The following is a 252,267-nucleotide window of genomic DNA, read 5'->3' on the forward strand; positions in this document are numbered from 1 at the left end:
AGATTCCCAGAGCTCGACGAAATGAAGCCATTTAGTGGAGGGAGATGGGAAGGAAGATGGGCTGCAGGGAAGAGGGGAGGTGGAGGAGGAGATGGATGGTTGGTTTGCAGGATTAGAGGAATAACTCGTCAGGCATTCAGAACACGCTTTCACCATTTCTTGGCTTGCTCAAGGTGCCCTTCATGCATGAATACAAGCGTGAGCACCTATGCCCACACCTTTTAATGCCAGCATGCCTAGTCACCTTTGCCAAATATTGCCTTGAAAAAGCCAAGAATTCCCACACTATTGTGGAAAAATCACTCTGAAACCCTCAAATTGTTTAACTTAAAGTCTCCCTCCCTTTCTGTTCTTTGTTTCTCTCAGATAACAGTCTTTCGGATGGGCTCAGAAGGTCATCAGGACATTGACCTTGCCATCCTGACTGCACTACTCAAAGGTAGGCCCCTTGGTTGTGCGCTACAGAAAGTGGTTTCCTTGTTCGTGTGGCCCTCCAGGGATGTTGTTATTCGGTATACACCTTCTATGCATAAAAGAAGGATGCTATTGTTGCAAAAACAGTTGTTCTTGTTTTTCTGCCTCGAGGCTCCCTTTGCATCCTACAGGGAAAACACTGTCAGAATACTATCAATATACTAGATGCAAAGACAGTTTACTGAATTCTCAGTATTGGCCCACTGATTCCTTTTTCCGTCCCCCAGAGAAATGCAGTCGTCTGTGTGAGTGGCAAAATGTTTAACTTTATTCATCAGCCAGTTATTGATTTGATCTCTCCCTAAGCAAATAAACTAGGCTATAGGCTGGTTTACATGCATGGAGGATTGGTGAGGGCCACTGGTATTCATCCATACACATCCCTGAACTAACCAAGAGCAGTAATAAGCAGCAATCCCATTTGCGTCATCTCTCAACCTAAAAAAGGTAATTCTAGAATCATCATCAATATCATAGATTGTTCACACATGCAGCTGACCTTGATTTTAATGTGGTGACAATGTGGCTGTAGTTTCCTCTACAAACAGGTATGCTAATAAAAAATGTCATTGTAATTAACACAGGGACCAGCCCAAAAGTTTTTATTAGTGCAGTCTTAATAGTTGAGTCGTATTCTGTTAATCAAATGAAACTGCAATTGATATTGAACATGACATTGTTCACCTTAAAGGGATGGTTCGGATTTTTTGACATGAATTTGTACAATATCCACATCAGCAGTGGACTATATCAACAGTGACTTGCGCCCCCATTTGGTGCCGCGAGTCCAGTTCTGGCCTGATTTCCCTGACGAGGGAAATGCTGGGTCATTTAAGTAAAGAGTTTGGCTTCTCAAAACAACATGCGTTCAAAAGAGTAATACATTTACAACTCGGTCGGCATTATATTTGTATCCCACCGTGTCCCTGCGCACTGTCACGTCTCCATTCGTGTGTATGTGATGAAGATGCGTCTTCATCACATACACACGAATGTCTCAAGTAAAGACGTGCCAGTCCCAGTCAAGTCTCAAGTCAAGAGTCATAGGCTTGAAATTTTCGAGTCCTGACAAACAATGTACCCTCGAAGCTGCACGCGTGTGCAACTGCGCACTGCTCTGACGTTCTCAGCGCACATCAAATCCATGCAGTGCACAATATACAATCCAACCAGAACTGTAAATAAAATAAACACATAACAATTTATTCTGTACCATTTTGCAATGCAGCTCAGTGAGTGACAGGGAACAACAAGCGGTAACAACATATAACACAATGATGAACACTGTCCAGCCAATGATAAGATCCTGTTTGCACGCATTTCCATCCGCAGCCAATCAATTTATCAACAGCGCCTTACGTAGTACATGCCGCTGTTTTGGAGTCAAGAGAGTATAAATGCTGCTTGCTAACACTATATTATGGCGACACAAACGGGCAGTAGAACATCCACTCACCAAGCCAAAGTAAAAAAAGCGGTTCTTTTAAGGTGGACTGGCTGTCGGAGTACAGTATGTGCAAACAGAAAAACAAGAGGTGAAGCTGTGTGAGATTATTTTTTTCCGAATGAGAAAGGGCTGCTTGATTAAACATTCACGGATCCATACTTTCGACTGGTTATGCAGTACCTCAGATTGATCACAGTTGCTCTGATCGTGCAATCGGACACTAAGCAGGTCCATAGCAGTTTGCAGCACTCTCACACATGCATACATGCAGCCCTGAATGGGAAATTGAAATGAAATGCTTTACATAATTTATGTTTATCATAGTGAAGTTGCACAATGTCTTTGGCTCTCATGTCACTCACTGATATGTGTCTTCGTTACGTTTCATGTCTCCAAGGTATATTCTGTTATCTCTGTCACTGTTTCTGTGAATTGTGTTAGCTTATTTCATTTCTTTATGCGCTGGGATAAAAACGGTATTCTGGTGAATTGCAGTCAAAGAAAAGGAGAAGAAGGCATTGCGATATCAACATGCAAAAAGAAGAGATGGGGCAAGTGAAAAATGACAGAGAAGCACAAGGGCAACATGTGTGCATGGGACCCTGCGTGAGAGTCATTTTACATGTTTTATTCCGCAGCTCATTGAATAAAGACATGTGAAGGCTTTTAGTGTAAAATGAAATCCTGCCACTGTCACATCCTGCCCGGGAGCATTTTAAAACGCTGGATTAGATCCCTCTCTGACAAAACTAAGCTTCTGCCTGGAGCACAACAAACACATGAATACAGAGCGATGAGGGAACAGAGCAGGCGCAACAAACAAGGAGGTGTGAGATTTAACAGAGCACACGTTGGAATAATTGAAGGTCCGCTGTCTGAGGCAGTCGATATCCTGAGGATTCTCCCCATAAAGATCCTTTGCTGCAATTCAGCCTCCCTTTGGAAGAGCACAGTGAAGTCACATGCTTTGAATAAAGAGAGACCACCCTGAATTTTAATGTACACAAATCTCCAGTAAAGTGCTTATTAGTGAGCTTTTCCTCTTATTAGCAGGTCTCAGTCTGAAATCACAGCATGAAGCTTCAGTAATGCATGTGCAGGCCTTCAAATCAGATCACTTTGTACAGTGATGAGACTACTAGCTTCACTGGAAATTATTTTCAAAAGACACAAGATTATTTCAGATCACTCCACATAGACTAGAATGCTGAGTCAAACCGTTGCTTATTTTTGGTATTCTAAGTTATGTACATGTATTTATTAACATACTACAGTACGGGACCGCTGTTAGGGTGCTGTCACACTGTCAACATCATGTTGTCTACGGTGTTGGTTTGGTTATGGTGAGGAAGGGATCCAACCTTGAACACTCCTTGAATATCTTATCTCACAGATTTTAATGGTGGCGTAACAACAGGTAGAGTGTTAACAGATGAGGCTGTTTACTTACCAAACGCATCCTTGGTTTAATATTTGCTCTTGCTTTCCTTTTGTTGTTTGATTGAAAAAACTCTTTTTATATCTGTGAAGGTGTAGTATTTTCTCAAGACCACCCATTAAAGCATAGTTGGCCATTTGCCGTTGTATTGCAGCCTGCTAGATTGTCTATATAACATTATGTTTAAACGTTAATCATGATTCGGAGTGCATGAGAAAGTGGAAAGGGAAACATTGCTGTTTTTGACCACATGATAGAAAGAAGAAAGGTCTACAAGAACGAGACAAGATTTTAAAAGCACAGTGAAAGAAATCTAACAAATATATGACAATGTATTGCAATCTACTAATTTAATGTGTACTACGTTACACTCTTTTCACTCTGTGTGTATGCTAGCGGCCCAGCCTCTACCCATTGAGACAAAGTGACTGTACGACTAACAAGAGAGCGCACTCCGTTCATGCCGTTATTCTATGGAACAAACGTGTCAAGGTGCTGAAAGCAATGCACAGACTGAATTCTTTTCCTGCTTGTTTGGAGGAAAACACACATGCATGCACATGGCAATATATTAGGGCCGGCAAAATGATCAAGTTTGTTTTCATTTATTGTGTGATTCATTCATGCATTATAGTCCCAGGCCTAGTACCCACGTGACATTTTTTTTGGAACAAGATGTCATTAAGAAGGGCCAATTTTGCTTCATGATGTGTTTCTACCATGCATATTTGCCATACAGTATTTATGTTATTGTGCCTTCTGCTGACCACTAAAAGAATTCAAAGGTGGGATTCTCCAGTCATGCCTGGGTAAATGAAATTGCAAAAAGTAACGGTCTAACAAACAAACTATATGACTGTGTAGTTTGCTTTAAAAAGGACATCATCGGTGTCATCATCAGTGTCAGTGCCACTGCTTAAACCCTAAAAGCCAAACATGAAACTGAATCATCTGCTCCTCCCTCAGGTGCCAACGCTTCAGCTCCTGACCAGTTGAGTTTGGCTCTCGCGTGGAACAGAGTTGACATTGCCCGCAGTCAAATCTTCATCTATGGGCAGCAGTGGCCTGTAAGAAACACTGTTGTATAATACTAATACATACTGTACATGTTTGCCTTAAATTGTCCAAATTATACAGTACTTTTAATTGAGACATTACACACCTGCCGTGCTATCAGTAATTGTATTGCCACAAAAATAAGATCTCCTCTTCCTCCAAGTCTCTGAAAAAGACCAATTGTCCAACTGTATATTTGGGATCTAGAGGTTTATACATGCAACTTTCCTTTGGAATTGTGTGATCATATGAATGAATATAGTAAAGATATCAGATTAAAGCCATTAATCCTTTCTATCTTTCATATCTGGACTAAATGGTGGATAACAGCTAAGGTTATGTGTTTACCTGTCCGTAGATACTGTAGTAATTTGCAGTTGATGCATGTACAAGCTATGATAACATCAGTATGCACCTCCATGCTTTGTTTTTGATCAGGTTGGTTCCCTGGAGCAAGCCATGCTGGATGCCTTAGTTCTGGACCGAGTGGACTTTGTCAAGCTGCTGATTGAAAATGGAGTCAGCATGCACCGGTTCCTCACCTTGTCCAGGCTGGAGGAGCTATACAACACGGTAAGAACAGCATCCAAGTCCTGATGATAATGTCCCATGGCAGACATATTGATCTAATCGTGTTATGTCTGCCCACAGAGGCACGGCCCATCCAACACGCTGTACCACCTTGTCAGGGATGTCAAAAAGGTATGACCATCACTAACGTCATTTTAGACAAACCCTACGGCAATGTTGGCTGGAGTGTTTGTGTATTGAAGACCACATGAAGCTTCTTTTTATTTGCGTCGTATTTTGTTTGTTTGTATTGGTGGTCCTAGTTGCTCTTAACTGCAAATAGAGGCTGGCTGTTCTCTTTCAGCTGGAGCTGCAGGCTGCAGTATCTGTGTAGCGCTGTGCATGATTCTCATCCCTCTGTCCACTTCCATTCACTCCTTCACTACTACTCTGTTCTTTCTCTAAGGCACACAGCACCACTGCAAACAAACACCACATGTATTAAAGAGTATTTTATTCACAGATTTTTGAATTTGAGAAAACAGCTGTGGAACTGCTGTGAGGCTGAGAAGGAATTACTCCAGTGTATGTGTTTTTATTTGTATGTATGTGACTTGAGTAGTCAGCTCTGCCAATAATTATTTTTGCACACAATGGTGCTATTTTCATCTTGGAGATGATGACATGTTTTCATCTACTTGTTGCAAGCACTATTTGCATTTTGATTTTGTTGCACACACAACTTGATTACAAAATAACAACTGTGAGCTTTTACATTCAGCACATGTCCTCTTGCCAATTAAGAGTGATCCCTCAGGTGGGAGATGATGGAGTGGTCACCATCAGCCGCACTGGCATCAAGAGGGGTTCATTAATTCAGGGGTTACTGATTGCTGTCGTAATGCATACTCCGGGAGTTGTTGGAAAGGTTGTGTGCTGCCGTCTTTAAAGCTATTATGTCTTCAAACACAACTTTGATGTAAAGCTAAATCTGAAGCTACATGCAAACACTTAAGTGCGTGGAAGGATAGCTTTCAGCTTTCACTGGACATTTCATTAGGCACTGTACACCTGCCTAGAGATGGGTACCATTCACATTTGAAACCGATACGTTACCGATTGGAAATCGTATTGGTACCAATTTTTGGTACTCTTTTGTGTGTTTATGTGGTATCCACCCATCCATCTTCTTTCGCTTATCCGAGGTCGGGTCGTGGGGGCAGCAGCCTTAGCAGGAAAGCCCAGACTTCCCTGTCCCCGGCTACTTCTTCGAGCTCCTCCCGTCAAATCTCGGGACATTCCCAGGCCAGTTGAGAGACAACATGTCCTGGGTCTTCCCGCCTTCCCACTCAGCTCGCTCAGCACCCGATCCCTTTGGCCCTTCCCATGAGTGGTGAGCTCATGGGAGGACCCATGGGGGACCCATGTTACCTATTCGGGCTATTCCCGGCTGGGCCCGATGGGTGAAGGCCCGGTCACCAGACACTCGCCATCATGCCCCACCTCCAGGCCTGGCTCCAGAGGGGGGCCCCGGTGACCCACGTCCAGACGAGGGAAATCTAGGTCCAAAGTTATTTCTCTTCATTAGGGTCTGATGAGCCACTCTTTGTCTGGTCCCTTCCCTAGGACCTGTTTGTCATGGGTAACGCTACCAGGGGCACGAAAGACCCCGAAAATTCCTAGGATCATTGGGACATGCAAACTCCTCCACCATGATAATGTGGTAATGGTATTTCAATGGTAATGATAATGGTTGGATTTATTTTTAATCTGCATACTGTATACATGTATATGTTACATTGGAATACATCACATATTAAAATTCATAATTCCACATGTCCAAAAAGCAGTAGGAAGAAGCTAAACTTATTTAATCCTACCCCCTACACTTAGGGGTAGTAGAGGTATTTCTTAGGGATAGTAGAAGTATTTCTTAGGGCTAGTATAGGTATTTTATCAATGCTGAATGCTTTGGCCAAGTAGTTCCTCCTGGAACACGGTCTGTTATGAGTCTTCTTGATGCATTCAGACTAGGTCATATACCTCTATTGCACTGCTCAGGTGCGCTAAGTGCCAGTGCCAATAATGAACTTGCTAGAAAACCTACCCTCAGTACATGTGGCTGGACGACTTGTTGTGTTCTAGGTAAATCATTAGGCTGAATAGAGCACTTGTGATTTATGAGCTGCCTGGACTTGATCCTAAGGCTGTTCTGGTAGGGCTTAGTTCTACACATGGTTTCCCAGCCATGCGTGCCCTCACCGCTTTTTCCTTTTCTTTGAAATACATTATGTGCAATTTTTTTCCCCTTCTTTTTGCCACCCCAGATACTCCCTTTCTGAGCATCAGCGAACCATTAGAGTAGCATCTCCGTTTCACATTAATTGCTAATACATTTGTTCACTGTATTCAACATGTACCCTTTACTAATTCTCAAATAACATAAGAACATTAAAAGGCAGTGTAACAATGTATTAGAGTAGGAGTTTGGGTTTTAAATCAATATAGATAAAATATATAACATTTAAAATAAATAAATATATCATAATAAGTGATGAAATGTTAATAGTTGACAGAAACATTGTTCGATAATGAGTGAGTATAGACAATGGAATGCTTCAAGTAGTCCTAATACATGAAGAGTAAGTGCAAAAGTCGTTAGACGTAGCATTGTATGTACACTGTGGTGCAGGACTCTTCTTCCTTTACTTTGTCAATAACTGCTTCTACTGTTTCTTGAAATGGCGCATTTTATTGCATTGCTTGAGTTGTATACTCAGTCCGTTCCATAACTGGATTTCACATACTGATATGCCGAAGATTTTTAGCGTTGTTCGCACGCATAATGTTTGAAGCAAAATTGCTCCGAAAGGTCATATTTTTCCTTCCTTGTTGAGAAGAATTGTATCACATTTTTGGGTAGCAGGTTATTGTTTGCTTTATGCATAATTTTGGCTGTTTGAAAGTTTACCAGATCAGTAAATTTTAATAATTGTGATTTTGTATATTTTTAATGTGGGATTTCCAGCTCATTTTGTCATCAATGATGACACCTTTATTTTCCTTCACCCTGTCGATGCACACGCTGTCTATTTGCATTTGTGCATGAATATCCTTTCTGTTATTACCAAATAACTAAAATGAAACCAATAACCAATGACTAAATTAATATTTGAGTTTTACTTAGGTCCAGGATGGGGCTGTTACTTTGTATTCAACTGTGAATACAAAAATAAAGTTTTGGTGTTAAAATACGGCTGTCTGATATGACTCTAAGTCTTCAGGTGTCATGTCACATACTGTTTGCAATAAATGGCTTACTCATTTCTTTTTTTTTTTTTCAAACTCCCAAACTCTTCTTTTTGCAATGTAAAAGTCTACTTAGAACCTCCTTAAAATCCAAAATGTAAATTCTTGCAATTTTTCTTAAAATTTGAATCAACAGTGTATTTGGCTCTGTGAAGTGCCTAGCTAATTATTAAGTGTCAGATTACACCACCAAGTAATTTTTTGTTGCCTGTCAGAAAATGTGTATACTGTACAATTGAGCAGTTCCGAATTTGGCATTATCGTCATGTTACAATCAAGTTAGAGTTTCTCCTGATTTCTCACTGTCTTTTTTTGTAAGCGACTACACAGAACCACTATTATGTTCATACCACAAGCTAAGCAGAGCTGCAGTTTTGTTGGATGCATAGATGGTCATACATCATTCCATTACCTCCAAGCCACAGAGGACATTAGAGAAAAGTGGATTCATTTTATCCATGATTGTTAGCCATTCCTGTTAGGGCTTCAGACCTTGTTCTAGAGCTCAGGGGAGCTCCGTCTTCTGTTCCAAGGCTGAAGTCTGTAAAGTCTTTACTTCAAAGCCAATCTCCTTCTTTCCCTCCAGTGTAGAAATAAGACTCGGGCTGTAGTTTTTTGGGTTCAACTTGTATTTGTCTTTACTACTCACTCGCTTCGCTTGCTCACATCGCTTCTGACTGCTACATCAGTAGAGGGGGGCGGGAAGAGCTGTGGCTCATTTGCATGAGACAGGATGGCTCCCCAAAACGGCTGCTCTGTTTAGAGGGGTTTTACGTGTGGTTTATTTCTTGATCTTTGTAGTATTTTGACCAAAGCATGTGACAAGCATGCTATTAAAACAACTAGGGTTTAATCTGTGAAAAACAATTAGAATATTTGTCCTTTTTGTTATTAACTGAACAAAACTGAATGAAATTTTTGAATTTTTGATGCTGCTCCTCACTTAAGTTGTACAGGTGAGCCTAATATTGTGTCCAGGGAATGTTTATAGCAGTAGTCTCCAATGTTTTTCCTTGTGAGAGCTACTTTTACAAAATGAAAATGGCCAAGAGCTCCTCATTTTTGTAACATTTATTTTCATAGCTTATTTTAAACCCAAACAAACTGAATATGCTTGTTTTACCAGAACGTTAACAAAATGCCGGTGTCCACAACTCACATTTTGTATCTCAGAATGCATTTCTTTCTAGTGTTCTCACATTATTAACTGAAAACCTGAATGAAAAGCAGGCTTGCGAGTGCCTCTTGTGGTTGTGAGGGGCTACCTGGTGCCCGCAGGCACCGTGTTGGTGGCCCCTGGTTTGCTATCAAAGAATAATATCATTTAGATTTTAACACCATCCCCGCATTGACTCACCATGCCGTTTTTATATCTTGTTCACATGTAGACAAGACACCATTACAGTCTTCACGTGGCCTTTTGCTGTGTATTTTGACACAGAAGCAGGTGTTATTCTGGTAACTGCCAGTGAAGGTTGTTCTTGGGCGGGGGGGTGTAATGTGGTCCAATCATTGCATTGTGTGAAGGCCCCAGTAAGAAACACACAGATTGGCTTTGTGAGCTGCAGCTGCTCAAGCAGAAATGGACTTTTCTGCAGAATAAATCAACACTGGCGGTTCATGCTGGGTGACAACACACTTGGTGCTCCCAGATTGCAGCATGGGTACAGTAGTAACCTGCATTTTTACAACTTTTTTTAGCCACATAAAAAATGTAGTATTCCAATAATGTGATATATTTTAAAAACGTTAATCGAAAGTACACTACTTGATTTTTAAACTTGAGTTTTAAACTACTCTCTTTCTTTGACTTACTCTGTTTCTTTTTCTTTTTACTCTGTTCTTTAATTGGTTCCAGACCCGACCGTGATAAGTGAATTTCCACAAAGTAGGATTCCTTGTTTACAGTATAAATGGAATCTTTTTGTAGTTACAGCATAGAAAACCTGTTGACAGCCTTCTAAATATGGGTTCTAACATCAGTAGAGACATGAAATAATACCCCTGTAGTCACCTTTACTGTTGTATTACCCAAAATAGTACACTCGTGTGTGTTACTGTAAACGCGTTCCCTAGGGGAACCGAGTGAGGGGCAGACAGGAAGTGTTGGGGTTTAAGAGATGAGTTTCAGCTTTGCGTGGGTAATGGCCTGCTGCATTAGCCCATGCTTTTATTGGGGATTATTGTGCCTGTTGTGAGATAATTCAAACCTGCAATAAAAGCCTATGCGTGTGTCTCACCAAACATTACAGTAACATTACTGACACCTAGTGACCAGTGTAGAATACAACATATCATCAACGTCTTTGAATGCCGATATTTGTATTTTGCTTCATTTTGCCATTTTTATCTTTGATACGTAAAATTTGCTTTAATATGCATCTATTTTTACTAATAATAGGCCATATTCAACCACGAAACAGCATGGTTTGTTAATTAATATATTTTTGGGAAACCATGATAGAGCGAAGCTGCGAAATTCGAAGCGTGAAGTGGCAACGGAGGACTGCATTCCTATCAAAAACATACGTAATAGACACCATTCCCCCAATTCATCATGAAAAAATAACCCCACACCTCAAATAGACACCTACATTTCTCCCTTGGGAAAAAAATAACAAATGGTGCTACAATTACCTTTTTTAATTACCATATGTGACAATAGACCCCGCCTCCACAGCAGACATGGCATCTGTAAAGCTTTACAGGGTAGTGCTGCTGTATGCAGCGTGGAGAATTCCAGAGCACAAAAATCCTGATTATTGTGATACTATATTGTAAATGAGTGTTATTATTTATCTGTTGGAAAACAACATGCGTTTGTTCAAATAAAGGCCTTTCATTAATAAATGACTTACCCCTAATAGCTGCGTGCTACTGTCTGCACTGGCATGCACTCGGCACAGTAAATTCACACCCTTGGCCAATACATAAGGAAATACGGTACTATGGAATTGTGATGACCTCCGATGTCCAGCTAAGTAGAGCTGATATGAGTGTTTTTGTTAAGGACAGTGGGTGGGGCATCATGATGATACCTGACTTTACATGACGGGACTCCATTATACCTTATTGTTACCTACACCACTTACCGCTGACCCTCCATCATATCACCCCTCTCTTCCAGGCTAATGAGTCTTTCTTTTTATTAAGTCTTTAAAAGCAAATTAACTAGGTTTATAGCTTTTTAAAATGTCCTTCTCAAATGATATACGCCCTTTAAATCACCTCTACATATTCAGGGCTTTGGAAGTGTCATTTGATGTCAGACAGCTGGAGATCTACAGTAGTGTGTTTCTCTGGACACTTGAGTTTAGTTTCAAACATTGTTTCAAATATGCCGTCTTGTTTATTCTTCTAACATAAAGCACAAACTTGTCCAGCAAAAACAATTTAGCGCAAAGGGCTGGAAGAGAGATCTTGTCCGTCTTGTACTGTTTCTCATTTCCCCTGCTCGTGCTTATCGTGTCCTCTACTCACTGATACTGTGTGTTCTTTCCAAGCGAGAATATCCAGGGTTCAGTTGGATCTACTTCAAGGTGAATTTGATAATCATGTTTTATTTCATAGCCAAACTCAGTTTGATGTGGATTTTTTTTGCAGTGAGTGTGTACTTTACCTGCCTTTCTTATTGAGTTGGCAAGAACTTGTTGCCTGTTAACACTGTCTGCTTTTGTAGGGAAACCTGCCCCCAGACTACCGCATCAGCCTCATCGACATCGGATTGGTCATTGAATACCTCATGGGCGGGGCCTATCGTTGTAACTACACCAGGAAGAGATTCAGGACTCTGTACCACAACCTTTTTGGACCAAAGAGGGTGAGCAAATTCACGTCACATTCCTGTAACATATAGTTTATTTCTTTGTACAAGTCATTAATAATAATTACAATACACCATTTGATCAAATTAGCCCTGATAAGTACATGATGGATAATGTAGGCAAATAGTTTAACAGCAAATTAGCATTTACATTTAAGCACCATGTGTGATATGCCTGAATGAGCGGCGAGTGCAGGAGACCTTAGCGTGTAATTGTGCAGGCAGTAAAGGGGGAAACAATCATATTAGCGACGCCCGGAGCTGCAAACTGTAGCAGCTCTTTTAGTTTATAGCTTTTAGCTGATGCAATCGGAGTCACATGTCCTCAGCTTAAAAAAATAAGCCTATGTCTTCACAGGAGCAGAAAAGGGTTTTCTATATACAGCGGAGCCTCTAAGGTCAAACACCATCCATTCAGGGACGCTAATCGACCTCCAATTTTTTTTCATTGCATAACGCTTTTTCCCATTGAAAATAATCAACATTTTAATAGTCCGTTCAAGAGTCAAATTGTCACCATTAGGGATGGTTCATTTTACTCTTAAAAAGAAAAAAACTTTTGATATCAAGTGGAGGCACTGGCCAATCAGTGGGTAGCTAGTTAGCGTAGCCATACCATAGCAATAATCCATCCATCCATTTTCTATGCCGCTTCTCCTCATCAGGGTCGCGGGGAATGCTGGAGCCTATCCCAGCTGACTTCGGCCAACAGGCGGGGTACACCCTGGACTGGTTGCCAGCCAATCGCAGGGCACATATAGACAAACAACCATTCACACTCACATTCATACCTATGGACAATTTAGAGTCACCAATTAACCTAACATGCATGTTTTTGGAATGTGGGAGGAAACTGGAGTACCCGGAGAAAACCCACGCACACACGGGGAGAACATGCAAACTCCACACAGAAATCCAAAGCAGTCAGTGTACCCACATTTCTTTAATTAACGGCTGTTCAATCAATCATGCATTAGTATGGTCACCATTTGAGTGGTCTACAAAGCAGAGCTGCATTTGAAGTATCATGAATGGGCAGCATCCAGCAGCTTCATACAAGCTATTACAACATTGGTTCTGTTGCTGCTGTGTTGTATAATATACTTATTCATAAATTACCATGTGGTCAAAGAGAGCTACCTTTTCCTTTCCACATTCGTTAGTAAAGTTCATTTTTGGAGTCTATATTATCAAATGTTTTTATATTTCAGAAGCAACAGTCTCTCTCCAGTTATCACTTGCTGCCAATTAATGCCCGGGCCTTCTTTGCGGTTTAGGTAAACAAAGACCATGTATAGCAATTACAGTTTAGTCATGTTCTTATATCACATGCAATTGAAAGTAGTCCTTATTTTGGAATATGTGTTGCTAAAGAGTCACAAAAAGCAAAGAAACAAACAAAGCAGTTTTTCTGATATCTCGCCTGGTGACGTTTTGACCTTTAATTTTTTACATGACTTTTAAGGCTTTTTTCTTTTTTTTTTTGGTGAAATTCCAAATTATGCAACCTTTAGGCGTTTGAATTCTGGAGATTCCGCTGTATACACAATTGCAATTGAAATTGCATGTTGAAAAATAAACAATATTTTATCTTATTAATGTATAACTGCAGCCAGTGAGCCAATAGAATAGCCAATAGAATAATTCAGAGCGTTCAAACTGTTGCACGTGTTTGTTTCCTAAAAAGAAACGCTGTAAACCAGGGGTGTCCAAAGTGCGGCACACAGGCCAATTTTGGCCCACAGCTTTCCTTGTGGCATACAACGGAAGCTTGGTTAGTGTCATTAATCTGTTCCAGAAAGTCTGACTCACACTGAAACATACTCTAACCGAATACATTTTTCCCATAAGAAATAATGCGAAGCCAATTACCCCGCTCCAGATGGCCAAAAATGTGAACACAAAACACTCCTTTACCTCCCCCAAGCGCAAGGATTTGGATGAAACTCAAATGGATTTAGGTGACATTTTCAGGAATTGTCGGAAAAGGGATATGGAAGAACTGACTGCATTTTGGGGGTGATCCGGATCAAGGTCTGCATCTAGGATATTTTTAAAGGATTCTTTAACATTGCAAGATTTTCGGCATTTGTGCATGTAACAAAAAAATGTCAATGTCAATGTCAAAAGGTCAATGACTTTCGGTTCTAGGTTCCATGCTAACACACTGCCAACATGCTAACATTTTACGAACACAGTTGGTGTCACACAGTGTATTAATATTAAATTCATATTAATATTATATTGTACACTAACCGGGAAATGTATGTGACCCAAGGCACAAGTTTTGCGTAAACGTTCTACGTAAACTGAAAAATACGTTAACTAGGGCGTACGCTAACCAAGATTCCACTGTATTCTACAATTACAATTAATTTGTTATTAATCAGCTATATTATTAGCTATTACACTAATTTGCTTTGTCACTTATAACGCTAAGCTATGTTTCGTTTTAAAAACTAATAAAACTACAGTTGTCCCTCGCAATATTGTGGTTCGATTGTCGCTCCCTTGCTTTTTTCAAAAATGTAATAATAAATTATGGCTGTGATTGTGATTGTGATTGACTATGGCATATTATTAGTCAAAATTTATTGAAAGACAAAGGTAGGATACTGGCCATGAGGAGTCAGTCATGTTCCCTTATTGAGACATGACATTAGACATTAGTCCCACTGCATGGAGTCAGCCATGGCATGTCTGACATGGTAGAGTGAAGAAGTTCTCCTCCCATTCCATGTGGAAGTGGTAAGTTTTTGGCTTCTTTATCCTTCTCCCCCACTCAGTTTTAAACCCTTTTTAAAATTTGGAATATAATTCAGTAAGTAAATTGGTGGCAAACTACCTTAATTTCCGGACTATAGAACTCACCGGTATTTAAGCCACACCCACTACATTTAAAGAGAAAAAAGGATTTGTCCATAGATAAACGGCACCGGTCTACAAGCCGCATGTTTCCACGTCATGACATGGGATATTTAGTCCACAGAAAGATGTTACACACAGAGATTAAACATAAACAGTAGACCAACAGAAACGTTTCACTGTCATTGCCGTCTTGATTCTTCTCTTTAAAAGACCAGTCATCTTGTTGAATGAGTTAGAACATGGAACCTGGCCCAGCAAGGTGCACTGTGGTCGGACACACTCTCCAATTGGCCGATGTGCCGCCCCGGCAAGGTTGAGAGCTGGTGGAACCACCTGGCCTGGCCCAGCAAGGTGCGCTGTGGTCAGACACTCTCTTAGCACCCCGGTGTGCAGCCACGGAGGTCGGTAGGACCAGGATATAGAGCAATTGGAGCCACCTGCCTAGCAAGGTGCACTGAAGTTGGGCATGCTCTTCGAGCAGCCCCGATGTGCCGCCATGTTCTGGGAAGCAAGTGTCTCTTCTTCAGATATTTGCATTACCGAGACTATACAGTAACTACACCGGTCACATTTGATATTACGGTTCACTGAACGGACGTCCTGACACCTCTCCACACATTCTCCATGATGAGCGTGCTGCTCGGAAGCACACAGGATGTCGCGAGACCAGCGGCTTACACAATTAAATTACAGTAGTTAACTCGTTACCTCGCTAATGGTTACAGCCATGGCCGTCGCTCGTGTCCCTGCAGTGATCCTGTAGCCAGCACATTACAGTTGAGCAATGTGTTGTAAACAGAGAACAATAGGAGTGTAAAGGTGGCTACAGGGGTGTTATTTCATGTCTAACATGCTCTGTTAATGGTAAAGATTCCATTTAGAAAGTCATAACCAGGTTTTCTATGCTCTAACTGGGAAAATGTTCCAGTTATTTATACTGACTCCTACTTATTGCGGTCGGGTCTGGAATCAATTAACCGCGATAAACGAGGGATGACTGTATTTGCACAAAAGCTGAGCAGTTTTATGCTTTGCATTTTGGTCCCTTATTGTACTGAAAATGAACCAAGGTAACTACCATTGCACTCCTCATGCTTTGTATTGTTTCAACTGTGTGTCGACATGAACGATTGTTTAATAATCGGAATTGTCTTGATGAGCAGACACTTGATAGAACATGAAGCCCAGAAACAAACAAGTGATATTATGTGCCATACATTTTGCTGGTTGTTTGTTTGCGCCACGCACACACTTTCCTTATGAGCTATATGGCCATGCTGTTTAACCCTCTTGTACTGCCTCATACCTTATGCACAGGTATGAAGAATAAAAAAAATGTACACATGAAATGCCATGATTCTGCTTGACGATGCACCCTTGTGTGTGTGAATGCGTGCGTATGGGGTTGTCATGTGCCTGTTCATCTATGTGCATGTCTGCAATGGAAGAAGCAAAAGCAGCTTGATGGAGGAAGATGGAGATTAAAGCAAAGAAACACTGATAGTGCGAGTGAGAACGTGTGATCACATAGTCACACACATGCCAGCACATAAACACGTTAGGTAAGAACGAAGATGCAGATATCAAAATCCCCAAAGGAAACCAAGCTATTTTTACCAACTGGGATGATAGCTCATGAATACATAATGCAAACAAGTCCCTCTTTAATACAGATACACATTACTGTAGCTACTGTATCCACCAATGCACAATGCTGCTTTTACACAACCTCTTACACCAGCAACACATTGTTCCATAAAATACATCCCAAAAGGTGTTGTTCAGTTTCTTCATGTTCTTGTTGCCTTTTTAGCCCAAAGCCTTGAAACTGCTGGGGATGGAGGTGAGTGTTCCCATCATGGTCATTCCTTCACTATCCATCCGCTTCTTCTTCCTCCTCTTCCTCTAAATTGTTCTTCTTAAAAATGTGTGCTGATTTGTGTTCTGTGTCTCAAGTCAGTCATTGTCTTGTTTTTTCACAAAGTCATCAATGTGTCATTGCTCCAGACAGTGTAATTATATGAGTCCCTTTATGATTCAGCTATGATGTCTGAAGAGCCTGTTCTCACAAGGAATTAGTAGGATTCATACAGAAGTCATAAATGTACTTGATGATGTTTTTTTTCAAGCGGAACCACTAAAAGTTGGTCACTCCTGAGGTCATACAATTCACAAATCAACCAGAACCAGAACCCAGGAAAAATATGCAACTCTAGTTACTACTATACTACTACACCAGTGGCAGGCGGTGCATTTGGTCCCTGGGCCTTCAGTGGGGACCCAATCCGCCTCTTAATACCACTACTATCATGTCACAATTTTACAAACTGTCAATAATATATAAAAACGCAATATAACAACGCGTGGCATTCTAGAATTGGGGAAGAATACCGTTATTATTGAAGCAAGAAACCCAGTTAACCCTTTATTGTCGAATACAACTCCAAACCTCTACACTACAACATTATCTGGAGCAGTTCTGAGTCCATCTATATCTAAGAATGTGGAAAAAACGTAAAAGATATAAAATACGCACCACTCACTCATAAGCACTGGTTTGGAAGACCTCCGATTAACAACAATGTGTCTATCTCCTTTCTTCGTGATCGGAACAGGATCAATTAAGCAATGCACTGTTTATGTGATGATGTGTTTAAGCGCACTGCGTAACTCTGAGTGTTAGGCATAGGCTTTCAGACATCAACCAATCAGAGGACGGAAAAATGCGATGCTACTAGATCCTCTCGTGAGGGGAGTCTGAAAGCTGATTGGTTCAAGAAACATCCCCGTTGCTAATAGTGTTTATGTGAGAAGGACCAGCACTACTGATTTTGAAGGCCGTGGTTAGCTTATATTGACATGGCAACTCATAGAAGCTGAAATCTGATTGGACAAAAAAATCTAACATACACTGCTGGAAGCAGTGCAGCCAAGAGACGTGCTACTAAATGAAGGTAATAGACTGTCGGGAATACATTTAGACAATTTCATGAAAGAAATACAATACTAGAATTTAAGTTATAAATGTAGGTGAGAGTTTATGATAGTGTTTAGGGCAGCAGAGAAGGCTTTGCCAGCCCTGACTGCACACCACTGTACTATACTAAACTACACTGGAGTATAAATTACTATGTGCTGTGTTTTGATTTTTCTTTGGATTTTTCTTAGCTTTTTTTGTTTTGTTATTTTAACATTAGCATCCTAACTCCTCCGCCATTGTTTGCTAACTTGACAACAACCATTGAGACACGTTTTTCCAGCGGGTCTTGATCTCTTCAGGTCACTGGTGCATATGAGTGGCAGAAAGAAGAGCTGTAAGCTGAAAAGCTGCATTTGTTTGGCACCAAATGCTGGTTTGCGTGTATAAATGTCTAGACCTCAGATATAAGACGTGCCGTTGTTTTCATATTTCTTTGTCCATTATTTCTGATGTCTCAGAATGGATTGTTTGATTTTAGAGGTTCCATTGTATAGCATTCTTGTGGCAAAGTAGCACTTGTGCAAACTGTCCACCATGTGTGGACTTGCTTTTTTGTGTGCATCATTGTGGGTAATTTGCAGATCCAGGCACTTATGTTGCATGGTAAATAGTCCAGTTGCACTAATTTTTATGACTTTCTACTAAATTCTCGTGAGAACAAAATGGTCTGAGCTCACAGTTGCTCTGAACGGAGTGAGCAATGACCCAGTGTGTACTTCCACTGTGTAGTTGCTGCACTTGTATGTGAATTGCATGACCTTTTAGCAATTTGCTATCTGTCTTCTTGTCAGCATATTTTCCGCCTTACTTGATGTGTGCCTGCAAATGTCTCCTTGTTATCAATCAACCTCAAACAATATGTCACATTTGGAGCTGTTACTGGCTCATTGCAAGCACGATGTATTCTACTGCAGTGTACTGACATATTTCATCACCCAATCCTATGTCTCCAAGCAAGCGAATTAGAGGTAGCTGTCAGATGTCTGTAATTGACATAACAGCAGTAGCAAAGTAATCAGTATCTCAATGATGACCTGCTGCCGTGTTAGGCACAAACTGCCGTCTTTCCGGAGACAGCGGGTAAATCTCAGAACACCAATAACCATTTTTCAAACACCAGGGAGGGAAATTAGATTGTAATTATTTGAGTGTTGTAGTCAAAAGCATACCTAAGTGTTCTCCATAGACTGATTTTTCTTCTGCACTTAAACACATCATGTGGAAGAGAATTGACTTTTTAAGAAAGTCTCATATGGACAAGCATTCATATGCAAAATGTAACATACTGTATTTAGTATTGTAACTGTGAGGACCGCTACGTCTGCTGTCCTGATGTATGATAATGAGCATCATTCATAATCATTGCCTGCAGGAAGAGTCTACATAGCTGTCTATCTTTTCCTCCCCCTGTCACATGTCACGGATTCCCACCAGGATGACATGCCAATCCGAAGGGGCCGGCAAAAAACGACACGCAAGAGAGAGGAGGAGGTGGACATCGATTTGGACGACCCAGAAATTAACCACTTCCCTTTTCCCTTCCACGAGCTGATGGTATGGGCCGTCCTGCTGAAACGTCAGAAGATGGCACTGTTCTTTTGGCAGCACGGCGAAGAGGCCATGGCCAAAGCCTTGGTAGCATGCAAACTGTGTAAGGCCATGGCCCACGAAGCGTCCGAGAATGACATGGTGGACGACATCTCACAGGAGCTGAACCACAACTCCAGGTGGGTGATAGATGCTCACACAAATGCACTTCTTTGACAGGAAAATGACCTGATTCCGATTTCTCAAGCTCCGAGGGGACAGGCATGACATACATACAGAAATCTAATGACATGCATCATCGTTATTTAAGGACATGCATTGGAGACGATGGTAATCATCTGGGGGGGAATATTCTGCTTACAGAAATAACTTAATATAGAGGACATTTTGTTTGGCCAATCTATGTATCGATCTATTTAGCTAGCTGGGTGGATAGTTACAAACTCATCTTACACCACCAACATCAATATACCGTGGTGTGGGAAATCGTTTGCCCCCTTCCAGATTTTTCATGTCTTATCACAGTAAGAGCTTACTGCAAGGTGCAGTACAACTCCGTGGTGAGAGAACCCACCTCAGCCGTGCATCTCAGGACCTGCGCACATGCGCACATGTGATCTTTTGCACGTTTATCACACTTAAATGTTTTAGATCATCAAACACATTTAAATATTAGACATTCACAGCACAACTGAACACAAAATTGAGTTTTTAAATGAAACTTTTTATTATTAAGGGAGAAAAAAATCCAAACCTACATGGCCCTATGTCAAAAAGTGATTGCCCCCTACCTTAATAACTGGTTGGGCCACCCTTAGCAGCAACAACTGCAATCAAGCATTAAATTGCAATGAGTCTCTTACACGCTGTGGAGGAATTTTGGCCCACTCATCTTTGTAGAATTATTGTAATTCAGCCACATTGGAGGGTTTTCTAGCATGAACCACCTTTTTAAGGTCATGCCACAGCATCTCAATAGGATTGAGGTTAGGACTTTGACTAGGCCACTCATCATTGTCCTGCTGCAGAACCCAAGTTGGTTTCAGCTTGAGGTCACGAACAGATGACTGGACATTCTCCTTTAGGATATTTTGGTAGACAGTAGAATTTGTGGTTCCATTTATCACAGCAAGTCTTCCAGGTCGTCAAGCGGCAAAACAGCCCCAGACCATCACACTACCACCGCCACATTGTACTGTTGCTACGATGTTCTTTTTCTGAAAGGCAGCGTTACTTTTACGCCAGATATAATGGGACACACACCTTCCAAAAAGTATTTTCCCAAAGGTCTTGGTTGTTTTCTGGTAAGATTGAGACAGGCCCTAGTGTTCTTTTTGTTCAGCGGTGGTTTTGTCCTGGAACTCTGCCATGCAGGCTCTTTTTGCCCAGTGTCTTTCTTATGGTGGAGTCATGAACACTGACCTTAACTAAGGTAAGTAAGTCCTGCAGTTCTTTGGATGATGTTGTAGGTTCTTTTGTGACCTCTTGGATGAGTCGTTGCTGCGCTCTTGGGGTAATTTTGGTTGGCCGGCCACTCCTGGGAAGGTTCACCACTGTTGCATGTTTTCACCATTTGTGGATCATGGCTCTCACTGTGGTTCGCTGGAGTCCCAAAGCTTTAGAAATAGTTTTATAACCTTTTCCACACTGATTGATCTCAATTCATCCATTTCCACACAGGGCCATGTAGTTTTGGATTTTATTCTCCCTTAATAATAAAATGTTTCATTTGAACACTGCATTTTGTGTTCAGTTGTGTAATTGACTAATATTTAAGTTTGTTTGATGATCGGACACAATTAAGTGTGACAGACATGCAAAAAAATAAAAAATCAGGAAGGGGGCAAACACTTTTTCACGCCACTGCACATTATCAGGATGCTTCATAGGTACACCTGCAAAGTCCAATGTGTGGTGCAGAAATTAATTGAAACATTTTGTCCATATCTCGTGTAACTAAATAAACCACAAAATGATCTACCTCTCAGCATGATGCTGTACAACAGAATACATGTGTGTATAACCACCCTAGCCATTTTAAATTGTGTCTCGTGGGTGGAAGTGTTTATGTGCAAATTTAATTTAGAATTTCAAGCAGATGGTCAGTGATGCCTGGACCAGTTTCATGTAATCCTTACATGTTGGGCACAAGGCGCATTACTCCCTCTATTTGTGTCTTTATGTGACTGTTTATTTCATGTATACTATTTCCTAGAGAGTTTGGCCAGCTGGCAGTGGAACTTCTGGACCAGTCCTATAAACAGGATGAGCAGATGGCCATGAAACTCCTGACATATGAGCTGAAGAACTGGAGCAACGCCACCTGCCTGCAGCTGGCGGTAGCGGCCAAGCATCGGGATTTCATTGCGCACACCTGCAGTCAGATGCTGCTGACAGACATGTGGATGGGACGACTGCGTATGCGCAAGAACTCTGGACTGAAGGTAAAAGAAGTGAGGCGGCCACTGGGGGAAAAAGAGAAATGCAATAAGCAACAGGCCTTACAATGCAGTCTAATATTTAGACATCATCATAGGTTATTTGAAGAGAGAAATTAGACCGTCTCCACAATTTTTGCATGCGCTGGTCACAACATTAGGTACACCTCATGTAGTTATTTGATTTGTAATTCAAACTAAACAATGTTGCTGTACCATTTGCATTCTGGTATCCACATTTATATCAATTTTATAATTGAAATCTTCTCACGGGACAATAGTATAGAAACGACACTTGGAGGTGTCAGCTTGTATAGCACTTGCATAGCACGATATAATTATTAATTATTAATTATTATCCACGGTTATTATCCATTATTGTCTAAATAGCTGGCAACGCAAGTGAGTAACAATATAATTGTGTCTTGATTACAGTCAAGCATAGTGGTGGTAGTGTCATGGTCTGGGGCTGCATGAGTGCTGCCAGGTGTGTGGTTCGTTGAAGATGAATTCCAACATGTACTGTGACATTGTGAAATATCAGAGGTTTTCCAACATGATAGAGATACCACACTACACCATACTCCAAAATGACAACTGCCTTGCTGAGGAAGGTGGAGGCGGGTGGCCGCCTGAGCACCTGAGCGGCATCCTCATATGGAGGTTACAACCTGTGCAGCTTTGGTAAATTTCGCGCCCAAGAGGATTAAAGCAATGCTCGACAACAATGGTGCTCACACTAAATAGTGACACTTTGGTCACACTTTGGACATGTTCACTGTGAGGTGTACTCACTTGCGTTGCCAAATATTTAAAAATCATGGCTGTACTGACTACTGTAAGTCACTAAGTTGTATAATTTGTATAGTATTGCCTCTTGAGAAATGGTTGTTGAAATGTGAGAGGTGTATTCGCTTTTGTGACATACTGTATTGTGCAGGTGTACTAAGTGTAAAGTGTCCATAGGTGAAGAATGTACTTCGTTGTGATGTGACTCTTTTTACTTTCTGGTTTAGAATTTTCAAATGTTATAATTAATGGGCAGTGCCCATAATGGTGAGAGTTCAGTGCATCATATCAGTCATCATTAATGACACTAATCAATCGTTAGCCATGAACTTCCCCCATAACTTTGTTAGTTAAAGTCCTCCAATCATCATCTGAAGCCAAAGGGAACAGATGAGCTGACCTTGATTACAAGAAAGCCTTGAAAATGCGCCCCACATATTTTACATTTTAGGCCCGTGTGGTGAGCTTTCATTCAACCCTTAGGGGCCACGGACACATTTTCAGTGTACTGGAGCTTTAGTTGTGTCACTGCCAAGTCAATAATCAGCTCTCTTACAGTGCTGATACCGCTGATGGGCAAAATACACTTGGGAGGGTGGCGTTTTTTTTCAATATAAAATTACATTTCTTGACTTCTTGTGCTATGGAGTTTAAGGTGGATTAGAGACTCATTTATAACAGCCTGTTGGCTTGGGGGTTGTCAGGGCGCAGTCAATGGGGGGTGGCCAGTCAGTAGGGGGTCATACAAAATAAAGAGTGACTGAGACACAGTGTAGCCTCTCTCCACAGAGTGCTTCAAGTATTCCTTGACCTTTGGAGACAGTGGAGTGGGTCTGCGGGGGTGTTTGGGACGAGGAAAGATAGTGTTCTGCTGAGCCTCATGGGAGCGGAAAGCATGCCACAAGTTGAACAAACAAGATCTTGTGCCCCCGGGATGTCATGACACACAGCAAATAACACTGTCCAAATATTGTCAAAACAATATGCGTGCACATGTTATTGCAAGGACTGTCAGCATCCATTCCCAACACTCTAACTCATCAGGATGTTGTCACTGCAGGCTATGAGTGGACTATGAATCACTGAGATGAGAATATTGATTTCATCACACGTTACGTTTGACATATGTTTGACATCTTGTGATTCTAATGATTGATGTTGATGGCAACATACCAGAGCTTGTGCTTTCTACTGGTTGTACTCAGCTACTCTGAGTACTCATAGAGACTACAGTAGTAACTAAAACAATGACTTAGCTCTTTTGGATGGATGGCCTGGCTGCCGACTCACTTATTTAATATTGCATGGGGGACTCCAGAAAGAAATTATAGTTACACAGAAGTAACGCGGACATATTATGGAAAACTGACTTTTTAACTTGTTGTAAATTGCGTCTCTGGAGTGCCTATACCGTCATCAAGAGTAAAATGACACAACAAAGTCATTTTTCTGTTAGCTGCTTATGTCTGAAAAAGATGTTCAGATTCTTGCCAAATTGTAAAGTAAGAATCGGACTAATATTCATAAGACCGCCCGCACACTGAGTTTCTCTGCCCATGACTTGGCAGCTACCTTGGCGAAGGTCCGCCATTGTGTTTTCTCACAAGCCTCAACCAAACCTGGTTCAAGTGGGTGTGGCTTCTTCATGTTATGCTGACTTGCTGCTGGCACGGAGTGACCATTAAGAGACAAGATGAATCTGTGTTAGTTTGTTCAGATGCTTCCAAATGATCCCTTTAAGCTATGCATCTGAGCAAGTGGTAGTACATTAAAAAACATTCATATTCATTATGAAAGCAATTCAAACAGATGCTTATGGCAAAACTCCATTGCACTTCAGTCTATCATCTTCTCCTGTGCCCATTTGTTTGACCATTAAGTGTGTATGATGTGTTTTTAGGATCTTGCACATGCTGCACGTCTGTGTTGCTGCGTCAAAGCATCATTGCTGCCATGTTTGGACTGAAATGACTGCTTCGTGATTCATGATTATGAACACCATATCACTGTCACGTAGCAACCTGCAGGTCATAATGCGAGGCTCTGTATGACAATTTCAATCATGTGACTGTCACCTTCACCGATGGTCAGTGTTGGTCTTTAGCTGCATCTCCATGTAGTCATTTCTGCATCACTGCTCATAAGCGAGAACATCTCCATCATATCTGACACGTCACCTCTATCTCCTCCACCTTCAACTTTTCCCCCCCGCAGGTTATCTTGGGTCTGCTCTTGCCGCCGTCCATCCTGAGCCTGGAGTTCAAGAACAAGGACGAGATGTCTTACATGCCCCAGGATCAGGAGGCCTATTTGCAGGAAAAGGAGGAAGAGGAGCCGGAGAAGCCGGTCAAGGAGAAAGAGGAGGAAGACATGGAGTTCACAGTAAGATCTTACTGTGAGGCGCAGTACAACTCCGTGGTGAGAGAACCCACCTCAGCCCTGCATCTCAGAAACTGTGCACATACAGTATTTACGCATCAGGCATTCACATTAGCAAAAACAAGAGCAGTGTGATTCTGCAATGACAATTTGTTAACACATACTCACACAGTTGTCCAAATGCACACAACATGGACAACCTTCCTGTTTCTTGTTGTCTAAGCCAAGACATGGTGGAGTTGTAGCGTCTCTTGTGGGTTTTCCTCGTGAATGTTTCTCCCTCCATCTATCTCCTCCTCCGCCTTTCCCCCTCTTTCTCTTCTTCTCCCTTTGCCTTTTTCCCTTTCAATTCCCCCATGCTCTGTGCTCTCTCCTGCTCTTCCCCCCTTCCTCCCTCTCTCCGAGATGAGGTACAGTACTTTGCTAGCTGACAGCTGTCCCTCACGCTCTTTCTTCTAACCGGTGATGGCTTGCTGCAGCGGACCACTCCGCATGTGGGCCGCTGAGCATGGGAGGCCCCGGATTTGCATTGATGTAACCGTGTGTGCTTGCTGCTGCATATCTTAAATCATCCAGAGTCTGAGCACCTTCTCACTGCTGTAGATTTGCTTTATCGGCGTATAGACTTGGATGCCCAGGCAGCACTTGGACTTATTCCCAGTTCAATCTAATCAGTTGAGGAGCTATATCAGGATTCAGTTTGCGCACTATAATCAAGAGTGGAAATTGATTTGTAATTCGCAACCTGGATCTTATATTGTCCATTTAACTGATTGCATTGAAGTTGAACACCTTTCAGCACCACTATAAATATTTCCCATCTGCATTGAGCACAGTTAGCAAGCCGGCACAAATAAACAGGCTGTGTCACTCTAAAAGCAAGGGGATTTTGGGCTATGTCTGTATGTAGACAGGTATTTAAAAATATATACTGTAAATGCTCTATTTATAGCTGGAATGTTTACCTAAACCGCAGAGAGGAAGGGATGTTAATTTTAATCAGGTGATAATTGGAGAAGAAAACTTATTTATATATAACAACTTCATTTTTTTAACTTTAACATAGCTCCCAATATACTTAAACAATTTTATTGCACAACACAACAGCAACAGAACCAATGTTGTAATAGCGGCAAGGAAACTGTTCAGCCAGCATTATTACCGCTAATGAGTTCATTGCAAACAACAGTACAGAGTTCACACCTGTAGCTGAATTGCACAGCCAACATTGTGAAGTGAATGCGAAGGTAGATAAAGCTGCCACTGCTGCTGACCACGCATGATACTTCAAATTTTGTGGCGTTAACGAAAACTACTGTACATCGGGAGGTTGTCTACAGCTGTCATCTGCCATTGATTTTTTTGACCACACTCTAGTCAGAGACCCCAACAACTACTTATTTTGTGGACCTTCCACCTACGGTTAATTGAATAGAGGCAGTCATAGAACAATGTGCAATGCTACCAACCTCTTTCCACATGAAAATACATTGGCTGGATGTCATGTGCATGCCAAAGAAACAGGGGGCACGGTAGCCCCTAAGAATAACGCCATTTTGCCAGTCGGGAACTTGAATAAAGTCATTTGCAGAATCGGCACAGTACAACACTAATTGATGGAGGGGAAGAGCATCCATATGTATGGCTGATGATTCATAGTGATTTATTTCAGCTGAATATAAGGAATACACATAGCTGCACTCAATATGATGTCATTACAAAGGAAACAACACACACCCAAAAAAACTTTTTGTTAGCTACATGAAGCATTAAAAACTGAGGGAATTCTTCACCGTGATTGGACTTTTCCAAAAACTGCACTTTGGCAAATTTGTTTTGATGTCAGGACCCAAAACTTACAAAAAACCAACCTACTTTTATTTATGTGGACATGGCCTAAAAACATCTCTTATTAGAGGACACGTTTGCATTCAGCCCCCAATTTCTGCCCTGGCTTCTGATTGTGCGAATGCACTGCCAGATACTTAAGAAGTCATAATGATACACAGACTGCGACACCACAGAGGGGGGTTTCATGATCAAATACAAGGCCTGCATCAACATATCTGCCTTCACAAAGACAACAATGCTCAGTTGTAGTTTCAGATCTAAAGTACACCACAAGTTGAATTAGGGAAGTGTCACATCAAGACTGGGCAGTATTATGTTTAATGCAGCTCTTGCATTGGATCTTATTAGAGTGCATAAGTGTATCTAATGAATTGTCCAGTGAATGTGCAATACAAATCCCATGAATAAACTCCCTCTTCGGTCTGGTGTTGCTGACCATAATAAAGGGCCTGAACCCTCTCTCATGGATTAGGAATTGTGTCTTAGATGGAAACAAGATGTCTTCCTTTTCTGTCTTCTATCTGTCATCTCCTCGTCTTCTCTGGTCCGTCCTGTTGTCTGAGACACAATCCATGAGTGTGTGTCTGTGTCATTGTGTGTCACCAGCCTTCACTCACCTCAACACGCACCTCAAACACACATTTCACATTTTGGAATGATGACATTGCCTGTGCTTGCTTTTTTTGGATACGACATTATGATGAAAGAAAACACTTTCCTAAAAATATAACCATTGCTCCTTTATGTGTTTATTCCTTTCTCACTTGTATTCCATACCGCATCCATCCATGTTCCTCTTCCTCCTGCTCCTCTGATGCATCACAATTTCCTCCCACTTTATCCATCCCCCCCCACCCCCGCTCGCTCTCCTTCCTTCGTCGGTCCATTGGGGTTCGCATTTTCCCAGGCGATGCTGGGAAAGGTAACCACAGAGACATCCAGGAAGAAGGATGTCGAGGAGGTTCAGAACCGCCATCGCCTCATCCCCATGGGACGCAAGATCTACGAGTTTTACAACGCTCCAATCGTCAAGTTCTGGTTCCATACGGTCAGTTATGTTCCAGTCTCGTAGGTAATGTTGTATGTTTGCATTTACTTCCACAGTGTACATATATCCTCATTATTTCCTCATTATTGAGCAGTCATGACATTAGTTATACAGTCATGTGAACAAATTAACTCTTCTACTGTCAACTATGCTATTATCTCTCTGAGATGTGAAAACCACATGGCGGTGCTGTTAATAAACCCCCAAGTTGAACCCCATAAGTCGGACTGACTTGAAATTTCTCACACAACTCCTTGTGCTGTACAAAACACTTTAGGGGGTTAAGCCAAATTACCATAAAATTTGTTACACACCTCTAGAGGCCTGTAAAATTTGAGACATGGGAGAATATATCTATTGCATGTATAGCATGCCTTCCAAAGTATTTGAAGCACAACCCTTAGATTTTGACCAAAATATTGGAGAAAAATATGCACAAAACTTCAAACCACAATTGGGCTCAGTGAATCAAATTCTGGGTGTGTTCTTTTTTTCTTTTTTTTTTAAATAGGGCTGTCTTGATTAAGGAATTTCCATAGTCAAAGCTGATTGTTTTCATTTGATTTTGTCCATAGTTGACTAATCGTTGAGTTTTTTTTTTTTTTAAGAGCACAGCTAATGGATCCCTACAAATAAACACATCTCATTTCTGACGTTTTCCACCTGAAAGAAAAAGGCAAAAACACTCATAAACAAATAAACATGGTAGATGTGCAACAACAGTACCTTAATTCACACATCTCCAAAGTGCACATAAAATAGGAACAACATGACTTAAAAAGCAACAACTTGCCAAAACACTCAGCCTCATTTATTGGATTAAATTGTGCAGTCGGTGTATAAAAGGAAGTTGATGTAACAGCCTGACCCGTTTTAAATGCTGGTTGTTGTTGTGTGATATTTAATAAGCTGCTAACACAAGTTGCACCTTTCTTTCTTGAGGTCATCATTAACCTTTTCAAAATACTGGCACACTTTGGATGATTTTTTTAAGTACCGTAGTCATTATGAGCTGTGGGCACCCCTAGAATGGGACGATCTTGATCACATGACATTTTCATGTGATTGGACGGCGAGGTTGATAGTCGAATAAGACTCCTACATATCGAATTGTTGAGTAGTCGATTACTCTAAGACACTCCTATTATAAAAATACAGTATATATTCAAAAGAGCAGCCTCAACAAGGGCTGTTAAGAGAAGAAAAACATACAGTCATGGAAAAAATGATTAGCCCACCCTTGTTTCTTGAGTTTCTTGTAAATTTTAATGCCTGATACAACTAAAGGTGCCTTTGTTTGGACAAATACAACAATGACAACAAAAATAGCTCATAAGAGTTGAATTTTTTGGCAGTACAATGCTATAGTTACTCATGTAAGAACTTTTGGTTATTATCAAGAAAACCATGGAAGTTGCTAGATATCAGCTCTTAAATTAAAGTCTTATGAGCTAAATTTATCATCATTATATTTGTCCAAAAAAATGTACCTTTAGTTGTACCAGGCATTAAAATAGATCAATAAACTGAAGAAACAAGGGTGGTCTGATCATTTTTTTCCATGACTGTATATACCAGAAATTACGTGATGTTAGCCATAAAACTCACCCTACATGTTGTCTCTGGTTGATTTATTTATGCACTTTTATCACTGTTAGTGGTAACACTAGTGTAAACACATGCCGTGAATTGTGCAATATGCATTTGCACTCAAAGTGCTTCAAACCCCATCATAAATTATATTTATTTGTATTTGTATGTATATGTATTTGCAAACTATCAACAGATGACCACTTATAATATTACTTGTGTTGAGATATTTAAGGTGCTCCTATTTCTGCTGAAAGTTATGCAAATAACAAAGAATTTTGAGTGCAACTGTATTACAATAAGAAAAAGATGTGAAGTGTTTGAAATCTTAAAGTGTGCCTTTGCGGTACACTTGCAGTAGCGGCCGGTTGTGTCAGATCTTTTGTTTTCCAGCAATTTGATGTCTCCTACTGTTCATTTATTCATCCTTCTTCTTTCATTCCGTTTCCAGCCTCTGGCTATTTATTTCTGTCTGTCTCGTTCCTGCCCTGCTGGTTACAGGAGAAAATCTTTTGAGAATTTTAATTTTGCACTTGTGCGGTCGTTCCTTGTGTACTTAAATTATTGTTTACTGCTTATCATTGTCATTATGTTAGCAAATGTGTCAGTCAGCTCTCCTTTATTAATTTGGTCATTTTCTGATTGTACAAGAGACGTTTGAGTGAAATCCAATAATGTGTGATGGCGAAATTAGAAATTTTGTGTGCATTGTCCGCTCCTCGCTAAGCCTAACTTCTGATTTGAACCTGATGTCCTCTAGTTTGCATGGTGATGAGCCATAGTTCGGTATAATAGAAATCAAACCAGACAGCTGATGAGGATTTTAATAGGCACAGCCACAGGAGGCACGTAAAGGACGTTTTCAGGCCAAGACTGCAGGTGTCATGACATCAAATCACTATTTTGAGTGTCACTCAGACATTTATAGTAAATGAGCCAGAGCCAGCCAGTGGACAAATTGCACAAACTCATCATTTTCTTTCTGCTGTCTTTTTTTTTCCACACAGATGGCCTACGTAGGCTACCTAATGTTGTTCAACTACATTGTCCTGGTCAAGATGGACCTGTGGCCTTCCCCTCAAGAGTGGATCGTCATCGCTTACATCTTCACCAACGGCATTGAGAAGATGAGGGAGGTACGATGGCGCCGAGCACTGCTGGCATGCACGCGTGCACATGCACAATTATGATGATCATTCCTACCCACTCAGCTGATGACACACTTGTCACTATGACATTTAATCCAAGAGGTTGTGTGCTGGGAGGCTAGTGTTACATCTATTCTTCATCATAATAAATAGACAAAACAAGAGAAGACATAACGAATAATGGGGTCAGAGGTCAATTGAGGACAGGTGTCAAAATACGTAAAACAGAGTAAAGAGTATATACGAGACAGTCCTCTCTCAGTTGATGCTTGTGTTTGTGTTGTAGGTATATGAAACACATTCATCATTTTGTCTGCTGAACTATGCCTCCGAATAGGTGAACTCACACTGCCCTCTAATGGCAGTCTATCTGTATTGCATTACAAATACACTCACCGTCCACAGCATTAGATGCACTTGCACGATACAATACAATACAATACAAGTTAGTATGCATATTATTGATTGATTGCTGTGACCGAGAACTGCACTGCATCATACTTAGAGGTGTTTCTAATATTTTGCCCCACTCTTGTAACTAATTAAGGTACCATGAATATTTTAAACACAGTGGAACCTCTGGATTCAAACAAGTTATATACAGTATATTTTTAAAATAGTTAACTCTATAGACAATTTTAACTAACCTTTATTAACATTTAACGGTCACTGAGGTCTGGTGGTTGACTCGCCTGACTTCAGTTGGAGGCAGTGTGGGTTCAGGCCCCACTCAGTAATTGACTGGGGACCAGTCCGGGATGTACTCCACCTTTTGCCTGAAGTCAGCCGGGATAGGCTCCAGCTCCCCTCAACCCTGACCAGAAAGCAGGAGAAAACGGATAGATGGATGGCATTTAACGTATAACAGCACTACAAAAACAAAACGTGCACCTGTGGTCACACTGGGCAAAAGTATTGAACAATATCAGGCATGTCATCTTTTGGAATAAGTGTTGGGAAAAAACAACTTAAAAAGCCGAAGAAAAAGCAAAGCGTGCACAGAAGAGCTGAGCTGCGGTGTTGTGCAATATTCTAACATCTCACATAACGTCATGCATGACGGTGGTTTGCACTGTGAAGTTTGGGGTGTATTTTTATGAATTATACTTTGATTGTTCAAATGTGCCTTCCAGTATGATGCAGTAGAGTTTGACAATATGCTAAAGTAGTAATACTTTACCATATGTGTAAAACGGAGAATTACTACTATTGGTTTTTGATGCAGTTCTTGTGGAGGTGTACCTAATGTTGTGGCCTTAATGGCATTGCAATCTTGTGATAATGTATTCACCTGTCATTTTTCTCACCATCCTCCTCAGGTGTCCTGTTCTATTCTAATTCCTCTCCAACACTCCCTCTAGATCCTTATGTCAGAGCCAGGAAAGTTGTTACAGAAGGTCAAGGTGTGGCTTCAGGAGTATTGGAACATCACAGACCTCATGGCCATCCTCATATTTTCTGTCGGCATGGTTCTGCGTCTCCAGGAGCCCCCGCTCATGAGCTATGGACGGGTCATCTATTGTGTCAACATCATCTACTGGTACATCCGGCTGCTCGACATCTTTGGTGTCAACAAGTACCTGGGTCCCTATGTCATGATGATTGGCAAGATGGTGAGATGTGGCTGGAGCACGGTGTTCATTTTTTGTTGGCATAATGGTTCTCAAAGGCTCACAGGATTATGAAAATCTGAGCAGAATAATTGAGGCTCTTGGAGGAATACAAGATCAGAACTAATGACTTTTCAAAACAGAGACCAACCAAAGCAACCTCGGTTTGATGTTTCGTTCTTTTGAGGTGATTATGGCCCTCACAAGCTCTCTTTGATGAAAGAATCAGCAATTACAGAGGCTGAGAAGTGGAGATTTATATGTAATAACTTTGTCCGCTAATTGGCATATCGAGTACTCTATGATTCTGTGGCCATGAAAGCTGCAGTAAAGCTGTTCAGAGGACACAAATACAACAGACGCACGAGTGCAAATGAGGTTCTTAATAAATGTGGGCCCTAATTAACCTGACATGCCAGATGGTTTACAGGAAACAGCTGGTAAAAAAAAAAACTTTTTGAAAAAGGCACACTTGACGTTGACATTAACAGCTTTGAGTTCATCATTTCCATTATGGTCCAGTCAGATCAACAAATAGAAGGGTAAACCGCATGGTGTTAAATTGAACAAGCAGCCAGTGTCTCAAGTTTGTTAGTAGAGCATCCTGTCCATTCAAATGCTGTCCTTTGTGCCTCGTATTCTAAAGATGAGATTGTCCGCTTCTGATACTGCTGGCACCATTCATCGGAACCACACCTGTAGCTGCTTCGTTCGTGTTGTTTAGTCACCTCTCTGATGGTTGTTATATCAGCTATGCTTAGACTCCCAAGAGATTTGTGATGCAATGGTCAGCTAGAATACAGTGGAGCCCAAAAAAACTGGTCACAATCCAATCTGGGCCTCCGTACATACAATAATGTGCCCCAGGGTCAAACTGTTGCCAACATAAAACCTTTAACTGTACAATGTTTTAAGAAACAGATCGTTGTAAAATAAATTAGCTGATGTATGAGAAAAAATAATATGCTGAAGAAAAATAAGTTAACTGGTTAAGATTACAATTAGCTACATGCAGAAGGAGGATTCTAGGATGACTACATGGGGCTGGGAGTTGAGTCTTTCCACATAAACACAGCTGCCTGCGATGTACATTTTGTTGTTCTTTTATTATTGATGTGGACTTACACTCGCTTCAACCATATTGCACTGAATAGCCAGGACAGAGATGTGTGTGTGTGTGTGTGTGTGTACTGATTCTTTCAATACCCTACCACTAAGTTGCACTAAGTTTCTTTTCTCTGTTCTATGGTTATCATCACACTTTTCTATTAGACCTAAATAAATTAAAGCGGAAGCAGTATAGTGTATGTACGATAGTCAAAGATCATCTACTGTATTCCATAATGTTAGGAAACTGCTGGAGACATTGCAGTTAGTCGCGCCCAGGTTTTGAAATGAAAATGCGGGTTGGACTGTTGTCATCCGGCTGAAAGTTGAATGAACCTGGTCTACTCTCATGCACACTAAGTAGCTACGTCTCTGATACCTGGTTGATGCTGCTTGGTTCACTGTGTGCCTTCCATATAAAATAATAGCTCTCCCCTCTCTTTTGGAGCGACCGTCTTCCTTTGCTAACTCTCCTCTTCACCCTTCTGTCAGATGATCGACATGATGTACTTTGTGATCATCATGTTGGTGGTGCTCATGAGCTTTGGGGTGGCACGGCAGGCCATCCTCAACCCCAATGAAGATCCATCTTGGATGCTGGCAAGGAACATCTTCTTCATGCCTTACTGGATGATCTACGGAGAAGTGTTTGCTGACCAGATTGACCGTAAGTTTAGGGACTAGAATTGTCGCAAGTCGTATGATTCTTTCATCAGAGCATAAATTGGCACAAGAATGCTAAAAGTACAAGATACAGCAGTATTTCTGCTTGGTGAAACAGAATTGAGTCACTACATGTTGTTTCTGTGCCTCAAACGTGCCTTCTTTGTCAAGTTACTACATCAGTCTTTCATGTCAGTGTTAGTCTGTCCTAATCTTTGACTGTTAATGTGGGGTTTAAAAAAAAAAAAAGTCAAACCAAATACTTTGTCATGTACTATGGTATGTTTGTTTGCTGTTCCTTTGTACATATGTTTGGTTGTGGTTTACGGGAGGAGTGGCCCAAAGAGAAGAGATCTGAAATAATGTTTTCATTCTGTGTTTCAGATATGCATAGTAGGAAGTTACAGCAAAGGCTGAATGAAAAACTCTGGCTGGTCGAAAATTACTTACGAACACACGGAACCTGGCGTAGTAGTGGTCCATCCCACATTGCCCAGTGCAGTCAAAATCCCAGTAAATCAACTTAATATAGATTTGTCACTTAAGTACATTTACCTTAACCCACGCACCTCTGCTTCACCATCCTCACTTTACCACCATGCCATGCCCACTCTTCCCACTAGAGGCCACTAGAGACAAGTGTGCATGCTCTAGGTTGCCCTTGTGTGTGGTTTTTTGGGTCAGCTATGCATAAATATTAGTGAACCTCACTTGTAGCTTGACCCTCAAGGCCACATCCTGTCTGCAACTGGCTAGTAAATGGTCATAACAAATCAGTAACATTTTTCAAATAAAGTACCTCACTGTCTGTCACAGTTGTGTTTCATTTCAACAGCAAGGGGAACTATCAAAGTTGTAACTTGTGATAGTCTCTTGATGTTTCTTGACCATTTCGACTTTAAGGCTTCACTGGAAGACGTGCCGTTGCTATGTCAACACATCTGTCACCCTCCCTTTTTGCTGACCCAGCTTCTCACTGGAGCCATGCAGCATAACCAGAATACAAAAAAGAATAGGCATAAACAATTAGCATTTAAATGCATCATGATCAGCCGCCTGTCATCATCTGCAGCCTGTTTTTTCACGTGGTTCAGTTGTCAGAGTTCTTGAAAGCAACCTTTTTTTTATGACCCAAAAAAACATTTAAAGTAGAAAATTACTTCAGTTCTCTGTCTTTGGGCTGCAATGTGTGATCAATTGAACATTGAGCAATGGGCATGATTAGAATGAATCTGAAAAGGCAAACAAACCAAGAAAAAAATGCTGAATGTTCCGCTGATAATCCACAGCAACTGAACCATCACGGATGGAAAAAACATTTAATGTATCTTAAATACATTCCAAAGCAGCCATTGAGTGAAGCTATGGCTAAGCCAAACGTGACAATATATTTGAAACATTGGGAATATGTTTAAATATATTGGGATCACTGTGTTGATACATGATGAATGTGATTTTTTTTTTTGTTCCTTCGTCCCTGCTCCCTCATTAAGAAGCATAGAACATATGCTTCTTGTTTGTTTGCAAAATATATAAGTTATGCATTTTGTCTCTTTGCTTTTCTCACTTTTCAACAAGTGCCTGGATGCTTGCATTGTCATTGTGTTTAGTGTCCTTTACAATTTGTTCTTTATGTACTGATGTCATACGCTACTCTTAAGCTTACCGTGTACTAACTTTTTGCATTTGTGTGTTGTTTTGGTGCCACTGTGCAGCGCCCTGTGGACAGAACATCACCACAGAGGATGGCGTGGTGGTGGCTTTGCCTCCATGTAAGACGGGCGCCTGGATTGTTCCCGCCATCATGGCTTGTTACCTGCTGGTGGCCAACATACTGCTTGTCAATCTACTCATCGCTGTGTTCAAGTATGTAAAGTAGCAGTTGGGACCAAAAAATCCTGTTCTGTTTCACTGTTGGCAAAATGTATGCACTCGTCATTTCGACCGAGATCATAAAACTATCCTGAATATAAGACAACCGCTCTTTAAAAATATAGTTGTTTTTTTTTTATACTGTATATACAGTATGTATATATATTTTTTAAGATAAAATGACAGACAAAATGGATCTTGTTCACGGTTCAATATAGTGAAATAACAATTGATAGTAGATTAGGATTAAAAAGGAAAAAATGAAAAAATTAGCATCATAACTTTGTTGTCGATACAAAATGGGCTAAAATAGATCAGTTCAGAATTTTGACCTTTGGAACACCAAAATGTGCACTCATACAAGCCATGCCTATATGTGCACAGATTGGACATATATACAGTATACATTGTGGATATGACGTCGTCTTTCATACTGTGATTGTGTTCCCTCATAGCAATACGTTCTTCGAGGTGAAGTCCATCTCCAATCAGGTTTGGAAGTTTCAGCGTTACCAGCTCATCATGACCTTCCACGAGCGCCCGGTGCTTCCTCCACCACTCATCATCTTCAGTCACATAACCATGGTGCTCAAACACCTGTGTTGCCGCTGGCGCAAGCATGACGACGACGAGAGGGACTATGGACTGAGTGAGTTTTTCTATGTTTTTAGTTCAAGTCAAAGTTACTTTTTGTGTTTTTTTAATTCCAAATCATCTACCAAACTGCACCATTAAACAATTTACTGTTGGATTTTAACACCCTCCAACACCTCCGTCCTTATCATCTGCAGAGCTTTTTATCACCGAAGACGAGCTGAAGAAAGTCCACGACTTTGAGGAGCAGTGCATAGAAGAATATTTCAGAGAGAAAGATGACCGATTCCACTCTTCTAATGACGAGAGGATCAGAGTCACTTCTGAAAGGTCTGTCTACTGATTCGCAAACAATAAATACAGTGGTACCTCATTTTTTGTTATTAATGTCATTATTAAAACCATAAAATCCAAACACCGAAGCAATTTTTCCCATAGAAAAGAATGTAAATCCAATTAATCCGTTCCAGACAATTCCAAACACCCAAAAAGAAAATACATTTTATAGAGAATAATTATAGTTTGACATGCATAAAGCAATGTGAAATAATTATAAATGACGACTGCATGGAACTTATTGTTGATGCGGACTTCTCCTGGCGAGATCAAATTCTACAGTGTTTCTCAGCTTCTTTATCAAATTGCTGGCACTCGCAACTTGCTTTGGCCCCATGGTGGGTTATTTAGTAGCTGCACTCAATAAAAAGCCAGCAACGCGTGCGGTGCGTTGTTTCGGCACTTGATTGTACGGAACGATATGAGTGTAGGGCAAAGTGACTAGTTTGTTATGTTCAACATTGTACGAAAACCGAGACGGTCTATGAAAACCGAGGCAAAATTGTGGCAACATTTTTTACAGAAACTGCATCATACGAAAACCGAGGTTTGATTGTACTCCGAATTATTTGTAGTTGTGTGTTTGCATTGTGGTACAGGAGTGATCCAGTGTTTCTGTGTTTATATTCGAGTTAAGCATACTAATCAGTGAGTTGATTGTTAAGACTTCAGAGGATTGTTGATTTATTTTCAGGAAAAAGGAAGTCCACTATGTTGTAGATTCTGAACTCGTATCAATTAGTTTGTGATCAAAAACAGAACAACATAACGTCAGCTGTGGGAAAGTACATCCACGCATAGGCACAACTTTTCCAAGCATCATTATTCTGCTGTAATACAACACTGGCATGAAAAAAGGAGGTCAGAACATTCAGACAGTTTCAGAGATATTCCCATCCCATTCACTGTGGTGCGGTGTACTGTCTTTGTCAGGGTGGAGAACATGGCAATGCGTCTTGAGGAAGTCAACGAAAGAGAACACTTCATGAAGGCCTCACTGCAGACGGTTGACATCCGCCTGGCGCAAATGGAAGAGCTGATTGGACGAATCGCCGTGGCTCTAGAGCGTGTGACGGGGGTGGAACGCGGGGAAGTCAACAAAGTCCGATCCCGGACTTCATCTGACTGTACAGACTCTGCATACATCCTCCGCCAAGGGGACTGCGCAGACACAGCCTACATACTTCGCCAAAGCAGCTTCAACAGCACTGAGGGGAATGCGTACCGTTTGCAGGAGGCGCTCGAGGGCACCGCTGAAGGTTCCATGTCCCCTCCCTCTCCCACCAGCATGGCAACACGGACAAGAAGCCATTCATTTTACACCGCAGGTGGTCGAGGTGGTGAACGTGCGAGTGGTGCTGAAAGAGCTGATAGTTTCTTCAAAGAACGCTCGCTTAGTCTCCATCGAGCCAACAGCTCACAATCTGTGTCATCAGCAGCCGCCACCAAAGAGTCTAAGCCCCTCCCCCTGGCGACGTTGTCTGTCTCCCAGCAGCACCGTCCGTCATCATGCATTGATATCTATGTGTCCACTTCTGAAGAGGTGGGGCCCTCGGAGGTTTTTCTAGATCCTCTGCGTGTGGTCCCACCGCTCCAGAGAGAGGTTTCGTTGCATTCTGACACCATCGAGACAGTGCTGCCGGGAGGCCGGGACTTCAGCAGCGCCATCACCAGCGGTATGGGTGACAGGCACTCGGAGGGCGGTGCAGGCAACAGCGGGACCGTCGGAGCCCTGTTTGATGATAGCGCGGCGGCTGATTTGACATTGTGTTCATCTCACCTGCTACCAGACACCACCTTAGCCCCTTGGGACGTGGAACCATCGCCGCCCCCCTCCGCAGGGCCACTTGAACGCTCAAAGAGCAGCCGCCTCCTCTCGACGGTGGGCACATCTTTCCTGGAAGAGCCTCCTTTGGTCAAGTCCCACAGCCTCATGTTCACACCCAGAAGCTGCTATGGCGGACTGGGGGCAGGCGTCCAGGTAAAAGCCGCAGAGTACACCAGCATCACCGACTGCATCGACACACGATGTGTGTCATCGCCGTACACCCCCGTAGAACGCTCACACTCCCCTGGAGGATCCACATCATTCCCCTTTGATAAGCCTGCAGACATTGGCTCCTCTCATCCAGAGAGAGAGGCCGAGCTCAGTCACACGGAGTCAGATCCGGAGGACCCAGAAGACCTGATCCCAGCACCTGATACCCCTCGTTTGGGGACCCTCAGTGGACCCGGCGGGGCCCCTCTCTGCTCCCCCTTCTCCAGGCTGGAGCGAGCAAACAGCTGCTCTTCAGACGACTCCCATCCTTCGCTCACGCTGGCCCCTCCGCATAGGAAGAGCCTGTCGGTGAGTGAGAGGATGGAGAGGGGACCGGGTCTGGGGGCAGACAGGGGGCCTGGTCCTGGGGGGCGGGGTCTGGCGGGAACCAGAAACCCCTTCCTCAGGACCAAGACCGGGGCACGACCTGACACAGGCAAGGCTGACAGCCTCTCTATGAGGAAGCTGGCCGCTCCATCAGCATTCCGGAGCTTTGATAGACAGAACTACACGTGACAAGACACACACTCACGCATACATACACACACACACTGGAAAGACCAGAGAAGAGGAGTGCAAAGGGAAAGCATGCAAGCGGGGTGATTCTTGCCCTTAGGTTTCAGTCTGAATCAGAGCTGCAGTGCGTTTGGGATCAGGTACTGGAGTGTGTGAGCAGGTCCTTCAGTACACCAAAACAAAGAGCTATTTAGATTTAGATTTAGATTTCACCCCCTCTTCTCTTGTGGCTAATTTACTCACTTTCAGTGGAAGCTGTGTTTATGCCGTATGTCTTCCACCCTCCATCTTTACATCATCTTTGTCTTTGTCTTTGTCTAAGTCAGACCTGTGCAAGAAAGAAACTGAAACTGCAAATGTACGACAAAGATAAGGAAGTAAATTTAACAGAAAACTTAAAACAACTAACAGAGCGATGTTGCTGCTTCATTTTTAAATCATTATGGACACCTCCAGCACTATGTAGTTGGCATGGCAACCACTAACTGTCCATCCATTCATCCATTCACTTATCCTGTTCATTCAGGTTGACTGCATAGGCATATGCAATGGATTGATAGCAGCCAATTAACAAGGTGTTTAAGTAGGAATTGAAGTCAGCTACTGCGATTGGCTGGCAACCAGTCCAGGGTGTACCCCGCCTGTCGGCCGAAGTCAGCTGAGATAGGCTCCAGCATGCCCCCACAACCCTCAAGAGGAGAAACGGTATAGAAAATGGATGGATGGATGGATGAAGTCAGCTATGTAAACTGTTACACATAACTTTCCTCAATGCACCATCTAACGTAGTTCACGTTTATTTGTTCTGTCAACCCAGCGAGAAACAAAGCAGTTTATACACTCTGCAGTCAAAAGGTGACAACTTTACGACACGCAATGTGTCAAGTTGCACCTGACAGCAATGCCTATGTTGCGATTCAAGCAGTAAACACAAGGTCAAATGGCCACGTGACAAGACAGAAAAATAAGCACCGAGATTGGTTGACTTTGAAGCTAGTGAAGAGCGACAGAAGACAACTTACATACAAGTATAAACAAATACAGCCCACCTTCAACCAAAGAATAGTTGTTGCTTTGTTGTCTGGCCCCTCAGCATTCAGGATTTGACATTCAGGTTTTACATTCACTTTTTTATAATGGATCTGCCTTCCATCATTGTCAAAATGTCATTCATTTGCTTTTATTCAAGCATGCAATAATGAGTTGACAGAGCCCAAGGTCAAATTTCACCCACTGTTACACACTTTCCAGTAAATTGCCTTTCAGAAGAAAACAGTTCAGTTTTGAACTGGCGGTTTATTATTGAGTTCATAGTTTGCACCAGACCAGTACTGTGCAAAAGTCCACAACAGGCTTTGTTATTCGAGTGAACTTTCTCACAGAAGGCATTTTAAAACAGTAGATATACAGATTATGCAAAAAGACATATATACAAAACCAATTTTTATCAAGCTTTGTAGAAAGGTGGTGCATGAGCCAAGGAAGAACCCTTTAAATTCCAGTGAAGATCAGTATAAAGGTGCAGATGTATGGAACCATCCACTGTCCTGAATCACAATGTTACGGCCTGACTTTATGTCATCCTACATCAGGGGTCTCAAACTCAACTGTACTGGGGGCCGCTGGAGATAAAGAGTCTGGGCGTGACTGGGCCGCATCAAGTATTCAGTCCGGAATGACGGTTCAACTGAGTGGCTAACTTGTCAACAAACGCCACCGGAAGCTGACACGAGCCCGAGCTGCCGTCGGTCGTAAGTGATACAAAATATAAAACATAAATATCAAATATAATATTGTGACACTTGAGCTGCACGAGAGATAGTCATAAGCACTCGCTTAAAGGAAGTTGTTGTTTTTATGGTGGCAAGCAGTAGCCAAAGCGGAAATCACAATGGAGCTTATCAATTCATCGGAAACGTCAGGAGGTTATTATTCAACATAACACAGTCTGACTGGTGTCATAAAAGAAATAACACTATAACCATCACACAGCAACTTACCACGCAACAGGTAGATACCACATACACACTAAACATTTACTTTGAGCAGCTATGTACAAAAAGCTTCTGCAAGGCATGCTGGAAGCGGACATCACTCCTGTCGCTGGGAGTGCTTCCAGCTTCCCAGCAAGCTTTTGCGAAACCTGTTTGTGAAAATTGTAAAAAGTGTGGGACATAATTACAATGACTTTGATATCAACTAGCAACTAGTCCTCGTGGCCCGTGGGCCACAAGTTTGAGACCCCTGTCCTACATGTACCAGGAAGTCGCCTGCAAACAGGTGGACAAACAAACACAAACACGACAATCTGCTCATTTTATTTTCACTTGTTAACAGTGACTTGCTGTATATTGTCTCTGAAGCAACACATCTAATGGTGGCCTACTTTTACAGGACTGTATAAGGGTAGGATCAGATAGACAGGGCCCCGATTCAAAAGCAATAATCAAAGTAAAACAATCTTTCTGAGAGCAAACACAACAATGGAATTTAGTTTGGTAAAAAGTACATATGCATTTTACCTGGAAAATAAAAAATGCCTCAACTTTGGAGGAGCGCAAAGAAGGGAAAAATAATTACAAGCTGAAAAGGTTTAACTTTGTTTCGTATTGTGATAAAAGTTCCGTGTAAACCAGCCTTCCCTGATAGTTTTCTATGGATAAGATAGGAGAAATGAAAGGACCGGTGTGAAGGATTCAGTAGCGTGAACTTGATGACTTACTGTTAGTTAATGATTAAATACAGTACATCCTTCCACAGATGTGAGTGGCACACACGTAAAAGTGCCTTCCAAAAACGACTACATATCACTGGCATGTCAAAGGTCACTCGACTCAGTTTAGAAAAACCGGTTTAAATGGATGCTTATGTTAGGTTTTGCATGTGCTTGACTCACAGCTGTGGTTGACTCAGAATGACCAGAATCATCAGTTTTTTTATTTGTTCTGACCCTATAAAAGAGGACCCGCGCTATTTGTAGATACGAAGGGCTCTTTTTAAGCTAATTTTACATAAATCAGGTCATGACTATAAACTTTCCTCCCCCTAAATCTCACCCACTGTCTCTTTAATATGTACACTTTCTTCTAGAACATTTATTTTATATACAGTATCATAGTTAATTCAACAGAAAAGTTCTCAAGCACTGACAATGACAGTAAATACCCATCGGATTTACAAATAAAATATTTATAACCTCTTGTTAATGATTTTTATCATTTTCTAATTTTAAATGGAAAAAAAGCAAGCCAACCGCTTACATGCACTAAATGCTGATGTATTATTTCTTAAATATAATGTTGTTTAATAGACTGTACAAACATAGAAATAGTTTTTATTGTATGCTTGATCAAGAAGCTTGTAAAGAAAAGAAATCTGACGACATGGCAATGCACCGTTCTTGGATACCAAGCTTTAGTCGCGTGCCTTCTGGGCATGGATGAAGTATGTTGGAGGATGAGTTGAGTCACATAGTTCTGATTTGGTTTTTTCCCCTCTCATCGTAAAACCCAAATCTAAATGATTGATGTAAGCATGTGGCCTCAGCGCAGACATCTGCTTTTGCTCTTTCAATGTACAGAGTGGAGTGTAACCCAGCATTGCATGTATGGACACAACACCTAAATAACTTCAAATAGAGAGATCAAGTCAAGAGTAACACCAACTATTGATTGATGATTCATTGTAGTGCTTCACACCAAGCTCTATATTAAATAAGAAGTCAAACTACACCACATTAGATGACTTCAATACCTGAAAAATGACAGTGTTTTCTGTATGTAGCTTTACCACAGCGCAGTGGAACCTGGGTCAAGCTCAATCCACACTTGTTTGGATTTAAAAGCAATTGTTACCATTGGAGAAAATAGAAAATGTTTTGCATTTGTGAATGTGTTTCATGGTCAAGGTGTCACCATCCCAAAACCTTAGGGAAGGGCAACTACATTCATGCAGACTCTGCATTATTCTGCTCAGTGCTCAATTGTCTGGTGTTCCCTCGTTTATCACTGGGGATAGGTTCCCAAAATAGCCCGCAATAAGTGAAATCCGCAAAGTAGCCAACTCAATTTTTTTTTTACGATTATTATTATTATTATTGTTATTATATTCGTTTTAATGTTGTAAAAGCCCTCGCCATACACTTTATACACTTTTCTCAGACAGGCATGAACATTTTCTCACATTTTAAACACTCAAAATTGCAATTTTGTTAGAATTTTAATGGTCAATCTACTAGGTTGGACACAAGAAATGATTAAGTGACTCACGCGTATTCACTCCTCTGACCGTGCCTCGTCCTGACGCCATTCTTTGTGTCCTTGATAAAACATATTGCTCCTGTCGTCGTCCTACTCCTTGAACCGAAGATTCATTTAGCCTTTTATCTTCTTCTTCTATTGTTTATTGTCAGTTAGCAAGCAGCTCACACAGTTAACTAGTTAGCTAGTTATCGGCTATTGACCACAACAGGAAACGGCACAAAGAAATTGATTGACAAGGGTCTAAAGCCAATCAGGACGCAGAACACAATGGGCGGGTTCTCCCTTAGCCAATAAGGACCGTTGTGGCTCTATATTTAGCCGGCTATTGCCTATTGTGGGTTCCTAATATGCTCTACAGGCACGTAAACACACTAAGAGGTGGAGCTGCACTGTCTTCAACTCTCACATGAGTATACAACACCCTCTCCTGGTAGCAGTAGCAAATACAATAACAGACACATACAACAGAGCACCGATAGATCACTCGAATACGCCACAAGGACGCAGAACACAATGCGTGTTCATATGCTGTTAAAAAGAAATATGCAAAATAGCACTTTAAAAAATTGGCGAAAGGTGAACCACGATGTAGCGAGGGAACACTGTCTATAAAAATATAATTAATAAAACAATATGACAATTAATTGATGAAATGCCCATCCTATCTGTCATGATGTATGTGTAAAAATAAGCACTGTAAATATTAATACAGAAAAATAGTAAAACCCTCAATCTTAACTGTCAGGATAAATGCATGATGCGAAAGTAATTTGCAACACAGACTCTCATTATGCGCTCAGAACACTTTTAGTTGTCATGCAAGCGTAAAGAGAAGTTATCAACAACCTTTGATAACAAGCAAGATTACTTCCTAATAAGAACAAAGTCGTCTGCCAACAGAGCAACAACATTTTCGCTAAAATGCAATTTTGCTTATGTCAAATTGTTTGCCATGCCAAATGTTCTTGTTCTGCTGGCAGATTAGTTTGCTTATTTTTCATAATATATTGAAAATGTTAGAACATATTACTTAATAAAAAAAAATTGATCTCAGAAAACAAATCTTATTAGTCAAAAGTAAGCATTTTTGACCTTGATTGCTTGCTTTAATATCCGATTTTACAGCGTCTTAACGGTTGTTGAGGTTGAATAAGTGGGAATGAGTGTTGCAAAAAGAGCCATAGAGTTGATCCTATACTGAAACTTGGACGTTTTGTGCAACTTTAGAGGTATATTTTTGCTGGAAATGTTGTCTCCAACATATGACCTTGACTTTCAAGCTTCCACTGTGTGCGATTCGTAGAGAAATGTGTGGCAACAATGCATCAGAGATACAAGTCAGTAAATATGAATAGACAGACAGAAAGATATAGAATACAATCTGCCAGAATGGACCCAATGTCTTCACGTGCACGTTTCTGTCCCAATAGCCAATCAACAATGGGAGTTTTTTTTCCTGAAACAGACAGCTGTTGGTAACCTCTGTGACCCTCATGTGCTAAACCTTTTCAGTCAAAGCAAAGAAGTCCAATGTCGTTCTTCGGAGCTGCTGTCTGCACAGCTGAGGCCTCATGTAGGCATCATATAGCCGAGCTCTGTTTGCACACTGAAGTCTGAAAACAGATGTCAGGGCGGAGGCTTGCTTCAACCCTTACTTCCTTCAATCCATACATGTGGAATTGTGCAATAGCTTCAATCTAAAGAGGGAACTGTACTGTACTGTATGTCTGTGTGCACATTTACTTCTGAACATCCAACACAACCTCAGTGTACAGTATTTTTTCAAGTATTTTCCTAAACATTAGCTTGTGGAGCATACGCTGATAATCAGCACATTTACTCACCCTACTTTGATGACCTTCAAAAGAAGTCCACGCACACATTTATTCCACCTTGCAATAAGACCTAGTGTCCCACCCGGTCACACTTTATTTAATAAAGTCCATAAGAAGCATGCGGTTCTTCCACTCGGAGTGTACAGAGATGACCCCTAACGATGACAGAGAAAGAGAGAGCGTGAGATTATTATATGAAATCAAAGTAGTGAGTATTTGGATGCAAATACAAATCTGTATTCTTAAATGTGAATAGGATCATGTCTGGCATGCATTGTTAAATAAACAAATAGATTGCCAAACAGTCTCTGGTCTGCGTGTCTTGTTTTGTGATGATGCTGAAAAGAATAATTGATCAACACTTTGTGCAATAAAGCCAGCCAAACAAGAAATTACCATCACTCACAAACCATTTCATTATGTACACCTGCACGATCTCATGACATCAAATACAAGATTGTGCATTATCAAGCTCATGTACTCTAATAGACGGACCAGAAGACCAGATTTGTCATTTTTCAAGTTTCGCAAAAACTAAGACTATGTGTGATAAAAATGTTGTGGATTTATAACACTGGTTGTTGTAAATAAACAGGACATTGGACAAGACAAATTAGCTTAAAGCTATATTGTGGGGGAGTCCCCCACAATATAGCTTTAAGCTAATTTGTTTCTCCGGGTGATTCGTTGAATTCATGGCAGTCGTCTCTTGCAATATCGCGGTTCGATTAGCGCTCCCTCGCTATATCGCAGATTTTCAGAAATTAATAAATGAATTAATCATCGCTGATTTGTAGACTATTGTCTATTATTAGTGGGAATATATTGAAATACAAGTGATATGTAGTATTCTGGCCACTAGGTGGCAGGAATGACACAAAACAATGAGACATTACCTTAACACTGCATGAAGTCAGCCATGGCATGTCCGACATGATAGAGTGAAAACAAGTTCTCCTCCCATTCTGTGTGGAAGTGGTGAGTTTTGGGCTTTTTAAGTTTAGAACAAATACATTTAAGGCTTACTGGTTAGCTCCCTAGCTTATTAGCGCTCTAACTTGCTAGCTAGCCGTGGTCATCTCGAGTCCCTGCAGCATAAGAGTTGCGCAATGTGATTTAAACAATGAGTAATAGGTGTGTGAAGGTGACTATAGGTGTGTTATTTCATGTCTACAGGGCTCTAATGTTAAAAAGCCTATTGAGAAAATTTTAACAACTGTTTGACAGTTTATACTGTTAAAATGTGTCTTAAAACATTGCCTGTATAGTTGATGCTAGACAGATTAATTGCAGATGAATAATAACAGATTATTTTACAGATGAATTCGATTTCCATTGTTCCAAATGGGAAAATGTGTTCGGAATTGCAAACAAATCAGGGGTTCCCTTGTGTTGCAGTGGGCATACTTGATTCTCTCAGCCTTGGCACAGTCCTGGCGGTGGTAATGTAACACAAGCGACAACATACAAACAAATGTGATCCTGTCTGAGACACTAGTAGCAGCTCTGCACTACAAACTGCACATAACTACACACACAGAGAAGCAGAGGCATGTCAAAAAGGAACACAGTGTCCTGACACACACACACACACACACTATTACATGACCAGACAGGATGTCAACAAGCAACTTGTCCACAACACAATTGTCTTTGCAACCCATATGTGTAACTCATAACTCCTGCACTTGGTGAAAAAAAAAAGAGGGAAAAGGGCAGTTCGGTGTTGGGAGGAGCGCCTCCTCTTCCAGTGAAATGTTGACAGCTTTGGGGAAACAAGAGAAGCGGGAAGGGAAGGAGGCCGGCTTGGACACAAATTTCAAACTGTTTTTCCTAGAAGTGGGGCCAGGAGTAAAGGAAATGGGGTGTGGCTTAAACTGGAGCAGTTCTGAAAGGGAAGTGTCTCTAACATTTTGGTGACATTCACAATAATCTGATGATCTTTCCAAATACTAACTTCATTGCACTGTTATATCAACTGCCTGAAGTGTCATTAGTGTTTATCTAAGTTGTGTCCCATCCGCGGCAATCGAAGACATACCAAATGTGTGCACACAATCCTTGCACTTCCAAGGGGGGTTTCTACGAATGCCGACCCCATGAAGGAACCACCCACTGTGTTTTGTTACGACTGCATTGCAGCACCCTACACCCCGCTTCCTCACTGTGACCTACATATATATGAGACCTTGGATGCATGTTTTGTCTGTCCCAAAACAAGCCCAACATGTGTCACCAGTGTGCAGTCACAGCAACTTGTGCTCATATCATGAATGCAACATACAGTATATTGTGTTATGTGACACAAGCCTGAACCTACTGAGTGTGCAAAGCAATTGCAGGTCTCTGCACAATCGTTTATACGATGAGTTATACCGACAATCTACACCGTGTGCTAATTCTTGTTAATACTTGGTGGTACTCACAAGGTTTTATGAAGGCCTTCATTTTTCTGCCATATTTTTCAACTATTAGTCTGAATGTACTCCCTTCAGAAAGCTTGAGATTGCAAAGGTAGAGTAGGCAATCCGGAGAAGGACTGGAAAACATGAGCGATGTTCTGCTATGCATACAAACAAGACAACATTGTGGGGTACATGCTGACCTCATGCACAGTGTCAGGCCACTGTGTGTTGCCATCAGAAGGTTCAGCGTCGCCGTGAGGACAGAGAACCTAATTTAGGATGAGCCCATGATTGTGAAAGCAGTGCATGAAGCTGTCCTCAGATACAATATATTATGGGCCACAGCAACTGGTTTGGATTACATTTGAAACATCAAAACATACTGTCACACATTTCCGTGTCAAACACTGAATGATGAGCTTGTGTCTCAGTATAGCTGCTTAGGGTGTGAAGCAATCGATGATGCCTATAACACAAGCCCGATATATGGAATGTGAGGCAGTAAGTGAGGTCATGTAGCCTATACCCACAGGGTGATGGCGCACTCAACTCCGCTATTGTACTTGATAGGAATCACGACATAACATCGTAACCCCATGACTCCATCATAACATGGTTGATACAGCATACACTATAGTCAATCCCAGAAACCGACAACACTGCTTAATACATCACAACACATCATAGCAACCCCAGATACCACTACTTGCAATAGATCACAGCATATCAGAGCAACCCCAAGAAACCACTACGTGCTTATTAATACATCACAGCATATCATAGCAACCCTCAGAAATATGGCTGATACATTAGAACTTATCATAGTATGTGCCAGATATCATTCTTGTCTTGGTTAATACATTCTGACATAATAATAATAGCAACCCCCGGATTCCACAATGGTTTTTGCATAACAACATACAATAGATATCGGCATATGCCAGTATACGGTATAACGCTTATGAATACATTACAGCATATCATGGCAAACCCAACATTTCAAGGTAACATGGTTGATACCTCATAACATCACTACAACACTGGGTAACTATGTTACCATAGCATGGTTGATACATTACAACGTATGACCACATACTCACAAAACCATGATGCTCTCTGCTGTACAACTAACACAGTTAATTTTTAAGGTATGTAGTTATTTCATATGTATTCTATGTAATAGTTACTGTGTTTATGTTGTGTATAACAAAATACATTATTCGACTTCTCATCTATGAATACTATTTAGTTGCACTAGAAGGTAAGCTAATGATCAACGTTGGTTTCACTGATAATATTATTTATCTTACATATGTTTTGATCACTAAGACAATGTATTGTTGCTTGCTAGATATTTATTTATATAAATAAATGTGTTACGTTGATTTGCACTTTCAACTCAATTTATCAGTCAACATTTGTCCATGAATGCATCATCGACGAAGCCCGGCCCCTCCTTCACCAACCCCATCTTCTGATTGGCTACACGGTTCGTCGCTCACTTCCGTGTAGTGGCAATTCCCTAAAAAAACTCCTCACGTTTCCTGCGGGCCAATGGGCGCCCTGAATCACGATGACATACTGGGATTCCGCGAAACTGTTTCTTGGGAGTGTGAGGACAGAGAAGTGCTCTCGCTCTCAGGGTAAGAGGACAAGTTGACACATATGTGAAGACAGAAATGGATCCATTCGCTTAGCCGCTAGACGTGTTGTTATTGTCGAAGCCGGGAGAAAGAAGAAGACGGAGGTCTAAACAGGCGTCTCTTTCCTGCTGAGGTGCTTTTTTAATTAGTCCGCCCTGCTGTCTTTGCGGGACAGTCACATTGAAGACGACACGTGTGTGGACAATTGAGCACATGTCTCCTGGCAGCACCTCACTCGGATCCACTACTCTTTTATAATAGTTTGCAACACTTGTCTATACATTCTACTCACGTTTGTGCATCCAGCTGCGATCATGTCCGAGGTCTCTGCAGACCTTGTCCCCACACGACCACCGCCACCGGAAGCATTCAAAGAGAACCAGGAGAGCAGAACTTTGCTTATGGTGGCGATGATTTTGTTGGACTTGAACAAAAGCAGCCCTGACGCTGTGAGTGCGGCGGCTGAATCGCCAGAAAAGCCCGAGAGGGGCTGTCGCCGGTCGGCCACGGTGGAGGGAGAGGGCACGGTGGCCCCTACGCAGAACCGGAACAAAAGGAGGGCGGAGGAGTCCACTGAGAAGAGGCACTGCTGCCCTTTTACCGGCTGCGGGAAAATGTACGGAAAGTCCTCCCACCTCAAAGCCCACCTCAGGGTGCATACCGGTAAGGGGTCTTCCTTACTTCCGTGTTGTTTAACGCTCAAGTTGACGTCACTGACGTCATTATGTCATGATATAAAGGCTGTTGCCATGTTGTGATTCGTGACACGAGTGGGTCCTGCAAATCAATAACTAATAATAGGAACCTCGTGGGGGGTGTAAACTGCAGCGGGCCAGTGGGAAGAGGTGGTGTGTGTGTGGTGCCCACGCTACAATCTGGGAACACCACGTGCCCACGCCCATATTTGCAGTGCAAGTTAAAATCAAGTGTGATCGTTAAGTAGGTACCCTCTGGGTGGTGTCATCCACGTCGTGACAGCCAGGCTGCCATTAAAGCGTCACGATAACATGAAATGAACTCGGTAGGTCACTGCGACACTGCTGTGATCCTCCCCGTACATGCTATCTTGAGTCGCTACTTCCGTATACATCATCCGCCCCGCCTTCCCCTCCACTCACGCATTGTTGTAAACAAGAGGAAACACGTGGTCGAGTGTAGCACGTGGCAGGGGAGGAAGGTTAGGAGGAGTCAGGTTACATGCCTTTTTCTTTTTTTTATGCACGTCGCCGTTACCATGACTCACTTGTTCTCAGTCAATGTGTTCTGATTTTGTTCCTAGAAAACGTGCACGTCCACCTCCCCAAAATGGTGTTTGTGAACTGAAAGAGAACACACTGTGTGCACTTTGTCTTTGTGTGAATTGCTACACAGTTTATTTTTATATGCCCCTCGGCCATGACTTTTAAGGGACCAAGAAACAAGATAACAGAAGATACTGAGTTATCAAAATTAGGCTGAAGGCACATTTAAAAACGTCTTGTTTTTCTTGGAGATACAACACCACGTCTACAGGATACTGCTCACATTTTCATTGAGCAACAACATACATATCCTAGCAACCCTTAGATACCATGATAATGCTGGTTAATAAATACGTCACAACATACAGCAACCCTTGGATGACACCATAATACACTTAATACATCATAACAAGTCATATGGACCCTTTGATACCACTATAACACAGGAGAATACATCACAGCATATCATAGCAACCCCTACATCCCACTACAGCATACGGTGCTATTGGTTTATACATCACAGCATATCACAGCAACCACCAAACATCACAATAATTGTTGCTAGTTAATGTATCACATGACATCATATGAACACTGGTTGATACATCACAACATGTCATAGTAATCCCCAGATGGGACCATAACACAGGTAATACATCAGAATGCATCCTAGCAACCCTTAAGCCCAGGTCACAACCGGATGTACGATTTTTTTTGGCCGTGCGATCATAACACATCATAACAACCCTTGATGCCATCATACCACGGATAATACATTACAGCATATTATAGTGACTCCAAATATCACTATAAGAGTGTGATACATCACAACATATCATAATACACCCCATTCATGGGGGGCATATGGTCACTCCACACGTGGCGTGGATGACTCTTAACATTGAGCATAAATAGATAGTATAAAATATAATGTATTAATGTAATCCAAACACTTCCTCAGGTGAGCGCCCGTTTGAGTGCACCTGGCCGGCGTGTGACAAGAAGTTCTCCCGATCGGACGAGCTGACCCGCCACTACCGCACACACACGGGCGAGAAGCGTTTCACGTGTCCCATGTGCGACAAGTGCTTCATGAGGAGCGACCACCTGACTAAACACGCCCGTCGCCATGCCGGCTTCCATCCCAGCATGCTCCAGGGCTCCAGCGTGGCCAAGAGACGCCGCTGCTCTATCTCCATGTCGTCGTCAGACTCCGGAGACCAAAGCCCTCCGGGTGTGTGAGACACACCCACGCCCTGTATATAGCGATAGATGCATATGCAGTTGATGCAGAGGCAAACACACATGGACTTGCCTGCTTGTGTGCTGCACACAGCCCGCTATCACAGAGTTTACATTGCGCAACACTCTGTGCTTCCATTCTTTACAATGTGACAGGTATTTATTCAATATTTTTTTCAGCGTCTGTCAAACAGGTTGAGTTTTATCATTTCTAATTAGTTTGTTTTGTATTTTTAAATAACATGCCATACAACAGTTTTCAGGGTATGTAGTGTCAATAGCACTATATTAACATGTTCGCTAAACATAAGTCAGCACCACTACAGTATATGAGTGAGATACGACTATTATTCACACAACTTGTACAGTTAAGATAATGCATATAGTACATTAGAGGAGTATTATAGTGTACATAAAGAGAAGATTGATTATTAGTTATTAAAGAGAAAGGAAACAAGAACTCCAGAGTTAGGATTGCCTAGGTTAGGTGAGCCTATAGCTAGTAAAAACTACAAATGCTTAATCAATGCACCAAAATATCTTGAATATACTTTGATAATAAATACAATGATACACAAGCAAACCTCATGCCAAATGATAGTTCTGATCCATGTTGTGAATAACAGCATCATCACAGGTCAAGCAAAAATGTATTATTTGCTTGATTTAAATGTAAAAGAATCCACAGGGAGGTCCGTGCCTTCTGGAGGGTTTCTTCTCACCCCTGCCTGAATGAGTTATTTTAATATTATATTATTAACACTGATATTCAGCACTGTAAAGTGAATATTAGTGGCTGTCTCAGACCAACAGTGCCAGCCAGCTACTGTACTCTTGTCTCTCATGGTGTACTTTGCGTTGTCAGGGATGTCTCGTTCATGTTTGCACCCCCTAGTGGTGATGTGGAAGCAGACCTGATTGTGTTGTGTGGCCGGGGATTCCTTATAGTTCATCAGTCAATTCCATCTTGTAGCATATTTTTATGTATTTGTTTGGTACACTGTGTTTTTCGTGTGTCTGGTTATCTTTTATATAATTAAGAGGGTTTACTAGTCCACTACACGAGCCAGAAATCTTGTCGCGTTTTACATAATAAAGCCACTCAATGCATTCAGATGGTCCAAAAAACAGACGATAAGCTCTTAGGACATACATGAAAGAGAGGAATGCGTTCTTTTTTTAATCGTGCATTATGACAACTGTGATAAAATGTTGGTGCCTTTCAGGTTGAAGCTCGTATGATGCTCCTGTACTGTAATGAGGGTCTGCACTGTAGACCTTATATTACTGCAAGACATAGCATTGTAATAATTAATGCTCAAACATTTTAACATTAAAATGATTGTTCTTCATAACCCTGCCTTAATTCTTACACATACACCTGCCACAAATAGATTCAGCGTACCGTGGGAAAATAAAATAACAGAAACTTATATAATGCAAAAACAAAACCCACTAGTACTGTGATATGACTTTTGAAAAAACAGTTCATGTTGCCAACTGTACACTTGGAATTAGGTTTCATATGTAAAAGCATGAACTTCCTGTTTTATTTTGAAAGGTAATAGTTTTAAACGTAAGACATTACCAAACCCGTATGTGTGGAAATAACAGCATTTGTTTTGGATATATGCCACAGCGCGATTGTGTTATTGAAAAAAGTCGCGCGATAAACATTATCCAGGATTAATTGTCTAAACTTAATCTAGGATAGTATTATCCAATTAATTTGCAACACATGGCTTTATAAACATAATCACCAGTGTATCTGTGGAGTTGGTAATGTGTGGTTTAGCACCAGTTAGCATCAATTAGCATTTGATAAAGTGATTGGACAGTGGTTCTATGTCGATAACACACACAAGTTTATAGAACAAAGGTTTCACAAATCAGAAACTGTGGTTTCATGAACCTTTGGGGTCTCTAGATTAATCCAGTCCAGATTTGAGAGGTCTAGGTCTAGTGGTTTTCAAAGTGGACCAGGTCTAATATAGGTTAGATGTACCGGACAAATGTACCGGTACCTTTATTGATTTTTCACAAAAAGAATAAAGGTTTCACAAAAATAGTGGGTGCCAGGCAAAGGTAATGTCTTACTTAAAATGTTTTCACATCAAAAAGCGTCACAAAAAACAGACGATCAGTGGACAAACAGTCACACTGGATATTAGGTTAAAACCACTCTAAATGGAATTGGAGCCTGGCTAATCAGAAGCTAACTTTAGCGTCGTCACTAGTTAGTCTTTGCTATTATGTCACTATGTCGTCATTCTGTGTGACAGAGACAAGGGAATCGACTCGGCAAGCTGCATGCAGCCTTCAGATAAGGTAGCATTTGAAGCACATGCATCTTTTTGCAGCTGTTCCGAGTCAGGCGGCCATTTTGTTTTGGCCCTCATGTTTTGTTTCCCTCTGAAGAGATTGTACAGTTGTTAGTGATGTGCTCTGCCACTGAGTTCCTTTCTTGAGTAAAATATAAGACTGGTATATAAGGCTCTCTATCTTAACATTTTCAGTTTTCAAGATTGCATGGTAAGTATTTTCCTTTAATTGCCTCACTTTTCAATGCAAGTACAGTGACAATCATTTTCCATTAGCTGTGTGTTTATTTAATGTTTTCATACACCACACATAACAATAACAATGTTAAATACCTTAATGCATGTGTTTTACAATACAAACACGATTAATTAAAAAAGGAAAACAGAACATGTTTTTAGGTCAAAATAAGATCAATTCAAGTTAGTGTGTTCATTATTCCCATCAGCATGGCAATAAATAACACAACCTGTTAACTTGTCTCTACTTAAGGCAACTCTAACTGCAAATGATCAGTTAATTTGGGAGCTAGGGCAGAAAATTGAGCTCCAAATCCATCTGTTTCCCATCAACTATTCACATAGTAGGTTTATGTGCATGCATCATTTGTGTGCAAAAACAGGAGCCGAATCCTTCTTGTGTTTTATAGACCGGTGATGGGTGCCGTAAAATGTATAATAAATAACAAACTTTTAAAGGTTGAAATGACAGAAAAGTGTTTGTCCTGGTCCTTTGGTCTCATTCCTATTGAAGATATTCCATTTTTAAACAGTTTATTTCTGGCGAAACAGTGTCGATGCTGTGCAAGAAAAGGCCTAAAATGGTGAAAACAAATTGAAATTTCATACAACACAGAGCCACAACATGCTAGAAAGGGTAGAAATCAAATGTGCAAATCATTTTTAACTTCCCTTTTCATATAGCTAGGCCGGTTATCACTTATCCATGTTGTCACATTTAATCCTAACTCTTTCATGAACCTTTCAAAGCCAGCCGGACAAAAGAGGTGAAAGGATAGCGGGCGAGTGCAACCTGGCCTGTGCTACATCACAACCTTGTACAGTACAGTATCAACAGCACTTGGAACGCCAAGACTGCAGTGTTTTGCCTCTTCCAAACGCAACAATCAGGTAAAACTAAAAATGTAGAAAACAACACTAGTTAAAAATGTAAAACACATTTCAGGTAAGCGGAGCAGCTGAGTCAGCATATATCATCCTTTTTACATCGTGTTCAGTCAAAGTATATGTCCTACCATAGGAGGACACCACCATCATTCAAATATATATGACTATTTTCATGTATACCTATACATAGTTTGAAGCAAAACCTTCTAGTAATGAATGGATTTGTCATTCCCATCATCGTAGATATTAGTCAGTACTATATTCTCTACCAGGGCCTCACTGCTGACACTCTTGGCAGTAGGGATGGGTACCGAAACTTGGTACCATAATGGCACCAGTGCCGATGTAAACGGTAGTAACCAGACCGAAAACTAAGACATCGGTGCCTCAATTCAGTTCCTAAATCTAGTGGCATTAAAATGAGGCAAAAATGACATCTAGTTACCGCTGATTCAACGGTCATGACGGCGTTATGCTTGATGCCACCGGCAACAAATGCTTAAAGGTGATATTGTGCAAGTAACGTCTTGTATTAACTTCATTTTGCTCAATGACTATATAATATTAAAAACAATATTTAGGGATGCACAATATATTTTTTTCCGATGCCAATACCTTTGTGCTTCTCAAGACTTTTTATAGCTATTTTTTTCCATTTAGGTTGAACTGTAGTTTGTGCACACCTGGAGGTAAGAACGACTCAAATAAAGTTGGATTTTGCAAACTGTACCTGTAGATTTGTCCTAACCAAATATTACGACATTATTACTATTAAAAAAATGTGGCGGTTCAGAAGTACAAACCGTAGCTCCAAGGGGTTTACTGTCCAACAAAAGCCGGGATCTTCACCGATGGTAAAGGGCTAGCGTCATCATTTCCATGATGAAATCACTGATCGATTTAGCCCTCGGGTCGTCTCTGTAAAACCCCAGGCGTCGTAGCGATGCTGGCGTTTCAGGTGGCTGATAAGGTTTGATGTGTTGAAGATCAGTGTTTTTTTACCCTCATCGCAAAATGTTTGCAGAGCATTTGGCGAAATGTCTTCCTTTGAAACAGTGAGAAATCCCACGCAATCGACGCCATGTTTGTTTACAAGCGAGCTCAGGAGGGGAAGTTACGACAGGCTATATGCACCACGTCAAAGGAGCGCTTGATTCACTCTAACCCACCTACAGCACGGTATGGGTAATATCGCCTCATTGGAGCATTTTATTATTTTTTTTATCAGTTAGCGCAGCTATTTCTTTAATGTAATCTGATTTATCGGTATGATGTCATAATCCCTCATATCGGCTGATAATTGTCTGTCTGGCAATTATGGTGCACCCCGAGTAATTGTATTTATATTACTGAAGTATTCAAATTACTATTCTGTTAACTTGCATGCCACATAATTATCTTTTCCTTTTCTTAAGTACCATTACCGGATAATATGTAAACGATACCCAACCCTACTTGACAGCAATGCAAACTCTGCAGATGAATTTCGGGGTTACGCTTTGTGGACAGAGGAGGGGAAGGGTCACAGCGGGGCAGGGTTACTGGATTTGACAGGTGGTAGAGGAAGGGGTTGCCTGGCAGCACATGCAGGTGGGGTTGACTGATTTAGGTGGGATCAGATCCAGGTCCTCGTCATCCGGTATCTCATCTAAACGGTAGCCGTCCTTGAGCAGCTGGATGTTGAGATCTTGGTTGATTTGCTACGGGAGAGACGGAAGAAAGTGACTGTGGAAGAAAACGCTTGTTCTAGTACATGAAAGGACTATGATGCGGTGTAGTTGTACACGACTGCAAAAGACGGCCACAAAAACAAACTCTATGATCTCTGACACTGTCAGTCAAAATTGAGCACTGTTACCTTTGAGGAGCTGCCCCACCTGCTGGTTGTTTGAGAGAATACAAGGATGGATTTATGAGCGGTAAACTGGTCATCTTTTGTCTTTTACTTGCTTGAGTTATTAACTTGTGAATTTACAATAATGTCCGACCCAGCACGCTCTGATCTTTTTGTGGTTCAAAGTGGTTCAAAGCTGCTGTCAAAATTATATGTGTTATTTTGTTACGGTCAGGTCCTTTAAGATGAACATCCTCTTTCCTTGAACTACAGTACAATCATTTTGTTTCCATGGTGCACGCCTTGCTTGCAGCCTGCTATTACGTAATGCTGAAGGACTGAATTAGATTCCCAACAATGTCAGCTAATCATTTCTGGTGGCATTAAGATGCTGATGCACTCTAGTTGCAAGACAGGAACTCACCTCAGCAGAGGAGTATCCTGACGACGAGTATCTCGACATGTCAAAGTCGTCATCGCTGAAGAACATGAATACAAATCAGCATTTTGCAAGACAGTTTATGGACAGAGGTGGGGCTTACCTGTCTGTGTCTAACGCAACCAAGGGCTTCTCATCAGGACTCTGGTCTAACGAGGAATAGCCTTTATTGGGCACTACCAACCTGTGAGGAAGGAGATGAGGGCCATGTGAGGGGAGAGTGGGTGGAACAGAATATGAAAGGAAGGGAAAACATTAACAATGGGCATGCTAACAAGAAGGCTACCGGCAAAGACAGTGAAAGAACGCAGACAGACGAGGGAGCATCCTCCTTCAATCAATGAAAAGTCTTCCTCTAAGGAGCCCATGTGACAGACCAAGATAATGGATGTGATTTAAGCCCAAGGAAACATGTCTCTGTTCTCATACAAGCTGTTCCTACACAAACAAGCAACTCTGATTCTCCTTATTCTGTCTTTACACAGAGTTTGCTGTCAGCTGCAGGATGTAAATAAGCCTGACTTGTAATATAAGGTGGAAAGTGAGTTAGGTTAATTATGTTGCACGCTTAAACGTACAGTACATAGTGTAAAATGAATATGAAAAATTAATATTTCAACATTTGGCATGAGTACGATCTCTTGAATTTATGTTCCAAGTACAGCTTCAAAATGCAAAAAGAAGAAATGGGAGTGAGATAAAAAATGTTTGAACAATTTATTGCAAACAACCATCAAAGTGAATAGGCTGTTTATCAGCTGAGCAAAGGTTTTTATGACCATAGCCTTTAAAAAGCCAGAAACTTGGCAATAATATGGATTCAGTGTCGTTTTCTGTCAGGTATTCACACTGTCATGATACAGTATCTTGACGGCAAAGGCAAAAAACCTTTCTCTCTTTGAAATGCAGTCGGATTGTTGGGCTGCATGAGCAAGGCCTCTGGCAGCGCGCCATTGCTGCTGAGGTTGGACGCAGGAAGACAGTCATATGAAACTTCTCAAAAGATTCTGACGGTAAAGGAACAAAAAAGTCAAGTGGTAGACCCCAAAAAATGTCACCAGAGCCGGAGGATCTGATTGGCTGTCCATCAAGACACAGGACGATCCTCGGCCTAAATCAGTGGTTCTCAATTATTTTCTGGCAGAAAAAATCCTGACCCTGATGGCTTCCCACGTTACTGGCATGACAAGGAGATCCCACCTGAGATGTTTTTCATACAGCCCAGTAGAGGGGGTGCCATCATGATGGGGTGCTTTTTCCTTCAATGGAGCAATGAAGCTTCAGGTTGTGCAGTGGCGTCAAACGGCAGCTGGCTATGTGGAGATGTTGCAGGGGGCATCCCTCATGACTGAAGGCCCTCGTCTGTGTGGTAATGACTGGCTTTTTCAACAGGGCAATGCTGCAGTTCACAATGCCCGCCTAACAAAGGATTTCTTCCAGGGAAATAACATCACTCTTTTGGACCATCCTGCATATTCCCCTGTTCTAAATCCATTCTAAATCTAATTGAGAACATTTGGGGATGGATGGCAAGGGAAGTTTATAAAAAATGGACATAAGTTCTAGACAGTAGATGTCCTCCATGAAGCAATCTTCACCACCTACAGCAACATTCCCACTAGCCTCCTGGAAACACTGGCATCAAGCCTGGTGAAACCAATGTTTGAGGTGATCAACAAGAATGGCGCAGCTACTCATTACTGAGTCCTTGTTTTCTGTTTTTTTGAGCTGTAGTCTTAAACTTGTGATCGCAGCCTATTTCAATTTAATGGCTGGTTGCAATAAATTGCTGACTCTTTCCATCATGAGAGATGTATGCTAAATGCATTGGCAAACTGGAGGCGTGATATTTTGTGTTCAGCCTAGAGGCTCCACTGTATTGCATTTGCATTGTAACATGCCAGTCATATTTGTGTGTTCAGGCTGATGTTTAAGTGCACACACTTGAGTTTTTGCAATGATGCTCATCTTACTCAGTATAGGCCAACTTGACTGCAACATGGTGCTCAACTTTTGGTACAGTACTTAAAATACTAAATAATCATGTAAACACATTGAGAACCTTTGGAGATAACAAATCATCTGTCAGTGTAGTCACCGTGTTCTGGCCATGACGTTGTTCTTCTTGGGCTGCTGATTGACTGGACTGCCGACAGCGTTGCTGTTCTTCAACGAGCCCTTCCTGGCCAGCTCTCTTTGTTTCTCTGTACAAGTAATGAAGGTCTTGGTTTACATGTCACATACGCACTCCACATCTCAAATATTAAACATTTGTTGTATGCCCTTGTGTACCTACTAGCAGACAAATGAGGTTAGCATAATTAAAACAAGTGCTCATCAGAAAGGGGGATAATTAGAGAAGGGAATTGAGTTTCCTTCTTATTGCCAGTTGTAGGTGACTCTGCATTTTATCTTTTCCATATATTACCAGACTGTCATTTTCAGTAATAGTAGTCAGTGTTTGACCAGGGAGTGAAGGCGTATACTGTATTGTTCTTCGCTGTCCTCCCAGCAAATACACATTATCTTTGCATATCTCAAATTCTCAATCCAAATATACGCAGAATAGAATATTGAGGTGAAAAAAATGCTGATGGTGTGCAGATGATACAGGCACGGTATGCAAAGTATTGTGTCTTTTGATGCTTTTGCAGAGTGAATGTGAATTGTTATAAAAACATCATCTGTTCAACTTAAAAAAAAAAACAAAGAAACAAACTCCTGTTTTTACTCCATCGTTCTCATGTAAACCCACACTAATACTGTACGTTTTCAATTTGAGCTAAATGTACATGTGAGGTCACTGAATAATTGTTTCACAATGAACATTTGATGACAGTGTTGACATTCTTATAAGACTGAATACAATTAACAAGGAGCTATAATTCTTACTGTACTGGCGACACTGCAGGATTGATGCTCCGATATCGAGACACACTTTTCATTGGCTTTGACTTAATTCATTGTAAGCGTAGGTGACAACAGTTAAAAAAAGACTGACACTGGAGTGTTGGACCACAGTCCACAGAAGAGACACTTAAGTGACTGTGACTATAAATTTATGAACCCTTATACATCATCAATATAATGGGCACATTGATAGTGCTGAATCTCTCTTGACTAATGAATGACGATTGAACTTAATTAACAGAAAAAATAAAAGAAAACCCTATTTAACAATGGTCCAGACTCTAAAGCAGGGGTGTCCAATCTTTTTCCACCGAGGGCCACATACTAAAAATGGAAGGATGCAAGGGCCACTTCGATGTTTTCTACATCGACACATGTAGAAATGCATGTAGAAGTTATATATATTTCAAGAAAAAACTGCATCTCAACTTTGTGATATAGTTGAAAAATTGCATTACTGTGTTCTCTCGTTTATCGCGGGATATAGGTTCCCAAAATAGCCCGCAATAAGTGAAATCCGCGATGTAGCCAACTTAATTTTTTTTACAGTTATTATGTTTAAGGCTGTAAAACCCCTCATTAAAGCCTTTTCTCAGCATTAACATTTTCTCGCATTTCTCTTTTGTTTAAACACTCTCAAAAAAGTTCAAACCTTAGTTGGAATTGTAATGATCACACACAAGGTTGGACACAAGAAATTATTAAGTGACTCAAACGTATTTCACTCCTCTGACCGTGCCTTTTCGTCCTGGCGCCGTCCCGATGTACTGTAGTGTTTTTGTATCCTTGATAAAACATATTGATGCAGTACTCCTCCTGTTGCAGTACTCCTTGAACCAAAGATTCACTTATTCCGTAATGGCGCCCTACAGCCGTATAACGTCTACATTCCTTCAGCATGTCCAGAAGTCCAACCTTTTGTGCGATGGTTAGCATCCTCCTCTGCCTTTTGGGCACGTTTTGTCGACATTGTGGGTTTTGTTGGGGAGAACCTTGCAAACATACAAATACTGCAAGCTAGCAAGCAAGCTAGCGATGACACAAAAGACACGATGACACAAGGGTGGCACGAAGGAGATTGATTGACAATGGTGTACAGCCAATCAGGACGTAGAAGACAGTGGGCGGCGCAGACAGACAAGAGAGGGAAGAGAAAGACACTCAACTTCCCACAATGCAATTCTTCATAATGGGCTAGGCTCTGCCTGTAACTGCGTTGACACGCTGTAACAAAAGAAAGCACTAAAACTGCGCTAAAAAAAATCAGCGAAACAGCAAGTCTGTGAAAGGTGAACCACGATAGAGTGAGGGAACACTAAATCCCCAATAATGTTTTAATTTATTAATGTTCCTAATATTTCAACGTTCTTCTTAAATAACCTTTGTAAATGTCCTTCTTGTAATATTATGACTTTAGTCCTATGATATTTTGACTTTATTCCCATAACATCATCACTTTTTCCCCAACCTAATTTTACATTTTATTTTGTTTTGTTTCTCATAATATTACGAATTTTAGAAAACATGTTTTTTTTCTTTAAAGTTTCAACTTTATGCTAATAAAATTGTATTTTTCCTCATAATATTCTCATAACATTTGGACTTTTTTTATCGTTAGAATATGATTTTTTTCCCCTTAATATTTTAACTTTGTTGTAACATCATAACTTTTTCCTCAACCTAGTTTTCCAAAAATCACAACTTTATTCATTGTTTTGGTTGTTTTTCATAATATTACGACTTTAAAAAAATTACGTATTTTTTAATATATTTACACTTTATGCTACTAAAATGACATTATTTTTTCTCATAATATTAGGACGTTATTCTCTTAAAACTAGGATTTTTTTCTCATTTAATATTTTTTTTCTCTTGATATTTTGACTTTATTCTTGCTGCTTTTCCGTTTTTGCTGTTGTTGTTTCTTTTTTCTTGTTAAATTATATTTTTGTAATGTGCCGCGGGGAAATAAAAACACAGTCATGGGCTGCAAATGGCCCCCAGGCCGCACTAAAGCCTTGACAGCATATAGATTAGAGATTAGAGAGGTCTGTGACAACCAGTGTTTTGTTAAACATAACCTATCAATAGATTACAACATGCCTTTCTAAAACTACTATAGTGCTGTAGCTGTGTCTGCCTATTGCAACATTGACGGTTCCCTGAAAAATGTCAATTCCTACCGATTTTCATCTGCAGGGGGGATGGCTTGTAGTTGATTGTGACCTGTTCCCCCTCTCTGGTGTCCGAATCAGCTTCTGATGCCGTGGAGGAGGCCGGGTCCTAGAGACAAGCAAGGATATAATATACAGATAACTAGACCCCAACCGATATGGGATTTTTGGGGCGATACCGATATTGGGGGCTGAAAAAAAGCCGATATCCGATATATCGGCCGATAACCGATATACAGATAACTGATATATTGGCCAATATATGAAATAAGAGCATTGATATACACAGGTTATATACTGTACATGCATTCTTATAATACCCAAAATACGATTCAACACAGAGAAGCAGAATACTACCAAATGAAAATAAGGAAGTTTAATTATTGTGTTCTTTGCTTTGCTGGTGCTTAGCCCTGGCTAAGTTGCACACTGCACATGTTGCATCTAACGTAACGGCTCCACACCTTACTCTTCCCCTCTGCCTGTCAAATGAAAACATATACATTTAGTGCATTTGGGTAATTAGCCTAGAATTTTATACTACAGTTGAGCATTTTTAAAATAAAAACAAGTGGCTGCATTGGGCTGAAAGTGATAATACAAAGGCTAACGTGAGGTGTTTTTCAACTAATACATGCTGTGTTTATCAGAGGTTTATTCACAAAAACATCTTACCGATATCAAAAGTCATATTTACTAGCTATTGAAAAGTTCCATCTGCAGCCACTGAGTAGTTGCAAACAGCTCAAAAACTAATACTGAAGCAAACATTAAAAAGTGAAAAAAAAGTTGACTACAAAGAAAAATAAGAAATAATCAAAACATGCATCACATTACTAGACTTGATACAAGGGACTAAAGTACATTTTATGTTACAATGTGGCTGCTTTCCAAACATGCAATGTATCCAATGACAAATAAATACATTACTTTCAAAATGATTTTAATGAAGACATGAACCTGTGAATGCATGAGCCCCTGGAAATCCTGCATGGAAGTATTAAATGAAAATTAAAATTTGCGTGAAAACTAGAATGTTCTCCTTGACGCTCCCTGACAGCGTGGCACGAAAGTGTAGCGTTATACAAAGTCACAGCTTACCATGCATGCAGTTTCTTTTGTATGGTGTTTGCAGTGGAGATGAAAGACTTTTTTCATGTTTTTTCAGGCAAGCGGGACCTAGTGGTAGCAGCTAGAATGATTGGTACAGGGGGTGTGAGGGGTCCTGAGTGATGGAGATGGCTTTCCTGGTGGCTGCCTGGGCATAAAGATCTGTGAGGGGGTTTTGGGGGATCCAGTTATTTTACAGGCCCCTTTTATGGGTTTTATGTTTGGTGGTCAGTGTGTTGTACCAGGATGCCATGTTGAAGGTAAGCATGGGTTCTATTAGTGATGACAATGCCTCGCTAAAATGTACAGTAATATACAGTCATCCTTCGGGATTGCGGTTAATTGGTTACAGACCTGACCGTGGTAAGTGAATTTCCGCAAAGTAGGGTTCCTTATTTATAAATTGAATATTTTCATCGTTGGAACATAGAAAACCTGTTTATGACATTCTAAATATGTTTTTTTTTACATTATTAGAGCCCTCTAGACCTGAAGTAAAACCCTTTAGTCACATTTACACTCATATTACCCAATATAGTATGCGTATTAACAGTAAATAATCATTTCAGATATAAATAAGACTCCTGCTCATGTGTGTTGCCATAAATGTGTTTCCTGGGGGGGGAGAGTGAGTGGCGAACAGGAAGTGACGTTGGTTGTTCAGAGTTGAGTTTCAGCTTGCTGTAGGTTAGGCAAGAATAGCCTGTGTCTTTATTAGGAACTTTTGTTAGGGAGTATTGTGCCTGTTGTGACATAATTCAAACCTGCAATAAAAGTCTTTTGTTCCGGCGGTCAAGTCAGGCTCTTGTGTGTCTCACCGAACATGAAAGAAACATTACTAACACATAATGACCATCTTTGAATGTGTCTTCTGAATGCCTTACATTTGTATTTTGGTTCATTTGGATATTTTTATGCTTAAAAATGCAAAATTAAGCAAAGACATTTGCTAAAATATGCATTTTTACTACTAATAAGCCATATTCAATCACAAAACAACAGTATGATTTACTCATTACAATATTTTTGAAAAACCGTGATAGAGTTCATCCGCTGCTTCAAACTTCAAAATTGCGAGGAACAACTGTATAAACTATTTACCAGACACTTAAATAAAAAGTTATATTGACTATGTTAGGGAGGTATTCATTTAACAATTATAGTTCATCATTTTTCCAAATACGGTGATACTTCATAGAGGTGTATTAAACTGCATCATGTCTTTCAATATTTTGGGCCACTACTTTAGCTGCATTGGCAGGTTAAAATATAGCTATAGTTTGTATGATGCAGTGCAGTTTTTCACCAATGAAAACTTCGACCGCATGAATGTATTTGATACATTAAATGAACACCTCTCTTGACCTGTAGTGTCAATCAAAAACGAACAGAATTGTCCTTGTACATTTTCGATACATGTTTAGTGAATCTAACCACTGATCTCACTTGTACTAAACTCCACTGCATGAGGCAAACAACACACAGCACATCTGAAATGAAGAAATCGTAACATTTAGTCTGACCTTTTGAATTTTTAAGCAGCTCAGGGACCGTATGAGGAGGCCCATGGGAAATCTGCTTGTGGGTGATGGGTGTATGTATACTGCTTTTTTACCTCGACCCACTTGGGAACATACATTACATTTTTGGACCGGGGAAGTGTATGACTAGTTACCTAAATGTCTAATGATTAGCCCCATATTACAGTAAATTGAACCCTGAGGGGCAGAAATGGACAGTGTGTCTACTATCAGCCGCCCCGTCCACAGCATGGAAAATCTTACTATAGGCCATTGAGGACATCATACTCAATACTCATTTCATTGTCTAGCTATGTCTTTTAAGCTCATACATGCTCGCAGGCTTCTGGTAGAATCTGTTGACCATCATCGTCGTTAGCATCTTGCTGCGTGGATGCTGAGGATGTGGCTGCGTGGGGATGGAACGTGACGGATGTTGTTCGCCATCCGCAGCACGCACATAAATAGTATATACCCAACACGAACATCAAATCAAATCAATTTCACATTTTAACGTGTGACGGCGGGCTATAATAGCTCGTGTGCGGCATATATGCGGATAGCATGGTGAGATTTAGCGAAACTGGTCAATCACGCCATTCGCAATCCCGTGATTTGTGTGTTTTGTTTGTTTGTTTGTTTTTTAAACAAAACATCTACATAGTGAGTGTTTTTTTTTTAAAGAACAACATAAAATGTTCGTACCAGCGGCTGCATCTCCGCCTCCTGCACGGCATTGGGCACTTGGAATCTGTCGATCTCCTCCATCATCCTCCTTTAAACTGACAATATGAATTGAAGTCCACGATAGAAGGCTTGTCTAGATGTCCCTGGGACGTGAATCAGACGCGAAATAATCTCGGTCCTACAGTGGCGAGCGTCATCCCAGATGGCACTATATGTCGACGGTGGTGTGACCACTGGGCTGACGATGATGACTCCACCGTGCACCACCACCACCCACTTCCGGATGGGGTTGACCCAACAAAGGTTCTTTACGGGTGGTGCTCCCTAGCGTATAGTGGGTATAAATGTCAACACGCCTCATGTATAAAAGAAGAATACATTCATACTTTATTTAATGCGTATTTTATGGAAAACATGTATAAAAAGCGTTTCCTTACAAATACACTATCAGTCGGTTAATTATAAAGTTGTAAACGTATTTCTGTCAACGCTTTAAACAGCACCCATTGCAATACAAATAATTAAAATAAAAAAATAATAATAATAGTGATAATTGCATGATTTTGATGGTATACACCTTGGTATACACCCAGCGCACATATACTGTATAAATGATCTTATAAGGTCTTATATTATTTATTATTTTTTGGAGTTATCATGCCCATCATTGGTTCCTTAATAATGCACTTTGTAATGGTTTGGTTTGGTTTAGTTTTATTTCAAAATGCATGAAGGTTACAATGGAATACATCTCATGAATCATCCTTTCACAGTTCCACATGTCCAAAAGCAGTAGGAAGAAGCAAAGCTTATTTAATCCTACCCCCCCTCCCCATCCATTCCACATCTTGTACAGTACATATTATTTATTTTATTTTACTTGCACTTCTAATTTTTAATAGGTTTTCAACCTTTACGCCCAATACCACCTCAAAAGTACTATACAGTCGTCTATCGCTATATTGCGGTTTGACTATCACTCCCTCACTCCATCGTGTTTTTTCAAAAAATAATTAATTATTAAATGACTGCTATTTTGTGGTTGACTATGGCCTGTTATTAGTAAAAACAAATATTGAAGGACAAGTAATATTATGGTAAGTAGGCATCAGTAATTTTATGAGCCATAATGTTAGATTACATTACCTTTCACACTGCATGGACACTGGCTACTGAGCCAGCAGAGCGGAGCCGACATGCCATGGCTGATATCGAGTGGAAAAAAAGGTTCTCCTCTCATCACGTGTGGAAGTGGTACGTTTTTGGCCTCTTTGTCCTTATTCCCCACTCTGTTTGAAACACTTGTCTCCAGGACTCTAAAAATGTTACAACCCGTATTTAGAAAGTCATAAACAGGTTTTCTATAATCTAACTACAAAAATATTCTGTTTATTAAGAATGACTCCTACTTTGCGGTAATTCACTTATCGCGGTCACGCACCAACTAAATGATAAATGAGGGACGACCACTGTATTTTGCTTTGCAAGTATCGCTGTTTTTGATTCCTTTGCCATCACTGTTTATCTTCAAATATGTGGTTTATACTTGCAGGTTTGTGGAGTATGAGGTGAGTTAAACCTTAATATTTCAGCAAAGGGAATTTTGATTTGAATTTTATTTCCATCAAATATTTGGTTGCTAAATTTGTATTACAATTATTTAATATTTATATTATATAGTAATTCTATTTTCTTTCTATTTTCTCTCTTCCGTCGCTGTTTTTGGACTACAATGCCGATGGGGATGTCATACAACTTCATGTCAAAAAATCCAAACTATCCCTTTAATCTAGCCCTTTCCAAAATTGTGGACTTTTTGAAATCGTTTTTTTTTTTTTTTTACAATCGCTGCTGCGAGCCCAAGATGTAATTCAGTGTTTTACAGTGATAAAGTGGTGATAGGTCAGAAAAGAGTGTGAAGCAAAGGCTGGAAGTCCAAGAATATTCGACTGTACATTCTTCTCGCCAGCAGAGGGCAGCAGCACCATGCTCTGTGCAGCTCAACAGTCCACTTCCAGCCGTTATTGTACTGTTTCACATTTTATCCAGTAGGCGGCAGTCTAATTCTACCTTTTTCTAACCATGAGCTTGCTAGGTCAACAGGGTCATTTTTATTTATTTTATTTTATTGTTTTTCAGTTTTACACACACATATCTGGACCAACTATGAGCGAACAACCACCTTTCTTATAATGTAGAGCACATAAAAATGTACATTCACAGTTTAAAGAAGACGGTACAAGTCATATTGAGACCCAGTTGACAGTAAACAGTCAGTGAGACAAAATGATACAGAATTTTAATAACTTTGCTCTGTGAGCTGTTGTTAAAATCAGTTTAAATGACTCTGTGTTTGTCTGATGATTGCTGGCAACTCTGTAGGGGTTCTGGTTTAAGATGTGATTAAATGTGATTACAGTTGCGTTATTAATTATTCATAGGCAGGAAGAGCCATTGAGAGCACATCTTTGTTATTAACTAAAACAATGCACGTTGCACAGCGCTTTTCTGTAGAGACTCTACAAAATGAGCCTCAGGGTGAGGTGAGATTCACACTGTGATATCTCACACACACAGACTAGTACACACAATGTGAGCTTGCACATGCATGGCCAAAAGATAGATTAACTTCTAACTGAATTTCTTTTGTGATGATGTTACAGGATGCTTTGGGTTACGCAACTCCCCTAACAGTGCAGATGGAACTGCAGATTACGCGCCCTGTGTCCCATGTTTATTAGTAATCTCTATGTGCTATTTCTCCTGGTTGTTACATAACACTGTGGTGAGTTCACTGACACGCTTCCATCTCAACTCACACTGGCGGCCCCTCGGAAATTGCCCTACCGCCGTGTCTTGAGACGTAAGAACGTAGTGACTAATGGCGAGTGCCGGATCTGAAATTTGCTATAAACCTCATCCAGACTGCTCAGACCTCTCCTGCGGTGGAGGGATTACAGTGCAGTGGAGCATACGGATCAAGAGATGAATGCTTATTTATCATTTTCTTCTTCTGCTTCTGCACATGTGTGACTCATGAACTCTTTCTTTTTCTTGCCGTGAGGAATCGATATATATTTATTCATATTATTAAAAAAAAAAACAATCTGATGCTGATGTCCCCAAACTGAGTGAATCCAAATGTGCTGACCTTCACAGTCACACATGCCACTTTGAAGCAGATCAGTGAGCCAGATCGCAAGCGCCTGGCACTGCTCCAGTAACATGGCAGTGCAGAAGGCCAAAGAGAGGGCAAGAGCTCAGCGGGGACAGAAAAACTGTCTAAATATTAGACAGCTGCAGATCTGCTGTGATATGACAGTTTTTATTATACTGGACGCTTCATTTGGCAAAGCAGTGCAATCTCATAAGAGCCAATACAAGAACTGTATGAAAAATTCTGCCTTTGCAAGGTTGATAATGCTCGGTTTGATTGACAATTAAAGAGGTATTAATTTAACAAAATGGTCATTATTGGAGTTAAACAAGACCACCCGCGAATGCCAATTAATTGAGACACCCATAAAAATGTCTATTTTTTACACCTGGCTTGCTCCTCCCCCTCTAAATCATCCTGTGAGCTTGACATTGACGTTCTCCTCCGATTTCCGATCAACATTTACAATAAAAGTGACGTACAATGATTATGTTAGATCAGATGCAGAACCCTCCCCATCTCTCTTCAATTGCCATTGTTCACTCGCGATAATGGAAGCGAACAAGCTAAATGCATGGAAGCACAATCCATGTTTAATCCCAAAATATGCCTCACACACTTATTAAACACATTTTAAATGGTAAAATGTATAGGAACTCCCCAATTATGAATGATAATGTAGGATCAATTGAAAAGATGGAATCCAAATCTCGGTCTCGGCTAGCCAACACCAAATAGCGGACCCCGGTCCGGCTACGAACACAGCAATGGCCCCTTTCGGACCTGTGACCAATTAAAGTGAATGGGAAATATAATAATAAATCGTGGACCTCGCTCGTGGACCGTTCACAGCGGTAGTTTGCAGGCGTAATTACTTCACTTATTATGGTTACGTGACAGCAAACACGGTGACATCACACAAAATGAGCCAATGAATTTTGTTTACTTGCCGAGAAGTGAATAGGAGAACCATGGGTTGCTCAAAAATAAGATTTTTGACATTTAAAAGTGAATGGATGAACCAATATATGTTCATTCTTCCAGAAACCAGTGCCAAACCGCTGCGTCTCATATGCTCTGAAAATTGTAGCCCTGGTCAAAAGTGCAAATGTGACGCAACATTACCTGACAAAACACAAGGTCACAAAGTCTGATGTGAGAGTGCGGAAAATAACGTCGCTCAGAGCCCAGTATGAAAAATTTACAAGAGTCATAATGCATTCATTTATAGCACAGCAACATGAAAATGACTGTTCACTAAGGGTTATACGGATATTGGAGCAAAACAAAAAATCTTTCACTGACAGGAGAGTTGTGAAGGAGTGCTTCTCCTGCAGAAACGTTACGCAAAGGTAAAGAAAAAGAGGAATTGTGTGACAAATTCAGGCAAATCCCAACGTCAACAATAAGAAGAAAATCTGAAACTTTACGAGGGTGTACTGTTGCAGCTTTTCTGTTAAAGAGACACTTTTTAGATTTTTTTTTTTTTTCAGAGAAAACCGGTGCAGTTTTATTTAACTTCAAAATAAGCCTCTTGTGTTCATTCATTGTATGTACAGTCAAAACATTTATTATTTATGTGAAATGTGGTCCTGTTTACTATTTAAGTGTAATTTAGGTGCCAAGATAATTGTGTTGTATTGAAACCATAGAGTGATGTGCAGGGTTTCATTACATTTCATATTTGTATAAGCTAATCTTTTAGGGCAAAATAAGGTTTGGACCTTTGCTGTGAAAAAAATTGCATAAACGGACCTTACTCAATTTGAATTGGAGACCGCTGGTCTAGCCTTTAGCCTAGTTGTCAGGCTAGCACTACAACCACGCTTCCATCTGTTGTGGGGCCATCTCCCTCTAAAGCGGCAGTGGTAGTGCGTGGCCTCACTGCTCCGCAGGCCACTGGGCTGTCCTGGCTTGCTGTCAGAGTAGGCGTTTCTCCAAGCCGCGTCCACATACTCCACACTGCTTGCCTGTGGTTTTTCCAGTCACGACTTACGATTAACTGACTTATGGATGAATTTGGATGAATTTGATGATGACTATTTTTGGGTGATGGTTACATCTAGTGGTTAGGGTTAGGATTCGTGTTTGTTATCCATGTTACCCATGTTGAACTTCCAGTAGGTGGGATGCATGTTTGGGGCGCATCTGTCACCAAATGTTTGTCGCTTTGGTTCCCCCAAGCCTAGAGCCCCAAGCATTTTAGAGTAGGAGACAAGCAGCATCAATCACATGCCCATGTGGTTAGCCTACCTCACAGCCAGGTGATTCTGGGTTTGAATATCGGTTGTAAAGTTTGCATGTTTGTCCTGGGCAACTTGTTTAATAGGAGACTCTTAATTGTAGGTGTGAATGTTTGTTTTTTGTCTGTAGGTGTCCTGTGATTGACTGGTGACCAGCTGGGATAGTCTCCAGCTCACCTGTGTCCTTGAAGACACAAAGCAGTAGAAAATGAAAGAACGGATGCATGAATGATGGTGACCAGAGGTTAGCACAGTGTAAAGTGTAAAGCACAGTGTAGAGCAAAGTGTAAAGCACAGCTAATGGATTTTAGGGAGTCACATTTTAGACACATACTATTTACCAGATGACAAAGATGGATTTTAGAGAACAGCTGCATGGATAGCGGGAGGTTGTCGACCTCCATTGAAATAAATGATGCTTGCAATGTCAAGAACTAAAACAGCAGTTGAAAGTCAGATATTTTCACAAAGCTAAAAGCAGATAAATTGGAGCTGATTACCAAGAGGATGTGGGTCACAGTCGAAGTCTATATGCTTCATGCTGATTAAGTGTAGAAAGTCTCTCCATGTTGTACTTTAAAACAGATCAAATATTGTAATTTCTGCTGCTCGAACCATAATATGCATCAGCACTGCCAGCACTGAACAATTAGTTACTGTTAATGACACATACACTATGATGAGGACCTAATTTTTCTCAGAACTGTTTAAAATCATGCGTTATAACTAGAAATGCATGGTCATAGGTGACCACAATGTATCCACTGGACCTCCTCCAACTGTTTATGATACTGTACAAAACAATCAGGCTGCAGGAAAACAGTCATCTGTTATTAATTCAAATGTTAACTATGCTTTGAATGTCACTGAATACACAGGAAAGCCTCCTATACTACAAAAACAAACAGCTGTAATTTTAGCAAATGTCTCACAAAACAAGAATTATATTTTGACTCACAAATGCATCAATGTATTTTTATAAAAAGGTGACAGCAGAACATTCCATTGCTTTTATTGCAACAAATACTGGGCACTAATGTGGAGTACGTCAGCCATATTTGTGGAATGTGTTGCGACCATTTTTCTGGAGTGTATTACAGCGAAAATAATCCAGTGATAAACATTATACATTAACTTTACGTAGATTTTCCAACCATATTAATACATGGATGTAAACTATGATAGGCATGTCTTCACTGATACACATAAAAATATTATTATTGCTTGATAATACTGCATAATACTGGATTTATACTGCGAGAAAAAAGAAAGGCACAATATTACTTGTTTCTACAATTCATCACAACGGTGTTTGGATAGTGAGAAACAGAGCTCCTCTCTATAAAACTACTTTACCACTGCATTGTAATCCCAAGCAAATCTGCCCTCAACCCCTCCACGCTTCTCTGTCCACATCATTAGTGATGCATATTCTTCTGCACAATTTTCCTCTTCACCTGCCTCAGATCCAATGCTGCCTACTCCAGGCCGTTGTTTCCACCCATTAGGCACTCTTGAAATTAGTGGAGGATATCATGGTCCGCTTGTGTGGAGCAGAGCAAACAGATTGACAGATGGACAGTCCCAGAGACGCGCAGCAGAGATAAGAGGATTCGGCCAGCTTGTTGTTGCTCTTGGTCTTGCTTCAACTCTTTGCACACAAAGCTGCTGCATAGAGGAGATGGCCTGGAGTCATGTGCACACAGGGAAGACAACAGAGACTAAAAAGGGGAGCAAGATAGAAGTTTTTTACTTGCCTTCAACTTCTAAACCATCCAGTGTTGCGCTGTTCCTTCATTTGTCATGATCAGGCTGCTAGAAGATACTTCTGCTCAGTCTTTTTCTTTTCCGTCTCTGGCGTAAAAACAGGCACTTGCGGGTGTTTTGACGGCACTTTGCAGGCCTTGTAGAGGACCAAGAAAAGGATGAGGATGAGCACGCCCACGGCGGAGTTGCATACAATGGCGGCGATGGCCCACACCGACAGGCCCATCCTCAGTTCGTGCTCCATAGTCAAGCGGAGAGAAGGGCTCAGTGGACGCTTCCACAGTATTCACTTCCTGTACCACGTCATTGAGGGCCTAAAAGACACAACACAATGCTTTTCATTTCCAGACCCATGCACACACACACGCACACGCACGCGCACACACACACCGCACAGCAAACAAAAACACATGTCTGGCCACAGCGAGTCTGTCACGTGGATGTGCTGACTCCACAAGAGAGCTGAGCTCTATAAAGATTACTTTGTTTCAGCCAAGTCTGTCACTAAGCCAAGGTGCTTTTAAACCTGCAAACTGGAATCCATGTGTGCATGACAGGAACAACAGTGATAATATAATACAGTGAAACATTTTTAAAAAGTCAAAAAATGAACATGGTCTTTACTCCAATGATTTTCTCGGGTGCATCATATTATAACTGTCATGTTTGTCATGTCATGTTTTTGTTGTTAAGTGTACGTCCTAACTCCTAGTATCTATTTTCTAGCTTGGATGTACACACAGTAGTGAGAAAAAGTGTTTGCTCCAATTCCTGATTTTTTTATTTTTTGCACGTTTGTCACACTTAAATGTTTCAGTTCATCAAACAAATTTAAATATTAGTCAAAGACTAGACAACTGAACACAAAAAGCACTTTTTAAATGAAACATTTTATTATTAAGGGAGGAAAAAAATCCAAACCTACATGGCATTGTGTGAAAAAGTGATCGCCACCCCTGTTAAAACATAACTGAGATGAATTGAGATCTATCAGTCTGGAAATGGTTATAAAGCCATTTCTAAAGCTTTGGGACTCCAGCGAACCACAGTGAGAGCCATTATCCACAAATGGCGGAAACATTGGAACAGTGGTGAACTTTCCCAGGAGTGGCCGGCCATGCAAAATTACCCCAAGAGCGCAGCAATGACTCATTCAAGAGGTCACAAAAGACCCCACAACAACATCAAAAGAACTGCAGGCCTCACTTGCCTCAGATAAGGTCAGTTTTCATGACTCCACCATTAGAAAGACCAAAACCACTGCTGAACAAAAACAACATTAAGGCTCGTCTCCATTTTGCCAGAAAACATCTTGATGATCCCCAAGGCCTTTGGGAAAATACTCTGTGGTCTGACAAGACAAAAGTTGAACTTTTTGGAAGGTGTGTGTGTCCTGTTACATCTGGCTTAAAAGTAACACATTTCAGAAAAAAAACATCATACCAGCAGGATAATATGGTGGTGGTAGTGTGATGGTCTGGGGCTGTTTTGCTGCTTCAGGACCTGGCGGACTTGCTGTGATAAATGGAACCATGAATTCTGCTGTCTACCAAAATATCCTGAAGGAGAATGTCCGGCCATCTGTTTGTGACTTCAAGCTGAAACCAACTTGTGTTCTGCAGCAGGACAATGATCCAAAACACACCAGCAAGTCCACCTCCGAATGGCTGAAGAAAACCAAAATGAGAACTTTGGAGTGGCCTAGTCAAAGTCCTGACCTGAATACTATTGAGATGCTGTGGCATGACCTTAAATAGGCGGTTCATGCTGGAAAACCCTCCAATGTGGCTGAATTACAACAATTCTGCAAAGATGAGTGGGCCAAAATTCCTCCACAGCACTGTAAGAGACTCATTACAAGTTATCACAAACGCTTGATTGCAGTTGTTGCTGCTAAGGGTGGCCCAACCAGTTATTAGGTTTAGGGGGCAATTACTTTTTTACACAGGGCCATGTAGGGTTGGATTTTTTTTCTCCCTTAATAATAAAAAGTTTCATTTAAAAACAGAATTTTGTGTTAAGTTGTGTTGTCACTGACTAATATGTAAATTTGGTTGATGATCTGAAACAAACAAGTGTGACAATATGCAAAAAAATAAGACAGGAAGGCGGCAAACGCTTTTTCCCACCACTGTATGTGTACTGTGTTTGTACGCGTGTGTGTGCATTTTTTAAATACCATTTGCATTTTTTAAAAATGTGTCCTTATATAGGGATCTTTTGTTATGTTTACTCCTTGATTAATCGTGTGTTTTTGCAAGGATTTAATGATACTTGCATAGATGGCAGGTCTCCAGCAGAATGGTTGCTTGCCTCAGAAAACAGAAAATTAAATAATACCATTCTAACAAGCACTGTTGTAATGTTTCAGCTGCAGTGTGTTCAAGGAGAACATGTGAGAATTTGATCAGGTTACACAGGTGTGTGTGTGCGTGTGTGTGTGTGTGTGTGTGTGTGTGCTTCTTCAAATAAAGAGAAGACGCACACCAACTATGCACACCTAATGCATTTATAATGAGGGCTCATTAGGTATGCCTCTCTTGCATATATCCTAACCTCTAAGAGGGATTACTGTCAATATATCAGAAACCCACAGGATTGCAAAACCATTTCCAAAACTTGCCATTAGGTTTTATCACAAGCAAAAAGTGAAATCGAAATGACAGTTTTGATTAGGGCTAAAGTGGGGAATGTGTGCTGGGGAGAGGTGTCGAATGATGAGAGTAATGTAGTGTAAAACAGTGTACATGCTGTAAGAAAACGGACTTCTCACACCGCATACTCATTAGAACTTATTTTCATGTCATCACAAGAACAAATGCACTGACTGGCCGCAGTATTAGGTACTGTACGTCTGACATAATCTCCGTGTGCAAATGGAAGGTTTATCCTTATATCCTTTTTTGAAGATTCATTTTTTTGAGGTGAAGAGCCGTATTTGGTAACTTTGACTAACATGACACATCATGTTTGACTATTGAATTATCCGGCTATTTAGAAAATAATGGCTGTGTGTTAAGTTATTCATTCATTCATTTCTGATGCCGCTTGTCCTCACTAGGGTGGCGGGGATATGCTGGAGCCTATCCCAGCTGACTTTTGGGCAAGAGGCGGTGTGCACCCTGGACTGGTCGTCAACTAATCGCAGGGCACATATACCATTCACACCTATGAACAATTTAGAGCAGGGGTCTCAAACACAATTTACCTGGGGGCCGCTGGAGGTAGAGTCTGAGTGTGGCTGGGCTGCATCAAGTATTGAGAGTAGGGCTGGGAATCTCAGGGTACCTCACGATACGACACGTGATACATGGCTCACAGTAACAATAATATCTTGATACAGTAATAGGGTGAATCAAATAAATAAATAAATAATTTCACAGTTTATATTTTGCTGCATTCAACTGGGATAGGCTCCAGCTTACCCGTGACCCTAATGAAGAAAAGCTGTATAGAAAATGGGTGGAATTTTTTTACCACATTTTTAAAGTGACTCACTCACTCTTAGTTCAGTGCAGGCTTATGTGTGCATCCTACGAGTAACAACAGTAATCTTTGACGACAAGTCGCGGGCCGCAAAATGTGACTCGGCGGGCCGCAAATGGCCCACGGGACACGAGTTTGAGACCACTGATTTAGAGTCTCCAATTAAAATAACATGCATATTTTTGGAATGTGGGAGGAAGCCGGAGTACCCGGAGAAAACCCACACACGCTCGGGGAGAAAATGCAAATTCCACTCAGAGATACCCAAACGGAGATACAAACCCAGATCTTCCAGATCGCCACCACTGGGCCCCCGTGAGGTTATTTTCAGTGGATAGTAAATCAACACTGCTATACAAGGTGTAGACTGACTACTACTATTTTTGTGAGGGGTGTACTCACTTTTTACGCCTCACTAGGGTAACCAATCAGCCAGTTAGTGAAGAATGGTAATGACTGTAATGAAAATGTTGTAACTAAACAATGAAAACATGTTGTATATTCTAATGATGTGTAGCTATTATAAATATAATAATAATGGTTAAAAATATTGAAAAAGTTACAATGTTTAAAAAAGTTTCATGATTAATCTCCAACATTCACTTTCTCTGGTTAAAATATTAAAGTATTTTGAGGGTTAAAAAATCATTGGTCTAAAAACACGTGCATGCTCCCTGAGGCAACAGTCAATAGACTGATAACAGCAGTGCGTCTGTTATGCAACGTCTGTGCAAGAAGCTTTGAGTCTAAAACGGACACAATTCCTCTCACATGCATATTTCTGTTCCCCCAGCATAATGTAACATTTGTGTTTTTTGCCCACATACGCCTGTAATGTAAATGTAAATGCGTGCAAACATTACAGAAAGAATGCTGTCTTTGTCTAAACATGCATCACATGCAACATGGAGCATGCAGCAAGTACACTTGTGCATGGAATTCAGGTGAGCTTTTGCATAATGCATCCATTTTGCAGAGTGAGGCACCTTCATCTCATGTGACAAATTACCTGCTCATTGAACAACCACCTGCAGCATGTATGCAGCTCAACTGCAAATGTCAAAATTGGTGTAGTGAAAGACCACATTCAGATAGTTTCTGTATGGAAGAGGAGTTCAGAAAATGGTAAGAACATCAAGTAAAATGTAAACATAATGCTATTTTAGCTTTTGGTAAGTATAGCAAGTTCAAGTTGAATTATGCAAAGTGAAAATAAATGACTAGGTAATTAAATTGATCAGTGCATAGGCTTTAGGCAAAAGTTGAAGGCAACCCTTAGAATGAACTTAATTAAAATGACAACTGTGTCGTGTTGCTGGTCTTTTATGTGTTCTTAGAATGTCTATATTGAACCAGGACCTGGAAAAACACGTTTCATTGCACTATGTACACTGTTAATGGTTGACAATGACATGACACTCGAGCCTTATAGAATAGACAAAACTGCAAAAATCAAGAAGTTAGAAAGTTTCTAGTGGCTAAAGTTTATACTGCGTGTGAACACCCCTACACTAGAACAACAGCAGCAGCAATCTACACTTAACTGGGTTTGAACCCCAATTAATGTCATTGCAAATGAATGTAGCTGGACTTCTATTTACTAGGGATGCTCCGATCGATCCACAGATGTTATGTCAAAGGTTGATGTCAAATAGTACAAAAATTCCATCCATCCATCCATTTTCTATGCCGCTTCTCCTCATTAGGGTCGCGGGGGTATGCTCAAGCCTATCCCAGCTGACTTGGGATACACCCTGGACTGGTCGCCAGCCAATGGCAGGGCTCATATAGACAAACAGCCATTCACACTCACATTCATACCTATGGACAATTTAGAGTCGCCAATTAACCTAACATGCATGTTTTTGGAATGTGGGAGGAAACCACACACGCACGGGGAGAACATGCAAACTCCACACAGAAAATGCCCAATGGAAATTCGAACCCAGAGCTTCCCGATCTCCAGACTGTGACTGTGTGGCCAACATGCTAACCACTAGACCACCGTGCGGCCACTAGCACAAAAATTGTTTCACAAAAATAAAGGTAGAAAAAACATCTGCACATAAATGTATTTTTTAAGGATGACCTATTTGCCAGGTGTCCTTGGAATTGTCTAACGGTGGCCCGGGCCAATCGCACTCATCATAAATAACTTGAAAAATGTTATGTGATCAGTATCGGCCAATCTCACTCATGGATGATCGGATGATCAGAATCGGCAGCATAAAACCCTGATTGAAGCATCCCATACTATTTACTGTTTTACTATATTAAAATGGCTACTGTCTTAATAAAACAAAGCTTGTGGTGTAGACTTTTGCAAATTACTGTACTGTACTTCATGTGGTTTTCTGTCATCCATCAACATACACTCAGAGTTAACCATACTACATTTTATGTTTTAAGGATAAGAAAGCAGTTTTAGGAAATTCTAAAAGTGGGATATTTTGGCATTAAGCTTACTTTTTTTGCCCAGAAAATCCTCCCACGCTTTTTAAGTTTGTTTTCCTCTGCTTGACGCTCCTCTGCTCCAAAGCATGCATGCACGTTTTCAGCATAGAGCTGCAAGTCCAGTTCAATAGAGCTTTGCAGGGGGCGGGAAAGTCTTCTGTTGGAAGTAGGTCACCAAAGTGAGTCCGAGCCCTTGGCAGTGTGTGCTTGATGAGCCAGCACGCCGCCGGTTAGCCCTGGAGGAGTCCCAGTTGCTTCCCAGTGACGGTTGACAGGATGCAGCACGGCTGGGAGAGATAGCACTGCCACTATACTGTAGTGGGGCTGTGCATCAGTGCATGGTCCCTCCCCTGTTACACACACCCATCCTTTCTATCATTCACCCTCCCTCTACCTTCACATCTGAGCTGTTAATAGAAAAGATACTCTTGGAACATCCTATCAAGAGCTTTACGTCTCACACCTTGGTGACAGTCCAACCAATGTCACTTTCAAGATCCCAAAGTGTCTATAATCTGTCATAATCTATTTTGGGGGCTAAACCAATGAAAGAGCTGTTGGGTTTGTCATAAGCCGAAGAGTGCCATGCTTTTGAATACTCTATTAGCATAAAATGTATTTTATTTACTGTATCAGTTTCATGTAAAATTACCTTGAGATTTATATTGTTTTTTACAAAGTATTTAACCAGTTTGGATACACTATATGTGCTAATTATAGCCCGGGTGTTTGTGTACCTAAACCACAAAAAGGACAAGGCGTTAATTGAAAGTAGGTGAACCAGGTATGGAGTACATTTAGGAAAGTAGAAAGGAAATGTAGCTCTCTTTGACCACATGGTCATTTATTACAAGTATATTGCACAACACAGCAGCAACAGAACCAATGTTGTCATACCAATAAGGGGCAAACTGCTCAGCCAGCATCAATACCACTGATGAGTTCATTGTGAACAACAGTATGGCAAGTGTGACACGCGTGAGTTTCCCACCAACAACTGACAAGCATAACCAGCATTTTAAAGTGCATGCAGAGGTAGATAAACTTGCTAGATGCTGATAGCTCATGACACTTCAAAGGCAGCTACTTCCATCTTGTGGACATGATTCCAAACTACATCAGGAGGTTGCTAGTGTTGTTTGACCCTGCACTACTCAGAGACCTCAGTGGTTGTTTGCTTTTGTAGTCTGTGATTATAAGAGACTCTGAGGTTAATTGAACAGAGGTGTTGCTGGAGCATTTGCCGTAGTTGTGAACATGTGCAACCCCCCCGGCTGCATAATGACAATGGATTGGGACAAATATTTGGCCATGGACTTTTTGGTTCAGACTGCCCCCACCTCAACCCCCATGAGGACCCTCCTCTTATTTATATATTTTTTAAAAACTGCCCAGGGTTGGAAGCAAAGCTTCTGCCTTGTTGTGGGGAGAGTATGCTACTGCACCAACAGACTGACAGCAAGACATGTGAATTTTGCAATTTTTTTCTCTACTTTTTGACAGAGCCTCGGACGAACTTGATGCTGCATTCACGGGCCACGGCAGCGATGCGCATCCTTTGCACAAAATAAGCCCCATGGATCGTGGGGCCCTATGTACATCGCTTGATCTGTGTGTCAGGAGGGGCAGCTCTGACTGTGACAACTTGTCCACTATGTTGTGTTTTGTCTGCAGCGGCATGTTGCTGGGCTGGCCCGAGAGATCGTTATCGTAGTTACCAAGGCAAGGCACAACATTAAATACCTGTATACAAATAAATAAACATCCGTCAATTGGCCCATTATTGATCGGCCCACCGGGAAAAGTCCCGTTACTCCTGATGGCCAGTCCGCCCGGTACAGTCTCATTCACACTCATCACACCGTCCAGTATTTCTGCAGATCTCCTTGAGACTTGGCACAGGGACCTTATGTCATTTTCCTTGATACTGTATGTAACGGATGCCAGCCAGTGTGGATATGCAAATGTATGTTGGTAAGCATCACTCCCTGATGCCTTAAAAATTGCTCTGGATGTCAAGTTGACGTTGTTGAGCTTTTAGCTTGACAGCCAGCTTTCTTGACTCTCATTTGGTGGAATGTGGTGCTGGCTGAACCCGGCGAGTTACACATACACTTTCATTTGAAAAGGGTTTGTTTTAAACTTTATTTTGACATGCAGACCACAATCTTTCCACCTTGGTGGAGGGCTGCACTCTACATAGAGCTCCTTTATAGGTTTTATTGTGGTTGTAGTTTGCAGTGGTGTAGAACTGCGCTGCATTGTACTGGGATCAAATATTTTGGTAACCTAATCTAACTATAAAATATTACACTGATGTAGTGTGGTTCTATACCACTGCAAACTACAACCACAATATTAAAACAAAAGGCACCCTGTTAGTTATTTAGTATGCAACATCCTTCTCCCTTACTTTTCCACCCAGACGAGTTCCCTCCCCTTTTTTTGTGGTTACTATGCAGCACAACAGCAAGTATCCCTGTCCTACTTCCTTTGTCTCTCTGTTTGGGAATAACCAGGGTACTGTGACCCCATAAGTTCATGCAGACAAAAGCATTCTTCTGAGGCCACCAACGTTCTCCCCTGACACTGGTTTCTGACACAAAGTTCACTAAAAAGAAACTCACTTGGAGAAGCGGTTTAAATTATTGCAATTCATTATTTTTTACTTTGAAGACAGTGTTTCTTCGACACAAGCAGGAGTTTAATTAGATGATAAATGTATGACCTGATGATAGTAATCAAGCAATCAAATGAACCAACAATGTAAATGGATAGTGTGAGATGATACAAGAATGTTACTTGGCAATAAAAAATGGCATATACCTATATCCATCTTTATTTACTTTCAATAGGTTTAAAGGAATATTACTGAGAGACTTATGGACACCTATATCTCTCCCTCTCTCTCTCTCTCTCTCACTCACACACACACTGTAATTATTTCTTTTATCTCACTCTTTCAACTTCTCATACTCTCGTACTCAATTTCTCCATCAAAATGTCCTGCAAATGTGACCAATTATATGTGTGAGGCAGGGGCATAATTTAATTTTATTATTATTAGTAATATCACTGGGCATGACTCTCACATAGAGGCCTCATCACATCGAGGCAAATAAATGAGAGAAGTGTTAATCTCACTTTTGCCATTGTAACCCTCTTCATTTTGTGTTATCACAAGAATATGAGGGCAGATTCCCCAGCTGAGCGATACGGCGTTCATAAAGAGAGGCCATGGAAGGATATTAGTCTCATATTTTATATGCCTGGTTCGTTCCATAATGGAACTGAAACCAACGTCTGATGGTATTTAGCTGCTTGCTTTTTGAGAGCTGATTTCAGACGGTCTCTCATGGCTTCACTTTGGCTCAAATCAGAGGGAGCGTTGTCAGGCCCAATTCCATAACATGCGTGTGTGAGGACACCTGCTGGATACTTGTTGACATTGTTGCTAGTTGTTCTTTACTCAGCTAATCATGTTTTGACTGGGAGATCATCTGTTCAACTAAACACAAGACAAATGCACACAGATAGGTAAGTTTTATTGATGCTCCATCATATTTAGTTGTTCATCATGACCTAAAAAGAAATGTAGATTTTTTAAAAATGAGCTCAAACATAAAATGCACGTTTTTTCACAAAAGGTGGATTTTTTTTCTGCCTATACCTGATCAATCCAGTCATTGAAAGCGGACACACGGGTGAAGACGGTGGGTTTCTTCTCGTAGTTGCAGCCCAGCCCAGAGACGAAGCTTGCAATGCCGTGCACCTCCCACACGCCTTCCATGTTCTTACAGTTCAGAGGGCCGCCTGAGTCACCCTGAGAGCAGGAGGAGACGTGTAGGCCGTTATGTTCTATTTTCTTAGCGGAACTATACTGACTAGGTATGTCACTTATTACCAAGGTTGACGTAGAGTTATTGTTTTTCCATTTCACAGTGGTTTACGTATTTTTACACTTCTGGAGACAATTGACCAAAATCAAGAAATTCACCAACGCCATTAAGGTGTTTTCTTTCTAGGAATGGAAAACATCTTTACACTTGCATTAATAATGTTAAAAGATTTGATAATGGCAACAGCTTGACCCATGGAACAGATTTTTCTCTCTCCGTTATTTAGAATGGGACTAATTGGAAGAAATGTGCCTCAGAGGCTCCCCTTAATAGCCGGCTGTAGCCATTCCAAGATGCTGCACCAGTCTGACTGGACACTCAGTAATTGCTATGATATTTTGGAAATGACCTCCACATCAATACGACAATGTTTTGACATTCACTCAGTTTTATAGATGTGCAAGTCTTGAATGAGTTGTTCAAAACTTGCAATTTTTTTTTACTGAATCGGGACTCACGGGTACCTCGTCTCTGTTAACTCGTTCACTCACCCCAGCTACCGCTCACTCAATGAAAAAAGAAAGCCAAGTAACACGTCAGGGCTTCATTAAATGCGAGACAAGTGTGTGTGTGGGGGTGAGAGGTGGGGGGGAGACAGGGTGAGTGCACATGCACTCTGTGACGGGTGACTTGTGTGAATTGACTACCCTATAAACAACTTCTTGTGCATGTGTGAGTGCCTATTTATTATATGTCGTGCAGTATGTGCACGCAGCAATGGCTTTCATTTTAGAATAGAATACAGGATAGAACCTTGTTGCAGAAACAATGCTATAGAAGTAGTCCAGCTAGAGCAATATTACAGTGGTTATACTGTTCCCCACTAAATTCTCCAGTGAACATGCTACAGTGGAACCTAAATTGTGCAAGCCATATAATTCATTATGTTTTTTTTAATTGTTTTTTTTTAAGTAGTCTAAAAAAAACCAACAAACTTACATTACATCCAGCCACAACTCCGTCCCCACCAGCACACACCATGGTGGTCCTGACAGCGATGCCCCACCAGTCAGGCTGCGAGCAAGTAGGGTGGTCAGCCACTGGCATCAAAGCCTGCTGCAGCTTATCAGCAATGGGGCCTCCGGCTAGAACACACAGCCACAGTGTGTGAACAACCACATGGACTATAGCTGCTGGCAGCAGGCTCCACAGGCGATTGCAAATCTTCAATTTAGGACTATTAACTCCCTAAAATGATTTAGCCAAGTTCTCATGCATGTTATTTTCACCCCAACTCTGGTCTCCTTGGGTTACCGCTGGTTTAGATCCAAACATCAAGACTCTAAAGGCATTGTGAAGGTACTGAACTGTAAAAAATGGAAATAAAAAGCCACTTACTGTACAGTCTGCCCCATCCAGTGATGTAGCAAGGGTAGAGGTTGGTCAGCAGGGTACCGGCAGGAGGGATGCACGCCAGCTGAACCTGGTCGCTTAAAGTCACTGGCTCAGACAGTTTGATCATGGCAATGTCGTTACTGCGTGAGAGAGACAGAGGACAGCATTTTTACTTGAGGACAATGTAGGAACCACACACAAAAAGTATGTTTGTTACCAAACAATCTCTCATTCTACAGAAAACACAAAAACAACAGAAAATGCTGCAATATGCATGCCAGGCCAGTACTAGGTGATGCATGCATGCGCACCAATAGCGCTCTCAAATATTAACCCAAAACATTTTGAAAGTTGATTTTGTCAGCATATACAGTATGTAGGCTTATCGTAAATGCTCTAATTGGGGCTTTTATTTACCAAGCAAGCAAAATTTGAAAGTTTGTGTATCACAGGCGTAGGTGCATCAAGCAGCAATGTTCCGCAGGCGGAGACACCTGTGCTTCAAACTGGTTGTGAAAGAAAGGCCAACATGACAATGCTGTCAGCCATTTTTAGTTGAGAACAATGCAGTGTGACTATGCACAGATGCACCACTCCATTTTTACTTGTATTCTGCGTGCTACGAGCAGAAGTGAATTTCACCTTCACCTTCCCAGAGAGTCTTACCCAAAAGCCACAAAGATGGGGTTCCATTTCTCATGCACGATGATCTTCTCAGGCAAGATGGCCTTGGAGCCGATCTCCTCCTCCACAAGGTTGTGTTTTCCCACAAACACCCTGTAGGAGAGCTTGTTGCTGCAAGGTGGGGCACACACGATTTTTATTTGAGTTCATTTAGTGTTAAATCCCAACAGAAGTTAGAGAGTACAGATTTAATACCATGCTTCGAAACTGAACATGAGCAAGTACTCCGCTCCCCTTGGACTGACCCAACATTACAAAACTGAATTTAAATGTGAGAAATAATGTGGTCAAGCGAGGTGGTTTTTCAACCTTTTTGACTCAATGGGTCAAAGGTTCATGGTAACATTAGGAAAGTAGCTTGGCAATACAGATCCACCAAAATATTTTATGGCCATTAGGATCGACATTTTGTAACTTAAGTTATTGTTGATGATGATGTGTCCCTGAACACCTCACTACAAGGTCAAAGACCTACAAATTTTTCCCAGGCCATATTCTTGATTACCAGTTCAAAGCTGTCGTTGTGTTTGTGTGATGCTGTCGGTTGGTATTTCTTTTTGTGCGCACGTAGGTTCCTACTTGATGCAGTGAGCAGCAGTCATGACCCAGTTGGCAGCAATCAGAGATCCCCCACATGTGTGCCTCCATTCTCCATCCCTCTCATACTGAAGAGAGATCTGCAAATGGAACACACACACACACGCACACACACAGGTGCACAAAGAAGGTTTTGGCGATGGATAGCAGTGCTGACTCATTTCAGAGGCAAACATCTAATTACTGCTCTTTCAACAGCCCCTGAGTCTGTCAGCTAAGAAGCAGATGCCAGGATGATGGCATTTGCCAGCAGATATCAAAAGTCAGACAGATGTGTGATGCGGACATATTAACCTACCTGCCAGGGCCAGCTGTGAGGCTTGGCATCTTCTCCATTGACCACACGGGAAGTCAGGGGCTCGATGGGTGGGGTGCCGCACCCTAGGGCTGCAGGAAGAGGACGTGTGAAGGGCAACAGGTGGAAGAACAAATTCATGTTTTTTTTTTTTGACTGATTGATTAAAACATTGGCTTTTCCATATAGAAACTGTAGGGCAGTAGCTACAGTAACCATCCACAGCCCTCATATTAATGCAGATATATGTTTATGATCGTAATGTAATATTACAACTTAATTATTTTTTCTCACAATAAAATGTTGTAGTTTTTTCACATAATCCAACTTAATTCTTGCAAAATTAAAAATGACTTTTTTTGGAAATGTCACAATTTTATTATATGTTATTGTTCTTCTATTTTGTGAAATCACACGTTTTTTCTCATAAAAATCTAAACCTTGTTTTGTTCTGACTTTTTGTCAAACTTATGTGACGTTTTGTTTTTGCAATTTTACAGTGAACATTGTCATTAGATGGACCATCACACACACATGCGCACACATGCACACACACGCGCGCGCACACGTACGCACACACACACACACACACACACACACACACACGCACGCACACGTAAACAGGAGTGAAAGAGCCCAGATGTTCTTACCAGCAGCAATGAGCACTGAGGCCAACACAATGGGGATCATGTTGATTGATGCTTCTCGAAAGAGCCCGCACAACACTCACCTGCTTTTAAACTTTCCTCCGCAGGCAACACCTCCCTCTTTGGGATGCGGTTACACACACTATTGGTTTGTCTTAGACCCCCAACAATCAAGGTAAGCCAATGGCAATGTGGCCCACACAGGTGGCTACTCTGGAACATTTCTCATGACCTTCATTATGTCCACTTATTATGTACAAGTTGACCTAAAAAAGGTTTAACTGTGTTTGGTGTTTTTTTTTTAATACGTCACATAACAATACAACTCCCTGTCATATTCTTCTTAAATACAACCTTTATTCCCTTCAAATGACCCTTCACTGTAACCTGGAATTAAATGCTTGCATAAGAGCCTGGGAAACCAACATCTGGATTGCTGGCACATGGTATGCTTGCTCTGAAATGCAAAATGAAAATGCAACCAAAGAAGCATTAGAATAATAAATAACCAGATGGTGTCATCAGCGCGGCTAATATTGGCAGTGAGGCATAACTTTGGCATTGTAAACATCTACTAAATCTGCCCTCTGCCTAATTTTATGAGCATATGTATGATGAACAATTATTTTGACGTCAGGCATTTTTTTTAATTTTATTGTGAAGTGAAATGTGTCACTATCAATAATGTGACAGTGACAATGTGACATCATTTGTTCCAAGCATGTTATTAAACTGTGGCTCAGCATTTTTATACATGACATACTAAATCTATCAATGGTTGCTTGTATATAATAAGTACACTGTAATAAGTAAGAGGTAATTTATAGTATTCAGAACTGAACCAAACCAGGTCACATTTGTGTTTGTTGCATGACAAATCAGTCTGTCCATTTACACATCCTTTGAAGGAAAAAAATAACACAGTCTAGAACAGGGGTCACCAACGTGGTGCCCGCGGGCACCAGGTAGCCCCCCACGACCACATGAGGTGCCCGCAAGCCTGCTTTTCATTCAGGTTTTCAGTTAATAATGAAAGAACAGTAGAAAGAAATGCATTCTGAAATACAAAATGTGAGTTGTGGACACCAGCATTTTGTTAATGTTCTGGTAAAACAAGCATATTCGCTTTGTTTGGGTTTAAAATAAGCTCTGAAAAGAAATGTTACAAAAATGAGTAGCTCTTGGCCATTTTCATTTTGTAAAAGTAGCTCTCACAAGGAAAAAGGTTGGTGACCCCTGGTCTAGACCTTACATGCCTTGTCTGTTCCTGACATACTTACTTTTATATTATTTTGTATTGTATTGTATTGTATAATTTATGAATAAGTACATTAATAACAGCAAGCAATAATATAGAAATATAAGCAATATATATATTTATTTATTTATTATCAATTATTTTCACAAATGTTTTAAATATTTTATTTCTACTTTCATTATTTTATAAATTATTATTTATTGTTATTTTATTTTTAGAACCACTTAGCAAGTGCATCAACCATTTCTTCAAATAACCACTAGATGGGATAATTTATCTGTGTACTTCTTATTTTTCTTTGTCTTGACAACAAAATAGCGGCTTAGCACTTGAGGAAGTCTATGCGAAAGTATAAACCGTATAATAATCAATATAAAGGTAGCATCTACAAACTGACCCAGACGAAGGTTTGACATGGAGAATAATTTGCTACCAAAAATGACAAGTCAGTTTCATTTTAAAGTTTTGTTTTCAAAGTTGGGCTCAGGCTCTCCTATTTCTTCCCACCGTGTCAGGACAGATGAAGCATGACAAGAAGAGAATAAACTGAGATAGTCAGCATCCCTCTGTGAGCTTCTGTATAGCCCTGATATGCAATTAATTGAAAGCTAATTAAAATTCTTCTTCAAATCTGTAAAACATTGTTGTACTTATCTCTGTCAGTGTCCACAATAGATGTCTTCCCATGCCGCCTTGCGATGATTAAACCTTGTATTCATTACATTTGTCAGTAGGCAGATGAGTTGATGTGTGTAACACAAGACTACCTGCAGTATGGAGCATGTGAGTGAACGGTTCTACTGCAGACCCATCAATGGAAGCTCCCTCTGGGCTTCTGTACCTGCTTCGTCTCAGCCTGTATTACCTGTCAGAACCACTGCTGAACTCTGAATGACTCTCAGTGTGTGTGTGTGATGTTTATGGTTGGTTTCTATCACTTTGTGGCCGAAAAAATTATTTTCCATTGCTAGTATCTTATGTGATGCAAAGGAGAAAAATATAATCTATAAATATCAAAGACCAAGGATGTCCAAACTTTTTACACCGAGGGCCACATACAGAAAAACTTAAGGAGCTGAAGGCCGAAAATGGCACCTAGGCCACAGTTTGGACACACCTGAGTTAGCATCTCATGGTGTGAACTCAGAAAACCTCTTGCAAAATTTTAGTTGCACTCAGAGTCAACAACAGAGTCAAATGTAAGGTAGATACAGATACAGTGGTGCCTTGGTTAACGTCACAAATCTGTTCCAGACTCTAACCAAAGCAAAATTTCCCATTGAAAATAATGTAAATCCAATTAATGTTAACACAAAAACACTTTATAGACAATAATTATAGTAATGTAATAATTACGCAAAAATAATTGCAAATCACAAATGAATTGGCGAAGGAACATTTAACATCACTTTTTACCTAGTTTTGTTTGTATTTGTAAAATTGTATTTACTGATTTGTAACAGAAACATCAAATTAAGATTTGATACCAAAGGTTTTCCACTTTGTTTCTTGTTTTCTACATAGTTCAATAATTGATGACATGTTCAATCCACGCTCCTCTTCTGTGGATTACAGCTGCAACACGCACATTGAAGTTTGTGATGACATTGTCACACATCGCAAAAGGGATTCTCCGAATTTCCTGACAGATGTTGGTCTTCAGGGCCTCAATGGTCTGTGGGTTGTTGCGGTACACTCTCTCCTTCGGGTATCCCCTGTGGGGATACTGTATGAAACAGAGATTTGAACCCATGTCTTCCTGATCTCCTGACTGTGTGGCCAACATGCTAACCACTCGGCCACCATTCAAAGTTTCTACATTTAATTTATAAATATAGTTTACAATGGGGGTTGAATACGTTTGAATGCAACTGTATTTTAACAATGTTTAGTTTACAGTGGTGTTGAGTTGCACTGCATTGTACTGTAAGGCACAGTATGTCCAATATTTTGCTCCTCATATCTAGCTAAAGAAAGTGTAGTGATTATGCCAAGGCAATTACAAGCTTTGACATCCTTATTTCCGTGTTGCTCAGTATTTCTGCCGTTTCACTTAGCAACAAGTCGTTTAATTAAATCATCTTCAGTGTCTCATGCCCCAACTGGTTTTCCTGCTGGTCTTGTTCATACTTGCCATGTTTCAACTTCTCTCAGATTGAGAAGGGGAGAGTGAAGCATTCAGGCTGTTCTTCTACAATGCTATAATTTGTATTTACTCTTAACAAGTTATGATTGGGGGTAGTGCACGCAGTCATTTGTTTTCTTCAACCACCACTCATGACAGTTTAAAAAACTGAGCAGGGCTGAAACACTTAATGTTTCTGAACATATCACATTTTATGCAGTGAAACTTGATTGCAGTATGGCATACAAACCTTAAACCGCATGAGATGAGACAGCATATCTATTAAGATAAAAGCAACAGAAATACGACTATGTTATACATACTGTATCATCTAAAGGCCATTTGTAGAAATAACATTACTGTGGCCACCTAAAAACTTGGAATATGGTTGAAACTGTTATTTTTTAAATAAAAAAAAAGAATAACATACAAACAGGTGAAGGAGTTCAAGTATCTCGGGGTCTTGTTCACGAGTGAGGGAAGGTTGGAGCGTGAGGTTGATAGGCGGATCGGCGCAGAGTCTGCAGTAATGAGGTCGCTGTACCGGACCGTCATGGTGAAGAGAGAGCTGAGCCGGAAGGCAAAGCTCTCAATTTACCGTTCGATCTATGTTCCCACCCTCACCTATGGTCATGAGCTTTGGGTCATGACCGAAAGAACGAGATCGCGGATACAAGCGGCTGAAATGAGTTTTCTTCGTAGGGTAGCGGGACTCACCCTAAGAGACAGGGTGAGGAGCTCGGTTATCCGGGAGGAACTCAGAGTAGAGCCGCTGCTCCTTCACATCGAGAGGAGCCAGCTGAGGTAGCTCGGGCATCTAGTCCGGATGCCTCCCGGACGCCTCCCTGGTGAGGTGTTTCGGGCATGCCCAGCCGGGAGAAGGCCCCGGCGAAGACCTAGGACACGCTGGAGGGATTATGTCTCACAGCTGGCCTGGGAACGCCTTGGTGTCCTCCCGGTGGAGCTGGAGGAGGTGATCGGGGACCGGGAAGTCTGGGCTTCCCTGCTGGGACTGCTGCCCCCGTGACCCGGACCTGGATAAGTGGAGGAAAATGGAATGGAATATCATACAAACATACTCTAAGGACTGCAATATCACTTTGAGAAAATATGCAACAATTGTTTATTAGGATGTGAGAGCAGTCAAGACCTGTCTCCAAGCAAAAAATGTGTGCACCCAAATGACGCACAGCTCACAACATGAAGGCCTCTGAGTGTTGTGCAACTGAGATTGCATATATGACACAAAGATATGTATATGGAAGGATGCCACTTTCAAATCCTCACTAATTACTTTATGTCAGTTCCTAATCACTTCTTGCTGCTTGTGGTATTATATACAGGGTTGGTATTTGAAATTGGCATAAAAAATGACCACTTTCAAAAATCAAAACAAGAAATTTAAAATATGATCAAAAGTATTGAGACGCCTTTGCATAACCATCCATCTTTTTTCGATTTTTACTTCCTGAAAGTGGAAAAATATAAATTTGTTCCTCTCTTTTACTGCTATAACAGCTTTCACTCTTCCGGAAAAACTTTCTACAAGATGTTGGAGTGTGACTGTAGTCCCCTTTTAAGTTCCTCTGAAAGTGTTTGATGACCAAACCATTAAATGTCTGTAAGGATCTGGCTTTGTGCACTGGGACACCGTCATGCTGTAAAAAAAAAAAAAAAAATATTCATAATGTTTATGGGGCCACACAGTGGCCGAGAAGTAAGGTCACACAGTCAAGAGATCGAGGGCGGAGTGTCTCTGTGGAGTGTTTATATTCTCCCTGTGCATGCATGGGTTTTCTCCGCTGACTCCCACATCCCCAAAACACGCTAGGTTAATTGGAGACTCTAAATTGTCCATTGGTGAGCATGAGAATGTGGATGATTGTCTATATGTGCCCTGTGGTTGACAGGTGACCAGGGATAGGCTTCAGGTCATTCATGACGTCCCTAATGAGGACAAGCAGTATAGAAAATGAATGAATTAACAACATTTATCATATAGAGGGAAAAAAATAAGTAAAAAGTATTATGTCACACCACAAATGGTATAAAATGTCATTATGTATTTTCATGAGCAGTTTGCTGATAACGTGACAAACGTACCTTTGTTTATGTCGAGTGATCACATGTTAAACCTGGCACAGGTCCCGAGGTCCAAAGGTCCCAAGGCTCGAAGGCTCTCCTATTCAGATCATCTCATAAATGCGCCATGTTAGTCTGATTCAACCTGCAGATCTTTGAGCCAGGTCCATGACTACTGCACCACAGACAAGTGAGTAGACACCATTGCACATCAGCATTGCTATCGATGAAATGGGTAGTTCATGAGCAGTAGATGACATTTAGCTTTGGGCAGATTTAATTGGCTTTTCATAAAGTAAAATCAAACAAACAAAAAAACACACTGAGGTATTTGGTTGGCATTTCAGATACAGTAAATGGGAATACTAGCAACACTGGTTGTAGGGTACACTTTGACCTTTATGGATCTATTAATACGCACTTGGTTTATGCAAATATTTGCTTTATGTGTTCTAACAATCAAACCTAAAATAATCTTTCTAGGGCTCTATCCTAATTGTCGTTCGTAATTTTGCTGTGCTGTTATTCCATGGGGGTGTAGCGTACAAACAATAACTAGAAAGGCACTCAGAGAGTGCAGACCTCCGGTAAGCGCCATAGTTCCCTCCGTTTTGTGATTTACACCATAAATATTACGCCTACATTTATTTTATCTACACATTTATATTCCTTGACCCTAAAAACATATCAATAGCAATTGGATTCATAATGATATCAACACCAGTCCAGGGTGTACCCCGCCTGTCGCCCGTGACACTAATGAGGAGAAGCGGCATAGAAAATGGATGGATGGATGATATCAATATTAGTTCAGTAGTTATTCACAAAAGATGCATTTTCCGTAATGGTGGTTTTCTTCTGTGCAAATCATGAAAATGGTGGTTTTCTTCTGGATCTAGTGCCATAGCTTTTAAGATACAACAAATCCGCTGGCACACTCCAGATTCCACAGTGTCTTGGCTATATAGAATGGTGTTTGTTGCATGTTTATAGCTTGATTTGTTGTCTTCCTATTAGAGGTGTAATGAGTCATCTGCTACATGATGCATCCATTTATATTCCTATCAAGGAGATTATACATCAGGAGAGCCGACTCGGCATCCACTTCCGTATTATGCCCTGAGCGGGTTTGGCCGCCATTATAGGGGGCAGAATCCAGAAAAATTGCATTGAAAACATGCCCTCGGCACACTTCTTGGAATGGTAATTAATGGATTAGTGGAATGGTAGTGAATGATGCCATATGTGTGGTCCTACCTACACTTGCATTTTGTTATTTTGGTATTGTTTAATTATATACATACATACTGAATAATATATAATAATAATAATGTTTCTTGTTAAGCCTTAGTAACACTGTAAGGGAGGTAATATATATATATATATATATATATATATATATATATATATATATATATATATATAAATATATATATATATATATATATATATATATATATACAGTATATATATATATATATATATACATATATACAGTATATATATATTTAAATAAATTGTCATTTATTTATTTTATGAATTACAGTTAATATGATTTATTATGATTTTTTTATTTTTATTAAAGTGTACGCACAGCGTATAACTTTATTTTATACTCAGCTCAGAGCTAGTGAATACATTGTGCTTCATGCCACACTTCACTCTGTTTCATTCGTTTTCGGCTGAGCAATCCTGTTCTTAACTTTAAAATCCTTCATTCCTATGATCCAACTACATCGATCTGTGTTCGGCAAGTTTCCAATATCATTGAAAAGGTAATCAATCGATTGACTCGATACTAGGAAATAAAGCATTGGGTTTAAGCACGACATGCTTTATACGGATGTGTGTGTGTTTTAGCAGTTTTAATTATGAAGACGTTAGACTTTACTCGAGTCAGTCTGCTTGGGTGTGACGTCATCGTCTTCCGGGTACGTGGTGGTCATGGGAGCTGTAGTGAACCTGTGAAATACAGTTTCCCTTCATTCTGTATTCATATTTATCTCCTATGTTCTTATTTGAAATTGATTTTAAGCTGTGGCGGAGCTACGGGGTGGCCCGTGGTCACTCTCCGTCACTCCAGTGTCCCCACGGTTGGGGGACAATTTTGACAAACGGGGCTCTGTGGTGCAGAACATTAGTTCAGCCTAACCGCCGTTTCCACTTAGACGCATTTGGCTGCAGCACACAACTTTCCGAGGTAGTCCTGCTCAATTTGAATTTCTCTTGGAGATAAATAAAGTATCTATGTAGTTTGTGGAGGAGCTGTCAATAAAACCGTGTCTTGCACGAATTACCAGCGGTAGGTAAGTTTTCCAGCATCACTTTGTCAGTTCCGGTCAAGTTTTCTCACTTTTGTTGACTTTGACTTAAATTCTTAAGCGTCATTCAGCACATAAATCTTTTAATATTGGAACCTCTCTGTAGAAGCACGAGTGGGCATGTAAACCAAGGAGTCTAGAGTTAAAACAGGAGTGCCGATCGGCATTCACTGCCAAGTATGCCCTGCGCGGGTTTGGCCGCCATGACGGTGATCAGTCCAGAAACTGTGCATTGAAAACATGTCCTCGGTACACTGCACAGCTATTAAGTGCTCTATTAGACGGTTCAAAAGCAGTGGCGGAGCTACGGAGTGTCCAGTGGTGGGTTTGGCCCCCCCGGTTACTCCCTGTCCACCCCACTGGCATATCTAGACCAGGGGTCACCAACGTTTTTCCTTGTGAGAGCTACTTTTACAAAATGAAAATGGCCAAGAGCTACCCATTTTTGTAACATTTATTTTCAGAGCTTATTTTAAACCCAAACAAAGCGAATATGCTTGTTTTACCAGAACATTAACAAAATGCTGTTGTCCACAACTCACATTTTGTATTTCAGAATGCATTTCTTTCTACTGTTCTTTCATTATTAACTGAAAACCTGAATGAAAAGCAGGCTTGCGGGCACCTCATGTGGTCGTGGGGGGCTACATGGTGCCCGCGGGCACCACGTTGGTGACCCCTGATCTAGACAATTCAGGTATCAACTTATTGCCACTCCTATGTGAGTAATGCCTCCGGCACTGCTTTTAAGTGACATTTCTGGGGACAATTGTAGACGTAGACGCCGCACCGAGCGCTGAGCCGAACGTCAACGTCACCGCCATATTGGATGTATCAAGAGTTGGAGTGGAGAAGATGACTCATTCATGTGCTGCATGGAAATGTACGACTCGTTTTACTGCCCTGACCAAATCTCAGGGAATAACCTTTCACAGGTAAGACTCAAGACTCAGACTGTTTCCCAAGCATATTAGTGTGTGCATGTGAATGTAATAGACGTGAGGCACTAACTTAAATTTATTTGTAGAAACATGCAGAGCATTTACTTGTTTTAGTTTACAGATCAGCCTTGCCACATGTAATATGACGGCGACGTTGACGTATCGCAGCAGTTTGCTACGTACATACTGTATATTTATGATGACAATATGCAAATAAGGGCGTTTTGTACGCCTCTAGTAGCAGTGGCGCTTACTGATGTCATCATCCAGCACGGTGTGTCCAGGTCAAAACACATATGTGCGCTGCAAAACGTCTGTCATTTGTTTATTCTTGCTAGTTGCTGCACCGTTCGTTCAAATGGCTGCTCTGATCAGGAGGATTATCAGCACAAAAAAAAAGCCCCTGCTGCCATCGGCTCGTACAGGTGAGAAAGTTTCAACACCAAATTGAAGACACCATACCACATTCATTTGCTGAGGAATTTACATAATGTCCCTCACCTTTCGGTGCAAAGTGCAGGTTTGGATTGCACTTTGGATTTAAAGTAAATATTTAATCACGGCAAGGAATACCGCCCTCTACATGTATTGATCCTGATTTTTCTTAAGTATGTCAGCATAACCAATAATTTATACCTGATTCTTTTACAAAAAAACAACGGGACTCTAGGAAACTTCACCTGCACTATCCAGTATCCAGGTATTTATTTCACAGTCACACTGGTTGCATTTTTGGCTAAAAAGTGACTGAATCGATTTAAAGTTACTGAATTGTTTCAAATTGTATCGTTCTAAATGAACCAATATCATCCTTCAGTTGTATCGGCAACCATGAATCGTGATACGAATCGAATTATTATTAAAACGAATCGTTACACCCCTACTTCCTATGATGAAAATTCCAAAGGTCCCCTATTTTTTTTCATCTTCTGTATCATAGTGTCCGGAACTATTCCGTTATCTAGGTCAGTCTCTGGATCAGATATTTTGTAGAACCTGTTGGAAACTTGTCCTGTATTTTTTTTCCATGTGTTCTGACCATTTTTTGTGGAGTTATATGCACAAATGACAAAAATGGTCCAATTTCGCAATGTTAAGGAATCCTTTAAAAAATTCCTGGATCCATACGGTGGTCCGGATCACCCCCAAAATGTAATCAGTTCTTCCATATCCAATTTCCGACAATTCCTGAAAATTTTATCCCAATCCATTCAGAAATGTTCACGTTATTTTGAACATAGACAAACAAACAAACAGATAAACGCCGGCAAAAACATAACCTCCTTGGCGGAGGTAATAAATAATTTGATGTAAACATTGCGATCAAAACCTATTGGGTTGCTTCCAGGTAGCCTGCACTTGACATAGGTGGTCCATGCTACTAGATTGTATCGCTCTGCCAGAACACTTATTTTTAGAAATATTTTTTGTAAACAGCTGGAGGTGTGTCCTCATAGCCTAGTGTCAAGGAAAACTGCACTTTTTTGGAGTTTTGCCCATCATCCACAATCTTAGAGACATGAACACTAGGGATGAGCTGGATACTCGTTTTAGATGAGTATCCGTTACGAATGATGCATTTTTGCTGAGTACGAGCATGAAACGAGTACAGCTCGTCATTTTCCTTAATCGTGATGAAGAAAAATCTTCATTGGGTAACTACTCATGTATTCAATCTTCACGCTCTGTGATTGGGCAGTCACACACAGCGACCGTCCCTCCCTAGACAGAATCCCTACAGCCAGAAAGAGGAGTATGCGGTGCATTTGACAAGACAGAGTTGAAAGCGGCTCATGTCGTGTTGGTCACTGCCTCTGCTCCGGATGGGTTTTTTTTTTTTAGGTTTTCCTCATCTTGTATCTAAAGTTACTTGGTAATCTTGTTTCGTTACCTGTGTGGTGTATTTGACAAGACAGAGCTTTAAAGGGATCGTGTTGATTTGGTCACTGCTGGTGTTTTTGGTTTTTCGTCTGCTTGCTTTTAATTTGGCTGGTGATATAAACCTCAGTTGTACTTTGCTCGTAGTACTGAACGGGGGTGCTTTTGAGAAAACTACAATGAACAAGGCTGACAGATTGTTTACCTGTTTGATGGGAACATAACTGTTTTATATATTACTTTTTCATCTTATTTTCTTGCAACAGAGCCGACTTTATCTTAGCAGTATATTAATGGTGTTTATTAAATAATTGGACACTTATACAGTTAGAGCATTTACAGTGAGAGGCATTTCTTTCTGCATTTCCCATTTTCATGAGCATTTATGAGTTCCCACAATTTTTTAAACTTTGGTTTTAGTATAAATTTTGCTTGTTGTTGGTCACTGCAAACTCAAGCCTGTTTATACTCAGCTCCGCTTGACGACTTTTGCAGCATATATATATTTATTTTTTTTAATTACTTTTTTTCCCTTTTATAATGGACTATCTTAGTAATAACTGTTGTTTGAATGATGTTTGAGGAGGCCGGAGGCATTACTCATGTTTGAATGATTTTCACATGTAAACAACACATGTATGCAGCATTTTCTTTCTGTCAAGTTACAAATACGCTTGTCTGACCCTCAAGAGCCGGCGACGACTGTAACGTGGTGTGATGTCACATAATATCTGCAGTTAGTAGGGATGTCCCAAGATCTCGTGTCACAAGCTCTCGCGAGATAAAAATGTGACAAGATTTCTCGTTCAGAAATAAAATGGTCGTGGGCACTAGGCCTGGGACCATAATAAAGTCATTAATTAATCACACAATAAATATGATACTGAACCTGATCATTTATATATTGCCATGTGCATGCATGTCTGTTTTCCTTGTCTTTTGCCTCCAAACAGGCAGGAAGAGAGTTCACTCTGTGCATTGGTTTCAGCACCACATGTGTTCCATTGAACAATAGCATAAACGGACTGAGCCCATTTGTCAGTTCTGCTTCTCTTTGTCTCGGTGGGTGGAGGAGGGACCGCTAGCATACTCACAGAGTGCAGAAGAGTATAACGTAGTAGAAATGAAATTAGTAGAATGCAGTATATTGCCTTTTTTTTTTTTTTAGATTTTTTTTCATTGTACTTTTCTTAAATGTACCGTAAATTCCGGTGTATAGGCCGCTGCTTTTTTCTTAAACGTGGCTTATACAGCTCTGCCGCTAAATATGGCTAAATTCTAATCTTGTAATATCTCCTTTACTTCAGAAGTACAACTAATTGTTTAAATACTGTGCCGCTTGCGAGTCAGTGATGAAATGGTAGCTCAATCACGAGCTATCAGTGCACTCACAACAAGCTTGTCAACCCATTGGAAATCACATGAGGTCATATATAGCAGTATAACAACATAACAGTTTGACTCACAGTCTCATCTTATTAAGAACAACACCAAATTCATCACACAACAACCTAATACTCCAAAGGTATGCAGTGTTCCCTTGTTTATCACAAGGGATAGGTTCCCAAAATAGCCCGCAATAAGTGAAATCCACAAATTAGCCAACTTTATTTATTTATTTTTTACAATTATTGTATGTGTTTTAAGGCTGTAAAACCCCTCACCATACACTTTATACACTTTTCTCAGACAGGCATTAACATTTTCTCACATTTCTCTCTTGTTTGAACACAAAGTCCAAATCTCGTTTGAATTTTAATGATCAACCTATCAGGTTGGACACAAGATATTATATATAAGTGACTCACTCTTATTTCACTCATCTGACCGTGCCTCTAAGTCCTAACACCATACGGCTGTAGCGTTTTTGTATCCTTGTTAAAACATTGCTCCTGTCGTCGTATTTTACTCCTCCTTGTCGTCCTCAATAAACCGAAGATTCATTTACAGTATTCCGTAATGACGCCCTACAGACGCGTACTTAAACCTTCCTTCCTTCCTTCCTTATTTATGCGGCTTATACACCGGAATTTACGGTAATGTTAAAATCTCGTCTCGTCTTGTTCTCAAATTTTGTGTATCGTCTTGTGACACCCCTAGAAGTTAGTCATTAATGTGTAACACTTACGGCAATGCAGTTACAAAAGGATGAAGTCAGAAGTGCAGATAAAATAAAGTATCACAATAGACTGCAAAATATGAAGTAGACTATGTGTGACACTTGCGCAATAATACATTTGTCAGTGATTTGCATCATGTTCATGTGGTTCAGGTATGTTCTTGTGCCAGCTGCATTGCTTTTTAGTCACATTTTCTTTTGCGGTTCTAAAACATATTCATACAAAATCACATGCTGAGCCAACTGAATATAGTAAAAAACTACATTTAACTATGCAGTAGGTAAAAGTAAAAAGTCAGTGAAAGTTGAGTCAGTGTAATCATTATATATTTCATGGTGCCAAAACTACACAAAAAAAACTGCCGTCTATACCTCCCCAATGCATGCTGCAGTGATCACAATCAAATATCACGTTATTGCCATTGTAAGAGTCTTATAGCCTACAGCATTTATCTCTCAATTGCATATTCTGTAGTTTTAATTGTCTGTGCTATTAGCATCACGGGAATAAACATAATTGGAGCTTCTTTTTTTTTTATTGCTATGCATCACCAATTCAGGTGAAAGCCTGAGCGCTCAGCAAGTGACTCAAAATTGAACCATAATGATTTGCTTTTTGCAAGCAGCTTGTACAGGCAATAGAAATTGTCGATAAGACAAGAAGATAGAGCAGGTGTCATTCACAGTGCACGACCTCTGGGAGCCATGAGTGTGTCATAGTGGTAGGAAGCATTGCATAATGCCACAAAACACAGATAATGTTTCTCTAACGTAAGCACTTCTTTCATTATTAAATAGATCAGTTTGGGTGTTGACACAGGATCTGACACACAATAACCAGTATAATATTCACTTAGTTATTTACATCCTCTCCTTTATTTCCAGTGTCCAGCAGGCAGAGATGCCCTCAGGTCAAAGGGTTAGAGAGTGTAGCACCTCTGGTGAACTCTGTGGAGGAATGCCCTGATCCCATTCCCACCACCATAAAGGGAACCATCCCTTTATGGATAAATGGGAGCTTCCTGAGGAACGGCCCTGGAAAGTTTGAATTTGGCCAGGACAGGTACAGCACGCTACACCACTCACAATAGCTCAACTACCAAAACAATCAAAACCAAAAATTGGTTCTGATTCTAAGTTTGACAGAGGCTGCACTGTAAAATTAAACAGATGCTCACAGTAGTTAACAGTTTGAACAAAATTTATAGCACATTCCTGGTGCAAATTGCATGCAAGTACATGTGTCAACATGAGTACATTTCTTGGTACTTTTTTACAAAAAAGAAATACAGTAATCCCTCATTTATCACGGTTCCAGACCCAACTGTGATAAGTGAATTTCCGCAAAATAGGATTCCTTCCTTATAAATGGAATATTTTTGTAGTTGGAGCATAGAAAACCTGTTGATGACCTTCTAAATACGAACATTATTCGAGCCGTCTAGACATGAACTTTAATACCCCTATAATCATCTTTACACTCATAATATTCAATATAGTCGATATAATCAGAGAAAATAAGTCATTTTAGACATTAAATTTACTTTTGCTTGTGTGCATTGCAAGAAATGTGTTCAACATCATATGGAGTTTCAGAGTTGAGTTTTATCTTGGCATGTGTTACGGAAGCAACAGTAGCTTGTGTTATTATTATTATGATTATTATGTTAATACTGTTGCCCTGCGATTGGCTGGCGACCAGTCCAGGGTGTACCCCTCCTGCTGCCCGAAGTCAGCTGGGAGAGGCTCCAGCATACCCCCGCGACCCTAATGAGGAGAAGTGGCATAGAAAATGGATGGATGAATGGATGTTAATTTATGTTAAGTTATGTTATTACTGTTGTGCCTGACAATTCAAACCTGCCATTTAGGCAAAAAGATATGTCAAATTTCCTTGAATATGCATTTTTTTTTTTTTTTTTTTACAAATAGGCCCTATTCAACCAAGAAACAGCATAATTTATTAATTTATATATTTTTGATAATATGATAGTATTGCTAAGTTGCTGCAAACGTACATAGATTTGAGTGCAAGACCAGAAATAGATTGTATTAACTATACGTTTATTTTTGTGCTTGTAGTAGAACATAACCACATCTTACTGAGCGCATTTCTAATTTCTTATGATTTGCTCCTCTCATGTTGTCAAAATACTACATACATACACTGCAAACTACAACCACAATAATAAACATATTGTTAAGTAAATATATCTTTGACAGATTCAGAGTTATGCAAAAATTATGTAACTGATTTCTATGAAACTGGATGGATCAGCCACAGTGGACTGTTTTTTGTGCAGATCTGGATAAATCAAGTGCAGAATGAGCCATTTATATACACTTTTTGTTGTTACAGTCTGCTTGCATTTGAGCCAAGAGGAGCAGTGACCAACCAGCTCCACCATTTGGAGCTACGATGAAATAAGCTTGCTGCTCGTGGCCACTTTGTAATGCACATTAACATTAGATTTTCTGTTGAAACAGTCAGAAGGACATGTGTCGGGCTGTTCAACTTTGGTGGAGGTATTTTTGGAAAGGCTAAACTTTTGTATTGAATGTCATTAGATATGAATGTGTACCATGGTGTTTGTTGTTACTATGTATGTGCCTCTTTGTCTGCTGAACTTGTGCAATAACAAAACTGCAGGCTCCAAGAATCCTTCAAGCGGAATAATGTGAAAAATGTGTGGTGGAAGAGTTCACAGTTCATGAATCAGCCACACACACGTGAAGGCCCAGAGGCACTTTTCATGACAAGTTTTGAATTTTTGTCTTTCATCCACACAGAAGCAGGATTTCTCTCTGTTTCAGTGTCTCAAAGTGATGGTGTCACACACTCTTACAGTCTGTTTCTTTGTCCCCCCCGCCACCCACCCCTCCACCCTACCAGATACACCCATTGGTTTGACGGCATGGCCATGATGCACAGATTTCACATCTGTGAGGGCAATGTCACATACAGTAGCCGCTTCCTTAGAAGTGACTCGTATGTGCACAACTCCGAGAAGAATCGCATCGTAGTGTCAGAGTTCGGAACACTGGCCATGCCCGATCCTTGCAAGAACATCTTTGCTAGATTCTTCTCACGTTTTCAGATCCCAAGTATGTGCATTCTGTTCAAACACAGCTTATACTGTATCTCCATGTGGAACACTGGCATCACTTGATGCATTATTATGACTGCTGTATACCACTGGAGCGCATACCATAACCAAATGCACCGCATTAAGATCACAAAGTAAAAATCACACATGGAAAAAAGTCTTTAGAATTTGTGCTCAGGGCATTGTGTGTCTTATTGCTTTTGCAGCCTTTACAAAAGCTGTGGTGCATTATATTGATCTAATAGAGGCATAAGTCAACATTTGGATGTGCTGGCATGAATTTGTTTCATAAAAGTAATATAATTTCTGAGAAATCAAGTAGTGAGACATTTATTTTAAAACTATCAGATAAGGGGTTTAATACTGGCAAAAATTATCATAATATTGACTTTTTTGACAGCACTTACATTTGATAACATTACAATAATAGTTAAACCAATGTCTTATTTTTTCTTTTGGTGGTATTTGAAATTTTTTGATTTTTATAATTTTCTTAGGATATGTAGGATATAATATGTTTTATTAAAGTAGTAGAGTATATTTCAGCAAAACGTTCAATTCTTCCAAAAACATTTTGCACATCAAGTGTAATACATTAAACATGTCAACACAAGACCAAGTACGTACAGTCATCCAGGCTGCAATAAGTGAATTTCCACAAAGTAGGATGCAATATTAATAAATGCAATGATTTTGTAGTTAGAACATAGAAAAGCTGTTCATGACTATATCCGTGTGATTTTTACCATAATTAGACATGTAGACATGAAATAAAACTACTATAGTCACCTTTACATTCCTATTATTCTGTTAACTGTAATGCGCAGGCTACGGGATCACTTCAGGGACGCAAGAGACGGCCACCGCTAGCATAGCAAGCTACAAAGCTAATTAGTTAGCCTCTCCAATTTACTTTTTCTAAACTTAAGAAAGTGTTTCAAACAGAGTGGGGAATAAGAATAAAGTAAGAAGCCAAAACCTTACCACCTCCACATGGAATGGGAGGAGAACTGGGAGGAGAGCTACAGTATGTCATGTTGGCGATGCCATGGCGGACTACATGCAGTGTGAAGGTAATCTAATCTAATGTCATGTAACATTACTGATGCCGATTGACCAGAATATTACATATAACTTGTTTTTAATATTTTACTAATAGTCCATAGTCAACCACCAAATAGCGGCCATTTATTAATTAATTGATTTTCAAAAAAACATAATTGAATGAGGGAGCAATGTTCAAACTGTGATGTAGTGAGGGATGACTGTACATTAACATACGTGCACAGTTTCAGCTGGTTTTAAGGTAAAGTTTATACTAACTTTAATACTTGACCTTATTGTCAACAAAAAGAAAACATATCAGTTGATTTCAACCTTTCACAGCCCAGATTTGCATAATGATCCCTCTAAAATCATCTGTGTAATCCAGAGCCTCCTTGGGAGAGGTCATTAAATTTTTTTTTTTTTTTACATAACCACCAGAATAGATACTATTTCATAGCTCTAGCTTTTTTGAATAATATTGTAAAAGCTTGTGAGGATGACACATTGTTGATATGCTATCATTTTAGCCAGCATTTTCATATACGTATTATGAACAGAGGCTACAGACAACGCCAGCGTGAACTTTGTCAAGTACAAGGGAGACTACTATGTGAGCACAGAAACCAACTACATGAGACACATAGATCCTCAAACTTTGGACACAAAAGAGAAGGTTGGCAGACAACACAATTGCTCTCTGAGTTCTACTGAAGGTCAAAAACTGACGATGATGCTGCGGTTTGTCTGTCACAGATGGACTGGAGCCAGTACATTGCTGTCAACTCAGCCACAGCTCACCCACACTATGACCGCCAAGGGGCCACATACAACATGGGCAACTCACATGGAAAAGGAGGTAACACTCCCCCCAACTACAGTATTCAACAGCCTCAGACATCTGCACAATCTATACTGTAAGGCAAGTTTGAGTTAGGGGCAAGTGGGCCAGATCCCCACAAAATCTCGCAGGTGACACAATATCTTTCCACCAAGATAGTTATATAATACCAATAACACTAATGAGTAAACTTCTCTTATATTCCATGTAGCGCTGTTTTTTCAAGCAATTGTCTGACTGGTTTCTTTACGAATCTCCCAGTCCTTTCTTTGCTGTGTGGAGTAGCAGAGTGAGCTGGAATGAACTTTCATTTTATTCAGTTGGGCTTTGGAAACATAATAAGCATGACTGGTGTGTGTATACCTTACTCTCTTGAGTCACAAATTCTGCCTCGCAACAAACCTTAAGTGACTTTAAGTCACTTTATGTGACCAAGAAAAATAATCAGAGTAATTCTGTTAATCTAAAATTGTTGCATAGCTAGATTTGCAGGTTATACTATAGCACTGTGTTTCTGTATACAGTAATCACTCCTTTATTGCGGTTAACTGGTTCCAGACCAGACTGTGATAAACACATTTCGAGCGAAGTATGAGTTTCATTATAAATCGAATATTTCTTCGGTCTGAGCATAGAACACCTGTTTACGACCTTCTGAATATGGTTTTTAACACTATTAGAGCCCGCTAAACAATAATTAACATCCCTATAGTCAACTTTACACTGGTATTACAATATAGTAGATATAATAATATAAATAAGAAATGCTATTTGACTCACACATGTTAGCATTGGGAAAGTTCTTTGCGGTTGTTCCAGTTTCTGGACAGTTCTTCCTGCAGAGGCTATTGTCTTATCAATGCCACAGAATTACTGACACCTAGTGACCAGTGTAGAATACTACATATTGTATCGAACGTGTCTTTGAATGCATTTTCTGAATGCCTTATACGCTAGGTCCCCAACTTACGAACACAATTGGTTCCAGACGACCGTTCGCAAGTCGATTTGTTCGTAAATCCAACAAAAGGTAATTTACCAATTATATTCAAGATTCAAGAGAGTTTTATTGTCATGTGCATGGTAAAACAGCAGTTATACCATGCAATGAAAATCTTATTCTGTTCATTCTCCCAAGGAAAAGAAAGAAAAACACAAGAAAGAATAAGAACATAAGAAACATAAACACATATACATAAATACCAAGAAATTAAGCAACAACAACAGGAGAGACATTAATGCAAGTAAATAATACAAATAAATAAATAAATAAATAAAGTGCTATGAGTGTGTGTTGCGTGTGGCGTGTCTGAGTGCTTCATTGAGAAGCCTGATGGCCTGTGGGTAAAAGCTGTTTGCCAGCCTTGTGGTCCTGGACTTCAAACTCCTGTAGCGTCTGCCTGATGGCAGGAGTGTGAATAATGAGTGTTGTGGATGTGTGCTGTCCTTGATGAGGTTGTGTGTTCTGCGTAGGACTCTAGATTTATAAATGTCTTGCAGTGAGGGGAGGGGTGCCCCAACAATGTTCTGTGAGGTCTTGATCACCCGCTGGAGTGCCTGCCTATCACGTGTTGTACAGTTACCGTACCAAACAGTGATGGAGGCGGTAAGGACACTTTCGATGGTGCATCTGTAGAAGCAACTCAGGATTGTGGTGGACATGCCAAATTTCCTCAGTCTTCTCAGGAAGTACAGTCTCCTTTGGGACTTCTTCAGAATTTGTTGGGTGTTGTGAGACCAGGTGAGGTCCTCGCTGATGTGTGTGCCAAGGAACTTGAAGGTTTTCACCCTCTCCACCTCAGTCTCACCAATAAACAGGGGTCTATGTGGCTCCTTTTCCCTTGTTCTTGGGTCGATGATCATCTCTCTCTCAATATAGGTACTACATGTACTGTATACATATACAGTATATGCGTATGTATGTAAATATGAGTTTGGATGGAGTAGTAATACTAAACAAAGACAATTAATTAAAAAAAAACAATAATAATAAAAATGATATATTAATACGTAATGATAAATGTTATTTACCTTTGAAGAGGAGTGGTCGAGCATACGTCGTTGTGGTGGAGGAGGAGGAGGAGTTATTGAAAAAGGACAAATCGTCGTCGTCATTACACTCTTCTAAAAGAGGTAGTGTTCTGTGGGTGGTGTAGAATTAAGCAGGCCTATTAACTCTTCATAAACTTTAATCACACGCTCTGTCCGGGTTGTATCATACAGCTAAATTTAGCTTTCCATTTCTCCTTTGCACTCTCTCCCCAGTGTCTTCCTCTACCTGTTGGTCCCATTAGCAGTGTCACAGTGCCCTCTACTGGTCAAGCATGTAGCAGTATAAATATGGAGTTCCAAAAGGCAAAATACATGAAAATATAGACCAGTCAGCTTGCGTTCGTATCTCTGAATGTTCGCAAGTCGGATGTTCGTAAGTTGGGGACCTAATGTAGTTGTATTTTACTTCATTTAGACAAGTGGCATAGAAAATGGATGGATGGATGGATGGATATCCATTTTTATGCTTGAAAATGCTTAATTTTGGCCAAAAATATGTAACATTTGCTTCAATATGCATGTGTTTTGAGTAATAATAGGCTGTAGTCAACTACAACTACCACAGCGATGATTTATTTATTAATATATTTTGACAAACCTTGACAGAGTGAAGCCACAAAATTCAAAGTGTGATGTGGCGAAGTACGACTTTGCTGTACAGTAAGTGGTGGGTGCGGCACCATTTGAAATATCATGACCTTCATTGCAAGAGCTGTATAAAAAAAGCCCTTACAAAGAAAAACAATGCTAGGTTTTCAGGGGTGCTTCTAATGTGTTGCCCTTATCATGTACGTCAATGACTAAATAAGACAAAAAATACAAATACAATTATAAACATATTGTTAAAACAATGTAATTCAAAACCGAGTGTTATCTATTCACACACATTGATGTGTTTGCGTCCTACCTCAGGTTTCTTCTACAACATCATCCGTGTGCCCCCACCTGAGGAGACGGGGGCGAATGAGGATTGCGCAAACCTGAATGGAGCCAAAGTGATCTGCTCCATCCGGGCATGTGAACCCAGAAAACCTTCCTACTATCACAGCTTCGGTATGATGCACAGCATAGCAAAAGGGATAAGTGGAATTAATCAAATTCTATGGGAAGAGATTTAACTCCTGCCTGCTTTGACAGGCTTGAGCCTTACACTTGACTGATGTTTTTTTTCATACTCTTTATTAATTACTCATTTAAATGCTAGTCTCATCCTGCTACCTTTTGTCAATCACTGCGCCTTTGTAATGTGTTCAGCTCTAACCAGCAGTTTGTGTGACTGTCTCTAGTCCTCCTTATTACATACAAAACACTTTACCCTGCACTTTCTCCAAATTTTAAAATACAGTACATAAATCCTTTTATTTACTGTACTTTCCAGACATGGTTTTAAATAATATTTAATATTTTTGTGTGTAAAATGAAATTAACCTTGATACCAAAACATAATAATAAGACATCCCTTAACTTTGATAGCAACGGAGTGACGGAGTGCATGCTCTTCTTCACTCATAGTCCACAAGGAGTAAAAGAGAAGCGAAACATAATTGTGGAGTTAATCCACTGATGCTCATTGACCTGAGGTCTTCAAAGATTTTGGTCAAAATCTGAATCGTTCCACCTCAATTTAGAGGTTCAAATGTATATGTATATAATGTAAATGTATATGTATATACTAGTAAACCCATATATTTTCTCCTGTTTGTGCCTTCAGTCATGTCGGAGAACTACATTGTGTTTGTGGAGCAGCCTATCAAGTTGGATCTGCTCAAGCTTATGCTGTACCGCATTCAAGGAAAGAGCTTTCATAAGGTCATGACCTGGGAGCCCCAGTATGACACCATTTTCCATCTGGTCAACCTGCACACAGGAAAAGTGAGTTAAAAGCACACTCACGGGTTTAATATGCTCATTTAGCAAAAACTACATGGACAAAAGTATTAGGATAATCCACCATTAGGAACTAAGGAAGTAATTTTCACTTTTTGAGAAGATTGTCTAATAGACTAGACTGGGAATTCATCTTCATTTGTGAGGTCAGAGGCTACTGATGTTGGACCTCAGAGATGGCTTGCTGTGGTCTAGTCTCTAGTTCATCCGGAGACGTGTAGTGGGCTTGAGGTCAGGGTTCATTGCAAGTTCTTCCACACTATATCCTTCTAACTCCAGTCGCACTGAAACAGAAAAAGGTCTTCCTTAAACACTATACCAAGCATACAATTGTCCAAAATGCTGCAGTTTGCTGAGTATTTAGGGGGATGTAAATTGAACTGTCAGTAATTTATACTGTATCAAAGTTACACAATGTGTTCAACAGGTGAGTGAGGTCAAATACCGTGCAGCTCCCATGTTCACACTGCATCAGATCAATGCCTTTGAGGACAACGGCTTTCTTGTTATGGACATGTGCTGCGGGGATGATGGCGAGGTCATCGGAGACTTCACCTTGGAGAACCTCCGCAGAGACTCAGGAGAGGAAATGGACAAGGTACATGTGTGTGTGTGTGTGTGTGTGTGTGTGTGTGTGTGTGTGTGTAGGCATGGATTTTCATCATAATTCAGCCAGTGCGTTAGCTGTGATAGCCAACAGATGCTTTGCATGTGAAATAGTTTGCTGCAGCAGTGTCAGGACACGTGACAATACAAAGGTAGAATGCATATAAAAATGGTCAACAAAAATTACGGCAGAAGTGCATGCCATTTATGGTTTTACACACTTGTTCCCACGTGAGCACGCCCCTCTACACCCATGCAGCCTAAACACACAAACTTGTAACCTGTCTCCTACAACAACATTAGGTAGACCTGCACAGCCTCATGAATTGTATGTGCATTATGCTTATTGTGAATAAGTATATGTACTGTATAGTGCATTATTGTGGTTGTAGTGTGCAGTGGAGTATCACTATGCGGCATCATACTGAGAGGTGCTTCTTCTTTTTTTGCTTAACATATTGAGTGATATGAGGTCGGCAAATTAATGTAGTAACCATACATTTAAATGTTTGAAAAATGCTGTCATCCACCAGTAAACAACTGTAAAATATGAGTGACATGAAGTTGTGATTATCAAACGCCCCCCAGCATTTTTTCTGAACCGCCAACTTGGCTGTGACATCATGCCGAGGATGCTTTCCACCAACCAGACTCATCAAAACACAAACACGGACGCACAGCAAAGCGAAGAAAGAGAAATATTCCCAACAATAACACAACAATAACATTCACTGATATTGTGTTCTGATGAGTAGTTATTAATACATTGTACATTGTTACTACATTGTTACTACATACATAAACTAAACTACCGGCTGACAACAAACATAACTAGTGTGTTTGTTACGTCTGGCATAGCTTACATATTCAAAGCAGGAAGAGGACGGGATATTTAATGCTTTCAGTATGTTCAAAATTGAATGCCCTCTAGAGTCACCCGCTCTACGTGACATACAGCAGCTTTAAATGATGAATACTGTAAATGCACTGTGGTCAAACACATCATATTCACTGGTTTCCACATGTTTGTTGTTTCTTTTGTCAGTTTTACAACTCCCTGTGTAGAAACCTGCCGAGGAGATACGTCCTCCCTCTGAAAGTGGACAAACAAACCCCTGTGGACCAGAACCTTGTGACCCTGCCAAACTATAAAGCCACTGCCAAGAAGACACAATCTGGAGAGGTACTATAAATGTACTGTATAATGATGTGATTAATTCTGCATTACACTTCACAGTCTGTTAAGGTTATGGTCTATAATTATAATCAATACAGTCCATTACTACACACAGTTTGGAATTAAACACCTTGATGAGGATTAGTACTTACAGAGATATTTTTCATGATTAGGACAAATGTCAAGAATGGAGCTTTTTTATGGCAAATGAATGTAATTCTAATGAAAAATATGATCTATTAATTGAATATTTGTTAAATATAATATATTATTATTATAAACCAGATATTAGTAACAATATTGTTAACAATAAGGATGAAAAAATAAAAATAAGCCTGGGAATCTGAAAAGTGCTTTAGTTGTCAGAGCTACTTGATTGACACCATCCCCAGTCTAATTTACATGACTTGTGGTGTGTTGTACACAATGACTGAACACAAAAAAATTTACAAAATGTCAGTAAAAAATGTAAGTAAAGTCTTAACTCAGATTGTGTGAGTGTATTAATGTAAAGTAAATACATTTAATCATTTTCTAAACAACTTGGATGCTACATTAGCTTGCAAAAAAGAAAATAGTGTAGTGGATCACCTACATTTAGTGGTCAATAATAAATGTTTTGTGTTTGACTATGGCCTATTATTAGTCAAGAAATATGCATATTTAAGGAAATTGTACATATTATTGGCCTAAATTAAGCATTTGCAAGCATACAAATGGCTAAATGAATGAAAATACAAGTATATAAGGCATTCAGAAGACTCATTCAAAGATGTGATATGTAGTATTCTACACTGGTCACTAGGTGTCAGTAATGTTACATTTATGAGAAAATAGCCACCACAGGAAGTGTGCTGTCCAGAAAAAAACAACAAGGAACTCAAAAAACGATTACTGTACACTTTTTTTTGAGAAAGTGTTGTTTTAGATTCAGGTCTATACAGTGTTTGAGTTACACTGTACAACATCCGACTGTGAAAAAAGTCCATGGGGGAAGCTCTACTTGTGCACTTTAACTGCATATTGTGGTAAAATGTGAACGTTACATTAATCCTAGTGAGATCACAAACTTGTGCAGGTTTTCATGACCCACGAGGAGCTTCACGACGAAGAGCTGCTGCAATACGGTGGCCTGGAGTTCCCTCAGATCAACTACGAACGCTGCAATGGTCGGCCTTACCGCTACTTTTACTCCTGTGGCTTTGGACACGTCTTCAGTGACTCCCTGCTCAAAATGGACGTGCACACCAAAGAGCTTAAGGTCGAACAAAGACTGTTATCATAACTATACTGTATACAGTATTACTGGAAAGTAACAGACCTGTAGTTTTTTGTTTTTGATGGAGTACATGTTCATGGCATATTGCCTGTTCAGGTGTGGCGGTATCCCGGCTTGTTCCCGTCTGAGCCTGTCTTTGTTACTTCGCCTGAGGCTACGGAGGAAGATGATGGAGTTGTGTTGTCAGTCATTATCACACCCCGAGAAGTAAGTGAACATCTGCAGGAATGAAATGTACAGTGCGGGTTTACCCAAAGCCTCGCTGTCTCATACAAAGTGTCACTATGGAATTATGCACCGTGAGACAAATGAAAACTAATGCCTTGTGGTCATCTTTCCAGGACAAAAGTACGTTCCTTCTCGTTCTGGATGCTAAGACCTTCACTGAGCTGGGCAGAGCAGAGGTCCCTGTCAATATCCCATATGGTACGCACGGCGTGTTTAATCATATGGCTTAGATGTTCTGCTGTTGAACAATCAGCTACCTGAACCATCAACAAGGACACTTTATTCGCAGAAAGGAACATCTCAGTTGATGAAGAGTTAAAAAAAAATAAGAGAAGAAATAAGAACTGAGATGTCCTTTTTTGTAGTCCACTGACAGGAATAAGTGCATGTGAAAGGATATTGCTATGACAATAACGCCTTGTTAGAGACAGACAAGCCGTCACGTGCTTTCACTATGACCCAAATGGACAGACTTTTGAAGGACAAATACTTTAATGTGAGGAAATACTTTCAAAATAACACAAACAAATGTCAGCAGAAGACAATAAAATGAAATAAATTTCCCTCATTTCTGTTTAAAACTGAAGTGTTTTTTTTTTTGTTTGTTTTTTGCATCATTACGCCACTTGAAACGCAACACTCCCAGTGCGAACAGAGCAGCACTTAGGAGGCATCAAAATGCATCAGAGCAAATTCAATTTCTGTCAAAGTAATGTGATAGAAATGGACAACGTCTGAAAATGCCTTGAAAACAAATGGATCCGACTGGTCGATAGCCTCCTGAGAGTCTGCCAGAGGTCACGTCACAAATTTGGTGCTGTTGAAATGAGCAAAACAACGCTGACATTCACTTAAACGCCGACATGTCGGACCCGATGAGGGAACAAGAGCACTTTGATGTCGCAATAACAGCCCAAACAAAAACCCAGCCGTAATAAGGAATGTCCGAGGTGAATTCTGGTCAAGAATATGAAGTAGCCTGTGGCTGCGCCTGTCACTCTACCTTCCTCACCAGTGGCTCTAGCCATGCCTTCAATGGCTGTCTTCACCCTTGCATTGATTTTAATGGGCTGATGTCACCTGACCTCAGGCACTGGACCTGGCACAGCCTCTAAGAATGCCATATGACTACTAATCTTTTGCTTTTAGAATTGTAGTCAGAAAAACAGCATGGAAGTAATTCAACAAGCCTAATCCAGAGTATAAAGTTCAAGTTCAGCCCTCGTCCTGTTTTGACATTGCAAGTCACGCGTCACGTACTGTAACACACACACATGCGCATGAGTTATTATGGTTGTTGGCAGCTCATGAATGCGATTTTGGCAAAGTTTAACTACTAACATTAGCTACACAAATGACTCCAAATTGTTGATCACCACTCTGAGACTGCTTTTGTGTATGTGCATGCGCTAAAGTCTCGATCACAGCCGGTCATACGGGCTCCTACAGCAGGTCTACGTGCAAGAAGTGCACTGAGGGTACATGTGTGACGTGCTGATTTTCGAGCCGAAGAGAGGCCGCAGAGGTTTTGTCATGTCAAACAAATTCTGCAGGCGCTTACGTTTTTTTCAGGTTGCAAGACAAACTTACGCACTTTGTACGTTTTCGTGCGTCGTCCAGACGGCCAATTTGCGTCTTTTATACATTTTACTGGTGTCAGGTTTGGTTAAAATGTCAATTTTTTTTGGACGTCGCCCTTGCAGATTGTGTGTCGTGCGCCACACATGCACATATGTAACTCGTGTGGCCAACGCTCGTTCATATATTTTGTACGTCCTCCATGCATGTCAAGATCTTACTTGACACGCATTCGGGTGGGTAGTTTTGAATTAAGAGGAATTTATTTTTACGTTTTGCTGTTCAAGGCTGACAGAACTTTTCCCCCCACCTGAGAATGCAAAAGTCCCAATTGTCTACTCAGAATGGACTACATATATCCTTCTCCATTTACCAGGAAGTGACCTGATAACTAACAAAAATTATACAATTCAGCAAATTTGAATTGGAAATTTTGATGAAAATGTGGAATAATACAGGAATTGAATTTTGGTCTTTGAGACAAAATGTAAGTGCTCTCCCACCGTGATTACAAATCTGTAAAACCTTCATTAACCAAGTTGTGTGCTAACCTATGGACTGACAAACAAACCCACATAAGGGGCCCGAGTTTTTTCACATTTGTCTTGATTTATTTTCACTTTTGTGATGGTTTGTAAGACGTCTGAACCCCAGTAAGTGCTGTTAAAGAGTTTATTTTTTCTTCTCACCTGTAATACTGCAAGACTTTTTTCTAAGGGCCTGACCCAGCTATCACATAATGAAAAAAGAATGTTAGAACCAAACCAAGAACTAATGTTTAGATAACATTAAAAAAATTGCCACTGCAGCCAAGGGGCAACCAACAGATGCTCACCAAACCAAAAAAACATGTCTGAAAAAAAAAAACAAACTTAAAGTTTTCATAACAACTGGGATCTGATAAATTGCTAAACTGTGTGAGCATACAAATAAAATTGCATATAGTATTAGTGGGCCTTGTGGGTCAGCTAATATGATTATTTATACAATTTGGAACAGGTGCAAAAATGGTGCGGACCACTCTATTTAAATGAGGATTTTACGTGTGCTGCCATCTGTCGACATGGAGAGTTTGGGGGAGCAAAGGGGCCGTAAAAGAAAAATGAGATTTGCCATGGAGTTGGAGGTCTTGGTGGAGGATGCAAACAAACACACTGGTGAAGTCAGGGACATCACATCATCATAGTACAGTATTGCTAAGTTAGTGTATTTTTTTCATTTAACATACATTTTTTATACTTTTTACACTATACTTGAGAGTGAATGTTTGTTTGTCTATATGTGCCCTGTAATTGGCTGGCGACCAGCCCAGGGTGCACCCCGCCTCTTGCCGAAAGTCAACTGGGATAGGCTCCAACAAACCCCCTCCGCCCTAGTGAGGACAAGAAAGAAAAAATGAGTGAATGTTTTACACTACAACATGTGTGTTTGCACTTTGCACCTGCCTTCCAAACATGCTAAAAATACACGGTACACATATTTAATAAATCACATTGCAGGTGCAAAATGACAACATTTGTATCTTCGCCTCCCATATTTCTATGTGTTATGATAATCTGCATGTATTCTGCATATTCATGAAGGCAAACACGTAAAATGGATGTCCAGTGTTGTTTTGCTCATTTGACAGATGCAGTCCTCTGTGTTAGTAGATCCGCTGTGCACACGCTATCAAGTTTGCACGTGTTTTTATACACGCCAACCTTTAGTTGATCAGGCCCTTAAGAGTAATGTAAGAAATTCAAGAACAAAATCTTGGCATAATCAGTGTGCGAGTGTCTATGAAGATTGTTGGATCTTGGTCTGTCATTCTAATTTATGACTGTTTCCACACCCAGGCAGAGTTTTACTTTATCTGCTCTAACAAACTTAACAAAACAGAAAGGTTTGACTGACAGCATATTGCTGTAATTAATTTAATGCCACATATAATACATTGTGAATTACCAACAGCAATATTAGAGCCATGTTCTGTGCTCGACCAGGGTCTAATAAGCATGCTGCTCGAGTCTCCCAAGATACGCATTAATTAGCTCATAATTTCTAATCTAATCAGTCATGCTTAACCTCTCCGCACAAGCCTGACAGTGTGTGTGTGTGTGTGCTTAACGTTTAGTTTATTAGTACCTGTGACGTGCGTGGCAGACAGATCCAGGTGACCTTTGCCCTCGGTTAACCCAGAGTTAAATTTTGTTTGCAAAGCTGCAAGGCGAAACAAAACCTTATCAGCGGAGCCGCAGACACGTTTCATTCAACCCATTCCCAAAATGAGACACTAAGAATGGAAATCAATGGTCAATTCAAGGTGTTCTTCTTGATAAGTTTTACTTCTACTGTAAAGTGCCGCACTAGTGCTTACGATGCAGCTAACTGTGTTTGTATGCAAGCTTGTCTCACCTCATTTGAAGCTGACACTTTGTGACTATAAGCTCTCATCTGACCTCTCGTGAGTCTTATGTGTTATCGTTGTCATTATTTGCCTGCAAATACATCGTGATGTGTTCCATATTCAGCATATTAGTCACACTTCTTAGAGGCAGGCATTTGCCCCCGCTCAGTGCTGTGGTCTTTGTTCACATGTTATCGTCACGGTCTGCAGCATCAACTGACTGATTATACTGTATATCCAGTGTGTGTGTGTGTGTGTGTGTGTAAGTGCTTATAGTGTGTGTTGTAGTTTTTTTTTTTTTTTTTTTTGTTTTTTTTTTAGAATAATATACTGTATATGTGCATAGAGGCATGCATGGGGCATGTGTGAGCATCTCTCTGCGGTCTCTCTCCTCCCTCTGTAAAGAGATGCAGCATGTGAGATACAGCACACCCATTGGCCTCAACTTTAGGTACACCTGCACACTGAGACGCTCGTTATTAGTTTATATATTATTAAACATGCAGAGCTTAACCACCTGAGCTGGCACGCTGGTTTTCTATCAAAATTACATAACACACTATCGCTACTTACACTATCGCTTTTTCTGTTCAGGAATGCAAGTGAATAAATCAAATTGTCTTAATCAAGAAATAATGATATGATCTACTATTTTAATTGTTTTGTAAAACATGACAATTCATGGATGACAATAATGATTATAATTTAGCATTAACGATTATTAAAGATTATTTTGGTAAAAGTAAGATCTCGACACGCGTGGAGGACGTACGAAATAGCTGAACGTGCGTTGGCCGCACTAATTACGTATGTGGTGTGCACGTGTGGCGCACAACAGACATAGGAGTCTGCAAGTGCAACGTATGACACATGTTGGCTGTACGGATGACACACAAAGACGTACGAAGTGTGTAAGTTTGTGTTGCAACCTGAAAAAAAAACATAAGCGTACGTAGAGTTTGTTTGACACACGCCCTCCGTGCGACCGGTTGTGACCTAGACTTTAGTGCGTGCATACACAAAAGCAGTCTCAGAGTGGTGATCAACAATTTGGAGTCATTGTGTGGTTAAGATAGGCTTTTTTCATAATAAATAGAAATTATGTATAATAATAATCAGTGTAAACAAGTTCAAAACTCTTCTTCCTTGTATTTTGCAAACATCAACTGCTTGTATTGTTTCTTAAAATCACTCATCTTGGTGCTTTGTTTGAGTTCCTTACTCAATCCGTTCCATGATTTGATTCCACATACTGAAATGCAGTGGGTTTTTAGAGTTGTTCTCCTGTATATGTGTTTTAAGTTTAATTTTTCCTTGAGATCATGTTTCTCCTCTTTTGTAGAAATGTAATCTATGACATTTTCGGGTAATAGGTTATTGTTAGCGTCATGCATTATTTTAGCTGTTTGAAAATGTACTAAATCAGCAAATTGTAATATTGGTGTTTTTAGAAATAAGGAATTTGTATGTTCTCTATACGCGGCATTATGGATTATCCTGAAGATTGCTTTTATAGTTATTACCCCATACCTCCAGACAATAAGTTAGATATGGTAATACCAGAGAGCAGTAAAGTGTATGGAGTGATTTTTGATCAAGGACTAATTTTTCTGTATTCAACATTGAAGTATTTCTCGCCACCTTATGTTGTATATTTTTGATGTGAGATTTCCAGCTCAGTGTGGTGGTGGCTGAGTGGTTAGCACACAGTCACACAGTCTGGAGATCGGGATGATCTGGGTTTGAATCTCCGCTGGGCATCTCTGTGAGAAAACCCCGTGTGTGCGTGGGTTTTCTCAGGGTACTCCGGTTTCCTCCCATTTCAAAAACATGCATGTTAGGTTAAATGTATTTTCGTATACCCTTTCAATGTCCCCTCCGTCTATTTGTATTTGGTCTATGGCCCTGAGTATGATGTAATGCTGTACTACTACAACCACAACAATAAGCATAATGTTAATAAATACCTCTCTGACAATGTCAGTCAAAACTGCTGAGATCGTTATTTTTGTAAAGAGATTTTCTGACACAGTTCTCGTACAATATTGGAGCTCATTGAACTCTGGTCACTGACTGTAACACAGCAATGAAATCCCTTGAATGTGAGAAGAAAAGACATAATGTCTATCTAATGACACTTTTTGACATTTAAGCTAATAAAAATGTCACCCCCCTGCTGCTTAGGTAACTGCTCTTGAGTGAAAAATTACTTTGGCAAGTGCAATGTTTTGTTTTTTTTTGTCACTTGAAATAAAAGGAAAAAAAATGTAGTGTAGTTTCATGGTAGCTATTTGTAAGGTACGTTGTGATGTAATAGAAGCTCTATTCAACAATTGTAATGGATGTGCCGAACCACTGCAGTGCAAATGCAGGGTAGATGGTGGATATAGTGCAGTGCAGATTCCGACAGACCCCCAAAACTCTGGAGGTGGACGAGAAGAAACTCAGGCCAACACAAGCGGAATGAAGAATTCACCATTATAATGGCAGCCTGGGCTGACAGTCAAGCATCATTATGAGTCAGCCGCACGGCACTTTGTCACTGTCACTGCCTTTAAATGGAGACTTTTGTTTTCAAGATTTGCTAAGATTTATGACATCCTCGCTACCATATGAGCGATGATGTACAACAAAGTCATTTTGTTTAATGTGAAACCACTTTGAAAAATGGCACATTCTGTAGACTTGTCCGGTCTTTTCACTCCCCCCCCCACCTCTGAGAACAAATATAACACCATGCATTGTGCCATATCTTTAATCTGCCTTTCAATCAAAGGCAACACAGATGCCATGTGCCAGGATATTGCTCAAATGAACGTTGTCATTTGGGGAGGCCAACTTTGAATCCACTGTAACAAATCTCCTCTGAATTTCTTTGATTTCTGTCACTCCACCATGAATAAAATGTGGATGAAAACTGAAATGAGCTTAGTGGGCAGAATACTAAATGCTCAGTTCTGATTGGTGCTGTCATAGAGGCATTCACTGAACAATATGTTTATTATCGTGGTTGTGGATTGCAGAGGCGCACAGCCGCATTGTATCGTACTGGGAGCTGTTGCTAATATTAAAGAAAAGTATAAATAAGATGACGCAAACAAATCAAAGGTAAATATGGCATCAAAATGATTAGGAAGGGGAATAGGATTGTGGTTTAACCAAACCAAAACCCCAACCTTAACCACTAGCATTAACCATAAACCCGAGCCTCAAATAAAACCCTAACTGCAAGCCCTAACCCCAACCCCTATCCAAAACTCAACCTGAACCCCTAACACTAACTTTATCCCCACCCATAACCCAAACTCCCAAAGCCTAACACCTGACCTGAATCACAACCCTAAATGCAAACCCTAACCCATCCATCCATCCATTTTCTTTACCGCTTAATCCTCATTAGGGTCACGGGGGTATGCTGGAGCCTATCCCAGCTGACTTCGGGCGACAGGCGGGGTACACCCTGGACTGGTCTCCAGCCAATGGCAGGGCACCTATAGACAAACAACCATTCACACTCACATTCACACCTATGGACAATTTAGATTCACCAATTAACCTAACATGCATGTTTTTGGAATGTGGGAGTACTCGGAGAAAACCCACGCGCACACGGGGAGAACATGCAAACTCCACACAGAAATGCCCAAGGGAGAATCGAACCCAGGTCTTCCCGATCTGTTTCTGTGTTGGCCAACATGCTAACCACTAGACCACCGTGCGGCCCAAACCCTAACCTTACCTCTAAAACTAACCAATCTTAACCTCACATCCTAACAATAACCTGACCCAAACCCCAAAGTCTTAACTGCGAGCCCTAACCTTAACTCTAATACTAAACCGAAACCTTAAGAATGTTTTGGGGTTTTATTATGAACAGTGTTTAATGTATTTTTACAATTGTATGCTAGCTAAGAATGTTAAAATGCGACTTAAAAATCACATGTACTGTATTATTTATTTGGACATCCACTGTACTGTCTCCACGGTCTCCACTCCACAAATCAACTCTCATTAGACGCAGATGTGTCTAATAAAGTGCTGCGTTGGGTATAACACAAGCTAAGTGAGGTCACTTCCTTGACGTCACCACCAATGCCAAGGTTCTTGCAGCCAAACGCTACAGTAGTCTCTCTTGCGTTTACACGTTCACCAATGAGGTCATCCCCTTAGAGCGCCCTCCAGCGGTTTCGACAGACTCTAACCCCTCTAATAAAACGCCTGCGATGACTCCACCAGCGTGCAGTCAGTGCTGCGTTCACTGCTGGGGAGGCAGCTCACTTCCCGTCAGAGCACAGTTTGACTTTGACTTCATTACAGATACTAACAGCTGACACACACTTCCACTTGAGGGGGAACACATTTGAAGGACTTAAGAGTTTCCACAGAGGAGTAGAATGCTGAGAGATGAAGTCTTCACTAGTTGGTCGCTATGAGCGCATATGGACGTTGACAAGCTGCTTTCGTGGATTGACTCAGTGACACTTTTTTCTGTTTTCTTTTTCGGTAACGGTGTCTCTGCTTAGCTGATCTAAATTAAAACAGTGGATTATTATTATTGCATCGATGGTTCTTGCAGGTGCACTGGTAATTTGGAGTTAAATGAGGATATTGTGCTTTTTTTCTTCTTGAGAGGCGGATTAATCTTTGGGATAAAAACCGAACAAAAAACTAATTGGAATCCACATCGTCTATTCTTGCTTCAACATGAAGTCCCTCACTGCGTGGATGTGCATCTGCAGCTTTTTTCTGCTCTTAGGTGAGCTGTGAACTATGCAAATACATGTAACATAGCCGTATTTTGTAATGTTAAAGGCAATGTTAAAAATGAGGTGACTTTTTAAAAATGAAATACATGTTGCACTATATATTGCAATAAACGGTCGTGCAGAGAAATGAAGAAGAAATGAATGGAATTTGGAATGGATTTGTTGGAATTAAAATGGCTAATTGTTTCGTGAACGCATTTTCTCATTTGACTTGCTGGAATGTTATTAAAAATAAATCACAGATGTGTCAAAGTGTTAAAAAAGAGTGATTAGTAATGCACTTGATTGCACTCTTGTACCCGATGTTCCATTCTGATGCAGTCCATCATCAAGCTCAGTTTTCAAGATGTCCACAAGGGGTCGCTCTTGTCCTTCCACCACTCTTCACTGCACTTGCGTGTCGGTGCGAGTGGGTTTGGACTGGAGCAGGGGTGTCAAACATACGGCCCGCGGGCCGGATCCGGCCCGTCTGGTGGTTTGGTACGGCCCGGGGAAGAAAGCTGCATTGTATAAAAAAAAAATATTAATTTTCTTTAAAATTTGTAGTTCTTGTATTATCCGCTAGGGGGCGCAGTGTTTTAGTACGTGCAGACAACATGAAAGCAAAACTGCGGCGGAACTAGGACCACCTTAACCTGGTAAAATTGAACGTCTGTACAGCGTCTATTGGCGACAATTGCATTATCTACTTTTCCGTTTGCCTCGCACCCTCATCAGCAAAATGTCTTTGTCAAAAAGGAGAAAAGTAGACACAGAATGTCGGACTTTTCAAGAAAAATGGACATGTTCTTATATGTTCACGGAGGTGAATGGGAAACCCGTGTGCCTGGTGTGCCAGCAGCAAGTTTCGGTGCTTAAAGAATACAATATTCGGCGCCATTACGAAACTCAGCATGGTGAAAAATACAACAGTTTGCATGGAGAATTGAGAAAACAGAAGGTAAATGAAATGATGGCGCGTCTGAAGAAACAGCAATCTGTTTTCACCCGGAGCCGAGAAGCCAGTGATGCTGCGGTGAAAGCCAGCTACCTAATTGCGAGCCAAATAGCAATGGCATCAAAGCCGTACAGTGATGGAGAGTTCATCAAAAACTGCTTGCTGACGGCTGCTGAAATTGTGTGTCCTGAGAAGCGACATGCTTTCGCCAATATAAGCTTGACAAGAAATACCGTGGCAGACAGGATTTCGGAACTCTCTGCAGATTTGGACCACCAACTAAAACGCAAAGTGGGGTCATTTGTGGCATTTTCTGTTGCGATTGATGAGAGTACTGATATCACGGACGTCGCTCAACTGGCCATATTCATTCGTGGAGTTGACAAGACTTTGAATGTCACAGAGGAGTTTCTCGAGCTGGTGCCGATGATCGACACCACAACAGCTGAGGACATTTTCAGCTCCGTCGTTGGAGCGCTGGACAGAGTCGGAGCGGACTGGTCACGCGCCGTAAGCCTGGCTACTGATGGTGCGCCGTCAATGATCGGTAAAAAGGCAGGTGTTGTAACAAAGTTCAGAGATAAAGTACAAGCCGCAAATGGGGGAGGTAATTTTTGGACATTTCATTGCATTTTGCATCAGGAGGCATTATGCAGCAAATCGCTAAGAATGGATCACGTCATGGAGGTGGTTGTCCGAACTGTTAATTTCATCCGAGCCAGAGGTCTCAATCATCGTCAATTTGACAGCTTTCTCAGTGACTGTAACATTATCCATGGTGTGCCTTATCACACGAACGTACGATGGTTAAGCAGAGGTGCTGTGCTAAAGCGCTTCTTTGATTTACGTGATGAAATCGGACAATTCATGGAGAAAAAAGGTAAACCTGTTAAGGAATTACAGTGCCATCTGTGGCTGCAGGACCTTGCATTTATGGTTGACATCACTGAGCACTTGAATATTCTTAACAAAATGTTGCAGGGACGCAAAAAAATCGTAACACAGTATTATGACAGCATACGTGCATTCAAGTTAAAGCTCGGGTTATGGGAGACGCAGGTGGCAAGCGGTGACCCTGCTCATTTTCCCTGTTTAAAAGATATGTGCGCAGCAAGCGTTAATTCTGACGTGAAACGGTACAAAGAGAAGATTTCAGGGCTGTTGATGGAGTTTGAGAAAAGATTTCAGGTTTTTAGCGAACTCGAAACAGATTTTGCAGTTTTTCGCTCACCATTCACAGTCAAAGCTTCTGATTTGCCCGTTGCCATGCAACTTGAAATCATTGATTTGCAGTGTGATGTAGAACTGAAGGACAGATTTGCCTCTGTAAGCTTGGACACGTTTTACAAGTACCTCCTACCAGGCTATCCCACATTGACAGCACTAGCTGCTAAAACATTGTCCATGTTTGGGACAACCTACCTTTGTGAGCAAGTTTTCTCACTAATGAACATTAATAAAACAAAGCTGCGCTCAAAGCTCACACATAAGCATTTGAATGAGATTCTGAAATTGGCTGCTTCTCAGGACATGATGCCTCATATTGATGCACTTGTGCAGGATAAACGATGTCAAGTTTCAGGGGCAAATTCCAAGCAAGACGAATAATTTCTGTGAAAGTTATTCATTTGTTCAAATTGCTTTCCAGATGTTGAAAAACAGTGTTTTTAAGTTCCACAAGGCTGGTACTAAATGTTTTTGGAACATTGTTACTATTTCTGTGATCAGTTTTATGTACAACACACTTAAATATATGTTTAACTGTGTAAAAGGGTTGTTAAAATTGCACATACTTTATTTATGTTCTTATGTTATTCTCTTGTTCATAATATATTGTTCATAATGTAAAAGGAAAATTCTGTTAATAAACATTTTGATAATTTACTCATTCTTTGCACTAATTATTAGTATTAGTGACTAATACAAAGGAAAAAAGTGGGCTTATTGTTAGTTCTATGTAATTTTGCAATGAGTTTACTGGTCCGGCCCGCTTGATCTCAAATTAAGCTGTATTCGGCCCGCAGACCAAAGGGAGTTTGACACCCCTGGACTGGAGCTTCACGTGTGTCGTGTGGATGCACCTGTAGTCCCATATTATTCCCCAGGAAGACATACAACATGTGATTAACAAATACACTTCATATCACATTCTCATGTGATATATTTAGCCCCTATTTACATTTTGATTTTGAGGAATAGCTTGGTGGCCTGAAATAAACCAAAGGACAAAAACTAACATTTCCATAACATTGTTGCATAACATTGTGACAAATAGCCTGTGTTGCACAAAGACTCTAGCGGACCATGAAGGGTTTTAACGGTCTGACTTCAGCACGCCTTGTCACAGGCCATCAAACCTATTTATTGTTGCCACGTCCAACCTGTTGCTTCCATAAAATGGAAGTTAAAGCCACTTAATGACCCTGATCTTAAGCATTAAACACTAACAAATGTCTCCTTGTAGATGAGACGGCCTGTTCGTGGGACGGTTCCTCGGCTTTGTCCCAGGTGCCCTTGGCTGATGGCAACCCCGGGTCCGAAGGCACTCCATCGGAATGGGTGGACTGCATCCAGGCGAGCGACATGTGCAACCAGAATCCTCACTGCAGCTCACGGTACCGCGTTATGCGCCAGTGCCTTGTGGGTAAGGAGAAGGAAGCCATGCTGGACAACAACAGGGAGTGCCAAGCGGCCTTAGAGGTGCTGCTGGTCAGTCCGCTGTACGACTGCCGCTGCAAGAGAGGCATGAAGAAGGAGCTGCAGTGTCTCCAGAACTACTGGACTATCCACATGGGACTCACTGAAGGTAGGGGGCACATGCTTTCTACTGAAATTGCAGCATTTAATGATGATGTGAGCATGGAAATGTGCCTTCAAAAATTGGAAATTGCAAAAAAACACGCCAAATAGATAGATAGATAGATGGACACTTTATTCATGTCACGTTTTGAGCAGCTCTCCAAAAATCATAATAAAGTTATAATAAACAATCAAGGCAAGACAGGAAAGTTAAGAAAAGAAAAATAAGAAAATAGAATAGTCTTTTCCAGTGAAAAGTGGTCAATAGCGAGAAGAGATGTTCCATTTCTTGGAAAAGGGGCATGTCATTATTCAGTTTTATTTATATACAGCCAATTGGCTATAGAAGTTTCCAAAGCACTTTGTGTGTGGAGCAGGCCGAGAAGCATATTATATATATTTTAAAAAACAACAACTGAACACCACGAGCATGCATTCATGCGATGGAGTACAAGAAAAGCGTCTGAAGAAGAAACTTGATGAGAATTGTTTCCACCCCATCTGCATGAAAGTCAGCTGCAATATGTGAGCCACTACACCACCAATAGACTACTTGACTGAACCTCGACTCTTAAGTTGTAGTACACCTTCAGTGGCTATAGAGGATATAGGAAGATGTACACCACCACACCCTTTGTTGATGCTCAATCCTCTAGTGTCCTCTTAAGGAGATACTTTAAACCCGGATGAAAAATACATGCTTTCCTGCTTGCTCCATCCTCTCCAAGGTAATGGAACCATAATGGGATTACATTAGGTGGACCTGTTATGGTAGACTTATTGTTTTTCACCTAAAGTGTTCCATATTACCATGTAATTAGGTTAGGATTGTAACGCCCAATGGCCCTTATGTGTACACTTATGCGCCACATAAAATAGCTCTCTTGTTGTAACGCTGAAACCCTCTGGATTTTACAATGCAACACATTTAGAAGGTTAAAAAGCCGCCTCTCACTGATTGCCATCCGCCCTTGAGTGTGTCAGTCAGTTGGTGTCTTTCATATTAAGACTGAAAAGACCACATACTGCTCTGCACCGTGTAGATAAGTCTAAAGAGAGTTTAACTTGGAGAAGTAGTGCTTGGCACGATGGTCCGAGTCCCTGATCCCACAGAGGCACAAGCGGCAGTGTTGCCATGTAAAGAACATGATGCACTCAGCTGTTTTGACATGCGGCGTAATGGTGGAAATGCTTTTGAGGATTGTGGGCTTTTGTGTTGTGATCCGTGAAGTGATTCCCCGGGTTGACTGCTCATAGCACCAGCTTCACTTCATCACACTGATGGCAGCAGAGGGTGCCTGTCATGAGTTCAAGGCAAATTGAATGACACGGATGCTCCCCAGGCCTTCTGTGCCTCTCTATCTGGTTGCCCATGTTGTTCCTTCTTCCCATGACTTTCGTTTGTATTTGAATGCATCACGCCAGTTGTCTGACTGCCTTGACTTGCAGTCTGCAATGTGTCCTTCACAGAGGTTGTGTCTCATTTCTCAGCAGCTCCTTGTTTTTAGCATGACTAAAAACAAGGTGGAAAGAACCTCTAGCAGTGCAGCTTTAATCTAATCATCATCCATTGTGCAGTGGAGTTTGCTTTTATTAACAATCCATGTACTACAACACCCTTCTCTGGAAACTAACACAAAAGTCCCGAGTCCAAAATCATTGCACATCCCTTTGACCATGCTTGTTAATATGCGACAAGCAATGGCTGGATTGCTGGCTTAAAGGCAAACACTGTATGTCCATATTGACGCGTTGCTGTGACCCAAGGCAGATGGAACATGTAGAAAGTTGTGTATAGCATACATATCTACATTGTTTGCAAAATCCTAGCATATGTCTTATGGTGTATACTGGATTGACCTGGGGCGAGAAACTGAGTCCTTGAATTCCAGGACTGGACACTACATTTTGCAAAAAGTGCACTATTACTTGTTAAGTGTGATTGATTCGAAGTCAACTAGTTTGATGTCTAAAGAAGGAGAACATAACATCAGCTATGGGAAGATGGGCCACACAGACCTCTGCTATGGCACAGCTCAATAAACATATGGCATGGAAACAGGAGTTCAGAACATCACTCCACGCTCAACAAACAGAAAACCATATACAGTGGTACCACAGTTTTTGTAACTGAAATGTACAAAAACCGAAGCAATTTTTTCACATTGGAAATAATGTAAATCCAAATAATCTGTGCCATACACCCAAATATATGATAAACGCCATCTTTGTAATGTATGATGAGTTATTTTATTAATGTAACAGTGTTTTCGCGGAATGATACAGTACAGGGCAAACTAACTTGTTAGTTACGTGCTACAATAACGTACAAGAACCACGGCAACATTCTGTTGAAAATGTCTAATCGAAGACCGAGGTTTGGCTGTATATATTAAGAATTCTTTGGTATATTTTACCATAATTGTAAAGAAAGCAGTGAGGCAAAAAATGGTGTCTGTCTTTTCACATAATTCTTAGATTGGAAAAAAAAAAATTGGAAAAAGAAATGAATAATTGAAGAATACTTTATTGGTCCTTTTTTAATCCAGTGTCTTCGATCTGATCGGACTTTTTTCTTCTGTCTAAACTTGGCTATGAGAATAAATGAGCATTTTGCTCACAGACATGGTGTAATTCAAGGACATACTGTAGCTTTAGTGTCAGACATGGAAATTATTGGAGGAAAAAGGTGGACAGAATTTCTTTAGTAAATGTACTCTTTAAACAAAAAGAGTTTCTTGCAAGTAAGCCTTTTGAATGGCAAGTGGTGCTAAAATGAGGATCACTTAAATAGCGTGGCTGATTTGTTCTTACAGAAGAGAAGATTATCTTTGAAATGAGACAGTAACCTCACCATGAACATCTTTATTCTCTAGAACAAAGTGTGACTTTGCCATCCCATCTAAAGCACCATGAAAGTACCTTGTAGATCAGTTCACTGCCAGACAGACATTCAGTATGACCTTGATAAACGTCTGCGTCCCTAGTTTTTTTTTTTTTGCGCTTTCGTCGAGATTTTAAAGGCCAAATGACAGGAAGATAAAGACTCTCACAAACTAAATAGTGACAATAACCCCTAAGAAAGCTCCCTTATCAAAGACCCCTGTCACTCTCCAGTTATATAAGATGATTTTACTGTACCATTGTGTGTACTATTTTAAATCCACTTTTCCAGTCCAGTCTATTTGTATTTTGAATAAGATAGAAGATTTTCCTTTAATGTTGTTACTTTAGTAACTTTTAAAAATGTATAATATAACATGACACGACCAGTCCAGGGTGTACCCCGCCGTTTGGCCAATGTCAGCTGGGCTAGGCTCCAGTGTACCCCCGCGACCCTAGTGAGGATAAGCGGCATAGAAAATGTGTGGATGGATAACATGACACAACACAACACAACAATACCCTAAGATTACCCTGAATTTAAGGTGACTTTTTCATAACATGATGAGAAACGAAACAAAAACAAAATATAAAATATCATGTATCTTAGCATAGTTTTGGACGACTCCGTTAAAGTCATCCCTTGCCACTCCCTTGCAATTCAAATTTTGCGGCGTCACTCTATCACTGTTTTTTGAAAATATATTAATTCATTACTTAATCATGCTGTTTCACGGTTGAATACAGCCTATTATTAGTCAAAACATATGCATATTTAAGCAAATGGTGCTAATTTTTTGCCTAAATTAAGCATTTTCAAGAATAACAATGGTTAATATAAAAAATTGAAATGATGCATTAAAAGACGTTGACATAGCAATCTGCACTAGTCGCTATGTGTCAGTAATGTTACTGTGTAATTTTCGGTGAGACACCATACTTGATCACTGGAACAACAGGCTTTTATTGCAGGTTCGAAGTATCTCACAACAAGAACAATAATCCCGAATAAAAACCCCTAATAAAAACACAGGCTGCTGTGGTGGCCATAACCTGCAGCAAGCTGAAACTCAACTCTGAACCCCCGATGTCACTTCCTGTCCGCCACTCACTTTGCTCCTCTAGGGAACACATTTATAAGACAACACACACGAGTGCGAGTCTTATTTTTGTCTTAGACTGTCTTCAGAAGTTTTTCTTATGAAAAAAACAGAGGCATGTCGTGACTCAAAGTGATGCTACCAAATATGGTTCCTTGCCCTATCAAGCCCTGCCGAAAAAAGATCACTGCCGCTCACCATTAGTTGCTCCCAAGACCGTGCACGCTAACACCTCCTGTACCAGAATAAAGAATTTGAATTTCCTTATTTAGACATTAAATATCCTCCACGCTTTTCCTATAAGCTGTAGTGGTAATTTGTCCACTGTTAACGGAATATCAGTAGAGCTGTTAACTGGTAGAGTGAACACACAATCCTTATATAATATAATATAATAATAATAGTAATCCCGTATTAAAACAAATCACAAGGCCCTTAAAAAAGCCCTAAAGTTGCAAGATGATGCAGTAAATTATGTAGGTAATGGCACACAAGGTCCTATAAATTTGTGAAGTCAATAAAGTCCTTTAAAAAAGATGAGCTGCTAATGAGATGGTCGTGACACACAGCTTGCTTATACAAGTACAGTATACACACGTAGGCAAAACAGTGCTTGTTGTTTTCTTTTGCTTTTTTCCCTCAGAAAAACTGGATTTTCATAAAGTTTTGGTGTTGCAAACTAAGCTGTTATTTGGTTGACTGGTCAACATCACTAATTATCTGCTTTGGATGTGTCTGAATCCATAATGCACCATCCCTGAATTAAAACATTTTCTGTTTTTCTCCAACCAGTGTGAATGAATTTGAATGACTGTGTGAATTATGAACAACTGGATGAATTTGTGATGTGATGTGCAGTGTGGCTCTCTCTGCACAGTAGCTGCCTACTGCCTTTAGGCCATATTTTAAAGCTGAAAACCCCTCAAATAACAGGTGTTATAATGTGAGTGTTTAAGCCACCAGCAGTGGTGCTAATGGCGACCTATTAACAATGTGTTCCAGCAGGAAATGGCAGCTGCATATAACATGTCAATGCAGCAGTTCTCTCCGGGAAGTGAGCGTTTCTTGCTTTGACTCTATAACAGAAGCATTTCCCACAGGACTATAATGTATTAGTGGCAGTGGTGGTTGAAGAAATCGTCTGATTTGCATAAATGGCCATGATGCATTTGGGTGTAATTATAATGGACATCATAGGAGAGAGGAATAAAATTGTGGGAGAAAAAGTGAGCAATAAAAACCCCATGAAAAGGCACAGTACATTTGTTTAGAACCACAAATCATCTTTCTCCTGTCACTTATTTTTGTCATTTTTTTAAATGTCTCAAACAAGACGGAGCTGTGTGTGAGTCTTTTGAGATAATGGAGGGGCACACAGCAGCACCCCCTGCTCGTTGAGAAGAGCAACACCTGCTGTCATGTCCACAATTTTTACATGTTTATGTCTTTGCTTCACTGATAATGTTTTTCGTAACGCCTCAAGATCTTGCACTTTGTTCAGCGGTCCTTGAATGCACCACAGTCATGTGCTATGAGACGCAAAAGTGAAACGTACACAACTTTCTCCATCACTGCCACAGCTTAAAAAATCCACCAAATAGAAGACAAACCGTGGTGTTCTTTAACTTGAACATCTATACCTTTCCATCCCAGGAGACCTCTCACACTTTTGAGAGCCTTTCCATTTTAGATTTGTCGCTAGTCGCTACATATAGCGACAATGTTGCTAAATTGGCAACACTGATCTTTCTTGCTACATCTTCTTGTTCTCTGGCAGACCAGTGGTGTTAATAAGAAGCGTTACACAGGCAGTCCCATTATAATGTGTTGATGAGTGAGGGCAAACAGGGAGTGTCAGATCTATGGCGGTCCAAATTTAATGAATTTGAAATGAATGTATGGGAATCACTGAGAAGTAATTATTAAAAAATGATGCAGTGACTGGAACACCTATTGGGAGTCGACTGCAGTTCCCTTTCATTAGTGCCCTGGGCCTCGTGTGCATGTGGCCTTGCAGGAATTGCAGTGGAATAGAACATTCAAACGATCCCTTGCACACCTCCAACATACATTATTTCCTCAACTTCCCTGGAATGGAAGAGCTTTCATGAGGACCTTTGAGAGTGCTTTAATTAGCTGAGCAAGCTTCCTCTGCAAAGAGGAGGAGAAGACAGACGTTCACCTCCCACTAATAATTTAGTAAGACATTTTGTGCAAAACTTTAAGGATATTAGGATCTTTTTTCCAGAACCGTAACTTAAACGCAGCGTGCTACACAGACAACCCTGAATTTTTGCCATTGAAATGATTTTCTTTTTTAAACATTCATTAACTGAATGACACTGAGGAGAGCACGGACCTCTACAAGGCTAAACCTTCTTAATTTGGATTCAAATTGTGGATGAATTCATTAATCAGTTGGTCTGTTGGACATAGCAAACCAAAGTGTCATGCAAATTATGCAAATAATAACCAAAACCAACTCATCATTTAGACATATTAAAGCAGCACTCCAAATTCTCCCTTAATTCATTTGCTACGCTACTACTTAGCGTGTTCAGGGTTGTGCAGCTGGAGCCTATCCCACCTGACCGTGCCTGTGGACTGGCCACCAGTCAATTTAAAGTGTCCAATTAACCCAACATGCATGTTTTTCCGAACACACTGAAGTACCCTATTTAAACTTAAAGCAACCGCAAGGAGAACATGCAAACTCGGTCCGAGTCAAGATTTGATTCCAGAACCACCTGTCTGCGAGGCAGATGTGCCAACCACTCGCCCACCGTGCTTCTTAGATTTAAAATCTCAAAATGAAAACTGTACTTCATTGAATTGATCACATACAAACAACATTAATTGAAGTATATTAAAGCAGATGAATGAATCATGAAGCTGCATATTTTCTAGAAATCTGTTCACTACTTTTAGAGCTGCAGCAATTCTACAAAAATAATATGGATTCATATTTTTAATTTTCGACACTGCTTACCCTATTCAGTGTCGTGGGTGAGATGGAGCCTATCCCAGCTGACTTTGGATGAGAGGCAGGGTACAGCCTGGACTGGTCGCTCATCAGTCACCGGGCACATGCGTATATACAAACAACTGTTGACACGTTTCTGCGTGTAAGTCAGCTGAGTGAACCACTGCACTCCATGTTCAGAGGGAAGCTGGAGCCTATCCCAGCTGACTTTGGGCACGAGGAAAAGTACACCATCAAACATTAAAATGTATTCACAACTTTTTGAGATGTTTTGATATAAACATAGCCACATGTGACAAGCCAAAAATGTCATTCTTCTGGTCCAAAATACTGACACGAGGACGAGGCATGCAAGGGTACACGCGTTGTCTCTCGCTGAGACAACTAATGCGGACATTTTTGGGGGAATGATTTATTTTCTCCCTTTTCTTAAATGTCAGCTGTGCAAGGTCATCCTCTGAGTAGGCCATTACATCATGTTAATATCACAAGTTGCTTATGACGCGCGATATCATGTTAATATCCCGCACTGCCTGAAATAGACGGTTCATAAGGATGCTGCTGCGATGGACTGCGAGTGGAGCAATGGACAAAGCAGGAGAGAGATAATGAGGGAGGGAGAACATTTAAGGAAGAGAAAAGAGTGAGGGGACAGCGGGAGGGGGGTTACAAAGGTACATAGTATTCCTGGGTGAAACTATCATTACTATGAGCAATGGTAGCAGTCACCGGCCATTACCTTAGCCATCCACTGTCATAAGCAGAGCATTTTTCCAGGCTGCCCGACATGTTGGGGGGTTTGGGGGGGGAGGCAGCTTCCTGCATGCATATATCCTCCCGTCTACGCGCCCCCCAGCCCGGCTGACAGATCTGGCTACTTCATCATCATAAGAAAGAACGTGTCGATAGCTTTTGGATGTGATCAATAAGGTCTTTCAAAGCTCTCGTCCCTAAATGTGAGGACCAAAGCTGCCCCCTTTTGATTGCTAAGGTGAACTGGGCAGGATAGCGCGGTACGGATTTTTCTAGAAGAGCGACTCTTCTCTGTACTAGAGGTTGGAAGGGGCAGTGAGTGATTGACAGGCCGTGCCTTCTTTTGGACGGTGAATACGGCCATGATGGGAGTATTAAGACTGACTCCTCACAGCGCCGCTAAATGAAAGTGCATTTCACTAGTCAACTTCCAGGCCCGGAGGCTATCATCACAGCACGGCTCGCTGTGTGTGTTAGTGACTGCCACTCGCTCAGCATCCTTAATTGAAATTGTTGTCAGCAGAGTCCTCCCCACTCTGCGCGCGCAGGGGTTAAATTATTTGGTAAATACTTTTTCAGCCTAATTAATTATTTGGCTCGTCTTCCACCGGGTATGCGACACATCCATAAAGAAGCACTAATCATGTTTCACATGAAATATTTAAGTCCTTTGATAGCAACGTTTAAGCTGTATTAATTGTATAGCGACCCAAATTCGCCTCTAGTTTTGATCTAAAATGTAAATTGGAAGGTTGATGCGATGAGGCTGCAGCGCTGCTTTTAATGATCCGTATAACCTAAAGCGACATCATAAAAGGATTTCTTTTTACTGAAAGTTTATCAAAAGAAAACCAGTTTTCAATATCCCAGTGCCAGACATATATAAAAATGATGATTTCAGTTAAGTGAGTGTGTAACTATCCATATTACCATTACATATCGCCGAAGGAAATGTGAGGGGAAACCGCTTTTTTTCTCAGGTTGCCCGCCTGCACGCCACACCACAGCCGCCATATGGGACTTGAAATATTACCACGGGATAATCCAATATTCTATTTGTCAGGTTTGAAATTGAGTTTAAAATGTCAATATCACTTCAAAAGCGGAGCTGTAAACTGAATTTATGCTCCGAGATGCGTTCCAGGGAGCTGAATTCAAAGAAAGATGCACGTGCGCTGCCAGTTGACTTCATGTTTGCCCCTCATGCTAATGTAATGAATTTGACATATTGAAGCATTTCCTCCTCAAAAGCAATTTGACTTGCCAGATCTCTGACAGCTCATTTGCAAGCTTTTTGGAGCTCTGACAGCAAAACTTTGTCACTTTTTTTTGTTTCTGTTGAAATCTTTGTAACACAGGCCAGCTGTCTATTATGTTGCTGTTTTTACGATTCAGGAAAGCTGTGACTTTTCCCCAACATTTGCCTGCAGAAAAACAAAGAATGTGAAATCAATCAACCAGGAGCACAATAAGGCACCTGTGAATGACAGTTATTAAAATTGACTTTGCTTGCAGCCATTAAGAGGTTGCCAAGAATGCCACGGAAAATCAAAAGGACAATCTCCATCACCTCGGGAGTTGAGCTTCATTGATAATGCATGCAAAGGGATGACTGATGCTGCGACTCAGCAAAGGCCTGATGGTCTGTCATGCTCTGTACTGTCAGACAAAATGAAGGCAAATGGAAGTCTAATTACAGCAATAAATCGTTGCCCCGCAGCTAAAAACATCATATCACAAAACAGCTGGGAAGACTTTTTCTATTGCTTGATGATAATGATACTTGATTGGCTGCGTTATTTAAGAGCAGTGATATTTAAGCACACAGCCTAAGGATCCACGTGACTCGTATCATTCATTCAATCTGTAGTACTTGTAATAAACATGCGTTTCAAGCCTTTTCTGAAGGCTGTTGGCGTCAGGGTGATGACCGTATTTACCCAGTTTACATGAGAATTTAGTGGGATTTTTGTGAAAATTCATGTGCTGTAATTAGTAGAAAATGTTCATTTTTGGGGTTACTGGAAACGTTTTTATGATCATTTTTTATTTTATTTTAAAATATACTTTAATCACTCGTTTATCACGGTTAATTGGTTCCAGACCCGACTGGGAAAAGTGAATTTCGGCAAAGTAGGATTCCTTTTTTATAAATGTAATACTTATTTTACTTAATACTTATTTAGTACTTTTGTAGTATATTCATATAGTATAGAAAACCTGTTTGCGATCTTCAAAGTACATTTTTTAACATTATTAGAGCCATCTAGACATGAAATAACACCCATATAGTCACCTTTATATTCGTATTACCCAATACAGTAGATATAATCAGAGAAAATAAGAAATTTAAGTTTACCTTGGGAGCAGAATTGGTGCGGACAGGAAGTGACGTTGGGAGTTCAGAGTTGAGTTTTACCATGTTGTGGTCTGCGGCCGCAACAGTAACACAGTGACCCGTGTTCTTGTTGTTGTTATGTTATTATTATTGTGCCTGCTGTGAGATCATTTAAACCTGCAACAAAAGCCTGTTGTTCAAGTCTGGTGCTTCGGTGGTGGTCTCGCCAAACAGTTACTGACACCTAGCGACCAATGTAGAATACTACATTCACAAGTTGGTGGTCTTAATGGCTTATGCTGTATTTGGATTTGAGTTCATTTGGCCATTTTATGTTTGAAAATGCTTAATTTGGGCGAAAAATCTGTACAATTTGCTTAAATATGCATATTGTCTGACTAATAATAGGCCAACCACAAAACAGCAATCATTTGTTAATCAATTAATGTTTGGAAAACTGCGATAGAGTGAGGGAGTGATGTTTGAACTGCGATGTAGGAAGGGACGACTGCACTGTTTTGTTGAAAAATGCAGTCATAAGGGCGAACTGTTCATGTTCAGATTGTGAAAGCAGTTTTTCCCAAGGAAAATCAAAATAATCTGTTCCAGAGTCAACTTGTCATTGGGACTTGTTGGGACTGTGTGTCTGCCTCCATATTACACTTGTTTTAATTGATTGAACAAATAAATGTCTATATTTGTCTCAAAATTGCCACTCTGAAAAATGACTCGCTCATAGCAGTCTTACATACAGTACATGAACATCTGTATGTCATGCCACAGAGTGGGTAGGGTCCCAAAAATCCAGACCAGCAGGAGCGAGTGAAGTAAAATGGTCTTTAAAATACAACAACTGAAAGCTATGGTGCAAATGTTGCAACAGAAAGGCACCACGAAAAAAGGACAATAAAGTAAAAGGGATCAGAAGGTCAACTAAGAATGTCCAACTGGAGGAAGCTGCCGAACAGGCAGGGAGGCACAAAAAGAAGGAGCCGGAGTATACCGCACCAGGCATAAAAATGCATAAGCAACAGCCGTTCTTTGGAAGCCGAAGGAGAATCTCGTGTGGCGTGTGTCACCAGGTGTATTCGACTGACGCCTTCCTGCTGCCACGGGAGTGACTAAAAGGAGTGTCCAGCTCAGAAACACCTGTGGCTGTTCAGGTAGCTCCTCCCTTCAATTAAGTTCACCTGAAAAGGAGAAACACAAACGAGAAGGGAAGACGAAACAAAACAAGCAGAGAAACCACCAAGCTGTTCCCCTGCAGCAACTAGCTAGTGTCACTACTGAGCGTGACAACGTGCACCTGCAAGTGTGTGTGTAATGTGGGTGTCGGAGCATGACGAGGGAGGGATATAATGCGAGCAGTACATTCGAAAGTTAGCGCCCCCATGCAGTACCTAACCAAAGCAGACAGCAACTTTAACTGTCATACAAGTGTAAAAATAAGTGAACTACTCTTTATGTTCTTACTTTAATAACAAGTAACAAGACCATAATGGATGGTTTAATGACAGATGTGCTTTAACGTTTCAGTTTTTCATATTATTAATTGTCACACAAGCGTAAAAACACAGGATAAGCATTCCAAAGTCACTCTACTCTCTCTCTCTCTCTCTCTCTCTCTCTCCCCCCCTCTCTCTCTCTCTCTCGCTCAGCCTCAGAGGTTTTACTGTGTTTCCCAATCCACTTTGAAATTATGGCAAACTAAACAGATACTTTATTCATCCTGAGGGAGATTCAGTCTCATTAATTTTTTCACATGTAAATCACACTTGTGGCACCGCTTTGGGTTGTGCTCAAAATGCTCCGGAAGACATGCTAGCATACATGTAATATAGATATCCCAAACAATTTACAATCGTGAAACAAATGTGCCGCACGTGCCTCCGCAAAGACATTTTATTTGATGGCGGCCATGTTTTTCAACCAATGTTTCGATCAATTTCAATCTAATTTTACAGACTTTGTGATTGCCGGTCCTTAAAGATGTGCGCCAAATTTTGTGGCGATTCGGATAAACACCCTAAAGTTATAGTGGGTGTTATGTTGAGCGCATTGAGCCCTACTGAATGTGTGGAACATTTCAAGTCAGTCTGACTGACTTTAATGACAGCGCTACCATGTGGTGTGTTTTTCCGAAAAATAATAGCACAGGCAGCACAGTCGGGGTGCATGTTTTGACAGATGTTCCCCTTTTGTGGGCAGAGGTTCATGAGTAGAAGCTTCTACAAAATAACTATTTGCTCAGGCTTATGTACTGTAGCTGGGAAATAGTCCAATTTGGATGTGATATAGGAATTCTTACAAAATTCCCATGGAAACACGTCATCACAGTACATCATAGGCTCTTGACAATTAAGACTGAATTTGCACATTCTCATTACTGACTGCAGCAATGACGATTTCGAGTGCAGCATGAACATCGGGGAGACTGTTTTTTTGTTGTTTTTAAAAGGATATTGAGCTTTTATTTCGCATTGCTGGCTACAGTACAGTGTGTTTTGGATGTGCTGGAAGAAGAACTGCGGCGTACACAGGGGATCATTTACCTCTTTACTTTAATAGCTGTGTCCACTGCTGGAAAGAAATAGACATGGAATGATGCTTAAAGATGTTTACAGAGTAAGTGGTAGTTTTGAAGTCCTTGAAAAGCAGCACAACTTCAGAATGCAAGTGTAATTAAAAGACACTGTGGGATGCCGCCCCGGCCCCAGTCTCAAGCAGGCAGACACACACTGCCAACATTCACAACTACACTCAGATATATAATTTGATCACCATGTGCAAACAAAAGAGAGAAAACAAGAAAAGTGCATACACTCAAAACTTTGCGGATTAGAGGATTACATTTTCTTCCATTTCTTCCCTCACACACACTTACACACACATTTACACACACACACACACACACACACACACACACACACACACACACTGCGCTCTGCTGCCAGTAGCTCCATGTGTTCAGAGAGCTTCTCTATCTTGTTATGATTGTCAATATTGATGGAAAACGGGGTGAGAGAGCTGCACATAAAGCAATGACTTTACAGATGTACACAAGTCCAAGATGTGTTTTCTTTCCCCTCTGGACACATGATTGAAAATTCCCCGTGGTTTTTTTCTCATTCCATTTGACAGCATGCCAGTGTGTGTCTCTGTATTTAGTTTTGTTTCATCAGTTTTTAATGGTCAAATTCAACTTTTACAAGACACATTTTAGTGAAATATCAACACATGGCTGATTCTATCATCGTCTTCATTTCTGCTTACTGATTAGGCGTTCTCGCAGGAGACAGGCTGGAAAACAAAAATATTCGGTATCTACTAATTGGTTCTGCTAATTAGTTGTGCAGGCACTGCATCTGGTGCAAACACGTTTATTTACAAGTATTTAAACTTTAAAATATTCAACCACCAAATTCTTTGCTGTAAAATAAAGAAGAACATTATCGCTTTCTCAAAAACCCACTTGGTCGCACGCCATGGAGAGTTCAAAACAAATGGCTTCCAGCGGCAGTTGGAATGTCTATAAAAAATACAATGGAACAATGGAACAGATACGAACAAACAGGAAGTCTACTATTGTTGAATGCCGGCAAAGTGGAATGATTGATTCTAAAACACAAATCTCTTATAACTTGGCTCCACAACGTCAGATTTTGACCAAAAATTCTTGTGTGTGATGAAGACCCGCCCCGATGAGATCTATAGAACACTTTCTTCCATTTGTCACATTGCCACATTGTCGTCCTTCGCCACTACATGCTTTGAATTTTGCAGCTTCACTCTACCATGGCTTTTCAAAAATACATTAATTAATCAATTCTTGCTGATTTGTGGTTGAATACGGCCAATTATTAGTCAAAACATAAGCATATTTAAGCAAATGTTACATTTTTTTGGCCTAAATTAGGCATTTTCAAGCATAAATATGGCTAAATGAACTACAATACAAATATAAAGCATTCAGAAGACGCATTCAAAGATGATGATGTGCAGTACTCTACACTGGTCACTAGGCGTCAGTAATGTTACTGTAATGTTGGGTGAGACACAGCGCCAGACTTCATCATTGGAACAACAGGCTTTTAATGCAGGGTTGAATTATTTCACAACAGGCACAATAAACCCGACTAAAAATCCCTAATACTGGTGCGACCAAACTGAAACTGAAACGTCTCTTTCTGTCCGCCTTTCATTCAACTATCCTGAGGAACATACATTATTTACAGCAACACAAGTGTGATGCATTAACCTTCTTCTCCAAGGACACTTATCGGATTGCATTGAAATTTAGACAAGGTACAGTATATTAGACAAATGGGTGATGTTAAATTATGAAGCGTTTTAGTGGCGCCCTATACAGGCAGAAATGTATTTGCGTAGTACCTTCGCTCTGGGTGCTGTGTTTTGCTTCACACTCTTTATATAGTACATGCATAAAAGTCCTATGTCCTGTGTGTGGGGGTGCAAGTTCATCACTGCTCACAGCTTTAATTTTTCAACTGGGATTCTAATGCAAAACCATCGTTGGCTGGTGGGTGAGTCTCATTCACATCGAATGGCTGTGACTGTTAAATGCGGGATTAGGGACAACACAGAAGCACACAGAAGGAGTGCTAATTTGATTCTTTGAATTCTTTTTTTTGTGTTTTGTTCTTCTAAACAGCATCTCGGTTATAAGCAAAGAAAGCAAAGGAAATGTGCTGCTGCTTATGTGGCAGCACTACATCAAACCCCACAAGGTCCAAATACATTTTAAAAGGAAAGTACATGAAGATGAAGAGCATTTTTTAAAATGGGAAATGTACTAACCTCTCGGTCAGATGGATTCATACTAACACATAACTAATAAGAGGAAATTCAAGGAGACGCACTTTCAAAGACTGCGGTTTACTGTATGAAGTTGTCTGATTGTTCAAGATTGTACAAGCTTCAATGGTGTAGTTGATGTGGCTTGTTCTGTCCTTTCAGGTGGAGACATGGATGACTCATCCCCATATGAACCAGTACCACCCGGCCGACACCAGGATGCTTTCCGCTTGGCCTCCATCTCCTCAGGTAACTGCTCTTGGACTCTAACTGAATCCTGATAGGAAAAAAAGTAATAGATATAATAATAATAAAAATAGAAAAAAAATGTCCTAAAAATATTATTGGGCAGAGCCAAAGGGCCCAATTTTTGGTTGATTAATTCATTTTGTGTGCCCAAGTGGTTTTGTCTGTATAGTATAAATTCATGGAATGGACCAAGAGCCAGCAAGGTCAGCCTGTTTCTTATTTAGTGCTTATGTTTCTGGTCTGTCTTGTGGCATATGAGGGTTGTATGCTTGTGAGATAATCCAGAGATCAACACCACATTATATTGATTTTGCTTCTATTTGGATTTCATCTTTACTAATTAAACAGCTTGGGCTCTGCAGGCAAGATATATCTAATAATTTCATTAACGCTTGACGGTTATTACTGTCATGGTGTCACTAATTAATGCAGATTCTACATGTAAACAAAGCCACATGGGTTGACGCTGTTGGACAGGAGAGAGATGCCTGCCCACTTCACTGTAGAGTACCTACAAACTGCACATTCAATGGTTTGCTTTCATCCTCTTCTGACAAGACATTACCAGAGGGATGTTCTCTTACTTTTCTACCCCTGTTTTTTTGGCAAAAGCAATCTATAAACACTAAAGACAGCATATTTTTTCTCGGTTGTTTCTCGTTTTGTAGGGAGGTACCACAAAGGGCCGCTTTTTTGCATAATCCCCTTAGCTTGGAATCAGCAGTGCATCACTTGGTTTTGCATTAAAATGTTTGCATGACAAAATAAAGGAAGGAAAGATGATTAGAATTGCTATATGAGTGTATGGATTGATTATTTTGGAATTAGTGGTTAACATTTTTAACTGTTAGTGTGTCAAGTGTAAAAAGAAGTGAATTCTTTCTACTTTAAAACAGAAAAACAGTCGGATGTATTGAACCGATTATTTTGTCCCTTGAATACAGTCTGAAAAGGACACCATTTTATATTTGGGGTCTAGAGATTTATTCATGCAAACCAACATGCGCAGTCAAACAACTTCCCCCCAAGCGACTCAGCTTTTCTTCTTGTCACACACACACACACACACACACACACACACACACACACCAGTGACCACTTGAGTGTGAGGAGAAGTTATGATGCTAATTTTAAGATGATGGTGATTAATGAAGCAGTCATCAAACAAATGTCAAACAGGTAAGAAATATGACATCCTTTTTATTGCAATCTACTTATTGTTATTTTACTGTTAAAGAAAACTTGGTTTGTATAAAACCTGTTTACAAAAAATAAAAATAGGGAGTGTCTTATATTTTTTGGGTCAGTATGATAAATATAATTAACTTTAACAGTGACGAACATGTACATGAATGGTTACTTCTTGTGCCAAGTAGGCACTTCTCAGATCCATCACACTTTATATTTACAGAATTTACCATTACTAAGCAGCCAGAGACATGTGTGCTAGGGATGTAACGACGTAACAGTTTAACTGTGTACCGTTCAGGCCGCCCTGCACGGGGACAATCCGCCCTTATGGACCATGGGTTTGCGGTACATTTTGTGCACATGCCTGTCCAGGCTGACGAAGAGCCCCCCCCACGATGTGACGTCCCATTTCCCACACTGTATATATTTCAAGTGAGGGACAGTCTGCCTAAAAGCGCACGAAAAGACGAGGCATTCGGCGCCAGACTGTAGGACAGAGTATGTATTGAAGAGTATCTGTGACAACATCTGTGGGGGTGATGCACGAAGCGAATTAGACCCAGCGGATCTGCCCAGCTACATGCCTGCCAAACCACCTCCTGGCCCCAAAGTCGAGGTGCGGTGCACCTATTTTTGAACACTTCACCTCCGTAAATGGGTGTATGACATGACAAAAATGTGTGTATAAGATGAAAGCAGTGCGCTGCATGCTACAGCTGTTAACGATGCACTTCAGGTAAGGAACTTTGCGAAAAATTAAATAATCATCACCCTATTCAAACGCTTACTGTTGCACTTGAACCTTCCTAAAAATAAACACTGGAAACCAGGGGTATCTAAAGTGCGTCCCAGGGGCCATTTTTGGCTCGCAGCGAGTTCTTTGTAATGATCATTTAAAAATTATTTTAATAATAATAATGAAGAAAGAATTCTAGGAGAAAAAAGTTGTATGAAAAAACGCCTAAACCGTAGCCTAAATACTGAGGTTTGGATCGTACCGTGGGTTACCTGTACCATTGCACGTCTAGTGTGTACTGCTTTCTTGCATTGTAGTAAGTTCCATTAAATTCATCATCATCATTATCAATGTCATTATCATTAATTATCATCATGCTTTTCATATTTGCAATTGCAGGTGCCCTTCTGTGGTGGGTTCATAAAATAAAAGCACAAAAATCAAAACTGCATTTTTTTTTCAGAAATCTGGACTTAAAGGTTCCACTGTAGACCTTTTTGACACACTAACAAAGAGGCTTCAGCAGCTATGTGTGAAAAGGTGTCTGCCCAGGTGATTGCCAGTCAAAGAACAGACGCTGTCATATGTTCATTTAAATCAAATGCACAATTATATTCTGACAATTTCTGGCAGAAACAAAACACACGCCACAGTGTACTTAGTTTGTTAAAATGTAGCAGGGGAGTCATTAACCCATCCATTTTGATTCAGCTGTTTCCTTCATTCTCCCCAAGGTGAAATATTGGATTTGCTCCGAGAAATCAGTTAAGCTGCCAGCTTACCTCATTATTTATATTTTCTGGGCTCAGAGTAATTGATTGCGGGCCTGAAAGAAAACTATATGTAATTATTTGTATTACTTTAATGTTCACTAAACTGCACAAAATCAGTCATTCATTCATTCATTTTCTATGCTACTTGCCCTCACGAGGGTCACAGGGGTATGCTGGAGCCTATCCCAGCTGACTTTGGGTGAGAGCCCGGTACAGTAAATTAGCCATGCTGGTTTATACGTGTAAATGAGACCTATGAAGTGTATTTAATATTTTGGTTACTTTTTTTTGGCTGCAACACCTACAACCACAATAATAAACATACTGTTAAATTAATAGCTGAAAGCACATTATTATCATTTAAAAGACAGAATTATTCATCTTATTAGAGCGTGTGGGTGTACCTAATGCTGTGACCACTTTGTGGATAAGCTGTAAGCATGCAGGAGAGTTTTGTTTTGTGTTAGAAATATAAGGCAGTGCCTCAGGTGTTTGTCATCTATTTTACTTGAACCTGCCCCTTTTCTCTGTTGTAGCCACTTATATTTTGCATGCGCTCAGACAATAAGGCAATGATTCACTTCAAGCTGCGGGCTCTGCAGGAACTGGTCGCCCTTAGTGATTTCATCTGCATTAGCAGCAACTTGCCCAAAGATGACTTCATCTCAAGCGGTAAAATTGTTGCAACAAGCTGTGGACCTGCCTTAGCGGCGTTTGTACTTGCAAATGCATCCTTGCTGAGACCGCTATCAAGTGCTGTTATACTGTAGGTGCGATGACAGTGTGGTGGCGCTCTAGAGGCCTGTCCGCCAGCACAAGCCACATACGCAGTAGAGGTACTTTTTTGCCGTGGAGTGCCACTTGTAAATCAGTTTGCCATAAAATTATTTGTCAGCATGTGGCATTGAAATGTAATATATTCATCTTGAAGACTGCAATGCCAAAACAACACACAACCAATGTGAATAGGTTGCAAATTCTGACATCTCTAGACACTTGTACGCTTTTAGAATTATAACAAGAAAACACCTCCATAGACTTGATATTCTTCCTGTGTAATTGGTGCAAATAAGTCTGCTGTAAGCTGAGCTCTGTTATGCACACATGAATACACAGACAAATTGATGATTTAAAAACCTGCAAATGGGACTGCCTAAAGATTTTGTCATACAATCATTTAGAATTTGCTTATTACACAGTGTGTCTCTCAGGTTTGCAATCTATTTGCGGTGGTGGGTTTGGGTTGGGGGCCGCACGTTGGCCTAGTGGTTAGCGTGTTGGCCAAACAGTCTGGGTTTGAATCTCCGTTGGGCATCTCTGTGTGGAGTTTGCATGTTCTCCCCGTGCGTGTGTGGGTTTTCTCCGGGTACTCCGGTTTCCTCCCACATTCCAAAAACATGCATGTTAGGTTAATTGGAGACTCTAAATTGTCCATAGGTATGAATGTGAGTGTGAATGGTTGTTTGTCTATATGTGCCCTGTGATTGGCTGGCGACCCACTCGCCCGAAGTCAGCTGGGATAGGCTCCAGCATACCATGAGGATAAGTGGCATAGAAGAAGATGGTTTGGGGTGGATATGTGATGTCATCATTTAATTTGCATAATTTGCCATGACACATGTAATTGTAATGGATGCTGTAGGGAGGAAGAATGCCGTGGTAGTGACAAAAAGTAAAAAGAGTAAAAAACATGAATGCCAAAAAAAATGAGGCGTTTGATGTACTTGGTTAGCGTCATTAATTTGTTCTTCCTCAGAAGGCCCGACTCCAACCGAAATGGATGTTAACCAAATATATTTTTCCCATAAGAAATAATGTAAATCCTATTAATCTGTTCCAGAAAGCCAAAAATGGTAATGGTAACACAAAACACGATATAGTTTTACAATTATAGTTTCACGTGCAAAAAAACAATTTGAAATGCATATAAATACATATAAATGATGAATGAACGATAAATGAACATTAAAGGTTACTTTTACCTTCTGACAAGACGTGATTCTTGACAAATTAAATAAATAACTCATGGAAAAACAGGAAGATGGTTGTGGTTGTTGATCTCGCTGCAACATTGTATCTTTGGGAAAAGTCAGGTCTTCAGTGAAGGTAAAAATAACCTTGAATGTTCATGTATCCCTATCCCGTTCGTCGTTTATATGCATTTAGAAATGTTTTATGCATGTAAAACTATAATTGTAAAAAAACGTGTTTTGTGATAACATGTATGAGTCACTGCCCTGCGATTGGCTATTCGATGCTAACATCGAATCCATTAAGAACACAGTTTGGACTCGTGCAGGGTCATGCAGGGTCTTAATAACACAACAAGGCGCACGCCATTTTATATGCTACAACCGAGGACAAATTGTGGCATAAATTTTCTACATGGACACGTTAACCGAGGCGGACACTAATCGAGGTACATCTGTATAATATTTTAACAGTTTGAAGATAACATTATACTTATATTACATATTGTATACATTAAATCATTTTATACATGGTATAAAAAAATATTTCCTGCAAGTTTGCACCCTTTCTCTGGACATTGGATCTTGCAGGCCTTCCTAAAAAATATTTTAAAGCCTTATAATAAGGGAACTCATCAGGGTCAGGTCAGTTTATGGAGATTTACAAGCAGGCAGCCAGGTGTTCTTCTTGCAAGTGATTGCGGAGGTCTGTTTTCTCCTCAGGATTTACTGAAAAAAAGAAATGTCAAAACTGCTTTTCAAAATTGCAAAAAGATTGTTGTGCTCCTCACAAAAATGATTTATTCCTGAGATATCTGATCTGCTTGATGTTTGCTTCTGCCGAGCAGTCTCTACAGCATGTTTGCCGCTGTCCTCCTCATGTCCTACTTTTCCCCGATTGCCTGCTGCTATCCTTCTTTCCTGGCCCGCTCAGCTGCCACAGCTGTGGCACTAGTTGAAGCCTGCAAATTAATGGTCACACTGGTAGATGTCTGTTCACTCATCGGTGTGTTTCTTACACATCTGCACCGTTTTGGAATACTTTTTTTTAGTTCATTACTAATGGGCGTTAATTATTTATGAGCGGAACCGGCTCATGTAGTTTAGCGACAGCAGCTGAACACGCCTGAAGTAGTTGGCTAACACAACAACCAGTGTGAGTTAATGTCTATGCCAGAGGTCTCCAACCTTTTTCTTGTGAGAGCAAAAACGCAAATGGCCGAGAGCTACTCATTGTTGTAACATTTATTTTCCTATTTTTTATAGCCTATTTCAACCCAAGCAAACGGAACATGCTTGCTTTACCAGAGCATTAACAGCATGTTGGTATCCACAACTCACATTTTGTATTTAAACATCAACAAATATTTTTTGTCCAGCTGTATTTTGTATTCAGAGTGAACTGAGAAACTGAATGACTGAGTGACTCGCGGACACCTCAAGTGGTCGTGGTGCCCGTGGACTCCACGTTGGTGACCCCTAGTCTAAGCACACGTTGAGCTTCCAGCTACCTCAATATGGAGAGAGTTTAATATAACATATAAGTTATAAATCATAAGAGCTATTCGGACCATCACTTGTTTGCCCACATATTTGTACCGAAAGGTTTTTATGATGACATTACTTACCTTTGTCTCGGATCCCTCTTGCTACATTGTTTTATTCTCTGGCAGACCGGGGCCTCTTTTTTAAGGTTGCTGCGTACAAGAAGGTTCCGTCCCCAGAGGTGAAATGTGCATACGCATCTATCACCGCAAACGTTGGTATTTATATAAAAAATGCGGAAAAGCGTGCATATTCCTACGCACTTTCACCCATGCGTGGAGCTTATACAAAATGTTTGTATTGCGGTATTGAGGGGAATCATTTTTCTGTCAAGCTCCGTTAGCGTAGTGGTATATGCATCTGTCTTATGAAGCAGAGGGCGTGGGTGTCGATCCTGGCCCTGGTTGCGGCAGAAAGATCAATTTACCGCACAAGGAAATTGAACAATTAGTTTCCCATGTATTCGTGTAACTTCAAAACGTTCATCGAATTAAATTCATGTCCGAGTTAAATAGTATGAAAAACATTCACTCAAAGAGAAAAAGGCAAACACAGAATTCATCATGATGGCAGTGGTGAAGAAAGCAATTGGGTCGGTCGGCTCTGCCAAGAAGATGTCACTTGGCAACCATAATCACCACATATATTTCACAATGTAGGCTTATAAGCCTTCCTCTATATTGTACATCATATTTATCTGTTAGAGCATACACGCAAAAAAAATAATACATTGCCTCAACGGAAAAAATTAACGATTTGCGTTCAATATTTTTAAGTAATGACAACAACAAACAAAATAAATTGAGTTGGAAGAATGATCTTTTTCTGTTTAGGCAACAGGAATTTTAACTTGCATGGACATAATATTTGAACATTTCAATCACTTTTTTCAAGTTTCTTGCGCTTAAAAATTAAGTTGATCCAATTACTTTTCTACATTATTGAAATGATTTTTGAAGTAACATGTACTTAAATGGCACAGCTATTGCCATTTATTTTGAAATGGACATGAGTTTATAAATTAAGTTAATCAAATGTTAATCAAACTGCAGCCACAGCAAAGCCAATTAGCTTTTCTACCGTTTTTTATTTGAATAAATAATATTCTGTATCAACACAGCTGGAACCATGATCCTTTTGTATGATAAAGCAAGTGTCAAATGTAATAAACATCTACATCTGTCTATAAATTGTACATGACATCAAAAATGTACGTGAAAAATAGCAGTTTTGCAGGTGCTTAGTTGGAAAAAGCACCGAAATTGAGTAACATTTTAAATAGTACTGTCAACAGATTTAAAAAATGTAATCAAGTTAATCACATGTCTACTCTGTGATTAACAATGATTAATCACACATTTACCTTGGAGTTAATTAAGTAGACTTTAATCTATTGAAGTACTACAGCTGGCTTGAATTTTGTTTTGAGATGTACGTGTATGGTGTTTGAATAAAGAAATATTTAACAAACCAGCATTTTAAAACTTGAAAAGCTATACAAATAAAGACAATACAATGTCTTTATTTGCTGAGCAATGCATGTGCGCAGCACAAGGCAAGTGCTCGTACGGTAGACTCCTGGCTGCTGCCACCATATTTCCAGCACTATCTGTCCCCACAGTGGTAACCTTGTCTATTATCCCCCACAAACTGACGAGCGCATGCTTCGGGGAAATGTCGTTCCTCTGATTTCACTACACCAAGGGCAAATGAGTGCAGCCGCCAACTATCATCGATCAGAAGTGCTGTTACCTCGAGGTAGTTATGGTTGCTCACTGCTGTCCAGTGGTCTCCTCTCAGTGCAACAAATGTAGCTCTGGCCAGCTGGTCCAACTTTGTTGCCTATTCATACAGTTTGTGAATTCTTGTGACGACAGAAGGTGTTCGAGTTCATGGGCCACCTGTGGCTATCTGTATGAGGTCGTGGAGCCTTTCGTCTTCAACTATGTTGATGGGTCTCTAGCAAATCATTCAGCAACTGCATTATTTAACATAATTGTTGTCTTTTTGTTGCTAAGTCCGGGCCTGGTGCCAGTGTATGACCACGGCTTTGATCCCACGTTGTTAGCATCCTTGCTAACGTTAGCAAAGATACGCTTTGCCCGAAGGTGGTACTTCAGACTCGTGCCTGGATGAAAAGACAATTCCTCATCACAATATGTACACACAGCTTTGATTTTATCCAGACTTTCTTCTTAAACTGAAATTTCCCATGAAGCAGACCTGGGTTTTTGTCCTCATTCATGGCTGCTGGCTGCATTTGCCCTGTCTTTCAACTCGAGGAACGTAAACACTCCGCTCAGGAAGACTACGGGGTGACGTTGTGGCCAAGCTTAGTGATGTAATAACACATTTTTTAATGTGTTAAAGTTTTCAGATTAATCACGGGCGTTAACACATTAGAGTATTATTGACAGCCCGAAATGTAAACAATACAACCTTGAGACTCATTGTTGCACTGGTTTTCAGTCCATCAAGTTCAAGGAGCAACTTTTGAAAAACTTTAAAGGTTTATTTAAGTTTGTTAGAATAGCACGGCATGTTGAGATATCCTTCCCTATTATGATTTTTGCAGAGTCAGTCAGTCAGTACACAGCTTGTATAACAGTGTAAATTGACTGTCCCTCAAAATAAGTCAACCACTGCATTGTACACAAGTGTCCCGAGTGTCATGTCTTCAGTGTTGATGCTGACAGCATCAAAAGAACATGACTACTTGGACACCTAACTGTAGATCTAGTATAGAAACAGTTACTTTGTATGTACTCATTGTGGATTGTTACTTATACGTATACTAGTTACTTACACTGAACTCCATAAAAATGTCCTCTTACTTCTCCCCAAGGTATACAATAAGTCAGCAGATAGCTACTTCTTGGCAGACTTCAACTGTAATGTTCTGTTAAGGAAAGAAAAAAAACCCCATCCAACTAAAGTTGCCAAGTAAATGCAACAAGAAAGGCTCAGTACTATAAACTTATCATAACTGTTTAAGTTATGATACATGGAGAGGCCCCTTTTATCTGTCTGATTGTGACTGCCATACTACCTCTCCTTGATGACACTACATCCATCAGTTTGGCAGTACAACGATCACCACAGCACAAATGAAAGTCCTTTAGCTCAACTGTCAAAAGAAATGTTATTTTTTATTTGTACTATTCTAAACTAGCTGGACATATGTAATGATAAAGCCTAAAAAATAGCATTACCTTTCTCGTGTAGTACTCAAGAGTCTCCTTATTTCAATGCCCATCCAGCCATCCTCACTAGGGTCATGCTGGAGCCTTTCCCAGGCCGAGAGGCGGGGTACACCCTGGACTGGTCGCCAGCGAATCGCAGGGCACATATAGACAAACAGTCATCCACGCTCACATTCATGGACATTATGGACAATTTACAGTCGTCAATTAACCTAACATGCATGTTTTTAGAATGTGGGAGGAAACCGGAGTACCCGGAGAAAACCCACGCACACACGGGGAGAACATGCAAACTCCACACAGAAATGCCCAAGCGGAGATTCGAACTCAGGTCTTCCTGACTGTGTGGCCAACATGCTAACCACTCGGCCAATTTTCACCATGCGGCCCGTTTATTTCAATGTGTAACATAAAATCATCACAAGATGCTAACTGCATGTACATTGCAAAATGTACTTCTAAATGAAAAGATAATGATAATGAAAATATCCGTTAGCCTTCAGCTTCAAACTTCTATAGACATGTCTGGTGGGTGGGGGGGAGACCTCAGAAATTCAGTCAAGGAGGAAAGTGAAGTTATCAAAGTGATTTTGTTCTTCAACATTATATTTTTTATAATAAATGCAGAAAAATGTAGTTGAATTAATTTAAAATATTTAAGTTCATGCAAGTACCAGCATTAAGTTAATATGACCCATAATAATAAACAGTGTAAATATGTAAATGTAGGGATGTATTTAATAGGGGGTGTCTTCATACAACTTTTTCACTTCCGATCCGATTCTGATATTGCAGTCTTGAATATCGTACGATACCGATGTCGATCTTACATCAGCACAGATCATACAGTTTTATTACTTGCTTAGTAGAGTGGAATGTTAAAAGAGGCTTGATTAAATGATATTACTCAAACAGAGAATAATAGTCTGCAACAGTAGGTATAAGAAAAACCCATTTACGTCTTGGTGCATCTGGTATATAGTTGTATGGTGTATAGTTTAAACCTTACACTACTCACCGCCAACAGGGGCTGGATCTTTACAGTTACAGCCAATGAGTTTTTGCCGTCCTGTGGGAGTTTCTCACGTTTTGAAAACATGTCAAACAGCGGTGGATGTTTCAGGAAGCCATGTTGTTCCATCACTCCTACTCCTTGCTAAACACGCTTTCACGCTGTTGTGGTCATGTGGGTTCTGCATGCTGAATAGAAGTGCTGCTGCTGGATAGAAGTGCTGGTGCGGAGCCTGGAATGGACCACTTGTATTGGACTGTCAATATCGGAGATTTTAGATGCAGTCCGATATGATCCGATACATTTTTGGTTGGTCCGATATCAATATCAGATCGGGACACCCCTCGTATTTAACTTAGTTATGTTGTTTGCATGCAGTTACAATGTGGGTCGAATTAATTAAGTATTGTTTATTTTTCTATATTTTTAATTGAATGGCATAGGTCGGTAGATGCGTATTTTAGCCTACTTTGCACACCTAAAGAGGGAGCCAACACAGTGAAAATATATTTTCCTAAGCCTGAAGACTAAAAAATATGAATTGCCGTATTCATCTTTCCCTCACTGACAGTCCAACACGCGATCTTTACAGGCATCACCATATTGATGAGCAATTAGCAGTGACTGTTTATAACTGACTGGGAAAAGTAGTGCGATGACACCAGGAGTCTTTGCAGTTTTACAAATGAGGACCCAGGTGTGTATGAGGTATGTTAAAAAGAGTATTTACAATGCATACTGCCACCTACTGTACAGAGTTGCGTTGCATTCGCAGACAATCCCATTATACTGTCTTATGAGAAACACGATTATATGTTAATGAATCCGTGCCTCGTCAAAGCTGGGTCTGTCTAAACTGAAGCGACCGCATTCGCTTTACTCCGCTCTACTTCGTTTTCCGTAAATACAACTGAACTCCCAATTATGCCAAGCTAAAATGTCATCAACTGACCTCCTGGCTTCACACAATATTAACTAATTAACGCAAAATTCTATCCAGGGACGTTATTTTTTTCTTGACCTAAATGAATGCACTTTATTTTTATGAGCACCGTTTGATTTGACGATACCTGACACCAGCGTACACTATTTTGCATGTGCGCATCATGCACATTATTTTTACTGTCCTAAATCGGAAAAAAAAAAAAAAAACACATGACACGTTACATTCTTATATTCATGTCGCTCACATGCGCAACTAATCTTGTTCACATAGCCATTACTCCTAAATTAGAAGGATCTTGTACAAAAATAATGTGGCGTAAAGAATAATAAACCCTACCCCCTACTATTTTTGTTGCAAAATATAGCGCATTAAGCACAGCCTGTCTTTCATGTGTGAGCAGAACGCTTCAGTACCTTGGATTGGGTCACTGCAAGGGTTTGTGCATACTCACAAAGCTCCTGCAGTTGTAGTGGTGCTCATGTTGTTTAAGTCCGCTTTACTTTTCCACGATTCCCATGACAACACAACATGTTAGCTGACTGGCTGGGCTTCATGTTAGAAAGAATGATGGAATGAGGGAAAGATGAGGCGCAATCATGTACAGGTGGTCCTCGGGTTACGGCGTTCCCTGCTAGGACTTTTTGTGGTTACGAATGTGCTCCCATAAATGAATTAATTTGGCCCATAAACACGAGACTTCCTCGAGAACCAGATACAGCATGAAGGCTCCGCGTGGTGTTCAGCACAACAATGCGGGTCTGCCTTGTGCTGGGTGGAATAAGACAGTCCGTACCTGCTCAGCCACACTGAGGAAGACGCACGGCAACACGCCAGCGGTGCTAGCGCTTATTAGTTAACTTTTTACCATTCATTATGTCTCCCAAGCGGCAGTGCATCAAAGAAAAGGAAAGCCATCATCATAAAAGTGAAAATAAACACCATAAAAAGCTCAGAGAGGAGAAAAGCCCAGAAATATTGGCCGCTCTTTTGGTTTCAACTGCTCGACTGTCACACCCATCACAGAGGAATAGAAAAGAAGAATAAAGATTATAAATGAATGCTCGAGGGGTCATGGATTCTGTGAGCTGTTACAGTGACATCTGTGAGGAGAACAGGTTATTCAGACTAGCTTGGGACAATATTTTAAGAAGGTAGTAAGGCCACAGGGATAAAAGTAAGGAGTTGTTGTCTTTTTATTACTGTTTCATTAAATGTGTGTATTTAATCTTTGTATTATTGTATTTTATATGTATTTCATGTGTTGTGTGTACACTGTGAGCGACTTAGGAGTTATGGTATGGTTGGGTAGGTATAATTTAGTTAGGTATAGTGTAGGTATAATTTAGTTTGGTATAATGTAGTTCTAAATTCTTACTTGCACTGAAACTCAACTTCACGGACCAGGCCACTGTCACGGTCTAGGAACGGAACTCGTTTGTAAGCCGAGGACCACCTGAAAAAAGGTTGAACATAACCCATTCCTGATTTCCTGTCTGATTTCTGATTTAATCGTTTTTCAAAGAAATACTCCCATTGGAAATGATAATATAAATATAAATAATCTGGGTCAAACTGTCACCACTATAAGACCTTTATTAACTCATTCAATACCAAAGATGTATTTATACGTTTTTATAAACCCAAACGCCCAAAGACATATTTATACATCTTTTACGTGTTTTTGCGTGAGGCAAAATGAAGCGATGACACAATTGCACAATAAAAGATGTCACTCTTAGAGCAGTTTTAAGACATAAAAACGGCCACAAGGTGGCAGACGTGCATTTGATAAGCGCTCGGCATGGATTTTTGCATGTAAAAACCCACTCCACAGCAATGTGGAAGTGGAAGAGCATGGAGGAATGTAGCGTGCAGAATTTTACTCATATTTTAATATATGATCATCTTGATGATCTAAACAACATTGCAAGTGCCACATCGAAACTGATGATAATTCTTAACTGGCGTAAAACTTTAAGAAGAAGTTAGGGGTGCTGTAAAAACAAAATGCATTACATGTACTCTTGAATTTGGTAAAAACTGACCGACACATGATAAACACGCATATGAAGATTACAGCTTGTGCTGAAAAGCGGAAAGACTAATTGCCTGCAATTAGTTTCTTAATTGATTAATTGTAGACAGACAAAATGACAGCGACCACTCTGGCAGCTCTTTCATCAGCATTTTTTTTTCATAAGCGCTTTGTGCAGTACCTTGAAAACTCTGTGTAGAATGTTTCAGCAAAATGGAAAACATGCACTAAAGCAGGGATGTTAAAATGAAAGGATGAAAGGGCCACTTTGATATTTTGTAAAGCAACACATACTATATACAGTAGATATGCTAAGTAGTTATATATATTTCAAGAAAAAAATTGCACCTCAGCTTTGTGATACAGGTGAAAAGGCGTATTGTTAGTATGAACTTCAGTCTTTGCTCTTTTTTCCCCCCTTTTAGCTGTTTTTGTGTATTTTCCAAATTAATGAAACTTTCTTCTTAAATAATCTTCCTAAATGTTCTTTTTGTAATGTTATGATTATATTCCCATAATATTTTGACTTTATTCCCATAATATTATGTTTTCCCAACGTAATTTTCAAAAAATGACAACTTTATTCTGATTTGTTTGTTTCTTATAATATTGACTTTGACTTTTTATTTATTTTATTTATTTATTTATTTATTTATTTATTGGGGAAAATGATTTTTACTTATTTTTTCTTTAAAATTTCAAGTCTATGCTACTAAAATGACATTATTTTTTCTTTTAATATTTCGACTGTACTCTCATATAAGTACAGCCACTTTTTAACCATTATTATTAGTCCTTATGGTATTACAAAATTCAAATTATGACTTTTTCTCATTACATAACTTTTTTCTTAATATTTTGACTTAATTGTCGTAAAATGACTGCAGATTTTTACATTTTTGATCGTTTTGTGTCTTTAGTTTCCCTGTTAAATTCTATTTTTTGACTGTGCCGCAGGCCAATGAAAAAACAAATGTCCCCACAGCTGCACTTTGGACACCCCTGCACTAAAAGCTTCATGTGTTTCCATTCAGTGACCCGTGGCAGAGACTACCAGGGTGTGTGCCAGTGATTGAGAGAAAGAAATGTGACAACTTAATCTCCCATCATCATTTCACAGGCACTGGTGTCACCTAATTGATGACCAGTCCTATGACAGAAGTGAAGGATCTTGCAACAGAAGAGAATATGTGTGAAATGTCGGTCTCAAAGCAGCAATACTCTTTGTACTGCAACAAAAACATGTAATTTTTAGGGCTGTCAAATGATTACAGTGTTTCATCATATTAATCAAAGTTGCCGCCTTAATCATGATTAGTCATCATGCACAAATATGGCTGAAATATTCCCATTTTTTCTGTATTTTATTAACAGAAAGCTATATGGCATGACAGGATTATATATATTTGTGCTCCAAATGAACTGAAAATGTAAATCAAGCTAAAAGATACCACACGTCTGAAAATCTATTTGTCTAACACTAGTCTCTTTAATATAGCAGAACAATTTCAATCTCACTTTAATCATCGTTATTTTGAGCAATGGGGTGGGGGGTGCGGTCCAAGACACCACGTACTTTATGTTAAATTCACGTTTTGAGTGTATTTTCTGGGATTTCCGAGCACACTTGAATGCTGATAATAGCAGCCACTTCCTGTTTCTCTTTGTCTTTCCATTTATTTAGACCACACAACAATAAAGATATTGTTGTGATGTTCAGAGTTCAGACGGTCCATGAATGCACCTCGAGACTAAGAAAGAGTCGTTCCGAGGATGAACAGACGAGAGAGGTATTTGTGAGTTGAACATGTACATATTTGGTGTTGGAATTGCACTGCTGTTAATGTGTTAGGGTCAGAATAAAGTTATTAAAGAGGGTCAGACTCTGTGCGACTCTGTGGGGACGCCAACTTGCCTCCGTCTGCCGTCATAACAAAGGTGTGGCTTGCCATGATGCATTTACACAAAAAACTGTTACCGATGTTAAAGCGTCCTTTTTGACAGCCCTAGTATTTTTTTCCATGTACATAATCAGTTGGTTGTTTCCGATTACTAAAACTATATGCACCGACGTACCAACCACACGTCACTCATACCACTAGCAATGCCTGTAAAACACTACTACGTAGGTGACAGTATCGCTGTGCAAACACCCTCCTGTTTGCGTTCCGTTGTGTTGATCAGACATCAACAGGTGAGTAGTTTACTTGTACTTTATTTTAGTGTTACTATACACAGTTTAACTTCTTTTACACAGTTATAAAAGTTAAGAATGTTTCTTATATATATTTATCCATATATATATAAAATATCACTTGTGCAGTTAAAAATTGTTTAATGACAGTTTGAGTGTGGAATAAAGGAATTCACTTTTTCCTATTGGAATATGTTTGAGAGCAAATTAGACGTCAACCAGTGTCACAGGATGCATTCAGCTGTCTTTGCATATATTGCCTGCGGCTGTATTCGTGCTTTATTCAAGATAAGACTATAATATGTGGTCGTAGTTTGCGGTGGTGGAGAACTGCACGGAACTGAACTGAACTGAATAGCTCTCTCACACTGTCAATCAAAAATGACCATTATCGTTGTAAAGGCAGACTTTTATACTGTATACAACTTTCAAAATTTGTGGTGGTTGAAGCACTCCTCCTCAACATTTGCATCTGCTCGTGTACTGTTGGATTTAATGGTGGTCTTCATGTAAAAGCTGCTTTAACGTGGAGAGCATTAGCCTTCAACTCTTTTTCAAGCAAAGACTTTTATATACTGTATATAGGACACCCATGATCCCAAGTATTCACTATTCATATGTCCTGGTCTCACGGGGAATATGCTGCTAATAGAATTTGAAGCTGTGAAAGAGAATTGAACATACTTCCCTGATTTCCTTGATGCCACACAATCCATATAAGAAGTCAAAACGCGAGTACAATAGGAAGGAACATTTGTCTTATTTACAGTCCTACGTGTGGCGTTGGCAGACAGCTCCTCGCCCCACCGAGTTTAGTTACCTTAGAATATGAATCATCTTCGTTTCCGACTGTGGCGCCGCTTCTTTTTTTTGATGCATTTGTATCATTTTTGCGGGTTAGTGAAAGGCTGCAAATAACATCACACCTGCCTCGGCAAGTTCGGTTGGTTAGCTTCGTGCTTGGTGGAGTCGAGTCGGTGTGGACAACGCATGCAGCCTGGTGCTGAACGGCTGGACCACGATGACGCTACAGAGTAGTAGACGTCATGCAACGAAAAGGCAGAAAACCTTTGTAGGTGACTTTTGTGCAAGTCCCATATGTTATGGAAATAAGGTTTTGTGTGTTTCTGTGGTTTGCTTTAGCAGTTTGACACAAAAAATGCTAATCACGTCCCATGTGGAGGGGTGTGGTGTTGGTTAGGAAACACACATTAACATCTTGGATAAAAGTGTGGACATCAGGGCGTCTTTGTTCTACTTGATTTGTCTGGCAGTCAGTAGCCAGTTTTTAATGCACATGACTCAACATTATTAATCACAACTTGTGTTTGGATTATAAAGTGTAAGGCAAGGCGAGCTTATTTATAGAGCACAATTCGTACACAAGGTAATTCAAAGTGCTTTACAGAAAAGGAGGGTAAAATCACTTAATTATAATCATTCCATAAAACAAACAAAAAAAAAAGAACTAAAACTGAAGAGTGCAGATAAAATACTTTCCGTTGTGATATGTACAGATGAATAGAAGCTTTTTCAACCTGCACTGTTCACACATAGTCAGCTGGCATAGGCTCCAGCATACCCCCGCAACCCTTGAGAGGACAAGCGGCATAGAAGATGGATGGAATGGAGTGGATTGTATCTTCAAAAGTCTGCCAGACACATTTGGCTTGTAGCTAACTAATGTCACTGGTAATCTTTTTTACGAAATTTAATTACTCACTGGATAATCCAGTTTAGTATCATAACACCATAGTTTATTATCATAAACACATGTCAGTTCAGAACTACCCTTTACTTGGTCATAATAGAAAGGTCTGTAGCATAGTCAATAGCCTCCTTTAAATCAGGACTCCATCCCCCATGTTGCCCTATGACCTCATCAAAGCACAAATGAACCCCACGTTACATACAGCATGCATGGAACATCATTAAGTGTAATTGTTAATATGCTGTGAATGAAATGCACTGTGGTCTTTTGACCCAGCGCTGAGCTAATTAACTTTATTAGGAGCAGAGGGCAGCTTAGAATGGTGAATACCAGGGTTGCTCCAGGAATTAAGTTGAACATCTTTTAGTCGGAGCTACTAACGCTCGCCAGTAAGCTTCTCATCGCCGCTCAGTGTGCCTCCTATCCAATTAAACTCCGAGAGCTTTCCACTGCTGGTGGAAGAAAGAAAAAAGGAGCAGTGTAACGGCCATGTGCGGCAGGCTGTTGAAGTGTTTGACATTTCCACATTGTCCTCCCAACAATTACCATTACTTAGGTCTTTTTATACATGCAGCTAACGTGGCTTTCTAGTCATTAGGGCTGTGAGGGTATCTCTGCATGGGTTTGGCCGCGCATGATTTGCTTTGCATACTGTACAGCTTGTGTGTATTTATATGCTTCGTTATTATGTGTGGATCGTGGTGTCAGCCTTTGCTTTTTGAAGCTTACTTAAGCAAAACCTTTTTTTGGGGGGGAAAATAATCAGCATGTTTGAAGTGGCGACTTGTCCCGTCAGTTTGTTTGTGTTCCTTCTTTGCACAATTTGTTGTGTTAGTTAGTGTTAGACCTGACACACACACGCACACACACATTGTTAGAGCTCTTAGCTGAAGCAGCTTAACGACATAAGAAATAGTTGAATATAATAACCGAAGAGCTGTATAAAAACGCAGCCTTCACTACGATAATAATGAATCATAAAAAAAATTACACATTTAAATGCATTTAATTAATTAATTGAATAGCATAAATAGTAGATCTTTTTTGAAAACATGTATTGTTTTTTTGTTGTAGTATTTGGTCATGTGTGAATGCTGAAAAATGATTTCCAACTTTGAAGAAGGTTCGCACATTTCAAAGGAAAAATAAATCGGAGCATCTTTATTGGCATCTAAATAAAGATGAATTTATTTTCACATTTCAACATCACAGTCCAAAATGAAGCTGTGACACAACCGACCGTTGTTAACAATTGACCAACATTTTATCTTAACTCTCGACCACTTTTGTTGTATTGAGCAACCAAAAAAACGCAAAGTTCTTGTGTGGTGGCAGATGAATAGCACAAATACCATTCCTGGATCAGCTACCACCGTATTGCACGTTTTTGGAAAAATATTTTTAAGACATATATGTTTAATCATGTTTTTAAAATCAATTAAAACTGATAGATTGCAATAAAAAATAATATCATATGTCTGAGCTGCTGGACAGTTGTTTGAGAGCTCCAAACCTTTGAGACACTTTTTTTCAAACAAGACTCCGTGTTGTGGCTGCCTTTCTGCAGGTCGTTGGTGTGTGTGACAGGAAGAAATGCTTTACCTCTATTGGCTCTGTTTCATTTATTGACGATTATTGTTATCAGACTGTTGTGTTGCGGGTTATCCCGGTCATAAAAACAATGAAGCGATAGGAACACATTAATTCGAGCAAGCAAGATGGGTACTATTTTTAGATTTTTACATCTAAACTGGGAACCGTCAACTTTCGGTAAGGTTAAAGGAAACAGAAGCACAGACCGCAGATGCTCATACAGCAAACAACTTGAGTATTTAGAAGAGTGCTTTACAACGAATTGAAATCCCCTTTCTCATTCTGCCCCGGCTGTTCCACACACATTTACATTCATACTTCACACAGCGAAATGTTCTCATCAGATGACGCTCACCCAGGCTGCTTTCACAGCAATCATTTCCAACTCAGAGGTAAAGTTCAGCTGGTCGCGTCGAGGAGGACGACGCTTCTTGAACTCTTCCTCTGATGACGTCTTTAAATAATTTGCCATCTGAGGCTTAGGGGAGATGATGTTGTAGACCATCTTTCCGCCTTGTGCAGACCCCGCTGCGAAGGCGAGCACAGCGTTAATGACTGATGAGGCCTTTGACACAGCGATGCTTGACATGCTCCTCAGGGTCCGGACTAAAGACTTCCCTAACAAGCTCTTGCACACTCACCCAGGGCCATATTAAATCCAAACTTTGGCACCCTTCCTAATTACTGAGAACATACGCAGAGCCAAGAGCCTCTTTCCTAACCTGGGATGAACCCCCCCCCCCTCTGCAGCTCTGCGTCCCTTGAGTAAGGGATGATATATGAAATGCAGAATTCAAATTAGGCTGACGGAAAGCAATTACTTGGGAAGGAAAAGAACATACACTTTGGGGAAAAAGTGGGTGAACAAAACATCAAATTGCAGATAGAATGTACAGAGGAACCTCGGTTTTTGTTATGAATCAGTTCCAAAAGGTCAAACGAAAACCAAATCGCAAGTAAACCAGAGCAATTTCTCCCATAGGATATAATGTATAATGACACCGAAAATGTTCATTTTTCATTCTTCCTTTCATTTTTTATGTATGTATTGTATTGTACTTTATTTATCCCGCAGCAGGGAAATTCACTTGTTACACAGCAAGCAAGATGTGCAAGTAAAGAATGCATAGTGACACAGTTGTCACGTCTTGTTCTTGGCATAGTGGCGATGACCCCAGTATGCAGAAAGCAGGCACTCGTTGCAGGAAAAACGTATCTTTAATGATGGCTGCAGCGCAGCGGCAGGAACTCGATAAAGAACGCTTTGCAGTAGCGTGTCAGGCTTACACAGACACCGACACAAACGAACGAAAGAACGAAATGCAACAACACAGAAAGATGCACGCACCTGAACTAAATAGGACAACTCAAATTAGCAACAGGTGCAAGACAAAGAAGAAAGCAAAGCAGGCGGACACACACCAGGCAAAACAGGAAGTACTACCAAAATAAGAGCATAGAACAGGAACTAAGGCATAAAAGTGTAAACACACTAAACTGTCACGCAGGCTAACACATAGATCGTGACAACAGTGACTACGACATGGTTCAGGTGGTGCAGGTGTTGTAGAGCCTGAGAGCGGTCGGTATTTTAGAGAATATTTTGAGTTTTGCATGCAGAAGACATTGGGAAATAATTCTAAATGATGATTAAAATGGATACATGAATATAAAACATCACTTTTACCTTCATTGAGGACTCTTGTTGACGGCAAGGTGAGGAGCGGAAAGGGAGGAAGGTAGAGGAGGGAATCCGCACTTGACTTAACGCAGTGCTTCTTAAATAGTGGGGTGGGTCCCCCTGGGGGGTCGCGATGAACTGTCGGGGGACAGTGAGAGGGCAGTGCAAACCTGCCAACATGTATGAATTTCGCGTACTCAGCATGCTCTCCATTTTGTTGCATTTCGCTGGTTTCAGTTTCGAGTTCAGTCTGTACAGCACGGATAAATAAACAGATACTATCAGTTTAGTTCAGATTGGGTGGGCGCCAAAACATTTCTGTCCCCCAGTGGGGGCATGACAGAAAATAATTGAGAACCACTGACTTAACGTGACTTGATCCACATCAGCAACAACTTGACAACATTGTTATATCCAAGAACGCACAAACAATGGCTGCTGTATGTGCTCACACAACTTTATTTACATCAACGGATGCAATCACGTAAATTGACGGCAATTCACATGTGTTTATTAACACTGAACACCACTTTACAGCATGCCACACTGTTGTACAATCTGCTCCCAAATACAATTTACTGTACCTGCACACAAATCTGTTGAATGGCTGGTCAGACAGACCAAATGGCAGAAGTCGTCTACATTGAACGTCCTACACAAAATATGTACAGTATAGAAGTTTAGTTTTATTTTTTTTTTTTGTAACAAAGCTGTCAAGTAGCTATGACTTCCTCCAGAACCTTGTCTTTTTTTCAGCACTTCCTGTTGTAATAGAACAAATAAAATAACGTTATGGTCCCATAAGTGTAGCGTTTTTAGATTCTTATTTCGGTAGATCGGGTCGTTTGTAAGAAGATGACACTTCTTGCAAATGCAAAACCCCTCTAAATTTGAATGATTGAAAAATATGAATCCGTGTCATAATTGTACAGTCCATATTCGATTAGTTTGTGATCGGTTTTATTGATCGATTCACCTCTTTTGCAACATCAGTTGATTGATTTCTTTTTTCTTTGCCGGTGTGGTGAGCCACAATAGATACAAATGTTCAAGATGGTGTGCCAAAAAATCTCTGGTTTGATTGTATATGACCGCCAGGCACTACTTGATCTAAACAGATCACAAGCGTTGCTTTTAAATCACAAATTTAATGATCATAAATCAGAACTCCCTCCTCACCTGGCATCAGTCCCAGCCTACTTGTTGCGTTCACCTGTCTTCACGCAAAGGAAAGAGCCTAGGAAGCGTGGAAAACATGGAGGCTTCCTAGTGAGATTTAAGGCTTACCGGAGGTCTACTTCTGGAGTTATTTCACTCTTCCTCACTCCTGGATGCCCTGCGCCTTGGAGAATGCCTGGATTATTGTGGCTCCAGCCTGTTGTTCCTGTGTGACTGGACCCCAGCCTGCATCATTTGCCGCTTGAGACGCCGCTCCACAGTCGCTTGGGCAGACGCCGCGGTGTGGATTTTGAATTCCTCCGGGCACTGTGCCGTAGCTCCCCACAGGGTAGCGAGGATTTGACTCTCAGTCTGGGCCTTTTGAATGCTCGATTGCTAGCGAATAAAACATTCCTCCTGAATGATTTCTTTTCTTTATCGTGTAGACTATTGCTCACAGAGACATGGCTCCAAGCTGATGGTTCTACCTCATTTTCAGAACTTTTTACCTCCACAGTGCGTATTTTGCAGCACGCCTTGGACATAGAGGAGTGGGAGGTAGAGGGTTAGCAACAGTGCACAAATCCAGCTTCATCTGCCGGCAGGAACCGACAGATTCATTTTCCAGCTTTGAGCTTAAGGAATTTGTAATAAGCTTTGATAGTCTGGTCTTGTGCGTTCTGGTGTACTGCCCACCAGAGTTTAATAAAGACTGTATACACGACTTCACAGACATCGTGACAAGCTTAACTTGGAGTTATGAACAGTTTTTAATTGTTTTAATTTTTTTTTAAGATTTTAATATCCATGTTTGCTGATAGACTCTTTTAATTTCACTCAGTTGGACACAACTGAGTGAAATTGAAACACATTTGTCCGATCGTGTACTGTTTTCTGTGACATTTTCTCACAGCCAGCGTAGTCCATGCATCTCTGCACGATAAACCCTCAGACTGCGTCTTCTGAAGCTTTGAACTCATCTGGGGTCAAGATGAATTGCATGCTCCAGACGGGCTGTCTTATTTCAATAACACCTGCCTCAAGGTTTTGGACCAAGTGGCCCTATGTGGGCAAAAACGAGCCAAGCCTGTGATAGCCATGGCCAAAGGAGACCACTCATGAGCTCAGACAAGCATGTAGATTCGGCCTCAGCGTAAATGAAACAAAGACCACCTTAGGTTGTTTTTTTTTACATATACTAAGAAAGCTGAAGATCAGAGGACAGTCAAAGCTACACAAAGCACTTTTTGATCAAATCTTGTGTGAAACAATAGGCACAACTCTCGGGTGCTTCTTAACACGTTGAACCATCTGATAAATCCATGTAACTCAAACAAGCTGTGCCCTCCTCTCCGCTTTCTTACACAGAAATCTCCACCATTGACACTTCCTCCTTGACCACATCAGTATGCCATACCGTCCTTCAGTGTTTTCACTCGGTGTCTCTCTCCGATTTAACAAAGAATAAACCTTCCACATGTCAACTCTGTCAGGTCCAGTATTGTCCAAATGATGAATTCCTCCCTGATGTTTGGTTGCTTCCCAACTGCCAATTGTGGAAAAACTTATTGTGGAACAATTTCAGTCTGAGTTAAAATCACAGCCCAACTGCCCTCTTTTGAAAGTTTTTAATCAACTGATTTTAGCTGTTGACTTGTGCTTTTGGACTTAACAGTAGCTGTTGACACGGTAGACCACAGCATTCTTTGAACTCGCCTGCAGACATGCGTAGGCATTTAGGGTATAGCACTAAAATGGTTTCAATCTTATTTGACAAACAGTAGTTTTTCTGTAAGCCTGGGCCACTGTCTCAATTGTGGGGCCCCACAGATATCAATTTTGGCACTTCTCCTTTCTCCTTATTTAGTTGTAGTTTATTTTCACTGCTTTTCAGAACACATTCACAACTATCTGCCTGTTATGTCAAGTGATAGCCAAGCTATCATGAAAACTTCACAGAAATGTCTGCAAGATGTGCAGTCATGGATGGGGCTGATTTCCTCAATGTGAACAAAACGAAAAATGAAACGGTCAAACTTGGTCAAACAAACCCACTGCACGAAAATGGCAATTTTATTGGTCCTCTGTCCTCTGTCCTCTTGTTCCCATTTGTCTGCAAGGAACCTTATGGTCATTTTCGACTGCGTCAAACGAATCAGTAGGGGATGTCAAGTTGGCCGATATTGGCCTAAAAAAATGAGATATTGGATCATATCGGTATCAGTTTTTCTATCGATAATGATACCAGTATCAGTTTTTCTACCGATAATGATACCAGTGCGCGAGTGAGGCCTCATCAAACTGCACCGTCCTCCACAGAGCAGTTATTGAATTACTATGAAATTACTTCAAAGTTTGGCCTTTGGATTGTAAATAAGCAATCTTCAATGACTGTAAAGTGTTAACTTTTGCTCTTTGCTTGTCATGCGGCTTCACCTGAACAGTAACGCTGACGACTAATGAGAAACAGGTACCGCTGCACGTGCTTTCCAGCCGCCGCAAAGCAGCTGCACATTATGCCAAACAGGAAACAGAAAACCAAAATAAACTAGAGAAAACCAAAATTAAAGTCTTATCTGTCGTGCGGAACATGACATAAAGCGCTGGTTATGCGACGGGGGGCGTAAGGTGTCTTCCTTCACTGCTTTTGATCTAATCTCGCACATCAGGAAGAATCACTCAAAGTCACGTGTTTGCGTTTTGGCACTTTTCCTATAACTCGTATGGCATATTGCAGTATTTGTCTTATTTCAAACAGTGTTTGTTTGTGAAATGCATACAAGAAGGCATAATGCGTTCATTGAACAGCATTAGTTTGAGGGTGGAGCTGCTGCCTATATCGGTATCGGCTGATATTGGTATCGGTAATGAAGTGCTGGACAATATTGGATGTTGGAAATCAGTATAAAGAAATTTCCAGCATCTCTATAACTCAGCTCAACCATTAAATCAAGCGTATTTCAGCTGAGACTTCTTGCCAAAATAAAACAGCATCCTCCTCAGACATACTTTGAAAGAACAATCCATGCATTTGTTACATAATGCTTGAATTACAGTAAGTCATTGAATGTATAGAGTATGTAATGTTTAGAATGCGGCAGCTCGTCTCCTGACAAAAAAACAAGTGACACAAACACATCAGTCATCACTGGCTCACAGTTACTTTTAGAATCCAATTTGTCCAAAATGTTAGTGTTCCCTCGCTACATCGCGGTTCACCTTTCGCAGATTTTTTTTTTTTTTTTTTTACAGCGTATGAACGTTCATTGTGTTCTGCATCCTGATTGGCTAAGGGAGAACCCACACATTGTGTTCTGTGTCTTGATTGGCTAAGGGACTGTAGACCATTGTCACTCAATCTCAGTACAGAATGCGTTTGGATTGCCAAATGTAAATAGATGTTCGATCGCTAGCAGTGTGACTCTGAAGTGCTGTATGTTTGCAAGTTTAATCTTTGACAACATCCACAATGTCGACGAAACATTCAGCACCATGAAAGGCACCTGCGGTTGCACCCAAAAGTCAGAGGAGGAAGGAGAATTGTGATAAAATGTTATTGCCTGTCTGAGAAAATTGTATAAAGTGTATGGTGAGCGGTTTTACTTAAAAGATATAAAATAATTGTCAAAAAATAAAGTTGGCTATTTCCCAGATTTCACTTATTGCAGGCTATTTTGGGAACCTATACCACGCGATAAACGAAGAAACACTGTTTTGAAATGTTTGCGCATTATGGCCACGCTTTGTTTGACTGAGCCGCTGCGGACTTAGACTATTTTCAGACGCTCTGCTTCCGTGTCCCTATAGGGGTCTCCGTCACATTCCAACTGTGCTACATAGTCTCAGTCTCCCCACTTCTTTGCCTGCCTTCCCCTGTGTGCTGCACATGTAGGAAAAAAAACGGCACAGGCGGAGGAGTGTTATTACTTACTGTATTGTAAAATGGCTGGATTACCTCTAGAGTGAGGATATTACCATTAAGAATGCAGTCAGAGGAAACCAGATACTGAGTGTCCAGCAACAAAATAATATTTGAAAAAAAACATGAAACAAACCAACAGTTCAACACAAAGATTTAGCACCAAATTGTATATTTTCACAAATCGGTTTTAGTCCTTGGTCCATTATGACCCTGACCGACAAGTATAATGTTTAGATACTCCGAAGCATGTTCAAGCAAGTTCTCCACCACTCCACCACGTTTTTGGTGCTGATAGCCTCAATTAATCATTGAGTGCATCCAGCTGCCTGTTCATTTATTCCGCCAGCCTCACACTTCCTTGGTAACATTTGGTGTAACTGCCAGCAAGGTAAGTTAATAGGTATGTGTAGCGTGTCGCGATCAGAGCTGTTGATTGCACCACTGATGGGCCGGGTTAATTATTAGGAGCAAGAGTTGCACATCTTTCCTGAATTAGTCTGGATTAATTAAACGCTCTCTGGCATGCGTGTGCGTGTGTGTGCGCGTGTGCTTAAGTGGCAATCCTCTCATCACATCTCTCTGTCATGACAAACCATCTCTCTGCTGAAAGCTTTTTTCCATTTTATATGTCTTTTATCATTATCTTATCAACTGCCTGCCTCTTGCATTATAGCAAAATAAACCTTTGAAATGCACTTGGAAAATCAATTAGTAACACAATACTGTACTGCACTTTCCTCCTCTCATATGCAACCTTTGCTTCCTTCCCTTTCGCCCTCCTGCCATTACAAGTGCATCCTGAGTGTGTTTGCGTGTGTGTTTGTGTTTGTTCGCACTCTGTGGCACTGCCAGGAAGCGGGCTTTGTGTCTTATATTCTCACCCCAGGACATCTTTTTGGCTCGAGCACCAAGTTCAAGCTCAACTCCCCAGTCGGTTTGGCTTGGCCACAACAATCTTTGTAGTTCATCCTTCTCTTCACGGACCCCCAGTGGCTAACATTAGAGCCTGCAGATGGTCAGGGGAGATTTAGGAGCTGCAATCCATCAATATAACTGGACAGCCCTGGAAACCTCTTCTCCTGCTGGACCCCCATCTCCTCTGGGCATGCCTCAGCTCTTCCTCTGTCTCTTCAATGCCACTTTTTTTCAACGAGACACTCAATTCATATATATATGGCTTGCAATATTCTCACAGGCAATTTGTACTGTCTGTCAAAGGTTTGCAACATTTCTCGAAATGCTGGCTTTTCAACTCTTTTGCGATGGAGCTAAGTACACTTTCGGTGAGTGCACACTTACTTTGTCAACCAAACGTCTTAATGAGTGTTGACTCTCAGGACAAAGGCTCAGCATCTTGATATGTAGTTTTTTTTCCTATGGGTCGGTGGTCATGTTTTCGATGGAGAGGTTTGATGCGTTGCCTTTTCTGTTGCCACCACTTTTGAGAAAATTCGGAATACCGACACGTTTGAAGCCACCGGGGCTGTGGCACTTAGCTTTTCAGACATCTTTTTCCCTCCTAGTTTATACTGTTACCTTGCATTGCTCTTCACAACGCAACACTCTTCTGCTGTGTGCATGCTAGCGGCCCCGCCTCCCATCACACAGACAAAGACACTGTATAACTGACAAGAGGGCTCGCTTTGTTCAAGCTGTTGTTTTATGACGCAAATGCGCCTAGGGGCTGGAAACCAGCACAGAGTGAACCCTCTGTGTGTCTGTTTAGAGGCGGGAGAAGAGGAACAGACACGCATACATAGAGGCTGGCAAAATTACTGAGTTCATGTTCATTTATTGTGTGATTAATTTATTTATTATCGCGAGACAGTTTTTTTCTCACCGATAAATCTTGCCACATTTTAATCTCGTGGCCCGACATCTTGTGACACCTGCAGTAATTACAGCTCAACACGTGAAACAACTTTGATTTGCTTGCCTGAGCACAGAGTTGCAAGGACACGTGTCCTTATTATTCATCTTAATTTGTATTACTATGGTTATGGTAATTACATCACTTTTGGTTTGCGTATAAACCCCCCAAAACCTGTTTGGTAGTCCTATCCTCCCCACCACCCGCCCCACCCCATGTGTAGCACCCGCCACTAATGTGTGTGTGATCGACACGAAATCCAGTACCCAAGTTTGTGGCGAAAATCATCAAAGAACCTATGCTACCCATGTAAGAATATTTGCAGGTGCCACTTTTTTGCGCATTTTCACCATGTCTACAGGTTGTACCAAAACCTTTGCCTAATCACTACCAAAATTACATGTATTGGTGTTAAAGCATGTTTTTTCAAGGTTAAATCTTAATTTCAAGCAGAATTTTTAATTCTAACAAGTCATTCAATCCCAACATTAGCTGGAAATGCACTGTAACAACAAATAAGCAGAATGGAAGAATGGATAGTTGGAACAAAACAGCAGCAGTGCCTGAGGCTCCAAGCTAAATGCTTGCACTTTCAACTACACAAATTGACTGTAACAAAACAGAAGTAACTGCAGCCTCCTGATTCCTGTTGGGAAATATGAGCATTTGAAAGAAGCCTCGTGACAAGTCAGTCCAGCAACTGAAAACACAGCCCAATCTGCAGTACACCAAAATGTCTTCAAGTCAAGGTCAACACTGGAAGACAATCAGAATCAGAATCAGCTTTATTCACCGTGTGTCACCACACTAGGAATTTGACTCCGGTCTAACATCACTCTCTGTACCAATGTACAACGATAGTACATTTCTGACTTTTGGCACATCTTGCCTACGGACAAAATGCCTGATAATTATGCACACCCCGATCAAGGGCATGTCTATTCAACTGGTGACCCATGGGCCAAAACCAGTTCATAAATGACTTCATACAAGCCTTTGAGTTCCATTCAACATGCGGATGTATGAATGTATCATGTAAAAATCAAAGACAAGCACAACATGAATACAGACCCATTGTCATTGAAAATGTAGTCTTGGGTGTGATTAGCAATAACGTCTTCAATGCCATTGTGGAAAGTTCTGGATAGTTCCGTTTAACTTGAATCCAAGTGACGAAAGGCAACACACATTAGCATGAAAGCGACAAAACCATATTTAAATCAGCTGTTGTCATCATTTAAGTTGCGTTCTTGTCTCTCCATCATCTTGAGTAGTAGTCTGCGAAGCTTCTTCATCTCTGTTGAGAAAAATGGTTAACTTTGTTTCATTATTGCAACTACTGGTACCGAGCGCCCAACCAAGGTGACATCTGATCAGATGAATTAGACATCTGATCAGACCACCCTTGTTACTTCAGTTTATTGATCCACATTACATTAGTTTGGACCAATATAATGATGATAACAAATACAGCTCATAAGAGTTTCATTTAAGAGCTGATATCTAGCAGCTTCCATGGTTTTTTTGATAATAACCAAAATCACCTAAGTTGTTACATGAGTAGCTGTAGCATTGCACATTTAACTCTTATGAGCTATTTTTGCTGCCATTGTTATATTTTTTCAAACAAAGGTACCTTTAGTTGTGTCAGGCATTAAAATGAACAAGAAACGAGGGGGGTCTAATCATTTCTTCCATGATTGTATTTCCAAATTTGATATGCATTTACATTCAATTTGATGTAGTTCTCCACAAAACTTAGTTACAAGTTACAACTTACAACATTTACAAAGGTTTGCAGTAGATTCTTAAAAACAGAAGAGCACGTATAGGACCTGTGAGTAGCATTTTTGCTGTAGAGCCATAAAAATATGCTTAAACAGAGTGCTCCTGTTATATAGAAGATGTTTGACGGAATTGTGTACACATGCAACTGGCCTGTCTGCTGTCTGTGTGCATGCATTTACTACCATTATGACCATTATAAGACAACCATTACGTTGAATTACAAGCATTTGTCAAAAGAATGACTAAAAATAGGTCCGTGTCTGCCTATTGAGGACCTCTGTTCTATACAGTATTGTAAACTAGTTGGGTCTGATTTAACGCACCTGTACCTATAGGACTACCTCTATAAATATAAGTGTTCTTCTAAAAAAATGAATTAAAATGATTAGATTGTCTGTAGAATGAACACGACTCACCTCACAAGTGTGTACAAAATGAGAGCATAGCAGCAATAGCTTAACAGCAAAGTAAAAATTGCTTTCTGCATTTATTTATTTTTTTTTGTACTAAATTCATGTGGGAACAGGAAAAAAAAAATCCTTCTTCCTCCTGTCAGTGAGATCTGACCCAAAATACAATATGATCCTTTTGGCTCATAACCTACAGCTAGGCCTAGTGTCACCGAGAAAGTACATTAGGGTTTTGTTTAATCCTCCTCACCTCCAAACAGATAATAAACGGGTGCAAATATGACCTTCTTGAGAGAGGAATATATTTCCTCTTCCCTCAGGGGGTAGGGCGCAGATAAAGATGCTTTACAATTGTTCATTGAATGATATACATAAGTGTCATTGTATATTTGAGCAAGAAAAAAAATAATATTTTCGTGATTTGGAACAAGGAAGAAAAGACTCTTGTGGGTGAATTATCGTCAAGCACATACAGTAACATGTCTCTTATCTCCCGTTCTTAGTTTTCTGCGGAGTACCTGCTCCATTTAACCTTGATACATCTAAATGAAAGCCCTCGTTAATGGAAAGAAAGATTTACTGCACTTCCTTGCGTCTGTGATGAAATGCTTAGATTCCCCTTCTGCTGTTTCCCAAGAACAGAGGGGTGTAGCTGTTATCAGACGGGGATCGAAAAACACCAAATAATTAATTTCAAGGGTCTTCTTATTTGTCCTTCCCACTTGCGTGCTACGTAACCCCATTTGCGGGATTGATATTGTGCGATACACCGCTTGGAACAATATGGCGTCCGTGGCACACCCTTCCGAAACAAATGGTCTTCTTCCTGCTCCAGGCTGTCTGATAGACACAGTGCGAGATTGGTTCTGTTGAATAAGAGATGAATCTCTCTGGGTGTCACTATGCCGCCATGACCTCTGAAACATCATTATCTACAGGGGAGGGTGGTTAAATTCTCTAATATTGCTGGAATACAAGTAAACGGGGTAAAAGGTGTAGCATTTTTCCTCTGCCCTGCGGTTGATGCTGTATCTCAGCACACCTAATGACATCGTCTGTCATCCACAAATATCAGGGTTAATGGCAGTGTGTTGGCCTGTGAGTACGCTCGAACTCGACGAGAGACGCACACATTAGAGTGCAAACCTCCACCAAGGTGGAAAGATTGTGGTCTGCATAACGGATAACAGGCTAAGAATGGTTTAAAACAAATACAGTTAGTCGCATTGTTGCATGCGGAAATGTGTATTCATGAAGAAAAATGATGTGATTGAAAAGCCTTGGGGGGTTATGAAATTAGCAAACACTATTGACACTAAAAGATAAGGTACCACAAATGGAAAATACCTGCAGCAGATATCAGGTGCCGATAACTCACGACTGGCTCGCCTATATCCTCCCTGCGGAATCTTTACTGGAGACGTGGTCCTCGATGCCGGCCTCCCGCGTGGTTATGTACGAGCTCCCTAAATGAATTAAAAACGTAATTTTAATCCATAAAGATGAGACTGGCTTGACAACAAGTTACAACGCGGTGCGCTGTGAAAGAATACGCTTTGTGTTCAATATTGGCCGCACTTGTCTCAATCGCTGTACTCTCACGACCATCGTTAAGGATAGAGATTGTATTGTGACATTTACCCGGATATTGTAAGGATGACATGGAAGTGGTCCATTGCAAAGACAAAAAAAACAAAAAAAAGGCTACTGTTGGCTGAACCACGACAAAACAACATCAACAAACTCAACTGTCCTCTCTGCACGCAGCCACACACACACACACACACACACACACACACACACACACAGTCAGGACTCATGTCACGTTCACAGATGGTCGGAAATGACAAAACTCTTAACCACTACAGTACACATAACTGCCAGGTCGATGATCCTCTGAAGCGGTGTAGTGGTGTTGTTATTGAGATGGAAAGGTTGCTAGCCTCACCCGCCCATTTCAGCTCGAACACAGCACCTTCGGAATGGGAGTTGAGAGTGCTCGAGTTTGGACAGTCACAGTCACTGGAGGAACAGGGTTGATTCGGATTGAAAATAAATTCCTCTGTCCTATTCCGAACTGCGCCAAAGTTGAATGGGTTCTGATTTTGCACATCCAATATTGCCAACTATCCACAAAGGTTTATGGGAATCAATGGTGTAGTTTATATATTTTTGAGTAAATTATGTATAAACATAGAGTTGGGAATGTAGCAAATGTAATTTTTTAAATTTTATTCAAGGTTATATACAGATGAAATCAATATTTCAGTATCAAGAGTCTCTCCAGCGACTCACTGAGACAAGCTGAGATGATATTGGTGGCAAGCGACACTTGCAATGAGCCGTATTGAACACAGCCACAAGGATCAGTGTTTTGTTTGTTGATCGTACTTTGCTGCTGAGCCTCTTGTGATCTATATCAGATTGATGATGTTGACCCAGTATCGATGTGTATCTGTTGGTTATTATCGTATTTGTGGGTAGGTTTTGATTGTTCACAGGTGTTTTGGCAGGGGAACAAACTTAATCAAGTTTATAAGTAAGTGTGAATCAATCCTGGGTAACATTGGGGTCCAGAGTTTTGTACTGTTGTTCCACAGACATAAAGTCTCAGGGCCCAGGTCATTGTTGGATTTTTTGGGTACTTCAACGCAAAACATGTATAAGAGATCAGAATCTGTCACTGTGTCGTTCTAGAGCAGGGGTGTCCAAACTATTTCCACTGAGGGCCGCATACTGAAAAATCTAAAGAAGCGGGGGCCGCTTTTTTTTTAAACCAACATGTATATATATATATATATATATACACACAATATTTACACATGTAAGATATATTTATTCATTTTATCAGTGACAACGTGTATTATTATTATTATTATTATTATGAATGGTTTCTCCTCATACGGTATTCATTTTTGGCTGTTCTTTTTAATGTTTACAAATATTTCAGTGTTCTACTTGTACATTTTTTCCTCATGCTAATATAACTTATTCTCATAATATTTTGACTTTATTATCATAACATTATAGCCTTTACCCAACCTAATTTTCCTACAATTTCAACTTCATTCTTTGATTGGTTTGTTTCTTATATTACAACTTTTTTCCTGTAATATTTCAAATTTATGCTGTTTTTTTGTGTTCATATAATGACTTTACTCCCCTAATATTTTGTCTTTATTCTTGTAAAATTACTGATTTTTTAATTTTTGTTGTTTTTTTTTTATTTTATTTTATTGTTTAATTGTATTTTTAGAATGTGCCGAGGGCCAATAAAAAAAGCAGTCACGGGCCAAAAATGGCCCCCAGGCCGCACTTTGGACACCACTGGTCTAGAGTGTACCACACCTATTCGAATAGGTACAGTATGAGCCTTACAGCTGATTGACAGACAACATTGGTTGTGTAGTGGTTTCCATAGCTGACTTTTTGTAGATCTCACTCAATGCCCTTTGATGACCAGTTTAGGGTGTCGTCTGCCTTTCACGTTAAGTCATCTGTGATAGGCTGCAGATCGTGCTGTTAACCTGAACAAGACAAGTGGTATAGAAAATGAACGGTCTCCATAATGATGCTAAAACTCTCTTTCTGATTAGGGATGCTCACAGTGGCCCCAAAAGGATTCCACTGTGCCGATGCCGAGAGAACCTGCAACCCCTGCCTGGATGCAGCCAAAGCCTGCAATCTTAACGGCACCTGCAAAAGGCACCGCTCCGCCTACATCGCCACCTGCAGCAAGGAGGACCCCAATAAAGGGGAAACCTGCAGCAAGAAGCGCTGCCACAAAGCGCTCAGGCTCTTCCTGGACCGCGTGCCCACCGAGTTCAGCCACCGCCTGCTCTTCTGCCCCTGTCAGACCGAGGGCTGCGCCGAACGCCGACGCCAGACCATCGTACCCGATTGCTCCTACAAAGACAAAGATAAACCCAACTGTCTGGAGCTGAGGAACGTCTGCCGCCAGGACTCGCTTTGCAGGTGCGTGGAGTTGGGGAGAAGATATTTGTGATGAGGATCAGGGTCAGGGTTTGAGTTAGATGGGTGCCAATAAAATAAAATCCCATAAGGGGGGTGTCTAAGCATCAATGAAGGCAGTAAATGATCCATTTCTGGTGGTAGCGAATACGTGATTAAGATTTTGATCCAAAATATTGCAAAGTAGTATACAAAAAACCCTTTCCACTAGTGAACGACAATACCAAGGGAGAGAGCAGGTTAGGGGTGTCCAAACTTTTTCCAGCAAGGGCCACATACTGAAAAATAAAAGGATGTAAGGGCCACTTTGATATTTTATTTTATTTTATTTTATTTTTTTTTAAAAGCTGCATCTCAACTTTGTGAGGCGAAAAGCCCCTTATTAGTATCAACTTTGCTCTTTTATTCCCTATTTTATTTTAAAATGTCCAAATATTGCAACTTTCTTTTTGAATAATCTTCGGAAATTTTCTTCTCATGATTATGACTTTATTCCTGTAATATTTTGACTATATTCTCATAATATTATACCTTTTTCCGCAGCCTAATTTTCCAAAAATGACAACTTTATTTGTTGTTTTGTTTTTCAGAATATTGCAGCTTAAAAAAAAAAAAGAAAGGTCTTTCTTCACTATTTCAATTTTTGCTACTAAAATGTTGTTATTTTTCCTCCTAATATTATGACATTCTTATATATTTAGGACTTTTTCTTGTTAAATTACAACTTTTTTTGTCTCCTGATCTTTGGACTTTACTCTTGTAAAATCACTGCAAATGTTTCCATTTTTGCTGTTGTAGTTGTTGTTGTTTTTTTAGGTTTCTTTTAATTAATAATAATTAAATTTTTAGAATGTGCTGTCTCTCTGATGACACACCCATTTGGCTATCTCCCCTCTCTAAAAACTCAGGTTACAAACTAAAACCCAGCTCACTTTTGATTTGTTTTACAATCTTATATTTAAGGTCAAGACAAAATAGGGACTTGCTCCTTGATAGTAATTATCTTTCTTCAAGGCAATTTAAGTTCACTTTTTCTTCTTCAAGTTTTCCAATAAAGTCATTTAAATTTCAGGGAAGCCATAGTTGTTCAATGCAGGATGATGATGATGATGTAAATGACTAAGTTGGCGAAACAATGCTCAATTAAGCAGAAAAAAACATTAGTGGATTACTCTGACTCCATTGGCGACTCTGTTGGATCCAGACAGCCGCGTTCAATTCACACCTACCCAGCCGTGACATGTCTGCTTGTGTTGGAGCTGCTGAGAACAGGTGAAAAGCAATGCTTGTGCTGTTTGCCAAATCAACTGGAAAGATCTTCACACCCTCCACAGCTCTATGTGTGTGTGTGTGTGTGTGTGTGTGTGTGTGTGTGTGTGTGGGTGGGTGGGTGGGGGGTGGGGGGTCAAATCTAGCCTGTTCATTAGCCTAATAGCACAAAAACTGTGGGACATTTGAATAATTTGAAGCATTTAAAAGCTCATTTGAGAAGCTAATGGACTTCGACCGAGCACTAGACCCTTGAACGTCCACCACTAAAAATAAAAAACATTAATGGCTCATTTTCCATTTTCCCACCGTGACAGATGATTAGGCAGCTGATACAACTCTTAGCGACATGTCTCCATGGCATTTACTATTTACGTGGTAAATACACAGTTTCTACAACTTACGAGGAACATACAGTACACTTTCAAGCCAGGTGTTCTCACAGGAATATTGGAGAAACAGTACAAAAGACTGCAGTCTGTGCAAGATTAAATACAGTATCTGACAAAAGTGAGCTACCATTATATTAAAGTGTCGTATATCTTCTGAAAAGACAATATACTATAGAAATGAAATGGATTGAACTTAGAGTAGTCAGTGTGCAGCTTGGAAAGCAGTATACTGTAGCTTTACTATCCACTGAAAATAACTTTAAATGCATTTCTTCTTCTTAGATTCTAGTGCATGTTGCTGGCAAATTGGTCTAACCCAGTGCTGCTCAAACAGTGGGGGTGGGCCTATCTGGTGTGGGGCGTGAGAGGTAGGGGGGACTATACTACCGTATATACTATACGATTTCTTCAAGGTTAGTTAGCCCTTTATTCATGTTTGAACGATGCTGGTGCCAGCAAATCATACAGTGGTTTGTACAGATAAGTACATTCATATTCCAGGTTCTCAACAGTATTTCAAATCAGGGGGTGCGGGAAAAAAGTCCACTAGGAGGGCATGACAGAAAATAATTGAGAACCACTGGTGTAACTAAACATACGAAGAAACTAGGGATGCTCCGATCAATCGGCCAACGATCAATATCGTCCGATTTCCATGAAAAATCACGTGATCGGCATATGCCGATAAATGTCTTTCAACGCCGATCACAAAAGCAGATCACTTGTGGATTGCAGCCCCCGGCGATCCCTGCGTGCATGTCGTGTCTTGCCCTAACTAACGTCTTGGCCAGCGTCCTCCACCCACTTTCTTTCACACTGCGCAGGCGTGCCAACACAAAAACAGTCAAGTCTGCCATGTAGAACTTAACTGCTAACACATTTGAAGAGCAAACACCTGATGGAGCATGGTGAGTTTCAGTCAAACGCCAGCTAACGCAGCCATGTGGACAACACTCGCCCATATGTGCGTGACAGTCACAAACCCCCCCCCAAAAATCCTTGAATTCATCGGGCGAGATAACCAGGCTTTCTCAGCAGTGGAAGACACCGGCTTCACCGAGTGCGCTCTCACTTACCTGGAAGTCCTGCTTGAGCTCCACCAATGTACTCTCACATCCAACGTCTCTTTAAAGGAGACAGCCCAAGTGATATATGGTAAAACGGAAGTCAAATATGTTCATATCATATAGCCAGTAGCAGGGATGTAGTCAGGAAGTATGGGTCCCATAAAAAATAAATGATGTTATGAATTATTTACTAATTTTATTAATAATTACCAATTTTGGGGGCCCCCTTGGCAGTCAAGGGACCTTACAATTGTCCTGACGTTTCCCCTTTGTACGGCACCCCTGGCCACTAGCACTCATCATAAATAAATGTAAAAATCTATAATTAATCCATGTGATCGGTATCGGGCATTTTCAGTCCTAGATGATCGGTGTCGGAATCAGCAGCATAACACCCTGATCGGAGCATCCCTTTTAGAAACAAAAATAATTATTTTGACATTGATTTGACTCTTTTCTGCCTTAATTTCAAAGCAGTTAGGGCTATCGGGTTAGGTCATATTATTTTAACATCCATTGACACACAAACTAAAGCTTTTTACCAAATCCCTGTCTGTGCACAGTCCAACTGAAGCAACTCGTTCATCACGGTTGAACAAATTTGGCTTAATTTGTTTCCCTTAAAATGTACAAAAAATCAGAGATATATTATTTCAAATAATGAGATAATTTCACTTGCCAACGCGCTACAAACGTGTTAAATTGCATTGTGCCAAGTCAAATGTTCTTGTTCTGGTGATCTAACATAGAAAGTGCACGATAAGAAAAACAAACTGCCTATGAATATTTTCATTCATCCAGGTCATTTTAGTCATGCGTTGAACGCATGTGTGAACCGATGAAGCCTGCTCAGATGAGAGGCGATACAACGTCTTTTAAGACTACCTGAACAGTCCAGTTGCGATCGATTCTGTGCCCTGAGGGGGGAAAAAAAATGTCAGCCAATCTATTTTGGCTTTGATTTTTGATGATCAGTGCTGCTTACATTTTGTACTATGTTGTTGGACTTCCAACAACAACAACACATTTTTACACATTTTTATCAGAGTTGAGAACTTATGTTGAAACTACCACACATATCTTCTTCTACAGCGATAAGGCACATTCTCACCGCTGCGCTGAATCCATCCCAAGTAGTTCAACCCCTCTCCTCCAATTTATGATTGTCTTGATAATTACCTGCTTGCCCGCATTGTGTAATCTGTTTTCAGACCGAGATTATTTCTTTGACCTGATGGCCCTCAGGTGTCAGGAGTTCACCTGCGTATTGAGAGAGATGTAATAGAACATAAAAGCTCATTATCTGTGGCCACGCAATGGCATACAAAGGTCAACAGCTCGATGGGTACGTAGCTGAACATAATTGTACGCTACACACACATACACACACACACACACACACCAGCGTTGCACTCCTAAACACATACTCAGCTAGCATGGGCTGTCATTGGTCAACAGGACACCCTGATCACCTATATAAAGTCTCTTTATGTGATGTCAGATATTATCACACGACACATATTTTCCCCCGAAAACATCAGGAGATCAGATTTTTCTGTAATTCCATTTAATCGAATCATTTATTGACACAGCAGCATCAGGCCTAATCTGTGCTGCACCTTCAATATGTTCTACAAGGAAATCGAATTTCTTCTCATTTGTCATGCTAATGAAGACACCGTTGATGCATTAGCATTTTATTTTGTGGCTCCATGCAAAGAAACCCTGCAGAGATACACTTTTAAAATTAGAGACAAGCTTTCACAAAACTTTTTTTTTTAAAAGTGAACTCTCAGTACAGAAAAAACGCTTGGGGATTTTTTTTTTTTGGGCTCCCCCCGACAGATGTGTTGATTAAAGTGAGGGATGATCATTCAACGACAGGCCTGTCTCCCCTCGGGGACATCTACCTCCAAACAGGATATGCAGCTCGCTCCAATTCAGCTTCCTCCGTTCTAAATGCAGGGGTAGCGTCAGAGAGGAGGGGGCCGGGTATGGTTGGAAAATGAGAAATGTACTAATAATGTGACAGAAAGAGAAGGAGAAGATTGAAAGAGGGTCTCACAGGATCGATAACTGGGGTGGGTTAGAGGTCCCCGGTATGTTTACACAGCTATGGACCTCTGCAGCTGATGCTGAGATGAAGAAGCAGCAGCAGGAGGACAAACAAGAAGTAACAACACGAATATGTAATTGTCCTCATGAGGGGAAATTAAATTTGTACTATCCATCCATCTTCTATGTCGCTTATCCTCACTAGGGTCGCGGGTATGCTGGAGTCTATCCCAGCTGACTTCAGGCAAGAGGCGGGCTACACCCTGGACTGGTCGCCAGCCAATCACAGGGCACATATAGACAAACAAGCATTCACACTCACATTCATACCTATGGACAATTTAGAGTCTCCAATTAACCTAACTTGCATGTTTTTGGAATGTGGGAGGAAACCGGAGTACCCGGAGAAAACCCACGCACGCAAAATCCACACAGATATGCCCAACAGAGATTCGAACCCAGATGTTCCCGATCTCATGACTGTGTGGCCAACATGCTAACCACTAGGCCACCGCGCAGCCCTAGGGATGTCCGATATTATCAGCCACCGATAATTATCGGGCTGATACTGGCATAAAAAACACTTTTTTTTCCCTGCAATAAAAGCCGATACAGAGCTTTTAGCGCAATTTTGCTCCACTGCTGAACTTTCTGCATCATGAAGTTTATAAACTTCATGATGTTGCTGCTAACAGAAAAGTTCATGATAAACTAACCAGCTTACCAGGTCCTTAGAAATCGCGGGGGGGGCTACCATTCCACACACTAGTCTTACTCACTGTGTTTTTGAAAGAAAAATCTAAAAAAAAATCACACAGCAACGCAATAGGTGTCTAACAACAAACAAGACACTACCAACGATTAATGAAGTATAACCGACAACTATGTGAGCTCTAAACATGTAACTTAGCTCTAGACGGCGCTTTGCTGAGCCACATTGCATGTGAAAAGGCTGCGCTGTAAGTGAATAGAAGTAAATGCACTTCATAAAGCGCCTTTCTACAAAGACATTCCAATTAATGCCTCTTCTTTATACATTCACACATGCACTGATATGCTTGGGAAACAGTTAGGCACCAAAAACAATGTATTTGATCTTCTCAGATGGCTGAGATAATAACTTTATTGATCCAACACAGTAGTAATTCACATTACATCAGCTACAGAGCAAGTAGAGCCGAAAAAAAAAAAAATATATATATATATATATATATATATATATATATATATATATACTGTATATATATATAATTATAATAAATAAAATCTATATTTTATTATATAAATAAATATATATATATATAAATATATATATATATATATATATATATATATATATATATATATATATATTGTATATAGTAGTTTTAATGCAATAAAATAAGAATATAAAATAAGAACATGAAAGTTATCAATCAAAATAATAATCAGCAAATACCTGTACTTTAAACAATAACCCTTTAACTAAAAATAAATTAACTATTTCATGGTTTTCCACAAAAAAGCCAATATCTGACATCCCTAAAATGTATATATATATGTATATATATATATATATATATATATATATATATATATATATATATATATATATATATGCTTTACCCATACAGCCCAAATATAAACACACATGGACTATGGATCCTAAGGGAGATATGGCACAAGCCTTGAGTAGTTGTTTTCAGCAACGAACTTCATATTTTTCCAAATTGAATGAGATTTACAGCATTTAAAAGTAAGGTTCCACTGTATTTATGGTTCTGCTACTGCTGCAAGACTTTACAAACTGAGCTAATGCAGATTTGAATGCGGATTTGTCTTGGTGTTCCACTGTGCCGCCTTGATTACAACTACAAGGCAAAAGTAAAAATGCCTCCTCGCATCAGCAGTTTCACTTTGCAGTATAACAATATTTTGTGCCCCAATGATCTCACATTCACATTGTTTCCAGGTAGATCCCATCGCTCTAGCAAACAAACAGATATTTGAGTGGATTTCAAACATATAATATTGGCTGTGATTTTAGTGGTGGCATTGTGCACAAAGATTTCATTCTCTTGCCGCTCTCTGCGGAGGCAATTGTTGATTTTCCGTGGAGATCTGGGGACTGGACGCCGAGCATGCGTTAAATGGAGCAGCACTCATTTCTTACACTCGCTTGTACTCCTGCCGCAGTTTGTTATGATGTCATTTTGTCCCATAATCCTGTACAAACTCAAAACAACAACATAAGTTTCTTTTCTCACTTTCAACCATCCTTTGAGGATGGTTGAGTCCAACAGTGACAGCAGGCTGTATTTGGATGTCCTCCTGTGGTTAGTGGAAAGTATGTGCTATTTATGCGTGTGCAGTACACGGATGGGTTTAACTACAGAAGCTCCCAAGCCATTTCCATGTCAATTGACGCTGGACCAGGCCAATGAAGCCCATAACCCAAAGAGCATTGAGCTGTGCATGTGAAGTGTATTGATTGTCTGTAGGATCAATGCAACACGTCTATCTTTGATTTATATCCCCCATCCCGACCCTCACTGGCGAGTGTTTTGGCTACTGGTTTCCAGAGTGGAGTGCTTAGTGACAATCGATCACAGAATAGGTACACAAACACAGAGTATGCCTTGTTTTTCTGACAGTCCCAGCCTCATGAGAAAATACAGTTGGGGTGATAAGGAGCGTGAATGACCCAAATAATTACACTACTGTGCAGCCTCAAAGCCACTCCTCTCCACTAAACCTACTGTCTTTCCAGTACACCTCAAATATTGCTTTTTCTCAAGGAGAGACAGGGATTCAGTGTGGATTGCACGAACCTGAAGCGAGTCAAATATTTGCACTCCCTAACTTTTTAATAGGGTTGGGGATCACGTCTCTAGCATCGATGAGAACCGGGATCGTTCAAAATGTTTAATTTCGATGACTAGTTTCGATGCCCAGTCCGCCGACCACAAGAAATACCGCAAACACCAACAAAGAAGAAGCCGGCGAGCACCAAAGAAGAAGAGCAGCTGCAAAGTTTGGCTTAACTTCTTAAAAAAACAGCGGTCAGATCAGTGCAACATTTGCAACACAACGATATCATGCATAGGAGCGTGCACGACCAACGACCAATGATTAAACACCTCCAGATTCATGGTGTACAAATAACACTGCCTCGTCTTTGACGCCTTACGTCGTACTTCCTTTAAACAGTCAGAATCAGGGAAGTCAAACAATAAATGAGGCCTGTAGTCGAGGCTTTCAGGATGCCCGCTGATGTGGAAGTTTGGACAGGATCCACGGCTGCAAGATGCGAGTTTATCCATGTACACAGCGCGTCTCTTTTAGCAAAAGTCAAGGCACCTTCTCAACCCACACAACACACTTCAAAATAAGAGTGCTTTGCACTACATCCTGTTTACTTGTGCTAACAAAATGAGGGTGTATGTACTAGTACTTGATGTGTCTGATGTGCTCGTAATTCATAACCAACCTCTGGTGCATTTCTTCACACTGTTCCCCATAACAATCTTCCAGGAGCAGATTAAAAAGATTGTTTAAGCAACTAGCTAGTTTTCTTGGTGCACGGTGTGTTATAGAATTATTCTAAACTGAAGTTTAACACAATGTCGGATATCTTTACAGTGTAGTGTTTTTGGATGTTGTTCCCTTCAACTTGAACTTCTTAATAAAGCAAGAAAAAAAGGATTCTCTCCCCTTGGTTCCACACACTACCTCAAGTGAAGTGTGTATTCTAGAAGAGAAAAACGGGTGTCATCTGCTGACCTTTCCCTCTTCGTAGGTATAGTTTTTCGGTGGAATTCTTCAGTGATCAGACCTTTGCTGTGGCTGCACGCTTAACCTGCTGGGTGCACATGAGAATAGCAAACACGTTGAAAGGCAGGACACAGGGAAAGGCTCAGGAGTTATAAGTGAAGCAAGCGCATTTAATTCCAATACATGGTGTGTGCGTGTGTGTGTGTTCACTGAGACGCTTAACAGCAGTATCAAAGGAAATATGTATGGATGATCACTGATGACGCATCCATCCTTTTTTCACATCCACTTTGCCTGGTGGTACCATATCTATTATTAATGTCAACAAATAGGACTTGATATTTATGTACAGAGTGATGTTTGGTGTTTGGAGTGTATCAACTAAGGACCTCATCTTTAACCCTCTTTCTTCTTATCTTTGATTTGCATTTCAGAACTTTTCCAAAAGTGCTTTAAACAGGTTTGCTAGAACGGGTGTTGTTTTAGCTGCAGAATTGGAGTCTTTAGAGCATGGATCACCAATCCGTCCATCGCGAGCTACTGCTCGATGTTTGGGTCCATCACGAGAATATTGGGAAAAAAAAAATGTGTTATTACATCAGTGCGCTCCCCTCCTAGAGAGCAACCAACGGGCACACATTTTGACCACTGAACACGCCTGTACGCCTCGCCACCCTCCTGGCATACAACCCGTAAGCTCTAGCCAGGAGCCCAGTCCCCAAAATCTGACCGGGAGATTCAGCGCACGTACACCGGATCGCCTCGCTGTGAGGTTAAACGAGGGAGAGAGAGTGAGTGACAGAGTGCAGCGATGTGCCTGAGCACGCAACAGTAGTTATGGCACATTAATATGGCTCCAAATCTGCCTTTGCTACCTCAAAATTCAAGCAAAAATATAGCTCCATCGATGTGCACCTCCAAAAAACGCTGCTCATTAGGACAGACTGTTGTAACGCAGACCCTCAACCACCATCGCTTGCCCACGGCAACAAGCCAAAAAGACTTGTAGCTTACTTATAGAACCGACGCCACTAGCCCGACCCTGATGAAGATCCACAAAAGCAGTGGTGCCCAAAGCGCAGACCAGGGGCCATCTGCGGACCATGGTTCATTTGCCATTGCATCACTGCATAAACAAAATAAAAATTAAAAAAGCAGCAAAAATGGTAAACAAAAACAAAATAGAGCAAGAGGCACAATGAGGAAAAGCTTAAATGTTGACACCAACAACAAGGTTTTAAATATCCTTCACTTTTTTGTTTACTTTAAAAACCTACCAAATAAATAGATACATATATGTATAATTGAAATATATATACAGTGTATATTTAAATATATTGCATATATATTTTTTCTAGGCATACAGTAGATATCCGGGGGGAGATAGATCTTGTGCAAGTTCAGGGCCGAGACCAGAGATTTTGGGCTGAAAAAGGTTGGTGACCACTGGTGTACAGTAATGGAACAAGGAAGTGCATGTCTCACTCACTTAGTTGAGAGTAATGTGTTCCATGGCAGAAAGTGTTTTCATTTTACTTTGAACACCGCAAAAACTCAATATCTTATACAGAATATTTGTCTTATTTCTAGTCAGCCCGTCTAAGTGTAGGATTTACAAATGCACAGCCGTCAGCATAATGTAATATGTAATGCAGTCTTAGTAATGTCTTAGTAAAGTAGTTATTATTTCTCGCCTTTTCCAATGAATAGTTACAGTCTGGGATTATTAATTTCATCTACAAAACCACCATCATGTTGTCCATCAGACCCAAGAAAATACAGGTTTTTTACCTATGCACCGTGTGAATTTAAGAAATAAAACGGTTGATTATATTAAAAAATGAAGCTGATATGTCGTTCATTACTTTGTGAAATGTTTTATTTTCTCTTGTGTATTTATGTTTGCTCTTTTTCCTGATTACTCGATTTAAAAAAATGTCAGTACAATACTCGATTACTAACATATTCGATAGCTGCAGCTATTGACACACATCCACTCAGTCAAGGTTCCATATTATAAACTTGTTCAACAGTTTTAAAGTTTCAGTGGTCCGAGGCATTTGGAGGAAAATCCAACCTTGATGCTTTGATTCAGATAGTTTAAAAGTGCTTTTAGTAAGCCCTATTGGGAACACAATGTTATGTGTTTCTCTAGCTTTAATGCTAATGCTCCAGAGTGTGTAGCTCCAAATGCACTTATATTCACTTTTCACATATACACTGTAACTCTGCACTTGTGCGATGATCTGTAACAGATCCCATCCTGGATATCGGATACAACAGTATAACATTAATGAGTGGGACAGGAGGACACAAACGTTAGCAACACTAGCATAGCTATGTGCGCTACATGTCTGACATTGTAGTCACTTTTTAACAATAACATCATGCTAAGTTAGCCTATTTGCTGCAGATACAATGACAAAACTCACAGCTTCCTCGTCTGTAGCTGACAGATAGTTGGCAGAGCTTCAGGCTTTATTTTAGGATGTTTAGCAAAGCGTTTTTACTTTTATTTTTATTCTTTTACAAAGCTGTCCTTTATGAAGTGATGGATGAAATCTAGCTAATCATCTAGCTAGGGTGAGTCAGAGACGGTACCAAGTCTATGAGGAAGTACATGATATTTTTAAAAGCAACCCTTTGAGCAAACAAGTGAGAGAGATGATCGCATTTTCTCACATTTGGTGTTCATATACAAGCTCTGTACATAACGTAATTAAAAAAGTCAGTATAAATGCTTGTTTGGGATGAACGACAGATTTCCTAACTCATGCTATCAAATATAGACTAGCATTATTGCTCAGACCAGCTAGAAAGTGTAGCTTTAATGTTCAGCTAATGGTTATTTAATTACTGGTGATAAGAGCTCTGTGGCGCCCTATTAACCCACTCTCACATTTTCCCAGCACATTTGTTTATGTGCGGAAGGCCTGTTTGTAATGTTTTGACAATATTTAGAACTGTTCAGATAACCTTGAATAATCTGCTACCACAGACTGCGTGTGCGTGAGAGAGTGCTATGCTTGATTTAGCTTTCTTCTAATGACAGAACACTCAGTACGGGGTTCTGAGTTATTTGCAGCGGCTGGTGTCGAAACAACTGAAAGTTCATGTGGTTCACCGATGAAATTTGTGGTAAATGTTTCAAAATAAGCATTGGGCAGCAGAAATGTGATGGCTAAGCTTCCTTGTGTTTTCAATGAATACCATCTGTCCACATGGCTCTTTTAGGATCAACTGGGAATCCCAGTGAGTGCAATGTTGCCAAAAAAAGCAGGTGCAAGCATGGCCAATAGAAAATAAACTTGCAGGCAACAACATTAGAAATACCTGCACAAGCTAATTAGGTTGAATTGTGAAGCAAATAATACTTTGTCTGAAAGGTATTCATTTAACACTGTTTATTGTTGTGGTAGTTTGCTGCGGTACAACTGCATGGCAATTGTACAACCACAATATTAACCCTCCTGTATTGTTCAACGTAAAACTACGCACTTATAATAGTACTCTGTTTTGATGCGGCTCTTATATTGAACCTCATTAGACTGTGAGAATTTATCAGATGTTGTGGCCAGTGGTTGCATCTGTGGTTTGATGGTGACAGTCACCAACAGCCGAAACCGAGGTAGCCAAGCAGGAGCAGAATGCAGCAGATGAAATAAAAAAGTGAAAATTAGGTGTAGAAAAAACAGCTCTGATAGTACTGACAGTAATGGCCTTTTGTTTATAAAAAATAACTCTTCGGCTTCCCACAAGGTCTGTGACGCTTTGTTTGCCTTCTTCATAGTAATTGTTGACGTAATGAGCCATGCATCACAATGCCAGGAACACACAATTGCCTGAAGGTCCGCTGTGAGCATTTGCCTGTTGTTTTTTGCAGATGTTAATCAATGTGACAAAATAACACACACAAGGCTGAGGACCTCGTTTACTATTTGCGCATTCAAATTCCTTAATGGCAAGTTTGTACATGGTCACTCGAGGCCGAGGATGAAGAGGAGGAGAGATCCTAGCGGAGTAAGGAGAATAGAAAGCAGATCAACGTCAACAAGGAGGCAAAGCGAACAGAAAGCACTCTCTTTTGTTTTTTCATTTGCCTCATCTAAGTGCTATTATGCGATCCCATTAAGTGGCAGCTATTGTCATAGCTGTTGTTATGATGGAGAGATAAGGCTGACAGCCTCAATATGCTGAAGACGACTGATAAGGGAGAAGAGCAGCAATTTCTCATTTGAACAGAAATAATCATCCTTTAGAGGCTATTAGACGACTCTGGAATCTGCTAGCTATTTTTCCTCTCCATCTCTTCCGTGAGGAAATAGTTTCTCAGACTGACACTCATCTGATTGGACTCACATTGTTTGTCATGGCCATCAAGTGATCGGAATAAGAATCCATAGAGAAAGCCATTAGTTTTCTCTTACTGCCAGCTTAGATGGACATGCACTCGGCGCTTGGCTGAATGACTGTGTTTAAAGTGTCAGGTTGGTTGAAAGAAGTCTACCTCTGTGGGGGCTCCCCTGCCACTTCCCTGGGGGGCTGAGTGGCTGAAATGACCAGAAAAACTCTGTTGAGATAGACAGCCTGTAATTTCAGCAGTGAGCAGCGTTTGGTCGCGCTATAATGGAAATCCTGTGGAAACCTTGAAATGTGCTGCATCCCGATGTTGCAACACCATTGTGTGAGCGCTCACCACACCTCTGTAAACGGTAAATTACTGTCTTCAAGACGTCATTAGCTTAAAGAATTCTGTTTCTGAAAAGAAACACGGTTGTTCCATTTCTAACAGAAATACGGCATTCGTCTTCTAACAGACACTTACATAGCTGTTTTGGGTTTTTTTTAAATCATGGGTGACCTGAAGTGATAAAACAAACCTTTTTATAAGAAAAAATGGTGCGGTGTGTTCGGTCCGGCACTTTTACCAGGGCGGAGGCCACCCGGGTTCGTTAATTCTTTCAACTGTGAAACAACTATCTGATTCAAAATGTAAGTTTAACAATTTATTCTATTTGGAGTGAATACAAGCCATTGCAATTCCAGCACTGGAGAGAATGGTCAGCTACCTAGCCAAAGTGTAGCGAGGTCCGAGTGGTCTCTAAAGTGTAATTGAGTTCCTCATAAGCCTTCTGTTGAGGCAGTCCCAATGATCAGGAAACTTCCCACTAACTGTTTGTTGTTGCGTTGGTCTGATCTGATTTCAAATAGTGTTGGCTTGGTGGCTGGGCATCTCAGCCAGGAGACAGGAAGGCGACTCAAAATGAAACTGTGTGCGTGTGCGTGTGTGTGAGATAAGTAAAAGAACAGGGTGTGTTTGTTCCAAGTGAAAGGTCTTGTACTTATCCAAAACAGAGTGGAAAAAATTCCAATCCGAACAGGTGTCAACCATTATCTACACAATAAAACACGATAGAGTTTTGTCACAGTTGGTGCTCATAAATTTGTCTCAAATTTGTTCTTAAAAAAGGTTCTCCTGAACAAATCTTTACAATTTACAAAATGTGCTTCATTGTTTTCACCTGGAGCCAACTCAGCTCTGAATTAGCATAACCCCTGTTTGCCATACAGGGAAGGGACAGCATTGTTAAATACATTTTTATTGTGTGCACAGGATGCTTCAGTTCCTTCAACCCTTATAAAGGCATTGAAAGGCGGTTGCTTATGCTAATTAGGACTCACTGGTCCATGCCTGCAATTTAAAAGAAAAAAACACAAAAACTTAATTTCTTTAGAAACTTTCTTAACAGAAAATTTGGGGAAAAGGAAGGAATGTATTGACGCATGAATGTTATTAAAATGGTGAAGATACAGTATAACAGTATTTTAAATCCTACAATATTATACTGTAAAACTATAGTGACTGTAGTGTGCAGAAAGTATGATTAACAATGATTTTGCCCAATCAAGACACACTTAGATGCATGTAAGTATTCGGTTGAGTGTTCTTAAATAAACATACATTGGTGAAAAAATTGCAGAAGTGGTACTTAAGAATAAATGTCCCATTGGCACCGATCCTAAAAGTGCCAAGCCATCAGTGTTTGTAAAAAAAAACAAAAAAAAACTGCACGCAACAACAGCTTGTTCTCTTAGCTGTCTTTTTAAAATTTTATGTACTGTAAGTAAATTACACTGATTGGTAAACAGGATTTTTACAACTACATAAGTAATTCATTAATATCATTGCAGACCAAAGTGCAAATAATGAGTGGATCACAGCAGGAAAAGCACCACAGTCATGCTACCACTGAAGTTATTGACACGTGTGCTCTGTAGTGAATATAAATTAGGTCTTAAAAAGAAAGACAAATGTTCCACCTGCAGAATGTGATGGGGCACGAGAGAATGGAGCGGAGTAAACATGGTTCATGCTATGAAAATACACTGCCAGTGTATGTGTGTTTATGTGTTTGCATCCATATCAGTCTTAGCAGCCTTGCAAGAGCAAGCAGACTGTTTTCCGACATGGGGCTTCAGATGTGACATTAGTGGCTTTTCGCTTCGTCAGGCTCTCCGGGTAATTTGATAGGACGCTGAACGGAGATGCAGTTGAAGAAATGAAGAGGATTTTTTTTTTTTTTGCTTCAGGCTTCAATCTCATCACACCAAACTCTGGTGAAAGGCCAAGAGAAGGACAAACAGGGAGACTTTTACCTCATCACTCTATAATCCCCCAAAGAAATCAGTTTGTGTCCACTGTCTTTATACATGCAGATTTAGAATGCAGCATCATAGTGGACACATTTGTCTTCGCTCTTTGAATAGCCTGTGTTTCCTCTGCATCAATCTTCCTTTCTGATTCCTGGTCACACCATCAGCACAGAAACGGTCATTATTCATCTGAGCAAGCACAGTTGCTTCGGAAACATGAAAACCCACACAGTGATGCATTCATGATCAAGTACAAAGTGGAAAAGGTGATGCATATTTGAAGGCGTGTCAGTATGCAAATGTCTGTGATACAAACGTCATTGTTTTTTTATTCATCTGAAGTGAGTGCATCCGCCAGTGTGCATGTCTCACTCACTACAGTATAATCCCATAAATAGATACTGCACATACTGTGGCCAGGATGTTGTAACACATCATTTAGTTTGTTCATCTCTTTTATTCTCCTCTGCTAATGAACTCATCGCATTTGTTAAAAGGCAGGATATCTGCAGGGGGTACGCGGAGTATCAGTACACGAGGTGATTATTTTCACATCCGTTTTGAGGCATTAAGATGATTAAGCGCCCCGAAGAAGACCATCATCATGATAAGATTTCCCTTTTGTGAGGTGTTCTTCACAGAGCGCCTTATAAAAGACATCAACAAAGAGGATATCGTCCCCTCAACACACAAGGCTCAAATTGTCTACACTGGCTGCACGCTGCAAACAAATGAGCAACAAAAAGAATCATCCATAAGTGAAGCATAAACTGTTCAGCTTGGATGGCCGTGCTAGTTAAAAAGCTCAGACAAGACAGCAGCCTTTTGCAAAAATAACAGTCGTGGTCATCTCAAACAGCAGGGTCTCACGGTTGTTTAGGAGAAAATATAGTGGAACTGCCAATTTGTTCACATTTCAAAGAAATGATTCCTGTAGAAAATAATGGAAATTTAGATAATCTGTTCCAGAGTCAAATTATTGCCATGGTAAAACTTATTAGCTGTACAGACCAGATTTTATCATTAAGAAATGTTATACAAGCGTAAACGTAAGTTAAATGGTCTTTCACTTGTGTAGCGCTTTTCCACCTCCAGGGCACTCACTCAAAGCGCTTTAAGTTAACCACTTTTTAATAAATCTACATGAATCTCTTTGATGACGGAAGCATACTGTGGAGGCAGTCGACTTCAATGCTGAAACTGTTACACAAGTGTAAGAATAAGTAAAACTTAAGAGCAATCAATTGTATTGTCACCTTGATGACACAAAACTGTCTCCAGTGTTCCGTTTTCACTTCACATAAAAACTTTGATGATCAATGTGGACTTATTGTCGCTTTAGCCATATTGCACTGAGCAGCCAGGACAGCACGCATGAACCACTTTTGTTACCTCCGCCAAGGAGGTTATGTTTTTGCCGGTGCTTTTCTATTTCTTTGTTTGTATTCAAAATACCTTGAAAAGTTCTGAATGGATTTGGATGAAATTTTCAGGAATTGTCGGAAATGGTATATGGAAGAATTAATTACATTTTGGGGGTGATCCGGATCACCGTCTGGATCCAGGAATTTTTTCAAGGATTCTTTAACATTGCAAGATACAGTAGGACTATGTTCGGCCTTTGTGCACATAACTCCACAAAAAATGGTTGGAGCACTTGGAAAAAAAATACAGGACAAGTTTCCAACAGGTTTTACAAAATATCAAAGACTGATCCAGATAATGGAATAATTCCGGATACTATGATCCAGAATATGGAAAAAATGGGGGACCTTTGGAATTGTCATCATAGGAAGACAACAAATGAAACTATAAACATGCAACACACACCATTATACAGTGGTGTGAAAAAGTGTTTGCCCCCTTCCTCATTTTTGTCACACTTAAATGTTTCAGATCATCAAACAAATTGAAATATAAGTCAATGCCAACACAACTGAACACAAAATGCAGTTTTTAAATGAAACATTTTATGATTAAGGGAGGAAGGAGTGTGAAAAAGTGATTGCCCCCACGTTAAAACATAACTGGGGTTAATTGAGATCTATCAGTCTGGAAAAGGTTATGAAGCCATTTCTAAAGCTTTGGGACTCCAGCGAACTACAGTGAGAACCATTATCCACAAAATAGAGAAAACATGGAACAGTGATGAACAGTGGCCGGCCAACCAAAATGACCCCAAGAGCGCAGCAACGACTCATCCAAGAGGTCGCAAAAGACCCCACAACAACATTCAAAGAATTGCAGACCTCACTTGCCTCAGTTAAGGTCAGTGTTCATGACTCCACCATAAGAAAGACACTGGACAAAAACAACCTGCATGGCAGAGTTCCAAAACGAAAATCTCCTAGTCTCAACTTTGCCAGAAAACATCTTAAAGATCCCCAAGAACTTTGGGAAAATACTCTGTTGTCTGACGAGACAAAAGTTGAACCTTTTTGAAGGTGTGTGTCCCATTACATCTGGGGTAAAAGTAACGACACACTTCATAAAAAGAAAATCATACCAACAGTAAAATATGGTGGTGGTAGTGTGATGGTCTGGGGCTGTTTTGCTGCTTCAGGACCTGGAAGACTTGCTGTGATAAATTGAACAATGAATTCTGCTGTCTACCAAAAAATCCTGAAGGAGAATGACCAGCCATCTGTTTTTCACCTCAAGCTGAAACCAATTTGGGTTTTGCAGCAGGACAATGATCCAAAACACACCAGCAAGCCCACTTCTGAATGGCTGAAAAAAAACTAATTGAAGACTTTGGAATGGCCTTGTTAAAGTCCTGACCTGAATCCTATTGAGATGCTGTGGCATGACCTTAAGAAGGCGCTTCATGCTGGTAAACTCTCCAATGTGGCTGAATTACAACAATTCTGCAAACATGAGTGTGCCAAAATTCCTCCACAGCGCTGGAGGAGACTCATTGCAAGTTATCGCAAATCCTTAATTGCAGTTGCCCAACCAATTATTAGGTTTGGGGGCAATCACCTTTTCACACAAGGCCATGAAGGTTTGGATTTTTTTCTCCCTTAATAATAAAAAGTTTCAGTTAATTAAATTTGTTTGATGATCTGAAACATTTAAGTGTGACAATGCAAAAAAGGTATGAAATCGAAAAAGGCGCAAACACATTTTCACACCACTGTACATAGCCAAGACACTGTGGAATCTGTGTCAACTGTTTGTTGTATATTCAAAGGCTACGGAGCTAGATCCAGAAGAAAACAGCCATTACGGAAAATCAGATTTTTGTGAAAAAGCTACAGAACTAATATTGATATCATTAGGAATTCAACTGCTAATGGTATGTTTCCATGGTCAAGGAATCTAATTATGTAGATAAAATAAATGTAGGACTAATATTTATGGTGTACATCACAATATGGGGGGAAGTATGGCGCTTGGCGGAGGTCTGCGCTTTTCTAGTTGCTACTGTTACGACCTCACAATAGGTCCCACTTCCTTTTTGCCATTACTGGTATCCTTCTGTGGTGGCATCACCAAAAACTCCAAAGGAAAAAGAAATCACACTTTTTGAAGTGTTTGAGTGAATTGTGAGGCATACATTGCACAAAAAAATGGAGGTTGGTTACCCAATCATACAACTTTAGGGTCTGTTAATGTTCCACTTAAATATTAAAGTCATGCCGCGAATAACACTTGATTTTTACTGAACAAAATGAGCTTCTTTACGCCTGTGGGAGCTTTGTGTACATGCATTAAACCTACAGCAATGTACTCCAAAATAAAGCGTCCTGTGGCATCAACCACTGAAATCTTAGGGGACATGCGGTGCTAAATATGGCCACAAAATCATCATAAATCACCATAATTTCAAAACTGTTAAGGGGTTAGCTTTAGGCACATTCTCTTTAATTAATAATACAAAAACAGCATATTACAAAATAGTCGTTTCACACTAATTATATTGTATAATTTTTTTTTATTCAGGTACATACATGTGAAGTATGCGAAGATCTGCCAACTACATTGTCAGTTGTGTTTGTTTGGATATAGCTTCAGTTTAACTTGTCAGTTTCAATGGAATAATACATTGAAAAAAAAAACAATTCCACTGCCTTGATATTTGCAGCAGCTACAAATATTATTCTGAATTAAATTTTAAAATCCAACACCACAGCAGCTCTGAACATGAGGCTCCACCAAGTGGCCAAGATGAATGGGTGAAAAGGCGGCAGGATGAGAGAGAACTGTGCGATGGATTGTGATTCATATAGTGAGTAGCTGTGATGTGAACAGCACAGACAGAGTAACTTTGCACATGCTCCTCCCAATAAACCTACTTAAGTGGATTAGCAATGCCACCCCGGGGGCCTCCGCAGACTTAAAGCTCTTATCGCAAACACACACCAAAACAAAACAAAAAAAACACCACTTTTATCAGTACCCAAGGTTTGGCGCCCAAAGAGAATTCGGGAAACTGCCGAGATGTGAGGGATAATCGTGGAAGAATAGGTTAAAAGAAGCTCTCATCCTACATTAATTAATTACTGCTGGGTTTGTTGTGCAAGTTGTCAAAATAGGGAAAAAAATGCAGGTTTTGAGTCAGGAGGGAGAGCTGGTTGTTATTCAGTGCACCTGTTTGACTGCGCCCCAAAAAACAGATGTTGTCCAGATGTGACTTCCCTTTCTGGTGCTGGCCACTGAGGGCAACTGGCCAACATCAGATATGATGCCAAAAATATGTGTATGTGTGTCCCTTTCTCACAACTATGTTAAAAATATTACTATTTACTCACAGTTATTTACTCCTTAGCCGTGTATCAACAAATAGGTAGGAGCCTATCCCAGCTGACTGTTCACCTGTCAAGGACGCATAGACAAACAAGCATTCACACTCACATTCACACCTATGAGCAATTTAGAGTCTTCAGTTAACCCAACAGGCATGTCTTTGGACTGTGGGAGTAAATGTGCAAACTCTACATAAAGAGGTCCGATGCAAAAGTCAACCACAGAACCACCTGGCTGTGAGGCAGATGTGCTAACCACCATCTTACATTTACATACAGGATGTTGGTATGATGCCATTTTAGTTATATGCATCCATCTGTTTACAAGCAGCAACACGGTATTTTGCTGCAGTAGAGTTGTGTGCATTTTGCCATACATTGAAATAATCAGTGTTTACTTCAGCACATTTCACAACACAATAACCTGTAGTGGAACCTCTAAAATCGAGGTTGTAGAAGTCAACATTTTACTGAAATTTTGCAAAAATATGCCACCGTTCTAGGTGGGTCGTGGACAGCTAGTCAAAAATTATGTTAAAATATTTGATACACAGCAGATATATGAAACATCTTGGGGGGGAGGATAGAAAGATTGTGAAATTGTATTTTTGATAGGAATTGTATTCCTTTGCGGATACAAATATGAAGTGTCTTTTATTTTCATGAAGTTATCTTACCTACAGTTGCTTGGTTTGACCTCAGTGGGTGGGTTCATTTGTGGTTCATTTGAAACGAACTCTGGTGCATTTGTTCTGCTTGTGCAGTTCGTTTGGTCAAGTGTAAACATGATCATCCGAACTGTGGTGTACACCAAACATGTGAAACTCCTTGAGTGATGGGTCTCTATCCACTTGCAAGTGAACTCTGGTACAGTTCGGTTCACTTGACATGGAACAAATACATGGACTGATGTTAAAATGACAGCAAAAAGCTTGCAGAAATTACAGTTGTAAGAGAAAGTGTTGTCTCTCTGCTCTGGGCTCTGTCGCTGTGCTCTTTAAAAGTATATTTTAGAAGCTTTTTGTGTTATCTTAGCCAGTAATTACAGTAGTTTATAAAAGTAACCTACATATTCAACCCAGCCTACAGCATTTTGGCTTACAGTATTTCAGTCACGTAATGTAATATGTCTCAAAAGTTTTCAATCCAGTTCTTACTTTGTGCATTTGTTCTGTACTGTGCAGCCTTTGGTTCCATTACCAAAAAATGAAGTGTGTTTCCTTTCATTTTACTGAACCACAAGTGTGAATGCAGCCTTAACCATGGGAGAATGTATGCCCCAGCATGAGACCAATTGAGAACCCCCTTGATATATTTGGCTTTTTATTCAGTCTTTAGGAATAAAGCTGTGTTGGTGTCTATCATGTGTTTGTGGCATTTTCTGACCACTTTCTCCTTGTCGGGGTATCTGTGCTTTATGTTGTTGTTGTAAAGGTCCAGGCTGGCTGATTTCATGGCAAACTGCCGCAGCATCCCGCCCACGGTGAGCACCTGTCCCAACCAAGACAATCACCAAGCCTGCTTGGCCTCCTACACAAAGCTCATCGGTCAGTATCACACCAGGGCTGCGGGTAAGACCGTGATGGAGCGAGAGTGTGCGAAAGAGAGAGAAAAAAAGACGATGCGACCTGCTGGGAGATCACATAATATTTTTCACAAACGTCAGCACCACTGTGAGATTACAGGAGATGGTCTACAGCAGAAAAAGACTGTTGTAGTAGTCTCCACAGTAGTCTGTGGAGTGAGGCTGTCAGCCTTTCCCTGGCTGCTGTGATATCTCCCCCAGCGCCCTGGACATCTAGTTTACTACTAGAAGTAATTAGGGAGGCACAGAGAGAGTGTTTACTTCATTAAAAGACTTGATGACCATCTGTTTGCTCATATTAAATGTGTGCTCCTACAATGTGCACAGACTAATGCATACATATTTCGATAATAGCACCTTGGTGACCGACGACCAGGTTTCTCAGAGATAACACACCATTCTAAATTGGAATTCTTTTAGCACACAAGTTGCACGGGTCCACAAATTGTACACAGTGTGGAGATAATAAGTCATGCTGCTCACACAAAGTGGATGACATGGCTGGCTCCAGCTGACAGACCTTTCAAAAGTGAAGTGTTTTGCTGCAGCCCTGTTATAGTCAAACATCGCACGCACGCACACACTTCCTAAAGCACTTGCTTTACAAAATATTCATATTCCAACATGATGGCCTCTTTACATCTAAAATGAAGCATTACGGCAAGCTTTCCCTTCCCATAAAAGTAAAACAATACAATCCCATTCCCGCGTTGCATTGTTTTCTATAAACTATTTGCAATAAATGTCGTCCATTATTGCCCATTAGTGACCCATAGATGTTTGTCCTAATGTGTCTGGATGTGTGTGTGTGTGTGTGTGTGTGTATATGTATGGATTTCCTCACAGGGACGGAGATGACGCCCAACTATGTGGACAGTAGCTTTAGCCATTGGACCATCTCACCGTGGTGCACCTGTAAAGGCAGCGGAAACCAGGAAGAGGAGTGTACGAACTTCCTAAGGAGCTTCACCGACAACACTTGTCTGAGTGAGTCAGCCATGTTTTGTCAAAAAACATTGTGTGATTTATTTTTACTGTTACACATAATGGAGATTAGTTCAGCCGTGTTTCCACATATAGTGGTTAGAGATGTTTATTTACTCAACTACAGAGAGTATTGGGCATCTTTGGGTAGGGTAAGGTATTTAACTTAAGAGAGGCCTTTATTTGCCGTATACAAATGTATTGTTATAATAATAGGAGGGTCATTGGTGAGATGGAGCCTAGAGCTCACCAGTCAATCACTGGGCACATTGAATCATATTACAGTAATCCCTCATTTTTTGCAGTTAATTGGTTCTAGACCTGACTGTGATAAGTGAATTTCTGCAAAGTAGGATTCCGTATTTATAAATGGAATATGTTCATAGTTAGAGCAAATAGAAAACCTGTTTTCCCATCCAGTTTAACATTATTAGAGCCCTCTAGACATGGAATAACATAACATTTACAGTCATGTTACCCAATATAGTTGATTTAATCAGAGAAAATAAGCAATGTAAGACATAAATAAGACTTGTACCTGCGTGTGTTGCAATAAATGTGTTCCGGACATGTGTGCGATGTGAGTTTTAGTTGGATTACGGCCACATCAGTCGCCCGTGTTATGATTATGATTATTGCAATTATTATTATTATTAATATTATTATTTATTGTTGTGCTTGTTGTGAGATAATTCAAACCTGCAATAAAAGCCTGTTGTTCTGGCAATATGGTGTGTTACTAGTGACACCTAGTGATCAGTGTGTAATACGACATTTCATCAACGTCTTTGAATGCCTTATATTTGTCAATTAGTTAATTTACACATTTTTATGCTTGAAAATGCTTAATTTAGGTTAATAATATGTAAAATTCACTTAAATACGCATATTTTTGACTTATAATAAGCCATAGTCACGAAACAACAATCATTTACTAATTAATAATTTTTTTTAAAAACCACAATTAGAGTGAGGGTGCGCTGTTCGAACCGCAAAGTGACGAGGGACAAATTGGGCTATGTTCACACTGCAGGTCAATTCCGTTTTTTTGCTCATACGTGACCTCTATCTGATTTTTTTTCAAATGTGACTCAGGCCTCATTCGTATGTGGATACAAATCCGATGTGTATGCGATGCGACTCCAGTATTAACGGTCAGGTCGTATATATCCGACATATACGTCGTCAAATGGCATGTATTACGTGTGCTTACAGAGACTTTAACGGTACTCATGGATGTAGGCAGTCATCGAAAGGCATGGTTTATCGTGGAAGACTTGGAGAAAGGTACTCACCGATGTAGGCAAAAGTTCCTCTTCTCATCCGAAAATGATTTTTAAAAGGTTTTAGTGAAGCAGCTCTCGTCATGTCTCACCACTCCAGCCTCAGACGTCCACTCACGCACGCACCTTGGAACAGACGTGGCAGCAAGTTGTCAACAAACTGCCACAGCCAAAATTCTTGCCCTCTTTCTTCGTAATCTCCGACACGGAATCATTTGGTTGAGAAAATATTGACTCCCGTTGCACAAAATCCTTGAAATTGCCACAAACGCAAGAGAGCGCGCTAGTAATGTGCGGATCGATACTGAAATATCGTTTTTTCTGATGTTCTATATTAGCTTGGCTATACTGTAAATCAGCCTACTACCTCAAGTAATGAATCAATACATTACTACGATGCCTCCAATTCGTTGTGCTATGATTGCTAATACTGTACACTACTTTTTCAGATTCACCAGACACATTAGGTGAATTTTTTAATATTATCGGATTGGTATTGCTGATACCAGCCTGAATTTTACCTACTAGAGCTCACACTGCCGCAGTCTTTACTTCCGTAAACACACGGAAATGCGAGCGATGTCATGCTTTTGCACATGCACGTCACTTCCCAGACGCTCTACGTTCACATTAACATGTGGCATTTGTTTGGTAATGTGAATGACCACATCAAAAATCTGATTTGAACAAAAAATTGGAATTGGGCATCATACAGTGTGAACGTAGCCTCGATTGAACAAATAAATGGCTCTGCTATAATGAACCTGGACTGACTGGGACCACAATTTGAGGAAATACAAAATGTTGAAAGGGCCATGTGAATATATAAGGAAGGGTTCATATAACTTGAAGTCCTAATAAAAATTGACAACAATAGTTGCATTCAGCTTCTCAACAGCCACCTCTTTTCCAAATGATTAAATTGGAATTAAGTGTTCTAAGTGTGTCAGAAATTAGTCATTTCTTTTCACCGCTCATTCTTCCTTTGGGCCTCATCTGCCTCGACCTTAGCACAAAAGAAACCATTTGCATGTCATTTTCACTTCCAATCTCGGGCTTATCGCTTACAGGAGAAAAGTGCCATAAAAAGTAACAGATCTGGCAGAAATTAAATAATACATATCTTCTGTACATATCTCATGCACAAGGAGACGGCGGCTGCGGATCGACAAAGTGGTTCGCTCAAACATCCTCATGTCTCTCTCAGTCGGAAGCAGAAAATCCAGCTTCCTTGATACGGTGGAGTGCTCGCTGCTACACGACACCGTCGCCTTTAACATGTTCCACTGCGTGGATAAATGCTTTCAGACCATTTCAATAGATTGCAGGGGTTCCCTTTTAGCTGAGGTTGCAGGATGAGGGATGAGGCTTGGAGCTGAGGAGGCGTCTTGAAAAATAACTCCAAAATGCAACATCCCCCCACCCCCTCCTCTGCAGTCAAGGGGAACAGGCGATAAACTTCAACACACCAGGGAGGAAAGGGTACACAATACTGCACCTGGCTGTATGACTAGCGTATACAGTATAAATGTAATATGTGTACACTCGTCATGCATGCATCCCTTCAGGTAGGCTCATGGGGGCTCAAACCAAAGGTTAAAGAACCACAAATCAGAACGTAATACTATTACTGGCTGTGAGTTCAGTCATTCAGAGGCACTTCAGAATGCAGTGAAAAGTTTGTATGAGAAGTATCTGCAGCCAACTGGTTAGATTTTTGAATGAATGCCACATTCCTACTGTGTCTTCAGGGAGAAAGCAAGCTGTGGCTGACAAACAGATGCTTATCATCACGTCTCTGCGGCGCGTTGCTTAACTTCACCGCTAGAGTCAAACTTTGCACCGGTGAGCTGAGCTCTCTCTGTTGCGAAGAGGAGTGCAAAGCTTCGAGCATATATTCATTAGCCACAACATTAGGTACGCCTGCACAATCCAGTGATGAGATTAGGTCATTAAATATTGAAATCACACAAACATTCAGTAATTGCGATTGCATTATAGGGGCGTAACGATTCAGTCACTACATCGATGCATCGATTTATATTTCTATGATTTAACTACGTCGATCTGTTTAGCAAGTTTTTCATTCCGGACTGCATAATACCGATCTAACATAATTTAAAAGGTAATCAATCGATTGAATCCATACGAGGACATAAAGGATTGGATTTAAGCACGGCAGGCTTCACATGGATGTGTGTTTTTTAGCACTTTTAATGATAAAGACGATAAAGATGTTCAGTCTGTGTCTGTGACTTTCCTTTTCTTCTTTTGGTCAGTTGAGTCACTTCACTGAGTATTCATATTGAACTCTTTTGTCTTCATTTGAAATTGCTTTGTATACCTCTTGGCGGTAGTTTACGGTCAAGTAGCAGTAACGCGTAGTGATGTCATCATCCAGCGTGGCGTGTCCAGGTCAAAACACATATGTGCGCATTTGGGTATTCTTGCTAGTTGCTTCACCGTTCTTTCAAATGGCTGCTCTGATCAGGACGATCATCAGCACAAAAAAAGCCCCTGCTGCCATCGGCCCGTACAGGTGAGAAAGTTTCAACACCTAATTGAAGGGATTTGAAGGAATTGAAGAAATTTGCATAATGTCCCCCACCTTTGGGTGCAACGTGCAGGCTTGGATTGCACTTGGATTTAAAGTAAATAATTCATCATAGCAAGCTATACCACCCTCTGTTCATTCTGATTTTGTATTGCATTTTTAACTCATTTTTTGTACTCATTGATAATTTATTCTTAAGTATGTCATCATAACTAATAATTTATACCTGATTCCTTTACAAAAAAAACAACGGGAATATAGGAAGGTTCACCTGCGTTGTCCAATACACAGGTATTTATTTTACAGTCACACTGGTTCAATTTATGGCTAAAAAGTGACTGAATCCATTTAAAGTTACTGAATCGCTTTGGATGATATCGTTCTAATCTAACCAATATCGTCCTGAAATAAACAAGTACAATGTGATTAAAAATGTGAGTACGTAGAACTAGACGTCCAGTGATACAGAAAATTCATGGTTTGGTTCCATTAGTGTCAGGGTTCGATATTTTTTTGATACAAAAAATCTATTTTGGATCAGTATGTAATTTTAGCATTTAACTGGTTCCAGCTCGTGTCAATCAAGGGTGTGTGGGTGTGTTCTAGTGTGCAAACCTGGCGGCTGGCTTGATAAGGTTGCCCGGCAATCTGTTTGTGCAAAATTCAATTAAAAAACAGTGCAATCATTGTTTAAGTCTACTTCTATTGTATAATTGTAGTTAACTCTAACACATGCCTTTTTTTAAATTGTATTTTATTGAAATTACCAACATTTGTTTCTACGCAATTCCGGCTTCCTCCCACATTCCAAAAACATGCATGTTAGGTTAATTGGAGACTCTAAATTGTCCATAGGTATGAATGTGAGTGGGAATGGTTGTTTGTCTATATGTGCCCTGCCATTGGCTGGTGACCAGTCCAGGGTGTACCCCGCCTGTCGCCCGAAGTCAGCTGGGATAGGCTCCAGCATGCCCCCGTGACCCTAATGAGGAAGAAGCGGTATAGAAAATGGATGGATGGATGGATGTTTCTACGCAAACGTGCAGTTTTGAAATTAAATGTATCTGGTGCAGCTGTACTTGTCTCATTTTCTGCTGTGCATTCTTAGAAGTCCGAACCGTATAAAACAAAAACAGCAGCTTGTAAAAAAAAATAAAATAAAATAAAAGATCATTCACAATTCAGTCCAACATGACAATAAATTTAATTACACGTAATTCATCAATAGTTCTGTTCATGATATGTTTATTAGTCTTATATTTAATCCTACCTCTTCCCCACTTGCAATATTTAACTTTCCGACATTTGTCGTTTACATTTTTTTTTTTACTTCTTGTATGAAAGGAAAGAATGGTTTTAAAAAAAATCAAGAAGCAGATATGAGTTCAAGTAGTGAAACTAGTGCAGTGTTAAAAAGGGAGTAAATGCATCGAGGATGTTGACTTCCAGCTGCGTCAAGTCTTTGTGAGTGTGCCTTTAATTTCCTTGTAACGTATGTGACGTAATCTTCAATGATTGTCCAGTGCTTTGATGTCTTTGATGTTCATAGATTGAGTAGTACTTCAATCAAACTACATAGTTCATTAGTTCCACAGCTCATGCACACATACTGTATTTATAGCGGTATGGAACCAAGACCACAGTATCAAAGGGTTTGATACATGTACAGTACTGTTGCACTCCTGCATAGAACAACATCGACAACATCCTACATCTGATTAACGTAGATCATCAATTGTTTTGTAATCATGTCTTTTAATTGTAAAGAGACTTTGTGGACACCCTGCTATGGCAATTACTAAATATTTTTTTTTCTGAAATGGTTAATACAGCAGGATACTAAAAAAAAAAAGATACACCATAACTACTCAGTAAAATTGAGGCAACAGATTGCATGCAATATTATTAATTAAATCGATGTTAAAAGTTGAGTAAATATGAATCAAATCAGACCCTTAATAATAAACAATTGCCTGTTTAAATGATGTAGATTCAAATAAAGCACAACAATAATTAATCAAAACCTAAAACATTAATTAGATATCAGTAAGAGTAATGTCTAAATTTGTAAAAGTCACTGATAGAAATTAATTGAACAATGCTAAACTTGATATTCGGTGCATTTTTACATTTCCTTTGCTATTGGAATTGGTCAACAAGAGCATACATAATGTTACACCGCCAAGGAGATGTTGAGCAGCTCTTTATCACATCATTAATCAGGCCATAACATTCAGTAAGTTTAGCACGAAGTGGGAATGAAAGGCGCATAACGACACAGAACACTAACCATGGTCATGGCGGCAGATAAAAAGATGACACCCACAGATCAGCAGACACACAGAGGGCAGCTACTAATCATACGTGGAATGATAAATAACTTATATCAAATTAAACACGTAATATTAACAACGTTTTACAAAGCAGACCAGCAAAGCATGATGTCAATCATGTCAATTAAAAACGAATTCTATTCAGTTGGATTCATTCAAAATGATCTTGCTTTAGAATGACATAAAAATAAAAAATATATTTAATGTAATCAAAATGTAATCAAAATAAATTTTATCTCAAACATTTTTGTATAAAAGTTGCTTAAACAATTGCCACAAAATTAAGGACGCATTTCTGGTTAATATATTTCATCAAATATATTAAATAAAATATACTTGACTGCAGAATCATTTATTACAGTGTATGCAGAAGTGTTTTAACTGAAATTGTATTTTTAATGCGAAAAAAAGATTAGTATTACTGTTAGGGATGTCCCGATGATGGCATAAAAATGTAATATCGGTCAATTTCGGATTTTTTGTATTTTCCCGGCGCGCAAATGATGACCTCATTAAATCGCCTCTCAAGCCTGTAAACAAATGTGGGTGGCTAGCTTGCTCTTTCCATCCTTACATTTCCTAAATAAGGCGCCTATCCTCACTAGTAGGAATGTAACAATTCCCGCAAGTAAGCAACGGTAAAATCTGACACTGTGTGCGCACTTGCTAGTCCGCTAGTCATACGAGTGCTTTGAAAGTCAAGTCCAACTTGAAGAAGCCTTTCAAAGTCATGGACGGGAGCTTCAGGACAAGATAAAAGGCATGTAGGATATAAATTCACTTTAATATTCATCTGCAGATGAAATTTCATTCAAATCTGTTGATGCGAAATATGTTAATTTTGGGCCGGAATTACTGTGTACATGCAATTTGTAGTGTGGCGAGGAAACAAATACAGCGTGCTTGCTGCACAGTGGTGGAGCCAGCGGCCACCCCTGGTCACTCTCCAGCCACCCCGCTGGCCATCTAGACATGTCAGGTAACATTTTCAGGAGTAATGGTCTCACCTTGGCCAACCCAATGAAAAATGTTGGTATCGGCTGATATTGGTCTCGAAAACTGAGAATTGGACAGAGTTGGCTATCGGCAAAAAAGCCGGACATCCGTAATTGCTATCCATGAATTTTCAACAAAATTTAGAAAAAATAGTAAGTTGAGATAGATTAGTGAAATTATAGTTATTTACTTGCATTCCTAAACAGAGAAAATGTTATTATGTGTTGGGGGAAAAAAAAATATTGAGTTGCTTCAGCTTGTTATTTGCCAAATAAATAGCAATATAAAGTTTTAAACTTGTTTTTGAAACATTTCTAAAAAAAAACGCTTTCTAGTTTTTACTACAGGTGGTCTAATAAATGTGTTAAACACTGTGCATACAAAATAGATCAACATTTGTTGAAACGTGGATCGATAGATACTTTATTCATCTCCAGGAGAAATTCACATTTCCAGCAGCTCTGCAAAAATGTCACAATAAACTTAAACACTTACAAATAAAACAAACAGAGCAAGATGGGAGAGATAAGAAAAATAAGAAAATAGAATAAGTTTTATGTTTAACATTCAAATAGAGAGGAATACTATAAATACCAAGATATAAAATGTGCACCCAGAAAAAATGATGATATAGATACAGTATAATAGGCATTACCTTAAAATTGCTAATAATTTAGTTTGCAATATGAGACGAACAAACAGTGCAGTTCAACCACAATAACAAGCATTTGCAAAGGCAAAATGTTGGGAATGGATCTCATTAGCTCGTGGAAATGGTCCTAATGTTGTTGCAGGTGAATGTATACATGTTAAGTATGTCGCTATACACTGTATTGCGTAGGTGGCCAACACAGTGAGAGCACCAAGCGCCATGTTTGTGTCCAGCGGGATTAGACGTGTGGGAAAACACCGTTTCACCTTTTGTTGGCCGCTGTTTTGAATTTGATCATGGGTATAAATCTATTCAAAGTCATCCCTGCACGCTGACCTTATAATGGAGGTGGTTGCCAACCAATTACATCCTCTCCTCTCAGGCTGAGCAAAGAGAAACAAGCCCTGTGTTTTAAACGGCTGAGCAGTGAAAAGGTACTCCGACACTATTTTGCCACATGTGGCTGTAAAGCTGACTGAACGGGGGATTTATCACATTTTTGTAGAGGCTTGCACATGTGCTTAGACACATAAAAATGCACACAGTTTATCTGAAGGCGAAGCATCTCACACAGTATGTATTCACAGACTAACGCTGCCCTGTTAGAGCTGACTGAGTCGCTTGTTTTAAAAGATCTCATTTCTTGGTGCGCATTGATTGCAAAAGCAAATTGGGGTTCATCATCTCCAAGTGTAGGCGCAGTGCTGCAATTGTGTCTTCGATTGAGAATAGACTCCTGCAGCATTTAAAGCTTTCTGATACCGAGCAGAGGACATGAACCGACGATTTTGATGAACACGTCTATGGAATCCCTGGGGATTTTCTTACAGAAAGTTAAATAGACTACATGAACACCCCTCACTTACATAAGCAGGGCACATCTTCAATTATTGAACACAGGCCAGCGCTGGTATTCTGTGAGAGGAAAATCCTGAGAGGCCTCCCTGGTGACAGATTTAAAACATAAATCTCAGATTGTTTTTGATTAGTTTGGCACACGACTCTTAAACCCAATGATGAATCAAAACATTTTTTATTCCTCCCCAGTCACACGCCTCCCTCGTCGCTATACTTGCCAAAGATTGAGCAGGCAACCAAGGAGTTGGCTTGTGTGCTAACGGGCTTCTTGGGGGCACCAGTTATAAACCACGCATCTGTGTTACCTTACAGGAAATGCCATCCAGGCCTTTGGTTATGGTCTAGACTTCATGACGAGCAAGAACGCATCTGTCCTCGATCCCTCGGCGACGATGAAGATGGGGTCAGATAGGTTGGCAGCAACCTCTGAGCCCCCATTTGTGACCATTGTGAAGGTACGACAGTTCTGTGCACGTGTATAAACATCACATTCATACGCAAGCTGCACTGTGATGAGTTTATCTTGTCACACGTGGGTGAAATAAAGGTTCTTTCTTACGCATATGTATGGGTACATTCCAGCGGTCTTTGCATACATTTGTCGAAATAGGCCTATAACTTGAAGAACCACAAAATCACCCCTCAACTCGTCTTCTGTGAAAGGAGGATTTTGCACGGCGGCAAAATCGTAAAGCCTCGCATGCCGCGGCGTCCAAATTCACATCAAATTTTAATCTGTACGCTTCTTAAAGCAATTGGCACATCAGATCCGACGTTTCTTGATAAGACAGTTTGTGCTACACCCATAATGATGACATTTGTTGAAATAATGTGTGTCTACTGCACAGAATGGAGTAGTGAAAGAAAATGGGAGGTGGGGGTTTTAATCTGGATTAGAGGTTCTAAAATAATGGCCCAGGGCCTATTCCTCTGCTGAATACCGTCTCCTCGGAACACCGCAGTCAAGTTGACTGGAACTGGGTTCAGCGTCTGGTGCGGAAACAGCGCACAAACGTGTGTGTTTTAATAGAACTGTGCATGAGTTAGCGTTGAAATAAAGTGTGACAGAAATGACAGAAGAAGAAATAACGAAAACTCCCCCTCTGTCTCTCTTGTAGAGGAACGAAATATTTCATGCTGTGCTTTCGCTTAGGCAACATTTTTCTTTCTTTTTTTTCATCCTGCAGCCTCTGGTTCAAGACTAATGATGTTTTCTCACCTTTTGCAGGAAGCCTGGTTGCAAATCTTGGCTAAATTGGAATTAGCGATGCTAAAATCATTCAACTACTGCTGATTGTAATGTTAATGTTATTTTTCTGTGGTTGTAATGGCGGAATGTTTATGAATGCAATTTTGCATGCTGAATGAAATGCAATTAATACAGTGTATTCCAAGGGCTTTTCACATTGTCATTAAAAACACCGCAGTCATCCCGCATTGTGCTTGCCGCCTTCTCCGCACCCTCGCATAGTTGTGAAGGCATTTTAACCTTAGGAACGTTGCAAAGAGGAAAAATTATACCGAGCACCACATGGGTGTACGCTATGTTGTGGAGTGTTTGTGTGTGTGTGTGTATGCTGGAATTGTTGTCTCTTGAGGTTTGGTGTGTACATGACAGTATTGATGCACCAATCTGCGCCTGTCTAACAGCAACACGGCATTTAATTTATTGTAAAAATGGTAATTAGGAAACAATAAGACTACTCAAGCAGGAAGTCTATAATTAGTGAGTTAGCTACAGGGACATTTTGGGCAGCCCTGCGTTCAATGCCTGGCAATTAAAACTTGTCAAACTTCAATGACAAATAAATTGGGTGAACGTCATCTGACTCCTGTTGACGGAGGGACGGAAGTCCAAGCATGCGTGTGCCGTTGTGGACAGAGTTTGTACGCATGCATGAGTCAGTAACGTATAACTTGAATGTCACTCAGTAGCGCACATACCTCTGCCAAGGTTGAATTGACAAACGAGCATTGCCATTATGATTCTGGGGGTGGGCAGTAGAAATAGTGAGTACACCCATCGCATTTGAGCAACCATTTTTATGACAGTACAGTACATCTTCTCAAGGTACAATACTATAGAAAAGATACTTTGATATTCTCTAGAGTAGTCAGTAGTAGTAGTAGTAGTCAACTGACAATAACAACACAGCCATTATTGTCTAAATAGCTGACAACACCAGCGAGTGGGAAGATAATATTGTGTCTTGCTCACAGTCAAACATTGTAGTGGTAGCGTCATGGTCTGGGGCTGGATTAGTGCCGCGGACACCAGGGCGCTGTGGTATATTTAGGGAAAACATGAATCCCAACATTGTACTGTGAAAACAGACTAGGGCCGTCCTACCTAGTCAGACTCGTGTTTGTCCCACCTTTGAGTCATTGAGTATGAAATGTTGAATCCTGCTCGGACCAGAACAGTCCAGCTGCGATGGATTCAGTGTCCTGAAAATACAATGACATGGACGAATGAAAATATTTACAGGCATGTATTGTGAAAACATGATAACGAGCCCTAACACACCTCCAGGATGACAACTGCTGCACACTGACTAATCAAATTTTATTTCCATATGTCCTTGAGAAAATACTGTATTGTAATAAAATGGGGGGGTGTGGTTGAAATGTGTGGGGTGTAATCACTTTGGAGAGATGTATGACGAGATATCCTGTTTTTATTCCTATCTGAGACAAGTTGAGAAATGCCAAACTGAATACTCACGTCGGTAAATTACAGTATCTTTACTAGGGGTGTCACAACATCGAGTATCACAAGACCTCGCAAGATTCAAACGTGATATTTCACGTTTAGAGAAAAGATGTCGGGCGGGAACAGGTCATATACAGAAGTCTGTCAGACTGTGAACTGTGGCACCGCTATGGTATCACTAAAGTGAATGATAATACAAGTAATATGGATGTGGCAGTGCGCGAGGCAGGATTGGAACTTTCCGCTCAATGTAAACCTTGGGTTTACCTTGCGTGCTTGGGTGTTCACCAGCTTCAGCGGTATTAATATCCGAGCAGAAGCTGTAGTAACTCTACATTTCATCAAACTTATTAAGATTTATTCATGGGAATAGTAGTGATAGTAGTCCTTTTAGCTTAAACATAAAGCTCCACTGCAATCTGCTGCCTATTTTACATGTGTCTTTACAGAGCTACACATCCACATACATGATTAGAAAATTATTCGTTGTGGCAGCTACATCAGCCGTTATTTAAACTTCTCATTTTTAGTCTTTGTTTCAATTTGTGGAAAAAAGTTCCACAGTTAAAATCATCATGCTTAGGTCATGCATGTAAAGTTCTTAAACATTTCAAAATATGCCTGCATTGTATTGTGACTCAGTTAAAATTGTAGTAGTCGTTGTAGTTTTCTTAAAAGTAATGTTAAAATATCGTCTCGGTTTGTTCTCACTAGCCTAATATTGTGTATCGTCTCGTCTCGTGAGCCGAGTCTATCGTGACACCCCTAATCTTTTTTGTGCAACAGCAGCCGTCGTACTATGCAGAACTTTTCTACAGCAAAACGACCGCAAAGGGGAAAAAAAAAATAAAACTAGGTAACCACAGTTAGTTTGCACAGTAGTGTGTACAGTAAATGGTCGCATAGCTGCAGGGAATAGATGAAATACATACATCACAATAGATGAATAGATGAAATACACAAATGCATGTATGGCTTAATGCATATGCGCACGTATGACTGAATGAATGCATTCATGTGTAGACTATTAATGCATAAAGGAATGTATGGATGGATGGAGAGCAGGGCACCAAGTGCTAACCTATGCTATGAGGTGCAGTCAGTGAGAAGTAAATACACACGAAGAGTGTGTGACTAAGCCTGCTCAGGTCAGTCATACTGCGGCCTTACAGCTCATTTAGATGCATAATTATTCCAAACGTCACTTCCACTTCTGACTGTGGGCTTTATCCCATGCTCAGTGAGTAAACATGTGGGCGGAAGCCCGGTCCTTTGAGCTGAGGAAGTCACAGGGGTAGCCATTACAAGTCCTCATGCATTTAAACACTCATTCAGCCACTTTCCCCCTATGAGTTTCATGGTGTTGATGAAGGAAATTGTTAATTAATTGTTATTTTACAAAGGAATTACCAATCCATTCTGGGTTACTGGCCGGCCAACGCTTCATTCAGGATAGAAACAGAAATAATCTATTCCAGCCTCTGTTAATTTCATTGACCGATAATTTTGGTCAGTTTTTCTCAACGACCCTTTTCCCTGACGAAAAATGAGACAATAACTAATCAAAACAAATGCATGTTGAGAAAAACTATGACATAAGGGGTATTCTGCGAAAGTGGCTCAACCAACTCAGGCTTTGTGCTCATACAAAACCTAAGTTCCCCAAACGGTACTGCAACGGTGGTTCTCAACTAACTTTGTCAAGTCCGGTTTTTGGCTTTGTGCTCAGTGTGCGTTCACATAATAGGAGGCGTTTGACATCATATTATTGTACTTCCACTCAAACATGTAGCCATCCCGGTTGGTGTATTTTACAAAAAATCAGTGAGTAATTATTATGGAGTGTTATGAGGAGTTCCCAAAAGATTAAGACTGCTAAAAGCAACGCTATCGCCGCCAATAGAGCGTGCCAGGACCACTGAAAGAATAATGTTGAGCATGTAATGCGCAAGTTAACACTGATTTATTATACCAACTATATCCTACTAGTCTTTTCATTGATCAACGCTCAATATTTTACAACTTTTTAACACTTACCCTTTAAAAAAATAAATTGGAGCAGCAACTCATCTTTGAAATATCTTCTTTTTTCTCCATTTCTCTTCGGGGGCTACGTAGGTTTGAAATAAATGGTGACGCCATCTCTGAATTAGTTAAACAGTGAAACAGCGGCACTTTTATAGCCAATTTTAAGCTGAAAGCCTGGATGCAACCTCGTCCCAACCAGGTTTGGCCTAAGTTACCATGGTGATACAGCTGCTTTAAAAGAGAGCTACTGTACCTTTGCCGAACAGGCAAGTCCGGCTTTCCACTCAACACAGCTTGCTAACTCACCAAACTCGCTTCGCGGAATACCCCCGAAATTAACTGACAGTTTCATCAACAAATAAAAATGAGACGAAAATGTTGACGGAAATGAAATCCAATCATATCTAATTTCGTCTTGTAGACGGTAGGGACAAGTTAAGGATATATTCCATTTGCAATTATTTTAGCTGAGTGTTGGAGGGGTCGTAGCGGGTGAGTGGCGGGAGAAATCCAATCAGAACTACTGTCTTTGTGGGGTTGGGCTGTTGGATTTTCCACCAGGAAAACCATATCGTATGCTGCAATGTGTCTACGCCTGGGAGAAAGAGAAGAGTAGATTTATGGACACATTTCATGTTTGGCGCTGTGGAGGACAAGACACTGGGTAACCCATGTGAGCGTTTATCACTGCTAAAAACACAACTAACTGGAAGCGGCTTCTGCAGGCCAGTCATCCTGACAAGCGAAGCGAGGAGAAGTGACTATTTGCACAATAATCTGTTATTATTTTGGTATGTTATGTTTATGCTGTTTTTATTGCTGGGAGAGAGCAGAGTTGCATATTGATGCCTAGTGTGTTATGTCGTGTGATTTATTACTTCATGCAGTAGTTGGACTGTGTCATATTATTCATATAATGTTATTCATTAAATGCGATTGGCTGGCGACCCCGCATCCCCCTCAAAAATCAGCTGGGATGGGTTCCAGCATACCTCCATAGAACATGAATAAATGAATAAAAAATATTTGAATGTTTTTTAATTTCAGGTCAAATAATATAATAGTAAGGTTAGTGTGAAATTATTGGTCTATTCATGGAGAGCAGGTACTTTTTGTTATGAATTTTATTATTGAACTGCTTTGCAGGTAGCCTGAATGAAGGTGCTTTTAAGAGAGACGTTAAAGATGCCTGATCCTTTGTACTTTATATTTTCGTTGAATTTAATTGAAGTTACCAAAATTAGACTGAAACATAAAACAATTTAGATGACTGAAGTATGACTAAATCTAAAATACAGTCAAAAAACTGTGACTAAAACTACATTAAAAACTGCTGTCAAAACGAACACTGATCCCAGCGTTAAACTGTCGCCATCAGTAAGCCTTCATTCACGATACGGACAATTTTTAAGTAACAAGTAACATTCTTAACTGTCATACTAGCATAAATACAAGTTAACCTCTTAAAAATGCTTTGAAAAGAATCTTTCATGACTAACTCAAACTGCACATGCGCTGTAACATGGAATAGTCCGTTACATGAGAAGTGGGGGGGGATCGGTGGAAACGATCATGATAGATTACGCATTTTGATGTAGTTTTAAGCATTTGAATTAACACTAAAAGATTAATATGTACTTTAAGGAATTGCCTTTGTATGCCGAATGGTAAGTCCGCCCCCGATGGGCCGTAGCATGAATAGACACTGTGAGCGCAGGCCAGCGGGGGCCCGGAGAGGTTGGGAGAATCGTGCCCAGTCCAGGACGATACGAATGGCCTAGTGAAGGGGGCCATTTTGCCAACACAACACAACAATGACAACACAACTGAACACAAAATGCAGTTTTTAAATGAAACTTTATTATTATTAAGGGAGAAAACAAATCCAAACCCACATGGTCCTGTGTGGAAAAAGTGATTGACCCCTGTTGAAACATAAAACATAACATTAATTGACATCTATCAGTCTGGAAAAGGTTATCAAGCCATTTCTAAAGCTTTGGGACTCCAGCTAACCACAGTGAGAGCCATGATCCACAAATGGCGAACACATGGAACAGTGGTGAACCTTCCCAGGAGTGGCCAGCCAACCAAAATGACCCCAGAAGCGCAGCAACGACTCATCCAAGAGGTCACAGAAGACCCCACAACAACATCCAAAGAACTGCAGGCCTCACTTGCCTCAGTGAAGGTCAGTGTTCATGACTCCACCATAAGAAAGACACTGGGCAAAAACGGCCTGCATGGCAGAGTTCCAAGACCAAAACCATTGCTGAAGAAAAAGAACATTAAGGCTCGTCTCAATTTTGCCAAAAAAACATCTTGATGATCCCCAAGACCTTTGGGAAAATACTCTGTGGTCCGACAAGACAAAGGTTGAACTTTTTGGAAGGTGTGTGTCCCATTACATCTGGCTTAGAAGTAAAGCTGCATTTACATTATACCAACAGTAAAAGATGGTGGTGGCAGTGTGATGGTCTGGGGCTGTTTTACTGCTTCAGGACCTGGAAGACTTGCTGTGTAAATGGAACCAAGAGTTATGCTGTCTACTAAAAAATCCTGAAGGAGAATGTCCGGTCATCTTTTTTTGACCTCAAGCTGAAGACAACTTGGGTTCTGCAGCAGGACAATGATCCAAAACACACCAGCAAGTCCACCTCTGAATGGCTGAAGAAAAACAAAATGAGGACTTTGGAGTGGCCTAGTCAAAGTCCTGACCTGAATCCTATTGAGATGCTGCATGACCTTAAAAAGGCGGGTCTTGCTCCAAAACCCTCCAATGTGGCTGAATTACAACAATTCTGCAAAGATGAGTGAGCCAAAATTCCTCCAAAGCGTGTAAGAGACTCATTGCAAGTTATCACAAACACTTGATTGCAGTTGTTGCTGCTATTAGGTTTAGGGGGCAATCACTTTTCAACACATGGCCATGCATGTTTGAATTTTTTTCTCTCTTAATAATAAAAGGTTTCATTTAAAAACTGCATTTTGTATTCAGTTGTGTTGCCATTGACTAATATTTCAATTTGTTTGATGATCTGAAACATTTAAGTGTGACAAACATGCGAAAAATAAGAACTCAGGAAGGGGGCAAACACTTTTTCACACCACTGTATTTGGAGTCCAGAAGGTTGTGCCAAATGATTTCACTCCAAGTCAAGCAGAGCTTTGCTTCCTGTCACACAACAGTGACCTGGAGGGATGCAGTCTTGATACAGAGACCTGCTTGTAAAAAAGTGTCTGGAAGGTTGGGAAATGTAGCAAACAACAGAAGAGGAGTTTTGATGCTGACTGTAAGATAATGATGATCAATGAAGCTGGGTTATCAAACAATTAAGAAATAAAATAATAATGTAATAGAACGTCTTATTATTGTAATCTACAAGTTTCACTGATATGAAAACAGTGTCTTGAAAAAGAGGGGGCCGTCTTGGGTCATCTTATATTTGGGTCAGTGCAGTATATTGGATTGGATACAGCCTACAGCCTTTTTTTTCATGCGGTCCTCAAAGGATAAAGTTTGTACAGTTCTGAATTAGGAGGTTCCACGTTCCATGTCAAGTTCCAGCCATAAACGCAGGTACATGTGAAAAGCCTTCTGCCGCTTCCTCTGAGAAGCTGCTGTTGCCACTGTTCCCATGTAGCTCTGTGATGTGTTGATTTTCAGCTCAATTGAATTTAATTGATTGTGGACCGAAACTACACAACTCCTGGCTGCTCAATAAACAGCCTTTGCCAACACAACCTCGTGTGCAGCGTAGGCACTGTGATCAATAAGGGAAAACCGACTACGTGTAGATATTTGCTCAATGACAAGAGGGATGCACTTTTGTCAACAGTTTACGTCCAGGCTACGGTTGCCAAGCCCTCTCGCTCTCTCTCTTACTTTGCATGTAGGTGTGAAAGCTCCCGTAAATGTGTGTGTTTTGACATTGTCTGCTCCGTCACGCTGTCTAAATGTGTGGGGGTGTTTATGCCTTCTCAAAGGCCCGAGTGTATGTGTGGCGATTGGCTGCAGCCACAGATCTGGACTCATGTCAACAGGCTGCTGCCACACATCACTGCCTCTGCTAATTAATTGGCTTTTAGTTGCAGATGTGTCTGGTGCATTGTCAAGCTACCAATGGCTTTTTTTCCCCCCTCTCTTCATTTTTGGCAACCTTTCTTTCACAATTTATTTGTGCAGGGAGAGGATTTTTTTTTCCTCTCCTTTTCGGGAAAGATAAATGGCCTTCACCTGTTCTAATAATTCAACACAATTTTCTCACATCATTATTCATATTCTTCTTATAGCTCATTCCATGCACGATGAGTTGCACGTAGATAACGTCTTTTTTTCCCCTCTTTGTACAGGGAAATGGCATGGAGTGCAATTTGTGCAAAGGTTACATTGGAGGAGATGAGTTGAGGGGTTGGTGGTGGTGGTGGAGGAGGAGAAGTAGAAAATGTTTCATGTTCCTTATGATGTGTTTCTGTATTGCCACGCCGGACTGAAAATGATGCTTCCTGCAAATTGAGCGTGACTATTTTAACTTGGAGGCAAACGGTTACACTTTGTGGTGGCAAGAAGTAAAAAAATAAAAATAAAAAAAATAGAAAACGTTCTCACAATTGTGGTGTGTGTAGCAATAAGAGTGTTATGTTACTCTTGAGGCCGCACATTTTAATATCTGATGAGGTGGCATCGCTCTTTGCTGTAATGTGACCAGTGTGGTGCTCGTTGTTTGCACACTGTGCAAAAAGTTCTGTGAACATTGTTTTTCGTGCCGTTTTGTGCCGTTTGACCTCTTGCTGCGGTAATTTATGCCTAATGAAATATTGAAACAAATCCCCTTGGCGCTGCCTGTGTGTTTTTCTTGTAAATAAGCTCTATTATGAAACAGCGACACACAAAGCAACACTGGCTACAAATATGCACACATCAACACATTTTCTCGAGCAAAGATTTCACGTTCGTGCTAAAGTCCCGTGGATTGAAGGATTTTATTTTTCATACACCGGCTTTGTGACTCATGATTTTCTCCCCTTGAGCTCGGACAGCAGCCCGGTGTCACCTTCGGCCCAAATCAAATGCCACAACATGAGATGAAGTGTGTGAGTCACGTCTAACCTTTTACACATCTGTGTCCCTGTGTGCGTCTCTCCTCTGTGTGCTCAGTATCCCGAACCCAGAGATGGTGGCCCTGGCAAAACTCAGGGCCTGCCAGAGGATCACTGCGCCTGTGTGCGTGCCAACGTCTGGGCTCTGCTTCCCGGTCTGGTTTTGGCTCTGCTCCTGGCTCAACATGCCTTATAGAAGTGCCAGAGGGGGAAAGAAGTCACCCTCCCACAAGCTCATCCCAAAAGCAGAAGGTGTTATTTCTCCGACTGATATTAAGAAGGCAGAATCTCTGGACATTTGATGTAAAAGCAGGCATTTACAGAAGAAAGAAAAAAACTAGCGTTTGAGTTTGTCATTCATTTGATGTCATCCTACGACGGAAGGCTTGGATGGAACACATTTGCTAAAGGACCCTCGCTGCCATGAGGGCCACACCCCTCTGACAAAGTCTTCAAAAGGGAGGAATGACAAGAAAGACAAGAAAGTTTAGGAAGAAACACATTTCTGCTCTTTATTTTTGTCTTTGAATGGCTTCTTGACTTGCGGGGGGCCCAGGGAGATGATTACAGTGCGTCTCTTTATCTCTATTGTAAACTCTAAATCTGTAAAACCTACTCCGTGTTCTAAGTGTTGGTATAGTATCTGTGACCATAATCAATCTACCGTGCGGCTCTGTCATTTTTTGGGGTGGCAAAATGTACATGTGGCGGCATTGTTAATGGTTCTTAATGGTCATTCCAGATGTTGCTGTTGACGCCCTGTGGCTGTGCGCCATACATCCACTTGCACATGTGAATATATCTGTCTCTATATGTATTTAACGAAAAAAAAAAGAAGAAAAACAACACTTGACTTTCTTTCTTTCAGTCAAATGATACCTGCAGTACCGTCAAACTATGATGACTCTGTATCGATGATGACTTGGATTTGTTACCGATGGAAGGCCTTCATTATCTGCGTTTATGTGTCTATATAAGGAATGATGGCAAAGAATGTATACAGGAATAAGATTAAATGAACTCTGTCTGCTTAGAAAGAAAGTAACTGAGTGTGTGAGTGCTTTTGTGTTGATAATCAGCACAGTGTGTGTGTGTGTCATGTCCTTGTTTACATTCCTGAGACAATTCTGAATCATAAACTACCATGAGAGCAGTTTGTGACACATTTGTGACCAAGACACAAGTCTTCTTTAAAAAAAAAAAAAAAAAAGGTGTAAAAAATATTTTTAGTGGTCCAGTATGGCGTCTTGCAAAAAAAAAAAGCCATGTTATTATTACTTTTATTTATTTTTATTTTTCGAAAAGTTTGCTGGATTGTTTTATCTGTGTGCTAAACTTTCCAAGTGTAGTATAAAGAATGGAAACTGCTTGCCTGTTTTTTTAGTGAAGTGGGAAAAACAAGACAAGCAAAACTGAAGCTCATTAATATTGAACAAAACAGCATTCTAACAAGACTTTTGTGAGATAATATACGACAGGCTCCAGCTCACCCACGGCCCTAATGAGTGGCATTGAAAATGAATGGATGAAAATATAAGTAGTATATTTTGTCTCAATTGCAATGTTTGTCGCAAACATACACACAATAAACAACTCGAAAATCTGCTTATAAAGTTGCTCAGTGAAACTATGGTCTAAGTGTCAATAAGTCCAAAATAAAAACGAAAAAAGTGTGCTGCACCTCCGAAAAGCATGCAGCCTCCATGTCTATCACACAACAAAATTAAGTGTGAGTATACATTTTATTTTTGTTTTCACGTCTTACTGTGTGATACTATGTGTCAGTAAAGTTATGTTTTATTAAACAGAGATTAGCTTCTTTTTACACTTGTGTGACCATTCAGAATGTGATTATGTTACCTAAAAGAATTGCCTATATCATGGCACGTATTATTTTATTTCTATTATTTGCTATGGGAACATGTTTAGAAAAAAGTCAGAATAGAATAAACAAATTTGAGGCCAACTTGTTAGCTTGGTAGCATGCTATGCTTAACGATGTGGCCGTCTCTTGTGTCCCTGCAGCCTGCGCATGAGCAATGTGGTGTAAACGAAGAATAATAGCAGTGTGAAGGTGACTCTTGGTGTGTTATTTCATGTCTACAGGGTTGCAATAATGTAAAAAAAAAAAAAACATTTAGAAAGTCATAAACAGGTGTTCTATGCTCTACGAAAATATTCCATTCATTAATATTGAATACTCCTTTGTGGAAATTCACTTGTCGCGGTGGTGTCAGAAACTGAGGACGACTGTTACGGCAAAGGGCCCAAATCCCCACCTGCAAACCAAAATGGCCGACAACCTGTGAGTCTGACAGCATAGATTAAAGTAAATCCTGTAATACTGAAATAATGTAGAAATGTATGCACCTTACTTTATGGCAGGAAACAAATGTAATTGTCTCATCTGCCTATGTGACAGCCAGCAAGCGGTGAAGGGTTATGTTGTAATGAGAATCAAGTGGTGTCCCATTTCTTAGTGGCTTCTTCCCCTTAGCCCTACGTTTTAAGGGGGAGAAGAAACGGTAATACGAAAAAACAACCTCAAAAAGAACCTCCTTCACAGAGGCAGTATTTATGATTTTGCAAGCGTTTTCAGGAGAATTTAGTAGGATTTATAATACAGTAAAGCCCCGCATATTCGGGATTCAGCATTTGCCACCCAGCAAATTCGTGATTTTTTTTCTGCATAAAACACATTTCACCCCAAGTATAATTTATATCTACGTTATATTAAAGCATAAAATGTTTTTTTTTATTAAAACATACAACGTAACGACGTGACGTCAGTGCAAGATGGTGGCACCCTGTTTGTATGGCGACAGGATCGTATGTGATCGTTAGTCCTTACTAGAATTACAACAGGCAAGCAGTGTGGATTATGTCGACACACTTTTTTGGGACGACCCAACAGCCTACAATCACAAGGTCGCTTCAGACGGAGATGTAGGCGGCCCCACAACAATCATTCCTTATCACTCATTCGTGGTGAGCACCTATACATTTGATAATTTAAAATGTGTTTCATAAGTGGTGAAGTGATCTATTTGTTTGTCCTGTCCAGCCATCGGGGCAGATGGTATTGTTGATCTAGATCCTCTTACAATGCTGAACTTTCTCTGCCAGGGAAACGTGTAAGGTACGCTTCACCTGTTCCATAGATTTTATTTGACTTTATTTGATGCTTATTGTCATGCAAATTTGTAGCGGCCGGACCGGAGCAGGAGGGGATAGAGAAGAACTGAAAAGAAGACAGAGGGGGGAGTGCGGGGACAAGACGGGGGCAACACAGAGAGAGCCAACAACACCAGCAACAACAACAATCGCAAGAACAAATCAACAGAACCAAGCAACAGGAATACATCAGCAAATGACCCTAACGGTCATAAAAACTATAATGGAAGCAACAAAATAATATCAACAGCCACAGTGAGAATACTGTATCGAAACAGTCATGCTTATTAGTGGTAACAGTGGTAATGAAAGCTACATATTTTAGCTATAACAGTGAACAGATTGACAAAAAGTGTTAGTAATTGTATTGCCGACATCACCAACACTTTAACAAAGCCAACAACATGATAACACTGTGGATGAATCACTAAGTTGTGTGGGGAAGTACGAATGTACTGTGAGTGTGTATATGTATGCGTGTACAGGTATCTCTGTAGGTGTGTATGTGTGCATGTCCGGCCCCCAAGACCCAGCCCCCCCCGGGGAAACCAGCAAGGAGCCATGGAGAGGCAGCCCCAACCAGAAACAGGGTGCCAGCAGGCCCCGAGACTGGCAAGAGACCACACCCCACAAGGGCAGACGAGCACCGGGCGCCACACACTGTGGGCCCAGAGCCACCCACACCACCAGGAAAGACGCCCTCCCACGACCGGGAGCACCAGCCCCCCATGCCACCCCCCACCCCCAAGGAGCAGGGCCCGGCCCCCCGGGCCACCCCATGGCCGGTCCCCGACACGAGACAGCCTCGCCCAGGGACAGGAGGTATCAAACACCCAGCACCCGCCCCCACGGAGCCAACCCCCGTGTATCCCCCCCATTAAAAAATAAATAACTACAAAATAAATAAATACAAGCATGCACACACACACACCAACACCCCCGACACCTGGAAGCTGCGTCGCGACTCCCCTCGCAGGGCGACGAGGCACATTTAAAAGTCACACGCTTGCAGAAGTTCTAGTTAAGTGCTTTATGTGGCCATTGGAATACGAGGGACAAAACACACAGTAGGTAGAAACAACAGCTCTTTAAAGAGACATAATGGCACCTTTTCATTCATGTCTACTTCTGGCCACTGATGCTGTTCTCAGCCCGCAGTACCAACTAATGATGCCGCTAGCTCGTCAAAAATGAACACGTTCTCACTGTGCTTGCATGTCCTGGTAATGCACATTCTTTGTAGGGCTCTTTCAACTAAATCTTTTTTATGTCCGCTTAGGAAGCGTTTGGCTTTTGAGCATGGTGAGAATGTTGCACGGTGGCTAAGGAGGGAAGTAACACGGGCCAAATAAACATCAGGCTCTCGCATTATACACTGTTAAATAGTCATATTTTGTAAATTAGAGCTCAGCTGCACATTTTTTTTTAAATGTTGTGCATGTGACACTGGCCCTGTGGCTCCAAGCATGTCACATCAGTGTTAAATTGGAGTTAATTAAAAGCCGACTGCATCTCATGCAGATGGAAACTGGTACACAAGTATCAGATGCAGAGGACTTCAAGACGAGCTGCTTTTTTTTGATGAAAAAGCTCAAACGTTTTTTCAGCTCATGGATACATAAATTCTGCGCTTTAAACTGCTTCTGATGATGATTTATTTTCTTGTTTTTGATTTGCAGTTTACAAAATAATTGCTTTTCCTCCAGTGCATCACACAGCCTTTAGAGATACTGATTCTCATTGTGCACACAATACAGAGGAGTGAATTTGGGGCAGGCACACACTGAAATTTGGACACAATAACAAAAAGAGGAGCGCTCATGAAGAATGTATTAGTTTCAGCGCATTGTGAAGAGTTGTTAGGAAGGAATCACACAAAGCATCACACAAGTCACCTCTCTGTCCCTCTGTGCAAAAAGGAGCTGAAGCTAATACGTAAATATTAGCAAATACGGATTCCGTTGGCGCACGGTGAGTACATTTCCTGTGAAACCAAACAGTCTGACAAATGTAAACTGCCTCATAAATTGTCCTGAAGCTAAATGTCTCTAAGTGCACAGAAACACGTGGAAAGATGTCCCCTTTTGGTTGATTCCATCAAACTGAACACCAGCAGCTAAGACGTCCATTTTAAAGCAATGCATCTTCTTTCTTCTAAACTAAACATCAGATGGTCTCAGGCTGACTTAAGACTTCTCTGTGGTAGAAATAGATGTAAAAATAAGTGTGACCAGAATACCATTATGAACGCCTGCTGTCGCTTGTACCATACACACACTCGGTCAGTTCCAGCGGGAAATTGAAAGATTTCTAATCTAGTGAGTTTGCTGCTTTGGGCCCCGTGGCAGTCTAAACTGCACTCGTTAGACGTCTATTTGAGAACAAAATAAGCAAAATAGAATATTAAACAGGCTGGATTGGATGTTGTTCAACATTCAGCAGCGTCATTCTTTAATAATCCTGTGAGCAGGCTAACTGTCGAATAGAACCTCCTGAGGAGAAGCAGTATTTGTGATTTAAGATAATAATGACGAGTGTTTTCAGGAGAATTTAGCAGGATTTATAATACATATACATTTGAAAAAAGTTGTTCAAATTATTTTATTATTGTTATTAATGTTCAGAAATATCCTATTTTATTGGCCAACTGATATGATCAGGCGATAATGACATATCGGTTTTTCAGCCAACAATGATATCAGCGCACGAGTGACAACTTTGTGGTCCAAACAGCAACAAGCTTATGGGGAAAATAAGTATTTGATCCTGACTTGATGCTAAGTCTTTATTTTAATCACAAGAGAGGGCACTTTAAGTTGATCATTATTTTATGTGCACACACCTTTTTTCGTAATTAAGTTTTTATACAATGAATTATTATTATTAATTGTTTCTTGGTTTACAATTCCAGTTACTGTCTCACCAGTCATGATGAAAAACAGAAAAATCATTATAACAAAACAAATAATAATATTTTTCAATTGCATTTTCTGTATTGGTCCGATTGTCTTGAATATTTTCTTAGGTAAAAAAATCTCAATTGAATGAATTTGCTCGTTTCCTGATCCTGAGGCTGCCGCGAGCGTGCCCACCTACCGTCACACTGCACAGTGAGTTGGATCATGGCACCTGACATGTTTGTGTTTGTCAGCATGTCGCCAATAATATAATGCTGCAGAAACATTTGTTATACACCGTGACTTTCTACAGCCTGTGTAATGTCTTGAATGTAAGTGTGACATCATCACTCTTGCTAATCGGACAATAAAATACATAAAAATGTCATAGGGGAGGCACTTGCAGTGCCGCTGCATCCTGAAGGGGTCAGGCAAGGGCGAGCTGGAAGGTGCTTGTCACTACTGTTCTTCCATAGAGGAAAAGCCAGCATTTTCTGTCTGTCTGTCTGTCTGTCTGTCTGTCTGTCTGTCTGTCTGTCTGTCTGTCTGTCTGTCTGTCTGTCTGTCTGTCTGTCTGTCCGTCTGTCCGTCCGTCCGTCCGTCCGTCCGTCCGTCCGTCCGTCCGTCCGTCCAAGTGGCTATCTTTCAAGCAGCTCTGTTTGTTTATTGAAGCACATTTTTACGTGCCATGAGGGCAACGTCCCACATCGGGGTGATTCCCTGTCTACCCATTGATATGAAGGAGGCAGAGTCAGGGCTAAGATGAAAGTCAAGCAGCTAGCAAGGAAGTGGAGATACAAGCCTTTGGTACCTTTTATCATCATGGGAAACGTGAATTCCCTACCAAGCAAGATCGATGAGCTAGCAAGAATGTTAAGACCTTCAGGAAGTCCAGCTTATTTGTGCTTCACTGAATGGCTAACAGCTAACTAGCGTCCCAGATGCTAATGTGGGGAGCTAACTGACTTCAGGGCAGTCAGAGCGGACGGGAAGGCAAGAGCTTGCGGAAAGCGCAAAGGAGGTGGGCTTGCACTGTATGTGAACAAACTGTGGTGTCAACTGGCCATGTGAACATTAAAATGTTCATCTATACCGATTTTTTAAAATCGTTTTTCATAAGCGGGAAAAAACACGATACCGATATGTATCGATGTCACATTTTTATGCCAATATCGGGACATCCCTAATTGTCTTTTTTTTTTCATTGAACTTTTCTTAAAAGTAATGTCGAAATGTCGTCTCGTCTCAGTCTCACAGACCCAATCTCACGTATCGTCCTGTCGCTTAAAGTGAGCGCCTCGTGACACCCCTACTATTCAGAAAGAGAAGGTTGCGTGAAAATTAAGTGCACTGTAATTTGTAGGGAACTTGTATTTTTGGCTTACGGTATCAAGTTTTATCACTTAAATCGTCGAGCTTATTAATGAATTTCATTAACATAATTTACAACAGAGAATTCTGCCCGAATGGAAAACAGTCCAGTATGAATAAATCATAATTTTGTTACTTTTAGGGAAAAAAACACATCATGATGCCCTGTGTTTGACTCCCCTAAACAGGCAATTAAAAATGGCATCTCAATGAAGGGGTGCTGACCCGCAGAAAATCTAAAAAAATTAATAAATGATCCCCTGTTGTCATGGTCCTCCTCTTGGGAAGAGTGGGTCTAAGTTGGAGGTTAAAAAAATGCACATTGGCAGGTTCTTAACTGGGCTCATGAGAATTCATATGCAGGATCAGCTACACAACAAGCGACACATTTTAAAAGCATTTTAAGACAGATAGAGTGCAGCGGCTAGACAGCTTGAAAAGAGAAATAAAGTGCCTTTACGGATGGCGGGTGGGGGAGAAGTGCACTGTGGCAGCTGGGTATGGTTGTTAGATGTACAGCCAAATTGATATGGTTGCGTGTCTGCCCGATTTAAGTTCCCCAGATAGAAATGCGTAGGACATGTGTTTGTGTTTGTGTAGCAGAAAGTGCTCCTGTGCACAAACTTTAAAGCACATGACGTTGTGGGCGCTCCTTTTGTGGCCCTGCATTGCTTCCTGTGTTCAAACACCACAAGTGTTCCTGCATACACTCTTGTGGATACACAGCTAGCTGTGCATGATTGAAAAAAGGGAAGGGGGGGGGGACTTGAAATAGCAAATATGCAAGGAAAGCAAATTCATGTTTTATTATTTTTATATTGAGCAAAAGGAATCCTCGTGGAGTCCAGCTTGTTTCTCCTGTTTAGAGACAGATGGGGAGGGGAGGCAGGCAGCAGTGGAAAGGGGGAGGGCGGTGATTTGGGGGCACGGGAATAAAATAAGCGTCAGGTAGCTGTAGCTTCACAATTGATTAATGAGTCAGTGGGATGATGTCTCTTATCAACATGCTGCACATGGTGGTGAGAGATGGTTTACTGGGGCTAGAAATACTGCAATCACACACGCTTCCCATCGCTATCCCATCATTGCATTCTGTTTCTTTTTTTTTTTTTTTTTTGGTGGGGTTCTCCTCATCTCAGACACACCGGGTTGCACGCTGATGCAATTGGACCTTCTACCCTGAGCCGGATAAAGTGCCAACTAGTTTTGTCTGAGGAATATTTGATGGATCTGCTAACGCGAAGTTCACCTTGTGCATCAGAGCCTTTGTTTTGAGATTAGCACAGGAAATGATGTAAACGCTTGAAATGAGATCTTAATTTGGAAAGTTTTTACGCTGTTACGCTGCAGCGCGCTAACAGCTGGAAAACATCCTTGGTGAAATATTTAGCGATGGACACGGATGTGCTTAAAATCTATTCTTTTCAAAGCTGACAGAATCAAATCAACTCAGTTTGATACACCGCCTGGATATGTTGATTCATAATAAATATGTATGACATGCCTTAATGGCTCTCTCTACCACTGTGACATGAGCCTAGAATGATGGATCTCTTCAGGCTTGCACAGAATCATTTCACCAACAGCAATAACAGTGTCTAACGCCATGCAACGACCGCATGCCATTGTAAAAATAAAATGTGGCTCACTATTCACTGCACTGTTTGCGGTACATACAATATAATGTACACTAATAAGATTGACTATCACTGACAATTCCAGTCAACAAAGTTTGGATATTTTTGCCAACATTTCATTTCCTATTTCAAAAGATTGACGTTCAGATTGACCTTTTTGGTCCACATTGTTGCTGTGTGATAACAGTTTACATTTTATAGTGGTTCATAACAACAGGACAAAGAAATATACACTGGAAAATTTGTCTGGAATGGGTGACCATATTTAATGACTGAAAACACGCAGCAATGAGATAGTCAAATGATACTCGAAGTTTACCCAAACATGCCTTAAAATTTCAATCCATTTAAAGTATGCCTCCTCTGTATGGATCAAAAAGTGTTAGGTGTCTAGGTGTCAGTAATGTTACTGTAATGTTAGGTGAAACACACAAGCACCAGACTCGATCACCGGAACAGCGGGCTTTTATTACAGGTTTTCACAAGAGGCACAATATTCCCCAATAAAAATCCCTAATAAAAACACTGTTTTGTGTAACCACAACCTACGCCAAGCTGCAACTCAACACTGAACCCCCAACATCACTTCCTGTCCGCCTGCCACTCAACTACCCTAACACATTTATAGTAACACACACGAGTCTTATTTACCGTAAATTTCAATGTAAAAGACACATGGGTGTTAAGCTGCACCCACTAAATTTAGAGCGAAAAACAGATTTGTACATGTATAAGCCGTACAAGTCCATAAAATGGCATATTGTGGCACTCATCACACAGCAGCTTAACACTGAAAAGGTACCTAAGAAATATACAATACAAGTACCAATACAAGTTTAAAATTAAAACTTTTTTTTTTTACTTTTTCCCAAAATGCTGCAATGCTGACTCTGTCCATCAGAGGGAGCCAGAAGAGCCTACAGGTAGGCTGAACCAATTAACCGTGATAAAGGAGGGTTTACTTTATTACAAATGACTATCCATAACCAAAGACACACATTCAGGCTTGTCAGAGGTTGTTCAACGTGTTTTGTTATGTGTTAAATCATATTTAATGGATACGTTTAAATGGTGCAAACACAACTGTAATGAAATGATGATAGAATAATGTCTCTTGTATATTAGAAAAATCGGCCTGTAAGAAAATAATAACTCTCTTTTCACGTCTTACTGGACAAATGAATAACTAAAAAAATATGAACTAATATTAGACATTTTAGCAAATCCATCTTTAAAAAAGCAGAAGAGTTCCCTAATGGAAAACAATGAAAACCAGGACATTTTCATCACTTTCTAAGAAAAAAAAAACAAAAAACAAGACGGCCAGGGCAGGACATAAAAACAGGACGTGTCCTGGGAAAGAAGGACATATCTGAAAATAAGGTCAAAAATATTTATGTTTGACTAACAAGATACTGTATGTTTTAGACCAATTTCAATATACACTAAAATCTGAGCTATGCAGTAGATGCCTGCTTTTCACTAAGGTTAAGGGACGAAAATTTGCAAGTAATTGAGATGCCATCTGAGTCACGGTGTAGAAGTTATATTTCAGTTTCACTGTGGCGTCTCACGGTCCTCGGAAAAATTAGTCAGAGTTAGAGTATCAGCAGGACTTCGATCAACGTATTCATCCCTCTGGATTTGTACTTAAAAAAAGCAAAAAAAAGTCATAACTGTGAGGACAACTACAGAGGAAAATCATTTTTCCTTTGGTAAAAGTGCACGAGTGGTTTATTATCTTGGAGATTATCTTGATGAACAGCGCAAAGAAATCCAACCTGGCAATCCCTTTTAAAAACAAACAAACCACTTTTGGGCAAAGTGGCCAAATGGTTACAGGTGGCAGCAGGATGTAATTAGAAAAATGTGAACTCCAGTGTGCCGTATTCATGCAACTGTGTTTGTATTCACACACCTCCACCTCCCCAGTGAAGATAGAAATGTGACGAATGTAAATGACACATTCATGGTGGATTTTTATTTTCATTTGTACAAAAACAAGCCTGTTTCATTGCGAAAATATCTGTCCAAGCTGCACTCGTGATTCAGTTGTCCTTGTCACTCCCCAGCAACATTTTAATCAAAATCTGATAAATGGTGTCTGGTTGGAGGTCATTCATGACATAAAAGAAAAATACCATGATATAATAAAAGGGGGCCTCTTCACAGTGAGAAATCTGGATTGTGGGTTCAATCACTGACACAGCCCAACTTGGTATTCTAGAAGCCTTTGAATTCCTCAGAACAAAAAAGGATTTTTTTTTTGCAGTTTCACTTTTGATAGAAAAGCAATACAGTCGATCCTCGCCACGTCGCTCTTCAAACATCACTCCCTCTGTCGCGGTTTTTCAGAAATGTCTTATTTAATAAATGATTGCTGATTCGTGGTTGACTACTGGCCTATTATTAGTAAAAAAAATATTGAAAGACAACTCATATGTAGTATTCAGGTTGCTGTGGAACACACACATAAACAAGATGGCCGCGGCGCTCCATCGCGGAAGAAGATGCAAGCATCTTCATCACATAGACAATAATGGAGAGGCGACAGTGCGCAGGGATATGGCGGGAGACAGCTATAACGCCGAGCGATATGTGAGGTCTGATTTTTTTCTAAGAGACATTTTTGTGATGCAAATGTACTACTCTTTTGAACGCATATTGTTTTGAGAAGCCAAACTCTTTACTTAAATGACCCAGCAACTAAGTGGAACTACGTTCCTCGTCACGGAAATCCCACCAGAACTCACTGAAGTCATTGTTGATGTAGTACACTGCACACACAACATCATGTCAAAAAATCAAAACTATCCCTTTAAGTGCCTGCCATATCACCATGGTACCAGTACTGTATAGATAATAATATAAGTTACTTCTTGTAACTTCAAGTTAGCGACTACTTTCCACCTGTGCTCGGCGGTACACCTTAGGTGCTCAGCCAAATGTAACAAGCGTAAATAGGACAGCTCGGTGATTAAGGATTCATCCAAGTCCAAACATCTACACTACAACATCACCTGGAGCAGACGAGAATCCATATTTGTCTAATAACATGACACAAATATAAAACATTTTAAGTAAAATACATCTACTCAACAGAGATGTAAATTCCTCCGTCAGCCATTGTGGGCGTAACATGGCTTGTTGAACAGTTTTGCTCTGATCAACCAACCATGTCACTGTGGGCCGGCTAGCTGGCCCTGAGAGGTGAATCTGAAGTTTGATTGCTTTAAAAAAAGAAGGCCAGCATTCCTGGGTAGATTAGATTAACATGGCAACACAAAGAAGATGAAATCTGATTGGACAAAAAAATCTAACATCCAAATACACTACTGGAAGCAATGCAACAAAGACTACAAACTACAAAATGAAAATAATTGACTGTTTGAGTAAATTAGTACAAGTTCATGGAACAAATACTATAATTGAAGTTGTAAATGTATGTCAGTGCTTCTGATGGTGTTTACGCCAGCAGAGAAGGCCTTGCTGGCCCTGACTGCACACCACTGCTGCAGACAAAAGACTCACAAATATGAGAGCGCACTGAAGTAGGGTCGCCATGGCAATGACATCACAATCATTTTGAAGCATATGAATGTGGAAAAAAATACACATTGTTGCTTTCAATGATGTTCTGCTTTGATTGACTCAATAGACTGCTTCTGGAGCTGCTGCAACATGAGACACATCATGTTTGATCAATAGTGGAGGAAGACGGGGAGGCGGGGCGCAATGCAGCCAAAGAAGGAGTTGGACTCTTACACTGTGAAAAAACGCAATATGGATTTCGCCACGGCTGCACAACTTTGACTACTGCTGCTGCCTGTCACATGTATGTCGGGTGGTTATGGATGGAGCCATCATCATATCCATCCTGAACATCTGTAATGACATTCTACTCTTCTTATTGGATTTGGCAATGTGATCACAGTCTCTCACACAGCTGCAGTCTGGCCCTTATTGCACAGTCACCCCGTGGAGGGCACTCACGCACACACACGAGCTACATAGCCCTCTATGGAGTTGAGCGCATTGGGATTATATGCTGCAATATATGCTGCTCACCACTACTGCTGTTGTTTACCCTTCCTCCATCCTAATGTGGTTTGTCACTCTCAAAGGAAGAACGACAATTTAATCAGGAGGTACATTTTGTTCATTCTTTCTGAAAACTTTGTTCAGACCCAAAGCAAAACATGAAAATAAGCTCACAAAGAAAAGGGCTGCAAGTGCACGATGAGAAGCAGGGTTGCTGCTGGCTGTAGGCAGCATGTAACACTGTTTGAGAGGCAGGGAAGAAGTCTGTGTATTAATAAAACACAATAGACAACGCGTGTAATACAACACAAATATATGCATTATTTATGGTTAATATATCAGAATGGTAAAATTAATATTTCATTGGACCAGGGTTCACGAACAGCCTCCGTGGCCAAGGCAGGAGCTCGAATCCAAATTTCCAAATGAGAGGAAAAATGAAAGGCAAGAGAGCAAGAAAAGAGGAGACGGAGTATAAAATTCACATGACAGGTTTGGTTATCTTGAATGCTAATGCAGGCTGTGTGCTGGCTGGAGTGACACATGGGTTCTTTTATTGATAAATGGAGCTGTGCTGTAACACTGCACATACAGTACATACATATTTGCAGGAACCTCAGTGAAAGATGCTCTCCAAAAGGTGCTGATGGAGACTGACTGGACTTGCCTCGCATTACTCTCGCGCTTCGTGGCCCAGCACGTTTGCATGTTTATGATGTATACATAGTGAAAGAAGCATTAGTCCTGCTGCCTGTGGTGATTTCAAATGGTGTGGGTGGATTTTGTTTTTTTTTGTTGTTTTTTGCAGGCACTCTAAGAAACTGGGCAAAGTTGGAATATTTGAATTTAGAGAGGGTGACACATCAGGACACCTGCTTTAAATAAAACTAAACACACAATGCATGCACTTTTTCTTTCGCTTTCAATCTGCTTTTCAAATATTTTACTATATTATATTTCCATAATGCCTTTGGTGGCAGAGATGTAGCCTCAGTTGTAGATAACGGTGAAACCTCTAAGGGGGAATATAGTCCGTTCTGTGATGCAGGCTGACCTTCAAGAAATTGTTGCTATCCTGAAACCTTTATACAGAAAATGGCATGTTTTAAGTAAGATTTTAACATTCATAACTGTCTTACAAGTGTAAAAAGTAATTTAGAATTATTAGTAATGCAAAGGTGATGCCTTCAATGCACTTATATAAGGTTGTGTGTGGCATTCTAAGGTCGCACATGACATCATGCATAATAAGAAGACTGAAGGCCAAGTGAGACTCAAAGCAGTGTATACATTTATTCTGTCATTGAATTCCTGCTGAGTTTCTAAGAGGTTCACAATTCATCAAATTTTTTTTTTTTGACTGTTCGTTCTCTCCGAAGAGCGAGTGCTTCCATTCACAGTTGCTGCCGCAGGCCTGCATCCCCTCAGCCAATTAGAAAATTACCCAGCATTTGAAATACTGTTTAATGTAGTGCTATATCAATTACTCTAAAACGGACTTTTTGCTGTGCACGCAAATCCGATGCCACTGCACTGATGGTGTTTTTGATTTACTGCTGTTAACAGTTACATCACAGCTAAGTGAAAATGATATTAATTATTTGTACACATCCAAGAGTCCGGGTCTGAGGTGACACGCAAACAAATGAAACATTGTTGATACAAATGCATCACGGTGATGAATATTACATTGATCGACTGAATTAGTGGCTACTAAACTATAAGTTCTAAATGTAGATGTAGTGTTTGTGGGAAAGTAATGCACTGTATTTACCCCCTCACATGTCAACAGCCATTTTATTATAAGGGAATATACTATAGAGTAGTCAGTGTACTGCTTGTACAGCAGGATACATTTACTGTCCACTGTAAATGACTCAATACACAGCCATTGTTGTTTAAGTTGGCAACACAAGTAAATACCAAGCGTGCCTTGCCTACAGACAACCGGCGGTCGTGTCATATCTTGGGCTGCACGAGTGCTGCTGGCAGTGGGGAGCTGCGGTTAATTGAGGGAAACGTGAATTCCTGCATGTGCTGTTATATACTGTAAATAAAATAGTTGCTGAAGTATGAAATATACAGTAAATACGTCGGAACAACGAGATCCATTCAGGGACAATCCGAACATCACAAGAACGTCTTTACTATTCATCTGAATAGACAGAAAGACAAAGAAAAACAATAAGTGGACATTCTTATCACTCACTTTGTAACTCTCAATGCGGAAGTACAATTTGCTGCACTTAAGTATGCTCGGAAATCCCAGAAAATACACTCAAAATGTGAATTCAACTTAAATGACGTGATGTGTTTGAACGCAACCCCTCATTGCTCATGATAACGCGGTTAAAGTGTGATTGAAGTGTTCTGCTACTATTAAAGAAACTAGTGTTAAAAGTGATAAATAGATTTTTTAAGACGTGTGGTATCTTCTACCGTGATTGACATTTTCAGTTTATTTGGAGCTGTTAATACATGCAAATATAAAAATACAGTAAAAATTTGCATATTTCAGACATCATTTCAATTTTTGATTAATCATGATTAATTCATTTGAATCCCATGATTAATCAGATTAAAAAATGTAATCATTTGACAGCACTGTTTAAAACACAATACACAAAACGTCATTACTTTAAAAGGTAAAATAAAAAAATAAAATGGCAAAATACAGTGCAAAGTTCTTTTAGTACAAGTAAATGTTAGCTGTCATAAAAGTAAAACACAAGTAGCCCTTTATTTGGCCAAAGTTCTCATAGTGTAAAAGGTAAAGTGTTCTTTTGTATATCTCATTTGTAACAAAATATAGCATTGCTTTGTGACCATATATGGCATTTTCATTTGCTTAGTCGTCTGGTTTGAATGTAATATCGTGCTTATCATCTGATTTCCTACTACGTTTTTTTATGAGAAGACATTGTTAAAGAGTATCCAAATGGTGGAAGATGAAGAGAGGCAAAAGTTCAAATACAATAGTGGGCATAGATTTGTAATCTTCATCTTGATCGCTGGTGACTTTAACCATGTCTCTCTGTCCAAAACTCCCCCCTTTTCGTCAGTTTATGATATGAATTCAAGAAAATACAAATATACAGTAGATATGCTCTATCCAAATATAGAAAATGGACGCGTGCTGTCTGGAGTGGGATGAGAGAGATCACTGGTTTCAATCATAAAAAGGCCATTGGTGAAAAAAACTAAATCATTTTTTTAAAAGGTTTGACTCAGTCCTCACTAACAGTTCCACAATGGCTCCACCGCCCATCTCATCTCACACCAGCAGGTCGGCAGGTGCTTAGCACGACATCTTCACCTCCCCACGCACCTTGTGATTCTGCCACACCCTCTGAAAGCACACCCATTCTCAACATCACTGCTGACCAAGTGAGGAGAGAGTTAGAGAGACAGGCCCCAGGACCAGACGGCAAACATGGAAAACATCATGCCTCGTCCTATTGCTTAAGATAGGACATAGTGGCACTGAATGACTACAGGTCCCACATAATGAAGGTCATGGAGAGGTAGGTGCTGGTGCACCTGGGAACACAGGTGTGTGCAGTGCAGGACCCCCTGCAATTTGCATACCAGCCTCATGTAGCGGTGGGCAATGCTGTTATATATCAGCTGATTTTTCATCTGTCTTCAACACCATGCAGCCCAGGCTGCTGAGGGAGAAGTTGGAGAGCATGGAACTGGATGTCCCCCTCATACCTGGATCATAAACTACCCGACAAGCAGGAAAGTGAGGCAGCAGAGCTACTGTATGTGTCTGACTGTCTGATCAGCAACATCGGAGCCCCATTCGTGTTCCCCACCTACACTTCGGATTTTAAAGTACTCTTCCAAGTCATGTCATCTTCAACAATATTCTCATGACATGGCTGTACTGGGGTGTGTTGATGGGGAGGGGCAAGAAGAGGAGTACAGCGCACTGGTGGATGACTTTGTGATGTGGTGTGGGGAGAATTATTTGCAGCTGAATGTAGAAAAGACATAGGAGGTGGTGGTCAATTTCAGCCGGATGAAGGCCACGGCCCTGCCAATCTTCATTGCTGGTAGAGATGTGGACCGGGTAACATCTTATAAATAGCTTGGTGTCAACTTGGACTGCAAGCTTGAGTGGTCCGAAAACACCAAGGCACTCTGAAAAAGGGCTGTAACACAGCCGGCTGTATTTCCTCAGAAAGTCGAGGTCCTTCAATGCCTGCAACAAACTGCTGTACATCTTCTACCAGTCAGTTGTGGCCAGCATCATCTTCTTTGCTATCGTGTGTTGTTGAGCTGGCAGTTAAGTTAAAGGATAAAAACAAGCTGAAGAAACCCATAGTCAGTAGTGGGCACCAGACTGGCTACACTGGAGGATGTGATTGGAGACAGAACGCTGTGTAAGATCAGAGCTATCGTGAACAATATCTCTCACCCCCTCTACAGCACCCTGGACAGTCTGAAGAGCAGACACAGCAACAGACTTCTGCAGCCTGGGTGTCTAAAGGCTGTAAGTCCTTTCTGACAGAGGATATCAGACTGTATAATTCACATGTCTGTTTTATTGTTTTTAACAATAAATTTATGGGTGTTTTACATGCGGTTTAGTAACAATGTAGTAACAAAGTGTTGGTAAAAGTGCATAAAGAGACCTTATGCAATATGAGGGAGCAGCTCTGGGAGTCTCTGTGTGGAGCCGCACATACAGTAAGCATGTTGTTCTGTATATTTAGGCCTTAGCCCAGGGCTGCTGTACAATCCCGAGCCAGTGTGCATTGTGTATGCACTGACACGTGCAGAGAGGAGGGAGCGGCTGGACAGAGGGGGGAACAAGAGACAAGGGACCAAACAGTGAGAGGGATGAATGGATGGAAAAAGAAAGAAAAAGTAGTGAACCCCCACTCTCACAACCCATCAAAGTGGAGCTCCAGGTTTGGAATGAGCTTGTTGGCAGGAGAGCTACACACTCCATAGCCAGCAGAGTCCGACCCCACAGGACCCCCAGGACTTGTGGACTGACATGCTGAACAAATCCAGCGTCAAGTCCAAACATCTCCTCTAACAACCATTCATGCAGGTGGGGGGGAGCGCCAGCGAAAGTGAGCATATAAGGATGAAGAGATGTGGAGATGTAATGAGAATTGGGGAAACTGAGGAAAAATGAGACAATGGGGGGAGGGTGATAGCTTATTGACAGCGGTTAGATGCCTTTTGTAGGTGCATGTGTGCGTGCATTGGAGAACATAAGGCAGATGGATACAGGGAGGAGAGAAAATACCAAGGAAACAGACAAACATAGCTGCCTTGAGATTATTGCACTTTTCTTCCCACTAAGTGGGTTTCCTGTGGTCCCTTCCTCACTCTCCGCTTTTTCTGCAGACATAGACTAGTTGGCTGCAACATTAGGTATACCTGGACAACCAATCAGAACCATTAGAATACCTTATTGATTGATCCCTGGGGATTTTGTCATTCCTTTAAAATTGCCCTGCATCCCACACGGAGGTAATTCTGGTGTTCTCAAGGAGATGATTCATTTACAATCCCTCCAGGATTTCACAGGCTTTTTTGTGATTGTGATTGCGGCTTTTTTTCTTTAAATGAAAATGCATCAGCGTGGGATTTGACCAATTTGTTAGCAATGTTTTGCTGTACAGTCGTCCCTGGCCACTTCACGCTTCAAATTCCGTGGTCTCACTCAATTGTCACATCCATCCATCCATCCATTTTCTATACCGCTTCATCCTCATTAGGGTCGCGGGGGCATGCTGGAGCCTATCCCAGCTGACTTTGGGCGACAGGCGGGGTACACCCTGGACTGGTCGCCAGCCAATCGCAGGGCACATATAGACAAACAACCATTCACAGTCACATTCATACCTTTGGACAATTTAGAGTCGCCAATTAACCTCACCTGCATGTTTTTTTTTGGGAATGTGGGAGGAAGCCGGAGTGCCCGGGGAAAAACACACGGGAGAACATGCAAACTCCACACAGAAATTCCCAGGGGAGAATCGAACACAGGTCTTTCCGATCACCAGGCTGTTCCTGTATTGGCCAACGTGCTAACCACTAGACCACCGTGCGGCCCTCAATTGTCACAGTTTTTCAAAATATTTTTTATTAAAAATACTTTATTAATAAATCATGCTGTTTGTGGTTGAATATGGCCTATTATTAGTAAAAAAAAAAAAAATGCATATTTTGCCATTGTTACCCAAGCAAAGCTGAAACTCATCTCTGAATCCCTGACGTCACTTCCTGTCCACCTCTCTTTCAGGTCTCCTAGGGAACACATTTATAGTAACATACATGAGTCTTATTTAAGTGTAAAGGTGACTATGGGGTGTTATTTAATGTCTGGACGGCTCTAATAATGTTAAAAACTGTATTTAAAAGGCCGTAAAAAGATTTCCTATGTTCTAACTATCAAAATATTCCGTTTATAAATAAGAAAGCCTGTTTCATGGAAATTCGGGTCTGGAAGCAATTAACCATAATAAAGGAAGGATTACTTTATTTTAAAGGCAGTTAATATGACAAATGTATTTGGGTTAAGACATATTAACAATGTACGTTAACAGTAATACTTTTTACAATAAAACATTCGCTAACTCCCGTGCATGAGCATGAGTGCGTGCACAGTCACGTGTTCGTCGACACCCTCCGGGCATGTTTTACGGTTGGAAAGTGCCGGGCAAGCGATGACTTTGCTTGTGTTCCACCACACGTTGCTGTCAAATTTACTATAAAGTGCGATGTTTGAATCAAATTGCAAGGGTGCAAAAAAGTGCCGGGATTGGCTGACATTTCGTGAATAAACAAAATCGTGACACGGAAATTAGTATGTCTCAGTATGACACGGTGCACTTCTGCACTACAGTTGACTGCAATCACAATAACAAACACACAGTTCAATTAGCAGTGAAAACTGAGTGTTATCTTAATGTAGGCCCTTGTACTGGATCTCATTAATTGCAGTGCATACACGTAATGTTTACTGTGTACTTCGTAACTAAAAAGTACTGAAGATGCAATCAAATGATTGCATGTTCTTCCTGAAACTGTGTAACAAATTCCAGAGAGAAGCACAAACACAAGAAGCAGAAAAGCATTCATGAATTACACATTCCAAATGTGTCTTTCAACCAACCAAACAGTGGACACCCCAAACGATACCCATACAAAGGCCTTGCCAAATTCTTGAGATGAGTGAGTAATTCACACTATTCACTATTCACTATGTTCATAAATATCATATTTACTAGACTATAAGACAGGTTTTTTTTTCCCCCAAAATGAAGCTAAGGAATATAATATTCTTTTTTATTGCACTCTACTACCATTTGCTATTTCACTGATATTGAAAATATGGTTTAAAAAGATTTGGTAAAAAAAACAATTTTTTCAAAAATGTGTGTTGAAAAAGACGAATTGTTTTATAGTCGGTTTATCTTCACCTAATAAAATAGTGACTTCTGAGAGGCAGATTGGGACATTCAGTGAGCAAAATCACATACTTGCACTGAAAAAGATTGTCCTTTTCAATTTCATCTCTGATTGCAGGATAGAGTGGAACCTCGGTTTTTGCCATGAATCCGTTCCAAAGGGTCCTTCGAAAAACTGAAATGCACAAAAACAGAAAGACATTTGCCCATAGAAAACAATGTAAATCCAATTAATCCGTTCCAGACAAACAAAACACATTTTACAAAGACTAATCATAGCTTTACATGCAGAAAACAATGCGAAGTACATATAAATAATGAATCGTTGGATAAATGAACAGTTAACATCACTTTTGCCTTCATTGAAGACTCTTGTTGGCAAAGGCAGCGATGATGAGCAGCGAGGTAGGAGGGGACGGGAGAGCCACGCAGATGCCACCTTTATATTTTGCTACGACTTGTTTCTTGAATTCAAGGGTTTCTCACTTGCTTATCAAAATGCTGGTAGATTTCTTCGGTCAAATAGTGGGTTGTTTTGCAGTCGTACGCAATGAAAAAGCAGCACCTGGTGTAATCGTGTTAGTTAGCAAAGAGCTGCAGAGTCAGTCGGTGATGACATCATCGAGGGTGAAGGAGTGGGAGACAAGGACTTCTGGGTGGGAGTTGAGAGCACATTTTGTTATAACGACACATTACGAACACAGTTGGACACACACACTGTATTAAGATAACAACAAGATTGCGTCACCAACGCGTGGGATTCTTTGTTCGGGCACTGGAGTCCACTAAATGTTATGTGGGAAAACAACGTTTGGGTAACATTCTCATTCAAGTTTGTCAAGTGAATGTGCCTTACAGGATACCATAGTATTGTGTAAACTAAGAATGTCCACATCTTTAATAACATCAACAAGGTTCAACATGCCAAAGGGAAAAATGCAACCGTTTTTAGGCACAAAATTGTACGATAACCGAGAGAATGTACGTTGAAAAGCGAGGTTCCACTCTATTTTGAATTCTTCTCAAGTGAACTTTGAGCGTATGACTACAATAAAAATCCAAAATAACATCCTCCTCAATGGCGAGAGTCATGATAAGATAAAGCTGTGCCAGTGCGGTAGATTAATGCACACTACGATGGGTGTTAATAGTCCAATGTGAGCTAATAAAATGGTTTCTGCCTCGCCTGTAGATATTATTTTTACAATTTAACAACCTCTGGGCTGATGGCTGTGCACTGGTACTAATATTGAAACATATGAATTAATTACATTGTAATTTAATAAGGGACTAGATGAAAAGTTCAGCAATAATACATGCTCAAAAAAGGTGGTCAGGCTTTGCTAAGCTATACATTTTGGATACAAGTATTGTATTTTCTATTTTATCCTGTCTCAGGATATCTGGAACATTGCCTTTTGCATGTTTACTCTCTGCGAACTGTATTGATCCTTTTACCACTGAAATTTGTATTGTTTTACTTGCCTGTGTGAGGCGACCTTGAGTGTTTTACAAAAAAAAAAAAACGTTCCTAGAAATGCATAAATTTATTCTGCAATACTGAAGTAATTGCAGGTTACCGAGCTGTATTAGTCATAAATGAATGCCGGGGCTTTGTTGGGTCTCTATCACAGCACGATGAGCGCATGTTCTGAAAGAGACATTAGTGGAAACGTCCATGAGATGGAAAGGACAGAGTGGACACGTCATGGAAAAAAGAGCAAGGTGATTAATTAATTAATGAGGTCAAGTATGTTGAAAGAAATGGCGCCTGCTTGTTGATGGTTGCATCTAATGGAGGGAGGTAATAAGAAGAGGTAATGGACTGACATGACGCTGGTGATTGGTTCTCGGAGAGGCCAAACGCTTCCTATCAACAGGAGAACTCTTGTACTTGCAGTTTGCTTTTAAAGCTCTGACCAGAGGGTTGAAATAGGGCTCCGTCTTGTAAAATTCAAGCGTTTCAAAGATAGTACTCTGAGGAGCAACAACAATCCAAAAGCATGGCCTTGAAATACTTAAATCCTTGTTGGGTTTCTGATCTTCATTATTAGTTTTAAAGGCTAAACAGCCTCTAGATATAGACGGAGTACACATGAGGGAAGATGATACCAGTATGGTGTTCAGTGCACTATATATGAAGGATTTTCAGAAGTGTTGTGTTTCTTTTTGGCTATCTTCACTTTCATCTTCAGACAACTGGGACACTCCATTGATACGAGAACACTTGACGTGTCTCCGCGTAGCGGATCGAAACAGCGAGGAGGTAAAAAAAATGATAATAATGTGGGAGGGCAGGGAAGAATAGTGGGGGAAGAAAATCCCCAAATCCTAAAGTAGTGTATTCAAATGACAGCAGAATGCTTTGCGTGATGGAGCTTTAAATTCAATATAGTATTTGTTCTCACTAACTGTCTTCTCTCATTTTTCAATCCGTATCCCACCTTACTGCCTCCTGTGAGTACAGCTGAAAGTCTCTCTTTAAGTTTTATTCTGAAATATACACTCACCAGATGTTATACGGTTTCTTGCACAATATGAGATCCAATACAGAAAACATTCTATATTTAAAAAGATAATAATGTTCGGATTTGACTGACAATGTCTGACAGGTGTTCATTTAACAATATCCATCTCATTTTGTAGCAGTGTGTGGATCAATACTGAAATATCGATACCTCCGATACCAGATCTTTATGCTGTAAAATCGATTCTCCAATCAAAATGTCGATACATATACAGTATATATGTATGTATGTAAATATGAGTTTGGATGCAGTAGTAATATTAAACAAGAATAATTAATGTAAAAACAATAACAAAAATGATATAATAATATGTAATGATAAATGTTATTTACCTTTCAAGAGGAGTGGTCCAGCATACGTCGTTGGTTGTGGTGGAGGAGGAGGAGGAGTTATTGAAAAAGGACAAATGGTCGCCATCGTTAGACTCTTCTAAAAGAGGTAGTGTTCTGTGGGTGGTGTAGAATTAAGAAGGCCTATTAACTCTTCATAAACTTGAATCACACACTCTGTCCGGGTTGTATCATACAGATACAATGTAGCTTTCTCTCCCCAGCATCTTACTCGACCTGTTGGTCCCATTAGCAGTGTCACAGTGCCCTCTACTGGTCAAGCATGTAGCAGTACAGATACTGATGGAGCGACTACAAGGCAAAATAAAATAAAATATAGACTAGTTGGCTTGTGTTCGTATCCACGAATGTTCGCAAGTCGGATGTTCGTAAGTTGGGGACCTAGTGTATTAAGTTTTTCTTCAAATACTTAAAAAAAAATATATAAAGTTATACATTGCCACAAAAAAGATATAAAATATAATAATACACGCACAAAAAATTAAATACCACAGACATAGAATGGAAAACTATTTTTTGCAGTGCACAAATCCTTCAAGTACAACCCCCGAGACCCCCTATCCTCCACTCCCACAACTGTGTAGAGGGTGCTCCAAAATCGTGCACAAGCTCCCCTTAAATTTACTGATTTACATCTGCATTTACACAGTTAAAACTCTCCGTCAAGAAAACACATGAGCGGCAGTTAGGCTACAGCCACCAAGTAACGTTGGCTTATTTGATCAAATATATTCTTTGGCCCGTTTCTCTTCTTCTTTCTGAATTGTGCACCTGATGGCTTTGACTTTCTCTTTTCCATGTTTTCTTGACAAAAAATAAGACACTTACCAGTAATCGTCATCTCCCACCGTCACTCAACAAGCAGTCAAGGCTAAAAACCAACTCACACTGACTCACAATTCCCTCCTTTTTATTTCACATTTTAGCAGTGAAATAACATTTGGTTGAGACTCTTGGTCTGCGATATAATGCATGTAATATGAACATAATCAATATAATATTAAGAATGCCTGGGTTTTTTTTAGCAATTACTGTTGTATCTTCGTAAAGGTAGAGTTTTTGTACACCTCGTTACTAATTATATTGTAGCCAATGTGTATGTAAATAGAGCGTTAGCGTGCACTGTAGATAATCTCTGGTGAAGGCGTAATTCAGTTCGCTTTACGGAGAGTGACTTTAGTACTTCACGATGTGGATATTAACATAAAGCACAAAACACGCACAATAACAATGAAAAATGAATAGACCAAAGTCAGATTGAGGCAAACTATAAAGTAATGTTTCCATAAAGATGATGGCCTTGGAGCGCCCACAGTGATCAGGAAGAATGTTCCAGAGGCTTGGCGCATAAAAGCTGAAGAAACCAAATTCCGCGGGGACCTCGGGGAACAAGCAGAGTGAGAGAGGGAGAGAGCCAGACTTGCAAAAGAGGCTCCAGGAGTTGCACCTCTACGATTCCCAGCGCGGACACCCTGCAGTACTCTGATGTAAACTACTGATGTTCCTGCATGAGCATTAGCTTGGACCAGACCTCCATGCAGGCCCACTTATCTCTGAATCACCTGGCTCATACGGAGCTAAACCAGCAGCACAGACAAATCACAGCACTGTGCTGTCATCTGCTTATTCCTGATCGAGAAAGAAATTCTCTTTTTTATTGAACTTTTATCTGTTTATGGGATAATCTCATTGGGGAGTAATGCATTTTACAAGATGCGCTTCCTTCATCACGGGCCCACCAGGTCAATAACCACGGTGGCTGGAAAAGAGGAAACAAAGTGCTTCTCTGTGTTGTGATCCTTCTCCAATTTGTTATTTTTTGGTCTGATATCATTGAGCTGATTTGGGGTTTGCAGCATGATGTATATGGGTATCATCACTTAAAACATACCCAACTGATGCTTACTTAACTGCAGAGAGTGCTGGGGCTGGTCACTTTTTCAACCAAGTCCCAGGTGTTTAAATGAAGAAAGGCATGTATCTTAGGGGGGGCCTTTTTTCGTACAAATGCTTAAGTATGGGCGGCGGTAGGACCTTTTTTCACTTGTGTGTGTTAGGATGTGAGTGGGATTTGTGACCGGCTCACATTAGCAGTTTGCATTTTCACATTCTTTTATTTTTGGTTCCGTTTGATAATGCCGTTAGAGGCATACCTCATTGTTGCCTAAATGTGTTTGTGTTTGTGTTTCCTAAATGTGTGTATGCATGTGCCTGAACAGAGGTCAAGTCAAGTGTGCGCTTGCGGCACAGCTGTATGACAATGCCGATTTTTTTTGTGTGTATTTTGTTTGTAAACGTTCTCCTCTACGTTATGCCAGCCCTGCGTATATAAGCACTTCACGAAAACATGTTTTGTCACTTCACATTTTCATTACGTACCCACTCCGCCCCTTTTTGTGTTGATTGTGGATGAAGAACAAATATTCACAACACCGTCAGCGTTGACAACCTAAACAAATGAACGCGTGATTGTCAACAAAGGTAAGTCGGATTGGTGCATGAAGGTCAACATCATGTGACTAATTTCGCCATTAAACTATGAATTGTGGTCAGTTTGATGGAAAATATAAAGGCAATTCTTTCATAATGTCATAACATTTTCAATAGATTTCTGCTGCTAAATCCGCCGAATACTGGATTTATGGAGATATTACGAGAAAAAGCATAGATGTTGTTTTAAACTCTTAATGTCTTTGATATTTGGATGTTTAATGTGTTTCCATTGCCATCTATTGGAGGGAAAGCGCTTGTTTGTTTAAGCACAGATGAGACAGTTTGATGATATACAAGACTTGACAGAGGGAAGAGAAGGCGTTTGTTTCATGCATACTGCATGGAGAAGCGATAAGGGACGACATACTGTAACTTTGACTGTATGGAGTGAAATGTCTCCTGATAGGGTGTCTGTTGTGACCTCTAGCCTCGACTTCAACTATGCCAATCCAGTAGAGTCCCCCTCAAATGCACCGATCCGCACGTTCGAGGCATAGATAACATGATTAAATTACCTTTCGATGCCTGATCAAATGATTGACAGCTCCAGGTGATTCTTTTCGTGTCAAGTAGCCACTCCAAAGCCATAAATGCCTCCATCAGTTTATGCAGGAGTCGTGTAATAACTAAGAAAAATGAAGTTATTTACAAGACGTTACTTAAACAATGTCACCTTTAAGCACTCGTTGCAGGTGGCTAATACAGACCTCTCAAATCGCTCTGCGATATGTTTGTCTCCCGCCGTATCCCTACGCACCGTCGCCTCTCCATTCTTGTGTATGTGACGAAGACGCTCGCATCTTCTTCCGCACAAACGCGTCAACAAGATGGCGGCGGCGCTCTGTCGCGGAAGAACATGCGAGCGTCTTCTTCACATACACAAGAGTGCGCAGGGATACAGAGAGAGACAAACATAAGGAAACATGAGGTCTGATTTTTTCGAGTAGGTATTTTTATGATACAAATGTATTACTCTTTTGAACACATTGTTTTGAGAAGCAAATCCGAACTATCCCTTTAACTATTATAAAAATGACAAAATGAATTAAAATACAAATACAAGACACTATGTTCTTCCCGTGTGCGCGTGGGTTTTCTCCGGGCACTCCGGTTTCCTCCCACATTCCCAAAAACATGCAGGTGAGGTTAATTGGCGACTCTAAATTGTCCATAGGTATGAATGTGAGTGTGAATGGTTGTTTGTCTATATGTGCCCTAGGATTGGCTGGCGACCAGTCCAGGGTGTACCCCGCCTGTCGCCCGAAGTCAGCTGAGATAGGCTCCAGCATGCCCCCGCGACCCTAATGAGGAAGAAGCGGTATAGAAAATGGATGGATGGATACAAGACACTAGGTGTCAGTAATGTTACTGTAACAACCTGTTGTAAGTTCTGATGTTCATGAACGCACCTTGCTGTTCCTGTTATTGGTGGATAAGGAGGAAGTGGGAGAGACAGCCATGTGGAGACAAGTGTGTGAGTTGAACTGTGTTCTGTCTTGGAATTGAGCACTCCTATTGCTGTTTAAGTTGGCAATAAAACTAAAAGAGAACTCTGTACAGTAGTTTATAAGCGCGCTACATTACATTAGCTATCGCAAAAAGTCCCGGAAGTAAAAAGAAAAAAAAAAAGAAACAACAAAAAGGAACTCTCCCAATACTAACATGTGTATGTCTATATTATGTCTTATTTCTATTGTTACATATACTATACTATAATATATATATATATATATATATATATTACATTGTAGATAGGTATGAATGTGAGTGTTGTTTGTCTATATATGCCTCTGTTTGGCGGACGACCAGTCGAGGGTGTACCCCATCTCTCGCCCAAAAGTCAGCTGGGATAGGCTCCAGCATACCCCCGTGACCCTGGGGAGGACAGGCGGCATAGGAAATGGATGGATGGATGAGTGTAAAGGTGACGATATGGGTGTTATTTCATGCCTAGAGGGCTCTAATAGTGTTAAAAATCTTATTTAGAAGGTTGTAAATAGGTTTTCTATGCTCTAGATAAAAAAAATATTCAAATTATAAAAAAGGAATCCTACTTCGTGAAAATTCACGTATCACGGTCGGGTCTGGAACCGGTCAACCGAGATAAATGAAGGATGACTGTACAACCAAACTTTCGAGTGGTTTGGCCTGAGCATTTTGGCTAGATGCTTACCATTGTCTGTTCAGCCGAAAAACGTCAAGCGTAGCACCGTCGTGACAGGTGACTCCAGAATTAGGCGGTGGTAACTATACCTCATGTTTGCCTCATTTTGGTGCTAATACCGGCACTGAAACACTGATATCTACTTATTTCTTGGTTCGCTCACTGACGTTTATGTCGGCACCGGTGGCATTATGTTACAGAGTTTTGGTACGCATCCCTACTGATAAGTGGAGTCCCTCCCGCAGTGTTCGATGTTGGCCTTATCCGTGCTTTTCCCAAGCTGGAGCGACCAAGTTAAAACAAGCGATGCACCTCCAAAGAAGCTGACCTGCAGACATAAAGTAATTACTGTTGTCAACTCAACACAGCGAGTGAGACAAGTCCCAACTTGTGTTTAAGAGACAGTGAAAGAACGCGTGCTTGTTTGTGTCCACTGTTGCTTTCTGCCTACTGCTGCACTGAAATGGCACACGATTATCTGATATCCTCAGCCAGCCAGCTCATTTTAGAAATGAGATCAAAAACAAGTAATTAATATAGAATTATGAGAAAGACAGAAATGTATAAAGGGAAGGTGTTTTAAATGATCTTGCTGGGAGTTGGTGTTAATCACACCTGGACATTTGGGGATAAAAAAAAACTAGATGAAAACAACATTCAGACTGTTTTAAAAGCAGTATTTCCACCACAGTTTGAAATCCCTTTTTTTTTCCAGGGTAATTATCCATTGTAGATGCCCATCCACAGATAATGACTGCCTCACCACTGAGCTAGGAAATTAACAGGGACCCTTCTATGCTGCAAGCACAATGGCAGCACTGCCCCCCATGTCAACGCTCAGCTAATTTTAACCAAGGGGAGGGGTACGGATGCTGTTGTTAATACTTTCCTCCTGCTTACGAGGAATAACATCATTTCATTCCATGTATGATATCATCTGTAGGCTCAAGAAGAAGACATTTAATGGAAAAATTTGCACCAGAGACGTCAGGGAATGCCAACAGTGCCCCCTTGTGAAGCTCATATGCAGCTTTCTCTGCCTTGTGATTGACTTTGCAACCTGTAAAAAAGCCCAGTTAATTTGTCCCCACTGTCAAAATGCTGCACGTGGACAAGTGATGAGAGAGGATCAAGACGGACAACGTAAATGTGTCGTGTGGAGTGAGGTTATCTTATGGAAGCAGACAATGGGCATGTTAGGTCGAGGGATTAAAAGATAGGAGGAAAATTGCAGCGTGATTAAAGTGCAATCACAAGCTGGTGTCGGATTTTTTAAAGTGCATTAGTGCAGCAGAAGCTGAGTTTAATTAGCTTAGCGGGTATTAACACATTTGTTTAGCCTGTTGCCATAGTGCTTACAGAGGCTTAATTATATTATAGTCATTTTTCACCAGCCTGGCCTATTTGGAAAGTCATAACTTCTGACTTATGGGCCTCACCATTATTCAAAAAGAGCCACTTGTTGAAACCATCAGTTAGCCAACATCCCAATGTACAAATGGTACACAAGTAATCTTTAGTAGAAACTAATAAGATCATCATCGCCTGACTGGGCCCCTCCAAGGCAGAGTTTGGGTTGTATTCTGTTCACGCTACTTCACCAGCGCCGCAGTTTATAGCTCGGTTACACCTCATATAATCCCTATTAACAGATGCTTAAGACTCCTCAAAGCAGTTAACTGTTGTTAGCCTCTGATGTGCTAACCACATGGTGAGATGAATGGCTTTATTTGTGAAATGTGCAACACACAAACACACATAACGCAGACAGACAACACCTGGAGGACAAGGCGGTGAGATCAGGGTGACTTTGGCGGAATTCAGTATTAGCCAGCGTCTCGGCGTGCCTCCGCACACTCCCACATCAAAAACTTAAATCATCGGCTCACCACTTCTCCTATTAACTGCAAGACTTTAATAGGATTATGTGAAACTCTCGTCTGAAAAGTAAAAGGAGGGTGAAACACAAGATGGAAGCTGCAATCAAAGACTCCGGAAACATGGCGTACGCGCGCACTTTTTCCAAGGGGTCAAAATGAAACTTGAGCACTGTTGGATTTAGATTAAGTGGAGGTTGTTCAATCCCTTTATGCCACTGAAGACAATGCTTGTACGCCTATGTTGATGAATGGAAGACTCATCAAACTGCGGCTTAGAGGAGTCGAGCATGTTGAATCGATACTACAAGCCAACTGTTTGTGTTTCTATCAGTCTCAGGGTCTCATCAGCATCAGTGTATCAGTATCCGCCATGAGGTGTGCTGTGCATGTGCGTGTTTGGGACAGACAACTTCATTGTCCTCATGCAATCTGACAGGCAGTTACTGTGTGCCCTGACCACTCACTGCCAGGCTTATTTATATGCTGTGGGTGAGAGACAACTTAGTGAGACCAAATTGGCTTTGCACAGAGAGAGACAGCCATCGCTGCTTTGAAGTGAGAGCATCTGTGTGTGTGAGAGTGTGTGTCTGTGTGCATCGCTTGCAACAGGCAGGGCAAGTTGTGTGTGTTGATGCCAGAGGACAGTATAAATCAAAATCTATGTTTGGATATGCCTTATTAACGGCAGTAACAGTGCCCAACCAGATCCAGCAGATGGCTCTCTGCTTGTGATTCGATTGTGAATAAATTAACTTGTCACATAAACATTCATTTCTTTAGTATGCATCCGCCTGACTGATTTTGTTGCTGCCAACTCTCCCTGTCCTTTCTCTGATGTGTGTGGGCAGCAGAGCCCTCACCCCCTAACCACAAAGGACTGGAGTATATCATTTTTATGATGTTATAGTGTTATGTGCTATAGTCGCCGGGTGCGTGGCCTCCAAACGCAAAATAGCTTCTGGTGTCTCTCATTCACCAGGTCTAAAAATATTGGCATTAACAGCTGTGGCTGTAGGCAACCTCCAGATGTAGTTTTTGTTAACTCCACAAGATGGCAGTACTTGTACTTGTAGTACCATGAGTAACTACCATCCAGCAGCTTATCTAACCCTGCACGTGCTTTAAAATGTGGGTTGCGCTACTCAGCTCGTGCATGTTACACTTGGCTTGCTGGTGTTTACACTGAACTCATCAGCACTAGTAATGCTAGCTGAGCAGTTTGCCCCTTTCCATAATTACAGCATTGGTTCTTTTGTTGCTGTGTTGTGCAATATACTTGATATGTTGAAGTTGTGATATCTAAGGAGTTTTCACATTTCGGAAATAACAGCCTCTCTCCCATTGTCGCCTGCTTCCAATTAACGACCGCGTCCCCTTTGCAGTTCAGTTAAACAAACACAGAGGCTACACAAGCAGAGCATTTTCAGTAGGATTGCTGTGCAGTTTGACTTTAAATGACAAATCTTTTTGCATCAGGAGGTAACTGTTTGCCATTCATTCACAAAGCACACTACATTCTGCTCTCTTTTGAGTGCTATTATTGTCTTATGTTTGTTGTATCAAAGTGCTCACTGCAAGTTGAGTGAGACGTCCTAACAGGTCACCAAGCAAGTGGATCTTGACGTCTGTCTTCGTAGACTTGAGATGCGCAGCGCTCTAAGAGCTGCAATTGCCCCACTCCCTCATGTAGCACCCGCCTAACAGAAGGTCTCTGCGGTGCACGGCTCCCTGACTCATGTCCTTTTCGCTGCCGTGGCAGAGGATGAGGCAGCCATACATCATAGGCCAAGTGTGTCCTCTGAGGCAGCGACACACAAAAGCCAACATAATCAATGGAGTCTCAACTCAAGCCCAACCTCTGTAGACAGAAGCCTTTCCTTTGCCGATTCACCCTGCTTTTCTCACTCCACCTTTCTCTCTTTTGCAGGGAGCCATTATACATCTCTCTCTACAACTTGTGCCAATATTATCTCAGAGGTGCCTTAAGTTAGCCCCAGGTGAACATGCAGATACACGCCGGAGCTGTCAGCCTTGACAAAAGAGGAAAGAAAAAGGATGTTTTAGACCGAAAGAAACAACCGTGGCTTGAGGATTACCGAAGGCCATTCAGCTTGTTAGTGCAGCTGCACCTACATCACACAAATGCATGCTTTTGCTTTATACAGCAGCTGAGCGGTACCCGCTCCGGAAGGGTGAACATTGCCCAAATATATGGTTTAAATGATGGAGGGCACGTCACACAGCGGTGCAAACGCTATTAGAGAGATGGAAGGAGCACCGGGGAGTAGTTAGAGGTAATTAAACTGGAGCGTCAATGTCACTGCTACCTGTTTACGACACTAAAGAGCAGCACTTTCATGGAGCACAGAGGCCCGCCTTTCACTTATTATTGTCGACTAATGATAGGAAGCTCTCCCAAAAAGGCCTTGGATGTTTATTTGGAGCAACACAAGCTCTCATGGAAACATTTCCCCAGGAAAAATACTATCTTTAGAGAGATAATTGTCAAGTTTTGCTTGGTAACTTCATTCTAGTATGAGATGAGAAAAGGCCAACTTTGCACTCAATTTAGAACCATGTTTTATTTTAGGAATTGTTCTTATTAGATTATAGTTGAGATGCCTCACCACTAATTGTGTGTGTCAGCATTAGTGTGTGCACGTATGTGTGTGTTGACATTGATTTGGCTGGGTCAAAAAAATTATGCAACATTATGCATGATCCTTTTATTCAGCAAAGTATTGATCTTCCTCTGTACACTGGATTCTGTGTGTGATGGGGGGTTGTGAGTGGAAATACCAGGAAGATGAGGTTGTGCCAAGAATAACAGGCATGTACTGGATGAGCAATGTTGACACAAAAGTCAATAAACTGATGCAGCCTCTTCTCCATCTGCTGTCCTTAGGAGCATTTGTCAACATAAGGAATATTTCAAAAATAACCCCCGCCATTTCAAAAACATCCTTAAATTGGTTTCTCATTACTACAATTATTCCATGTTTTTTTTTACTATGAGTAATAGCTTTAGCATGAGGGAGGAAAGAATAAAGACCAAATTATACACACTTTTAAACAACATGCAATTACATGTGCTCACACGCTAAATTCAAATGCCTGCCCACTCATTCACTCACTAAAGCAACCGGATTCTGAGCGCCCAAAGAGCAAAGACATGCACGCACGATACATAACTATTTTTAAGGCAACAGCCAACAATTTGTGGAGTAAATGTGATCGTTCAAATGCTCCTTGATGTGACGTATTCATGACTGTAGGTGCACCAGCACATATCTATTGAGATCCAGCAGGTGAGCTGTAGCCTTACGGAGATAAGAAGCAGTGCATGCATGCCTGTAGACCACCATCGTGTAACCTACCAGACATCTAGGTTTTTGAATGCACACTTTAGTGAATAAGACAACAATTAGGAAAGTATTCAACCCAAAAAATATTCCAAGGTCATAAAAAAGATAGTTGAGGACCATGTTAGGATGTTACATACTGCAAAACTGTACACAAAAAACAATGACAAATAACTATAAATCAAATATATTCCACTGGGCTCCAATCTAATTTCAATTGAAATTGAATCTATTATCTAATCTATGAAATCTAATCTATTACATCATTCGTTTTATTTATATTTGTATTATTATTTACAAGATTCAGTAAGCTTTATTGTCAATTCTCAATTTTTCCCATACATTCATTTATTTGTCGCGGTCCGCCACTAATAATCAGTGGCAGTATACAGTTTGCATTAAAGAGGCTGTATGCAACTGGCTCAAGATTACATTTTTTTCAACTAAAGACATATGAGAACACCACCACTGGCAATGAAGGTTACAAGTAATGTATTAAAAAAACAGATAGAATACAAAAAATGAATAAAATAACTGGCATTCATGGCTGTCTGTCTGGTATTCACGTGCATGTCCTCGTGTGTACACGCACACAAAAGCAGTTTCAGAGACTCTCATGTTGCTGTTACGATAGGCTATACATTTAATGATAACTAATGTTATTTGTATTGTATTTGTATTTGTACTTTATTTATCCCAGAGCAGGGAAATTCACTTGTTACAGCAGCAAGCAAGATACGCAAGTAAAGAGTACAGTGTAAAGAATGCATAGTGACGACAACATGGTTCAGGTGGTGCAGGTGTTGTAGAGCCTGACAGCGGTCGGTATGAAGGACCTGCGGAACCTCTCCTTCTTACACCGTGGGTGTAATAGTCTGCTGCTGAAGGAGCTGCTAAGGGAACCCACAGTGTCATGTAGCGGGTGAGAGGTGTTGTCCATGATGGATGTCAGCTTAGCCAACATCCTTCTCTCCCCCACTTAGGAGCTAAATATTGCCAAATTGCTATCATTAGCTGACAATAAACATTAATAATGTGCGTGCGTGTGTTATGCGGGACGTACGCGGGTATGTCGCGCAGCACATTCAAACGTTGGCATCTTCTAGCCATTTGGGGAACTAATTGTATACAGTCCCTTTAAAAGTGAAAGACAGGAAATGTTCCTTGCATCTTGGAAGAAACACGAAAGGCGAAGTATTCCCTGCGAGAGAGGAGATCCAGACATGTAGGGCACCTCGACAAGCCTGGGGAGTGTGCATTACCATCACCATGAAAGGTGAGGTGTTGAAGCATGCAGCAAACACCTCTACAAGCGTGCAGCCCAGCCTTTGACTAGCGGGAGTCATAACTAATGATAGTGCAGAACCCAGTCCATCATTTGGTAACACTTCATCTGCAGCCTAACTGCAGCCTGGGCACCATTTGTGTACCGTGGCTAAAAAAAAACAGCAAAAATGGAAAAATAGAGCAATAAGGGATAGCGCCATGAAAAAAAGCTGAAATGTTAGATACTGATGTACTAATACCTAGGGGTGTCACAAGATCTCTTGTCAGAAGATCTTGCAAGATTAAAACACGACAAGATTTATCGTTCAGAAAAAAATGTCTTGTGGGCACGAGGCCTGGGACAATAATACATTTGTTAATTAATCACACAATAAATGAAAATGAACTCGAGAATTTTGCTGGCCTCAAGATATTCCCATTTGCATGTGTGTCTGTTTTCCTCGTCTCTCGCCTCCAAACAGTGATGGAAATTACATCTTTTTATAGAGAGACGGTTCTTTTGGCTCAGCTCACTAAAAAGAGCCAGCTCTTTCGGCTCCCAAGTGACTCTTCAGATTTTTGTGTCTCATTTTATTACCGAATTATGTATATTGTGTATGTAAATGAATTACTAATGTAAAAAATACATGATATCAAATGCTTACTATTTAAATCCTCAATGAACAGCTACAAAATATATAGCATAATAATATATAATAAAACCCAAAAACAAAGACCTCCCTCAATTGACAAGTTCAAATCTCTGCAATTTCTAATTATTTACAATCAAAAAACACAATATCAAACACCTTAAGTCAATTTTTGTGCAATGTAGTGCTTTTTTTTTTACAGCGTACGAACACGCATTGTGTTCTACATCCTGATCGCCTAAGGGAGAACCCGCCCTTTCTGTTCTGAGTCCTTATTGGCTAAGGGAGAACCCCCCTATTGTCTTCTGAGTTCTGATTGGCTGTAGACCACTGTCAATCAATCTCCTTCATGCCGAACTGCCGTGATTCCTGCTGTCTGATCGCTAGCAAACAGCTTGCAGACACTCTGAACCCTGTATGTTTGCACGTGTTCTCCCCGACGAAACCCACAATGTCGATAAAACGTTCCGCAACCAAAAGGCAGAGGAAGATGCCAACCACAGCACAGCTTTCACTTACTGCAGGCTATTTTAGGAACCTATCCCCCGCGATAAACGAGGGAACACTGTACTTGTTTTATTTATCCTGCAACATTCTCCCATCACGCAGCACAGTGTTCTTGTGGTTAGCTTGTTGTCCACACAGTAAGGAGATCGGGAAGATCTGCGTTCGACTCTCCACTGTGCATCTCTGTGTGGAGTTTGCATGTTCTCCCCATGCATGTGTGGGTTTTCTCCAGGTACTTCAGTTTCCTCCCACATTCTAAAAACATGCATGTTAGGTTAATTAGCAACTCTAACTTGTCCATAGGTATGAATGTGAGTGTGAATGGTTGTTTGGCTATACAGTATGTGCCCTGCGATTGGCTGGCGACCAGTCCAGGGTGTACCCCGCCTCTTGCCCAAAGTTAGCTGGGATAGGCTCCAGCATACCCCCATGACCCTAGTGAGGATAAGCAGCATAGAAAATGGATGGATGGATGGATGGATTCTCCCATCACACATTCTGACACACTGTAAGTGTAAGTGACCAAGTCCGAATGAGGCTTGAGTGTAATGAGTAGTAATTCAATGAAGATTAAGAGGAATTTATGTTTTAGATTTCACCATGTGATCCACCCCAGCAGCGCTGCGCCTCGCGGTTGCCTGATTCATGGAGGCGTACAGCTCCACTATGCTCTCAGTGTGCCACGGGAGCTAACTGTACAATGACCACTTGCGCTGCTGCTCAGTAAGAACAGAAGCTCAAAACATTACGTGCTTTCACTATTAATAGAATATTAATAGAAAATATGTTGCCAAGAGGGTTTGGAATGTCGCCAGATTTACGACAAAGTCACCACGCTGGCAGCACTGGTGCTGTGTGTGTTCAACCCCGCCCCTCCGCTGCTCACGCCGCCACACATCTTGACTAACGACATTCGCCTTTAACATTCACCGTCTTGTCCTGTAGACCCAATCCCAAGTATCGTACCATCTCGTGAACTGAGTCTTGTAACACCCCTACTAATAACTAATAATGACACAAACTTTTGTTTATATGTACTCTATTGTTACTCTATATGTATAGTATTTTTCAGCCTTTTTTAAAAAAATAAAATGCACATGCGTCATGGCCAATTTTACAAATTAGACCACGATGTCATGATGATTGACTATACAGTTGATTACAGAGTTATGTAGCAGACATTTAGAGAATGCGAGAGATTTTTCTTTTTGTCACAACCCACAGTGCAGAGAGTATACAGACTAAAAATGGAGAAAGCTAAGAAGGAAATACAAATCTGAATTCTACAAATCCTACAGTCAGATGCATGTAATAAATATACCATAATAGAAGCAATACTAAATGAACAGAAGTCAGTCTAGTAAGTCTTACATTTTAAGAACTGTGTAGTTGAATGCAAATTACATAGGCTTATCCATTATCCAAAATAAAAGGGTGAGGTGTAATTTTGAGACAAATTGGCACAGCAAAGATGGAAGGAAGTCTGCAACAACTCTCCCAAACGTGCCCTGACAGCAAAGACAGAAAACGTCAACTTCTCAGCCAGACAATTCGTCTAATTCCAAACTTGATATTCATTGCGAGACAGCGAGGGGGGAAAACTTTGATACTTCTAATTGCAATGCAAGAGTTGAATACAGTTTTAGGGAGAAAGATTAGGGGGGAGACTGAAAAAAAGGAGACAGCTGAAAAAGAAGCGACATAAACAAGACAAGATATGCAGGCGCTGCGGCAAAATGATGGACACACAAAAAAGAAACCCGAGTTGAAAAGGATGTACTCGCACTTTACATCATTTTCTGCCAAGATTTGTCCACTGGGGTTTAAAAATGCATTGCCGTTCATTCATGAGCTTCATAAGCTAACACTAAAACAGATCTACCGCTGACTTGTTATGTGCACATTTGTGTGTGTTAGTTGCACACAAACATCACATACACCTAGGAGGCATTTCCTAAAATCATTAAAATTTCATCATTTTCTATACCGCTTGTTGCATTGAGGTCGTGGGTGAGCTGGAGCCTATCTCGATTGACTTTGAGCGAGAGTCGCGGTACACCTTAGACGGGTCGCCAGTCAATCACAGGGTACATATAGACAAACAACCAATCACACTCATATTCAGACCTATGGACCATTTAGAGCAGGGGTCTCAAACTCAATTTCACTGGGGGCCAATGGAGGTAGAGTCTGGGTGAGGCTGGGCCGCATCAAGTATTGGGAGTAGGGCTGGGAATCTCAGGGTACCTCATGATACGATACAATTCACAATACATGGCTCACAATAAGGCTAAAGGGCTATCCCTCCCCTGGTCCATGTGATAACACCACTGTTAGTTCAGTGTTGGTGTTTACTTGCCCCTGTAAGTATGGAAGTAGCACTGAGCTTGTCCGGATGTTGCGGGCTGCAGTTACACTACTCTTTGATGTCCAGTCGCGGGCCGCAAGATACAATTTGGCGGACCGCAAATGGCTCGCGGGCTGCGAGTTTGAGACCC

At 40.5% G+C, this 252,267-nt stretch overlaps 6 protein-coding genes and 1 long non-coding RNA gene across 30 annotated transcripts in view; 4 read left to right on the top strand and 3 right to left on the bottom strand.

Moving 5' to 3' along the window:
* The window catches only part of trpm3 (transient receptor potential cation channel, subfamily M, member 3), a 182,423-nt gene extending 136,587 nt beyond the window's left edge, over positions 1-45,836 (top strand). For 3 of the 16 annotated variants that reach the window (XM_054772858.1, XM_054772852.1, XM_054772856.1), the window contains 18 exons: positions 367-439; positions 4,326-4,426; positions 4,854-4,988; positions 5,067-5,117; positions 11,914-12,054; positions 16,739-16,768; positions 19,340-19,632; positions 21,669-21,897; positions 24,895-25,098; positions 27,818-27,958; positions 30,556-30,684; positions 32,058-32,309; positions 33,906-34,080; positions 34,461-34,589; positions 35,792-35,942; positions 36,404-36,597; positions 36,740-36,872; positions 37,812-45,836. In XM_054772858.1, coding sequence (XP_054628833.1) covers positions 367-439; positions 4,326-4,426; positions 4,854-4,988; positions 5,067-5,117; positions 11,914-12,054; positions 16,739-16,768; positions 19,340-19,632; positions 21,669-21,897; positions 24,895-25,098; positions 27,818-27,958; positions 30,556-30,684; positions 32,058-32,309; positions 33,906-34,080; positions 34,461-34,589; positions 35,792-35,942; positions 36,404-36,597; positions 36,740-36,872; positions 37,812-39,432 — 4,182 coding nt within the window. In that variant the 3' untranslated portion in view covers positions 39,433-45,836. Of the gene's footprint in view, positions 1-366; positions 440-4,325; positions 4,427-4,853; positions 4,989-5,066; positions 5,118-11,737; positions 11,774-11,913; positions 12,055-16,738; positions 16,769-19,339; positions 19,633-21,668; positions 21,898-24,894; positions 25,099-27,817; positions 27,959-30,555; positions 30,685-32,057; positions 32,310-33,905; positions 34,081-34,460; positions 34,590-35,791; positions 35,943-36,403; positions 36,598-36,739; positions 36,873-37,811 lie in introns of all 16 variants that reach the window. The other 13 variants (XM_054772868.1, XM_054772866.1, XM_054772854.1 and 10 more) reach the window with 8 other exon arrangements.
* Positions 45,837-49,476: 3,640 nt separating this feature from the next.
* Positions 49,477-53,415, top strand: klf9 (Kruppel-like factor 9). The gene is made up of 2 exons (XM_054774127.1): positions 49,477-50,240; positions 51,780-53,415. The coding sequence occupies exons 1-2, from the start codon at positions 49,892-49,894 to the stop codon at positions 52,058-52,060; spliced, it is 630 nt and encodes a 209-aa protein (XP_054630102.1). The 5' UTR covers positions 49,477-49,891; the 3' UTR covers positions 52,061-53,415.
* A 1,231-nt stretch (positions 53,416-54,646) lies between these two features.
* On the bottom strand, positions 54,647-66,463 carry fam219ab (family with sequence similarity 219 member Ab). The gene is made up of 6 exons (XM_054774128.1): positions 66,199-66,463; positions 62,873-62,972; positions 59,878-59,983; positions 57,883-57,963; positions 57,765-57,819; positions 54,647-57,206 (listed from the first exon to the last, which is right to left on the bottom strand). The coding sequence occupies exons 1-6, from the start codon at positions 66,262-66,264 to the stop codon at positions 57,045-57,047; spliced, it is 570 nt and encodes a 189-aa protein (XP_054630103.1). The 5' UTR covers positions 66,265-66,463; the 3' UTR covers positions 54,647-57,044.
* A 6,113-nt stretch (positions 66,464-72,576) lies between these two features.
* Positions 72,577-79,755, bottom strand: LOC129180363 (uncharacterized). The gene is made up of 2 exons (XR_008570143.1): positions 79,300-79,755; positions 72,577-73,661 (listed from the first exon to the last, which is right to left on the bottom strand). It is a non-coding gene; the product is annotated as an uncharacterized LOC129180363 (long non-coding RNA).
* Positions 79,756-82,815: 3,060 nt separating this feature from the next.
* On the bottom strand, positions 82,816-86,826 carry ela3l (elastase 3 like). Its single transcript, XM_054773935.1, has 8 exons — positions 86,748-86,826; positions 86,101-86,189; positions 85,785-85,882; positions 85,188-85,316; positions 84,525-84,661; positions 84,126-84,271; positions 82,958-83,110; positions 82,816-82,869 (listed from the first exon to the last, which is right to left on the bottom strand). Exons 1-8 carry the CDS (start codon positions 86,785-86,787, stop codon positions 82,852-82,854), a joined length of 810 nt encoding a protein of 269 aa, XP_054629910.1. The 5' UTR covers positions 86,788-86,826; the 3' UTR covers positions 82,816-82,851.
* Positions 86,827-92,275: 5,449 nt separating this feature from the next.
* On the top strand, positions 92,276-117,778 carry bco2l (beta-carotene 15, 15-dioxygenase 2, like). 9 transcript variants are annotated; one of them, XM_054773926.1, is made up of 14 exons: positions 94,277-94,515; positions 95,306-95,465; positions 95,810-95,896; positions 100,354-100,531; positions 102,362-102,573; positions 104,180-104,295; positions 104,376-104,478; positions 107,425-107,565; positions 108,224-108,384; positions 108,827-108,997; positions 110,051-110,188; positions 111,261-111,443; positions 111,558-111,668; positions 111,803-117,778. In XM_054773926.1, the coding sequence occupies exons 3-14, from the start codon at positions 95,830-95,832 to the stop codon at positions 111,917-111,919; spliced, it is 1,698 nt and encodes a 565-aa protein (XP_054629901.1). In that variant the 5' UTR covers positions 94,277-94,515; positions 95,306-95,465; positions 95,810-95,829; the 3' UTR covers positions 111,920-117,778. The 9 variants fall into 9 exon arrangements, with proteins under 9 accessions (XP_054629906.1, XP_054629900.1, XP_054629901.1 ...); XM_054773929.1 differs by having other exon boundaries at positions 94,277-94,511; XM_054773928.1 differs by lacking the exon at positions 94,277-94,515 and adding an exon at positions 94,654-95,227.
* A 2,109-nt stretch (positions 117,779-119,887) lies between these two features.
* On the top strand, positions 119,888-216,735 carry LOC129179887 (GDNF family receptor alpha-2-like). The gene is made up of 8 exons (XM_054773697.1): positions 119,888-120,412; positions 123,824-124,165; positions 139,193-139,279; positions 172,614-172,992; positions 194,362-194,474; positions 195,359-195,499; positions 204,485-204,627; positions 214,072-216,735. The coding sequence occupies exons 1-8, from the start codon at positions 120,361-120,363 to the stop codon at positions 214,207-214,209; spliced, it is 1,395 nt and encodes a 464-aa protein (XP_054629672.1). The 5' UTR covers positions 119,888-120,360; the 3' UTR covers positions 214,210-216,735.
* Positions 216,736-252,267: the final 35,532 nt, after the last annotated feature.

Source organism: Dunckerocampus dactyliophorus, chromosome 4, assembly GCF_027744805.1.
Source record: "Dunckerocampus dactyliophorus isolate RoL2022-P2 chromosome 4, RoL_Ddac_1.1, whole genome shotgun sequence".
Taxonomy (NCBI): Eukaryota; Metazoa; Chordata; class Actinopteri; order Syngnathiformes; family Syngnathidae; genus Dunckerocampus; species Dunckerocampus dactyliophorus.

Coding starts and splice junctions, on each gene's coding strand:
- klf9 (XM_054774127.1), top strand. CDS start 49,892: ATGTCCGAGGTCTCTGCAGACCTTGTCCCCACACGACCACCGCCACCG. Junction 50,241..51,779: donor CCACCTCAGGGTGCATACCG/GTAAGGGGTCTT, acceptor ACACTTCCTCAG/GTGAGCGCCCGTTTGAGTGC.
- fam219ab (XM_054774128.1), bottom strand. CDS start 66,264: ATGATGGAGGAGATCGACAGATTCCAAGTGCCCAATGCCGTGCAGGAG. Junction 57,964..59,877: donor AACGTCATGGCCAGAACACG/GTGACTACACTG, acceptor CCTTCCTCACAG/GTTGGTAGTGCCCAATAAAG. Junction 57,207..57,764: donor CAGGATACTCCTCTGCTGAG/GTGAGTTCCTGT, acceptor TCTCTCCCGTAG/CAAATCAACCAAGATCTCAA.
- ela3l (XM_054773935.1), bottom strand. CDS start 86,787: ATGATCCCCATTGTGTTGGCCTCAGTGCTCATTGCTGCTG. Junction 84,272..84,524: donor TGGATGGGGCAGACTGTACA/GTAAGTGGCTTT, acceptor TGTGTGTTCTAG/CCGGAGGCCCCATTGCTGAT. Junction 83,111..84,125: donor GAGTTGTGGCTGGATGTAAT/GTAAGTTTGTTG, acceptor TCCTGCTCTCAG/GGTGACTCAGGCGGCCCTCT.
- bco2l (XM_054773925.1), top strand. CDS start 92,378: ATGACTACTGCACCACAGACAA. Junction 92,400..95,809: donor GACTACTGCACCACAGACAA/GTGAGTAGACAC, acceptor TATTCTTGCTAG/TTGCTGCACCGTTCGTTCAA. Junction 100,532..102,361: donor TTTGAATTTGGCCAGGACAG/GTACAGCACGCT, acceptor CCACCCTACCAG/ATACACCCATTGGTTTGACG.
- LOC129179887 (XM_054773697.1), top strand. CDS start 120,361: ATGAAGTCCCTCACTGCGTGGATGTGCATCTGCAGCTTTTTTCTGCTC. Junction 124,166..139,192: donor CCACATGGGACTCACTGAAG/GTAGGGGGCACA, acceptor CTGTCCTTTCAG/GTGGAGACATGGATGACTCA. Junction 195,500..204,484: donor CACCGACAACACTTGTCTGA/GTGAGTCAGCCA, acceptor GTTACCTTACAG/GAAATGCCATCCAGGCCTTT.